Raw genomic sequence first — 212996 nt, 5'->3', positions numbered from 1 at the left:
TTGATAAGGAATATTTACAAACTAATCAGGTAAGTGGGTCACAACTCACAAGAGAACCTATGGATGTGTAACAAAATCCATGTAAAATATATTTTTTAGGTTTAAAAGGTCATTAGTGAGACCGTTGATTACGCAACCAAACAGACAATTAAAAAACGTACGTACGTATACTATAACAGCATTTTTTACAATTTTTGTCTGTTTGTGTGAACAGCTGGACCGGTTTTAACTGGATTTTCATGGACAGTGGATGTAACAAGGAGCTACTTTTTATACTGATATTCCCACAGGAACATGAGGATTTAATGCGAAGACTAATTTACGCGGTTAAAATCGCGGTAAGCTGCTAATAAATTAGTAACAATAAAAAATAAGTAACGAATCCCGCAATAGATGGCGGCACTTGTTCATAATGTATTCTCCTTAGTATTCTCATAAATTTTATTATAAGCACATTTAATACACACTATAATATCTTTCCTTGGATAATTAATTAATTGTTCGATCGATCGTATCGAATGACCGTTGATTTTTATTATTATTTTAGAATGAGTGAATCGAATCTTTATAGGTCTTGCATTCAATTAAAAATAATAAGTCTTATTAAAATGTATATAGGTAGGTAAATTTATAATGTGTTGATATGTTGCTCCTGTTTCTTGACAGATTTTGAAGAAACTTTTTAGGATATGAAGATAAGTAGGTATATCAATTATATCAAGGTTATCTGTACCGACTGCAGTGGTACAGTGGTTAACGCGTAGAACCGAGGGATCTTAGGTTAGATTCCCGGTTGAGACGAAGAAGAAAAAATATACCTATTGGTCTGGCAGGACATAGAAGGATGATCACAAACAATTGTCCCTCAAGAAATTCGATCAGAGAAGTATGAATAACGCATGTGTCTCATGCCCCATTATTGGACACGGGCTTCGCTTTTATAGCAAGGTTAATTTGCTGAGGCATTTGAGGTGTAGAAACATCAACATAGGATAATGGGATGAGGAATTGGAATAAATAAAACATAACTTAATCGTTTTATTTTATTTTATATACAAATATAAATTTTCCCTTACGTTTTAAAACTTACACTATTTTTAAACTTATTTCCTTATACTATTCTGTACAAATTTTGTACGATGGTAAGGGCAGTGCGTGCGGAAGAGATCGCAATTTTTCAACATTATGGCGAGTGCTTGAATAAATACTGTGCTTTTCCTGAATATATGGATTAAAGGATGTTAGCTGTTTAAATAGAGGTGATAGAAAAAAGAGCTAGGTTGATTTAACCGAACGGATTTTGCTAGAATGTAAAGTGGTGCTTTTTAGAGAGAATCACAGGCGAATGCCACGGTTGGTGCTTCCTACGTAGTTGAGGAGCTCTTCGGAGTCCTCGCAGACGAAGGGTTTCTCGTGATAGCAGGCAACGTCGTGCCAAGCGATACCATCGTTGTACACGTTGTTGAGGATGCTGAGGCAGGATTCGGTGGTGCCGTTGATGTCATACTCGGCGTTGTCAGGTTGACGCGCCTTCTTGTGTCCAGTTTGGGACCATGGGTTGTATCCCCAGCCGTTAGGGATCTGAAAATATCAATTGATCAGGTTTTGGTTTGGTTTTTATGGAGATACCTTCGTCTTTTAGTAAATCTACTAAATAATTTATTTTTCATTAGATTGAAGTTGATATATTGATCACTCTGTATTAGTTATTTTGTTTGTAAATACGAAATAAGAAATCTGTCATAAATGCATATTTATTTGTTAGATCAAAACAACAAACCTGGTTTGTGGGTGATATCCTTTCCCTGTTGGCAGACCAGAACCATCCTAAGAGGTTCTTAGGCTCAAGATCTCTACGCGATTCGCAACCTTTGAAGTCGCACAAACGGCCCGATGTCCAAATGTACGGTACATCATCTGTAATAAGAAGTCATTAATTATGCATGCATTCGTAACAACTTCAACCGCTTCTATTTACTTGCTGTATTTGGAATAAGATTTGTAAACTTTGGTAATAATTTGTAAACAAAATTCCTTGAACGGCTTTTGCAACTCACAGTTAAACATTGCAATTTGCAACTATCTTAACTTGCAATTAAGATGTTATATTTTTTGAATAATTTAACTATAAGGTCATTTATATTTCCTAATAAGTTCTTACTTTGCTGAATCAGTTTGAAGATCAGATTGTTTTCTTCTTGTGTTTCCATGGAGACGAGGTCCATGCAGTATTCGCGGCAGATGTTACGCGCGTCCAACCAATCTACCTTCCTGTTGGCGAGGGCTGGAACATGGCCGCTATAGAAGTAGTTGTGTCCACGGTAAGTGAACTCCTTTGGTCCTGTAAATAAATAACAGTATTATTGTTATGAAAATTTAATGCTCCAAATGCAAAGAATCACGTTATTTTCTTGCTGATCAAAAATCAAAAAATGTTTTTATTTGTAGGAACTGTTGATTATTTTTCGTAAAGTATGCAACTACATGGAAAATGTATTTATTGAAGACGATGCTGATTATTGCAAATCCCAAGACTTACACCTATCATCATACGATGCGATCGCAACTGACTTGGAAATGCATTGACAAGGTTACACAACGACGTGACCTCACGCAAGTGAGAAGCAATGGCATAAATAAATAACTGAATAACAATTTAACAGCTAGAAGCAACGATGAACGTATAGCATTGCGCTAAGTGTCGACCCTCAGATAGCAGGTCATGTACCCACTGAGCGACCGAAGCACAACCACGGTCATGACATTGAAGTTTTGTGGCCGAATTCAATAATCGTGCTAAACTGTGACCAATGTGTTGAAATACTTCGGAGGAACTCGACTTTACATAATCAACGGTCCGTCCGACCTTTCCGTATTTTGTAATAGCGTCTGGACATGCATTATCGCACCAAAATACCCGGTACTACACGCGTTGAGGTGGTAATAAGAAACTTTTTGTTGATCCAATGACTTCCAGTGACCGTTTTTTTTGAGAATCGATTTCAGAAATCTTTGCAATCACCTAAGTAAATTAATATGTGGGTATTTATTTACATATAATACTGTTGTTATATGAAATAATTTAAAGATAATAAAAAATATGACAACCGCGCCACAGTCAGAGTTCCGAACGTTTTTTTAACAATAGGTACCTATAAAATTATCTAATTAATTGTATACAATAATTAAATTCTGCTTTTTTTTTGTTTGGTCCTGACTGTCTAAAATAGTATTATAAAAAAAACAGCAATTTGTGCCTTCGGCCCTTCGCCTTACTTTTTATTTTACTGGTGGACCCACTTTTAGTTTTCCTGTGAATTAACATGCGTACATTTGTCATTTAAAGTGAATCAGAAAACTTCAGAAAATAACAGATAGGTACGTAACGAAATAAACTGCATTGGTAGGTATATACACCTCGAATCGAGATGAACGACGCGTGCCATCTCTGATCCGGTCGGGGCGCACGGATCGTCCGCTATTTGCTTCTAAACTCCCAACCAGGCCAAGGTTCTCAGCCGGATGTACTTTTTATATCTAAACACCAACGAGATGGCGCTAATTTTTATTAAAATATATACGACTCATAAAAGTCAAACGTTGAAAACAACATTATTATATTGATAATGATGCAGTTTATAAGCATATAACATTTCATTGTGTCGTATACTTATAACAATTTAATAAATATTTTTTGTATTTAAATAGAATGATAATTTATGAATATTTATTAAGTTTTGATATTTAGGTAAATTTAGAAAATGAAGATGGGTGGTTTTATTATTTGAGAAGATTTACGAGATTACGAGGTAAGGTATCGTATATAGTCTATGTTATCACATAGATTACACATGAACCTATCATAAGAAGCTCATTCATATTCTAATGAATGTTTGCAAAAACTAACGTGAAAATCCCACGGTAGAGCTTTAGTCGGTGAGTTGCTGACAACTTATGTAACTTTCAATTTATTGTGCTCTGCAAATAGCTTTATCACAAGAATTTCTAGTCCATATTATTTCATAAAACATAATAAATTCGATGAGTGGGCGTGTCGATTTATCTAAATACTATAAATCTATCGATAACTGCCGATGATGCCATTTGAATAGCGTTTTTTGTATTGATTATTATTGACTATCCATAAATAGGCAAATTTTATTGAATTTCAAGCAATTTATGGTGCCGTTTAAATTGATAGTATTATAACAATCAATTTGAACATCGAAGGAAGTACATACGAAGAAATATTGCAATATTGTTTGATTGTAATGGGTTATTAGTCGGTTACTTTGGCGTGTTGGACGATTATTTCGAATGAGGGGACCTTGCCGCGCCGACAGACAGATGTGTGAACTGTGAACTGTGATTGTATGCTGATCAAGCACATTCACAATGGAAATATACAAATACTTTGTAGTCTTCTCACGGAGCCTGACAGCTACCTAGCATTGTTTCTTTAAACAATATTTGGATACATTCGAAATGAGCATTGGTCAAGTACATTATATTTATTGCGAATCTAAAGAATTTTGAAACGAAAAATGACTACGATTTATAAAATACATCGAGTTTGTTCCTAAATGATATCTTCGGTGAGCAATGAAATTGTTTCATAGTTTACCTTTAATTTAAATAAAATATCTTATTCATTTTATGTAAAGCTACAAAGATAGAGCAATAGATAATAATAAAATAAGAATCGCGTATAAAATATTTACTCATCAAATGCATTTATTTTAAACAAGTTCAGCAGCTCATTTATGTGTATATTTTATCGAAATAAATTCTAAAGGTTTCGAAGCGCAGTTGGCATAATGATAGATGTCTAACTGATAGTTATTTTGAAAGCCTTTGTACTATTGATGATTTACAACCTTTACCTTACCTTTAGAGAACTGACGAAATAACCATCGATAAAACACGCTTACAATTAAATTGAAGGTTGAAAATGTTAAACTTTAGATGGCATACAGTAAGTTTATAATTTAACTACATAAGTATAAGATTTAGATAGGAATAGGTACTCAGTTATTATCAGGCATCCAGAGGATAAATATCTCAACTAAATAACGTAATAATCAACAATGTTAACATCAAAATAGTAAAAAGGACGAACAAAAAATTCTATTTACAATGTTCATAACAACATTTCTATAATTACCTACGTACTTCATCAACTACAAAATAAACAAAACAATTTTCTCTAGGAAGCGTGGAAGTATAAATTTGTCTTTCATGATAGAACAATACGTATTTGTTATGGTTTACGATATAACTTGAATTTCTAAAACACTTTCCTTGACAATCAGTCACCGTGAAGTTCAGTGAACACAATTTCCCGTGTATAATTTACTTGTCGCATAATATGAATGAAAATATGGGTCTTAACCATACGTGGTGCGAAAATATATCCTATTTATTCTGTGGTAGGACATAAACGTAATTAATTTATTGCCCTTGCATTTATTACCTTTGTCACATTATAATGTTAATTAGAAAGTCTGTGCACGCCTCATCCGCATGCATCTAGATACCTAGTTCCGTAAACCTAAGACTGACGGCAATGTTTATCTTATTCATAGTCGAGTAGGTACCTACATGCAATCTTGATGGCTACACACATATATATGAAGATTTTAAATTATGTAAATATATCAATACTTCCCACTGCTAGATACTTATTTTACTGCGACGAGGGTGCTCTACTTCACTTTTTTCACTTTTTTGTAACCAGACATTTAATTTCACTGTATTTAAACCTGATGTTGCGGCTCATTTTTTACATCAATTTGTATTATAGGTTAACCGCTAACCATAATTCAGGTAAATCAGTCGGATATTTTATATTTTTTTCGTTTGAGATATAATCTCTACAAAAACATTCAAATCTCTACATTTATCTTCTCGTCTGTCTATTTAAACTTGCAGACTTTTAAAATAAGCAAGATTATGATTATGATAAAGCTTAACATTATTATTATTAATCTTATCTTTTCAATTAAATGTTTTGAAGTGAGAAAAATCAAATCAATTTAAAGAATCTTCATGGTGTCAGAATATGATATCTTTAGTGCCGTTGAAAATCGGATCATACTTCACGAAATACCATGTGCAACCTTAACATTTACAAACCGGTTATATTATTCTCATTACATGATTCATTCATTTTCACTCTCGTAACCATTGTGTAATGATTTTCACCTAGTAAGCAAGCGTAAACAACTTCGCTTCATAATGGGCTAGGCCCTTTGTATGTGTATTTCAATCGTAAAAGACCTAAAGATAGCAAACATATTTTAGTGATCGTAAAACTTGTATGTTTGTTGCAGTGGATGTTGAAGTCATTGAGAATTGTTACAAGTTAAATATTAATTGATTTAAATTAATATAAAAACTGTTAAAATTAAAATACATACTTATATCATTCTTTCGTAGTAAGTACATACAAGTCTTCCGCTAAACGAAATGGTGTGAACAATATCCATTGAAATGAAGAATTAAGAGTAAAGAGTAAGGCATATTATGAACATGATTTTCAGTCCTTTCAAATAAGGACCTGTTTAAATCAAGTAGATAATCTCTAGAAAATTAGAACGTAGAATTACAACATTGCTTGAGGCTGGTGTCTGTAGCAATTACTACTATACATAGATAATAATCGTCGTAATCGCTGTCATCTACAATCCTTATTTGTTAAGCAATTTAAATATTGAAGTTACTCACTGCTCGCGCATTTGTCGGGCACTGGTAGGGAGAGGAAGCGGCCAGGCTTCTGGGCAGCTGCCAAAGCGGCCAACGCTGCGGCACATGCCACAACCAACCACGCCTGCATCTGGAACAATCGATGGTTTATTATTATATACTGTAAAAATTATGTGCAGGCACTAATGTCAAAATGACAATTCTTACTATACGTAATTTAAGTGCTTAATAATATATAGACGGACTTGGTAAGCTCTATCTCTACAAAAATAACATAAATGTAATAAAAAATATTATTTCCAAAATAAACTACGTTATTTAATTATATACAATTCTTAAGGTTCAATAGATTACCACTTATATACTCTAAACTACAGGTATGCGTTTGAATAACAATAATATTTGTCGTAGAAATTAACGTATGTAAAGGTCAAGAACGTAGTAAAACATACTGAAACTCATAATAGTTGACGTTACATCTACGAAAGAATCTCCGTCACAAGACCACGCCCGATAATGCATTCCTATAATTACTATAAACAGATACGAGACTGTTTCAGTCTTCGAAGAATTTGTTACGTAAGCGTAATGAGATCTTTTTTAATTATATATATAAATAATATGCTGATACCTGAAGACGGTGTTTAAATGCCAACGAGGTTAATAGATATTTAATAGGCCGTCAGTATCGCAGTGATGAGCTATCGAGCTAGCCTCACGGTTGACTTTTAGATCTAGTATTTGCTGACGAAACTCTGGTAAACTAATCAAATCTTAATAGGCTTGTAAATTTGTGCAGCGTGATGAAGGGCTACCAGTTTTTACAAGGGAACATTCTAGAGCAGTAAAAAAAAGAATTCATTCAACTGAGTAAACACGTAGATATCAATTTTAGGACATTAGACTCATTTGTATCTGTATGGTTATATTTTTTTTTAAATATGTACCTATATGAATTTACTTATCACATTGAATTCAATGATTAACTAGGAGAATTCATCGATAATAAAATAAAACTCATAGAGTAGGTAAACAATAATTGTACTACATATTACCTATCATGCAAATTAATATTCTGTAATGAAATAATCGGCAGCTAATTTTAGCATCCATGTGTGAATTGCATGGTAAAGAATTGTATTCTTCTCACATTCCTGCGCTATAATTTATAAAGCCCTCAACTCGTATCTTAAGATGAAGATAGCGTCGTTTTATTTGTTAAGACGTTGATGAAGTGGCGCCGCGTTGTTATCATTACGTAAGTGGCCGGCCGGTCCACGCCCCGGAGTCGCTTCAGGCGACACAGCTTGACTACAAACATAATAACGAAACACTTCGACCTAATTTATAAACAGGCGTAAAGTTTAACCGTGTCACAAGCCGCGTGACATAAGTAAGCAATCAATGATTCTCTCTTTTCACTTTGCTTATTGTATTTTAACGAACGATGTTCGTTAGGCATGAAGCCTTCCTTGCTCCGTAAACGTCAACGAGTATAATCTGTTGACTAACGTGGTACGATGTAATCCACGTATGCTAATATAGACTTCATGGTATCATCTTACGAGTACAAATGGCGTGATCAAACACCCGGAAACAGGTGTTGTCAGGCGGATTGCGAAGGAGTCAGATGGTATATGGTAACCTTGACACGCTAAACGACTCTTAATGTATGTAGGTAATTGTACTAAGCAGTTAATTACCAATCTAACCATAGATAAAGCAAGATCACGTCATCGTGACAGGTAAGGATCGATCGGTTTGGAGTAAACTTATTGATTAATTCCAATATTCTTCTTGTGCTATAAATGGTATTAATGCACTAAGTATCATCTAAACGACATCATTTACGATTCAAAATCGATCTGATGTGTTGTTTGTGTCGTATGCAAACAATATGCATGAGATACCGGTTGCCAGGTATTCTGAGCAACTTGTTAGATAAATACTTGATATGCTTTGATAATGAGTAGACTACGTCATAGTGATTCATGTAGGTACATGGTTTGTTCGAGAAACAATGTCATCAATGTAACTCTCGATCGAACTTCTCTTCGAAATAACTTTAAGTAAATATGAAGTTCTATCAATCTAATTATCACGAAACAGTTGCTGAGGTTATGAGCCGATAATAATTCACATCTGCCGCAGAATGCTTCCAATAGCTATAAACAAATACGAGAATATATCGAAATACCACACGATAATGTCAAGATGACCATTACCGGAGCACATCATTGTATTTACGAGTCTATTGCACAAATCGTGGATTCAAGCGAGGCTCAGGCACAATGCATTTCCACGGGATTTTGCAAGCGGCTCGAGGCCGGCCATCCGTCAGACTCGATCACGATCCTGCGGCATCGTGAGCTGCTCTAGTACACTCAATAAACCTTGCCAAATGGATCTTCTTAATAAATTACATTTTTAACATTCACATCCCTATACAGGTTCTAATCACGGAGGTCTTAAGCAATCCTATATATATCTTATTAAAAAGTTTGTCGGTTTAGTCACCAATGGCCAACACTTAACAATATTTAAACTATCAGACTATGTATCGATGTAATCAGAATCAGAAGGGAATATAATTAAATAAGAAGTACGACATGTATTCAATGTATTCAGTATTACACGTATTGTTTAAGAACGTCCCACTTTCAATATAACTTGTACAGAGCAAAAAGACTATTTCAACAGATGCCACTTGTTTTGTATCATGTCTGTTGTAGCAGGTCATGTTTAATAATGTTATCGCAACTGGCTCATAAACCTAAATATATCAGTCATTCCATTGCATAAAGCATCTTATTATTTAATCCAAACCAATTTAATCCAATTGTTTTAAAATGCAATAGCAAATCGATATTTGATACGTGGCAAGCATGGTGTTTAAGGAACTTATACTAACTGTCCTTAAATATTTGACTACAGTTAGTTTATAGATAAAAAGACAACGATTTAGCAAACCCCTAATTTATATTCTGGTCATAGTTGACCCGTCATTTGCGTATACGATACTATGTGCTCATCATCAAGAGAAACTTTTATGACCATCCAACGTAACATACGCAAGAAAATCCGTCAAATAAGTACTAATTATCTTTTCAATTCTCATTTCGTACTATCATATCATATTATACAAAATTAAATATCACAGTTTTATTGCTTCGTCGACGAAATAGTTAAATTATTATAATCGCTATTTTAATTTGGAGAGAGACCGTTTCATTTGTCTAATTTATTTTAAGAGCTATTTTTCGATTAATTTTCAAGATTAATTAATTTGTCGATTGATTGTTTTGGTGAATCTATATGTACATATAAACTCAAAGGTGACTGATATAGTGATCTATCAAAGTATCAACGCACAGCCCAAACCGCACTGGACGTATCGGGCAGAAATTTGGCAATTTGGCATGCAGGTAGATGTCAGGACGTAGGCATCCGCTAAGAAAGGATTTCTCGAAATTCTTGCGGGAACGGGGAAAAACGGGGATGCACGTACAAAGTCGTGGGCGGAAGCTAGTCAACAATAAATGCTATTAATGTGTTACAGTTATCGTAGAACTGAAGTTTTCGCACAAAAATAACACCAACAACCAAAACCAACAAAAACAATAAGAAACCGTGTGTACGCAACTGCAATCAAATGATATATGAAATGGTGTTGAATTGTTGCAAAACAGCAAAAAACATGGGAACTTAATGGTGATCGTTGTACAGATACACGAGGACTCGTGATAGGCGACTGGTGAAACACCTTGTCATTTGGCTCATGCAGCATGCAACTTGTTACCTGACGCTAAAAACTCGTGAATTCAATTTGCTATGATATTGTTATTAGTGGCTGCTGAGCGGTGCTCGTGAATAAGCACATGTCATAATATTATACTATGTAGATACTTCACATTATTCGTAACCACAGATTATATGAGGCTAATAGCCTGTAGAAAATTTATTTGCGGGCAATGAAGTGATCCGCTTTATTAACGGACGAGACTTTTTTTATTATTCACTAATAAACGCATAAAAAAAAGCTCTACAGCGGCAGAAATATTGTACTTAAGTAGGTGTCAAATTAGTGTGCCTAAGCTCATTAAAAGATTCTGAAAACGCTAGATTTAAATGATGTTATTTTTCTTATATTCTTTATTGTAAATTTTATCGTGTGAGGAATAAAGCAAATAGATACACACACATAGATAATCGTATATCCATACTAATATTATAAATGCAAAATTAACTCTGTCTGTCTGTCTGTTACTCAATCACGCCTTAACTACTGAACCAATTTGCATGAAATTTGGTATAGAGATATTTTGATACCCGAGAAAGGACATAGGATAGGTTTTATCCCGGAAATCCTACGGGAACGGGTTTTTCTTTGAAAACGCGGGCGAAGCCGCCGGCGGAAAGCTAGTTAAAAATAAAGGAAGTCCGCATATTCCGTATAAAAGCGGAACAAACTTATCGAATGCATAAACTATGAAAAAATAGGTTTATAGCTTCAAACAAGGATGAACACTTTTAACATAAAAAAGCCTTAAGTACTCATACTTGAACATAATGCATAATACTTAATACATTACAATTAGTTCAAACAAATTTCATACAGTCTCTAATTTATTAAGCATTCAGCACCAACGCCACCCTTGTTATACCAAATATAACGTTAGATTGCCAACACTATTAATATGTGTGTTATGTTTTTAAACAAACAAAGCCTCGTGACACAATTTATGATGACATCTATCAAATATTATCGCAACGTATTATTTCATCGGTATGTATTGCGAAACAAAGCTTTTGGCTTGCTAAATAATCCCAATCCTGGGTCTAAGTCATTATGACACTAATATCTAATGACTGTAATGTTCTATCCTCATGATTGACTCGACTTCTAAAGATCTTTGATCAGCATGTGATTGCTTCAGAAATAAATACCGATAGACGTCTTACGCGCATAAACGACATCAACGCGCTCATGTTGTAATTTGATAAATTGATATGGTATGTATTTGTTGTAATAGTTGTGAATATTTCAATTAAAATAAATAAGAATAAACTGGACAAGTTGTTAAGGGATATATCATTATCTAAAATTAGCTTTTATATTGTGTATCCGATAAAAATGAAACGCGCAAAAAGCTTATTCATATTTTGTTCAATTTAAAGTGTACTATCTATATGAAAATTTTACTTTACGTGTATTAATAAATTAATCATAACGGTTATATTTTAACATTAATGAAATGAAAATTAGATGTATTTTCTTGAAATATATCGCAGTTCATATGAATAAAAAATATAAAAACTGGAATGAAATACGAAGCTACCTTTTTTATTATTATTATACTGGCTCGTCAGTAAAGTACCTTGAGTCTAATTAAGGAAGTGCAAATAATTATCTATATTATCAGCACTAAGTAAAAAATAGGAATTTAATGTTTAATAAAAAAATTAATAAATATTAAATCATCTACGATACCGCTTCATGTGTATATTTTATAAAATAAACAGTCATGAACATAATAATACGCTATAAATATTTCGAAAATCTCACAGAGCTGTTAAAAATAATGTAATTCGTGCTTTTAAATTCCCAGCCAAAGTACATACAATCAAGTCACATTATTACCATTGTAATTACAAGGTCGCTTTGAATGAAGAATCATACGCATCTCTACATCTATTATAAAGCTCTGGCACAATAGCGGGTCGCCAAACAAATTCCACAGATTATACAATAAGAATAGAATAGAAATAATGTGCTCATTTATAATGTTTCGTAGTACCCTTGAACCATTGCTTAACCTGGTGTATGCCTAATGTATCAGATACAAATGAGTAAAACATTTAGGTTAAAACTAGCTCTTGTAACTTGTATATTGCACGCCTCATAAGCGAAGCGTTGAGGTGGGTACTACTGTCACTTCGCGCAAAACATCTGATTTTTTTCTTCTTTTTTGGTTTATCAAAATTATCATATTTCAAAACGAATGGGATTTGGGAAACGAATTCATTTTTGGGACGTTCATTCACTTGTTTAAATGTTTTTCTAAGGGCCGATTTTTCAATGCTTGGATAAAACTTATTCGTCGAATAATGTATGAAACTACCATTTTAAAAACGTATTCTAATTGCCCGTATTTGACAGTTTACGTGCCATTTTAATATTATCGTGTAATACTTTATTGGACGGATAAGTTTTATCCAAGCATTGAAAAATCGGCCCTAAGAGAGCTTAAAATTGCGTTGGACAAATTATACCGAGCTTTCAGATTAAAAATTAAAGTCCAGAGTTCTACGGTGGTAGAAATACATGGCATTCACGAACGTTTTTTGTTACATTGAAATAAGCATGCCATTTTCCCGGGCTAAAATGAAATATAAAGTAGCAATGTATAATCAAAATAGATTAATCTGTTTCTAGCTTTGCATCATAAAACAAGAACAAATTAACATTACATATACGTATACACATTAAAGCTTCACGCGTCCTACGTACATTATTTGCTCGTAACTAAATCAGTATGTTATAGTAGGACGCGTGAGAGATTAATTAGAATGTAATTGAAGCTTTAAGAACTTCATGCGAAATCCAAAGAATCTTTTCAGATAATCCTAAATTTATATATATTACATTGCGTAAATTTAACGGTATCGTTAGTAGCAATAATTTTTCTCTCATATTTTGTTTATCTTGTGTTTAATAAATTTAACAATGAAGCGCAAAATCCATGAAAATAACATCAATATCTTCTTGTTAACACTTTGTAAAGTGCATTTTAGTTATCTATATTTAACACTACAATGGACATGTTTGAAAAGGAATAGATTGAAATAAATATAATTGTTTATATTGTACAAATTCCTCACATAACCAAACACATTTGAAAGTGGTTCTGGATTAAACGAAAGTGGTCCAAGTGGTAGGTGAGGTCAACGGTTGCTAGGAACCGATAAATTATTCAAAATAATACCAAACAACAAAATTTAATATTTCTTCATATCATATGAATAAATAGTCATAAGTATATCTCATTTAATTTTTTTTTAATAATAACTAATTCAAGTGCCACTTATTATTACATTGATGAATTAACATTGAAAGAAGATTATGGGTAAAGTTTATATGATTACATAATATTATTTATTAATCAATATTAAAAAGTTGTAATAAAAACAAAAGGAAAAACTGCAAGTTGTATGAAATGAATGCAAAGAAGAAGATTAACCAGTTCAATGACTTTCAAAAATGAGAAAAATCTAAATCGTTAATATCACGACCGGCTTTTCTATTTTTAACCACATGCAAATAAGTATTCGTGTTACTTAATTACCTACATTAAATAAAGAATTCCTACATTATTATCACGCATATTATAAACTTATAAAAATGATGTTTTTATTATAAATATTTATGTATATATGTCTTTTAATAACTGAATTAATTTTAAGAGCTAAGGTCAATCAAAATTATTTTATTCTATCAATCTACGACCGGTTTCTCAGTTTAAAAACGCTACATTACTTAATTTTATGTCATATAGGTATTTGAAAGTATACATCGGGTATAAGATCAATGGACCTTCGAAATATTATGAAATTTGACTTTGATTTAATATTAACTACTGAAACAAAATATTTCAAGACGTTAAAATGTAAATTACCGATAATGTTATACATTTAATTTAAATATAAAGTATACATTTAAATATTAATAATAACATTATTAATTTAATCAATTAATTCATTATATTAAAACTTACAAAGTTCGAATATTATGTTCTACTCCTATGAAAATATATTGAATAAAATACCTATAAATAAAGTTGGGATCAAATAGCAAATAACGAAAGTCTACGATTTTATAGACATGCATCGTATGAATATTATGGAAACCACCAAGAAAAGGGCTTTATTATTTCAGCAATACAGTGGCGCAATTCGGCTTGACATACATACACGTACGATTTTCATTTTAATCTGCACAAACAACCACAACATAATATTAGGACTATAATCGAAACTATCGCTTTGAACTTATTTTCTAAGTGCTTTTCGCGGTCTATAGGTATTTTTAAATTTAAAAAGCGCAAAAGAAAATCCTAAAATCTTCATCATAATGTATTTTTAAATGGTATATTATGAATATAAAAAATATATAATCAATTAATTCTAAATTAAAACTATATAATTGTAATTATTTTCATCACGTTAAGCTATATCGTAACTTTGACCGTAAAAGCTCCTGAATGATAATGGCTGCTCTATTTCTTTCGGTATCCCCTTTGCATGCAAGTCATCCTCGCTTCCCGTTTCATCCCTCACTATCCTTAATTGTAAACTTACCTTGCAATTTGATAAAGTAAATATGACGGCGGGACACACACAGGCACTTTTGTAATAGCACGCAGCAGGTTTTGACGATGACTTTTATAGTGAACGTAGCGGGGATGCGCACGTGATGGTGTGGGGACGGCGCGACGCTCACACACCAACAAAATCTGACCTCTGGTCAACGATAACACTATATAATTAAGCAGCATCTAAATCTTCAGCAAACATGCATTACAGTGGCAGTCCCTGGTGGTAGGAGTTGAATGGAACTGAATGCTCAATCGCGTGTATAAATTCGTTACGCTCGTTCAAGTGTTTAGTGTTGTATAATATATTGTTATATTGTGGGATAATATTTAGGTTCAAATCTGAAGTTAATCGGGGAAGAAATTAAACTCACTATAATTTAAAAGATTTTTCGCGACCACAGACATGTTATAATAATATATTGACTATTAAATTACCACTGATAGCAATGAACCTAATTTGAAGAATGAGCCTTGAAATTTCTTATTTTTTGTCTAGTAAAAAAATAAATTATGATATTAATAATAATGAAATTGCATATTTTCGTAAAATTTGTAAATAATGGACTGACAACTACCAATTTTCAGTGGGTAAGTTTAAAGACGAATAAAAATAACATAATAGGTAACTATTAATTCTATAACAGCAGCATAGGCATTAATGAAAGCAAAATTATATATTACTTACATTTATGCTGTGAAACCCACAGTTGTTTTCATTGCCTTCTATTTTCTGAAACTTCCCTTCCATTAGGAATCTTTATTAAAAGTTTAGACAGTAATTTTCAAATAAGTAAATAATACAGTTAGAGTAACCTTACGTTTACGTATATATACAGGGTGTCCCACTTTCGGTATACTAAGCGCAAAGGGATTTGTAGTTTTGCATACGCTGAGTACGTAAAAAATAATAATAAAATTCCAGACGCATTTTTTTTTTAATAGAGGTATTCTTAAAATTCCATGTGTACACCCCCAACAAGCAAACCGCCCAACTTTGCCACCCGCATGTGAACTATCGTTTAAGATTATGTTTTCATAGACAAAATACTCACATTAGCGAAGCGGTATATGCCGGCTGCGCGAAGCTAGAGACGAATACATTAAGACGATACACAAAAAAAAATCCACTGCTTGGCGGGCGGAGTCTAATAGCTCGCTATTCCGAACGCGGGTGTGCGCGAAGTCATTCTTGCAAACTCGCCGCGCTGCCGCTTGCCGACTCGGGACAAACATGTATGGAGTCGTCATACAGTTATAATATTGTTATACATTTATTTAATTGTTGATTTATTGGTTTTATTTTCTTGCTTATAAACAAATAATCTTCTTTTTAACAACTACATACTTAGACATTATTAATAATTATTATTATTTCGTAATGTTTACTTTATTACAAAATAATACAGGTTATAAATAATCTTTAAAATAACAAAAAATATTGTTACTCTGAAAAAATGAAATGGTAGATACTCAATAACGCGGACTACTGAATTCATTTAGATAGAATTTGATGCTGACGTAGATATTACATCATGCCCAGAAATGAAAGGTACTATTTCTGAAAGAAGTTATAAACCCTAATTCTTCTCAGTCAAAGTCAAGAGTGGAAGATATCACTAATACAGTAAAACTGATGCGAAACTTTGGATGTTAATTTGAATTTTTTTTTTGTTAGTTGTTACTTAATCACGTCAAGACTACATTACCAATTTTGATAAAATATAGCTAATTGCCTGGATTTACACATAGGATACTTTTTATCCGAACTGAACACTTCTGTGGAAAAAAACAGGATTCACGATATAACCTAATTCCACGCGGGCAAAGCCGCGGTCGGAATGATATTTTTTTAAATAAAAAAATTGTTTTAAAAAAAACACAAAATATATTGACGCATGTATTTATTTTTTGCACTCTATTATAATTGTAATTATTCATTACAAATAATCAAAATAAAATAGCCAGAACAAAGTTAGGCCCTGGTAGGGTAGGTAGGCAGGTACAGCAATGTGAGACGAACACTGGCTTATTTACCAATAATAATGTATTACATATAAACATTAAATTAAGTTTACAACAAAAATACATAATATTAGCTAATGTGAAAACGAATCAACCAATCATTTCACAACAATGAAATGTGCACACAAATATTCATCCAAATCGGTTCATGTGATTAGGAGGAGTGACTGCAGCGCCATCTTCCGGGCCCAATTGTGTTTCCAGATCACCCAGGAACTCAATTTAATATACTTACACAAAATTATTCGAAATGAAAACTCACATTACTATGTAAATATGAATATAAACCTGTTTTGGTACTAAGCAATTTCCCGCACAGGTGTAGTAAGTATAAATGAAATAAATATCAACATCAAATTCTTTATACAACATACTTATCTACCACCTACTAAGAAATGTAATTCTTGAAATTTTTTCGTATTTTTTTTAAATATAATACTACTCCAATGAGCTCCTGTTCCATATTATGTCCACCATACTTCCACTAAGTTCACCATGATTTTTTATTTCTTTGCACTTTGTTGCTTTTTGCTAAAAATGGAATCATGCGATAAAACCAGTAGAGCGTTGATAACATACATTTTTGACTGAATAAAGGTACTTACGAAAGAGTGGGTTCACATTGTGAACAATCAGTGGGTTTATTTTCCTTCTGGATTCCGGATTTCTGAAAAGATTATCTATGCTATAAATGAAAAAATCTTACACGTTCGTTATGTACTTAAAACAGGGGTACATATCAAACATCGTCTATAATACAATTATCATCAAATTTAAAATAAAACCAACTTACTTCATTAATTTGTTCCAATTGTAAGCATTCTTTTTCCTCCAACCTTTATGTTTCTTCTTCTTATTTTCTTTATTGTCCCCATTTGTCTTATCGTGTTGTCACCCTTTGTTACGATTGCGCGAGCGACACAAGTTCCCCGTGTGACGGCCGTAGCGGGAATGACTCGTGCAGCGATCGGGGTAGGAAGGTACAGGGCGGCTCTCGCTATATTGGCTGGTCGCGCGCTAATTTCAAGTATTTCTTGTTTATTTCAAAACCATCGCATATTTCAAAATTCTAAATCGGTAGACGTATCGGTTGTATATTTTATAGTTAATATCCAAAAAGTCGTCACTTTACGTTTGTTATTTTGAAGATGCCAGAGATTAAAAAAAAATAACAATGAGAACTTTGTATTTTTTTTCTATCGAGAAAATATTATGGAATCATGTTTCTAAAACGGTAGACGTATTGTGTTACTATTGAACTTTCTTGTCAAGAATTTTCATCACGACAACTTTAATAATATAAAAATTACGAAGGTTTAAAAAGGGCCGTAAATGTTAGAAAAATTAATTCATCACCTTAAGCAAAAAATTTTTCGCGTAATTTTGTTATTTAAGTATTTTTTATGTGATCAGTGTATGCAAAACTACAAGTCCCTTCGCGCTTAGCATACCGAAAGCGGGACACCCTGTATATTTAAGCATGGTATGGTATGCATATTTATAAGCAGAGACATTATGGAAAATTAATGATTATTAAAATATTAAATAACGTTACAAGATCAATATTCATTTATAATAATTTAACAGCAAGTTCTTCCTTCGATTACTTTAAATATATACTTACGTATGAAAATGAACATAATAACCTACGATGATTAACCGTTTGAGTAAATAAAGCTTTAGGTTTAAAATGGCACGAGCCGATGATATACGACAGTGACCTTAAATCGAAATTATACAAAGCTTGTCAAACTTAAATACTAATTCATTATTATCGCGTTGATGAGCGATATTCTCACGCAAACAATGTACTAGTATATTTGCAGTAGGGCATTTTGTAACAATGTGATTTAATAAACTACGGGTAGTTACACGTATTACATGTAAGTGCGAGATAAGTATTTGGTCATCTTCGTAATTTTAGATATTGTTATATGAAGTTTGATTTGAAATGTACAAAGCTTCGTACGTATATAATACTATATTTATTTATTCTTCATGAATCAAGCTAGAAGTACAAGTAGATCCTATATACAACGCAACGTGAGTGTGTGAAATGTAGAGCTCAACAATTAGATAAACTTTAGTGATCCGCCGTACAGGATCAAAAACCTGTCGATCGTCGAGCATATCTGTTTCTTTTAGACACACCGAATATTATAAAAATGATGTTAAAATAATAATAAAACTTAATAATAAAATATGAAAATACTTAACTATATTTTTATTTTATTTACCATCATTAATTTATTAAATATTCATTTAAGAAAAAGTTCTGATCGGAAAACTTTTGAAATGTGCAAGAGGTTTTTGGAGGTATTATGACATATTTCAGATTTAATGGATTATAATACGATAATATCAGAGGAACCCTCAAAAATATGAGCACCAATACGCACTTGGCAGCTTTTATATGAAAAAGTGGCAACATAATAAATCTGTTACTCTACCTTTTAATTAATGCAAGGAAAGATTAATTGGTTTTCAAGTGAATCGATCATCTTAATATATTACATAGTTGTAGTCGTTGATACTGAATATTTATTCACGTAAAGCTATCATAATGAAGATATATCGATATTTTTTATCATTAACAATAAGTTCTAGGTATTTTATAAATAAATTGTAAAATAAAGGCATCCTGGAGTCTTATTTGTTTGTATCCAAGATAGGAAAAATACTAAAAATGTTAAGTATACATACATAACAAATTTTTTAAATATTTAAGTGTATGCATATCTCGTATCCTAGTTCCTACTTATATGCTTTAGGTAGGTACCTATATTTAAAGAAGGAACTGACTCACTGATTAGCTCATTGCTCTAGAAAATCGACATTTCGCATAAAGGTTGACGTAGGCAAGTAAGGGATGAGATAATCTTAGACTAACATTGTATTATATATATCGTATTGAGGTTATGACAGGGTTAAGATTAGTGTGTCCTTTTGTAAAAGATATACAATATAAACATATATATATATATATATATATATATATATATAGTTAGAGTTAAAAATAACATCAACTACGAAGAGTAAGTCCCATTGGAGCAATAACAAAAGATCGACCCCGAAGCCGATAAATTCAGTGAATTATTGCTAGAATATTATATAATTCGGCATGCAAAAATAAAGAAAGAACCAATATTTTTTCATGTTCAATTCTTAGCAAAATATGTAATTGCATATTAGTAAGATAGAAAAAGTGTAACGAGACTACTCCGTACCTACTCTTTAAATATTGAAAGAACTAAACTTTTATGACAATTAATACAAGAATCAAGAAACAATAAAATCCTTCTCTAATATATGTATAGGTACCTAATATCGACTATTTATATTAAAAGAACGGTAGAACAGTGAGATAAGGTAAATATTGAACCTTATCGAAGTGATCTCATTTGCTTTTTAACGGTACTAAAAAGTATAAATATTCATGTAGCTTCTTAATGTTTCTCCGTAACATCACGGCCTTTGGATTTAAATGAGTCATTACGAGTTTAGCCTCACGAATTCGATACAATTTGATGTTTGTGTAGCTGCTATTGGCCCTGAACTCTTTTGAAAATTATACGCTAGATCCCAGCGAAAACGCAATCGGGATGTTCATAAACAATTACAGCATTAATTTTAACATAAAACTACATATCACTTATAACGTGATCTTATCATGAAATATTTTTCGTAAAAGTCGGCAATACACTACATTTATTCTTCAGGTATTATTTATTGATGAAAAATATTACATGATTTTTCAAAGAAAATGAATAATACCCAAAACTTTTTGCGAAACTATATACTTACTTGTATAATAAAACTTCCGCAAAACTTAAAAGCTTCATGACAAAGCTTAATACTTATTAGAGCAATTACGTTCAAAAGGAAACAATCACTTCCATAAAAAGCTGTTTTTTATTTGTCATTTTCGATATTATTTGAGGAAGAGATTGTATTACTTTCAGGGATAACAGCTTATAACATCATTATATCGATTGCTTCTGATCTCAAATAGCTGATGATCTCAATACACAGCAATTAAACTGAATACATTTATGCAATTCATAATTTACTTGGACGCGTCGTCCTTACGCATCGATGAGTAGAGCAGACTAATATATCTATGAGCATATTAACAATTTTAACAATACGGCAAATTTTAAATGTATAATCATCATAAATTTAAATCAATTAAAGAATGAAAAATTAATAAAGCTATCTCTCCGTCTGGGATATCGTATCATTGTCTAATGATACCATTGAATGAAAGAATGTCGTATTTTTTTTCAATTAAGCCCCCCTATGCAAGTGGCTTTCTGTTAACGTAAGCTGTAGATACGTTTTTCTACAGCTTACGTCAATCTCATACATTCGTAGTCTATTCTATTGAACGCTACGCTAACAGAAAGCCACTTGCATAGGGGGGCTGTTTTATTATCCTCGAGTAGATACCTACCTACATATATTAAATCGTCATCGATTATTAATAATACTCGGGTTTGTTCTTTATTCCTGTTCAAAATCCATTTCCTATCCTTTCTGCCTTTAAAAACGGGCAACGCATTATCAAAGACTCTATTTCTGCAATTTTCATAGGCGGTGGTGATCGTTTATCATCAAGCGAGTCGCTGTTTGCTTTTTATAAATTAGTGGGGCAAAGTATAACAATTGCCTAATATTATGTTCAAACTTAAAACCCATAACATTTAATAGACCATTTTTAGATACAGCGTGGGTGCCCTCATAATAACTTTCATAACATTTACCACCAACCATAACTAATTGTGAGTCAATGAGATTTCAGATTATAAGATAACATTTGGATTTGTGTGTATAAGTAATATAAACTTTGAGTAACATCAAATAAATTGCATAATACGAAATCATATAAAAACGTTAACAAGACTTCTTATACCGATTAAGTATAAAGTATTTTAAATATGTATATCGTGTTTCATGTATGTAAGTATGTTTATATGTAATTATTATGGTTTATGTTAAATCATTATTCAATGAAGAATTCGTATAAAGCAAACGGATCTAACGCGAAAGACGCGGATCTCCGGTTCGTAATGTCTTCTCAGTAAAAAATCAAACTGTTATTTTACTCAATGCAAATATTATTTCTAAATAAATAATAGCATCGTTAAACGTGAGATTAAATAAAGATTAAATGGATAATAAATAAAGTATTATGTACTTAGTATGCTTTTTTGAGCCCACTATTTTTGAACTTAACTAAAACATTTCAGGCACAAGGTCGACATAACAGTTATTTAAAGTAGGTTTCGTGAGTTGCATATTTTGATTTTTGAGCATAGTAAGTAGGTATATTGAAGTGAAAGTCTATAATAATAATTGATATTAGATACCTACTGTAAATTGTTTATTTTAATAAACCGATTCCTCTATATTTACGGCTAATAAAAGAATTTATAAAAAATAATCCTCACGCTTAAATATTTTTACCTGTTTATTTTAAATGGTTAATGTACTTAATTAAAAGAATATTAAGTAGCCGACGATAAAACAAACATTGTTTTGCAGTAAGGATTGTATGCTAATGGTCGTACCACGTTATGGTATATCGTAGACAGTGGTACCTATATGCAGTATTTTTGTATATGTGCCAATAAAATTGAAACCAAAGACAAACACTTTTCTTTTATTTATTCTATCATCTATGCCAAAGGGTATCGCGCCAAAATCATAACGCAATAGTGATATATACAAAATGTATATAACTATGACCAACAGTAAGCTCTACGAAGATGAAAAAATAAGGTTAGCGCTATTTAATTTGCTTTTAAATGTGTACTAATATTCTAACTAGATATATTTTTTATTCCCATATAATCATCAGCTAAGTAATTAGTGACTTAGCTAATAAAAAACATATAGACTGTTTGTATTTAATATTTATTAAGTAAAATAAATAACTTCAACAACCATACGTGATACAATTTGCAATATAACGTACCTACGTATATTTTAATAAAGATATAGTCCAGCTCTATATATTAAGTTCTATATATTAAATAATGTTTATAAGTATCTGAGTAGGTACTACGCGGAGTTTTTTTATTTTATTGGAAATTGGTATCATGGTAAACAGTCCTCAGTAAGGTTCACTTTGAGCCTGCATAATATTTACGGTACCCTATCAAAACTCTCAGTTCCTTTAAAAAAAAATTGACTAGTGAAACAATAGAGCTTAGAAATGCAATTATATAAATTTTCTCTTTACCTAAATTCTCATTAAAGACTTCGCATGAAAGACTTCACGTAAAATAAAAGCAGTAGATAGGTACCTACCTATGCCTAGTTGAGTGTTCATAAAGCTACTAAGTTTTCGAAAGGAAAACCATACTGTGACCATCACAGTGACCATACCGAAGTTAATAATAGGGTAGGTAAGATTAACTTATTTCATTAAAATCATACTAATATATACACACCAAAATATTAAAAATTTCAAGGGCAGTCACTGTGTAATAAATAATATTTAAAATAAACCAACCCAATAACGAAAGTAAAATTTTCCCAATCATTACAATATGGTATAATGATAACTTCCAGTAAGCACCGTATAAAAAGCTAAAATGTCAATAATAATTATTATAAATAGAAGGATATCCTCAATCAATAATAGAAATTCCTTTATAATTTCTATAAAAAGTTACTATCATAGTAGGTACAATCACAATGATTGAATCTTTGTGGATTAAGCTTATTCAATAAGAAAAGACAATTGCCAAACAGCAGCGTCTATTGTTTTTTGATTCAAATCTGCGTCGTGACTCGTGAGAAAATAATTGTTTGTAGAAATACGGGATCAAACAGCGTGTCATGTATGTAAGCATGCTACAACCTACTTATACAATATACATAGCGTATACCTACCACAGAGTGATACATACCATTACGAATATCTTTGGAGATAAAGAATAATTCCTAAACAATTTGTTTAAAGTGAAAAATACCTAGTTATACAAGTATAATTCATTAGTGATAAGAGGAAAATGATGGAACCTATTTATAATGATTGATGGTCCGTTCAATATTATACGATCTACAGAATATTATGTATATTCGAGTAATTGAATCACATTAGTGATCTGCATCTTTTAAATTACCTACATACCTAACTAATTAATTTACAAATAGGTACTATGTATATTGTATAATTATTGCTACGCCGCGCTGCGCTGCAAGGACCCGGCAGCCGGCTATAAAAATAAGGTCTGTAGGTACTTCTGTAGCATAGAACTGGTGAGAGAATTTTTGGAATCGATTTAATAATTTTGGTGATCTTACTAACCGCAGCACTTTATTCTATTAGTATCTACGATCTACCACAACTATTAACCACCTTGTTAGTGCCTTTATAAAGAAATATATAATTAGCAAATTTAAATAACAAAACAATGTACAAAGCACTAATAGTCAACCCACGTAGCGATTGTCACAGGACGAGTATGACAATAATTGAGCAGTGAGCTAACCTTAGCATAATTACCTATCATTGAACATCTGCACCGGTTTGTTAGATCGTCTAAATGTTCTCGATGACAATGTTTTCAGGTTTGATACCGCATTATTCGCGGTTTAGTGAGGTCTCTGCAATTTCTACAAGGTTTAACTTGTAAGTTTGCGCTACCTTTTGCGATTTTATTCATTCATTATCTGGGGGCACGGTAGTGCCCCCCGCCAAGACGAGCCAATTTTGTAATTCTAATTCTATGAAACAAAATTAATATGTATGAATTTTTTTCGCACTTATTCATTGCATAATAAATAATAATCTACTTATGACAACGCGTATACTGGGCGGCCTTATCAAATATCTGAAACAAAAAAGGATTGAAATAGTGTGCCTATCACTCACAGGGTCAGGGAACGGAGTATTGCGTAAAATTTGTGCTTCGCTGAATAAAATGAGACGGATAATGTTATAGCAAAGGTCAGTCAATCGAAGGGGTCGTGACCGAGTCTCTGATCATTATACATGACCCAATGTGGCCATCTGATTTAATTATTACGAACGACGATCTATATGCAAGTACATGCAGACGGTATCGAACTATTTTAATGTAACTTGATGTAAATGAGACCTCAGTCATTGCACGATGTATATTAATGTTTAATCTCGGGATCGGATGCTCAGGTGATACCTTATTTGCATATTTTAAAGAATCTAGATAATAAGGCATTTTTGTATTTGTCTTTAGTATATTTACTTGTGTGTGAAGTCCCATGCCCCCTAGTTGGGTAAGGGGCAGATGCATTGTACATCTGTTTCACTGATCGGTTTTCTTTAGGGACAAGTAGGTGAACAGCCTTCTAAGTCCTGCCAGACCGAGATATTTTTATCTTCGTCGTCTCCACCGGGAATCGAAACCAGAGAATTGACTCGGTGCTGTGCTCACGCCTCAACCACTGCACCAAGGAGGCCGATATTTATTATTTACCTCATACTTTTCGTAAAGTAACAAAATTTTTACTTATAGTACCTACACTTCAATGTTTATATTCAATTTGATTAAACATGTTGAAAACAAAGGGGGTCGATTGTCTTCAAAACAAAAAATTGCATTGCATTGTTTCATTGTTATTTTATGACGATGGATTTATCTGCTCATAAAGTTTTCCATTCGTAATTTGTCAGTATATCTATATATTATAGAAACGGAAAATTATCTACTGCGTATTTGGACTCCATACATACCTCAACAAAGTAGTAGGTCTCCACTAATAACTAATTTTATGGATTTATTAAGATATACTAGCTGTGCCCCGCGGTTTTTCCAGCATTGCTCCGCAGTCCGCTCCTATTCGTCTTAGCGTGATAACATAATATTTATAGGTATCCTATACATATGTTAGTCTTCCTCGATAAATGGACTATCTAACAGTGAAAAATCTTTTCAAATCGGACGCATAGTTCTTGAGATTAGCACGTAGGTATTATAATAAAAAAAGACATTCTTGATTTATCTACTTGCCAGTTGTTATGATATATATCCTAACTTATCCTACTAATAAATATTATAAAGTTTGTGAGGATATACTGTGTGTGTTTGTTACTCTTTCACGCAAATACCACTGAACCGATTACAATGAAATTTAGCACACATATAGAGGGTAACTTGGATTAATACATAGCATAGGTTCTATCCCGGAAATCCCACGGGAACGGGAACTATGCGCGTTTTTCTTTGAAAACCCGGGCGAAGCCGCGGGTAGTAAAGAAATCTAGTAAATATATATGTAATATCAACTGTAACACACTGTATGTGCTTTCTTGGACTTATTTGAACACTGAAGGAAGAGAAAGTTACAGCAGAAATTGAGAGAGTATTTACAGTTTGTGTATTCAGGTCTATCCAGAAATGGTTGGAGTAAAAAAAACAAACAATTATATTAAATTATTTTTATTAATTACATACTCAATGTAGGTACGTCTCTTAGAAATTAAGTGTACTTAAACAAAGCAACGAATAAGAAAATAAAAACGATTTGTAACATTTTAAAGCTTATAGCTGTTTATCATAAGAGTTAGTATGTTTAATACGAATTAGTACATATTAGTTAACTATTGTTATCATTAAAATTTATTATAAAAAAATAATATCATAAATATTAATTATTATTGTGTGCTTTTTAAATGCCCCATAGCAACCACATTTTTAAACAAGTTTAAGCTTCATATCTATTATAAAAACTATTTTAACTTTCAAGTTTCAACCATACAAATTACACTTTACTTTGTTCTAACTTTAATTCCTGTCTGTTGATTGGATTCACTTTACATGTAATTTTATAAGATTCAATCATTTTGACGGAATCCCTAACTAAGATAGTGGATCGAATTGTGAAAGAATGCGAGAAACAAACGCCTCCTTCGCACAGGGCTGTATTAAAACTGAGGTACAAGCGATAGTGAGTCTTATCTGTACGAGCTCTAAGTTTCATTTCCACTCGACCGGGTAATTTATTGCCTTTATGTGGACAACCGACGAATTCGAAATCGTCTAGTGTGACGTCCTTATTATCATCATCGCGAATGCACACATTCCAATTTTGTGGGGCGCCCGTCGAAAATTTTACATTTTTAATTTCAGTGTCCAAATTGACATTGAAATGAATTATCAGATTTCCCCCTTTCCTATTAATAAATAAGTCGTTTTTATATAGAATTAAGTTATCTGGTTCCACGAATTTCGGGTCCGGGACTCTCACTTTGAATTCTTGGCACACATTTTTCGCTAGATTGAGTATTTTAATGCTGTGGTTGTTTGTATCGGCAATGTACAGATATTTTCCGTCCAAACTGACGGAGAGGCCGGATGGTTCGCAAAACTTAGCGGGGTCTGTTGTTTCTATCATGGTGGGTAATATGGTTGATACTTTTTGCGGTCCAATGTCGACTTTCTTTATTTTGTGGTTATACGTGTCTGCTACGTATAATGTTTTGTTTGACTCGCAATACGCGACGCCTAAAGGATGCTGCAGTTTCGCTTCTACACCGATGTCGTCTACATCTCCATATGCGAATAGATTCTGTAACGTAATTGTAATCATAATACAATTTTCATATTATAAAAGTAAATGGTGTGTTTATAATTATAATTTATATTTTGTATAATTAATTACCAAGGGATTCCTGTCTCCTCCACACAAAGTAGACACATGTCCCGTGGTTAACGCCAGCCTTCGGATGGATGAGCTTTCCGAATCCGCTATGAATATTTCTGGACTAGCTCCTGAAATAAAAATGTGAAGCGAAAAAATGTTTGGATTATAATATCAAACTAACTGGAATACAAAAGTTTAAATAAATCCCGGAAAGAACGACAATCACAGAGAGAGAATTGCGGACAGAAAGTAAGCATTTGTGAAATTAATTTAAGAAATTATACGGCAAAGATTAATTTTTATTTTTCCAAACAAATTTTTAATCACATATAAGAGATTATAGGGCAACGATTAATTTTGATTTCCCATACTTACGTATGTTTAAACACATAATAATTTATGTGCAACGGTATGATTTGCGCTATATTATTTTCCTTCGTCACCATATATTTAATTTTACAATATCAACAAATATATACAAAAATATTACCATTTCTAAGTGTAAGTCCAGAGGGTTGCGCAAACGCAGCGGTATTCGGATACGCACTGTTACGCGCCGCTTCTGCGCCCGAACCCGCGATGCGCACGCATGTGCCTGTATATGGGAAATAAAATACATGTATATCTTCTACGTAATAATTAATATAGTTTCAAAAAACTAAAAAAAAAACACGCTTAAGGCCATGAAAATTATTTTATTATCACCTATACTATAAATTATAATCTATACTAATACTAGTGGTCCGCCCCGGCTTCGCCCGTGGTACCTGCATGTTTAAACTATCCTATCTCTCAAGTTGGATCGAACTGCACATGGTGTGCGAATTTTATTATAATCGGTTAAGTGGTTTAGGAGTCCATTGAGGACAAACATTGTGACACGAGATTTATATACATATATATTAAGATTATAAAGCTGATGAGTTTGTTTGTTTGTTTGTTTGCACTAATCTCAGGAACTACTGGTCTGATTTGAAAAATTATTTCGGTGTTAGATAGCCCATTTATCGAGGAAGGTTCTAGGCTATATATCATAACGTTAGGACCAACAAGAGCTGAGAAATGCAGGTGAAACCGCGGCCGCGGGGCACAGCTAGTCCTTGATAAGTGTACAAAGTTTCAATTATATCTATCCGTTTAAAGTGGGTCAAAATCTAGTCTAAAGGAGTCCGTTACATACATACGTATACAGATGGAGTTTGTAAAAGCGTGATAATAAAAATGACCTATAGGGCAGAACAACGTGTGCTGGGGAAGCTAGTATACTAATAAAATAATTCTAATGAAATTTTAAAGTATCTTCCCAAAATATGTTATTCTATGAAATAATAGACAAAAATCTGAAAAGAACATACCTTCAGTATATGTTTTGTATTTCCACCATATTGTATTGTCTAGGAAAAGTGCCCATATTTGATGAGAACCGGCACAAGCTATCAGGAGCACGCGTCGTTTCTCGTCCTTTTTGTCTTTATCTGGAATATGAAAAATATTGTAGAGCTTAGATAACCATTAACATTCGTAAAAATATAAAACACTGTTACATTGAACTTACAATAAATAACTAGATTCACAATCACGCTCAAAATTGTCCGCAACAAAACTCCACCTACTATTAGTAAAATAAGACTTCGTTTTCGAAGCGATACAATAGAGTATGGATTATGGACATTATTGCAACGAAATAAGGTGCTAATTTGAATGAATGTTTTATACAACACTGCACGGAGATTTTCTGACGACCTTTAAAAAAGGTGATTATAGTTTTTTTTTACAGTATATTAATACATTATAAAAAAAATTAAGTATAACAAATAAATACATTATAATATTATTTATTATTTAAATACAACTCCTAGATTAACTGCGTAGGATCTAGCAGAACCTATTACACATATTTAATTAAGGCATAATAAACAAGATTTCCAATGAAAGCCCAGCGTTAGCCCCGTTCCTCCGGGATTTCCGGAAAAAAAAGGCGTATGTCTTATTGTGGGTCTTCAGCTACTTACATACCAAATTTGTAATCGATTAAGTATTTTTTACACGACAGAATAACATACATAGTATAATACATCCATCCATCCTTACTTTTTTTTATACATAATATTAGTAGAATAATTTACCTTTATCCTTGTCCTTATTTTCCGGCGGTGGCGGGGCGAGGGGTGCAGTAGTTGGTGCGGGGGTGGAGGGTTGTCCCGGCGGTGCGGGGGGAGCGGGGGCAGCGGGACGAACAGACATGTCCATATCGGGAGTCGAGTAGAGCAGTATGTCCCAGGGGGACGATAGCGCTTGGAGCCCGAGACATTTACCACCTGTAATGTCACTTAATAGTTATTGACGTGACAACGTCTTATAATTCGATAGAGCCAGCTGCACGCACGAAAAAACATGACTCATGCGGCGTTACCTCGCTCGGAGGCGTTCCATGTAAGGCTTGAAGTGCAAGCGAGAGCGCGGAACGAGCGACAAAGAAGCACAATCGGCCGTTGTCACGTTCAACTATCGTCAGTAAACCGACTTTACAGACAACCAATTTTTTTATTATAGGTTTCAAATTCGTTCAATTCGTTTTAGAATACGACCTTTTGGAATTGCGTTACGCGACTGAAGTTGTATTCATCACGCCCACGCTCTCGGTGGCTACATTTCACTAACATCATGTTTTGTGCTCCATTCTAAAAGGTCGTATTTATCAACATTTGAACCTACTTATCAGTAAATTTCATTGATTCAACTTCAAATATTAATGAGGTATAAAAGGAAAATATAAAAATACACTATATTTTTCTAATTACTATTTTTATATGTGAAACCACTGTATTTAACCCATTGAGCCCTGAACGGCCCGATCAGGCCACGACACAATAGATTTTCTATTGTGTCTGTGATCCGGGGCCTGAGTTATTAAAACAAAAACTTATAAGTTGCCTTTAGGTTGTTGAAGTAACTAAAAGGATAGCTATCACAACATTTCTTTGCAGTTAATCTAGTAACAGTGACCAAAGAACAAACCTTGATCTCCTGTTGCTGCCTGTTCACCATTACCAGCCAGAACTTCCACGGTACCTTCGTCAAGATGCACCGCTCTTATAGCATGGTTGTTTGTATCACATACTAATAGAACTGAGCTAGAGAGCCAACACAGGCCTTGCGGTGAATCAAACTGTGCTTCTATTAGTTCTGAAATATAATTATATTTAGTCTCGAGTTTCGTGTGCAAAAATACGATATTTCAATTCATTTTTGTATTTTTAAAGATAATCATAGCAATGTGTAAAATATATATGGAATTCCTGTTGAAATAAACACTACATACTTCTTTAAATATTGAACAGAACAAAATTTTCTTAAAATTACAATAAATAAAAACATACTGCCATCCTTGAATCCTTGACCCGATCCTCCGATTACTCGTAAAATAATGCCTGTACAGTCAGTCAGCACAATGCGATGGTGGCCAGTATCAGATATAGCGAGGAATGGCTCATCACCGCGGCCACGATAAAATGGATTAAGTGTTAACTGTTGATAAAGTTATTGTGAATTATTATAATAGTCAAACCTATACTAATATTATAAAGCTGAAGAGTTAGTTTGTTTGAACACGCTAATCTCAGGAACAACTGGTCCGATTTAAAAAATTATTTCGGTGTTAGATAGCCTATTTATCGAGGAATGCTATAGGCTACATATCATCACGCTAAGACCAACAGGAGCGGAGCATTGCAGGTGAAACCGCGGAGCACAGCTAGTGTTAAAATAAAACTACTTATATATTAAAGAATAAACCCCACATGCATGTATACATGGACGTATAAAAAAAGACGGACGGTATATCGCCTAAACATTGAGTGAAGCCTAGTTATGGCGGCGAAACATCCATGTGTGTGTGCCATGTTGCCATGGCAACAGCTGTCCTGATGACAATGCCGGCTGTATTTTTTTCTATAAAGGAGAATGACCACGGGTGGTATCGGTAAAATTTTAGTTGTGCCACGTATTCATGATATTGTTAATTCCTATTTGTATTTATAATGATCATATGTATCAATATTAAGTCTTAATTATACCGGATAAATTGAAATAATAGTAAAAGTTTGTGTTTTGAAACATGTATGACCACGTATGGAATCGGTAAAATACTAGTTGTGTCACATGTTTGTGATATTGTTAATTCCTATTTGTATTTATAATGATCATATTTATCACTATTAAGTCGTAATTATACCGAATAAATAGAAATAAAAGTAAAAGTTTTTGTTTTGACACATATATCTATCTCTCTTGCAAGCGTCCTGCGTCATCTGTCATTGTGTTCGACGCATTGTTCGATGTTATTTATTTTGAAATAATGTTTATTACGATTTTCTTTTCACATTTGTCTTGTAAATTAAAATATGACCTATGTAATACATAAATGTAAAACTTAACGTTCATCGTTAGTTTAAACTCGATAAAGTATTTTTTTAAAGTGTTGAATAACACTATTGTTTTATTTTTATTGTCGCGAACTGCGGCTTATTTACATAAAAACTTTAATCGATTCTAAAAGTACTAACATCAAGCTTTAAATTGAGCTATATTTCATCTTGACACAATAAGTTTGATTGCGATACCAAGTGCCATAGTAACTTGGGCAATCTCCTTTTGCCGTAATAATTTTGTCATTAAAACATAAAAGAAATAACTTGCTTCCCTGTGGAATGTAATCCCTTGTGTATTGTTATTTAAAATTGTACTGTTGCGACACCATTTAACCACGCAAGACGGCATTTTAAATATTTTTTGTGAAACAGTGACGCAGTTAATCAGTCGGTAGTTCACGACGTAATGGCGGCCGACTAGCTTACTATGGTGAGAGTGTGCGCGTGTTTATTGTCTTTACACGATCGCTAGCTTACTATGGTGGCTTCACGTTGTTTGTTCGTAATACGGCGTCCGTCTTTTTTTATACGTCCATGCATGTATAAAGTATTAAAATCTAATCATCAACATCATTAAAAAAAGCAAGTTCAAATTACAAGAATAAATATATACCTTACTAGGAAAATACAGGATGCTATTTGCTTTCGATTTTATATGTTTAGCTGGTGCGATGGGCAATAATGCTGTCGATATTCTGATTCCAAAATGGCGTATTGCAGCTCCAACATAGGACACAAGTTCATCTCTATGACCTTCGCCGGTAAAGATAAAAATGGGTTTGTTACCCGGCCCTACAATTAATAGAAGAGGTTTAGTGGTTAGCAAGGTCACAAGCACCTTGTACCTCACAAGGGTTATGTAAGAAGAATATCTTTGAATATCTATAGAATATGATAATATAGGTAGTTTACCTAGTCAATGTTTTCAATTTTAATTTATACTTTGTAATTAGCTTGTGAAAAAAGTTAAATATTTTATGATGCAATTTAGTTTGTAAATAAATTTTACCCAAAACCAGTAGAGTAGGCCAACACCTTATTCCCAGTGCATCCCACATACAACTTTCTGAATCATTTACTACTGGATGGTCTATGTGATATCTCTGAACAGCTGACAGTATATTATATGATACCTTTTCATTTTCAAACTTTGCACAATGCACACCAATCTGTGAAAATATATATTATTTTTAATAAATATATTATTTAACCCATTGAGCCCCGTACGGCCAGATCCGGCCGCGACACAATAGATTTTCTATTTTGTCTGTGATTCCGGGGCCTGATGGATTAATTGATAAAATTGTCCAGTTTCTAATAAATCAATTATTTGATACATACAACCACAAGACCATTTTCAACTTTATACTGTTTCTCCAGATTAGCAAGATCTGGTAAAACATGGTAACAATTAATACAACAATATGTCCAAAAGTCTAAAACAACCACTTTATCCTGACAATGCTGTACTAAAAAAATTGGCTCCGCAACATTAACCCATTCCAAATCTGAAATTATAAATAAGAAAATATGAATTAACTGTTATTTGGCATCACAAAAATTATATCTGAGATCTAAACGAATGTACACACTTTTTTTAAAGTCGTCAATAGGTGGAACTACAGTCCAGACTTTTTTTATGTGATTTATTATTATTGTATTCTTTTCAGCTTCATTTGGTGCCGCTTCCAGAGCTTCTGTTAAATCCATGCAAGCCTGAGCTACGTAATCTAAAGGACTTGTTTCCATTTTTAGAATAAATTTTTCGCTACAGCATAAAGCACAACATTCATGAAAATATTTGCAATTACACCAGGCGGTGAAAGTTGACTTAATGATTCTATTATATGAATTTTTAATTAAAATTTCACTTTATTTTGTACTGAATCATAAATTTTGTTTTGCTCATGACATCCGTCATCAGTCATCACAATCGTTCAATTCAATTTGAATTCTGACTTTGACTTTGACAGAATCAACACAAAATGTAGATTAATGGATATTTCTGTGGGATATTTCCACGTTGAAGCTAATAGAGCCAAAAGAGAACATTTTTAAAAGCGGAGATGAAATTTTTTGGCCTTTTCACTACATCTGTAAATATCTTTTCACATTTAAGTTAATTTTAGAAGGGCCATTGTTTGACACACGTAAAATGTCATTGAAAACTTATGTTGTCGATGACGTTTCATGTTTGACATGTTTACAAAACATAACGATACGATATAATCACTACGACGTGACTTGTTTCTTTTTAAATTTTTAATAATTTACTTCATTTATATTGACTGCGAATACGAAATAGCAATATTGAATAAATCCAGTCATAATTAATTATGTTCAAAAATGGATGCCATGTTTGATATTTGTTACCTGACACCCGACGGTAATAACGTTGAACCCGATGATATTCCTAAGACAAAGGAAAATGTGTGGATATTAGGGAAGAAATACAGCCCTGTACAAGGTAATTAATTTGTGTTCGTAGTGTATGAACAGATAGAACAAATACTGAAGCAAGTTTATTTTGATTTCAGACTTGGATCGAATACGGCGAGATATTACATCGATTTTATGGTTTACATATAGAAAGGGATTCGTTCCAATTGGTGATGAAGGTCTTACGTCAGATAAGGGTTGGGGATGCATGCTACGTTGTGGGCAGATGGTCCTTGGAGTCTCCTTGCTGCGAATACATTTAGCTTCAGACTGGGTGTGGACTCCTGAAACTAGGTACAAAATTATTAAATTGATTCTTGAAATTGTTGTTGTTGGATATGGCAAGCATAGAAAACAATATAAATAAACATAATTTTTGATCAATGTAAAATTTTGAATTAAAATATATTGTAATAATATGCAATTTGACTACATAATAGAATTGTTGATAATAATGTCAACATCACTAAACATGAGATAACAACTGATCTAATGACATACATTTTTATATTATCTACAACTAATTTATTGCATAGTTAATAGCTATATTATTTATGTATGTATGTACATGTGTAGATATCCATACTAATATTATAAATGCGAAAGTAACTCTGTCTGTCTGTCTGTTACTCAATCACGTAAACTAAATTAACTACTGAACCAATTTGCATGAAATTTGGTATAGAGATAATTTGATACCCGAGAAAGGACATAGGATAGGTTTTATGCCGGAAATCCTACGGGAACAGGTTTTTCTTTGAAAACGCAGGCAAAGCCGCGGGCGGAAAGCTAGTAAGTAATATGTATAAGTATTTTAAAGAAGTTGTAGTATTATAATAATCTATGTAAAAATTATAATAATATATATAGCTTTCATTCAAATTACATGCACTTCTATAAATGTCCACAGAGATCCAACCTATTTGAAGATTATTCAAAGATTTGAGGAACGGAAACAGGCTCCATATTCAATACATCAAGTAGCTTTAATGGGTGCCAGTGAGGGCAAGGAAGTGGGTCAGTGGTTCGGACCAAACACAGTGGCACAAGTACTGAAGTTAGTGGAATTTTAGTTCATTTCTCTCATATTCTAAGCTCACATTATAATTCAAAATCAAACTCAAACATTTTTATTCAATTAGACTTCTTCTAGAAGCACTTTTGAAACGTCATTACATATTTTTAACATTTACCACCGATTCGGAAAGCAGTATCTACGGAGAAGAACCGGCAAGAAAATTCGTAAAAAAACTTCCTGTAATTGGTGTTTTGATGTTTGTAAACTTTGGTTTTAATAAATGGAACCAATATGACATTTAAAGAGATATGTAGTATACAATTGAAAAATATAGTGTGATGTGTACTTCTATTTATATATTTATAGTATGTATAATTTATTAACCCATTGACCACCGAGCGGCCCGATCGGGCCGAGACACAACAGATTTTCTATTGTGTCTGTGATCCGAGGACTGATGGATTAATTTGCATATTATTATATTAATTTAAATTAAATAATTTCGAACTATATTAAAATATAAATTCGATTTCAGAAAATTAGTTGTTTATGACAAATGGAGCTCTCTTGTTATACATGTTGCTTTAGACAATACAGTGGTGAAAGAAGATATTTGTAAGTATTTATTGTAATATGGCTCCCATTATATGTGCTATGAAATTAAATATTTATTACTATGGCCCACCCTGGCTCTGCCCTTGGTACATTTAATGCAGCCTATCACCCTTTTAGATCACATACAAATCCAATAAGGAAAGAAATTTTGAAATTAGTCTTGTTCTGAGATTTATGCATTAAAAAAACAAACTCTTTAGCTTTACATTATGAAAATATCCTATAATCATATTGAGTTTCTAAATATTGATACTTCAAAGTCTAAAGTCTTTTGTGTATTCATAATATGTAGTATAACATTTATAGTGTATACCATTATATGTATACCATAATGTATACCATTTATAGTGCTTCAATAATCAAAAAATTTCACCTCTATTAATATCTAAAAATTTATCTTGCCATTATAGAAGTACTGAAATTATAATGTATAATTACGAATAAACCATAGCTCATTAAGTCAGTGATAAATTAATTTTCAGTACAGCAGTGTATAGTAAGAAATGATAATGGTGATACACACGATAATGTTCACATAACTGATTGGATGCCTCTGCTGCTTATAGTGCCGCTCAGACTTGGCCTTAGTGAGATCAACCCTGTATATGTTGATGGGTTAAAGGTAATTTATGGATGATTTTATAATACTATTTACTTGTATGTAATACTCTAATAATCTTATAATATAATCTTTAATAATATATCTTCTACTTATCATACTTATGATACACAAATAACACTTTCAGATATTATGTAATGGTATATTTTTGCTTTTACTAAACTTCGATCTTCAATCCGGAGTTTGTCGTTTGATGGCGACTGCTCTATATACATTTTGTGTAATGTCTAATTAAAAAAAGAGCGTTTGTGCCGAGCACACGTTTGAAACTTCTTTGGCAAGATTCAAAGATACCTAAATCGTCGCGTTACTCACGACATATAGACTGTATTACCATGAAATACTATCAACGCGCCTGAAGAAGTTTCACTTTAACAAAATAAAAATAAATAGTATTTGCTTTATATTTGTTCTACAGATGTGCTTCCAGTCTCCCCAATCTATTGGTGTAATTGGCGGTAAACCAAATCAAGCGCTGTATCTAATAGGGTGTGTTAGCGACGAGGTTATATATTTAGACCCCCACACCACTCAAAGATCTGGTCCCGTCGAAGTGAGTTTGTAGCCATAAAATTAACATAATGATAATGCAATATTAACATCGAGATCTGCACAGGTGCTTTTATCGTTTTGAATCCATGAGTAAATAAATTGGCTATAAGCCAATATAAATGCTTATGAAGTACGTAATTTATTTAGAGCAAAAATATCTTGAATGCATGTCAGTGTTGGATAAATGAATTCCGTTCTTTTATCGTAAACATTTTGCTCATATTGAGTTTATTTTTGTTTACCCTCAATTTATGAAGTTTTAATTCCGTTTTATAGAACAAGCAAACAGATGAGCAAAAAGAAATGGACTGTTCATATCACTGTAAATTCGCTTCTCGTATACCAATACTTACCATGGATCCCTCAGTTGCTGTGGTAAGATAATTAACTTTATTATACTTGTTTATGAAGGCAATTTACATTTATCTTAATCTTTTAATTGAATATATTTTTTTAGTGTTTCCTTTGTCGAACGAGGACTGATTTTGATGAGCTATGCAAAACAATTGAAGAAAATCTCATGAAAGAGTCTCAACCATTATTTGAGATTTGCGAGAAGAGACCCTCACATTGGGGTCCAAATACCAATGATATAGACTTACAGAACACCAATCTCTTTACTGGTAATCATATTATTCCACATAAATTACTACTTTTCATTCCAATTGTTTTTAATCTGTGATTTTTTTTCAGAATTCGAAGATGTGGACAGACAATTTGATGATTCAGATGATGAATTCGAAATTCTATGAGGTTTAGCTAAGTTTTATGTATTCTTATTAAAATACAAATTCACATATTCATGATACGAGTATTCCACGTTGGTGGTCCATGTCATGATAACCAATATATATTCAAACATGGTAATCAACAAAATGTACATGATTAATATTCAATAATGAACGGAAATTTTATTCAATAGAATCTACTGCATGCCTTAAATAGAAATAAAACTATACAAATTTTCGTAGATAATACATTTTAAATGGATAAACGCTCATGTAATGGTCACGTAAATGACCAATGTACGTAATACATCATTGGATACGTTTTGTAAAGATCATATATGATATTATATCAACTTGATAGTTATAGGCAACTGCATAAGCGCTCAAATATATTTTTGTTACATTGTTAAGGCTAGCGCGCACGAGCAACTTTGTCTCCGCAACTATTTTGTCTCCCCACCCATGGGCTAGTCCGCTAGTATGAAAGTGCGCGCACGTAGCGACGCAACTCCCCATACAAATTGATGGGAGAGACAAAATAGTTGCGGAGACAAAGTTGCTCGTGCGCGCTAGCTCTTAATAAACAAATTTTGTCTTTATTCTATGCACGATAATGTCTTTTTCATAAATAATATTTGTAAATTATTTGCTTAATACAAAAATATATTAGACTGTATAGGATAAGAGAATATTATTTGCAGTGCCTTTTTAAATGAAACATGCAATAAACATCACATGCCCCTCCATATTGTTTGTTTTCTTTGTAAATGGACCAATTCATCCCCTATGTAATATTTACAAACTGTCGTGCATTCTTACCGATTTTGAAAATAAACAATCGGGCCTGTGAATCGGGCGTTGGTAAAATGTCATGCAGTGTTAGCAACCTGAAGCACATGAGTAGAAAGACGGAACAGAGACTAAGCTTCTTAAGAACGTGCAAAATTGTTACCTATTTTGGTAGGGTTGTCACAATAGGTTAAGACAAATTAAACAAAACTACCTACTACAACCCAACCTAGGTATGTACACACTTACAATACATACATACATACTTACAAATGCTAAACTTGTAATAATAATGAAAGGTAAAAACACACCATGTACAATTCTCATCTTATTAAAAAAGGACCTAATAAAATAAACGCAAGTAGGTACTTACTTGAAAAAGTAATAATCAAAATATTTACTCACCTATTGTACTCCTTGAGATAGTTGAAGTATGATATATTTTTGGTTTTTCTACTATTATTCATACACACAGTACAATAAACAACCATTTTTGACAATGAAATATTACGTTTTATATTAAAATATTCAAACTTGCAAGTTGCAACTAATAAAACAAACAACGTGCGTCGTATCAACCCTGAGACTGTCCTCTGCCTAAACCGGTTTTTTCCAGAATCGCTGCGTACGCGACAAGCGGCCAGAGTCACACACACATGGCCCCGCGTACTTGTAGTAGTGCAATCGATTCTCGCGTTTGTTTGAAGCGTAGAGGGAGAATGTACTAGAGACGACATCGGCGTATACCCGAACGAGATGGCGAATCCTTACGTCAATGTTGCCAACTATTACAAAAACTTTTTATCCGAAAAACTGGCAAAATATCTATAAATGTTTGGGTATTTTTTTGTAAGATAGGTTTATGAAGAAAAAGACAGATTTGAAAAGATTTTGTTATTTATTAACTTAACTAGCGACCCGCCCCGGCTTCGCACGGGTGCAATGCTGATACTAAATAGTAAATACACTACAGAAAAACTGTGAACGTTGTATATAAAAACATAGCGGCCCGCTCCGGCTTCGCACGGGTATAAAATATATAGCCGGGCGGCCGGCCGGTACAAGCGCGGATCCAGGGGGGGGGGTCATGGGGGTCATGGGCCATGCCCCCCCCTGGGCCATGTGCACGACCTAAGTGGACCACTAATTTAATATTAACTTTTGAAATTAACAAAGTAATATTGTTCAACATGATTTTTTATTAACTTTTGAAACATAAAAGTAATATTATAGAACAATGAAATCAATTTCAAACGGAAGAGAATATAGGTAACAAAAATTAGAGGAAAAGTTATTTACGATCGATCTGAGATCGGGATTAAAAAAACTATAACTGCGGAATAAAGTTTAATGGTAAAGTTGTAGGTATTTAAAATATTTATTACAACTTTTGCTTTTACACTTCTCGCAATTAACCACAAATATCGAAATATCCCAGTTCATATATTTTTTATAAAAAAACAAGGCTAAAGTTTAGATATCATTTCAATCAATGGTAAATAATAATAGAAAATACAGTAAAATTAGGACAAAAAAGGTCAAGTGCGAGTCGGACTCGCGCACCGAGGGCTTCGAACAAACCTAATTGTTTTATTATGTTGTATCTTTAAATGTTGCTTGTAGCAATTTTTTCTTTGTCTGTGCTATAGGACGTGGGGAGTACCTTGTAGGTTGTGATTCCCTTGCAAGTAGTTGCTAGTTTCAGAATATGCGGTTTTAATTGCTATTTCTTCTGATTCAGATTCAAATTGAATTTGAATCAGAAGACAGAATAATATCTTATAAAACAGATACGGGAATAATTACGAAAAACATGAATTTTTTATTACATTATATAAAAAAAAAAATTAATCTTATAACCCCTTTACTCATGAACGCAAATGTAATGTAGGTATTCAATAATTGATATTCACATCAAAAACTTAGGTCTATTATACCTTTAAGCAGTAATAAAATCAAATTTCTATGTCAACGCAATTAGAAGATACAGCCGTAAATGTAGTCTAATAAAAACGTACTGGAAATAGTTCAAATTAAAAGCAAATTAAACGAAATACATTTATTTGAAAATGAACAGCAAAATGACGGTAGAAATAAATGGGCAAAGGGTCCGCGATAATGTGCGCGCGAGTAGCAGACGAAAATGGACGACTCCGCCGCTCGTTCGTTCTTATAAAGGCGCGCCGCACCTCGGTGAGGAAGGCGCGGGGGGTGGCCTTCCGGATTTTACTCCAACACCGCCTCTCCTGACGGGGCAGGGTCCTCGCTGCCTTCAGTGGCAGCTGCAGCTCGTGTGGAAGGGCCAGCTTCGCAGTCTTCAGCGTTATGATGTGCATCGTAACCTGGAATATACAAAAAAACCGACATTGAAAAAAAAAATACTTAAACCAATGCAAATGAGGAAAGCTGAACCGGAAAACCGAACCGTGTAACAAACTTTACACAAACATTAACATTTAATATTAAAAAAACATTTCACGATTTTGGGGAAAATTTTACCCTGTACTGGTATCCCTAATGTTAATCACATGATTATACCATAAATTTGAAACTACGTAAAAACAAATGGCGTCCTGAACAACAAGAACACTTCGTAATTTAGTCGGATAACACAAAAAAATGTTTACGTCTATTTCGATGAAAATATTATATATTTGTAGATAATTTCACATTAGAGTTAATGAAAATGTATCAACTATATCCAGTTCTATAAAACAATATACTTCAAATAAGTTTACTTACGTGTGAAAGGTAATATTTGGTAATCTTCGTTCCGGCCGATTTTTACAACCAATCACACTACAACGCACCATATTTTCACTTAAAGTCGGATTAAAACAGATCACTGTCAACGTTTATTAAACTTTGAAGTCACTTAACAGCGAGAAAAAACAGAAAACTAGCAAAACAATGGACTGTAGCCGCTTGTTTGGGACAAACTGCCTTTGTCCCCAACAAAAGAAATCGCATAACATGAGAGAAACAAAAAACAATGTTTCTGTCTCTCTTGCACTTAGCTTTATAGTCATAAGTGTATTTCTCTCACGCATTCCTTGTCATTTTAGTGCCTCCTCTATGGTTCATTCTCACTCTACGGTTTGAAGCTTAGTCTCTGTTCCGTCTTTCTACTCATGTGCCTGAAGTGAGCTGATTATCGTACCAGGGGCGTAAAATTATCGTACATTAGGCGTTTTTGGTTCGAAATTATCGTACTTTTTAGAATAAAGTCAATTATAAATAAATAAATCATATAAATTGTAATATTGATAAGTATGCAAGCATGGGCGTAGCCACGGTGGGGCAGGGTGGGGCACTTGCCCCACCCTGGCTCTTACCTGGAAGGTACCTAACCAAATCTAAAAAACCAAATTATATAGGTACTGACTACAAAACTTAATATCAGTCAGAAAATTCACACTAAATAAGAATGCGATCTAAACAAAAGCTTGCGTACGATTGACCCCAGGCGAACACAAACGTAATCCTTTTGTTTTTCGTTTGTGTGTGTGAGTCAAATACATACATACATATGTGCAAAAATTTACCTCTAAATTGACTCATTAACAAATTGCGTACGCCAGTGCCCAAACGGCTGAAGTTAGGGTCAGATTTTTGGATGAATTTCGTCGGTGTAGGAAGGTGAGCAATAAGAAGGTGTTTGGATAATTCGAACTACACACGAAAAAAAGAAAATAGCTGAGGCTTCTAAGTTACATGATAATATGAACTTTCGGGACAGTAAAAGTAGAGTAATGTTACCATGACTGTTACCCCACTGAGTAAAACTGTTTTTTTTTTTGGCCAACCTCGCACTGAATTTCCAATCTAATTTCACTTTTGTTTAGGTTAAGGGATTAAGTGACCCTTAAAAACACAAAATGCTGACAGATCCAGATGGAGCTTCGCTCGCAATCTTAAAGAAAAGTTTTTTGCCGATATCTCAGTCTCAGAAACTCAGTCTCACTTTAGGGCAAAAGTTATGCTGACTTTTTTGTAGAAAGTAAAATTTCGTATCTTTTATACCCTGTAATTTTTTTTTTGTAAAACTTGCCGTTTTCGATTTATGGCCTTTTTAATGAACCGGTTTATCTGTTTTGCCTAATCACTTAAAATATTGAATTAATCAATAAAATGCATCTATTTATTTTTATGCATGTATTGAAATTTTCTATTTTACGCCCGGTAACCACCATTAAACGTTAAATATCTCAAAAAGTATGGGCACTAGAGAAAAAAGTTTCAAACAAAAGTTGTAGAGAATAAAGTGATCTTAAAAAATAAACAGATGCATTTTATTGATTAATCCAATATATTAAGAGTTATTAGGCAAAAACGTTAAACCGGTTTCGGTAAATAGGCCATAAATTGTAAACGGTAAGTTTTACAGAAAAGTTTACTGGATATAAAAGATGCGAAATTTTATTTTCTACAAAAAAATTCAGGGTAACTTTTGCCCTAAAGTGAATAGTTTCCGAGATATCGGCCAAAAACTTTTCTTTAAATTGCGTACGAAGCTCCATCTGGATCTGTCAGCGAAGGTAGAAGAAGAAGTTGCGCAGTTTAAATATAAACGATATATTTTAAGTAATAAAAGAATTGAGTACATTACATTTTATTGTATTGGAACACCGATGCACCGCATTCCAATTTTAATCTGATTCATTAATTCATTGTAATCTATATTTGGATGTTAAGACGTTAATTGAATCGAAGAGTTTCCGAGATATCGGCCAAAAACTTTTCTTTAAATTGCGTACGAAGCTCCATCTGGATCTGTCAGCGAAGGTATCATGCTGAAATTCATATCGACGCAGTGAAGTCGGTCAGTCCTTTGAAGCAGTGAAAATATCAAACTACTAGCCAACGTAATCAAAAAAATACAGCCGTTTTTGCTGAAAATTTTTCGACATTCGCGAGGGTAGCAAGAACGAAGAAACAAACCTACAGGGTACTTCCCGCAAACCCAGAATCTTGAAATTTTCTATGAAGTAACGTCTTATAGCGCAAATAAAGGAAAAATTGTTTTGACTCCCTTGCAAATGTCGAATCTTATGAAAATTTGCAACATAAACGGCTGTATCTTTTGATTGTGTTGATTTATTAGTTTGATTTTTTCACAGCTTCAAGAGACGATAGACTTTAGTTTTCAATATTAATTTCAACTTGATACCGCTTTTAGACAGACAGACGAACAACAAAGTGATCCTATATGGATTTCGTTTTTTCCTTTTGAGATTCGAAGCACTAAAAATTAACCGGGATAAGACCTCGGTTATAGTGGCTTGTTGCATATTATTTTTTAATGTTGCCCCACCCTGAGCCCATGGCTAGCTACGCCCATGTATGCAAGTTCTCTATAGTTAATCTTTGTTTAACTACCGCTGTCAAATCAACGGGACACTGAAACCCAAACATTTACGTGCCATAATTAATAATATTCATTATACTCTTTGGTTTTACGCGTGGTACAGACTACAGACCTGAACCGATTCCATTTCCACTTTATGTTCAATAAACGCGCCAAGTTTAAAATTCAATCTGACAAAATTTCACTGTTCCCATGAAAGTTCGATATGAAACACGTCAAAATTTCATATTTGTACGGGTGAAATAATATAAATTCTCGAATTTTGCCTGATAGAAATTATCGTAAAATCAGCGTACGATAATAACATGCTATCGTACATCGTACGTAGGCACCAAATTATCGTGTTTGTACGATAATTATCGTACGGTTGGAAACGCTGATGTCATGGCTTATGGCTATAATAATATTTAAACTAGGGATGTAACGATACATGATTTTGTCGATACGATACCGATACCGATATTTGTAGTAATGTATCGGCGATACCGATACCGATACCGATATCGATGGCTTGGTAGAAAAATAAACAGTGAATTATGCATAAAAAGTTACCAACATTTAACAGAGACTCAACTGTTAATCGTATTCTTTTAAATAAAAATAACAAATCAAAAAACAACAAAACCATTTATTTTAGTATTATTATTTTACAAAATCAGTTAAACTTTACACATACAATCAGTACTTAATAATATTTTACTATTGGTAGAGTTTTTTCAGAAAACAAAGTGCGCACGCGCGGGCGGCCTTCCGCATCGTTCATTGGGCGCGGTTTTTTGAATTGTTTGATATCGGTATCGGTTGTTTTATTATCGGCGATACCGATATATCGGCCGATATATCGGTATCGGTATCGGTATCGTTACATCCCTAATTTAAACCTTGTTTAAACAAAAAACTGACCATCTTGAAATTGTCAGACTAATGCGGCTACCCGCATAGTGCGTATACGCTCTTAGAGCGTATACTTTTTTTAGCGTATTCATTTCTATGCGCACTGTGCGGTCTGCGGTAGCCGCATCGCAGTGCGCATAGAAATGAATATTACGTACATAATTGTGCTTGCGGTCAGCCGGACGGCTACCCGCAATGCGGCTACCCGCATAGTGCGTATACGCTCTTAGACAAAATTTAAATGAGACGTTTAACATCCTTTTTGTGAAGTCGGTTGAAGATCTCAAAAATAAATAAATAATGTTTTTGTATCTTCTTGTTTAGTTATTTATTTATTATGATTATGCCGCGGCCGATACAAAAAGAGGGTCATCAAGGGCGGTCGTATCTAGGTTTTTTTCTCGATTTTCCTGTAGAATCATCCGTCAACTCAACACATCCCATCAGTGGTTTTCTGCGAATTAACCAGTGGGAGTGAGCTTAAAGTCGAGTAGGTATGATAAAATTGTAAAATCATAAAAAATATATTTATGCGCATAATGTGTACTAGACTTTATTATACACATGACAATTCACAGCTGTCATTTGTCAGATTTCAGAACCAGAAGCAAGTGTCAGTTATTTAAATTCTGCCAGCCCTATTGTGTATTTTATGGCGAAACTGCAGTTTTTATAATTTTGCGCGTTTTATTGCTTATTTTTTATTTCTTTGCGTGGTCATGGAAGACGAATTAGAAGATAGAGTTTTACATCAAACTTATTTATCATTTATGAAAATTTTGTCACGCTTTAGTAGCAGCGTAGCTTTTGACACCCCGACGAGCTATTTATGGAAAATGGTGCGACTTTATTTACTACGATCCGAAGTTTTAGTTTTCACATTGGGAGTCGTAGTCTGCTTCATGTATTTACAAACTATAGGACTATGGAGTCGATCTTTACTCAGCAGATTATCACATGCAGTAAATCCCATAAGTGCAGTGCAACGGATGAAGTTGATGGAGGGATCGGACGCTGATAAACAGAGCTGGGAACTTAAAGGGTCACTCAGTGCCGTTTATGCAATAAAAGGCAGAAGGATGCACATGGAGGACAAGTTTATAATAAATGAAAATATAAACAATACAGGCATTTCGTTGTTTGCTATATTTGATGGACACGGTGGTGAGTTTGCCGCCAACTATGCTAAAGATCATCTTATTCAGAACTTGTATAATAAAGTTGTTGAACTGAATGCTTATAAAGATGGTAAGCTTCCAGAGACACCTAAAATTGAAACACCAGATGAAATAAAAAAGGAAGATAAAGAGAATACTATTAGTGTGGAAAGGAAGAGCAGTTTTAAAAAGTCTGTTAGTACTGCTGATGACACTTCTAAAAAAGAGATAACTGACCCACAGCTATTAGCTCAATTGAACAAAGCCAGGCCAATAACAAGAGAAGTAAGACCAATCAAACCTGTTAAAAATATTTCAGTGCCATTGTCTAGTTATATTGATAAAGGTAAGATCAACTATGGCAAGTTGTTGACTGACGAGGTTTTGGCTGCAGACCGACTACTCGTAGAAGCTGCTAAACGATCACTGAATGTTGCTGGAACAACAGCACTTATAGCTATATTAGAAGACAACCATTTGATTGTGGCTAATGTTGGTGACTCAAGAGGAGTTATGTGTGACTCTCGTGGAAATGCTATACCAGTCTCTTTTGACCACAAACCGCAACAGGTAAAGTAAATGTTTATAGCTTTTTACTTTGAAAGATTCCTAAATCCTACATTACTTATATTATGGAAACTATCTGTGGGTGGATCTAGTGTAATTCATACCTTTTTCACTCCTAAATATAAATGATGATCTGCTTTTATCTTAACTGCCAAAATGATAGTTTTATTAGTCTCTATTTGGGAATTTTATATCATTAGACTTAATACTTACACAAACATACGTAGTACCAGGAAAATAACTATGTGATTACATATTTAATTACTTGTAGTAGTGGGTGTAAACACCATTATCTGAAATTAGATAGGTACTGAATATTATGGAAAAGTTGAAAGACCATAATATATTATCATGTTATCTTTGAATTCTTTCAATAATCTATCTTCTATCTTTTATTGTTTAACTATTTCTGAAAAAATGTAATGCTAAGTAATTCATCAGAATTGTTGATTCATAAATATTGCAAGAATTACATATTTTATAGAGTGCAAATTTGCTTAAAAAGTTACATATATTACCAGTTTTAGGTCTTTGTCGTGATAAATTAATCAATTTTATGATTCAGGGTTGTCTATTTGAATAAAAAAAAAGAAAAATTATATTTATAGATTTTTTTGCATTTAAAATAAAAGTTAGGACAACAAATTAGAAAGCATTCATTAAAATTGTTATTAAGCTCATTTTAATTAAGTATAAACTCAGTAATTATATTCATATGAAACTGCTAATTAAATATTCAGACTGTTAATTTGCATCATGTTAGGTAGTTGTGTTGAAATGCACTAGATTCAGCAAGAACATTGAAAACTGCATTCCAAAAATTTAATACACAATTCTAATGTATGTGAAACAGATCATGTAACTACTCTTAAAAACATTATTAATGCTGCAAAGTGTTTGTAACGTTGGGAAATAATATAATGAATAAATCACATTTTAAATCCGTTATAAAATCTGTAATTTCTAAATGTATAATAAAACTCGCGTAAAATGAAACACTAGAAAATACAACATTATTATTATATTTAAAAAGATCATTCATTAATAAAATTTAAGTGACCTCCTTTATAATAAATGCACTCAAATACAAAACTAGACTTCATAAATTCTACTCTAATTGCATAATTATATTCACTATAATATGTTCTTGTTTGCTAGGCATTGTTATTACAAATTATTGTCCTGTGTTCATTTTTATTCACAGGCTGTGTTTACAAAATACAGTAGAATCCGTTTATTATGACTCCGCCTATATTGACCAACCGGTTATTATGACGTAATTGCACTACGAAGTTTGGTTTTCATATAAAATTCTTTATAAAAAAGTCGGATGTATTGACTTCCCTTACAGTGACATGCCGCTTATTATGACCCATTTTTGATAAATTATGTCTGGTTATAATGACCGAAGTGAATTTATTATCACGATTTGTTAACAGCAATATTGAAAATGATAATTTGACCATAGGTCTTCTATACACAATAGTATTAAAGACTGTTTTTACAATAAAATGAAAAAAACAAAAGCAGACAAAAATTACAGTGTACTTACAGTAAAAATACACTTGTATGCTTTATTATAATAATCTGCTGATTACGTGCAATATTGATTTTGATTTAATATGTACCTATACATATGCAAGTATACTATGTTTCTGTATTAAAATACTTAAATACATACATATTTACATAAAAAAGATTTTTCATTTCACATAACGCTTTGTATGACGTCCGCTTATTATGACGTGTTTGTCGATTCCCTTCGATGTCATTATAAACGGATTCCACTGTACTAATATTGCATACTGAGTACCTTTTATAATTTATTGATGCTAAAATTCTTATTTTTGCTGCAGGTTCGAGAGCAGAAACGAATAGAAGCTGCTGGAGGTTACATTGCATTTAATGGAGTATGGAGAGTAGCTGGAATATTAGCAACATCTCGAGCTATGGGCGACTACCCTCTAAAAGATAAAAACTTTGTTATAGCTGATCCAGATATTTTAACATTCAATTTAGAAGACCATAAGCCTATGTTCTTAGTTCTTGCCTCTGATGGTTTATGGGATACATTTACAAATGAAGAAGCTGTGAAATTTATAAAGGAGAGGTTGGATGAACCAGATTTTGGTGCCAAAAGCCTTACATTGCAAGCATATTACAGAGGATCAGTTGACAACATAACAGTATTAGTCATTAACTTTCTACTTGAACAGTTTTCAACTGCAAACTTAGTACATTAAGTAATTTGCAGTGTGAATGAAGTGTTTTTATAAGATATCTAGTGATTGAGTGAACTTATTCTCTCACATGATATTATAGAAGAATTGTAAGATGTTGTAGATTCCTATTTACACGTCAATATCTTGATTTATACAATTCAAAAACAAATCTTATTAATAACATAGGTTAATGAATAACTGCAGAGCAGAGTTTCTGGTAATAATAATTAATCAGATTTTTGAAAGTTTTACGAGTCTAAAATCTAAATTATTCATAATAGTTGTCCATGTAGAACCAGAAATACAAATAAAAACATATTTTTAAAGTAATATCATTATAAATGTGTAATTATTACCCAATTTAAAATATGGATGGTTGTGATTGTGAAAATATTACTGTTGTGGGTGATTTTAAAAGAATATTAATGTTATTATATTAAATGATGGTTTCCTTTATAGTTTTGTCACTGTGACATAGTTTTGTTATTATATGTAGTAGTAAATTACAATAAGTAGCTCTATTTTGCCATGAAAAGAGATTGTTTAAAATAAATTACCTGTTAAGGCGGCTTTTTATGGCATCAGTGTTGCATTTTCTATGTAAACTTAACATGCTGGTTGCTGATCCCACATTGATTCATTTAGGTGAAATGAGATATTTGTGTTTTTGTTCCTTAATGAATTTGTATGATCTTATCATATTGGTGTTTTACTATGGTGAGTAAAGCGCATCACACACGGTGAAGATAATGTAAAATATATATTATCTTAGAGCATATTTCCGATTATCGCTCGCCATACAAATCCTATGAGCCATAACACACGACGAAGATAATATATATTTTACCTTCAATATCTTAAGATACCAAGCGATAGGCCGGGAGATACTGACACAAAATTTCGGGTCATTTGTAACAGAATGGCGGTTCTACAGGGGTCTTAGTACGCAATGACAAAAAGGAAAATGATGGTCAGAACGCTGATACCGGATACCTTAAGATACTGTAATATTTTATATTAGAGAATCTTAACATAAAATATTATAGTATCTTCACCGTGTGTGATGCGCTTTAGTCTTAAAGCCTTGAAGCATATAACTCCAATTTAATATGCAATATGATCCTAATTTCTCAATAATCATATCATTTATATATTAGATACTTTCAAACGTTACAATTTTGGGCGATAAATAAGTTTAGGATAATTTGGGTGGTTGGGAAAATTGCAATAGTTATCATTAGCGTCATTAGAGTCACTAGCTAAATTAAATTGAAATACTTTTATTATATTATGTATTGTTTTGGTGCTAGTCATTATTTCATTCTTCATTATAAACCAGTGCAATAAACATACCTATAATTTGTTGTGATATGAAGTACTAAAATGTTATGTAACTACCAAGAATATTTTTGTATTTCTTCTACAAGTATTGTCAAACATTATATAAAATTATGAGTAGACATCTATTTGGAAATAAGATTACTTCTGGCCTACTAAGTACATACAGAAAAAGGTAACCTGTTACATTTTATGCATATGGGTCCAAGATTAAAATTGTCAAAATGAATTGAAATTAAATTATGAAATGGATGGAGAGTAAAACTGTGGATTGTAAATTCAACTTGCTGGTCAAGTTTAGCGCCATTATAGTTATGTTGTGATAATGTTTTGTACTAACGTGACACTAATTTTTAATTAACAAGTTTTATTTCCTACATATAGACTGCTTGTATATTTGTTTTCATGACTTGGGATAGGTTTTCAATAGTATTCGTGTTTTCGATTGCTAGCAGTCAATATTTAACCTTGTCCATATCGTTTCTGGTTTCCATTTTTTAAAAAGTAGGTTCTCCATAATATCCTCACAGCATGTATTAAAAATATTTTTAAATTTGTTGTAAACTAATGATGTGTACAATAAATAACTCTTAAATAAAATTGGTGTTTCATCTTATCCTATCCATATTACCAAGATATTACATTTAAAATATTTTTATTATCATTAGATTTGTTAAAAAAAATCCTTTGTATCTCAAGATGCATTTAATGTTCTAATTCATGAAAAATTTCACATAAGTATTTGCATATTTGAGTAATGTGAATAAAACTGAACATTTGGGTGACTGTATAAAGTCTGATGCATAGGTATATCAAAGTTCTCATTTTTTTTCGAAATATGTATAGTTACTTATGCAATTAGCTATCGAAAAAACACAAAGGGGTTGAAATAAAACAACAATAATATAGTTATTATAAATGTATTAAAACAGCAGAAATACGATTATGATAGTAAATGATCCAAGTTTTGATCAATGCTTTGTGCATACAAGTTCCTACCTAAATGCTTCATTCATTTTTAAATAGGAGGATAATAATGATTATATAAAGGTTATATATGTTTTACCTTAAAATACTTTATGGCATAAAAACAAGGAAAAAAATAACACTAAACCATTAAACACAAACTAGAACCCACCTAAGGGAGACAAATTGAAGAGCGAAGGTAAACAAATAATAATTTTTTCGGTGACTAAAGTTTGATTCAGAGGGCATTCTTATTTAGTTTACTAATAATTGATTTTCAACAAACCGTCTTTCAGTTCAGTCAAAATAAATGAATAATTACTTCATACAATAAAGTATTACAATTTACAACTAAGCTTATTTAAATCTGAAACGAAACATAAACATAACAAACATAACTGGAATGAAATTGTTATAATATGACGTATTCTATGTGTTAATATTAAAAACAATTACTGAAATAAATTAGGTTAAAATGATTTTAAAGCGTAATACTTAGCACAAAGTAATACCTATTAACAAAAATAAAAAAAGCAGTTGAATTTTATACATAAAAATTCGACAATAATTGATCTATACTTCAAAATTGAAGATACCTTACACATTTTATGATGTGTTTCATAAACATAAAAAGGAAATTATGACAAGCGATGTATAATAATATTAATAATTTTTGTATTCATCCTTCGATCGAACTTTATGGCTGAGATTCGATACCTAGCGAATTTTACTCATGCAATTTTTGTTTTTTCAGAAATAGAAACTTTTTTCCAACAATATAAAAATCGCAATTTCAATGAATGTTTTAAAACAATTAAAAGTACCTAAAAGGTTTACTACTAAAGCCCACGTGTGTTGTTGCAAGTGAGTAAGTTTAGATATGCCTAACTTAAGCGCATTAAATATATCATTAAACACTACTGCGTAGCTTGTGCTTCTTATTAAATGTATTTATATTGAGGAGAATTTAGCACAAAAATCAAAAGGAGAGAAAATTTACAACGTTGTTGTTAATAATGAAAGATTCCGTTTTAGAGTATAAAATTATAGTCGACTAATTTTCAAATAATACATATTAATGTTTTATGCAGCAACTGCGACACTGAATTGAGCTTTAATGTTCAGGGAGCGTCTGTGACGTAGAATTTGTGTCCATACTAGCTGTATGTCTTACAAAATATGTATATTTACATGTAGGTATAACATATAATGAAAAAGAAAAACAATGCTTATAAGCAATGCTTAATTTATTGAAATGTTGTGAAGAATTATAAGTTTATATTTTTATGTATTTAAAGTTGTATAAAAAATAAAAATCGAGTTGCAACTCATTGTTTGAGATTAAAGCAACATTGAAATATACTTTGTACTAGCAACTAAATTTTCAAACAATTAAATTGTTATCGTACAAATAAAATCAGTTATAAATATTTTATTTTTATTTTCTTTATTGGATTGTTGTTAATTTTACAAATAAAAAGTTTTCATGATACCTTTAAAGTGTGAGCAACAATTACTTTCAAAGTTATTAATATACTAAACTACATGTTTAATCATTAATATTTTTTAATGTGTTTTACTTTATCTACGTATAAATGTTGAGAGATTCTTTACTACTTAGTACTTACTTCGATTAAGTACATAGTATATAACTAGGTTATAAAATTGCAATATTGCTATTAATATAGTAAAGAGTATCAAATGGAATTCGAGTGCAAAGTGTTGTTAGATAATTAATTGGTGTTGGTTACATATTTTTATTGAAATATCATTCATCTATTCGGCAGTACTGTGGACGTTTTCTATAGTTCAATTAACAAATTTAATTGACTTTCATTTGTCTTTGTTATAAAAATTAGCAAGTATTCGTTTACGTTATTATAGTAAAGAGCATGGGTTATGTAAGAAAAATAATACATTTAAATTTAAAAAATATCGTTACTCTAATGTTATTTGTCATGCAGTGCTTTTGTTTTATTTTAAGAATATAATGAAAAATACAATAATAAAACTTTATCATTTTTTACTGTGGATCTATGTAAGGAAATTAAAGTAAAGTATTATTACTCTAAGTATATTACTTATATGGCATTATGAATTTCAAAGAGATTATTTAAGTGAGTTTGTATTATCCCGTATTAAATATCATTATAATTATTTGTATATTTGTGCGTAGGTTTGAGAAATGGGATAAACAAATTGAGAGATTTTGAAAAGATTCATATAGGGAATCGATTTTTCAATAGGCCTTAGTATCATTGCTAAGGCATTAAAATTGATCTTTGGTAATTATATTTATTAAGGTATAATTTCACAATTAAATACCTTTCTACAATGTCACTACATTTTTTTAAAGTTATTAAAGATCGTTCTAGTAATGGCTAATTAGAAAAACCTCATTTAAACATTTTCGATTTCGACCAAGTATTCTTACCCAAAAAAGTCTGGTAAAATGTGAATGTTGTATATTTTTATGGAATTACTCGTTATCTTTTTTGACCACATTTCATGATCATATTTTAGACGACTGTCGTATAACATACCATAACATCAATATATTTTATTGAACAAGCCATTTATTTCTCCACAAGCGTGCACGAGATGTCATTCGACAAATTTTATACAAACTATATATAGAAATGTTGGATCATGACTGAAGAATAAAAACGTCATCAGAACGTGATTTAAGATTTTAAAATATGACTAATGACACTTTAATGTTTAATTATGAGGTTTTCAAGCCAACTAAAGTAAGTTTAAATCGAGATTATTTTTCGATATTTATTTTATAAATCGAGATTCGTAAGTATTCGTAGGACTTATTATGAGGATGACATTTTGTGCGCCAAAAAATCTAATCTAACAATCTACATAGATAAGAATTTTGTAATTCTTTAGTTTAAATAATTTACTGTTATGATGACGCGAGACGTAATGAGTGACCATTATTATACGACATTGTATCTAAAGTTTACTAACAATAGAAAATCAATTATCTTCAGGTTTCAAACTCATTTTCCAACTGCAAGTTTTCACAATATCGCGACGACATATCGGACCCTTCATTTTATCGCTGACCCCTCTATCCTAGTCAGGCGATACAATCCTACCCGTTATTTCTTCGTTTGTTCAAGCGTTACTACAGTCCATTTCCACACCAGTGACGGTAGTACTGAGGTTCCCATTGACCAGTATATCTTGTAGCGGTTGTCCAAGGAAAGTGGAGAGAGAATCACTTAATTTGTAGTAATTAGCTTCGAGTGCTTCTTGGTAGGACACTTGGTCGGAGCTGATGAGCTTCGCGTTCAGTTGTAACGCCGCGTGGCATACTGTTAGAAACTCTCTGTGAACAAATGGTTTTTAATGTATTTAAATTATAGAGGGAAATAGAATTTTCACGTAATATATTGTTTTTATTAATTTGCTGAGAGTATGAAAAATTGAGATATACAGACTTAAAAATTTCTTAAAAACAGAAAACATACGTAACAATAAACTAATTTCTTCACAAAAACCTTAGGTGCATTATTTCTTCATAGACACTCATGCTTATTCCATTATTCCCTATTAACAATAATATCGCCACGCAATAATCGACTCTACGGCACTCACCTGAAGGTCGCTTTCAGCTTGTCAACGAGCTCGTCTGGGTACATGTGCGCGAGTTCCATGTCAAGAAACGCATTCACTTGAAACATCATTACTACTACTCACAAATAAAACCTACGCAATAATAGACTCTATAGCACTCACCTGAAGGTCGCTTTCAGCTTGTCGACAAGCTCGTCCGGGTACATGTGTGCGAGCGCCGCGTCTAAGAACGCGTTTGCGTACGCGATCGGCCCCGCGTTCACTTGCACGCACACGCTGCCTTGCAGTCTGTGAAATTATAATAATATGGGAATTTTATATTTGAAAAATTTATATTTTCAACGTAAATAGCAATTCTAACACTACTACTTAAAATAAACTAGTTTATAAGAGGTCTTTTCCCATGTTATGTATTTACTATTTTATTCATGTATACGTATCTTTTGCACTATTTACGTAAAATCAAAGAGTATGAGTAAATCTAAGAGAAAGACCACACAAGCAACACCAAATATATCATAATTCTATCCAACCCACAATCTCACCTGAGCTGCAGCCTCTTAACATCAGGTGTTTTAGCGTGCACGATTTCGCTGAGCTCAGCCACCTGCCCCTCCATCTCCGCGACGGCGACCTCTATCGGACTGCGCTCTTCCACGCGGCACTCGGTGACCGGTATGCGACGCTTCACGTACGGGAACCAGTTTTCCGCTGAAAATTTGCAGAAATTTTGTGATTTTTTGACGTGACCACGTCTTATAATTAGATAGCCGGCTGCATGCACGAAAAAACATGACTCATGCGGCGTTACCTCGCTCTGAGGCGTTCCATGTGACTTGAAGTGCAAGCGAGAGCATGGAACGAGCGACAAAGAAGCACAATAAGCCGTTGTCACGTTCAACTATCGTCAGTAAACCGACTTTACAGACAACCAATTTTTTTGGTTTTGTAGTTTTTTTTATTCAAATTACATAATGAATTCGTTACGTTTGCCCATGAGGATTTTCATTCCTTGGGCCTTAGACAAAGTAACAATTACAAAACGATAACGAAGTTAGAAATCGCAAAAATGTATGGGATTGACATTAGATAGACCACGTGATCTAACGCGGCGTATGTCAATCCCATACATTTTTGCGATTTCTAACTTCGTTATCGTTTTGTAATTGTTACTTTGTCTACAGGCCCTTGACTGCTAGCTCATTGTAGATATTCATGCCAGTTCTGTCACAAATAATCTTTGATTTATATGTTTGAGTCGCTCAAAAGTATAAAAAAATTTTTTTTTGCTCTACGAAGATCAGATTGTATTAATGACTTCATTTGTGAATATTTATTCAGTTTGAAACGAATACAAAAAAATAGTAATTAATTATACATGACATTAAATACTTAAATGGATGTTTCTAAAGCATTAATTATAATAATGTGAATATATTTTGGAATAACGACGATTTTTTTTTCTAAAACTCGATACGTTATTATGAATGTGTAAAAGTTTATACCCAATAATATATACTATTATAGTGTTTAATTCTGGTTTCACAATACGAAATTGAAATAACTATCAAGTCGTCCGACTAATTAAAATAATTATTACCAAATGAGCTATTTATTAATGCTATTTATTTTGATTTTATGTCTGTTATTTTATTGATATTATTATTGGTAACTAGCGGTCCGCCCCGGCTTCGCTCGTGGTACATGTTTACGTTTTCTCTACATAAGAACCATCCTCGTACTTCAAGGAATATAATAAAAAAAGAATTATCGAAATCGGTTCAGCCGTTCTCGAGTTATGCGCTAACCAACACATTTTGCGATTCATTTTTATTATTGGTAATTTGCAAATTTTATCAATTGTTCGGTACAGTATTTATTAAAAGATGATAAATTAAGACATATGCCATGTTTAGTTTGTATTTGTATGTATACTTTTTGCATGCTTTATACAGCAAACGGTTTGATGGATTTTAGATGAAAAGGTCACATTCATTAATGAATATAAAACTGGTACTACTGGTAAATTGACATAATTTTTTCGTATACCTATTTTTTATCTTTTTAGGGTTCCGAACCACAAAAGGAAAAAACGGAACCCTTATAGGATCACTTTGTTGTCCGTCTGTCTGTCAAGAGCTTTTTTTCTCAGGAATATGAAGCAGCGTCTTATAACACAAATAATGGAATAATTGCGAAAAGCGTAAGTTTGAAGTTACAACACATAATGAAAACGTTTGTACGGAATCTTCGGTGTTACCGATTCGAACTTCGTTTTTTTTTTAAATATTTTTTATATTCTATAAATTGAGTTTCTTTTCCTTAAAATGTTGGAAGTTTTGTTTGTTGGATGACAACAGTCAGTAATAAATTTGATGTATTCGGCCTCACAATTCAATCACACTACGTACTGTATAGGCAAATTAAAGACCATAGTACTTTTACATATTGTAACAAATGTATACATCTATACTAATATTATAAAGCTGAAGAGTTTGTTTGTTTGAACGCGCTAATCTCAGGAACTACGGGTCCGATCTGAAAAATTATTTCGGTATTAGATAGCCCATTTATCGAGGAAGGCCATAGGCTATCTATCATCTCGCTAAGACCAACAGGAGCGGAGCAATGCGGGTGGAACCGCGGGGCACAGCTAGTAAACGATAATTCAAAAAGTGTCAGATAGGCTATCAGCGAGTTTATCAGCAGCTTTCATGCCGGTGAGGTGCGTCGGTAACTTCCCCAGTGCTCGACTCCCACTTTAAAGAAACTACACGTGTTATCGTGCACTAAGAGCCTTTTCAAACGACATCGCGGCGGCAGCGTTTTTGGCCGGAGCGGCATAAAGACTCGCCGTCGCCGCCGCGGCGTCGTATGTAAGGCTCCATATATAAATCAAGCAGACTTATAGCAGCGATGCCGCTGCGGCGACGGTGCCGCTGCCGCTACGGCAAAATGTGTAAGAGGCCTAAGTGCCTTTTACACGTACCGGTAGCCGGGTAGCCGGCGCCAGCTACCCGGTGGTGAAGTGTATGGGCATGGTACCTAGCATCAACCGGAACATGTGAAAGCTTTTTTGATACCGGGTATCCGGCGCCGGCTACCCGGCAACCGGTACGTGTGAAAAGGCACTAACCGGTGAGGTGCGTGAGCCGCAGCCACTGGTGGTGCACGGGTCCGCGCGCGGCGCCGTCCCGCGTGAACGGCGTCTCGAACACGAAGCGGCGCACGTTGTGGGCGCGCTCGAACGTGTTCTCGTTCGCGCCCGCACCGGTGCCGCCCTGAGAACGCACCCACGTCACTTGGATATGGGCTAGCTTGCTGTCTAGCTCCTCTCGCTTGACCTGTTGTGGCATGGAATGTTGTTAAATATAGAGCCAATATGGTTTTGTACAGTATAGTTGTACGAAATCGTACAGACAATGCGACTTCCCGGAATACGATCCGGCTCGAAGGACCATTGTTGTAAAATATATTTTTAGTTTGTAACTATGTATTGGTGCATTGTGTACTAACAAACCCATACAGTGTTGTTGCTATTTAATAGAGAATCGCACTAAATTATATTCGTATAATATAGTGATGCCTAAATAAAAGTAACACGTTGTGAGCAATAACAATTGATGCTACACAAACATGTATTGGTTTACTATTAATTAATTCTTTATATACCGAATCATCATCAAAAGCACTTGTGTAAATACTAATGTTTTTTGAAAGTACAGAAGTACATAAAATAACCTTGCTTTGTGACCAAACTAACGTATTCATTATAGTACTATTTTATCACAGTTTAACACATTTTCCTTGTTTTTAACTGTTCAATATATTATTGTACATAATTTATTCATTTATTTTTGTGAAGCTCAATAAAAATAACCAATCCTGTATAATGAAACCCATCATCATAAAAATTAATATACAAATTAATGCACGCCAAATCATATAGAGGTCATTTGAATCGTCACGGGCTTCCCGCAATACCGGGAACAGTACATTGAGAAAAGTTACCACATTTCGTTCCAATTATGAGTAATGTTTAATCATTGACCAAACGTAATATTTACATACGAAACCAGTTTAATATTAATAAACTAACCGGTGCTGAATCCATGATCATCTTAACGCAGCCGGCGCCAAATTTTTGCTCGTAGAATTGTTGTAGCTTCTCCGAAATCTCGCTGAGTGACGTCAATTTTGGTTCTTTGTAAATGAACTCTACGCCCTCTTCATCTTCGCCAAAGTGGGCCTTCCCGAAGAAGGCGACGCGATAGAATCTGCCCAAGAGACGTTTCCCGGAATTCGTCACTTCAATAACTTTCGCATAGGCTTTGGTCAGATGCTGGTAGCACGCAAGAAGTGCCTGATAATCCTTTCTTCGTTCGTATATCGGTATGACGAGGCGGTACAGTGGACCGAGCAATTCGTATCTTTCAGCTTTGTCAACGTATTCTGTACATAGCATCAGCTGATCGAGGAGAGCTTGTTCGTTGTAGTGAATGTCGGTCATACCTGAAACAAAGTGGCGAAACTATCTGAGAAAGAGATCGATTGCTAAAATATTAATTTTTAACACTCAAGAGATTTTTAATAAGTTCTATTTGATATTTAAATTGATCGTTTTATAAATCTAAATAATAATAGATGAGATTTTTCATATACTTAATAGTACATATATTTGTAGAGCATAGATTAAAAATATATCCCAGTCAATAGACTGGGATATATTTTTAATCTTGCTTGTTTATCAAATCATCCAATACAAATAGTTGTGTGGATACACACAAACTAAACACATTTTTTATTACATAATATATAATACTAGTATATCTATGTGCCCGCATAGCACATTTGTGTCATCATAAATCATAAATTATCATAAAAAGGTATTGATCAATAAATATTTTTGAGATATTCTATAACCATCGACAAAGTGTTAGTGATGCTTTACATTTTTCATTGCAGTCTACTGGGATTATTATTTATTATTTATTATTAGGGATTTACTGTTTATTAATGTGCCATCCTATGGCACATTAATAAATAATAAATCCCTACTAATATTATAACTGCGAAAGTAACTCTGTCTGTGTCTGTTACGCTTCCCGCTTCAACCTCTCAACCGATTTTGATGAAATTAGACATAAACTACCTATATATTGCGAAATATGCACCACGGGCGAAGCCGGGGCGGACCGCTAGTTCTTATAATATATAGTAGTTTCCCTGTATCTTTTATTGACTTATATACCTATGTACATTTCTATAAAAAAAAATTAATGGTTTTGTCTCCAAAAATACAAACAGACCGGTAATCAGTTTCTTTTGTATTTATAATAATATTAGCATACATATTAAAAAAAAACTTATAACTGGTTCTTTATTCACAAAGTCCTTGAATTCTAGTTATCTCCAAAACGGCATCTTGTGCCTAATAATTCGACCACCTACAAAATAGAATAAAAAAGTTTTCGAAACCATAAAAATCTTCGATAGAAAATATAGCCATTGATTATGTTAATATTCAAATTAATACTCCTTATAGAATTCCGTCTAATGTAATGCTTTTGACAAGGGTATGGTGTCTGCGGAAAGGGGTTTGCCCAATTACGTGATATTTTCCATAAGTATTGTCCTAAGATTTCGAGCCGAAATCATCTAACTAACCGACTAACCGGTATAAATTTCCTTTAAATTTTTAACTAAATGAGGCTTTAAGCAAATCGCTATATAAAAGGTGTACATATAAGAACATGTGCAGTCGAAATCTGATCGCGATCGCGCGGACTTCAATGTCATATGTAGTTAAAGGTGATTTTAATCGATAAAAATGAAACTCGTGGTATTGTTAACTATACTTTCGATCGGAATATGCAGTTGTCATAACTCACACAAACCGAGCCGTCCCGATAGAGATGATGCTTTAACTAAATATGACATGGTTATGGCTTTTGCGGTACGTCCAAAAAAAATATAATAGTGCTTTCTAACACATATCTACTACAGAGTAGATGGCGTATTGTTTAAACAAAAAGTTTAATTAAAATTAATTCATTAGGTTTTTCGACATGGCGACCGGACCCCAGACCACGAGGAGCTTAATAAATATCCAAACTTCAAATTGGAGAAAGATATATTCTTTCCTTTCGGGAAGAAGGCTTTAACAAACGTAAGTAATCAATGTTAATGCAGCATTAATCTAAACGTTCATAATTTGTGTTGCTGTTTATTAAGAAAATTGAGTACGCGTGAATAATTGAATGCATCCTACAACTACAAGATTTAATACATTATGCTAATACAAAGTGTAACAATGGTTAATAGGTTTCGTTGCGCTTACTTTTTAATTTACCATATGCTATAACAGCTCGATATCAATAAATATTACAGAGAGGAAAGGAAAGAGCGTTTCGAGTTGGTCAATATTTGAGAAATCGATACGACGGATTAATTTCGAAGCTCTATCTTCCTGAAGAGGTTCACGTACAGACGACGGACTACGCTCGGACTAAAATGTCAGTATTGGTGGCTCTGTCTGCTCTGTACCCGCCACAGGCCATGCAGAGGTGGAATCCTCGTCTGAACTGGCAGCCCATACCGTACGACACGCCTCAACGAGATAATGACAGTGTGAGTATGCCAAGTCAATGAATATGCAATTATATTATGTATTGTTATTCGGATATGCCTATATATTTGTGTTTTTAATATAATTTACGTGTAGAAAAATAATTATAATATGTTTTAAGATATTAATTGTAAAATTAACGAATAAGATTATTATATTATGATAATTAGTACCCAGTGTCGCAATTGAATATTATAATAAGTATGTTCTTTGCCAGCCTTTAGCCAAAATAACCATCTAATTTCAAAATTATATTTCAGCTGCTGCATTTTATTAACTGTCCAGGTTATGCGCAATTGAAGAACCAATTGTATGATTTGCCAGAGGTTCAATCGTATATGCAAGCATCCAAAGGTTTCTTTAAAACATTATCGGAAGAATCTGGATATAATTTTACCATTCCGGAGGAGGTTTTCATGTTGGACAACTTATTCCAGGCTTTGGTAAGTTATACGCTTTTGTATAGCGACAGGATTGAACCTTATAACTTTCTTGCCAAAGTAAATCTTTTAATTTCGATTTTCAGAACAATGTAGATGTACCCACTCCACAATGGGCGCAGAAAATTATGCATCAAATTAAAGAAACGACCAAGTTAGAGTACTCGGTAATGTATTACACCGACGAATTAAAGAGAATAGCAGCAGGTAAGAAGGAAAAATGGAACTGGTATATTTAAATAATAAATGTATTAGCGATAAGTACATATTAAGATTAATTACATCCCATTTCTTAAATTTGAACTTGATTTCTGGTTTTAGGAGGAATATTAACAGATGTTGTAGAGGCAACAAAAGCAAAGATAGCTGGTGATAACAATCAACCTAAGCTCTTCTTATATTCTGCTCATGAAGACAACGTAGCTTCAATATTAGCAGCGTGCAAGGCGTTCATGCCTCACCAGCCTAAATACGGTTCTACAGTTTCTTTGGAATTGTGGAGAAATCGTGAAACAGGAAAATACGGATTCATGGTATGTTACTTTTCTTTTTGAATATAAGCAGGTAAGTTGCGCATTGACAGTAAGGAAACAAATACATATTGTAATTCGCTTTGGAGTTGTATAAATACCCACTATCGCAGAAAGGAAATGCATCGTGCCAAGCTTATTATTATTATAATAGGATATATTGAAATCATATTTCGCTTTCATATATCCGTTAATAGATGTGTGTGTGTTATATTATATTGTGTGTGTGTGTTATACTCTATACCTCGATATTAACAAAAATTAGAGAATATTTTAAGAAATGCTTATGAAGTAGATAATGATAAACATTATTCTGTTTCAGGTTGTATACGCCCCAGAAATCGGAGGCAGATCAGAGGCATTGCCAGTGGCAGGCTGCGGCGGCGGAATGATTTGCGACTACGACACTTTTCTTGATTTAACCAAAGATTATTTACTACCACACAGTGAATACAAACAGCATTGTACTATAGCTTAGAGTTATGAATTTTATATACAGAAATAATAGTACCTACAACAATTATTTGTAATAATATCGAAAGTTTAAGATTGATATAACCGTAGGAAACCATCTGGGTATCACCTGGTAAACACCATCTTTGATGCGTGAATAAAGGCTGTTGTAATGAAATATTAGTTAAAAATAAATAATGCTATATAATAGTTAATAGACATAGAAACACACAACTCATACCTAGTACTATGAAACAATAATAAATTGGCTGTGATTTGTATGTTTTTTGTTTTCAACTGTCCTTATTTTTATCTCAGACAATACGAGGTAATTTTAACGAGAATGCAGATAAAATAATTATATATAACTGTATTTTCATCAAATCTTTTACCTTTAAATCTGAAGGTTTGTAATTTAAACATTTTATTTATTTACATAAAACACCTTTACATTTGAAACTTAAGTTAATAAAGATAAGAGTGCTCTATTTACTTATTAGACAAATAATAAAATGGTCTTATCTTTCAGAAATTAGGAAATACGTTATTTGTCATTGAGAATAATCCTAAATGAAGTACATCTGCTCAAAGTTGTGGAAATGCGTATATAGGTATTTAGGTCTCTATATTCCAGCAATCAAACGAGACCTATCAAACAAGTTCTAAATGTAACCGACTCGGTTGTTGAACAAAAAATGACTAGTCTTATACATAATTGAACTTTTTTCTATTCTAAATTTGTACGCTCATATTTTAGACTACATTTTTTATGAACTCGGTTGTATGATAAAAAATACAATGAAGATAGGTAACAATCGATATAATATGTAGAAGTGGGTTTATATATGTCTTCTTTAAACGTTTCACCATCTATCCAGAAAACTAGATACCACTAGATATCATAGTCGGTGAGACTAGTCTATTGAGGGTCTCCAGATTATTTCGCGCTCTAATCACATTACGATCTCGGCCCTCTTCAATGTACCTATCTAGATATAAACTATACGGAGGCTCAGAGCATGGCAGTCGAAATCGACTCGCGGTAGCGCGTGCTACCTAGTCGATTATTGTTTTAAAAATACTTTTTCTTTTTTTTTAATTAAATTCATATAATGGGGACTTTGATGGTGTTCGGTTTGCTGTTGGTAGCCGTGTCGTGTAATGAATTGAAGCCAGAGCTTCCTCTAGAAGCGGCTGTGGAGGTCGACAACAAGGTGGACGTAGTAGACAATGGCCTGGCCAACACTGATCTGTTGATGGCTTTTGTGGTATGTTCAATCGTATGATCCGATTTGTATCGGGTCACAGGTGTCACGCCTCTTCCGAGTGATATTGTTTGTATGGCTGGATTGATTATTGTGTTTTATATTTATATGTACGGTTTATATTACGTACAATTGAATCATTTTTGCTAAATGGCTAGGACAAAAAATAAAACATTCAATTGGTGACCAATTGATGACCTTCAAAATTTACCTATTCACACTATATAAATAAATTAAAATCAACAATATAAGAAAATAAATTATCGTTATCTTGTTAAAAACTCAAAAACTAACAGTTAATAATATATTTTACAAAAGAATAATTTCTTGATACACCTGTTTAATATGTAAATATATTATGTATCCTAAGCAACAATGAGCATAAATGTTATGATGCATTTTGCATAATTTTACAGGTTTTTAGACACGGTGACCGAACTCCAGATCAAGAAGAGCTAGACAAATTTCCTTCTGATCAACACTATGATAATATATTTTTTCCTTACGGGAAAAAAGCGCTTACAAACGTTAGTAATATCATCATAATCTATGAATGAGTATACAAATTTAAATTCAACATAATATACATAGTTAATTCGTTATTTTTGTAACAGAAAGGAAAGCAGCGCGGGTATCGAGTCGGGGAGTATTTGAGGAGACGTTACAATAATATAATATCTAGTCTTTATTTACCCGATGAGACTCACATTCAGACGACAGATTACGCGCGCACTAAAATGACAGTGTTGACTGCGTTGGCTGCTTTGTTTCCACCACCACCTGCACAAAGATGGAACCCTACCCTTAACTGGCAACCAGTTCCTTATGATACCCCTGCATTTGAAGATGACGATGTATGTACAAAAAAGTATCCAATATTACATTTTAAATAATCTTACTCAAACAAAACAACGTAAAAACGATTAGCTCATTAAAGACATAATAGAAGTTAATTGATGCAAACTGGACTGTAAGTGCATGACATAAAGTGTTAAGACAATATAATTCAGATAATACTTAATGCTAATCAGGTAATTGGTATGTAAGTAACCGGTATTTACACGATTTGGATGATTGGTTCATGTGCTGCGGTACCGGTTTTGTAAAAAAAATAATCTATTACAGAAAAAGCCGCGTCAGGTAAAGATTTATGGACATTAGATAAAAAATGTTAATATTTTTCAGTTCATGTATTATTACAATTGCCCGCGATATCTGCAATTACGGGATAAAGTTTACGCTTCACCTGAATTCCAGAAGAGGATGATACCATACGAAGGACTCTACAAATACTTGAGTATCAAAACTAGAACCAATATTACGACACCGGAAGATGTCTTTTATTTAGACAATCTTTTCCAAACCTTGGTATGAGCATTTTATATGTATTTTTATGTGTTTCCATTAAAATAATTGCTATGATTTATAATTTTTTTATAGGAAAATGTGGGAGTGCATCCACCGCAATGGGCGATAGAAGTTATGCCAAAGATAAAAGAGGTAACTAAAATCGAATACGCTGCCGAGTTTTATACCAGTGAAATGATACGATTAGCTGCAGGTAATAAAAACGAAAAACAAAAAAGTTAAGTAATTGAAACAATTTCCAAGAAAAACATTACTAGTAAAATGACCTTTTGTTTTTAGGAGTGCTGCTCGAGAAAATAGAGAATGTAACGGGTGCGGCTATAGCTGGGGAAAAAGATTTACCTAAACTGTGGTTGTTTTCGGCTCACGAGAACAATGTAGCAGCTCTGATGTCCGCTGCCCGAGTGTTCAGACCGCACCAGCCCAAATACGGTTCTACCATATCACTTGAATTGAGAAAACGGCGTTTAACCGGACAGTATGGATTTACGGTAAGATGTAATAATTATTATTTTAGAACGGTACGAAACGATTGGTTACGCTTGACTACTTTCAATACGATAATGGGAATGATTACTCAAATATTATTTATAGCATTTAGATTATACTACAAGAACTAGATATCTTAAAAACCAGATGAAGCGTACACATTACACAAAATGCAATACATTATTCATAACTGAGTAGATTACTTTTCCTAAAGTGTCTAACAGATTTCCATGTCTTTATCTGAAAAGTATATCCTCATTAATAATTTATCTTTGAACAATTTTCGAAAACGGAAACGGTTTATATCAAAGTTTTTATAGAATCTTTTAATTAGTGTTCTTACTCTTACAGGCTGTATATGCGGCTGAAGCCGGGGGCCCTGGTATTATACTACCGATATCGGGCTGTGGCGGGCTACCCTTGTGCGACTACGACACCTTCCTCTCATTAACACGTGAATTCGTTCTCTCTCATAGTGAATACAAGAAACAATGCGCTACTCCCGTCACATAAGAATCATAATCGAATAAAATGATGCAGAGATATAACGTTGGAGTACATGTAGACTGAGTACATGTGAAAAGTAGATTAAGATTAACGTTATTTATGTTAAAGTAACGATATTCGATATAGATCTATATTAAATTGGCTGTGATATGATATTTTGGTGTTTTATTTCAACGACTTTACAGAAAATAAAAACTGTTTTTGAGAATCCTGAGATAATAAAATACAATAAACTTATTTCGGATTACCTGAGAATTAAATCCAACAGTAGAAATTATATGAGAGGGAATAATACACAGTTTGTTTTTAGCGCAGATTAATTAACAAATAGGCAAATACGATGAGCAAATATACAAGATATCTTGCTCTGCCTTATCTTCTGAAGGATATCAGAATTAAGCTCGAGTATTCAGAGACACTGATTACTAGTGACAACACCATGCAAATAAGTGTCTAGAATTACACTTTCTGAGTGATCATCTTTTTCGTTTATTTATTTGTCTAAATAATGTGATGGTACATCTGACTAGTATTTTGTGTGTCAGGTATGTATGTTAACTAAATTATGATTTAAGCAACGCGCATCCAGCTTGATTATAAGCATGATTCCTAGTTATTAGTTTATAGAAATATATTATGTTAGTTAATAACGACGAGGCCGTAGCCGATTATTCAGATAACATTTATTGATTTACTATGATTTAGTCAATATTCAGACATTTAATGAAATGAGAATCCTTAAGAACCACGAATACGGTATCCGACTTAATTACTTAAGGTATAATATAACTTGATCTTCTTATTTACCTGAAAACATCAGTGCAGTACTGTGGGAGAATTATACCACAACGGCCTTTTGTACTGTATAGGCATTGAGAAAAAATTAGCTTCAGTCATGTTTAAAAAACAGCACAATACAAATTACATTTTACGCCACATAAAATAGCATTTTATATAGCTGCGACGTAATGATAAAATCTGAACATCCCATTCAAATTGACGTTGACAAGGGCGTAACCGGGGAGTCAGTGCGGCACATACAAATAGCCGTGATGGTTGCTCTCGCATGTGTAAATAGATACCGTACAATCGATTGGACAAAGTCAATCATCTGAGCAGGTCGCCCAACGACCGTGAATTCGCGGAGCGTCCCGCGTGGACTCAGTGGGACAGCACTTCGCGCGTCGTGCACTTCCGCCCTTGCATCGTCCGCAATTACGAACAATCCCATTGTATCTGTTTGTGCTATGATTCGAGCATAGTCCTTTGATATGTGCACTACTGAGTGATCAATACGCGGTTCAATATTGGGATACAATGTAGAATTGTCAATCCGGAAGAGGAAAATGTAAGTGATAATCGTAATTGCTGATATTGCACTGATTGATGTTAATGATGCTTTAATTAATGTTCGTGTAAAGGAAAGAAGAAGGATGTTTATAACTAGTTTAAACAATGTCTTGGACAATACAAAATTCGCCTTGACAAAATTATTTTAAAACGATGATACTACTCTAATCACAATTTTCATGCAATTATAGTTTGTAGAAGTTTAATCAGCGTACTTCATGAATAACTTATCTATTTAAAAGAATGTTAATATGAAAAGGTTGTAGCTGAAACAAAATTGGTTGAGGCCTTTGTGGATATATTTAAATATAGTTTATTTTATTGTCATCGTATTTCTGACTATTTTATGTCAAGGATAAAATGAAGTACATATGTGAAAAAGAACCTGTTTTTGATAAGATCTGAATACTGAAAGTTGGCATAATTAATATAGATAACCTACTTAGCAGACAATTTTGATAATTCTTGTATATATCAGATAAAAAAAGAAGAAAGAAAGCTACAACTTTAAATGATTAACGATAGCAAGAGAACTTGATGAGCGTTATGTTAGTCCTTAAGTGGATTGATATGTTCTTAGAATTCTTCGCCATAACAATTAATAGGCAGAATCATCATTGGCTTTTGGGTGACCAAATTATTGCTTTTTTGTTGATTTGAGATTGTATTAATATAAAAAAGACTTCGAAGGAGGTACAGGTAAATTAGCTTGGAGAAATTTTTGCGTTTGTAGTAGTGTATGGTCAGCAAATAAAATAAAACAACATTTTATTTTTAGTTTTTATTTTATATATATATATAAGGGATTTTAAATTAAACTATATGTGTTTCTCCTCTGAAAAAGATGAGACTTTATTTTAATATTTGCACATTTAACATACGTATAACTTTTACATTAACTAGACCGGGAGATATTGACACAAAATTTCGAGTCATTTGTAACAGGATGGCGGTTCTACAGGGGTCTAAGTACGCAATGACAAAAAGAAAAACGATGGTGTGAACGCTGGTACCGGCGGCTTAGTCACGTAGGCGTTAGTCGAACTCGTCGGAAAAATAGCGAAGTCAAACAATTTGTAACACAAAAATTTTAGAATTTACCGATAGCCCATAAAAAGAAGTAGGCGGTAGTGTCATGCCATACTTTTCCGGTGTGACTTACAGCCCGCCATACCGACGCGAATGTGTTGATTTAAAAAAAAACAATTCAACCATTTGTACCAGGCTAACTTTTGCACAGGTAACCATCGTCGTGCAGCCATTTACGAAAATCGCCATGCCATACTTTTCGGACGATTCCAAATGGTCGCCATACCGCCGAAAATCTGCAAATTTTTTTTATATATATATAGAACTATTTCTTTTTGTCATTGCGTACTAAGACCCCTGTAGAACCGCCATCCTGTTACAAATGACTCGAAATTTTGTGTCAATATCTCCCGGTCTATACGTAATAATTATAATTTTTGAATGAAATGTGTGCTTTATGTTCACGGTACCAAACGACTGCACGTGGCACCTGCGGACAGCGTAAACTGGTTTATTCTGGTTTTGTGCGTGTTTCCACTTTCCACTATCAAGTGACGATTTATTTATTTGTTTTGTTTCGTAATTATTATGGTCAAATATTAATTATGAAACAAATTATTATGGACACGATATTTTATTGTTTCACGGTAGTCGCCTTGTCGTTTGCTCAAGGACGTGAAATTGAATGATATATTTTTTTTTATAAAGTCAAAACCATTTTCTTTCAAATAAAAACTTGTTTTTATTGAAAACAAAAGTGTTGCTAGGAATAAGTATAAAATTAAATAGTAATGTTAGGATATCGAAACATTTTTGTATAGGCCAGAAGTCAGAACGATATAGTGGAAACGCGCTCTAAGATCTGAGTAATATACACACCACTACATATGCAAAAATTTCTCCAAGCTAATTTACCTGTACATAGTTTTAGAAATAATTGTGAGATAAGGTTTTTTGGGACATTAACTAGTAAGAAAGACAAGTGTTTCAAGGTTCAGTTATTTATGCATATAAAAATTAAAATAACTGACTAGAGGACAATAACCATATTATATTATTTCAGGCTAGAGGAACTTCTATTTATTGACTTAGGTTTAAATCTAATAGTACCTACTAATTGTAGGATAACGGTGATAAATCAAGAAGAAGTACATAATTAAAAAATTAAAATATCCATGCGGTAGAAAGAATAAACAAAATTACATTCGTCAAGTACGTTACGCTTCAATACCTACGTGCCCACAATTATAGTCTGGCTATTGGTGAAGACCAATAGTCAGACTATAATTGTGCTTTAATTGACTTCTATTCGAGATTACCCTAAATGACCTCATGACTCATAACTTTCAAGCAACGTCTGATACTTTGACTCGGACTTTATCCACAAATAGATCCCTAGGCTCATAACATAAATTTCAAATGTTCTGACAGGAAAGAGGGCGGTCGCGAGGAGGAGCCGACCAACGCGGCGGATGTGGCACCGAGCATGAGGACCGAACATACTTGCTGCTGTCTCGGCGTGTTGGTGGGCGTCTCACTCATAGCCGGTGAGAAAAAATACAACTTTTTTTTTAAGTGGGGAAATCTTGCATAGATGCCCACGGCCCCCGGGGAAGGAGCCGTGGGTAATGTCGGATTCTTACCGACTAAAACCCGACTGGGTTCCATCGAGCTGCATTAATGATGGGGGCGCGGGTATTGTGTCAAATTCTTCCGCGACCCCCTCGGGAAAAAAATACACTTAGGAAATACCCATAACAAAGTACTAGAATACAAGAAACACTTGCAAAGTGGCTCAATGAACGAATTTCTTGAGAGAATTGTGGTAACAAGAATTTTAAGTCTTCTTCAACCGATATTACATGACTAGTGAGTGGTTACAGAAAAAGAGCGGACTCTTTCACGACTAGGTTTAGAGGATTATAATGGACAGTGGCTCCTGTCGATCGTGTTTTGTTATACAGAACTAACTAGAAACATAAGTACTCCAAATATTTAGGGATTCGATCACTGATTTATAGGTTGCACTGATCACGGAATGTTTAAAGTTTAAAAAATTAATGGATAACAAAAAAAATCAAAAAAGTATTCCCAAATTTGAAAGTTAACTGAATCCAGGTAAACTGAATTTCTTGATCTTTCCTTTCTTCTTTTCTTTGAATGTGACTTTGTATAAAATTAATTATTTCTGATAACAGGCATTTATTTAACTTTTTTTTAAATTTCAGCAGTAATTGCTTGGAGGAAATTACTTCGGAAACTAATCATAATAGTTGAATGTAATTTTAAATATTTTGTAAAAACAGATAACAATTTAAGTTTCTTATAAAATCGATTTTTACTTTAGCTTGACAAGTGAATTTATTATCAATATCAATTATTTATCATATGCATTTAATGTACGCACGTGCTTCTTCCATATAAGGCCAAGATTTTTTTTTTATGTTTTTCTCTGCATATGCTCTACACGTGAATATTAAGACGAACGTCATTAACATTCTCAAAGCTACAAGTATTTATAAGAATTAATCAAAGGATTTACAAAACAATAAGCTTGTACATATTTAGGAATGTTTCGACCTTATTTTTCTCTGTAAGTATACATTTCATTCCTTGTTCACAAAGGTTATGCAAAAATTCATGAACTTAATTTTTTCTTACTAGATTCCGAACATGTCGCAAATTAATTGGATATTTTTACTTTTTCACGCCTTGTCCTTAACCATATAATATCGGCTAGAGAAGACTTTCTATCGAATTTGAGGGCCTGAAACGCTCACCAAACCAAACTACACAATAATTCACGCTGTCCAATAAGAAAATTAACATTCGCCTATTTTAATGGTTTATATAGTTACGTATAAATATAATTAATTGTTTATTTTGACTGGCATATTTTTAACTATGAATGATTACACATTATTTTGTACTAAATAGATAAATCACTAATTATTTCACTATCGAAAAGTGCAAGGGTCAAACATCGTATGTTGCCGGGACCATTGACTTCCAAGCCGGAGCAGGAAGTGCTAAATGTCTTTATTCTTTAAGCTATAAACATAATCAGTCATTCCACCTTTATGAGATGATAATGAGTTTTAATTCACAGCCCTCGTCGCTGTGATTTTGATGAAAGATTCCACTGTCGAAATCACAGTTCTACGGCAAGTTCATGTGGTAAGTTATTTCCATATTGTATTTTTGACTACTTTTTGCAATTCATAAACAGTAATATAAAGTGATTGTCGAATTGGTTGCTATTGCTGATTGTGTTAAATGGTTCTAATTGACGATCGAAATTGTTTCAATTGGGTGTTATGTTTAGTTTTTATGGTTGACGACAAGAGCATAAATGGGCGTTTCAATCTAAAATAAGAGGTTAATCCAAGCAAACTGAACGTTTTTCTTTTCATTTTGTGATGAAATAAGAAGATTTTTTTCATAATTTAGAATTTTAATGTAACTGCAGTCCAATAACGTAAAATTAAACGCGAAAGCCCACTGTTGCACCTAATTACAAACGCATATCAGCAATTCTGCACCTTTTTCATCTATATCTAAAGACGATCTGCTTTGACACTAAGTGAACCTTCATCTATTTCTAGAAGTAAGGGATATCTGGTATAAACATAACAATTGATTTTATTATTCTCGTGCTTAGCTGATGTCTCACGGCGAGCGCACGCCGGACGAGCGTGAACTGTCCATGCTTGGGGCGCCCCCACCCGATCACGTTTTCGTTCCTTACGGCGCAGGTGCCTTAACCAATGTAAGTGAGCTTGCTCTAAATGTATACTATTACTAAACTGCATGTACAGGTAGTAATTAAACTGAGTTATTAAATGGTAGCGCGTGTATCCAAATAGCCGATAAGTGAAAATCATGGATGGAGGCTAGTAAACAATGCATGGCTACCTACAAAATACATGTTTTATGAGAGCAAAGAACCATCATTATATGCACATTGTACACATTTAAAAACGTCCAGTAAGATAATCACGATTTATTTTAAGATTTTACAAATTATTGAATAAGGGTGGATTTACGGAGAGAACCGGATGAGGCGCCTGTTTATTTGGTATTTGGTTCCCTGCCTTCATGAAATTTTGTATGTAGAAATGGCAAACTTATAATACTGCATTTGCATATCTATATCTTTTGCAATGTATTAGCCACTATCAGATAAACGACTTTAACGAAGCGTTTACTTCCCGGTGCGAATGCGGGAGGGATCTCGATTCCTGAAGGTCACCGTTTAAACAGGAACGAGGTGTCAGAGTCGCAGATAGCTGTCCAACACTAATAATGATTTATTGCTCGTTGCAACGCACATCCCGCTTATAGAAAGGCATTCGCCTCGCTGCGTCGCAATATTTTTAGCACGCCTAGGTTTTTGCGAACGGTGTCTTTTGATACCTACATGGACACCAAATATAATTTTGCAGCCATGACTTGTTTGAACTATTGTTTCTAATATTACGATATGATTATGAAGAGAAAAAATGATTTAAGTAAAACTCGTGCACAACATAATCACATTGTAATATCGTTTACAGGAAGGAAAAATGTTGACTTACGAGATGGGTGCGCTATTAAGAAAAAGATACAATAATTTCTTGGGGCCTTATTATGAAGCCGGTAAATATAAGATATAAATTTAATTCGTACACATTTGTAAGATTCTTCGCATACCTAGCTGGTTTTCCTTATGAATTAATTTTATCTATAAATTAAATCTGACTTGACCTTTCCAGCAAGGCATTATTATAATTCTTCAATCTAAAAAAATACTATAAAAACAAATTCAAAAAAATCAGACCTAAGATATTTGCATTCGTTAATCATTCATTCAGTGTTTTAAAATTTATGAACTCTGAACTTATTAGATGTCTCGACTCTCGACGAATTATTATCATAAACCCTATTAAGTATATACAATATCATATACATACGTGTCTCTTAACTTTATTGTCAGTAAAGAAAATTTGAGCTATTGCTGCTTAAATACCAGAACAGTAAGTAAAAGAATTTCACTGTAAAAATTTTAGCTTTAGGCTCCGACCTTTTAACAAAACGCACTTCACATTCAAAGATCCTACAAATCCAGTAAAATTCTCATTTAAATATATTATCGAATTCCTTTTAATCCCTAACCAATTACTAAACTGTTCAGACAAGAGCATGGTGATAACTTCGGACACGAGTCTAAGTAAGATGACAGCGCTTTTGATAGCGGCGGGTCTCTGGCCTCCGACACAAGATCAGATGTGGAACGACACTTTCTGGTGGCAGCCTGTGCCGTACCAGTATCCTTCCAAAGGCGAAGATTATGTGAGTATTGGATAAATATAATAATTATTCCTATCGACATTATCCTTATGGGATTGCGGAACACGCAATCCTATCTTGCTTGTATTAGAGAGATACTGCTTTCCGAATCGGTGGTAAATGTTAAAAAATGTTATGACGATTCAAAAGTGGTTTTATAAGAAGTCTAATTGAATAAATAAATGTTCGAGTTTTGAGTTTGAAGACCTAATAAAAATAATAATTTATTAAATGTAATAATTTATAAAACGTAGAGACGTTTGTATGCCTTTTTTGAATTTGCACCTGATGACTTGTGTCTGGTCTTCACGAATTTATTGTGTTTATTTGCACTTAATAATTATTGTTTACTTTATTTTAATGGGCTCATAAATAAAAAGTAATATTTCAGTGCGCGATGTCGTGGAAAATAGGTAATAAATTATATTTATTAAATTATCGTTTAAGAATAATGGTCAATAAAAATATTTAGCTAGATTTATTCCAAATAAAATCTTTTACTGCATTATTTTCAGTTATTATATGACGAGAACTGTCCCCGATACAATCAAGAGAAACAGAGGCTTTTGAAGGCATTTATAGAAGAGGGACTATTAACGCCTTATAGAGACCTGTTTCATAAAATTGCACAACTTACCGGTACTAATTTTAGTACTCCGCATGACGCCTATCACTTGAACAACTTATTTTTAATTCAGGTATTTATTTAATATATCATTCCATAAATAAATCGTATCAAAGACACTAATAATTGTTTTGAAAAATAACATATTTGTAAAATTTTAGGACGATATAAAAGTGGCGAATCCTAAATGGGCTAAGCACGTCAAGAGAAAACTAATGGACGTTGCAAGACTGGAGTACACAATGATGTTTCATAATAATCTACTACGTAAATTAAGTGGGGGTAAGATATCATTACATAATAATTTAAATTCCTAGTTTATTATATTCTTTGGTATATTATTCTTCCGTAGTTCCGTAATTGCAAAATTAAAATGTTTATTTTATTATGAACGTCTGTTAATAGCCGGAAGCTTTGAGAAAAAAAAAATCATATAAGTACTCAACCCAAAATAGATTTCTATACGTCCCCTTCCCTCATCTACTAGACATACAGGTTTTTTTGTCTAGCGTTTATAACACTGAAACTTTATCCAACGGTATATTTCCTCTATATTATATTTCCATACTTTCAGGTGCATTACTCTCTCAAATAATAAAAGAAGCGATATCAAACACGCTAGAAGCGAGCACACCAACAGTGATCGTACGCATCGGCACGCCCGTGTCCGTTGCCGCATTGCTATCCGCGTGCGTCGCTCCCCCACCGCGCTTACCCGACCCGGGAGCGGCCCTACTGTTTGAACTACACGAAAAACTACCTTCCACACAAGGGAAGAAGGATCAAATTGTCTTGTCGCATGGACAGAAATTCGGATTTAAGGTAGGTGGTTTGGTATCGCTCGGTGATTGTATGTATTGGCACGTCCGTATCCGTTGCCGCATTGCTATCTGCGTGCGTCGCTCCCCCACCCCGCTTACCCGACCCTGGCGCGGCCCTACTGTTCGAGTTACACGAAAAACTACCACGAAAGACTACTTACGCAAGGGAAGAAGGATCAAATTGTCTTGTCGCATGGACAGAAATTCGGATTTAAGGTACGTACGGCTTTATTACCAACAAAATAATTTAAAGTAACTCGTGTATGAGGTGATGAAAATCGTAAGATTAAATGAAATAGGACATTTCTATCAATAGTCAATTAAATAAAATTTATGAATGTGTGAATGTCAGTTTATCTTAATATGCATTTTAATAGAATTTCAGAGCCATAAAATATAGCCATAAAAATAAATAGGGCATTGTTATCAATTGGAAATTTAATTTAATGTCTGAATTATGATTTAAATTTATTTGACTATGTTCCTATACGTATACAGGCACGTATTGTACAGTATAGTGTATACCTAATAGATGTTAAAAGTTAAAATATATTTCATTTCAGATCTATTACTGGGACGACGACTCCGCAGAGCCAAGACTAATGGAAGTGCCTGGATGCAATGCTTTCTGCCCGTTGGACACTTTCAAAGAAATAACAAAGTCTATCGTATCGTACAATTATAAGACGGATTGTAAACTTGTTCCTATAACATGATTTATGTGATAACTTGTGTGCAATACTATAAATATGTGATTAAAAAAACGTTTTAGTGCTTAAAACACCAAATATAGACGAATAGAGCACTTATAAATGAAATAGAAGTTGCTTAATAATGTATTTTAATACGTATTTTGTAGATAGGATGATATCGTAATTTAGTTAAGCGTATCCCATACATTCCAAGTAGTTTGATAAAACACGATAGATGTTTAATATAAAACTTATTTCTGTGACTAACTACTATAATTTATAACATAACTACTATAATTTATAACGTAAAATTGTGTTTTCGGTTATAGAACCTAATTTTTCCTGTGAAAAATTCAGCAATTCGTTAACAATTCCATTGTCTCATTTTACGTTCAATAAAAAGTGTTCCTTATATTGTTAGTTTTTCTTACCTTCGTCGATTTTGAGTCCCGTTTCGTCATTCGGAATGTTTTTGGATATATCAGCGAATGCATCAGCGCCCCAGGTCTGAACGCCGCGCAACTTTAGATATTCAGCTATCAATGCCGCTATGTGCAGTTGACAACACATTGCCTACAGAAAAATATAGGAATCATTAGGCTCATGATGGTGTAAGGGAGGGGATGGGATGTAAGGGAGCAAAATAACATCTTTGTGCTCCAAATGTCAACCTCACCTTCACGTGGTACATCCTGTTGAACAACGGACGAGGCTCTGACGACCGGATGATGGCGGTATAACCATCCAAAAACGGCATAGCTAAATACAATAAGCCGGTAATGGGCAGCAGCATCACCGGCGGAAAAAGGCTATGCTCTGCGGTCGCCAACCCGCATGCCCAGCGTGGCGACTATGGGCATTAACCTCCAATGGCTAGTCAAATTCAACCACGGCCCCCAGTTCCCGGTAGTTCTACTATTCCCGGCTACGGCGGCGGTCGTGGTAACGGTAGAACAGGGGGTGCGAAGAATCCCCGGGCTACGGTAGGCCGCCAAACACAAATGACCATTGCAACGTACAACGGACGCACGCTACGGCTTGACGAACATCTGGTTCAGCTTGAGGAAGAGTTAAGACACATTAAGTGGCATATTCTTGGGTTATGTGAAGTCCGAAAAGAGGGAGAGGATACCATAACTCTTGAATCGGGCCACATGATGTATTACAGGGAAGGAGAACGTCGTTCCGAGGGTGGAGTTGGGTTTTTGGTTAATAGAGCACTCCTCGACAATATTGTAGAAATATCTAGTGTGTCATCTAGGGTGGCGTACCTGATACTTCGACTCACTAAGCGATATAGCCTTAAAGTTATACAGGTTTATGCACCGACATCGACATATCTAGACGAAGATGTTGAAAGTTTCTACGAAGACATCGCAAAGGCCTTACATGACACCAGAAAGGCCCATTTTAATGTTGTCATGGGGGACTTTAACGCGAAAGTAGGAGTACAGGATTGCAACGAATCTGCAATTGGGCCGCATGGTTTTGGATCGAGGAACCAAAGGGGTCATACGCTAGTCAACTTTCTCGAAAAGGAGGGCCTATTCTTGATGAATTCCTTCTTCAAGAAGAAGACTCATAGGAAGTGGACATGGCGGAGCCCTGATGGTCAGACAAAAAATGAAATCGACTTCATCATAACAGACAAAAAGCGGATATTTAGAGATGTCTCCGTGATCACAAGGATTAAAGCCGGCAGTGATCATAGGTATCTAAGAGGCTCTCTAAATATAAATTGCAACCTTGAACGCTCTCGTTTGATGAAGTCGACACTACGACCAAACAAAATTCAAACTGACGCGGACCCCGAGTTCCAGTTAACATTGGAAAACCGCTTTGCAGCACTAGCAACCACAGACGATATTGACCAAAAACTTGAACAAATTCTGGATGTTCTTAGGCGTGAAGGAGCAACCTTCTACAAAGGAAAACGCACTAGCAGGAAGTCAAAGCTCTCGGAGGGGACTTTGGAGTTGATGAAACAACGACGTGAAAACCCACCGTTAACTTTGTCAGAACAACGGGCCCTTAATAAGAAAGTCAGCAAAATGGTACGATACGACCTCAGATGCTCCAATACCATTGCAATTAAAAAAGCAATCGAGGAAAATCGAGGTTCCAAAGTATTCGCTCGAAAACTTAATAGAAGCCACTTGACAAAGTTAACTACAACCATGGGGAGCGTCGTAACATCGAAGCCAGAGATTCTCTCGGAAGTTGAAAACTTCTATAGCCGATTATACGCGTCGCATGCACCTCAACCTAAGTCCACCAACCAAGATCCAAGAGCCACCCTGACACGACACTATACGGAAGAGCTGCCTGATATAAGTCTTCACGAGATCGAGTTGGCCCTCAAGCAACTAAACTGGGATAACAACAGAGCTGCTTAAAGCAGGTGGAGCTCCGATCCTTAAAGAGCTAATGCATCTTTTCAATTCCGTTCTCTTCACTGGGAGAACTCCGCAGGCGTGGAGCAAAAGTGTTGTCATACTGTTCTTCAAGAAGGGCAATAAAACACTTCTGAAAAACTATAGACCCATATCGCTTTTGAGCCACGTCTATAAGCTGTTCTCTAGGGTAATCACCAACCGCCTTGCACGCCGCCTCGATGAATTTCAGCCCCCAGAACAGGCCGGGTTCCGAAGTGGTTATAGCACCATAGACCACATCCACACAGTGCGGCAGATTGTGCAGAAGACAGAGGAGTACAATCAGCCCCTGTGCATTGCTTTTGTGGACTATGAGAAGGCTTTTGACTGCATCGAGACCTGGTCTGTTTTGGAATCCTTGCAGCGATGTCAGGTCGACTGGCGATATATCCAAGTGTTGAGATCCCTCTATGATGCCGCTACGCTAACTGTCCAAATCCAAAATCAGCAAACTAACCATATCCCTCTACAGCGAGGAGTGAGGCAGGGTGACGTTATCTCACCGAAACTGTTCACTACCGCGTTAGAGGATATGTTTAAGACGCTAAACTGGATGGATAGGGGCATAAACATCATTAGCCCGGTTTACACGCACACTCTTTACCGCGTGATTGAGTGCGCGGGATTGAACGCGGGAAAGCACGCGTGCTGAGGAAAGAGGAAAGATTGTGCGTGTAAACGATAATCACGCGCGATTGAACGAAGAAAAGCATGGCGCGTTGGAGTGTGTGCGGAGTGGACGCGCAATCTCGTTCTCTCTGTCATCGTTTAAATGCTCGCTCTTTCCCGCGTGAAAGCCGAATCGCGCGCGAAAGAGCGTGCGTGTAAACCGGGCTAATGGCAATAAAATCTCACACTTGCGATTTGCTGATGATATCGTCATCATGGCTGAGTCGCTGCAAGAATTACAACTTATGCTGAACGACCTTGCTGAATCCTCCCAACGAATCGGTCTCCGCATGAACACCGATAAGACGAAGATCATGATCAACGAACACATTACACCGGAACCGATCACTACTCAGGGAGTCACTCTTGAAGTTGTTCCAGAATACGTATACCTAGGGCAAACGCTGAAACTAGGTAGGAACAACTTTGAGAAAGAAATCAGCAAGACACAATTAGGGTGGGCAGCGTTTGGCAAACTACGTGAAGTCTTACAATCGTCAATTCCACAATGCTTAAAGACAAAAGTCTTCAATCAGTGCGTCCTACCTGTCATGACCTACGGAGCCGAGACGTGGACACTCACAGTGCGGCTAGTCCACCAACTTAAAGTCGCTCAGCGTGCTATGGAGAGAGCTATGCTCGGTATTTCTCTGCGGGATCAAATCCGAAACGAAGTCATTCGCCAGAGAACGAAGGTTACCGACATAGCTCAGAGAATTAGTACGCTGAAGTGGCAGTGGGCTGGCCACATTTGTCGCCGAACGGATAACCGTTGGGGCAAACGCGTTGTAGAGTGGAGACCGCGACTCGGCAAACGTAGTGTAGGGCGCCCTGTAGCGAGGTGGAGCGACGATATAAGCAAGGTTGCTGGTACTCAATGGCGGCGTAAAGCTGAAGACCGAGCTCTATGGCGTGCCTTAGGAGAGGCCTATGTCCAACAGTGGACGGAAAAAGGCTGAAGAGAGAGATTAGGCTCATGAATTTATTATATTAAACAAAGAAATAAACGCATAAAAAAACCCTAACCGCGACGTTACTTTATTTTTTGTTGTTATTAGATTCAACTTATCTGTCAAGTTTTTTGCTACAGTGTGCCAAAGAAACATACTTAAATCCACAAGGAAAAAAAAACTTGTTCAGACTTCATCTATCATGACTTGTTATTCATATAATGATTTACAATCATTGAAAATATTCAGGTCCAAAACTTTAGTTCAACGTAAGTACAAATCGAAATATTGCCTTTATTCGAGAATTAGTTCGCTGACAATTTTTTTGCATTTCTTCACAGTTAATTTCCCATTACAATACTCAATTATTAAGGCATACCTCATCATGATCGGCATTCCTAGCGTGTAAATCTGCCAGCGTGGCGAGCCAGGCATGCCTTAGTCTTGGCGTGGCGCGGCAAGACGCTGCTAACGCGAACTGTAACTCTGACAGCTGGATACTGCCTGCACCTGTTTCATTTTTTACATTATGTAATACGTTCAAATGTTAGTGTAAAATAATTTCAAGTTTCCCAACTGGCAACCCTAAATGTTATCGTAACTTGCAAGCTAGCTAGGTAGTACGAATTAATAAATAACTAAGAATTGAGCAGCTGAATGAAAAAGGTATTTTACTGAAATTGGATATTATTTGCCATTTTAATGCTTTAACAAAACTCACTTAGTCAGCAACGTTAGCTTTGTATTTTCGTAAAGAAATCAAACCTTAAAAAATCAGAAAACAAATATTCAAATAACGTACCCGTACCGCCCCCTGCGGCCCCAGCGAGTCTAGCACGTGCACCCACTACGGTGCGTACGCGACGCATCAGTTCTGCAACTTCGCTTGATAAACCTGTTTAAAAAAAAATTGGTTGTTTGTAAAGTAGGTTAACGATCGAGATGTTTACGTGATAACGTCTTATTGGTGGCAGCGCTCGAGATGAGACGGGAGATCGGTCCGTCTCTCTCTCGTTATACCTGCGATCGCGCTCGTGAGGTTTTGGTGTGACACAAGTTTCTGAACATGTCACCCAACTAAAACGATTTTAAAAACGTTATCACGTCAAAATAATCATTTATATTTGAGAATTGAGATCGATTTATTTAGTTCGCCATGGTGAATAGGGAGATATGTAAGAAGATGTTAGGTTTGATTGTTTCTATATAATAATTTTACATGCTCCACTAAAGAAAGGTCAATAGGACATTCAGGCATTAAAGTGATTGATTTATCTATGAAAAATAAATTATCTAACTGAAGAAGAAAATGAATAACTTTTTTTTCCAATAACAGTCAATATTTACCAGTTCCCTTCATTGCCTTGTCTCCTGTAGCAAAGCAATTGATAACTGAAAGCGATTCTTGAAAACGTTTACAGTTTAATGCTGTCGAGTTATCCAGAAGTTTTGACACGGCGATTATGACCTAAAATAGAAATCAATATTATTTTTTTCTGACTTTATATGTAAACAATCCCAACTACTGCTTTTCTAAAGAATCACCACACGAACGTTATAAGCGATGCGTAGCTAGAGTAGATAGATCACCATAAAAGGTTTTTTATGTTTACTATTTACAACTTACACTTTACATTCGATAAAGAATTCTTCTATAAAAAATAAAGAATGCCACACATACGACAAAAGTATATTTCATAACTGAATAAAAACAAAAATATTACACCATTTTACACTTAATTTGTATACAGAGTTATAATCCACCCGGATATGTTCACAATCCCCTCTTCAACCAAGTCTACATACCTGTAAATGCACCCTAGTAAGGTTTCCTCCTGTAGCGTGTTGGAAATTAGCTCTCATTAATAAGTATAATGCAGCCGCAGCTTCCCGTCGAAGCCAGGCCGCACGTGCTTCACATAATTTCACCACTGCGCCTACTATACCCGCGCATAATGCGCTACCACCTATAGGTATACGCAATTAAAATAACAATAAAATACAAAAAGAAAAAGGATCTCTAACACTATTATATCTCTAACATATTTTACGATAAATTGAAATAGCATAAGTTAAATATTATCCTCAATTCATAAAGAAGGTTTAAATATTATAAGCCTGATAAGTAGTATTTTAACGAATCTAAAATATTTAATAATATAAAATATTTCTAAATGAAATTTTTCAATAACAAAACTTAGAAAATAAGGTATTTTATTTTACGTACTCACCTTCAAATAGCGTCTCAGAGAACTGATTGATATACGCCCTGAGAGCCGCAAACAGATGTTTATACAGCGTTTCACTCTGTGGAAACTGCAACAACTTCAAATACGGCTTAGCCGCTATCCCCTCCGCCGCTCCCATGTTCTTCATGAAGAGACAAGAGCGGTCTATTATTGTGAGTCCCACTTCTGTTGCTAGGCAACCAGCCGATAGTACTGCGTGTTCTGACATAGCTTCCAATTCTGAGGAAAAAACAACCTAATATAAAATAGCCAAATAATAATAATAGTTAAAAAAGAACTAAAAAACACGCTTTTTATAGAAAACCGAACTAAAAAATAGAAAATTTTATCAAATTAGTGTATTGTCATCGGTCCTCAATAAATCTATAAAGTTTGAACGAAATCTGGCCGTTTAAAGTGGGTCAAAATCGCGCCCAAAGAAGTCGGTTACAAACAAACATACAGGTGAAGCTAATATAAAGCGTGTAAAAATGGTGAAGGATTTCTAATTTTTACAGGGAAATTTCTGGAATTTATAGATAACCTGTATGAAGAAAGAAAGAAGAAGAATCTATATTATATTTGTCTTAATAAACTATGATTATATTTGTTTCTATACACACCTGTGGGAGGTGAGGTGTTAACAAGGTTCTCTCTATTCACGGTGTTGTTTTTCTCCACAATTATGGGCGGTTCTTTAGAGAAATCTGGTGGACTCATTCTTGCGGGCAATGTCCTTGCTTTTGCGGGCTTCAGTTTGTCCGTACAATCTGGGGTTGTTACCTTTAACTCTGACAGAATCTTCTTTTTGCCAACGTATTGAAATTGTTCGGCGCATATTCTAAAATATCAATTTGTCATTTACAAAAACTCTTTACGGAAATTACATTACTCAACATACATAATTTTCGTAATAATTACCTTAATTATATTGTTTTAATCAATAAAATTCGAAAAAGTTTCGAAGATAAGACAATATGAAATAAAAAAAAATTGGAAATCCAAACTGGTCATATTATGATATTTATAGGATGAATGGCAACACTTACTCCAAAACATTAAAGAACGATTGCTGCTGAGCCGGCGAATGTGTTTTCCACCACTCCACAAGTCTTTCCTCGTCCAAATACTTCAACACAAACAAGAAACACAAAAGCACATCCCGAACCTCCTCCGCGGACATCACACCAAATCTAAACACAAATTAATAATCACAAAAAATACAATTCTAATACCAATACAAATTTAAGTCTCATCTTATCATCCATTTTTTAATCCTGTACGATGTTTTGTGTTCTGTAAAAGTTGTTTTTTGCAACATCCAAGCATTTGTAAGCAATACAAATAATTTAAGAAGTACAGAAATGGGAGAAACTATTTCAGTTGGATACAAACATAATACAACTTGAATTACCTGTTAACTTGATCACCAATTTCACTTAAATCTAATCGAGCATTTCTAGGAAGTGAGTCTCCTCCCGACATTGTGGATACAGACTCTAAAGAGCTGTGCGACATATTGTTTGTGTTATCTACAAATATATACATTTTATAATACAAAATAGCAAGGAAAATATAGAAGACAATTCAATGTCTTGTTTAGCGAAAGCTTCAAGTACAATAAATAATAATTTTATACAAGCTATTTGCAGATAACTTGAAACATATTATAAAGACAAAAGGGAGCAAATATGTACCTTTTCCATACATATTGGAAATATTCGGTGGTTCCTTAAAGTGTCCTGAATTTCTAGTAGGTGTATGATCAAAGTGTAAAGTTAATCGATTTCTTCTCGGCGTGCTATTGGCTGAGGCCACCTCTTTTTGCGCATTGCTCAGTATGGGGTTTAGTGTCGCGTCACCATCGATTTTGTCATGGCCGTTTTCTAATACTGGACTCGCTAGAGTTTTGGTGACCAGGCGATGTGCGTTATCTGATAAAGTAATTTAATTATTAATAGACAAATTTAACAGATATATATATGGTTTTCTAGACATTTTTTTTAAATGGTTGCAATTTTTTTTATCTAACTGAACTTATGATAACAGAAAAATAATGCAAACACAATAATTATATAAATAAAAATAATTTAGAAATTAAAGACTTTTTAACGGATTTTAAACGCGATTTAAAATCCGTTTAAATCGCGTTTAAAATCCGTTAAAAATACTCGCGTAAAATCAAACATCAGAAAATACAATAAAAATAATTTTATATTATATCCTATTTTATTTTACAACATAAGGAGGTAAATCAGAATCGCAAATATCAAAATAATTTGATAAATTAGTAGTAATTCACACTTGGATAGGAAAGGCAAATCTCTTAGGCCAAAAAACATCTTTCTATGTTGAAATTGATATTTTTGGTTTTATGGCATTCAAATGCTTTATAATCAGGTCAGCCATCCGCTCGGAATGGCGCGAAAGGATGTGGGTTCGAGTCCCGCCTCGTGATCGAATTTTTTCTATTCTTTATAAATTTACATCTTTCCATTACAAGAATACTGAATTACCCACTCACCCAGTACAACAGAAAGCCACGGTGCATACAGTTGTGCGAGCCTTGCTCTAGCCTGCCTTGTTCGGTATCGGTCATCATGTTCGTGCTTAGTGAGTAACGCACGTAACACGCTTAGCGCCACGCGACGCTTTTGCGGCGCTTCACGTAGCGATTGTTCCACCTGTTTATGGATAAATTATTTTTTTGGCCTTTTAAACAGCGAATTTTTTTAGAAACATTTCAATTCCATGTAAGAAAACTGAATAACAATATTTCTTCTAGCTTCGATTTAAATGAGTAAGAACCATGAGCATGAGTGAAAAAGCAAAAACCATTGGAAACAAGACAAGGAACTTAAAATAAAACCACGTGTCATAAGACAGTCAAATCTGTATTACCGAATCTTTTTTAAATAAATTTTAAGTTTAGTTACCTGTTTTAATAGAATACCAGCCAGAAAATGTCTCATAATGAAATCTTCAGTCAACTTTAATTTGGCTGGTTCTGCAAACAAGTCAATGATTAGAAAACATTTTGCGCATTCATTACAAAAAATTAATATACTTTATCATAAGTAATAAGTAATAAAAAATATTCCTACCTTCATCACAGTCTTTTGCAATTTTATTTGCGGGTAGAGGCAAGTTAAACGGCACATAATGCTCATGCGAGCATATTGTTTGTAGGAACGTGAACTTGAAGTCAAATAACGCTTTAGGATCGCACGCTTTGAACTTTTCTAGATATTTCTTTATTTGTCGGAACACAAAACCTCGATCCATGAACGAAAGACAAGACTGAAAAAGAGAAAGAGCTTAGGAAAATAACAGATACCATATAATTTAAAAGATAACTAAAAATATACGTAAATTACAATAATTACCTTCAGGAATAGGGCCAAGTTTTTGTTGAATATATGTGTTTGCATTGGTTGCTGTAGTATGTACGCTGGCTCAACCGTAGTCACTAATTTATCGATGTTATCCAACAAATCTGTATGAAACCGTTCATGCCTAGACATCTGAAATGTTCAAAATTATGCATAATATGGAATAGTTACAAAAAAAATAATAATATTGACACTTATAAATTTCGGAAACTACCTCCCTTTTGTAAATCAATGTTTTAACTAATGTATTAAAATATAACATACCTTAATACGTCCAGTGTTAATCAAATACTGCACCATGCTCTTTACGATAATGTCAAAAAAGAAGCCAGAATACTGCATGAACTTATGGCCCAAAAGAAAGTCTTGTTGTGATGGTTCCACAAACATGTACAGTGGCGCTGTAAGCACTGTATGTAGTTTGAACTCGACGCAATTAAATACGTACTGTAATAAAATAAAAATAAATTAAAGAAAATAAAATTTACAATACAAGAAATTTATATTGTGGGTATATTTGCAGGCTTTTCAGCTTTATCAGGTCAAAAAATAATGGTTATTTAAAAAATAAATATTACCTTTATGTAGCTATCTAGTAGATCCTTACGTCCATATTCGTGTATCATGTGTACAAATTGTACGATCAGCTTTACTACTTGATATCCCATATCGTGGTTATACCCTTTATCTACTGTCTGAAATATTTGTCAAATAAAGTTTAGATTGAAATTTTATTAATAAATTCCATATTACATAATTAACTTTAGTCTGATAAAAGGAATAGTTTCCAATTGGAATGGTATACTTTATATAATTTCTTAGTAACAATAGAAAAATGATCTACAAGTGAGAGATTAACAAGTAAATTTTCTGATCAATCAAATATCAATACATAATTACATAAACATACCATAAGATCGAACAGCTGATTCAATATCGTAGGCAAGAACGCCACGAGCGAGCTGAGCTGTATACCGTGCGCCGCTTTCAACGCATTCGTGACGTCATTCCACGGAGGGGGGGAGGGACTTGTGGGGGGGGAAGCTGTTTTCATTAGTTTCTCTATAGCACTGAACAAATTATGCAAGTTGGCGTCTCGAGTACCAACTGTAGAGTCTAGTACGAGTTGGCATCGGAACAGTTGCTTCTCGCCTTCTACCCATACTACTTCGGGACCGGTGTTCTGGAATGTTCAATGAAATGGGCATAATCGTTAATATGAGTTTATTATGAATCGACTAAAGCATATTATTCATGGACCGGTGTTCTGGAATGTTCAATGAAATGGGCATAATCGTTAATATGAGTTTATTATGAATCGACTAAAGCATATTATTCATGGACCGGTGTTCTGGAATGTTCAATGAAATGGGCATAATAGTTAATATGAGTTTATTATGAATCGACTCAAGCATATTATTTAAATTATTCATAACTTGTTTTGTATTTAAAGTCTAAATAAAACTTTGATTTATTACTTAATAAGTTTATAGTGTAATAAACGAATGACAATACAAATAAAATGATTTTATTAATTTGTGCTCTAAATTTATGAAATGATAATACATTTCAGACTTTACATACCCCTTTTCCAAGTCCCAGTGGTTGAATCGATAAATATCCGGATGGCAAGTGTGTAGCTATAGGCAAATTGATAAACTCATCTATGAATTTATCATTTTTTAATAATGGTACCCAAGCATATCTGAAATAAGATATTATTGTAATTTATTTGACACTTTTTTCTTGATATATAAAAATATTTTTTATATTTTTAGTAAGAACACATGTTTAAAAAAGATATCTATATTATATTCGTAAGTAATGTTTTCTTACCCAATACAAGTCTCAACATTTGTGTCATTTTTCTTGGCAAGATCACAGGATATATGATGAAAGGTGAACAATAGATGGTGTTGATTCGTTATAGTCGTGGGTAGTCGTATTTTAGCTTCATCACACCAAGTGGGGTTAGCATTGTGGTGAAGAACTGAACATTTGTACTGATTTGTCATACCGAGTCGCCCGTGTATAACCTGATAAAACACGTTATTTTGACAACAGATGAGATTTTATGTGTGTTATTTTTACTATCAACTAGCTATTAATTAAATTTTAATATTTTCAGGAATTCAATTATTAGATTTGTTAAACATCTGTTTTTAGTTTGTTTAATATCTAAAAAAAATATAACAACACAACCGTGGTTACCGTAGTAATACGAATATTTAATTCAACAATTTAACAGACTTTACTTTTTTGCGTGCTCATGGTGTAATGAAGTGACAACTTAATCTATGCGTACAGTGTTATTTTTTACAAAATTAGTGCACTTTTAAATATAAATATAAATTTTCGAACCTGCAAAGCCCTAACATCCCCCGTATCACTATCCTTCAATTCAATAGTGCAAGCAATATTCCTCGCTCTCACAAACACTTTTTGCGATTCAAAATTCAGTGACAGTGGTCGCACATACAAATGATGTATGAACGCTGCATATGGCTGCTCCGGTTCGAGGTTAAAAGTCGCGAGTTCTAACGTGAGCGGCGATGTAGGCGGCAGTGGGAACGGTTTCAGTGCTGCATATGAACTTGTCATACAATCTAGAAAATTTTTATAGAAGTACTACAATTGACACTTATTATAATCTATGTATCTGTATATAAATAAATCACTGTGTGTTTGACTATCTTAAACTTGAAATTGTAAACTTTTTTAACTATGTAGGTGATAAAGGTCACAGGGTCATCTAGTACTGTTATATATGGTTAATTGAAACTGTGTCTATAAATAAAAAAATCTATTAATACAGTATTATAGATCAAAGTAGAAGCAATGTTATCACTATTATGCTATCTACGATACAATTGAGTAATTCGTAAATGATCAATTTCAAGTGTTGGCAGTGATCCAACGATTTAAGAGCACTTTGTTTGTATAAAACAGAAACAAGCAGTGATACAACTCTTAGAATACTTTCATACAAACACATCTATAGTAATCTATACTTAATAGTATAAAGCTGAAGAGAGAAGAGAGAATTAGGGGTCCGGTTTGAAAATATGTCAGCGAGCGAGAGCAAGGTTATAATATTATGCTATATATATCATCACGCTACGATTATAAGAAGGGAGAAATGCGGGTAAAACCGCGGTGCACAGCAAGTATTAAGTATAATTAAATGTTTATAATAAAAATATTAATCAAAACCTACTTGGTATTTGTTCATTACTCTGTTGTATATTAATAGAGAGCCATCCGGGTATCACAGTTAATTTCGCTAATTTCTCTGGCTTTCGGTATTCCAGTAGAATTTTCAACAGATCATCATCTGACATTTTGTTCGGTTCCTGCCGATATATCGCCGGAAATTCGGGAGTTGTATCTAAATCATTACTGTATAATCTAAAAACAAGGAAAATTCATTTATTATATGCCATACTGAATTACTATCATACAAGTTTATCATGCAATATTGTTTTGTTGTAAAAATCTGAAATATTACAGAAAAAAATTGTACAAGCTGTTTAAATCTGCCCTTTATTCTTTACTTTCTTTATTAGATCTAAAAATGCCTTGGTCTTTACATAATAATCTTACCTAAACAAAGGTTTCGCAGCCCAAGCGAAAGGCATTCTATAATTGCCTACGCGATTTGCATACGCTTGAACATTTTTGTGCACTTTCAGTCCCAGGCGAGGATCCTTTGTTGCTTTGAGATATGGCTCCATAACTTGACTAACATGGCCTTGTAAGATTTTATCAATTTTCACCACCAAAAACAGATCAGAATGTGGATTGTTTACTGATAAAACAACCTATGAAGGAGAAACATTTCATTAATGGAAAATAAATAAAATAAAAACATTGTGAAAGTGTACTATTTTGCGTAGTAAACAAATGTGTCGTATTTGTGATTTATACATATGCTATTTTAAACAAGCAATTAAGAGAAAAGAATTCGAGATGAAATAAATCTCCTATTTTAAACCATAAGATAGACTTAATTACCATTTTAAATCTGTTTAACACAGGTTTTTTTCTGTTATTCAGTGTATTGATGGTTTGTAAGGCAAACCCTAGTCGGACTTTAGTAGATGCATCGTTAAAATTGCGATAGTTTAACAATTTTCGCATTGGTATCTAACAATCACTATCCATATTTCGAATACCATTACCTGTTTCTTTGACTTAAACCACTCATCGGATATCTGTTTAATATCTAACTTAACATCGTAGCTAAAATTTTCAACTAATGACTTTGTGCACTCGTTTTCATTGACTAGATCCTTGACGGCTGTGTGGTTGAGGTCAAAGTGAAAGTTTTCCGTCACTTTCCTGCCGCTCCGAGCGTCGTATACTGCCAGATATGTGAAGTACGGTTCGACTTGACATAGCAGTTCCTTATCACCGTCTATCGGTGCTTGTAACCTAAACTTTAGACTCTCGCATTTGAGCAATATTCTTTGGCCAAAATGTTCCCTGTTTGACAAAGGAGAGATAAAATATAGACGATTTTAGAATTGATCATAAGTTTTGGAACATGATGATAATGAAATGAATATGACAATATATCGGAAATCATTTTATGAAGGAAAAAATATAACATTCGTAATTTTTTTGTCTCATCAAGTTACAATAACTCTATTTACTATTTATTTTAAAATTGCATACTTTTAATACATATCTACATGGTTATAATATATTTAACATAGCCATTAACCAACTTTCCTAATCTCCTAAATAAACACTACATGCACAGTGATGTATTTGTTATCTGGAAGGTATTAACAAATGAAATTAAAAACATTACCTCATACGAATAAAATGCGCTAAATTAAATAAATGAGACCTTTATTTTGCAACATAGTTTTATCGTTCGAATATAATAAGCTCATTCTAGTAGTAGTAAATTAGCGTAATTTCTTATCAGAGAACTGGCTTATCCTGTTGTAGTAGTCCCAAATTAAAATTTTTAATTTAATCAACATCACTACTGTATATTGAAAAAAAAAGGCCTACGCCGCGACTGATGAAAATAAAGTAAAAAAAAAACTACTGATTGGATTTCCCTGTGGTTTTTACCAAGTGATTCATCAAGGCAGTTACATAATATATTAACACTTTTCTAAATTGTTTAACATAATACGAAAAACATATATTACATTAAACATACATTACAGATACTTACTTGAACGGTTCTAACTGAGGTTCAGGAGAGGGTGCCCTTTTGTAGGGCAGATTGAATATATTCGAACGACAGTCATTTCGAGCTGCTGCTATGGACAAGTCAGTCTCCCTTGAATAGCGCATTAGCAATGGATTCATACTGTGTTCCAAGCCTTTAAGGGTGCCGTATATAGGGGGAGGAGGTTCGGCAGTTAAGGATATATCTGCATCTGAAATCATTAAATACTATTTAAAAGCAAAGAAAAGAATGGCTAATTCATTCAAGTTATACCTAAAAAATATATGATAATATTATATTTTATGTGGAGTGTAGTCCTATAAATAGTACAGTATATAATATTAATTAAATTTACCTTTGTCTAATACCTCGTCATTAGGATGATTTCCTTGGTCGTTATTTTTCTTGAGAGCCGCTGTAAAAGCATTTATCCAGTCTTTCATTTCATCCTCATTTTCGGTAGCAAACGTATATCCTTTATTCCCTGACATACGCAATTCGAAACAGAATCGCCCCCGTTTGGTATTCTTCAAAAAACAATAAATAAATTTTAACTCTGCTCATAGCAAAATTTAAATTACTTTCATTTACCTACAGGATAGTCGTACTTACTCTCACAACATCAGAACAAAAATCCATTACAATCGTGAGTTTTGTATCCGTTTTCTTTTCATCTTTGTAAACTTCAAGTATGTACGTCCCATCAGCTTCTCTGACCATTGAGCAGTATCGTTTCTTAAACGATTTGGAGGCGAGATTACTGAATATCCTATCTGAGCCAATCTCTGGTCCTTTGAGAAGGTAGCCCTCTTTGGTGCCAACATCAACTTTACTTTGAGCTTCATGATCACTTTCTGTTTCAGTATCTATGTCATAGACTTCTACAGGTAGTTTTGTATCTAAGGGTCTGATATTATATATTTATGAATGGGGAGCAAGTTTAATTAATATAAAAATACATAAAATTACCAGGTTCAGCAATTTTTCAACATAGTAGTATTAGTATATAGCCTAAATATACTAATGGCTAAAAATATACATAATATCAAGTTATAATTTTTAACTTTTAGTCTAAGTATTTCCAAATAATAATGGCTAAATCTATTGATACCTAATATCTTAAAACACATGTTTAAATTTAGCAATAGCTATTCCAAATATACCTACGTACATTAACAAAAAATACATAATAACATGTAATCTAATCAAATGGTCAGAGAAAAATGTTCAAAATAAATGTTAGCATTATGTGCAATAAAATATTATGAATAATTTATTGAATAACACAAGAAAGACTATACATATTACATTTTAATATGAATAACATTTAAATGCCATCTATTAATATTTAAGTGGAAAATGTTCTTGACCTTAAAAATACAAATTAACCTTCAAAAATTTTACTTCAATCTACAAACTTTGAATCTGGCCATGAATTCAATTCTAATTGGTTTGCTAATGAGCAACCAAGCATTTCTAAAATTTGTTTGTCTTATGATAACAATCCATGATTCCACTTTATTTAGCATTCATTAAAATATAGGATTGTTCCTTTCTGAATTCTCTGTTATTTCCTGTTCAAGACCTTATCATTTGTGGCTTGATAATAAAAATTATTACAGAATTTTGTAAATGTGAAAATAAGAAAAATATGTTGAATTTATATTTTTGGTTTTATGGCATTCAAATGCTTTATAAATATAAATTTATAAAGAATAGAAAAAATTCGATCACGAGGCGGGACTCGAACCCGCATCCTTCGCGCCATTCCGGGGCGGATGCCTGACCAACTCAGCCACTCGTGACCCGCCCGAGCAATCGAATTTATTCTATTCTTTTCAGTTTTATGTGTCTGAAGGGACACACCGCGCGCCATCTATTGAGATGATTAACAACCATTTCAACCAATATGAAGCACTTTTCAGTGAATACAATATTGTAACGATGGAACACGACCTTTTTTGTTGAATTTATATTTTTGGTTTTATGGCATTCAAATGCTTTATAAATATAAATTTATAAAGAATAGAAAAAATTCGATCACGAGGCGGGACTCGAACCCGCATCCTTCGCGCCATTCCGGGGCGGATGCCTGACCAACTCAGCCACTCGTGACCCGCCCGAGCAATCGAATTTATTCTATTCTTTTCAGTTTTATGTGTCTGAAGGGACACACCGCGCGCCATCTATTGAGATGATTAACAACCATTTCAACCAATATGAAGCACTTTTCAGTGAATACAATATTGTAACGATGGAACACGACCTTTTTTGTTGAATTTATATTTTTGGTTTTATGGCATTCAAATGCTTTATAAATATAAATTTATAAAGAATAGAAAAAATTCGATCACGAGGCGGGACTTGAACCCGCATCCTTCGCGCCATTCCGGGGCGGATGCCTGACCAACTCAGCCACTCGTGACCCGCCCGAGCAATCGAATTTATTCTATTCTTTTCAGTTTTATGTGTCTGAAGGGACACACCGCGCGCCATCTATTGAGATGATTAACAACCATTTCAACCAATATGAAGCACTTTTCAGTGAATACAATATTGTAACGATGGAACACGACCTTTTTTGTTGAATTTATATTTTTGGTTTTATGGCATTCAAATGCTTTATAAATATAAATTTATAAAGAATAGAAAAAATTCGATCACGAGGCGGGACTCGAACCCGCATCCTTCGCGCCATTCCGGGGCGGATGCCTGACCAACTCAGCCACTCGTGACCCGCCCGAGCAATCGAATTTATTCTATTCTTTTCAGTTTTATGTGTCTGAAGGGACACACCGCGCGCCATCTATTGAGATGATTAACAACCATTTCAACCAATATGAAGCACTTTTCAGTGAATACAATATTGTAACGATGGAACACGACCTTTTTTGTTGAATTTATATTTTTGGTTTTATGGCATTCAAATGCTTTATAAATATAAATTTATAAAGAATAGAAAAAATTCGATCACGAGGCGGGACTCGAACCCGCATCCTTCGCGCCATTCCGGGGCGGATGCCTGACCAACTCAGCCACTCGTGACCCGCCCGAGCAATCGAATTTATTCTATTCTTTTCAGTTTTATGTGTCTGAAGGGACACACCGCGCGCCATCTATTGAGATGATTAACAACCATTTCAACCAATATGAAGCACTTTTCAGTGAATACAATATTGTAACGATGGAACACGACCTTTTTTGTTGAATTTATATTTTTGGTTTTATGGCATTCAAATGCTTTATAAATATAAATTTATAAAACAATTTATTACAATATTTAGTTACAATATTGTATTCACTGAAAAGTGCTTCATATTGGTTGAAATGGTTGTTAATCATCTCAATAGATGGCGCGCGGTGTGTCCCTTCAGACACATAAAACTGAAAAGAATAGAATAAATTCGATTGCTCGGGCGGGTCACGAGTGGCTGAGTTGGTCAGGCATCCGCCCCGGAATGGCGCGAAGGATGCGGGTTCGAGTCCCGCCTCGTGATCGAATTTTTTCTATTCTTTATAAATTTATATTTATAAAGCATTTGAATGCCATAAAACCAAAAATATAAATTCAACAAAAAAGGTCGTGTTCCATCGTTACAATATTGTATTCACTGAAAAGTGCTTCATATTGGTTGAAATGGTTGTTAATCATCTCAATAGATGGCGCGCGGTGTGTCCCTTCAGACACATAAAACTGAAAAGAATAGAATAAATTCGATTGCTCGGGCGGGTCACGAGTGGCTGAGTTGGTCAGGCATCCGCCCCGGAATGGCGCTGTGGAGGAAGGAAGGACAGAAGGAGTTGTGAACTGTCAGGGGTCACCACTGTGGAGGAAGGAAGGTGGAATTCCTCCATCGAAAAAGGGAGGATCCTCGACCAGTCTACTCGACTGGCCGGCCGTGAAGGCCCCGATGGATGATGTCGGAAAGTTGTATATATAGCTCTGTAGCGAAAACATTTCGCTTGCGCGATTCAGAGCGAGGTGTCGCTACAGCGCGAAGGATGCGGGTTCGAGTCCCGCCTCGTGATCGAATTTTTTCTATTCTTTATAAATTTATATAAAATATGTTGAAGTTAGATATTATTCATATTTCAGATAGTATTAATTAGCTATGTTACTGATCAAACGTTATGGTACTCATGCATTTTGTCATTTGTGTTTATTCTAATATTATTGGTATATTAACATCAATTGAATAGAACAAACATGATATACTTTAACAGGAAAACAACATACCTAGGCAAGTTTAGATAAGAGCCTGAATAATTGCTATATTTGTAGTGAACCAGATTCCAACTGGACGCATAGCTGAGCAGGGCTTGTCTCGTGAGGAGAGGACATGTTGCAGCCGTTCTGACATCTGGAACAGCTGTTGTTACTGTCCTCCATCTTCGGGGCAGTACTACACTCTACAAATATTTATATGTCAGACAGAATGATAGAAATGAATAACAACAATGAATGTGTAAAACAAATAAATTAAGTATGTTTTTATTAATATCAGTTCTACTCTTAAATGGAGACTCATAAAATGTGTATCTATTTTAATATTAAGCAACAAATTATATGTAAAATTAACTACAAAAGGAAATTTTGATACATGCTATTAATTTCAATAAACACTTACGGAAACATCATCAGATGGATACAATAGTATGTCTCTCAATGGATCATTGAGTAATAATGTTTTGTTTTCTTGAATGTATCGCTCGAAATCCAACACTGTACATTTTGTGGTAATGATATTCTGTAACATGATACTTGGCTTTACAACAACCCACTCAAACCATAAGTGTATAAGAAAGTAAAAAATAACTCATGATATTATGAAAACAGAAGCCAAAGTAGCATTTAACCTTGTCAGGCAATGCATAACATCTAATATTATGTAAATATTATGGATATTTAACAGGCCAATTTCAAACGCATGACATAAACATGTCTCCAGTTAGACTTTAAACAATTAAACAATAATAGATTTTAGAATAAAATTTTCTGTCACGAACAAAAAATTACGCAGTTTCAATTCACGAATACATTAAAGAAAATGTGAAAATATTAAATTGTAAAGTACGTATTCAAGTTACATGTAAAAGCCAGGTGACATAGTTTGCAATACAATAATAGAATGCATAACTACTTTACTCATATTTTTCTTACAAATACATTCAACTCAACACTTACAAACGATTATGAGAGTAATAGAAATTAAGTTTATTCATTTCTTATAAATAAATACTTACCTCGTATTCGGCGCCGTTCTTTTTTCCTTTAGAATTCACAGGAGGCATTTTCACAATACCACAATGTGAAGCTTTATTTTAATTTAAAAGTTTCCATTGTTGATATATTAACCAATACACACCATTTGAATTTTGAACACATACAATTAAGATAAATACCAATTTACTTTTATAGTTATTTAGAAAAATAACACAAAACCGCAGCCGCACGAACTGAGAACTGAAAAGTGAAAATTGCTTGACATTTGACAATTACCTTGACATTTGACATGACAGTCCATAGATAATGATAAGCGATGGCGAGAAGGCGAGAGCACTAGAACCTCGGACTAGAAAGAACGTCACAAAAGAAGTCCCGTGGACGCGGCGCTGTCGGCGCCTTAAATGATGTTGCCAGCATTTTTTGAATTCAAATGCCCCCAGTCCTAGGGTAAATAGATATGATAAGATTAATAAGAAATACATTTTATTTGTGTTGAGTGAAGTAGCGTGTAGTGACTAGTGAGTATTTATTTATTTTATGGAGTATTAATAATATAAATAACAGTAATTATATTACTCTGTAACGCTTAAAGGTTTTCTATCAGTTATAAAGCACTCATAGACCATAGTTCGCTTGAAACAGGTAGTGTGTGAAGTGTGAGTTGTCTACACTGCAATGAGATTCTTCGTTTTCCATAGAATATTTTTTAAACTTTTTGGTCTGTGTAGCGCATGTCGCGTGTATCGCGGCTGGTATACCTACTCGGCAGCCGACCGTCACGCGACATGCGCTACACAAAGCAGTGTCAGAACCGTTCGAACAGTTTCACTTTTACCGTGGTTTCATAAAACCACACAACATTTTTTCTATTTAGTTCAAATCTCAGTGATATAGCGGCAACTCGTGATTTTTTCTACAATATGGCCGACCTGTTAAATTTTGTTCCTACCTTCGCCGTGAGACTTCTTTTGTGGCGGTGATTTATTTATGCATAATATTATTATCATTTCACCCTTAGAAAATCCTGAAACTTGTAGTATTGAGATAGAATTATAAGACAGGTTTACTAGTTACTACATTTACAATTATTGTATTTATCCATTATCTAAATAATTGCAACAATTTATTGCTCGAATATAATATTTTTCTACATTTTTCCACCTACCTCCGTTACACATTCCGTATATAGCACGTATATAGTATGATAGTACTTGCTTTCCACCCGAGGCTTCGTCCGCGTTTTCAAAGAAAAACCCGCATAGTTCCCGCTCACGTGGGATTTTCGGGATAAAACCTATCCTATGTGCTAATAATTGAAGTTACCCCTCTATAATATGTGTGCCAAATTTCATTGTAATCGGTTCAGTAGTATTTGCATGAAAGAGTAACAAACAAACACATACACATCCTCACAACTTTCGCATTTATAATATTAGTAGGATAGGATTAAGCGCGTCACACACGGTGAAGATACTATAATATTTTATCTTAAGATACTGTTATATTTTATATTACAGTATCTTAACGCATCCGGTATCAGCTTTCGGACCATCATTTTTCTTTTTGTCATTGCGTAGGTACTAAGACCCCTGTAGAACCGCCATCCTGTTACAAATGACGCGAAATTTTGTGGGTCATTTGTAACAGGATGGCGGTTCTACAGGGGTCTTAGTACGCAATGACAAAAAGAAAAATGATGGTCAGAACGCTGATACCGGATACCTTAAGATACTATAACATAAAATATTACCGTATCTTAAGATAAAATAATATAGTATCTTCACCGTGTGTGCCGCGCTTTAGAAGGATGTACCTAGGTTAAATTCCAGGCAATATTAAATTTAAGTATTTTACTATATATACTTAGGCATTATTTCTCCATCCCACATTGAGGATTGTTAACTCTAAAATTTTTATTATAGTTTAATTTTTATAAGGCTCCTATCAGCTCCTATATAAAACTTTGTGTAATTGCAATTTGCAACTCTATCTCATTACATAGGTACCTCTTAAAACATTAAATATATTAGGTACTTGCTCTGTGACCGTAATATACCGCCTTTTTAAATATGAGCTCAAGATAAGCTTGCCTTATTTTCATAAACACATGGACGAAGTCGGGAGCTGCTTTCTAGCAGCTGCTTATAGGTAGGTACATTTTTTTTGCTGCATTACGCAAATTAAATTATTCTTCACTATAGTCTACATCTATACGATTGGGCAAATTGGATAAATAAGTAATCAATAATCTGCAGGAAAGACTAGTTTATTATTTTATTGGTGAAATGTCTGAACTATTTCTGCTTGCAGATTGTAACATACCCATTTTATAATGTAGAGTTCCAGAGAGACCATACCGATTACTAAGTAAATGTGAACAGAAAATTACGATGGCGTTAGTATGTATTTGAAATAATGGAGAATGAATTTATCAGCGGCGAGCCCTTATTTTTGGTAGTTACTGTGTAGGTTCCTACAGCAATATAGAAAATGAACAATACCTAGACTGCTTTCCAAACCAAACTAGACACAGTTAACTATCTTGAGACTGTTGCTTGCATTGAATAATAATAGTTTAAAAAAACTAAAAAACACGCTTTTAGTTCGGTTTTCTATAAAACGCGTGTTTTTTATTTTTTTTAACTATTATTTATTTTATCAAATTAGTGTATTGTCATCGGTCCTTAATAAATCTACAAAGTTTGAACGAAATCTGGCCGTTTAAAGTGGGTCAAAATCGCGCCCAAAGAAGTCGGTTACAAACTTACAAATATACAGGTGAAGCTAATATAAAGCGTGTAAAAAGGATGTAGGGATACAAACAGTAGGAACTACTACTAGGTAGGCCGTAGGACTGAGAATGAAACCAATTTTATCATGTTAAATGATAGATAATTTTTAATTCGAAAATCCAGATAATTTTTACATTTCATAACTTTTTACAAAATTGGCACAGTATACAGTATTATTAAGTTTAGGTATGTTTATATTTACATACCCACTAATAATTGGTTTTATGCAGCTTAGTATTTAAAAACATTATTTATCAAAAAATATTAAATAAAATAATATTGTTCGACGTTATTTAATCATATAGACAAATGCATTTTTTGTAATACACATTAAAAGTAGGTACCTACGAGAATTTCACAAATCTACATGGGTGATATTGTGTTGCTGGTTACGATAGGTATATTTTGTATTATAGTATAATAATAAGTTCCAAATGTACAATAATTCGGTTTTTACTAAATTACCTGAATACCAATTACTAGTTAACAACTATTTTATTATGCAAAATTTCACACAAATCTTGTACCCATAGATTGGCAATTATTAAATTTTATTACAATACTAGCGGTCCGCCCCGGCTTCGCCCGTGGTACATATTTACGTTTTCTCTACATAAAAACCATCCTCGTACTTCAAGGAATATAATAATAAAAGAATTATCGAAATCGGTTCAGCCGTTCTCGAGTTATGCGCTTACCAACACATTTTGCGATTCATTTTTATATATAAGATAATATCTATAATATTACATACCTACCCATAAATTTAATATTAAAACGTACAACTATACAAATTAAGTATAAATAAATATTTTTTACCCGCAGAATCAACGTAATAGGTAATGATTAAATTATATTGATTATTTAGGTACCTACATATTAATAATTTTATATCGATAATATAAACAACACAATTTTACAAAGTACTGTAGCCTAAAAATACAATTATTTATATAAATTTCCATATCCAAATTATCCAATGAAATCATTTCTAGTAGATAAGCATAGGTATATAATTTTTTGGTAATGCTATGGCACATTTAATAGGTACATTAATATACGTATACCTACTCGTATTTACTGGTACTATATCTCATACACATACAATTCATATTTAACTATATTATATACAATATCACACTAAAATAGTTGAGTATTTCCTCCACAAACATCTCGTTGCGTTACACGATTAACAGTCAAAATGTTCAATATTCTCACGAGATGAAAATGTGAAGGTTGTAAAATTTTGGGCTGCCAGGGGCGAAGTGCGTGGCACATACTGAGACTCTGGTTTTAAAGCTGGACGTCAGGTGTAGTCGTCAATGTCCTCGTCTTCACTGGAATCCGAATCGGGATCTAAGTCGGGAAGTGGTTTTAAATATTCTGCATTGCACGGCGGTTTAGTTGGAATTAAATATCCAGTTGAATCTTGAGGCGGAGGCGGAGGTCGGGGTAATCTTATTTGAGTATTACTTCCACTTGCCGCTGCGGCTACTTCTAGTTTTCTACATATTTCATCAAAGCCGATCCTATTTCGAGGATCTGTTGCCCAACATTCCCTCATTAGCCTGCAAGCGAATTGCGGGCAGTCGTCCGGAGGAACCAATAATATTCCGTTGATGATACGTTTTGTGGCATCGTCATTATTACATCCATAGTATGGTTGTTTTCCACGACTATAAATTTCCCAAAGCACAACTCCGTAAGACCAGACATCGGATTCATGAGTGAAGCGTGCATAGACTATACTTTCTGGTGACATCCACCGGACTGGCATCGGTCGTTCGCCACCCATTTTGTAATAATCACACGTGTACACATCACGAGACATGCCAAAATCAGCTATTTTAACTGCTAGATTTGCTCCCACTAAGCAATTTCTAGCTGCTAGGTCCCTGTGGACAAATCTTTTTGAAGCTAGATATTGCATGCCATGTGCGACTTGTAGGGCTATGTGAAGTAATGCTGCTTCAACTAAGGTAGGTCCAGCCCTCCCGCCGCCTCTGGATCCTCTTAGAACTCCTGCTAAGTCTCCCCACTCCATATACTCAAATACCATCCAAGGACTAGCGTTTATATCATCTGGAAAAAGAAGTTATAAATTATGGTAAGTATGGAAAATACAAAAAGAGAGGCTTTGATTTTTGAAATCAATCGAAGGAATATACTAACTAATTGCGTGAGTAAAGATTAATAATAATTTTGACGATACGCTATTATTTAAAAAAATGCAAAATTAATAAGAATATTACCTCTATACACTACTCCAACTAAGCTCAAAATATTTGGATGTCGGAACGCGGACATTATGGACACCTCTCTGACGAAGTCTTCTTCTGCACTGCGACCGGCACTCTCTTTCAATACTTTTATAGCTACAACTTGTTCACCATTGCTAATACGCAGAACACCTGAAAGTCGAAGAATTATTAACACGTTAATTGTTATATCTATCTGATAACTAAAATGCTCTTTTATCTACTCATGAAATAAGTAGTACCTACATGATTATAATCTTTCAATTTTTTTTTGAAATGATTACAATCTTTCAAATGTTTAACAAACCTTTTATGCTTTTACAACTAAACTACAGCACCGAATTTGATGAAATTTGTAATTAAAATAGGTGAAAACATAGGATTTTTGTAAAATGATTTTTATAAAAATAAGTATCATATTATGTTTTCAAAGAAGGAAATCCTTATATGATATACATAGGTTCCGAAGGTACATATAGGTACATAGGTACGAATCCTAGTGTCGAACATATTAACGGGACAAGAGTCAAGAGATTTTTTAAGGATTTCAATTATGTAAATGAATGTTTAATATTTTTATTAATTTACCTTTATGGACTTTCCCGAAACATCCTTCTCCAACTTCTTCTAGGAATGTGAGGGCACTACGTTCCAGCAGGGTGACCTGTGGCTCGTTGGCTTCACTCGCATGGATCGGCGCCGGCGACCCCGGCGCTGACGCCAGCGAAGCCACCGTCGCCGCTCCGCACACGCCGTACTGCGGGTTCGTTATATACCGTTCAGCAAGCAGAGGCTCGCCTGGTCGTACACGCTACAAACATAATGTATACTAAGCTGACAATTGCAAAGCGACGTCAACCACGTATGACTAAGGTGACGAGATTCAGTGAGCATTCAATCGGGTGTTAGTATGAGAAATGGAATGAAAGTTGTTAGATGTAAAGCTGAAGCTGACGTGATAAAGTTTCTTCCTACCGGTTTTACTTTGCCATCGACGTTGCATATTCTTTTTCTGAGGTAGAAGATAACGATCGGTATGAGGATCAATAGGAAGCAGCCAGCGACCATGCTCACGATGACTGGGGCGCTAGCACTGGCATGGATTCCTGAGCCGATGAACGAAGGGTCGGTTCCCGTTGTTGCAGGAAGTATTTCGCTACTCTCCAGAGACTTGGCTCCCTAAAAAAATATTTTATAATATTAATACTATATCTATTAGTGAAGGAACCATTTTTCCATTCTCAATTATCGTAGGTATTGAGTGACCTATTTTCTCTTAATTTGGCGAACGGCGAAGTGACGGGTCGGTATCAAACGTTATCACGATTGAATGAATATTTATCAGTGACCATGGAAAAACACTGATTTCATTTGTATCCCATCCCGTCTGTCTGCCAGAAAGCTTTTAATAAAGTGCTTGAATGCCAGAAAAAATAACCATTGTTTAACATTCGTTTGTTCTCGAAAAATTCTACTCAGCTAATAATATATTTATTGTATTAATTTTATAAGTATTGTTTATACCTTACATCATCATACATACATTTGAATATATGTAACATTGTGTACATACAGGGCGTAAATAAAGTGAGGTAGGGTTAAAAAACTATTCTCGTCCTAATCGCAGTGTTTGTATAAGACAACATTGTAGCATGATAGATAAGATGATAAGATATAATAGTGATGGATTGTCTTACTTGTGCCGGGGCCGCTGTCGGCGGGAATCTGGGGCCTGTCGCATTTGACGGTCTCGACGGTGGGATAACGTTGTGGATTGCTTTGCTTTGCGTTAGTGGCACTGGAAGTTGATAGATATTCTTAAACCTCTTTAAGTTACAAAAATATATTTTTAAAATTAGTAAATATTTAGTCATATTCTTTGTTTTCTAAATAAGTAATTTGAAAGTGAATTAAAGCTTATTTATGCATGTTTTCAATTCTTCAAAGATATAGGTACTTTGATGTAAAACGGCAAAGGGATAATATGAAAACAAGATTTGAAAAACCAATGTATTTCTTTACCTGTACTTCTTGGACAGGCTTCTTCTTCTCCTTCTCTTACTAATTGCCCATTTGAAGTACAAACGCAGTAGTGATAGGTATTGTTAAACGCCTGAATACAACCAAAATCTGGACCACCGCATGATGATGATTCACAACCGCCGGGGATAACGCTTACTGAAATCATTACGTCACCATAAGCAAAATTATATTTACCTAATCTTTCAAAAAAGACTGATTTTTTTTAATTAAAAAAATACTCTACACTCTTCTGCATATAAAACTAAAAAAATAACGAAGCTTCAAATAATAAATGTAAACTTACTGGTTGTGTTTTGAATGAAAAGTTTAGGGCGCGCTTCCTCTCGAGCCACTCGTGCCCGCTTTTCTGATTTCTGCCGCTGCGTCTAAAAGAAAATAAATTTTATTTTATTTTTTGAAATGGAAATGAAACTATCAGTAATAATAATTTAATGTGGCAATAAGCCGATTTTAACTTTCTATTAGTTGAACTATAAGTTATATAAAGATGTCGACGACGCGACGTAGCCCGTAGGTGCAAATTGCAATATCTTCAATATTGGTTTACTTCAATTACATATTGAGACATTGCGTATATTTCAATACAAGTCTAGTAAATGTTTGCTTATAGAGAGACACTAAATTATGTAACTATTCTACAAATTTTCTCTGAGTCGTAGGTTTATTACGTAGGTATCTCGCGTAAATACCGTATTTCCCAAATCATAATCTTTTTATTCATTCCATTCATGTTTAAGAATGAAAATAAATTGATTATGCAGATTGTCATTTTGTAGAGACTTTGACACTATCCTCCTAAGAGGAGGAAAATGAAATATATTAGAAATTGATAATAATAATATAGTGAGTGTATTCTCTGCATAAATCCTAACTTTATTCGACTACATATAGCAATGTGTGTGAGTGTGTGTGCATATTCGGTTCGAGAAGAACAAGGTTGCTTTGTATAAAATGCTTTCAGGAAGCGTATAAGTGAGGCGTACCTACTCGTATACGTTACATGTTCACGAGAAATTGAAGCTCAGTTACACATTGAATTTTAAACTCATCTTTATGCCGGAGATTACGCTCATTTCAATATAAATTCAAAAATACCTAGGTATTATAAATTCTATAGAAATTCGTTATTTTAAGGCTCAATTTGCCGCCGTTCGTTATTTTAAAGCTTAATTTACATATTTTTGAATAATGTTGCTTCACTGTTAATTCTTCCATTTATGTTTGGTTTTCAAATTATAAAAGACTATATTATTATGAAAGTATATTATTATATATGAGAAAAAAGATGAATGATTTGTTCTTAGTGACACGTGGACTTTATTATCAATAATAGAATATCCATATTAGATCAAAAATATAGAGCTTAAAAGAAAAATGATAACTAAAAAGGAACTACCCACTTAATGTAGAGCAAGCGCGAACTACGGTATTATATTATGTATAATGTAAATACGAAATATTTGTGTTAAAGTTAAATTGGAACAGGGAATGTCCAAACAATGTTACAAACGCTACCTTACGCTAGTAGAAAATATATTTATATATATTATGATACACATGCAAGTAAACAATGTATTCCTTAGAACGCATTAAAAATACCTCTACACGACCTCATCGTGGACCTTGCTACCCGCTGTCCATGCCAAATAACGTTTAACAGGAGATTCATGCTACTAATTAGAATAAATTAAAATATTAATTAACCAACGCGTTCAGAATATTGATTTATTTCCCATGTCAGTAAATACCACGTTTCTATTGCATTTTACAGATTTATGGAAATCTTCATTAGGTATAGAAATAAGTGTTCTACCTATTCTGAATGGATTAAATCATGGTTGGTGGCTTGAAAAAATAAAAATAAACTTTTAATATATTATAATTCTGTCTTAAATACGTAGTTAAAAGTAGCTCTTGGATAATTTTCACAACACTTTGAACGTCTTATGAACATCTAAGAAGCACATTATATAATTAAGAATTGCGTTATACCTATATTAAATTGTATAGTTGTTTTATCTGGAGCGTTTGAGATGTTCAATGTAGTTATTTTGGACATCTTATCGTAGAGCATGGCCGCACTCTGGCGAGCCCGACGTTACGATGTATCATCATAACAAACATAATGAAATATCGATAAACCATTACTTTACAATAACAACTCGAATGATTCTTTAAAAGATCTCAACGTAACTGATTAGGAATGCAATTTACATCATCCATCTTTACTAACGAGCATTACACAACAGTACATCTCGACGTGTCTTGTTAAGTCTTGTACATTGTAAATCAAAACCTGACAATAAAATTAATCCTACATAAATAGTAATACAATATTTCTTAACCATTATAATATTAACTGAAACGAACGACGTTATTTACAAATAGGGCACATTCAGAGGTCTTGACACGTAGGTAAACAACAGCCTAATATATACTTTGATAGGTACTATTATTTATTCTGTGTCAATATCTAGCTCAATATCCTCTGATTCTTTTTTAAATCACGCATTCGCCTACGTATAGTGTCGTGTATTAATTGACGATCTGAAGAGATTTAGATTATGTTTGCCCTCATGAAATTGCTAATTCGCATGGATTTCTGGGAATCCCGCGTGGAATTGTTGCTACTGGTTATACAAGCTCGTCCTTTATTATACCTGTTGCTGAACATTATAGGTGATTCAGGTTTGCAACCTCGCGAAAAATCATAGTGGTCTAAGTTCAAGATATCATATTAAATCAGGTTTTCAGAGGCAGCCAAACAAAATAATAAGTATTTTATAAAATCATAGAGTTATGTCTTTATACGCTATGGAAGTTTTAGGTTCACTGAATAATTCTTATGTTTACTAAATAATTATTAACAATGATATTATGAATCTTCGAACACCGTAACTCATGATTTACCATACACGTGAACAAATGCAGACTTTTTAACTCGGTAGTAAAATCAATTTTATGGTGCACAATAAAATTTGGTAACACATAAAATGATATCTGGAGCTTTGGGAAATAAATTTATTAGACGTAACTTATATTATCGATTGATAAACTGGCACAAATGGAGTACATTAGAACATTTTATATTCTTTTTATCGTCTTAAATATGATATAAGATGCTTTTTAGTGGCAACTCAGAGCTATATGTATATACAATATCAGACAAAGTGAATCAAGTTAAAAATTCAATATTGAATCGTTTTTAACAACATTTATTACCAGCGAAAACATTTAAGTATATACTTGTCATGTCATATTTGAATATTTGACGCATTTTATGATAAAATACAACACAGCTAAATAGCAAAGTCGAAACATAAAGCCTAAGCGAGTATTGGTAATGTAAATCAGTGTAACTAGAAGTTATTTTGTTATTCAAGCTATTACATGTAATAATATCCGTGTTCTTAAGCTATAGTCATGGTGTATTGCACAATAAACAAGCATTTATCTAACGGGCATAGTTAACGAGACGGTTATTGTGGTCGAAGTAAAATGTGATCGATACGGATCAGTATCATTGCACAGAGATGGCGTCAGATTGCAGCCTCAAGCGATGCCAGCTGAATTTGTAATAATTATTTAATGTATTGTGCCATTCTCTAAAATGAAAGGATTATTAATAACAATATACTTAAATGTATATTACAAAATATTATCTAAGGAATATGTTAACGACACAATAATTATAGATAATAACATAATCAGTACAGTATACAAGTGAATTGTAGGCAAAGGTTTAGGTCTTAATGTTCTTCCAACCAGTTTAATGAAGAAAGTTTTGTTCCTGTTAACGTTTAATCCAAGGGCTAATGCTCAGGATCTCAGAAAAAAAAATGGGTATATAATTTATAAACTGCAAGTGTTGCTTTTTCAATGAAAATTAACAATTGTAGCGCCAAGAATGGGAATAGATTTGCCATTCTAGGCTCTAAAATCTTATTTAGTCCATCGTCCAGTGAGTTGAGGCGGCGTGAGACGTGTTCCGCTCACGCCGCCCCATGATGTCAGAGCTGGCGGGCTCATAGTTTGTGTTGGCCTGGAGACGGGCAGCTGCTGATGGGGTCACGGAAGAATTCTACCTATACCCGTGGCCCCGTCGTTGATGCGGCTAGACGGAACACAGTGGGGTTTTGGTCGGTAGGAATCCGACATAACCCACGGCCCTTTCCCCAGAGGCCGTGGGTATCTATGCAAGATTTCCCCACGTAAAAAAAGGCTCTACAATCTTATGTTAATTTATCTTAAAAATATTATTTTTTATTTCATTTATGAGTATGTATATGTATAACTTTTAGTTTATTTTTAATCGATCTAGTAAAATTTATTAAGGACACAGCTTATCGTGAAAGTGGGCATTTTAATAAATAACAATGATTTCCATTTAATATCTAGGTATTTATAATAAGGGTTGCTCCATTAAAATCAAAACGTTATTCGGACAATACATCATTTCCCTTTCAGCTTTTGACAGTCTATTTAATATAATCAGAGGTTTATTTCTAACGCCCACACTGGCCACTTGTTAAATTGCGATAGTTAAAGCTTCTTAACGATAGCCTTAAGGTGTAGTTAAATCTGTAGATGTATTTTTAGCCTTTAGATATCTTCCTTTTGTTTCGAACAATACACGTGCTGATTAGACAAATATTATCCTTTTGTTTCAATCTGTGGTTTCAATCATATAGGTAATATAAATCAGTAGTAGGTAAGTAATTGTTTCTTCCCATTTTTGATGTTATTGTTTCCTGGCATATGAAATATCGAAGACAATACATTATGGCTAGATAACTATTGACCTTACTCGTGATAATAATATACATATAGGATAATGAAGCTCCATTTCTCTTTTATTACGAAACAGTTTTATAGATATCAACAATTTATTGATATAATTAAAAATTATGAGCAACTGTATAATGTATATTTATTATAATGTGAACCAGTTAGATGATTCGTTTTTATTACAAGAGGATAATATTGTCTAGGATTGTTTATGAATATATTTTGTGAGGAAAACTTTAATTCGATAAACAAATATTTACCAAATTGAAGAATAATAACTAGCGGATGTAACATCTTTAAATAATTTTTAAATACAACAAGTAGCGGATACCAATTTTAAATTATACTTCAATGATTAATGGTATCGTTTGGACGTCATCAACATTAATAAGAGTGACGTTGAGTAGCTCGGTAAAATGGTGAATGGCTCACTTCCTTGGAATCATAATTTGATTATTGTTACAGGTCATGTCAGGGAATTCTATGAATAGGAACAAAAGAAGTGGGAAGGATTCGGGTTGAGGAGAGTGGGGCCGGACCGTCTGCGTACACCTGGCGGAGCGCGGGCCGATCATTAAAAATGTTTATTTAAAAATCCGACCGCTTAACGCTGCCATAGAGTAGACGACAGTGGAGCATCCCTTCATTTATTTAAATAAATATAAACGGTTTCTTGCAGGCGATAAGATGTTTTCGAATTCATTGGGGCAATATTATTATTTGTAAGTAGGTATGTACAACATAACAAGACATAGCGATCGATTTATGTGAAGAGATACCTACTCTATACTTAGGTACTATTTAGCAAATTATATATATTTCATTAACATCAACAATATATTGAGAACTTTAAACGTTGAAGGTAAAAATATACAATACAAGACGAGCCCTTAATTTGTTGTTTTGTTTATCTTATCAGAATAAATCTATCAGCGCTCTCGATAACATTTAGAGAGCTTCTGTTAATGCTGGCTACCTACAACAAACTATTTGTGCAATGTTATATTTTCGAGAGAACGTGCCGTATTTGTTAAATCACTTCACAGTTTTCAAATATGTCCTATTGAAAGCTACAAAAATAGTTTTGTAGTTGAACTGGACTGTCAAAACACGGAATCCTATAATGTCTCCGCCGCAGTCGAAGAATAATCCCTGAAATGTTTATACAGCAATAAAGGCGCTTAAAGCACACTAAACTATGACATAAAAAGTTTAAAAAGCTCTCAGTAGATCAAACAAGATGAGTGGTGTCGGTCGACAGACGGCATGGTGTCGGGTTACAGGCGGCGGGTCGCATTTGTCCCAAATAATAAACACCAGATTGGTGTCAAAATGAACGCTTTATTATCTCATCAATCCGTGAACCTACAACTCCTTATAATATAAACGTTTCTTTTCAGCAAATCTTCTGCAAAGGTTAACACGGCCTTTAATAAATTGTATGGCTACATCGACCGTAGTTTCATCTTACACTTAAAATGTTTAAGATTTATTGTAATGCAATTCGACATACAATTGTATATTGTGGTTTACGAAATGGCTTATAGCAGTTTATGTTACAATAAAACTCAGCACAGATTATTTTGGTGCTGCCCTGATTTTCTCTTAATATAATGACTGCACTTGTTGTTTATTTGGCAGTTATATGTGCGAAATGAACGTTTAGCAAATAGAATTGCTTTAACGTGAAATATATTTATAGATTTAAAACTGGATTAAAGGGCCATTGTTTTACGCTGTTTGTAGCGAGTACAAATACGGACTGATAGTCTGTTTGGCCTATATACATCCTATATATATTGAAATGTATGTAGTGTTTTCAATTAAATTTATTAAAATTGTTGAGTTCATTGAAATTAAATACCTAATACATTATAATAAATTTTATAAAATAGCAATAGTATAGTGACCTAGCACTCATGCTCATAGTTAAGGACACCCTATTTAAGGCCGTCAGATTCTAGGACATAGGACATTCTAAGGACAGATAACTGTTCAATAGAAGGAAGGCGTGATTAACGGTAAGAGTGAAGTGATAATATGCCTATGTGATTTTTGCCTTATCCATAAAACTTTTTCATTAAAATTTTTTAGTAGCATAACTTGTTGTGGCTTTTCCCTTGAAAATGGATACTTAGATAAGAGATAGGTATATGGACTTAATTATAAGTATCTCTTCCATTAGCTACCTAGTCTTATGGCTTTTTCAAAGTGTAGATAAAAATCTAAGTAAGTGTACTAAACTTTTATTTTACATTACTCCAGTCTCCACAGTACCTAATATAAACAGTAATTATCGACCGTAATCTTCTTATATATAAAAATGAATCGCAAAATGTGTTGGTAAGCGCATAACTCGAGAACGGCCGAACCGATTTCGATAATTCTTTTTTTATTATATTCCTTGAAGTACGAGGATGGTTTTTATGTAGAGAAAACGTAAATATGTACCACGGGCGAAGCCGGGGCGGACCGCTAGTAAACAAATACAAATGTAGCCAAATGAATATCCTGTATCCAATGATTATTTTGATTTCAATAATAATATTGAAATCAAAATAATTATCAAAATAATCATCATCAATCAAGCGTATAAAAACAAGCTATCAAAAAATACAAGGGAAATAGGAAGTTATACTTCCGGAATTCACACAATTTCGTTTTCCCAAATTAGTCCTAAATGGTTTCCTCTCAAAATGTAAATATCTTTATTTGAATTATACGATTTATCAAGCAATATGGTTCATCACGTTCGCTCATAATTTTAATCAATATAGAAAAAATGTGAAAATTGCTTTTCCTTCATTTCACTCTGATCGAAGCTTATAGTTATATTTGGACATAGGTAAACTTTTTCAGTAATAGAATTTTCGTGAAAAACCGTCTCTATAATCTTATTCCAGGTCACCCTAATACTTTCATTTTTACCCAAGCGTGATTTAATATAAGTGTAAACATTTCTGGGGTGTAACAATATGTATGATTTAAAATTATTGAGAGTGTCTGCGGCACTGGGGCTTAATGCGGAAACAAGCATTTGGAACATCCGAACTGACTAGGTGTGTATTCAGATATAGCACCCGCATATGCTATTTACCTAGACCGAATTAAAGTTCAAGGCCCAATAATAGTGTTAATGTACGAATATTCGAATTTAAATTTGCAAACAAAACAATGAAAATACCTTATACAATAAATAGGTACCTTATATTTGTTACCTCGCTTGCAATAGTAATTATTCGCTAGAGCGGAAAGAAATTAAATATTAGGTACTATCTAAATATTATAAAGGTTTTTGCAAGGTGTTTTCGGCAAGCCTTCTTTTGTAACGACATGGTAACGACGTTATATTTTAAGAAACAATTTTTATTATAATGTTAAATTACGTCTCGCTAAATTTATCGATAACTTCATAGACATAGGTCACATAGTATGAATTTTCGCTGTCTTTATTGTTATTCAACCCCTTTCAGTTGTTCGTTTTTATGTAAGAAAAACCTTCACAGCTAAAGGTGGACAACTACTTTCAAATAATGTAGAGTAGAGGATACAAAAAGATTTAGTTCAGGTTGTTTCGGACATCTGTCGCCTCTAAAATTGGAATTCTTGTTATAGCAGTAATGGGTAATATTCGAATAGGTATGAGAATAATCGTAGGTGTTGGGCGTTGATCTACAAATCTCTCGACCCACATGCTTATCACTTCTAATTAGACGTTGCAACGTAACCAATAACGTTGCATATCTCATTACGCAATGCATTTGGTTTATTTGTAGTGGCGTTTGCACTTGAAAACGTTCAGTATTAAGATAGATTACCGCCAATAACTTGTAGTAGGTATATCTGTATGTATTTGACTATAAATTTCAGCAAATGATTTGTTTTATTTGTATTAAATGAGAAAGCCAACGTGATGCGCTGAAAACATAAAAATTGGGCATTGGCCCAGTTTGTTAGAATAATTGTTGTAAGGTATTATAATAACGTAGTAGTTAATTTTTTTCTGTTGAAAATGCCAATATGCTGTTTATATTTGGAAATTTAATATATTAATTAAATCGTTGCTTATATAATTAATTAATTATGCTTACGCTCTATAATTTTATATTGATCATCAGATATAGCTTATTGAGTGTGTTACTCAATTAAAATAAACCTTCATAAACATTAAGCGTTTCATCAGAAACTCGATATTATCTTATTTCTTTCTCAAAGGTTCCAAAACAATTTAATCAGTGTCTAAGTTACGACGTCTTTTTCTTATAAATGGATAGAAAAATTCATTCCAACTTGATTGATTTCTAAAACCTTATATTTTACGTGAGAAAAATGTTCATTGGAAAATGGTTTAGAAGCAATTTGCTTGAAGTCTAAATCATGCTTTGTCAAAATAAACTATATGTATGATTTACCACCCTTATCTACCAATTACCATAGGTAAACAGGTAGGTTTAGTTTAAAACAACGTCTAGTCTAGCCTACTCTACCTCATCTTATAATTACCTATTAGTAGGTATATATATTGGATGATTTTTGATAAATAATTAGGTAGGGATACCTAACTAAGTTAATTCATCTTTTGTTGGTTAATAAAATGCAAATGCAAATATTCCTCTTATGAAAACCAGTCTTACTATTTGTGTAACATCAATTATTAAGATTTGACATTTTCATTACCAAAATCGAATCGATAAAATATTGATAAGAACTATTAGCGGATAACAGCGGCAAAAAACATAACTATCAACGTTGTGCCTAGTGGAAAAACTGACGAATGCCGTATGGCGTATTTCTGGGTAGTATGGTCGTTTTCGCTGTGGCCTCGCTGATAATTTGTGCAAAAGATTCAATAAAATATTTATATTATCAGCAATGATTCGGTTTGGTAAGTGGTCATGTATCAGCGCATGAGTGCTGCGGGGCGTGGGATGTTCCACTAGATACAAAAACGCGTGCGCCCTTGAGCCGCCGGCTCTCTGTTTATTCGACTGTCGTCTAGCACTTAACGCCAACGTGGATATTGGCTATTTTTGCGCGATTCACCATCAAGAAAGCATCCGCTATTAGGCAAAGTACCTATAGGTTCAGATTGAACCATCAATAACGAATGAAATTAAAAGGTTTAAATTTTAATGTCAGAGCATCAAATCATGATTGTAGTTAGATACCTATGTTAGGTAGAGAGTAGAGACGCGGACGGTTGGAGGAAAATTTACCTATGTTCTTTCTCATCACATTTTTCTTCTGTAAGTAAAATCAATAGGTATCTGGATTATTACTTGTTATGAATGTAAGTAGCTTAAATATGATTTCAAGAATCGATGTACTTAGTCTTTAATATAAAGTGTTTTTTTTTCTTAATATAAAACATTGTCTTTAATTTCATAACCAAAAAAATAAAAAGTAACTCAAAGCTTTATTAATTTGCTATATAAAATATTTTACTCGTAGATACGTAACTAATTAAATTTCCTTTTTAGGAAAAGTATCGTTAATAATAATTGTATTGCTTCTAAGAACAAAACATTGAAAAAAAATCCGATTTCTATTAAATTCTGGGGTTATCGCGCTATAACTAAAAAAAAAACAGAATAAGTACAACCCACGATACAAGTTTTCGATACAAAACCAATAACTGTTAACAAACATCAATTCAATGTACATAAAGAGCTATTGAGTATTGTGGAAGAAAAACGTTAAGAATGTGCAATTTATCCATATATAGTGGTCATGTGTACTAAGTAATGTATTTTATTCACTGCACGGAGAATAAGTGACGTTAATTAGGTGCCATGTTTCGTGAAACCCACGTTTTTATATAAAACTAAAGGCAATGTTTTATCGCAATTACTAAGGCTTTATTTGCGCGAAATTCCATTATTTATAGTCTGGTGTCCGATGAAGGAAAGTTTGTATTTATGTTATTTATTGCTTTCAGAGAACCAAGTAAATGTCACCAGTTTTTTTCTAGATATTATGAAGGTGTCTTTTATATACCTACCTACTTATATACATATATACACTGTTTCAGGTGAAAGTTTGCAAAATTCAGTAGGTATCTAATGACGGGTGTAATTTTTTTATTTGTACCTAGATGCTCCATGATATAAGGCATCTTATTTCAGCCTGTAGTTTTTAAATACGTTTTTTATTTCATATACATAACCTATGAGTGGGCATAGAAAGCATTGTTTAATCGAGGTCTGTTATAAAAACGTAAAAATAAAAAGTATGTTAAACGCATAATAAAAGTTTTATTTATGTTAAAATGAGGTGTGAAATAAATATAGGTATGACACTTAAAACAAAAACAATGTTTCTTTTTCCGTTCAGGTTTATAGTCACCATAAAAGTTAGTGTCTCGATAAAGAACTTTAGCATGAACCGGATCTATAATAATTAATAAGAATTAAATGAAAGTACTTGGTACTTAAATGTTAGTAAATGAGTATGTAGTAGGTATGTACTTCCACATTTTCATCGATAAGGCAATGCAGTTTTCATATTTTCGAAAAAAAAGGACCCGCGCAGATATATAGCGAAACACAGCGCATTTTTCGCTGTCAAACTATTATCGACATTGTTACGAATAAATAATTAATACTTATTGTTTAAACAATAGAAAGCCTTAATTATATTTTTTTATATAAGTTAAATTAACCTACCTACTTACATCGCTCTTAAACAAATCACGAGCTCATAATGAAAAATATGCCTTTATTAAAAATATATATTTTTAAAATATAACATATTAATTTACCAACTAAACTGAAATATTGTAATTCTAAAGAGTATAAATCACGTTAACCTCGGGGTCAGAACTCAGAATATACCGAGTTACTATGAACGTGGTGTCAACGGAAAACAATACTCTCAAGTCTCTACTTCTCGGTTACTTACATTTCTTCGAGACATAACTATTATTATTTGCCATTTTAAATAATAAGATGAAGAAAACTATACCTACTAATACATAATACTATACATTATTCTCTTATGGAGAAGTCTAATCGAACACTTAATAGATGTCGTCTCTTTTTCTTCAACACATTAAATTACATAAACTTCTTTATAGCAAAGCATATTTGCATAAAACTTCCTCGTTTCTTAACACATACATATATTTTACTTATAAGTCTTATAACTGAAATCGCTTAAATATATCTTTAAAATGTTTATGGTGGGTCGTCGAGACACCGTACGCTCATGATTTATTGAAGGCATTAAAAATCATCGTATAACTTATGTTTGTCATCGTCCTATTATCATTGCTAGTTATAAATAGTTATATAACATGGAACTTTGGAAGATGTTTTACGGTCCCAACATTATTTATTTTTACACTTCGTGCATTTTTATGGCGAAGATATATGATGAGATTAACTATAGGTTAATCAGTGGCATTTAAGAATGTTCCTTATTTCTTATCTTTTACATAAGTATTGTATATAATAATAATACAAAATTAAAAAAAATGCTAAAGCTCGAAAATTTGGCTACCTTTTTTTATGGGCTCCTAAATAAAAATATTTTTCTTATAAGTACAAAAGTAACAGAAAGTTAAAAACTGTTTGTTTACAACTTCCACAAGTTCAATAGTAGGTAGTTGGAGATGAAGAATAGGTATAGGTCCGTACGTTTAAGTCTGCGACTTGAAGACACTCGTGTGTCTTCACTATGTGTCTGTGTTATCTGTAGTTTATCTGAAGAACGTGACCTCTATTATCTCTGGACACCGCCCGCCCATCTCACAGCGATCAGTCCAATGCAAATAAATATATGTGAGCAAACGAAACCATTCATTTGGAAATGCCGAATTGTCTTTTGATTGCTTATAATCCACAAAGACCACCTTGAATATTAATTTATTAATCGATCTTGAGATAAAGATTTTTACGTTTTTCAGATTTTTTATGTTTGTATGTATGATTTACTGTGAATTGATCGGTGGATCCAATACGAAACTGGCAATTATAACGCCCTCACGTTATTCTGTTGTTATTGATTTATTGTAATTATGAGTGGGATTTGTATTTGGATAACTTCTCTTCAAATTACAGAAACTATAAATAGCATCTGTCTTTGCTAATTCAGCTTTTAACGGATACTTCTACTTATAAATATTTTACTTATTTTGTCTTTTTAGATTTAACGATGAATATGTCCACTAGCTTGAGGAAAAATTCCGAAATTAATTTTGAAATATTCGGTTTTCGAACCACAACTTCTTTTAGCTGTTTTTTTAGCATAAATGCTTAAAATGTAGATTAGACATTGGAGACACATTTGCTGATTCGAAGATAAAACATGAATGTGTGTGTGATAGAGGATGAACGAAGCCTCCAACGAGCAGAAGTTTAGTAAGTAGCAAGTATTGTTAGTAAGCAAGCACAAGTACTGTAAGTTTGATTCATCATTCAAACCTCTAATTGACCAATTTTTTGTATGAACTGAAGAAGAGCCGGATTCAAATTCAAAAATATAAATGAAATGATAACAAAATGACGCGTCGGGACCGGACATACCGCGAGGGGTCCGGCGGAGCAACGGCATGGCACGTGGGGCCCAAATGCAATCGGCCCGTAAAAATAAACGCATCTGATTGATCATAATAACAAGTTGGAGGTGAATGAATGAATAAAACATACCAGATACATTTCGAGATACAGAGGCATTGTAGTGCGCTATTTTTGCGTTATCCCCTTATGGTTTATTTTTCCTTACGCTAAGGTCACTTTGTACATCCATTGAGATTTAACAGTTGTTAATTTATGTGATTGTTACTTTATTTTATTCGTTCTGTAGCGCAACACTAATTTTCTGATATTATGTATAATTTATTTATTTTATGTTTTATTATATGTATTTGTTTACTTCTATAGGTTTTTTTTGAAACGGTGGTGGCTCCGTGTTTATATGAAGATTCCGATTTCAACAGAAAAGTCGGAGCATTGAGACCAGTCGAAGGTGGAAAAAATAAATAAGATTTTTATTTTTTTTGCACATTACCCAAATTATCACTGTTTGAAAATGTAATGGTAATCATCGTGAGGAAAATGGCCGAGACATGTCCAAAAATCAAAAGTTCGACAACATGTGACATCTTCCAAGCCGCACTTGGCCAGGACGATGGATGGATGTATGGTATAAAAGAGTTCTGGGTACAGTGGGAAGTGGGAACAAATAATATGATCTTGATGATGATATTTATATTCTTCATACATTTTACAGGTTAAAAACAAATCCAAAAACTAAAAATCAATAAATTTACTTCCAATAGAACATTTATTTTAATTTATTATTAAAACATCATATAGATTAGACATGCAACTATGTCCTGTCAATTTTGAATTTTGAATTTAGGTACGTCATCACTTAGGGTTAAAAACACAACCGATAATGTGTTATTTAATTTATCATTTAATATCCTATATCCTATATTTATAAATAAATCGTACTTACTCCCGAAGGCTGAAGGCAATACCTAGATCTCTTTAGTAAATTTCCATCCTTAGCTGAGACTCAGGGGATTATTGAGAACTTTGTGGTGCGCAATTTAATTGTTATTAATGATTCCCTCTAACATAATTACATTTTATAGTGCCACACAATTGGCCACACAGCATTAGTTAATTAGCATTTTTTTAATTAAAGTATTTACTATACTATACAATGTGTAAAATAGGAGGAAATAATATGATGCTTTATTAAAGTCGGCGTTCATCAATGAATTACTTAATTACGTCATATTTCTAATATACTTATTTGTAATGGAAGTATAAATTCGTTTCGCTGATATCAGCTACAAGGGTCAAAGATCTTTCGAATTCAAATATTTGTTACGGTAAGATAATGAACATAAAAGTTTGGTAAGAATGATTCGTAATTTTGGAATATTCTCCTACTGGTCGAGGCCAAATATGACTAAATTTCCAATGCTGATTCTTTGGAGACAATATTAGTTTTGAGAAAAAGATAACATAATAGTTACGTATCTACTCTTATGTCCAGGAAATTTATATGATTCATCAAGATTTTATCTAACGAAAACATTTAAACTTTTAACTGTTTATGGAAATAATATGAAGTCAACGAATCGGCGAAAAATCCTGCAAAGATCTTGATGCGAGATGTGACCTACCCAAGTAGAAACTACAGTCAATAACCTTAGTACATTAAATTGCGTGCTATGTATTCGGTACATTATCACAGATAAAATCTTAAGTGACACAATACGAACGACGCTTACTAAAATCACACAAAATAAAAAATGCTCAATTTCCTTATACCGCTTAACCATAATTCGTCTCTTAAAAACCTGTGGCAATTTAATATTAGTTTTTATTGCTAAGAGATATTTGGCCATAAAAATTATGAATGGGTTTTCATTATAAATGCAAGCTTGGCATGTTTTATTTCTATACGATTTTTAATATTCTTAGCTGTGTTCTTAGCGAAATATAAAGATATTGGTCACTATGATAAAAACGTTCTAACATCTAAAAATAGTGTCGAATCATTCATATTTAATAATATAATGCAGTGTAATAGAAATAAATTACCAATAAAGTATCAAAAATATATTAAGTATATTAATATGATACTTTAAGAATTTATTCGGTATCTACATCGTAAACCTGTATTAACGAAACCATCATGTTGTTATATATTGTTGTTTGAGGCGCATAATATAACATATTATGTTTTCAACTTATGACTTTTAAGAATTTGATAACAATTTATTTGACATGGTGGGGTCATTATTACCCGAAATAAAAATTTATCATCATGAGTGATGTATTTCTTCGAAGCTAAAGTTAAAACTTACACAAACAAACCTACTAAATAAGATTTAAATAGATAGTAATTGTTTAAATATGGCTTCAGTGAATAAATATAATACAAAAAATTAAAAGAACCTTGAATGGGAGCTGGGACAAAACTGTTATTGAAATAATGACGTACCTACTAGAAAAGTACAATTTAATGGCTGAAACTAATTAACATTTTTAGAAACCGAAAATTTGACGCGATGAAAAATCGCTTTCCAATACTTACCTACTATTCTGATGATATTGTTAAAAATTTACAATGATGGTATAAAAAATACTTCAGCCCACCGAAGCATTTAAATTCAATGACGCAAATGCTTGAATCCCATCAAAATAAAATAATGTAAATTGCACCGTTTAAACTGCATAATACATGTACCGTGTAGAAAAACTTGGTAAAAACTTTAACAAAAACGTGTTAAAAAATTCTTATAATTTACTCATGATTTGAGATGAAGATGAGAAGGAAAAGCTTATAAGCTCACTTCTTTTATTAAGGTTTTAATACTTAGTTATTACTTATCATTCCCTAAATTATTTCAAAAACAATACAATGCACCTAAATTGACGCTACGAAAAACACTTCCATTTATGCTTGTCACTTGCAAATTGACAAATGCACAATATTTGAAACGTGAAAAACAAAAGTTTAGTAAAAAAGTGAAACATTGAAATATATACAAATTTCTCTCCATCACGAATTGTGTAGTGTGATTACTCTATAATTTATATTCTTTCTTAGTTAGGTACGCTCTCCTCTGCTAGAGGTACTTTTAGCTCTCAGTGTTCAATAAAAATTTATGGATGCAAAAAGCATGTGTAGAGTGTAACAAATTACAATATACAATGTATCTATACGATTAGAAAAGTTGTGTTTGTTTCGACAAAATATAATTTGCATGGAAATGGAAACCATTTCAACTTGAATTCATATAGATAACAAATCTATTTGTACAAATAAAAGCAATTTTAATCATTATTATGACATAATTTAAAACACATTGTGTGTTATTGTGTTATTACATTAAGAATTATAGATTTATATGTTAATTATAATTTACATTTCAAATTAAATAATTGTTTCTATAATAGCTACAATGTTTCGCAGAATATAGGTACTCTTCGGTGGCAAAAAAATTATGATTGATTTTTTGAAGAAAAACTAATAAACAGTAGGATGAATTATTACTAAATACCTCTTACTGATAAAAACAATTCAATATCACATTTGCGTTGATAATAACTTCTTAAACTTTTACTCTAACCAATAAAAGATAGGCATAAAAGCTCCATAATTTGGTTATGACTAAACCTGGATAAAATAGCAAAAGACAGTTATCAGGTTTTTCTTCTGAATCATTGTTCTTATTTGTTAATAATCATTGATTAATAAACAATAATCTCATCGAGATCTTCGACGGAGGATTCTTATAAAAGTTATTGTTAGATTAAAGATAATATAAGTTAACCACACCCAACCATCACATAACTTTTATTAGATAGATTTTGGATTTTTTTTGTTAGTGTGTAGTGTAAACTAACCATAAAATGTACTTATGCTAAAATATTTACAGACATACCTTACAGTGGATGTTTTATATTTTTGTACCTACTAGCTGTAAATTCTTATAAGTATCCGTTGTTTCATCGTAGTTACAGTAGCATATTTTATTACTCTCAAGCCTCCTAACTATATCCACACTCGAAAATCATAATAACCATAACATCGCTCCGTTGCGTCTTGAAAGAAAGACCAACAAACAAACACCTTTTCGCATTATTATTTATTTTCAATTTATGACATCATAAAGATTTGATATTGTGATAAGTCTTGATCAAGTTGTTATAATTACTGATGCACAATGCATATACATATTTTAAGGCTGAAATTTTATAATTACATCCTATTAATTAAGGCTCAGGCTTAACAATAAGAAGGAGTATAATAGAAGACAATTAAAGCACCAAATACTGCTATTCAAAGTGCAAAACTTTATAAAAATAAAACTTATAAAAAGCCTTGCTTCAATTCAATTACATCGGCACTCAAGCCTTGCGAATCGTAAATTATGACCGGTGTGTCGATGTAAAGCTCCTTTATTATAGCTTTATACTTACTCTTTTATTTTAAGCCGAACTCTTATCGTGGGTAAATTAAATCATTCATTATTAGGTACCCTTTCAGTGAAATATAATAAATATTCTTTACTAAGAGAGAATATTTATTATTTAATACAATTGTTTAATAAAATATTCAATTATTAACATACTAGAGGTCCACCCCGGCTTCGGCCGTGGTACATATTTCGCAATAAAAGGTAGCCTATGTCCTTTCTCGGGTATCAAAATATCTCCATACCAAATTTCATGCAAATTGGTTCAGTAGTTTAGGCGTGATTGAGTAACAGACAGACAGACAGAGTTACTTTCGCATTTATAATATTAAGTATGGATTATGTATCTACTTTTTTTTCTAACATTATGAAAAGGAATGAATAAACTTAGGAAATAACCTCTTTCAATAAGTGTATGACAGAAGAAATAATGTTATTATTTAATATCATCTTATGATCTTATCAAACTCAAACTCAAACTCAAACATTTATTTATTCAATTAGACTTCTTCCAGAAGCACTTTTGAATCGTCATTACATTCTTTAAATTTACCACCGATTCGGAAAGCAGTATCTATGGAGAAGAACCGGCAAGAAACTCCATAGTTGCTCTTTTAAAGTCATGTCCATATACAATATAATTTTACATTACATGTTACTTACATCTAACTACATAATATTATATATTATCATAATATGCCAAAGAACTGTCCTGTTATTCTTACGCGACAACCCTCCATGGATTTTCATCTTCCATATATTCCTTAATGCTGTAGTAGGCTCTCTGAACTAATACATTTTTTAAATAAGTTTTAAATTTAACACTACTAAACTCTTTAATACTATGAGGAATTCTATTGTAAAAACGTATACCTTGGCCCATAAATGAATTTTTAACTTTAGCTAACCTATAAAATGGCATTTCAATTTTATTTCTATTCCTTGTGCCATAACAGTGTCTATCTCCTACTTTTGTGTGTAAGTCCGCGTTTTTGTGTACATGTAAAACATTATTAAATATATACTGTGATGGTACAGTGAGGATACCAATATTCTTAAAGAGATCTCTTAGTGAGTCCCGAGCACGTAAATTATATATAGAGCGTATGGCTCTTTTCTGTAATATAAATATAGTTTCTATATCTGCAGCCCTGCCCCATAGTAGAATTCCATAGGACATAATGCTATGAAAGTAACTAAAATAACTAAAATAATAATATAATATCTTATACATACATATACAGAGTAGCTGTGCTCCGCGGTTTTACCCGCAGTAGGTACTCCGCTCCTGTTGGTCTTAGTGAGATGATATGCCTTCCTCGATAAATGGGCTATCTAACACCGAAATAATTTTTCAAATCGGACCAGTAGTTCCCGAGATTAGCGCGTTGAAACAAGCTTTATAATATTAGTATAGATAAAAACGTTACGTAAATCTACGTTGTTTTATAAAATTATACCTATAAATAGTCAACATAATATCTTTTCTGTAGATACGGTCGACATGTTAAAAGAAAAATAAAATACTGAATGTTTAAAGTTGACAGAAGTTGGGCTAACTACATTATTATATTACTAGCTTTCGGCCTGCGGCTTCACCCGCTTTGTCTAAAACTTAATAAATTATATAAAACTTCCTCTTGATTCATTCTATCTATTAAAAACCGCATCTAAATTCTTTGCAATTAGTTTTAAAGATTTAAGCATACATACTACATAGGGATATAGAGATATATGTATATACATATATAGGGATAGAGAAAGCGAATTTGTTTTATACTTTTTAGTGATATAATTTGTAAATATTAACTCATAATAATAAATAATAACGCTCGGATAGTCCGAAGGTTCCTCACTCAGTCGCCCTAGACTCCGGCCGTCTGGCCACTCAGCCGGAGTTTTTTTTTCAGCACCGCCGCGAGGCGAGATACTTGCCCCCCATAATAATAATACGCCCCCCCCCCCTGCCCCCCATAATATTGCCTACGTATTGGACAAACAATACGTAGAATTCCATTATGATCTATAAATTAGATAATTAGAGACTCTTTAAGTAATATTTTCGCTTATTATCTAAGATTATTCACGGAGGCGAAATAAACTATAGGTATATAAGATCATCATTCTGTTGAGATAAAACTTTTACCTTTTACCTTATCAGACGATCATGAAGAACTTTAAGATAACATTATTGTAATCGTTGTTTCTTGTACATATTTATTTGTTGTGCATGTTAGTAATTTAACTTATATTATCAATGCGAAAGTTTGTGAGGATGAATGTATGTTTGGATGAAACTTTACAGGAATATAGGTCATCAGAATAAAACATGAGCCATAGAAATACTTAATTTTGCCTGTAAGTTCATTCGCGGATGAAACCGCGAGTAATAGCTATTGTATATAATAATTTAAGTTGTATGATTTTGTACAGTTCTGTCCTTTTGACTATGTACACAACAGTTGTTAATTTAAATATTATAAAATAAGAATTAATTAGTTATGTAAAATTGTATAAATTTAAACAATAAACATATTAAATCTCAACGTGTATTTGTCATGAAAATAAGTAGAGCTTTGATCATTCAGCACTCCCACTCTCTAACTAGAAATTTGCTACTGTTTTTCGTCCGATTAATGTGTGAGGATAAATTAATCAAAATATAATAATATTTTATCTTTCGTAGCGGATGTTTGTTATTATGTAAAAATATATTGAATGTAGGTTGCACACGGAAATGTAAATAGGGACTCTACGTGTGGGCAGACATAATATAGACTAATCAATAATCAGTGAACGTTAAAATTAAGAGTGATGTATGGATTATCTATATTTAGCGTTACTGATTTACGGCTGCGTTTGATAACGTTATAAATATTGCCGCGGGCATTTGCCTTAAAGCTACTTCAATGCAAGTCAATCGAATTTAATATAAGTACAGCTGCTTGAACAAAAAAGTTTTTAGGTCAGAATGTGGAATTAACTACTGGATAGATATTAATATTTTTATATGGTTCTTATGTTTTTATGGGCGGGACTTTTATGGATCGTACACCTGGGTTAAGGAGCTTAAAAGATATAGTGTGAAAAATTTATTAGTGTTATCATTATGTAAATAATTGCGTCGCCATCTCAATATATTTTGTTTTTCTTTTTTTTGTTTCAAAAAATGAGAGAGACTTTTTATACGAGATACTAATACAGCTTGTATATTTATTTTAATTTAATTAATAAAAGTTAAAAAGTACCTATTTTCATCCTATTGTTATCTATTGTCACTACAGAAAATTATGCAAATTATTATAATTAGCAAAAACATAGTAGGTACACACCAAATACCAACATATTGCTCATAAATATTTAAAAAGTATTTAGACTTGAAACTACTTATGAGAGATAGCTCGATACATTTCTAGTAAAAAAACGGTACAAGAAGATAATGTGATGAATTATTATTGTGCCACGTTCTCCTCATATTAATGTTTTTGCCCCGCTTCAAAACAAACTGATAAACAAATCTCGCGTCTTATCAATTCTCGAACTAACTCACCCTTCTCTTTTTACTCGGTTTTTCCGATGTATGCACGTGATTCTTCCCTCGGATATTCATTTTTATTAATTAAGTTCACTACAGTATCAATACATTTCACTATATCACAAAGTTATCAGAACATTATGTAGAGTTTATGATTTTTTAAATTTGAACGGAGTAAAATCACTAACACAGCACTTTTCTTTCGCACAAATCCGTAAGAAAGTGATTGTTCGATGCATATTAAGTAACACCGAACGTGCGTGATACTGAAAGTCCGTACGCAGTATACGCGAGTATGAGCTTGCGTAGGGGAACGTCTCGCTACGATAGGAAACTCAATTTGAGTGTTGTGGACTGTGGAGTGTGGTCCTGTGGCGCTCTGCCTGCGCCGCACGCGTCCCGCGCCCCGCCACCATCCAAATAGATCACATTGTTTGCTTTCTTCTTAATTAATTCTATTGTTTATTTCACTGTCTACACACAACAGCCAATTTTCAGCTAAATATCAATGACACGTACCTAAATCAATGTTCGATGTAAATTAAAAGTCTCTAGATAGAGATGTAGAGACATTCAATTTAAATTTTAAATCAAATAATTTTATTTATTTCATATGCCATTTTGTTTATTTAATTAATTAAATTAATATATATATATCTATCGATGAAAGGAAATAATGAACGTTTGTTTAATAATTTTCACCGCATTTTCCGGCAGCGAAGTCGTACGGTTGCTTTTAATGGGATTATTAATCATGCTGCATTTAATCGTGATAAATATGAATACTAAATAAAGTTCTCACTTACACTGAACATGTAGAAGAGTCAAATGTTAATAGGAAGAACTTTGCATAATATATTAATTGATTAAAATTATTATTTATGATTATAAATATCAGTTAAACGAGTACGTATGTATTAGTTACACAACAGTTTGTTATGATAAACCTTTGGAATCTAAGAGATGAAAATAAGATATGACGTCATAAATGCATTGTACCCAAATATTTTTTTATTAATTATTATTAATTATTTATTTAAGTAGATTATACAAATAATTTGGAAAATCCAAAAGTGCACGCCTCATAATTTTTTTTTAATAAATATTTATTAATTATTATTTTTGTTTATTTAATAACAATTAAACCACATCGAATCAGACCCTGAAAATGAAAGGGTTCTATTCCTGAGCATAGTCAAGCGTAAGAGAAAAAAAAAGACTCGATTAGTAAAGTATTTCGGTCGCTATCGTGTTAACAAGAAAAAGGATCCGCACATACAGACACACGGACGTCCAAGACAGAACTTTTTTAAACTGTTTTTTAACTAGTTTAAATAACAAAAATGACATCAAAAATATCATGAACGTTAAAAATAGTGTTTTTCTTAATATGTGTGTGTATGTATTATCTTACAAGTGCAATGTATGATACATAAAGACATTTTAAGTTTGAAAAATCAGATGTTTTGCGCGAAGTGACAGTAGTACCCACCTCAACGCTTCGCTTATGAGGCGTGCAATAATATACCAATGTTTAAAATAGGTAAACATAACTACTTATAATAAATGATAAGAACCATTATTTACTTGAACTAAAACTATGACAGCCTTCGCAAAGTCGTCATGTAACCTACAAAAGAAGTAGAATTTTCAATTTCAACATAAAATTAAATATTTGCACTTAACACGCGAGTTGCAAATTAGCATTGGAAGTAACCTGAGAATACAGGCACTTCTCACATAATTTGCCTATTGCTTAGTTCTTTAGAACGCGAAATAACAAGGTTTACATATAAATGCAGGCTACGATGGATAATTTTCACTTAGTGCCGCTTACGTCGCTATCGCTAAAAGCTAATGACTACAACAAGTTTGTAATAAACGTCGGGTTGCATTGACGCCGCATACAAATTGAACGTCTCCACCTATGTCACTTTAAAATATAAACGTGTAAAGTTACGCACTTTGCGGCATTATTTTATGGCTCATAAACACTCACGATCACTTTATTTATGATTTGGTAAAGTATTCGTTAATAATTGCTTTATTAATCAACATTCTATCTTTCATAGTATATTGAATAGGTAATTGAATAAAAAATAATTATATAAATTAAATTAGCTCTAGCCTCTATGTTGATTGTTTTTATATAAATATATTTTCATTGTTTATGAAACTTATTCAAACTATGTATTAAGCGCCAACTTAATATACAGGGTACAACAAAATATATGTATAGGTTACGATGCTGTAATGAAAACCGATATTTTCCAATAGTATATAATAATATAACACAGCTCAACAAAAAAACTATTTTTTTTTTGTTGCCCTGGATATTTCTACAGATTTATATATTTCAAGTACCCAGTTTGCGAATGTAATCATTAAAATTATTTAATTGGCTCTAGTTTTTTTTTAATTTGGATTTTCATATATTAAATTTTCTTACGGCCCTTCAGAATACGGGTTACTAATAAGTGTTTATTTTTTTGGTGAATTACGTTTTCTGCACATTTCTTCACTCAGACATAACCCTATTATATAAAACTGACTGTAGAATATCAGAATAATAAATGGTTTCTGTAAAAAAAACATTTTTATGAACAACAATGTTCGGTTTGTATTGAATTGAAGAAACCCAGTAGCACTTGGTCAGAAAAGTGGATAGGTATACGAAATTCCCTTGATGTTTTTATTAATAGAATTAGACAAAGCAAATTAATTAGGAATAATTAATAAAGATGAAAATTTAGGCGTTTGAGGGAATCTAGAAGTATAAGAAGAATACCCGACGGCCCTACAGGACGGGCGTGTCAAAAATTTATAAAAGATGAAAATTTTATAACTGATGCTGAATGTAAATTATGGAGAGATATAGTATTGGTTAATTTAAGGTAAATTTAAAACACCAAATTATAAAGAAATTGCACAACAGTTGTTAAAAAACTTCATTATTTTATGAGCAAATACGAACATAAAGCTACACTTTCCCCACAGTCTCCTGGGTAGATGTCCAGTAAATCTGCGAAATTTCTGTGAGAAACAGGAAGAACGCATCGAAAAAGAAGTAAAAATTATGGAATAAAGGTATCAGGTTATATGGGACCGTCACATGATGGCAGATTACTGATGGTCCATAACAAAACTTTTGTCCCAAAATTAACTAAGAAGAGAAGCTTATAAAATCTGTTTCCTTGTACTATTTCATAAGTTTTAATGATTTTTCTATTTTTATATCCATTTGAATTAATTAAATACTAAAACAAAACAATAAGTAAAACTTTGTAATAAATAAATGATGTTAAACAAATATAGAACCTTCTATTTCATGCTGCGTTTTAGTCTAATAAGAAAATTAGGATAAAAAAAAACTAGAGCCAATCTACCAAAACCATTAATAGTTTTATATATAATATGCATTAAATTATTCGAAACCACTTTCACATCCAGGGCAACAAAATCATTGTTGACCAGTGTAATCTATAATTATTTAAATTAAAAAAAAGACGGGTTGCACTCCGGGAGTGCCGGCAGAAGTGAAAACTTGATTATTAACGTTCATCATGTTTGATATTTTGGAATGGTATCCGTCTTACGCATGGAATATAAGGGCTAAAAAAAAACATCCGTCTTACGCTTTTTCGATCAGGCCACGTGTCCTGACGCGAGTTTAAGATTTTATACCCAACGCCGCTAAAGAAGTTTTCACTTCAAAAATATATCAAAACATTTTTGACACCTCACGTAAAAAGAAAGGGTTAGAATCATGGATCTCAACTGGAAAATCTGTACAAACAAGATTGTATGATTTTATTTAAATAAGCAACGAGTTTTTTTCGTATTAGCCAACGGCGATCATATTTCATAAGAATACTCATATGCCGTGACGTCTTAATAAAACTTTATAAATAAATAAAACGTCCTCGTTGATTTATTGATCTTTGCGTCTCTCATCGATGCATGATGGATGAAAAATTGACCCGCTAATTACAATGCATTGTCTATGGTAGATCTACGAATGATTTATCATCCTTATCATCATACTTCATACTTCATATTAATGTTATAAACGCGATATTTTATTAGTACTTATACAAACTCAAACACTCACTCGTAACTCCGAAAATACAAAAAATCGCAAAACATACATGGGGGTGATTCGGACAGCCCCCTAGGTCCTCGACCTCCCAGCTTCAGCATATCAATACTTCTTAGGACACCCTGTATAATTTGTATGGATGGATGGATCTATGGATATTTGTTAATCATTCAAGTAAAAACCATAAGACGAATTAGGGTGAATCTTTACCAGGAACTATAGAAATACTTGATTTTGCTCAGGTTCTTCTGCAGGTGAAACAGCGCGGCACAGCTAGTATTAAATTAGAAATGAAACACTGTACGACCAACATACTGACAAACTTATTAATTATTATATTTTTTTTATGGAAAGTCATACAAAATTTTATTCAAAGTTCATTAGGAACTATTTATGTGCGTCGACTTTATTTTATAGGAAGATAAACTAGTTGACCCTGCAAGCGTTGCCATGACATTCTTATCACTTAGGGGTATTAACGAATGTTTATGACTTATTCCCAGACTTACCAAATAGACACAAAAAATATCATAAAAATTTGAATATTTTAGTTACAAACATGAGATGTGAATTTTATGGATGTACATGAAACACATACTTACTTACGAAAGTAATTCTTTGCTTTTACACATAACTAGCAAACCGGGCGAAGTCCGTTTCGCCACCAGAGACACCTTTTCTTTGCTATAAACCTCACGGAGCCCGAGACCTTTCCAAAGAATGCAAAACCGTGGAAATCGGTTCATGCGTTCTGGACTCTGGAGTTATAGCGTCAGGATGGAAAACCCGACTTATTTTTATATATGTAGTAGAATACAGCACAATTATGTTTAAAAATTAAATATTCCAGTTTTAGATTTTTCTTTATTTAATGAAAAATGTTTTAGGCAAATCTAATAATGGCTCTTGTCAATCGCCGATATTTTAATAGACGAAGCAATCATTGACTGGACAATTTAAATTCGACTGGATGTAGGTACATACTTAAATGTTTGAATTTTGAATTTATTTTCGCCAGAGAGGCAATTTAATAAATGAAAAAAAGTTGATTACAATCCTCCACTCTCTGAACAATATTAAATGTTAAAAATGTACCTACCCTTTAAATTTTTATTTAAACTTGAAAATAAAATGGGAAATTTCGGTTTTATAAAGTCGTATAAATTATTACTTTGTTAGGTGAATATGTATTTGTACAAATTTAAGATAAAAAACCTGCGACATATACATAGAAACATTATTGTTTGTTTGTAAGTTTTTCGTGCTTTTATATAAATCCAGAATATGAGTCTTAAGTTTTAAAATAATAATTTCTCCTTAATTTTGATTAGCATTTTACAATACAATAATTGATATTAAATACCACGATTAATCACGACGTACCTAATCATTAAATTATGAAAGTTTAATGAGTTGTTACCGTACGCGTCGGTGGCACGACTACAGACACAGTAGGTAATATACCTTAAGAAACAATTTGTACTTCAGTACTTATAATCATAAAGAAGAGATATGTCCAGTATTTGTGTCAGACTTTCAGAGAGCTGAGAGCTCACGAACGCAGTAAAACCTACCGGTTTCATAAAATTTGTTAAGTCGTGCTGTGATCGTTTAAAATTTAATTGAAATATTATAGCAATAAAAATATCAAACGCTAATTAATATAATTCACTGTAAAGTAATTTCGAGTCTCCATTGCATTGATTTCACTATTTATACATTTGAATTGTGCTCTTAGATTTCATTTGAATATTACGGTGCATTTGATAAAAATGCAAGCGGCGCGTAACACTGCATTTTATCGTTTGCTTTCGACAATTACTCAAAGTGATTTATGTGATGCCTCTTTGACTAGTGTGCTCCGAGAAATGAGGTTAAACGTGTAGCCTATGCGATATGTCGAGACAGGTATTATCAAAACACCAACAGTGTCCAAAGAATAACGGTGCTATCTTTGTACGAATCAAATATTGTTATATATGCATTTACTTAATTAAGGATCTTGTCGTTTTTTAAGATAAAACTTTTTATCCTGATTACCGAATCCAAATGAACCATTGAGAGTCACATTATTATTTATTACTGTTGTTTTCATAGGAGTTGAACAACACATTTTAAGATTAAAAAAGACATTTCCAATTATAAATTAAAATTAAAATTTGATAGTGTGTTTGTTTTTTGTTATTTCTATCAAGTCGTAACGTCATGATATTAAATAAAAATTTTTGCCTCTAGAGATAGAAGCTTGTAAAGAAGGCAAGAGAGATATATAGACTTTATTATTTACCGCGGTAAAACATCTCATTTCCGCGGGGTTTTCCTTTGACTATGCAGGTGAAGCCGCGCACGGAGAGCTGGCCGTCACTATAGTCACTAATACGATACGCCGCGGATTTTGATAGGGTATTTTTAATAGATAGATGATAATCTAGGAAGGTTTTTAGTACAAGTATATATAATTTATTATATTTTAGACAAAGAGGGCGAAGCCGCGGGCGGAAATCTTATTAGCAGTTTGTTACATAAATTGTATTTTCATGTTTGTCTAATATTTAATCTATAAATAATTGACAGTCTAACTGGTTTAACTGTAATATCAAATCCGTTAATAGCTTTTATTGAAAGAGTGGCCGACATGCTTGTCTTTGCAGATATTAGTTCGATTCATTTGCTTTAAGAAGTGTCATAGAGTCTAGACTAGATGAAATTTTGATGAATGGACATCTTGATTGTATTTCATTAGACAAGTAATAAACGGCTTGCAATAAATTAGAAACGTTGTATTTAATGTAGAGCTCGATGAAAATATGTTTTATTTATAAAAATAATATATTTAAGTTCGGTACTAGCCGTCGTTACAGGGCAGGGGTACAATAATTATTAACATTAAAATGTCTTATTTCTATGTAATAGCAAGTTTTGTTTTACGATGTTAATTTTGAGAAAAGCTAAATAAGAAAATGACTTTTAAGTCCAATTTTGACACTGCTTCAAAAACTATTCTAGGTTTATAACTCCAGCAGTGGTTACTAAAAATTTGAATGTAAAATTAGAGTCTATAAATCTGATTTATTGACCTTCTGCTACTGAGGGAACGCAAGCTTGAATTTATACGATATACTAGTGCGTAAGAAAAAATATTTAATTATATATTCGTCAGGAAACGTTTGATGTTTAAGAAACAATTCTCGTTAAGTTTCATGAGAAATAATTGCAATTTATAAATTATTATGATCAAGTCTTTACTTCTTCTTACATATTTTTATGTCAAATTCATCAGTGATTTAGCCTATTTATTTCATTAATAAAATAAAAGTGGGTTTAAATAGTATAAAGAACAGAAACAACCCACATTAACAATCTAATAGCGTCGTTAATGGGTAATCGGGTATCTCACTAACATACTAATTACAAACAATATGATATACGCTCTACTACCTACTCGATAGTAAAGGCACGTAAAACGAATGCGTTGCTGGAAAATTTACAATTTTCGTCGTGTGTTTAGTGATATTTTATCTTAATTCATTTTGATGAATCGTTAAATTTACCTGAATTATTTCATAATATAATGTTTACATTTTAAGTAGGTATGAATGTAGGTAGATAGAGCCTGTCTACCATTTATTTCTGCCTATTACCCGTACTATAATGAGCTTTATTTTGTAATCATAAATTCTTTAACAAAACAATTCTGAAACAACACAAAATGTTGACAATTCCGTTCTTGTTGGAATATTTTCATGCTTCAATATTGTGTAAATACAGTTACGATAAAATATTATTTAATTGTGTACAAGTATTCGGCTAAAGGAGCTCTGTGCTATATTAGGTAAAATATGCAAACATTATTATAATAAATAAGGTACTAATTTACTGGGAACCTGATAAACTATCTCCTTTGCCCGTATTTGGTTGGAACGCAGAGTTAAAGACAGTACTTACCGGCTAAATGAGTGATAGAGTGCCATCGCCCTAATAGGCACTTAATTATCAGCGCCCCATACTTGTTTGTCAATGGTCTCTTAACATATTTATTTAGATGTTATGAGTAAATTTATAAATCTATAAGTAATGGGATTAATATCAATTACTTCTAAAAATAAGCTTAAATCCTGGACGAATGTTGAAATAACAATATGTGACAATTATTACAATAAGAGGGATTTTCAATTTGGTTACATTTGTCATTCCTGTTTTCCGATATTATGTTAGTTGTTGGTATCTGTATAGTTATACAGGGTGTCCCACTATTGGTATACTAAGCGCGAAGGGACTTGTAGTTTTGCATACACTGATCACATAAAAAATACTTAAACAACAAAATTACGTCAAAATTTTTTGCTAAATTTTTCCTGAAAATCCATGTTTTCTTCTCTAGCTTCGCGCAGACGGCATATACCGCTTCTCTAATGTGAGCATTTTGTCTATGAAAACATAATCTTAAACGATATCTCACATGCGGGTGGCAAATTTGAGCGTGTTGCTTGTTAGGGGTGTAGACATAGAGTTTTAAGAATTCATCTATCCGAAAAAAAAATGCGTCTGGAATTTTATAAGTATTTTTTACGTACTCAGCGTATGCAAATCTATAACCTCCTTTGAGCTTAGTATACCAAAAGTGGGACACCCTGTATACCTAAGAGATAAATTCAGATTGACGTAAGAGTGTGGGTGGCTAAAATTTTCGTTACGGTTTATTTAAATAGTTTGTCAAGAATATATTCGTATACAAATAATAACAAGGTACGAATTTGTCTTTATTTCGCTTGATATTTTTCTAAACAGCTGATGACCGCTATCTCTGCAAATTTCAGAAGGTTGCTTATGTGTTCCTGAAAAGTATGATTTAAATAAATTAAACAGATTTCCTTTTTGTAGGTGCATCGATGAGATTCGTAGAATTCAGAGTACCTACTCGTGGTCTCCGCGCGCGCGCTACTTTTGATATTTTGATTTATTGCATTTAAACGCTTTATAAATGAGAAATTTTTAAGGAATAGAAAAAAAATCTGGTAACAAATAACTATGTTGTTATGTAAATATAAGTGCAATACTAACCACTTGTTGCGACTCCGCCCGGGGATAAAAACTAAAAACTCTCCTCTTTACCTAGATAAAATGTAGATACCTACTATCACAAAATACAACATTTAGAGAGATTTAGAGTATTAATATCAAAATATCTACATAAAATATTTTAATTATAATTTATCAAAATTGTCAGAATTATAACAGAATTAATGAATTATAAGATCATAGTCTGTCTGGAGCACTATCACAAACTGATGGCATATTTTCTATCTTGGGAATGTTTGTTGTAACTACACGAATACGGCAAATATAAGCTTTCCTCACGATTTCCAACTTACACTGGTAATCTAATCCGGTAGGCCAGTTCTACGCAAGTGCGTGACTGTTTTCAAATTAATCAAATCACGCTAATTGATTGAGCCACGATTAACTTGAGCGCCGTGATAAACTCTAATTGCAATGCAAAGTACGAAAAGCGGTTTTCGATTCTGAGAAAGAACTATCTATGTTAAAATTGTAGTAGGCAATCAATATTCGATGTCGTTTTACTAATAGCTACACGCTCCAACAATTTCATAGATACAACTATGATAATTATGACTATAGATAATCTAAGAAATATTGTAAATTATTATTCATATTCATTTCATTAAATAGCATACGTATATATAGCTCTATATGTTACCAACTTACACACTTTTTCAAGATAATAGAAGAATGCATTTTGTTGTATCCGTCTTTTTAATGAAGACAATTTGTCTTTCAAATGGTGGGAAAACACATAGTTCACCGAATAGCTTCTGCCATAGATAATACTATTCAAGGCATCCGCGATGTGAATAGACAAGGCTCAATGTAGGTCGCTCCCGTCACGCACGCACGCTGCGCTAGCGACGACATGGTCAGTTAGTATTGTTGAGAACCACAATAGTTTTCTTACAATGACTGATCGATCTTACGTGTAAAGGAGCGTTGTTTCTAATACGGCTTCCAGATCACGTATACACATGTTATAATAATCACTGATGATACGAATCGTTATCTATCAATTCAGCAGCGGCTACTGAATCTAAAACTCGAGTGATTTCTAGTGACAGATGCAATTTATACTACGGAAGGTACATTGTATTGTTGATTTCACTCTGTTTCAATTCTTACCATAAAAAAAACAATTCAAATAATTGTTAAGATATTTACTACCTACCATTGGGACCAAGAGCTTAGAATTTAAAAAAGCTCATATACAGGGTGTCCCACTGTTGGTAGGTATACTAAGCTCAAAGGAGGTTGGTTATAGTTTTGCATACACTGAGTACGTAAAAAATTCCAGACGCATTTTTTTTTTAAATAGATGAATTCTTAAAACTCTATGTGTATCTACACTCATAACAAGCAACCCGCCCAACTTTGCCACCAGCACGTGAGCTATCGTTTAAGATTATGTTTTCATAGACAAAATGCTCACATTAGAGAAGCGGTATATGCCGGTTGCGCGAAGCTAGAGAAGAAAACATGGATTTTAAGGAAAAAATTAGCAAAAAATTTTTGACGTAATTTTGTTGTTTAAGTATTTTTTACGTGATCAGAGTACATGCAAAACTACAAGTCCCTTCGCGCTTAGTATACCAATAGACCCTGTATATTTTTCAAAAATACATATTATGAGATTGACACGTGAATTCTATCATATTATAAAATTGTAAGTAATAAGTGTAATGGATCATATCTAATCGATATAGTTCTGTGATCATAACTTCAGACTGTATCACGGTCGGTGTACTATATTCAATGGAACTTATAGTTCTACATACACCGATTACATAAAAAATACAAATAAAGCTCAAAAAGATGAATTATTATAACTCAATGTTACCTTTGCCATCCGCACTTACCTTTAACTTATTTTCAGAGACACAATGCCCACATTAGCGGAGCGGTAGTTATATTATGCCGGATGGGCGAAGCTAGGAAAGTAAAAATAGAGTTTAAGAAGAAAAAAACAACTACTTAAATACTACGGTCTAATAAATAAATAATTGAAAATATTAAAACACGAACAACAGAAATAAATTTTATTTACATGTACTTACTACTTACTCTAGGTAGGTACCTACCTTGTGTTGTGTTTAATTCTATAAGATGAATTTGTAGCAGATTTCAAATTGCAAACTTATATGAACAAAAAACCATGAAAAGAACGATTGAACCAATAATAATTAGAAACATCTATCAGAACCGCTAACAAGCTAGCTTTGTATGAGAATAAGGTCAAATGATTAAAAGTCATTCAAGGTCATCTTCCTTCAAGCACTAATTGTATGTTTTTTAATTAACAGAGGAAGATTATGTCTACATTTGGATGTGGAACGAATTATTAATTTAAGGATTATACCACAAATTACTAAATAGATACCGTCCGCGTCGCGTAAATTAATAGATACTGTTTTCGAAAAAAAATAGCGATAATTGTTATTTTAGTACATATTATATGAAACAATCATGATAGCTTGCAGTTACCAAGCTTGTAATAAAAAAACTTGCTTATTTTATCCTGTAAGAACGTTATCTTATTTTATTTTCAATAGCGGGTCCTTTTGCCATTGATATAGGTCGTAGCCTGTAGCGACTTATGAAATATTTTACTTTGAAGTGTTAAAATTACAATTCTAGTTATGCATGCGTTAAATTTTTTATTACGTTTGTAGTTAGGGTAAGGTTGCTCAAGTCGTACCACGGCGTTAGTCGTACCCCACCAATATCTCGTCTGATACCATTGAATTGGGCCATCTAGTGTTGTTAACGTGAACTATTTAGTCGCGCGAGCAAGCGTAAACAAGTGGTCAGGTGGTCGGCTTCGTGCAGCGAAAATAATTCAAAAAGTAAGTTTTTTATCACTTTTCATGTAAAATTAACGACTCATTCATAAGCTTTTTACGGCAGGAATGTTATCTTTATATTTTGTCTTTGTTTACAACGATTTTTAATGCTTATCTGTCAATCGTTTGGACATACTCAAACAGGAGAAAATTTTTAGGTTGTGTTAGTAATTTTATTTTTCAACCTCAAAGATAAGTAATGCTTAAGTCGTACCTGTTAAAAATTCCTTAAGTTAATCTCAGACTGAATTATTTGTAATTTTAACTTACTTAAAATTGATCTCTTATTATTAAGAATTTTTCTATATAGTTTATTATATCTTCACTAAAGTGTATTTTCTAAGTACGACTTAGGCTGTATGTGGTACGAATTAGGCAACTAGGTGCCTTTTTCGTACCGAAGGTATGTTTTTGAAAAACGTTAAAATATATATTTTAATATTAACATTGTAAGTTTCTGTGATTTTTTAATAATAGACAACTAAATAAAGATTCAGTAAATGTGGATTATTTTGTATTATTTCAATTGTCTTGAATATTATAGCATAATTTCCTTAGGGGGTACGACTTGAGCAACCTTACCCTATGTACCTAATGGAAATATTTTCTTATAAAATGACAAGCCGTAGAATAAATTGGTTTTTCCATATTAACTAAGCCCCTAATAAGTTTACCTATAGTTATTTGCTTTAGTCTTTTATCGAAAAATTAATGGAATTTAGTGCGAAAAAAATGAAAGGAAATTTCTAATTAAGTATATTTAATATTTGTACCTAATAAATAAAAAAAATAATATCAAAAATTATTCCAAGAACGAAGAAGTAATTAACTGTTATTCGTTAAATATCTGTGTTTTAGCGTTCTGTTAGAAATTAGAATACAATGCATTTAACAATAATATGTGTAGACTGTACATGTTGATTGTTAAAATAGTCGTAAGTTTCACAGTTATTTATGTTAAGTGGCTTGGAAACTGACAAAGTTTATAAAAGAATTCGGAAACTTGAAATTTAAAAAGGTATGATTTATTGCGTGTTTCGTTCAGTTATTTCTCTTGGATGTTATTTTTAAATTTAGTAACATGTTATTGTACCAACAATTTTGGCACTATGACGCAAGTGATTACGTAGAGAGATTAACTGATCTATTCTTTAAAGACATTACAATGTTATAATGATTATAAATCAGCCGTCTGACTGACCACACACGAAGACTCTCGAAGACTCAATTGACGTCCACAGTAACTTCTCTAATTTATTGCTTATCAATGTCTATTCTCCCACACTTTCGATTGCTTTTGACAATATCGTTACCTGCAGCAAAGCTTTCTTATATTAATTTATCTTGGTAATCCATTGTTTTTCTATATTTAGTTTATAATGATACAAAGTTCAATGTTTGAGCAGCCTCAAATAACAAGCGCAAACCGTAATGTAGCTAAATCATAATGTAAACATCCCTATTTTGATCAACGCTAACTAAAGCTCATCTATGATTAATTAACCGCTCTTGTGGGAAAATGAGAGAAATCTTATGAAATATGTAGTTAAGGTAAGGTGGAATAAACTTCGTCACTTCATGCCTAGCTTGTATGAATATATAGCATTGGTATATAATCTTTAATAATATATAGTGATGAAAAACTAACATTCCCATAGAAATGTTGTCATTTTTTAATTTTAATTCATAGGTTAGATTCACAACATTTTTGTAATCCTAGCTCAATAAAATGATCAATGTTAATCCCTGCATTAATTACCTAAGAATATAGAGCAATCACAATGCAATCAATCTAATAGAATATGTACCTATACATCATAGAGTCGTTGCCGGAAAATATATGACATTACAAAATTCATTATAGATAAATCTTGACATAAAATGAGTATCGCCATATTAACAGTTCATAGAACTTAAATTGCTGATGTTTATATTTGTTTTTATACGTGTTTGTTTACATGAGTCAATCTGGAGAGTAATTACCTTATCGTACTTGAAGTTGTGTTGCGCAGAAATGGATACATTGGGAACACGTTCTTCGTGATACACTATCACCCCACATTGTCTGTACATTAGCTGTAGATATTTAATGATTAAAACTTCGAACTTTGTGCCTTGTTCTTTTGTGATTTGTGAAATGGTGTGAACTCTACCTACTACTGAGCTTTTAGTGCTCCATGGAAAATAGATGTATCCATCTAGTTGTTAAGAGTTTTAAAAAAATAGTAGTTCTATTACTGATATTATGTAAAATATACTTCTTAAAATAATAAAAAACCCTTTATGCGTGAAGACCGACTCTACATATTTGATTTCCACTATATCTAGACGTAAATCATATTGTAGGTACCTGTACACTTACAATGTAAACCTCAGAAATATGTTATGTCTATTTCAAAGAATAAAATAATATATTACGAGTCATTTACTCATGATAAAATAAATATACAGACATAAATTATATACGAACATATTTCTGTCTTCATATATTATTCTACACAAGCATAGAATGTATAAAAATTGTACCTGCGCAACATTGCCATTTTCTAAATAGCATATAATTGATAATTTATACAGAACAGAAATTACCTATCGTGAGAAATTGTACGATCGAAACTATCGGAATGAAGCAGAATTTCAATAAGTCGAATAGATAATATTTCTATTGCGTCCGCTACTAGATAGGAAGCTGTGTAGATTGCAAGCATTATTGTTAATGAATATGAGTGTACTGTTTCAACTGGGCTTGGTTTATTAAAGTAGGATTTACAGTAACCGCACAAAGCGTGCTAGATGCAAAACAAATCGCTTGTTGTTATTGAGACCGATTATTATTTGTAGTATTTCCTATTAGTCTTGCGGAATTATGCATGCTTTAGATATTATAGTACCTGGTTGCTCAAAGCTTAATAGGATTTGAAGTTTAAGAGTGGAATTTAATTGTTGAAAAGGTATTGTGCGGATGATATTCATGGAAATAGTTTGACGAGTGTTTTAATTAAAATAAAATTAACTGTGGTCAACACTGTGGTAGACTTAGATGCCTATACTGTTTTCACTTAAAAATTAAAACAAGACGTCGTGTTACCTTAGGTACAACAGGTCCAAGGCTTTATAATAAAATATTAAATTACATAGAGAATACACCTTCATACAACAGTACAATAAATTCAAGAAGGTTAAACATTTCACACCCTGCGATTTCTTAGAAATAACTTACATATCTGGGCAATATCATGAAAGTCGATCTCTGCGGACAGCGAAATTGTCCTCGGCGATGTTCGATTTATCGTGCGGCACAACGCAACCCGTTGTAGGGTTCCGCCTCTTTACACACAGGCCTGGACGCTAGGGTTCCCACCATACATAATAAATACCAAATTCCATTGTAAAATTTACATAGACTGTGCCACTAGTAACTTAATGAAGTGCTTTTGTTGGTGTGACTTTGAGAAAATCGATTTCCATTCAGTTAGATTTTGAAATGTACTTCATTATGTTTCTTTTGATATTTAGTAAAGTTTTTAATGGAAATCATTAAATTATTTTGGCAATCAAAGGCCAAAAGTAATAAATTTCTAAGAAAGTTCCTATGAACTCTTACAAAGGCAAGCACAAACGTCAAACACACAAACACAAACTATTCAATTTATGTCAATAGTGAATACAAATATTTACCGAATGCAAACTATAATAACAATCATTAATTACAATGTCTAATGGTAATTATAAATAATAATAAATTTTAGGAGAAATGGCAGTAATGAATTAATCACATAATTAACTTTGTAAAATACAACCCTGTAACATCAGGGAACCGCAAATTAGTAGAGAAGATTGAGTACAAGAGGTGTCGGATTACAAGCCGATGCGAGGGCCTTGGCCCAGCCTCCGTCAAGTACAACTGACAATTTATTAACTTTCTGCATTGGTTTCTAATATACATAAATATTATTTGTAAAATGTGTAGGAGGAGCTTGTAACACATTACTTACTGATGATTTTAGCGTGGGGGTTAATGAACCTGACGTTTGTACAAGAATTCTAGTATTTCGACATTATGATGTATGTAATCATGTATATTTATTTATTTAGAATATGAAAAGTACTTACCAATAATCTTATGTTAAAGATATTTTATTTATAAGTCTTTATTTACTCTGTTGTGAAAATAACGAAGACAATCTTCTATTAAATCTAATGACTATGCTGCAGAGGTAGAAACGAAACAAGAAAGCCGGTGTAGATGCATTTCCCGGTCAAAGCTGTCTGACCATAATTACAAATTGCGCTCTCATCTCCGGCTTGCTATCGACAGGCCACGGTAAATTAGCAAAAAATAATCATCAAAGTGATTACCGACGTTACAGAGTTTATTCACATAACTACGTATATACGCATTGAAATATAAACGTGATTCACCAGTTTCGCATTATTACATACCTTTCTTTGAATCAGAAATGATTAATATATTCTGAAGATTTAAGCTGTAATTTGATGACTGGTTTCTTGTATTGTGAAGCAAACAAACGATGATCATTTCTACTTACATTAAGTATTTTAATATATATTTTCTAACAAATGAACATTTTGTGTAAACCGTAGAGTTTATGCAATAAATGAATAAATGAAATAACTGTCCCAATGCAAACTCAGCGATGTAACGAATGTGACAGTGATACTTCGAGTAAGAATGTAGAGTTTAAAATATTTGTGAAAAACGAATATTTTTTATAGTTGCGAAAAAACGGGATACGTAATATTCAATAACTCTTAATGAATGGCGATTGTGTAGCTACAAAGAGCTTCATATAGCAAGGGTGCTGACCTGACGAGCACCATGCCGACCGCCGACCACCGCATACCATGAAGTTATATCACGTTACATTTACACTTATAAACATGAAGAATTTTGCGAACGGCGTTTACATTAATGTTTACAAACAAAAGAGAAGAAATATTAATAATATTTGTAGTAACTGAGGCCCCGGAACCACAGAGTACAGACACAATAGAAAATCTATTGTGTCTGCGACCGATCGGGCCGCTTGGGGCTCAATGGGTTATAAGAATTTCGTAATTGAAATGTACACAAGACCGAACAAAGTTACCAATAAATATACCAACGGCTCATCAATTATTAGGTGCTCGTATCTAAATCTGCGGATATAATAAAAACAAATATGAATATGTTGGTATTTTGGTAATGAGAGGCTGTAATACACGCAACATGAAACTTTATTTCTACAGGCTGAATATTTTTTGGTATTTTTTTCTACATAAATAATTATATATTTGAGAAATACTTACCCTTTTTTAAGCTATTGCATAGCTTCTATCGCGGGCCTTGAGCGCGGGGACCGAATCCAGAAATTGCGTAACGAAAAACCTCACGCTCCCCACTCCGACGGGCGCGGAGGTGTGGCTTGAAGGCATAGCATACAATAGCTTTACCGCGGCAGTCCCCGAGTGCCACACGTCTCTTTTTTTTTATAGTGGGGAAATCTTCTTATATAGGTACCCCCAGCTCCCGGGGATGGAGCCGTGGTTATGTCGGATTTTTACCGACTGAAACCCCACTCTGTTCCATCGCGCTGCTTTGGACGGAACTGCGGGAACGGTTACGAGTTACGACTCTACCGCGTGTCCCGCCCAGCAGATGCCCGTTTCCAGGCCGACCGCTAGAACCCCCTTCGCTGGCGGCTGCTGGAACGAAGGCTTACGCCACCAACGCGCAGACAATGGATCTTTCCCCGCTCCATTATCCGCGTTCCACCGAACCCCCGAACCCATCTTCACATTCACATTCACATTCACATTCACATATTCACATTCACATTCACATTCACATCCACCCACATCCACATCCACATCCACATCCACATCACATCATTCAATTAATTGCAATACTTCCAAGACCGATTGTTTTGATAAACGATATCTTGTCCTAAACTCAACATCATCATATTCTTCTAAATAATGACGAAGTTCTTTATAAATTCTGGGCCGTCGCGGTCGCACTATATTATAATCCAAACACATTCACATTCACATTCACATTCAACGAACGAAGTCACATTCAAACGCAGTCCCAAACACCAACCACAATCACCCAACACAAACAGCCATTTGAAGTCGGTTTTTTTTAACGCAGTTATTTTTATTTAATACTTTTTAGTGTATTTTTCAACACGAATCAAACGAGCCCAATCTCGATAAAGTTGAGTTGTGTATTTTTATGAGTACTTAGGCTCAAGTTTCCTACGCAAATATTTTTAACTTAGACCCCTCGGTTACACATAAATATTATATTATGCTGAATAAATGCCATATTACCAGTATAGAGATACTTACACAAACGCAAAGATCGGAATTTAAATTATACCGGCTGAATTGATAACCTCCTCCTTTTTTTGAAGTCGGTTAAAAATCAAAAGCAGCATTAACGACCAAAAGGCAAACTTCAATCACAGTTGTGAATAGAGGCAGTTTCTTTGAAGTGTAACATCAGTGTTGTTTGCTTCTATAGATGTATTGCACCTTTCTTTCATGGAGTGTCCGTAATAATGGATTACAGCATTTCATACGTGTTCTGCTGAAGTGCCAAGTGACGAGATAAGTAAATGTTATGTAACGTTTTATGGCCGCTTTGCACTGGGAAAACATAAATGTCAAACTGCAGGTATATTGTTTCATCATTTCGTTTACTGGTAAATTTCACAGCCAAAATAATTTACAGTTTTTATTATACATAAATACTAGTATGTAATGATAATTTATTCTTACCAACTGAATATTGTACTTACAGTTTAAAAATTTTTAATTATAAATAATATGAAATTGAAAATTTTTGAATATCATAATAATTTTCAAATAAAATATTCAATATTATAAGTAAGTAGGTGGTATAATAATTGGTACCGAAATAATATATTATATAAAAATCATATAAAAACAGAAGAAGAGAACTGAGAAGTAGATACAATCTAAAACCATAAGAATAAGTAAACACGTTATAACCAACAGATGTGTTCAATCAAAATTCTTAGAATGTTCAATTGTACGCAAAAAGTTATTCTTAGTTACCTACAAAGCAAAACATCAATATATTTTTCATATTAAAAACAAATATTTTATCCATTTGAATCTAACTATATGGTGTGTCTGTTAACTTTGAAAGATTTACTTTTGATACTATCTACATGTACAACGGTCTCCCTAGGCTGAAGTATTAAAAAATATATTAAAAACAACATATAACTAAGTAACATGCTAGCAATAGTGACGGTAACTATAAAGTAGTTCCACCAATTGTGTAATGGATTATCAATAGTGGACCACAAAGAAATAAATATCACAACCTCGGCACTGCAAACGAGAAACCAAAAAATGTGCCACACGCGAACGTGACGGAAACGAATTTTGAACTCCATCAAACAAAACAAATAAATGAACGCCAGGAATATGTAAAACGCCCGCCTAACGGTGGGAGCTTGCGGCACTATTAATAAAAGTAACATTATTTGGTAATGTATAAATAAAACTATTATTGAGAAAAAGGGTGAAAAGTTAATAAATGCGGCTAGAGAGAGCAATCGCGCGATAAAGAATCCGTACCAGCCCAGGAAATGTATGAAAGCAGCCGATACGTCTTGCGGCTCGAGCCCGCGGACCCGCGAGCGCGGCACGCGGCGCGGCAGCTCGGGCTCGTCCTGGATCACTTCCACGTGCTTCCTCCGCGGCGGCGCCGACAGCCACGCCGGAATCGACTCCGCGTTCTCAACCAATTTCTCGGCCCAAACCGCCAAAGAACCCGGCCTCGGAGCATACGTCAGCGGCGGAGGGGTCACGTTCACCTGTTCTATGTTATATGTTTCTCGTCTGCGAGGTGCCACTTTATCTATAATCGATATTGGCCTGACGTACTCGTCGTCGCTGTCCATTACTTCCTGTTTATTTGTCGGTGGCACGTAATCTGAACTTGTATCACTGTCACAATCGCAATCGTCGTCGTAAAACGATGAGATCCTCAACGAATGACGCGGAGAAAATTGTATAAAATCACTATTAACTTTTTCGTTTATGGTATCCGATTGCGTGTTTGATGATAAATGTTCTCTTCTTTGAATAATAGGTTCGTATACGGGCTCGTCGACGATGCTATTATTTATTTCTTTTTTATGTATATTTTCTATCTGATCGTCGAATTTAATGTTCCACGGATATCTCCGGCCGCATATCTTTTCTCTTTCGAATCTTCTATATAGAGTAGCAGTACTCGCCATTCGCAACGAAGATGCGACCAAACTGACCGCTTGAAGAAGCACTTTAAAATAAAAGTATGTTAATGATATCGTACTATTTAACAGAAAAATTACTGAGGGAAAGACATATACTTACTCTTGTCGTAAGTAGGGTTACTGTAATTGGACATCATGTCCAATAAGTTTATGACTGCGAGTGGAGCTGAATGTACGAACGCCTGTAGAAATAAATATAGCTCTACCGAAGAAGGGACGCGCGCTTCTGTAAGAGCAACCTGCGTTCTTTCTTCATCATGTGAATGAGCTGCAAACACAGCTTCTGTCCACCAGAATATAAGGTAACTGTACCTGTAATACAAAATAATATAACATACCACAACAACAATAAAAGTTACGGTCGTAGGTACGTCGTTTCGTTCGTGACTGTAAATATCATGTACGCATGATTAAACGCACATATTTTATTCACTATCACGCTTACGATGTGAACAACTTCGGACGAATCAAGAGCTTTATGATAACCCTTGTGTTCAAGGGAAAAAACAGTTTATTTACAAAATGTAGAATGAGCCAGATTGGTTCACAACACGTAATCTAAAAGGATAGTAAAAGGTATAAAGTATAAAGGTAGGTAATATTCGAGAATAATTAGGTAGGCTTGCGAATGACCATTTAAATATCCGAAAAATAAAAAAGTGACCGATGATTCGCTGGCATCATTTTTTTTTTCTTCACAATGCTCATAAGTGATGAAGTGATTCTTTTGCTCAAACCATAGCTGTGCTGTAGCGAAAAAGATTTTTAATTTTTTTTTAATAATCGTTAAAAATATCTTACCTGCCAATGGTAGCAATGGGAAAGAAAATAGCATTCCCAAGTTGCATAAAAATCCATCTGACGTCAGATGAATTTATTTTCACATGAAATGTGTGATCTTCTGGTAGCAATGTAGGTGGTGGAGACGCCAGAGTAAAAACAAGAGATATTACAGCTGGTAAGAATATTATTATCAAGCAGAAAACGGCTAACCTGAGGAAGAAAAACAAAAACAGTATTTAACACGTTCGCTGCGAAACAGGGCTTGAAACACCCTGTCCGTGTCTCGTCGTTATAGCGGTAGGAAAAAACTTAAACTTCTCTGTCGTGCGGGAGGCATAACTTCCATCTGGTTCAGTGTAGGAAAGTGATATCTATATATCTGAGATGTGCTATTGATTCCTAGTTCAATGGTATACCGACCTTAATACCGGGTTTCTTAGACCTCGTGCCGCACTGAACAAATAAAAATTCTAACACAGTGCGGAACGAGGTTGCGAACACCTCGTACCACCGCGCACCTCGTACCGCACCCTAAGCTAGCTTCACGCGGTTAGTGTTGTGCAACGCATTCGAGACTATTTGTGGAACAACTTAATGAAGCTTTTACAAAGAAGGACTTGAATGTGGATACAGGTACCTAATTTTCAAACTACTCGTTATAATAAATACCGTTAATAGAAACGTGAATGTGACATGTTGAGTAACTTTCTTCAAATAGGTTGATAATCATGATAACTATTAGTGTGTTTGTTCATTGAATCAACTAGCGGCAAATCCAAAACACCCGGCAATCGGTGTATAGCTCATCAAAATTTAACTCTTGCCCAAGTCAACAAGCCAACAAACAAGGCACATCATCTCTTAAAGGGATCAAAGAAGAGGAGATGTGTAGGATGTTACGAAAAACTCCGCATCTTCTTAACAAGTCGTAAGGCCGACAAAAAAAGTAAAGGAAATTCTCACAGAATGCACTGGTTGCAAACAATATTCTGGTTTGGCCTGTTTTAATAAAAAACATCCATAAGTTTGATAAATAAATACAATTAAATAAAATCGATATTTCTTTTCCCATCACTAAATTATATGAAAAACTGCTATTGTTCAGTGCGGTATGGGGTACATCAGACCCCACATTTTATTTTACCCATAGTATCTAAACTAACTAATCTAACCACGGGCGGCGGTAGATTTAGGTTAATGAACTCATTGTTAATAATAATCACGACAAAAGCCGCACACTTTGTCTTATTTGGCGCCAAAAAAAGGATTTTGGTCTCCTACGGGCGGTGGGGTTTAATATGCCTCGTACCGCCACAATCTCTGGTATAGGACAAGGTTTAAAACGACCCGTAACGCAGTAATGGAAAGTACAGATATATCTGTGCCGCAGCGAACGTGTTAAAGACAATGTCCCTATAGTACGATTCAAACTTAATGGCGGCTCGGAACATCGAAGGTACGATACGATGCGCAGAAAACAATAATTTTAGATATAATATTAGCGGGACGATAAAGGACCTGTGCGCACCCGCACTCGCACCTGCACCTAACTTCCGAACCGCCATTAAGTTTGAATCGATCTGTACGTATAATTATCTATCATCAGATAGAGAATCTGTTTTTGTTATCCAATATGTTTTAATATCAATTAAAACATATTGGATATCTAATATGTTTTAATATCAATTAAAACAAATTGGATATATACATTCTCGAAGCTCGAGCCTAACCTAGAGTTCGAACTCTAATTAGATAGGTACTTAGGTACTATTTAATTCGCTCAGAATGGCATTTTATTAGATTAAATTCCTACTGACGTTAAAATATTAGATAATTATTGTTTAAAATAATATAAACGAGAAAGTCTGTTGGGGTGGATGGATGGATGCTTTTACACTTTCATACAAAATAACCATCAATTTTGTATGAAATTCGCTAAGAAGATAATATATACCCGAGAACCACGGGTACGCGGGAAGCCGAGGACGTCAGGTGTAGGAACCTACCTAGTACTTAAATCAAAATTTAACTACCTATACTGCTATTGAGATTTGAGGCTAAGTAATAATAGCGACGTAAAGGTACATTATCTATTTATTTTCCACAGTCTAAACACGAAAAATTTCGTATCAACAACATTACAATGTAAATAAGGTTGAATACTCACACATTACTTTTATTCTGATAATGTTCATATACCAAAGCGAAGTCAAAACAAATGATGAAGAGATAATTTACTAATCCCCCGCAAGAGGGGAAAACACGATGTAACAACAACGCTTGCCAAGCTGGAAGCTTCCATCCCAAAATTTCACCAGACACTTCATTATCTAATTCACAAACTCCCATCTTCACCAAAATATACTACAATAACTTTCAAATTATGATTACATTTCAGCCATTCTTTTACTTTTTATTGGCAGTCACATTGTGGTTTTGATTTAACGTATTTTCCTAGACAATATTTTAAATGAAAAATAACAAATAAAGAGTTAATTTACTATGAAACAAATGAATAAAGGCGAATGCAATGTTGCTCCCACGCCTATTGATAATAAAAGATAAGATAGCTTGTTGACAAAGCGATAACTCTAATGGCATAGTTTTAATGTAGGCACCTAGATTTTTATAGGTACTAAACATTGAGTTTAACTTTGCTCCTGACCCACTTAACTTAATGTTATAGTCAAATATTATGTATCATATAGGTAGGTGCGCGTAAATAAGCTTATAATCTGAAAAAACACCTATATACTTACCACATACAAATTTCAATAAAACCACAATTATTTTATAAACCTTACTGCTATTATAAAAGAAAAATTTAAAGTAAGATTTAAGTACTAATTTTTTTTTAATTTATGCCTTCATTGCGCTTGGAATTACTACTACCTTTAACTAATCGATGTTAAAAATCGTAATGTTTTGTTTTTAAAATAACTTTATTATCTTATTTAACTGTTATAATCTTAGTTATAATATACCTACGTAGTTCTATGTAAAATCTATACTAATCTATACTAATATTACATTGTATAAAGCTGAAGAGTTTGTTTGTTTGTTTGAACGCGCTAATCTCGGGAACTACTGGTCCGATTTGAAAAATTCTTTCGGTGTTAGATACCGCATTTATCGAGGAAAGCTATAGGCTATATATCATCACGCTAAGACCAACAGGAGCGGAGCAATGCGGGTGAAACCGCGGGGAACAGCTAGTCATCTATAACTCTTAAAACTCGGAACTAAATGATTTTTAATAGTTTTTGAATACATTTTGAGAAAAGTCTTTGATAATATACGTAATATTATGTAGTAAATCTCATTTTATACGTTTATTCGAAGTAAAAATTCAGTTTATATGAATTCTTATCTAATAAATAATATTATAGCCTATCCGATAATTAATAAACCTTAACTTCGTTGCTTCAACCAGTGCCTTACCTTTACTGTTTATTTACTTAATATAATTATTATATCTAGGTACGAAAAACTAAGTTAAGTTAAATCAAAGAATAGTAACTGGATAGACTATTATAGCATCAAATATTAATTAAATACAAAATAATAAGAAGGATATTATTATATACCTACACCAAATTAATTCCTTTGGACCAACGGCGTCTGCTTGAAACCGATGTTAACGATTTTTTTAAGCATTCTGATTCCAGGTTTAAAGTTGGTAGTTAATTTGAAACAAATTATAAATTATTTGAGTGGTATTGCATTTTGTGAACGCGTCGACATTCATATACGAATGTTCATCATTTTAAATATCGTCAAGTCACGAGGCCAATAGCGAACACGAATGTGTAAATGCACCTTAGCATGATATTATCTACACCACAGATCTACACTCAAAATGACATTTGACGGAACCAGACGGAACCTCAGGGAACAGACGAGTGACGACAGACGTCAGATCGTGTGTCATATTTATAACCTAAAAATTTGCTTTGTTTACAAAAACAACCACAGAACAAGTACTATACAAAACAACGGATATATTTTATTCTAACCTTACCAGTGAGCTTTCTAAAATCTTGTATTCATATTTACATTAATTACATTAATATTTCTATAAGGATGTTGAAAATATTAAGGAGAAACGTAAAAACTTTATTAAAATATCAAAGTGTTGTTGAATCAAAAAGACCATTTTACTGTGGGGTTTGTTTAAATAATCCTAGAAACCCTCCAAATAAGCCTTCACCGGGTATAGCTAGTAAATATCAAATTCTATCAGAATCTAACTCGCCTGTTATTGAACATACAGCAGATGAAAACTATAGTATGGAAAATAATTATCCAATCCTTAGTGACGAGTTTGATGGCATAAATTTAGAACGTGAGTACATATTTTATGATACAAAGGTTAGATTAATATATTTAAATAAAGTGTACATTATTTTCTGCAAGTTCATACTTTTTACATATTTTAGGAGGCAAAAATGGTGTATTTGACATAGAGGACTTAGTGGAACTACTGCAAAGAGAAAACTCAAAAGATATATTTGTTGCTACTGTGCCAAAAGAAATAAACTATGTAGAATATATCTGTGTTGTTAGTGCCAGAAGTAAGAGACATATTCAGGCATTAGCAGAATTCGTAAGGAAGGTTTATAAGAGAAAATGTAATAAATCTGATCACATACCTAGACTAGAAGGTAAAAATTCTGATGAATGGATTGCTTTAGACTTAGGTAAGTTTATTTTTAGAAATTTAAAAAAAAAATTATGCTACTGTTGGGCCGAAATAATGTTCACAAAAATTGTAATCTAAATATAGTACTGCAACATATTTTCATATTATTTATGTATACTTAATTATTATTATATATTATATGTTAATGTGTTAACAAATTCAATCTATTTACTATTTTGGAGTAGATACATTTTTCTGAATGTTATTTAATGCATTTTCCTCAATTTTAGTAAGTAGGTTTTACAAATCCCAAACACAGTCATACAGTTCTTCATATGACTCACTTATTGGAACTTAACCAAGATAAGCTATGCTAATAATTTTTCATAATTTCAGGTAATATAGCACTACACATATTCTCAGACAAAGTAAGACAGGTGTATGATCTGGAGACACTATGGTCAGTCGGGGGAGAGTTTGATAAACAGATAAACAAAAGCAGCGATGTTGTTGACATATTAGAAAATTACAGCTCATATTTGAAGGACCTGAAACCATTGGCTTAACTATATATAAACTAGTGTACTGTTTGTATTGTAGATATGTAAAGAAACCTAATGCAATAAGGAACATAATGTGTACTATGAAAGTAAATATCTAGTTACAATAAAAATCCCATTGAAAGTCTCATATAAAATGTTTATTCTCCTTAATTACAATTAAGATACAATATGTATGAATTCTGAATTACATAACTTAATCATAAAATAAAACAGTATAATTAAAATTAATCAATTCCTATATTGTACAGTTAAAACAAAAAAAAAATACTAGATGTATTGCCAACAAAAGTGATATAGATATTTGCCTATCTTAGTTATTGATTGACTAAGTTTACATATTTCACTTTGATTACAAAATAATTTGGCATAATCAATACACATCCTACGTCCAATCTAAATGCATGTTTAAATAATTTTAAAAGAAATGACTAATACATTTACACCACAATCACAAATGCCTTATTTCAGTCAAAAGACAATTTTTCCAATACTATTAATAATCTAAATATACTAAGCAACACAGCTTTGGAAGCAATCTATCAATATTAGTGCTTCTTATTTATAAGAACTTATAATAAACTGGAAGCATATTGTAAAAAGAAAAAAGTCAGTGACGATTAGTATGGGTATAATACAAAAATATTGGACCACAATTTACAAGTCTTTCATTTAAAGATTATCATCATTATATAAAACTGATTGAAATTGTAAAGAGATCAGATCATTAATCTCAAATAATTACAAATGTTTCTATAATTGAATTAATAATTCACAATATTTTAAATAAACCAACGACACTCCCTGTAGATTGCTATGTACTGGCATAACAAATCTCAAGGTCCTTTAAGAAGCAAGTCTACATAATTTTGTTTTGTTAAACTGGTGCAAAAGTTTTAAAGACATTACATATATTATTTTTGGATCCAAATTTTAACTTAGCAATTACGAATCAGGAAAATGTTTACAAAACTATGACAGTATGGCAACACTGCGTCTGACTCCAGCACCAGAATTAACATTGTCTAAACTAGACCACTTCTTTATACCGTTTTTAACAACCTCGGCTGCAATCTTATCTTCCATAACTCTAGACATTGCTTCTAACTTTTGTGCTCTTTCCTTACTCAATGGCTCACTGGGAAAAGCTAAGTCATTAGCTTCTGCTAGTGTGCGCAGATCAAAATAATACTTTGCATATACACTTGACGGTACATTTATGTTAAACTGTAACATTTCTAAAAATTGCCTCTCTAATTCATTCATATCTTCCACTGTGATATCCTTTAAAATTTGGCAGTAATCTACATTCCACACTGCTTGATCATCCCATACTTTACTTGCAAGTAATATTGCTCCCAATACTATTCTTTTCCAATTGGATGGGGCAATATCTAACTCTGCACAAATGAGAAGTCTTTCCAAATACACTAGAGTAATAATAGCACACTCAGCTGTTAATTGGGCAGCATTAAACAGTGTTCGAACAAACTTGTAAATTTGTTTATGTTCAGGATTATACTTATCATAATCATCACTCACGCCATCTTTACTTAAAGGATGTAATTTTTCATCAAAAATGTCTAATCTACGTTCAGAAGTTCGATTCTTTATGTGGTAGTAGATAGCGAGTGCCACACACTTTACAGTATTTTTTAAGTTAGGTTGAGATACAGTACTATCATCTAAATATATAGTAGAACAGGAACTGCTTTTTTTCATCTTATTTTCGGCTATTTGGTGTTGACTTCGTTTTCTCGTGATACCGTTTTCGATCGAAGCCTTAGACCTTTCCATGAAAATGGTCCCAGCAATAGGATCTTGAGAAGGATCAATGTCACCATCGTCAGGTTCTCGTTCGCTGATGTGCTGTATATTATTGGAGCTAACTTCTCCTTCGGGAAGGTAATCTTCTAGTTTTACAATATCCTTCCTGATTGGTGATGGACTACGATAGCAACAACAACTATTTTGGTTACCCATGGTCGTAAAGATTAATTATCTGCAAATATGTTTATTCTCGTAGATATTTTATCATTCTGTAAGTATTAACATACATCGAGACACAAAATATAGTGTCAAACCGCAAGTGTGACATAAAAGACCCATACTATCTGAAACAAAAGGAATGATATATCATTACACATACTAGGGAGGTAGAAAAACTGCCAATTTTTGAATACTATTTGTATTTGGGATTGGTAAAACTAAAATCTTACCTTAACATTTTAGGATATAAGAAAATTATTAAATTTAAAATAAAACTACAAATTAAACGCCTGTCAGAATCAAGTGCATTTTTACATTTGACAGCATCAGCATAGAAGATATGCAAAGAGCACGTAGAGGGAGAATAAAGAGCAGGTAGCGTATAATAAAATAAAAAAATACACAAAACAAAATTATCTGTGCTTCTGTGATAAAATAATTTTTATATTATATCGTTTAAAATAATGCCCCCTTTTAATGTTTAAACTATGTATAAAGGATTGATTAGATACTTGCATGTGTGCGCCACAGTTGCATTATGTAATTGGAAAACAGCCACTGTGTGGATATCTATGGAGCAATTTTGATAGTCTGTAATCTTTATCTGTATCTATGTATGGAAATCTGTAAATTATAATCTGTGCATAATGGCGGCTTTCGGCTTGTGTTTCTTGTGCTAAGTCGCGGATGTTTGGTTATATTTTTTTGTGTTGAATCGTTGATTTTATTCAATAATAATTGTGAGTGCCGTTTCAACATAATTTAAGTTGATACAGTTTATTGATTCACTTTTTTAATAATTCATTTTTTCATATTTGCAGGCAATGCGTCGTAGGAGTGATAAAGCAGCTACCAAAAAGGCAAAAGCATCGCCTGAAAAAAAAGAAAAGGAAAAACCAGAAAAATTGAAACGTACCAGAAGTAGGCGCAGAAAACAATCATCTTCATCTGAAAATGAGCCTGTCGAAGAAAGTGTTTCCAAACAAATAAACGAAGTTTCTGAACCTGTTCCGGAAGCAGTCCCGGTCGTTGCAAAGGAAGAGAGTCCAGAACAGTCTCAAGAACAGGTATGGCAGGTAAAAGCTGCTGATACTTCTGATGGGGGCGAGATACAAAAACTTAAAATATGTCTTACTCGTCCTCCATCCACTCCTGAAAGAGTTGACAGGTCTCCACGAAGCAAGAGAAAGCATTCGCGCGCTACTAGTTCTAGTGATACGCCTAGTGTTGAAAGTGAAGAAAAAAAGAAACCGAAACATCGTACTAGAAGGTTTACAGCAGAAGCAAAAGATTCTCTAGAAAAAAGTTCATCTGTTCATAGTGATGAGATGGAGAATGAGAGTCAAGCACAACCTTCAACAAAATCCGATTCTGATATAAGTCAAAGTAATGAATCAAAAGAAACAAAGGAAACTACATCATATGAGACACCAATGTCAACAACAAACGATGATAAAGATGAAAAAACTGAAACATCAGAAACAGTTAAAAGTGAAGCATTAAATCAGGATAAGGATGAACAGGATAAAATATCTGATGCAGATACAACTGTAGCTTCTCCTAAACAGCAAGAGGAGGTGACTGCTTCTCCAGAGAAGAAAAGTCCTATAAGGAAACGGAGCTCCTCACTTGAGAAATCTGAAGTACTGGAATTACATGCTGAGGATAGTAGGTGTGAATCGTCTGACTTTAATGAACCTCAGGAAGAAGACTCAAAGGACACAAGTGTGAAGCCAAAGGACGAAGAGATCACAGAAGATTCTAATAAGGTAAGTATTAATGAACCAGAAAATGAAGTTTCAGGGAAAACTGAGTCTACTACTGAGGTTCAAACTACTGATACTAAAAATGATGTTGTAGAGGTAAGCAATGAGGAAACAAAAAAAGAATCTGTCAACACACAGGAGATGCCCAGTGAAGCAATGGAAGTTGAGGATAATAAACAGGATACAACAGTTGAGGGCAATGAAGAGCCTGACAATGTGGAAAAACCATGTAATATACAGGAAATTGAAGAAAACAAAACAGAAAACCAAAAGAAAGAAGAGATTCAAAAAGACACAGAAGTTGCTAAGCCCTCTGAAGAAATTTCTAATGGCCAAGCAACATCTATAGTGATCAACAGAAAGAGGCGATGGGGGTCTCGCCCCAGTAAACTTACAACCCAAAAGTCTTTAACAATATCAACTGACATTCTAAAAGAAATAATACCAGATGTGAAACCAGCAGAATTTGAAGAAGTTATTGAGGAGAGGAAACATAAACGAATTGGAGTTCCCGAAAGAATTGAGAGACCAGTATTGCCTAAAATTGTAATTGACAACACAGAAAATGTGGAGCGAAATAAAAAAGAGTCTGATGATAAGGATAAGGAGAATATTGGCGAGAAAAAGTCTTCAGATTCACAATTAGTCTCATCCAGGAAAATATCAATTGTAAAGGACAATGACAGCATTATTGCCCGACCACCAAGTCCTCCCAGGCATAAGCAATCAAACATTTTGTTCATAACAAATCTGGTCAGACCATTCACATTACCACAGCTCAAGAACTTGCTACAAAGGACTGGAAGGATATCAGAAAATGGCTTTTGGATTGATAAAATCAAGTCAAAATGCTTTGTTATATATGAGAATGAGGAGTAAGTTTTAGTTTCTTAAAATGTATTTATTTGATATTTATAGCACTTTACATCTAATATAAATATTCAATTTTCAGTCAAGCTGTGGAAACAAGACATGCTCTACATGGGGTGACTTGGCCAGTATCAAATCCTAAAACATTACAAGTTGACTTTTCTACTCAAGAGGAATTTGATAAAGCAAAGGCCAATGAAGATACAGATAATGCTAAAGCGTCCACAATCCCAGGAACGGTAGAAGATTGGCTTCGGGAACAAGATATGAAAAGAGAAAAAGGAGAAATTGTTTCTGTAAGTATTTACAACTTGTACTATTATAAGAACAATAAATAAATATATTACACATACACATAGCTCATTAAGTTTCTGAGGCAATACTTTTATACACATACACATCTTAATATTTATATAAGTTTTGTGTCACAATGTTTGTCCTCAATGGACTCCTAAACCACTTAACTGATTATAATAAAATTCGCACACCGTTCGCACACCGTTTGTGCAGTTCAATCCAACTTGAGAGATAGGATAGTTTAAACATGTAGGTACCACGGGTGGAGCCAGGGCGGACCGCTAATATTATATAAAATGTAGATTTCTCCTAGTAACTTTAAGACTAGATTTTACATCCAAGTTCATGGTAGAGGGATAATTGATTAAATTGTTATTATTATAAAGTGTAAATATGCTTATGATCATTATAATACTATAATTTTATTTTTAGGACCGCCCATGGGAACGGAAAGTGGCAACACGAGAGTGGGATCTTGGCAAAAACGATAAGAGCAAGGAAAAGGACAAGTTACAAAGAGAAGAACGGCCACTAGAGAAGAGAAGACCGCATCGCTCCCCTGAAAGAAGTCCAGAACCAGGTAAGGTGAAATAATAAAGGACACCACTTTTATTTAGAGCAAAGCGAATGAATATTGCACAAACACTCCCTGTATATATGTATAATACTTAGTTCAGTAGAATCTGAATATTATTATTTTCTATTATTTGTCAAATAATAATTATTTGACTCAAAATATAAGGAAGGTTTAAGATTAAGTTGTTTTATATTTAATGAAATAAAAGTAACTTTAATTTTAAACACACATAATAATAAACATAAAATTTTAATGCTCATATCTCTTACTAAAACCAAACAAATTCAGCCTAATTTTATAACTTAATGGAGCTCATTGTTGTTACTTTAGCACGGAAGTTCAAAAAGAAGGAAGAGGAAGCGCCAGCGAAACTTTTGGATGATTTGTTTAGAAAAACGAAGGCTACTCCTTGCATATATTGGCTACCACTTTCTGCTGAAACGGTAACTATTAATTCAAATAATGTGGCTTGCGAAGTGAGATGATTTTAAATAAATTCTAAATTTTTCTCTTACTTGCATTATAATTGCGTTTCAGATTGCAGTGAAAGAAGAGCAACGTAGACAACACATGGCCGAATTTGAGCGACGAAAGCAGGAGCGTCGCCAGCATCGCAGACACTAGCATGGTCCGTCCCACACACTCACATTGTCATTACACTGTACTCATCACACACACACACACTCATTTCAGACTAACCGCAAATAAAACATTTACACATACAAATAACCACCCGCTCATTGTTTTTTCTTTCTTGCATTCACATTTCTTTCCAGGTACCTATAGCAATACTGTCTCAAAGACAATCGTATCAAAATAAGGTTTAATTTTTAGAAGATTTCCTTAGATGTATTTAAGTTAGTAATAAATAAACTAGAAAAGGAAAATGCGAGAGTGGCGCTGAATGTTTGAATTTATTTTAACGAAATGTTATAGAAAGGCACGCTCGGAGGAAATCCTATCATTTGATCGGTCGGAGTATCGCCGACCGTTGGGAGCTGCGGGAGATGCCCGTTGGCCGACAGTGCCGCGTCGCTGCTGTCATGTGTTGTTTCATTCTGCAGCTCGAAGGATCGATTCAGATTATGTATCAGGTTTATTGATGACGATCTTATGATTCAGAGTATAAAGTTGTTCAATGGAGGAAATGGTGGACGATTTTTTTTCTACAATTAGTCGACGAACATCGAATGACGTCATGGGATTGGATTTAATCAAGAATATTTAATTATTTGTAATACATATGTTGAGTATTTTGGATGGTTGGAGTACTGGATATAATACGGAATATGGATGGAGCAAAACTTGAAGTTATTATTGAATGTAGGAAGAAGATATTATAATTTGTATGGGAATATTTCTCGTATGTAACATTATTCTTGAAACTAATGTTCAATAAATGTTTCCTGTGACAAATTTAGTTTTTTTTTTCTCTCTTTTCCTGAGTTTTAAAATATACACCTTGTAAAACAATAGTAAAGTACAGTAGTTTTGTAATAATAGTAATTAGTTTTTTATCATGTTACATTCCACCAGTTACCTAAGATTAGAAAGATAAAATGTCTGTAGTTTTTTTTCTTTTATTAAAGACTTTTGTATTCTAGTATGACAATATTTAATAGAATCAAAAAGCAGTTTTGCAATTACCTGTTTATAGTTACCTCTATGTTAATATTTTGATAATTCCTTTTAAGATGCAAGTCTTTGTCATTACAATAATTGATACAGAATATTATAATATTAAAGAGATAGCTTATCGATTCGGCCTAATGACAAGGCTTTAATATTATTACACCTATTTATCGATATCATGAGATAATACACAGTATCTTGGGATACGAGGATAATTCTGTTGATAGGTTTATGGAGCAGTTGCGTTGACGGCGTATTACCGTCAACCACTGTGTTGTGATTTCAAAATGGTAAGAAAATAAGCAAATACTATATTTAGTTTTTACATAATAAATACACGATTCCAATTTTTTAAATGACTCACAGAATTCATCATCTATATGGACTATAGATACAACTAACCTTATAAAGTTCCATATGAGTCTTGACCATAAGACGAAAAACGTTAATATAAACCTTGCTCTAATCTTATCTGAACATTCCTCTAAATATGTTAAAAGGTGGGGTGGCAATATTTTTAAATTTGAGCACAAAAATCTTCTAAAGATTCAAGGCAAATACACCATGTAGTGTAAATACAGCTATTCAGTACTTTATTGCCAACAGGAGATGAAATTATGATTTGAATTGCTGTAACCCGATATATTGAACCATAATATGGAAAAATAGAACCGATAGAAAAAGATCAGATCAATAATGTTATTATAAACATGGTCCCTAGATAGGTATATGGTGCTTCTGTGTGGCGCTGCTGGCATCCGTAGCAGCACAAAACCCATTTACCCTCGAAGAATTTGTCACTGGACAATTCTCCCAGAGAGGATTCACGGGGAGATGGATTTCCGGTAAGTTTTTAACTACTATTATCTGCTATATAAACTAAGGGCATAGATTTGAATCAATAATTCTGACAATAGTCTTGCGGCTGCTACCAGATTGTTAAGTAAACATTATCAACATGCATCTACTTCTATACCTACTAGTTAATAGTTAATACTACAAATAAAATAATACATTGTTTTTCATTTAATTAAATAAGCAACGATAGACTCAGCTCGTATTGAGAGTGGAGCCTAGTGTACCTATAGGGCTCTTGTCATTACATTTGCGGTTACACCGGTTCAAATACTATTAGTCTGTGCTATTAGTAAAATTTTCTTAAGAAATGATTGAGTGACAGACAGCCAGACATAATATTATCTGCAAAGAACATACGCAAAGTCTGTCTTCTGCTTTATGTATTTTGGCGCCCTCTGCCTTCTGGTGGCATAAATAGGTCGGTTGTTCTTCTCTCGATTTATCATTTACCCCAGTGCCAGCTCTGATTTCAGCTCAAATTTCTACCATTTCGATGATGATACTGCATGTAGAATAGTTTAGATTATACTGGTCTAATATTTTATTGTACGTGCAGATTGTATTTGCAGAATAGAATATTAGGCCAGTAAGTATTTTTAATTACCTACTTGTTCTCCCCTTGCAATAAGATTGGAATAGTTTATGTTTAATATACTAAAATGTTTTTTTTTTTTCAATTTATTTTCTAGGATTTTTTCATGGTCCATTAATCGAAATTGATTTTACCTATGTTTTATAAATATAAATTGTTGTTGTATGTTTTATAATTTCAGACACGGAATTTACCTTCACGATACCAGGTGAAGCCGGTATTAATGTATTTGATGTGCCAACCCTGCAAAGCAGGGTGCTTGTATCTGGAGAACTTATGGTTCGTATAATCCTGTAACTATATATACCGTATGTTATTAATCAATATATTGTTTTAATAATAATTGTACTAATATGATGTTACTTTCAGGGTTTTCTGAACACAAGCAACCCAATATTATCAGCGGATAGACAGTACATTTTAGCTCCCAGCGAGGTTGAATCTGTAAGTCCATATATATATTTCCAAAATAAAGGTTTACTCATAATTATTTTTATTTTACGTTAAGTGACGTAGATATTATTATTTTTATATCACATCTTAATTTTTTTAATACCATTTATTTTCATTACCATTATTTATTAAATAGTGCCCATGCCCCATCAATATTAAAAGCCATATAATATTAGATATCTTTATCAACTAGTTATTGTATACTGTATGTCAGTAAATAATATCATAGATAAGATTAAATTATTCATTTATTACACAAGGTCTTATCGAACTTCGAATTAATGAATTTTTTCGTGATATAGGTATCTATAGCAAATTATTTATTTCTAGAGATATTGGCTAAGTACCAGTCTCATGTTGCATAAAATGCATTAGGGAAAGCAGCAAGGATTCATTTTACTGTGAAGTGTGTTTATTATTTAATATATGTTTCCCATAACAATAACGAGACCCTCAGCAATGCCGTATCGTAAATCGTATGTCAGTTATATATTCATTGACCATACACCATTTGTTGTCCATATCTCAAGTTCTAACTACTATAATAATAAATGTTCTTACATAAACATATTATTAAATATTAAATGCTTTTTAGGTATATCGTTACTCGACGACAGCGCGCTATGCACTCTATGAAATTGCCACAGGGTAAGTGAATTCATACCATAAAACAATCCGATGCTTTGATATCAGTTTGAAATCTTATATATAAAATTCTCGTGTCACAATGTTAGTCTGCATACTCCTCCGAAACGGGTGGACCGATTCTCATGAAATTTTCTGTGCATATCGGGTAAGTCTGAGAATCGGCCAACATCTATTTTTCATATGTACCACAGGCGAAGCCGGGGCGGACCGCTAGTATCTATATAAATAGACTCGCTTCTTATGTAATTGATATTTGACATACGTGTTCCTAATACATATTTATATTATATTATATTAAAAAACAAAATCTTTTACAGCGGTGTTACTAACATAGCGAACCACCAACGTCTCCAATTATGTATTTACGGAGGTGGTCACTCACTTGCGTACGTGCTTGATAATAATTTGTATTATCTGCCTGAAAACTCCAACCAACCTATCCAGATTACCACTGATGGTATCCCCGGAGTTATTTATAATGGCCATACTGATTGGGTGTACGAAGGTAAGAAGTTGAGCTTTAGTACCCATGATTATAAAGTTCAAAGTCACATACTCTTCTTTTTCTCATTATGTATTTTTCTCCGTATTCTACAGATTGATTAGATTCTTCTTAGTTACTTATTAAAGAACAAGTCAATAACTGCGTTAAAAACAACCGACTTCAAACTTGCACTTGCAACATTTACAAATACAGACAAAAATGCTCATAAAATAAAAACTACTGGGCCTATCCGAATAAAATTTTTATGGGACCAATTCGACACCATCCCGCATCGAACAAAAAAAGAATCACGTAAATCGGTTCAGAAACCACGGAGTAATCGGTGTACATACATAAAAAAAAATACCGGCCGAATTGATAACCTCCTCCTTTTTTTTGAAGTCGGTTAATAATGTGTACCTATAAAGCTTAGATGGATGTTATTGTTTCCATTTTCTGCAGAAACGAAAATTCACAACCAATTGATCATAATCATATCATCTAGCTCTGAATATAAGTAACGCATAATTTAAAATACTACTTGCAATTAGTCATATGAATTAATATAAGTAATAAAACAATGCTTTGTATTATAACATTTGTTTTTATTTTCAGAGGATGTAATGTACACAGGTCAAGCCACATGGTTCTCTCCTGATGGAAGATACTTAGCGTTTGCGAGCTTCAATGATACGCTCGTTGAAACATATTCTTACTACTACTATGAGGACAAAAGTAATCCAGATGATTTGTATCCAGAATTAGTTGATCTCAAATATCCCAAGGTAAGAAACATAATATTTAAATAGATTTTTACGAAATATCACAATATACTATTTATGTGTTTTAAATTTTAGGTCGGTCGCACAAATCCCACGGTGACGCTTCGTGTTGTTGACTTGAGTGTGATTCAAAATAATGTAAATTACATAGTAATGGAGGCGCCAAGAGAAGTGACTGATGACCATATTCTGGGCGGCGTGACTTGGCCCACAGCAACAGAAATCGCAGCTCATTGGTTGAACAGGCGTCAGAATCAGACTGTACTTAGGATTTGCAACGTTCAGACATTAGTTTGTGAGGTGAGTACCTACTTAAATAGAAATACATTTTTTTGGTGTAAGGCGCTGTTTTTTAATATTATTTGTAATATGTAAAGTATCCTAGTAGTATCCTAGTAGTGTCCTAGTATAATATTTGTTCTTATAGTTCAGTTTTAAAGTTATTTTTCCCAATCGTTAATATTTCCTAATCTTTAACTGTAATCTTTCTTGATTCACACATCAAACAGTAGGTACCTACAAATCAGACTTTTAATATTTTATAGAATGAGCACCGCGAGCAACCAAACGGTTGGGTACCTATTGCATTACCTCGATTCAGCAGCAAAGGCGACTACTACGTATCTACCCGCTGGTCGCTACAACAAGCAGATGGAAAGGCGTGGCAACACTTGTATGTCACTATGCGTGTTAATGGCACATTTGTGTCCAGTTCTGTGACTCCGGGAGCGAGGACAATTAATTCTTTTGTTGGTCTCGATGAAGATAACTTGGCATTGTGAGTCGATTGAGAATTTGTACCTATATGATTGATACATTTTTATTTTGTCTTTGTAGAGGGTTTGTGTTTACACAGAAAAAAATTAAGTACTCGTTTTATTTTGATTTTGTAGAGCGTTCGTCTATACACAAATGATAAATATCGTTGTAAAAATTATTTTCTTTCTATAAAAATTTATCACGATCTCGTGCCGCAGAATGATTTCACTAAAACCTAAAACTAAGTTACTTTTAATCTAAATATACCTTTTATATACTTTAGTTCCTTTTTTGTTCTAAATTTTAGTTCCTCTTAAATAATTTCATCATCTAAAATACATGTCTTTGAAGAAAAGCATTTCTTTCAGCTACTACACAAGCACGGTAGAAGGTAAGCCCTGGCAGTCCGGGGTGCACATAGCGGGCTCCAGGATTGGATGTCTCAGCTGCGATATAGAGCTGCCAGATAAGGGCCCGTGCACATGGGCCACGGCAACCGCCAGCCAACGCGGCACGTACTTGACCATCACTTGCAGTTCCACTAATGAACCGTCTGCTACTTATATCTATGATCCCTTGGTGAGTACAATGTTTTTTAACAGGTTTTTAAATTGAGTTTGGTAGATGGAAGAAGACGAACTGTACTAATTATGATTTTGTATTTGAATTGCTTTATTATTTGAGTGTGAGTGTCAAGTGTAGAAGTGCATGTAACTGAAATATAGAAAAATCAAGGCTTTCTTTAGATCTAATACACTATACTTAGTTGCTTAGCCAGATAGAACAAACAATTAAATATAGCACGGCGTCAGGTTAGCGCTCTGATGCGCGATATATGCCTACTATCTTGCAAAACCATTATAGTGCATCCAATTGAAAATTTGTGGTTTCTATGCACTTTTAACGTGAACAAAACCCCTTTCCTTTCTATTTTAGTCCAGATTCCAAACTTAATATTTACAATTTCAGAACAGAAAAATTCTGTACACTTGGGAAACGAACGAAATTGTCCGTGAGCGTCTAAAGACTAAAGTGAAGCCAGTAACACTTATAACAACAGTGCCACTGCAAAATGGCCACCCCGCACCTGTAAGACTATTCCTGCCTCCAGGACTCGATCAGAATGGTACCACGAAATATCCCCTAGTGTTCTACGTGTATTCTGGACCTAATACTAACACGGTTTTCGAAACTTTTACCGTTGGTAAGTGGATACACTTTTTATTTTGGTGTTTGAAAATGAGTACAAAGTATTGTTTGGTGTGTATAAAAATTATGGGGAAGGAGATTTACATATTGTGTTTGTTTATATTTTTTCTTTCACAAATCACTAAAATTACATGTCAGCATTGAATATCTTACTAATATTATAAACGTGAAAGTTGATTAGGATAGAAGGCTGTATGTATATTTGTTACTCTCTCACGCGAAAATAACTGAACGTATTTTAGGATACTTGGCAGTGATGTAACTTACGTAACTATAGAATATTGCCCAGAATTGTTTCTCTTAAGTTTTATTACTCAAAAAAATTATTTATGACCAGGTTACCACTCCTACTTGACCACGAATCGCAACACAATTTACATGTTGGCTGACGGTCGCGGGGCTGGACTCAACGGACAGGACATTCTGTATTCCCTCAATAATGCTCTCGGAACCGTTGAAATTGAGGACCATTCTGTTATTTTAAAGTAAGTGACATGCAATTTTAATTATACGAAGTGTATATGTACATTGATTTTAAAAACAAAAATGGCAGTGTATTGGATATAAGGCAAATAATTTTTTAAGTCAAAATACATCGAGTTAAAAAATAAAACATAGTTTTAGATTTAGCTATAAAAAGCTATTTTTAAATGGAATTTAAATCAATTAATTTTTATTACAAATTACAAAGGCTAAGTTATTCAATTCAAATACAATAAAATGTTAAAAATAGCCAAACATTCGTTCTTGAACGAATCTCTCATTTATAAACAATTTAAGACTCAATTAAATACAACTAGTTTTACGCGCGCAAATGGTCAAGGTTTTTTCAATAACCAATTATTTGTTAAATATGTATTTTTTTATTAACAGACAGGTTCTTAATCGCTACCAATTCATAGACCCCGAAAAGGTAGCTATTTGGGGCCACAGCTATGGTGGTTACGCGACCCTTCTAACTCTACTGCATGATGATGAGCATCTGTTCAAATGTGGGGTCTCTGGGGCTCCTGTCACTTCGTGGTTATACTACAGTAAGTATTTGAAGCAGTAATAACTTTATAGACCTGTATTAATATTTAAAAAGAAGCAAAAAAACGCGAAGGAGGCTACATTTTCATAAAAAAAACAATAGCACAGAATATTATATCTATCATAAGTCGGGATAATATTAAAATGAACAGCTCTCTCTAATTGTTGACTATCATCTTTAAGTACTAGCATATTAGACAGATTGTCAAGTTTCAGTGTTATTTTTAACTAGCTTTCCGCCCGCGGCTTCGCCCGCGTTTTCAAAGAAAACTCGCATAGTTCCCGTTCCCGTGGGATTTCCGGGATAAAATCTATCCTATGTGTTAATCCAATATGATCTATCTACACGCCCAATTTCATGCAAATACATCCAAGGAATAAAAAGTTTCATACAAACTTCTATCCCCTATTTTACCCCTTTAGGGGATGAATTTTCTAAAATCCTTTCTTAGGGGACGCCTACGTTATGACATCTACCTGCATGCCAAATTTCAGCCCGATACGTCCAGTGATTTGGGCTGTGCGTTGATAGATCACTATATCAGTCACCTTTGAGTTTTATATATATAGATTTTATCGTATGAGATTATGCAAGATCTCGATTCTGTCTTATTTTTCTTAAAAAAAAATTTTTTTCTTCAAATATAAAATTTCCTTCCCTTATCTTTCTTCTCTTTTGTCTTATTTTCTTAAAAAACATTTTCTTTAAACACTATTTCCTACCCACAGATACAATGTACACAGAGCGGTACATGGGTCTACCAACCGCAGACGACAATCTAGCAGGCTACGAGCGCGGTGACGTCACACTCCTGGCGGATAAACTTCGCGGGCACGACTTCTATCTGATGCATGGAAATGCGGACGATAATGTACATTATCAAAACGCTGCGAAACTCATGAAGGCGTTGCAAGAGAAGGATATTCCTTTTGAACAAATGGTACGTATTTTGTTTATGTGTGTTGATAGTAAACGTATGCGGGTAACACTCGTAAAAACGGGTATTATCCGTAAAGCCTTTAAACAGAAAAAGATGTAATAAACGATGAAAATGTTTTTTTTAGAAACAAAAGTAAAAAAATGTTGTGTGGTTTTATGAAACCACGGTAAAAGTGAAACTGTTCGAACGGTTCCGAACACTGCTTTGTGTAGCGCATGTCGCGTGTCGGTCGGCTGCCGAGTAGGTATACCTACTCGGCAGCCGCGATACACGCGACATGCGCTACACAGACCAAAAAGTTTGAGACGATGTAATAAAAGTTTCACTTTAAAAGGTATAACGCAAGCATTTATATTTCTATTTATGAGCTATAATTATTGTCAACAGAAATGACTAATGACAAATAGTTATTAAATTGCATAAAAATATTCTATAAAGTACAAATAAGCCACTCCCTAAATAAATCAGATCGTGTGTCCATAAGTTTTATGAATTTATTTTTTTTACAGTCATATCCAGACGAAGCCCACAGTTTGGTTGGTGTCAACATGCACAGATACAACACAATGAACCGTTACTGGGAGAAATGCATACAGGTCCCTGGTGAAATAGGGGCGTAATTTTAATATATATTTAAACATTAAATAAAATTTTTATACATGAATAAATCAGTTTTGTTACAGATTTGCAGTTTTATTTTCAAACAATTTAAAACAAACGATCTAATAACAAATAAGTGCATGTGACTGTTCTTGAACTAGTTTGTTACAATATGTTATCGTATTGTTGTCTCGAGTTTTTATACTTAAGACCATAAATAAAAGTAGTTGGACCTAGATAGCATTATGACTGTGATGTGACTATTTTTTTTTATTATTTCAAAATATACATCACAGGAATGGATGAAATATCTAGGTCAAATATCTATGATATATCTAGGGCCGACGACTAATAAATAATTATTATGTAAATATAATGCATATTGTATTACAGTCTCTTGATCACCACTAGAAGCATCAAGGACCATTGAACGACTACTTGTATACAGTATACGAAATCTAATTGAAATCCTTTTACTCATTCATGATTGATTGAGTTGTGCCAAATATTACAACTTTGTAAGCAGAATAAGATAATATTTTAAAGTTTAATTAGCAATCTGGGTGAAATGTTTTGGCTCAATATCCATGGCCATAAATGGAATATATTTCGCGTAATGGTATCCGTGTGAACAAGTTTTTAATAGAATAATTGCCTTATATTCGTCGTCCTTGTAACTAGCAAAGTAACTTTTACTTCCACGTGTTGTGTCTACTGTGGATAATGCGATAATTAATCTGATCCACGGTACTTGAATTAGATCATTTATTTCGACCATGATTTGATAAGGAAATTGTATTTTAAAAACATGTTTCAATTTGTGTATACTGACGTACCTATATAGTTCATGCAACTATGCAATTGATTTAAGGCGTAATGTATTTTTATTAAAAAAAAGTTTAATTCTCTGAAAACACAAAACATTATGTACAAATATAAAAAAAAGAACATTAGCGGAACAACGCGTACAAAAATGCGTGCGTGCTTTTAGTACATATTTGAAAACTGCATTGACAATGAAAATGTTGGTTCTGGTTCTAAACAATAATTACCCATTTCCAAGTAAATAGTATTTAATATATCGAAATATTCACCTAAATATTACCTAATACTAAGACGAAGTAGTCGTGCGTACATTATCAAAACATCAAAGCAAATATATCCACATGACATACCACGGTGTCCCAAATAGCCCATGCCCTATGACCTACAACATTAAATTATTAAGGATATGGATGATCACGATTGCCTTCTCTTTGTGTCACTATAATATATAATATTATACACTTATACGCAATCGTTGGGACCAGAGGTTGGCGCTCGAAGTGAAAGGGAGACCGGAGATTATACAATAGTATTACATGAGCGCATGCTTAGTGTGCATAATGATGGCAATAACAATTAATAATATCCATGCTTTTATTGGAACTGCGAAATACGTACGTTTTACCAATACGCTTAAACTATTAACGAACCTTTATAAATTGTTTTGAAGATGATTCTTTACAAACCTTCCCACGGTTCTTCTTAAAAAAATACGAGAATTTGAACGGTATTTTTATTGGATCAACTATGGCAAAAAATACTTTAATAGGTTTCATTAATTTCTTTGCCATAATAAATTCGATACGTATCATCATTACGCCAATAATCCAAACCGCGTCGGTTGTGTCAGTAGGTTATAATTGTTTGTATATTCGCCGCTACATCAGCACAGCCAGGAATTGATTGCAGCATGCCTCTCACCAACAATTTGGCATGCAATATGTAATGCATTGTTAAACGCCTGACAAATATTATGAAGCGTATAATTTTAATACTTTTTAATGATTATTTATTGGGCAATTTGATAAATACCTAATGTATATTCACGTTTGCAGGAAATTGCACCAAAATGCGTTTGATTAATTATTTATGTAAGTGAAGAAATAGGTGTTTATACATTGCCATTAAAAGATACGACTTTTTGCACTATGTACTATCATTTAAATAATTGTGTTGTTAATATTTTTGTACTATCATTTAAATAATTGTGTTGTTAATATTTTTCGATATCATTGGTATTTAGTACATACCTACCTACATCGCGGTTAGAATGGTAGAGCATAGAGGTTCGATGATCCAAGAGGAATGTTTAAAAAATGTTAAATTACAGGAACCATAAATATACCTATTAGGATGATAATGTTTTATACACAGGTTTTATTGCTAAGTAGGTAGAGGTTCTATATTTTAACAGTAGTATTTGCATATTCCTTCACTGAATCGATCGTACTAAACGGAATTCTACATACAAGAGAAATATATGAGCAAGTAGTCAAATATGTACAAAGTTAAGAAATACATTTGCAAGCCAACTCAGTCAAAAGATCTGACCTCGTTGGCACGCTGGAGCTCCAAGTGCATAGTCAAATATGACAAATGGTCTATATGAGAGCAGTTAATGTTTAACATACATAATGTTATAAATTGCACGATACATGGAATTTTAATGACCTATATTTCCGGTAGGTGCAGTTGATGCAACAAAATGTATCTGTCACGAAAAAGATAATTTATAATATTTGTTTCAGAAAAGATATATAGTTAATTAGTTAGGTATCTATTGTCCGGTTTACGCGGGCTTACATTTTAACAATCATTCGGACAGCAAAATCATAATATTATTTGACCTTGACTCGACGATGGATTGTTTCGCAAACGATAAGAAAAAATATTGTGTACCTACCTATAAGGTGAAACTTCACTCGGTATGTAAGTAATGCAACAAGCGAGCTAGCTGCGCGACATCGTGAGAAGTGACGTGTACTTGCGGATTTTAGTTGCAAACTGTAAACTAATATAAAAACGTATTTTTGCTTTACTTTGCCACTTATGATAAACCTAAAGACACATATTGGAAAATTCTGGGCGGATTTCCTCAAATCACTAACTATTTCCTAATTTAACACTCATATTATTAGCTTCATCTATATGTTTGAAAGTAACCGACTCCTTCAGATTCGGTTATTTCCAAACTCCAAGGACCAAGATCCACTTTAAACGGTCAGATTTAATTCGAACTTTGTACACTTGTCAAGCAATCACAGTCACAAGCATCGCTGAAAATATAACATTAATAGTAATAAATATTTTTAAAGCATGTTTTTAAGTTTTTATTAATTATTATATTATCTATAAATTGGGTTGGATTTCTGTACGTAAGCAATTACAACTATCCATGAAGATAGCCTCTGCAAATATTTTTTTTGCCAGCTTAAAGCAGGATAAGGAGAGGAATATAGGAAACAACTGGAAAGGGCTTATAATACGCAATGCAGATGAGTACACAATATGGTACTATATCTTGCTGATCTTCTAACCAGGGAGATGGGTAGGTTAGGTATTACCTCTACCGTTGGTAAAGTGAGCTGACCCAAATTGCTCCGAAGCATGATGACCTATAAATTTAATATATCCTTCCTATAGGTATCTAATCCCATGAAATGAAACTATAACTTATAATCAATTTAATTAATTATAAAAAAATATAAACTCAACTGACTCTATGTGCCTCACCCGACTTGCGTGTTAAATACCTAGTAAGCGCCACACTTACTAGCTCATTCTTTTTTATGGTATTTATTTGAATGGATATTAGCCTCATTCATTCTCATTACATTAATTAAAATAAATAAAAGGTATTTCTTAATAATGTACGATATAGAAGGAATAATTTTAGTTTAAAATTATGTCTTTCGCAAGCTTTTTAAATCTGTAATAGATTACCCACTGTCCTACAATAAAATGGACTAATAAATTTATTTCATTTCATTAATATTTTTGGAACAGGTATACGTAAACTGAAGATTTGTTTATGTTATATAATGAATTTATATAATACTAGCGGTCCGCCCCGGCTTCGCCCGTGGTACATAATATTTACGTTTTCTCTACATAAGAACCATCCTCGTACTTCAAGGAATATAATAAAAAAAGAATTATCGAAATCGGTTCAGCCGTTCTCGAGTTATGCGCTTACCAACACATTTTGCGATTCATTTTTATATATAAGACTAGCGGTCCGCCCCGGCTTCGCCCGTGGTACATATTTACGTTTTCTCTACATTAAAACCATCCTCGTACTTCAAGGAATATAATAAAAAAAGAATTATCGAAATCGGTTCAGCCGTTCTCGAGTTATGCGCTTACCAACACATTTTGCGATTCATTTTTATATATAAGATTAATGCTTAAATCCTTACGTCATAGGTCGTCGAAATATCAGTTAGTAGGTAAGCGCAGTAAAAACCAAGTAAAAACCACTGGAGATTCATAATTGCTTTTTAATTTGATCAACTAAGAATTGAAAAAACCAATGATTTGGAATGAATGAATGAAACCACACATTGGGAATGATTTTTTTTATTAGACATAGGTACATATTATAAAAAAAAACATCAACAAGCAATAGCTAAAAACCATTGTAAAAACCTATATAGGTTTTTAGCTACTGCTTGTTGATGTTTTATATATGTATATATATATGTATACAAATATACAACGCAACGATGGAACTTATTAGCATTCATTCGAATTGTTATTAAATAAATAATTGAACTTTAATTAATGACATAATTACAGCCAAGCTTGCCTTGTGTTGAATACATTGACATAATTGCAAACGTGTCCACGTAATTAAATTATCATAAATGTTGTAGGTATCTTAATATTATGTTAGGTTCATTGTATTGTGCGTAGCATAGAGTCGAATCGAACTATATTTTTGAATTATTGTGTGGAAAATGAATGTTTTTTAAAGAAGTACCCACACCTTTTTCACCGATCGATTTTCTTTGTAGATTCGTAGGTGATCTTCTAGCCTTTTATGTCCTGCACTCCTGCCTGACCGAGGCTTAGTTTTGTAATAATAAAGGATAAAGTTAAAGGCATAAGGAATAAAGTTCTTAACTTAATCATAGCTCCAAAATTTTCTCCTTTTTAGTTACACCATCTTTGATTATTTATTGTATTTTTTAAATAAAATAAATAACACATATTAACTGCAGTGTGTTGCTGATTTTATAATCGAAGTTGGAAGTTACCTTCCAAGTTGGAAGGTAAGGAAGTTCCAACAGGAATTATAATTTTCTAATCTATTATTATATCCGTCCCTGAGGCCTGAGATATAACCTGATAAATAAAACCAACCTAACCTAGGTATTTATTTATTTATTTATTTAAAATACTTTATTGCACTTAAAGATAACAAAGAAAAAATACAAACACTTAAATATAACTTACACTAAGTACATTTGGCGGTCTTATCGCTTAGAGCGATTTCTTCCAGACAACCTTTGGTACAATAGAGGAATAAATACCAAAATACATAAATGGGTAGTGCAATAATAACTATGATAAAGGATACACATACATATTATATATATTGTGATATAAACTAAATAAGTAAAAGGGAATAGAGATTCGAAGAAAAATACCATACTAAAATAATACATACCTAGTAATTAATAATACGTATATAATATAAATAAATTTTATGTACGGCTAACACTGAGAAAGTGAGATTTAACCATACATTTAAAACTATTTGGTGACTGAGCATTTTTGATAGAGTCTGGCAGAGCATTCCAGAGTTTAGTAGCATGTACAGTAAAAGATCCATCATAAAAATGTGTGCGATGTTGAGGCATAATTATCCTCAACATTTCGGATGAACGAACCTCACTACATTGACCTCTAAACTCAAACCTTTCCTTAAGGTATTTTATAGGTACCTAGGTACCTAGGTACCTAGGTAGGTGTTCCTTCTTAATTTTAATATTTATTGTATTAATTATTGTTTTACAAGTAATGCTTTATGCAGAGATTAATAATTATGAGAATAAAATATAGTTATGTCTGTGTCAGGAATTAAACAGAATTTTCTTCCTTGTTTAGGTACTTTAGGATCTAGATATTACTTTTCTTGTTCTAATCGATAGGTATCTACGTTATTAGTTTTTTGTTTTCTGTTAAATTGAGTACAAAATACACTTCTTATGGTTTTTAAAATTGTCTTAGGTATTTGTTTTCTTAATGCACTTGCATTACCTAATTATGCGATAATAGAGGTATCTAGATAATTAAAATGCCAACTTTTTCTTTCATAATTTTAAACTGTTTTATCTTTGAAACGGTTGAACAAATTGAGAATCATCATAATATGCACAGCCTACTTATAACAGCTAGACTAGTAAATTCTATCCTTCGAGGACAATGCCGTTATTTTCAAATAGTAAATTATTATTTGTCAGTTAATTTAAATCAGAAGTATTGAAATAAATATTTACATAATAATGTAGGAATCAGAGCGTGGCCAAGTGACACCGAATGTTAACCACCTTCGCTTTTGTTCCTTTAGCGATGTTAACGAGGTTTGAAACCTTGTAAGATGTATTGTTTTGTGGTTGTTGTGAGGAAGTGTTTTCAAAGAAATATGATAATTATTTAAAAAAAATGCTGAGTGTATCTAAGTGGAAATTAATTGTTTATACCATACATTTAAATTAATTTAGGTACCTATCTACTACGAAAATTGACGACGACAAAGTACCTGAGGGGTGGCCCGTGGCATTCAATAAATATAAAACCTTTTAGATTTACGCTTTTTGTATAATTAATAGAAGCCTTGTATGATAAAGTAACAGAATCTTCAATTTATCTAAAGCTCGTATGACGTATCATCAACAGCTCAGTTATGAAACTTAAACCAGTATGACAGACATAATATAATCTATAGACTAATTTCCAGACCATCGACCTCCGTCGAGGTGATTGGCTTCCACTCCCTATTACCTCACAAAATAATCGAAAAAAAAATCTTATTTTTTTTCTTTTTTTTTATAAAAGGATGGACGTGATGGTTTCTGAGAAATGACGATTGATTTTTAACATTTTTTTATACGTGACATGACGTAAAACTTCTCAAATAACTGGAGGATATTATGATTGTTTACGTTTTTAAAAATCCTATACATCCAAACGCAAAATAAATCTCGTATCGTGCGCGCGCGCAGCACCGAGTGCCGATTGCCGAACTGCCCAGTAAGTGATCGTGCGCTGTTCTGTTTGGTTGTGTGTGATGTAATGTACTTGTGATGACTACATACTTGAACCACTTAACTTATTAAACTCGCTGTGACTTGTGCGCCCATTCACGTAAAAATGGTGAGTGTCAAACATAAATGAAAAATGCAGCAAAGCGAAGGGAAAATGCTAGCAGATTGGATTTTCTTTGGTTGAAATAGTGCTTGTTAAATTTATCCTAGATAGTAATGACAACAGGTGTTTAATTAATTTAATTTACCTTCATGGATAATTAATAATTGACTTCATAATTGGATATTTAATGTTTTCAAATATTGTTATGATGTGATGCTTTATGAACCCAATGTAGTGTTTTAAAGTCTACGTAGGTATATGGGGTCTAAACTGTAAACTGTAATGTATATTTGTTGAACGCAGGGATTTTATGTTTATCACGAATATATTGCGAGATAAGTAAAAGGTTACCTGAATATCTAATTTGTCAACAAAGTTACAGAATTGCAGCTTGTTACTAACAAAAGATTCAACAATTTCAACACTGCCTTGCGGAACAGAATCAATTACTAGCATAGCCAATAAAATACACATTAAAAATAAATTACTCTAGTCTTATGATAAAAGAACATTTTTTGTGGAGATTAAAAACGTAGGAGCAAAACTTATTACCATGGCTTACAAATAAATTCTATAATTAGTTATTGTAGTAAATATTATCTTTATAAAAGCGTCTAAATTGTGTAAGCAATATTTTATATTCTGTACCTAGTTATGTGTCTCGCATTTTTGTTACCTATATGAATGAATGAATGAATGAATGAATACGTTTATTGCCACAACAAGCTTGATACATACATTTAAATCTACTTAACCTAAAGAACACAATAAAATAATAATAAAAAAACAATGAGAAAAGAAGAAAAAAAAAAATAGTTTGTGACAAAAGGTCCAGACTCAGCTATGCTGATTGACTCGAAGAGTGCAACAGCGCTGATTTTCAGTCTGGCCTTCAGGATTGAGGTTCGCCGCCAAAAAATCTGCCTACGTACAGTGGCGGTACGTTCATACAAGCCGAAAAGCCCGGCTTGCCTTAGAAATTCGCTAAGAGACAGGAAAATACCTATATTCAAGTTTGAATATTCGCGCGCAATGAGCAACTCCGAATTCAATGAAAACTCACCTACAATATAATATAATACGTATAATACGCCTAGCATAAAACAATGACGAATTCGAGTAAACTTTTAATTTCATCCTTCTTGCTATCGGAATAAGGTCGTACCTTTTATTTGGACGTTACAACCTAAATTCGATGGATTATAAATAGTGCGGTGTCTCGCTTGCACGCGTGGGCTTTTACCGGGCTTTGCGCTCATCTCTTCTAACGTATGAAATTTCGTCGGAGTAGATACATACCTAGCTATAGAACTCTATAGCAATTTCTAAGGGAAAAAAGGCCCGGCTTTTTAACAGTGTGAAGATAGTTACGATTGCGCGAACGAACGTCGTGAATATTATTGTTAATTAATTATAGTTTGTTTGAGCGGGTGATTATACCGGTGTAATTTAGGTTAAGTTTTTCGAATTTTGTGGTAAAATAAGTGTCGCGACAGCAGATTGTGTTGTAAATTGTGGTGGTTTGCTTTGTGCTCAGCGGGGGAAAGGTAAAATCATTAAACTTTACTGAAAAACAATTAATTTCTTCATCAAAACCAACTCCCGATTTGTGCATTACCGAAACTAGTAAGTCACTTATACGAAATTTTAATTGTAATGTTTACGAACGATTTCATGAATGAGAATTACTTAGAAGAAGCCTTTCCCCAGCTGTTGAAACTTGCACATATTTTGTTAGTTACGATTCCTGCTAGTAAATAGGTAGTAGTTCTTCCACGGAGCGTGCTTTCTCATCGTTAAATCGTATTCATAGGTACGTATTAATTATTAAGAAATACGTACATAAGTATTTATTAATTATTTGGCCAAGAACGCCTTTCTGTATTAGGTATCAATAATTGCCATAGAAAAGTAGCTGTTAGGTACTTAATTGAATTCTAAAACAAACACCTAGTTACTTTCTATAATTCCGATGTTATAAAATCTTTCCTTCAGAAAGATTGGCGTTTTGAATTAGAATATAAATAATCTGTACAATTTTATTAATAATATAATGTCATACAGTTTTATATAATTTATCGATTTTAATGATAAACGTTTGACTCAACTGTTTGAGGACGCGCGTGAAAATTTAAAAGATTTGATTCGGTATATGTAGGTAATATGTTCACGTTTTTTTTTAAGTTTTATAACGAACATAATTACACAGTATACCTAGGTAGGTATCTTATTCATGAAAAGGGTACCCATCAAACACTTTGAAAAATTTGGGCTTGCCCAGTCCTTATACCCTAGGCACGCCACTGCCTACGTATTTCTTACAAAACTGCTTTGGAACCGGAGTACAATAACACCCAAAACAACACAAAACAAACAAAAAAGAAACAACACTAATATCTAAGGTCACGTATGCATATTCAACGCTAAAACTTAAAAGGAGGTTTAGTATCCTATCTATTAACATTAACTTGCTTTTGAAATAAAAAGATCTTCAATTTTTTTTTAAAAGTAATATGTGCCATATCTAACCTTAACGGAGGAGGGAGATCATTCCAAATCTTAGTGGCTGAATACTTAAACCCCCCTCTAAAACCTTTTGTCTTGTGTTTAGGAATAATCAATTTATTATCAGCTTTACTGCGTGTATTTAGTGCATGGGAATCCTTTGCCCACGATAGTTTTTCATACAAGTACACAGGCTTACCAGTTTTAATAACCTTGAATACAAGGCCCGCTAGGTGAAGCTCTCGTCTTCCCTTCATTTTTAAAATGCATTTTTTATTGAGGTACGGTGTTATATGCTCGCGTTTCGGTATGCCAAAGCAGAAGCGGGCACAAGCGTTCTGAACGCGCTGAATGGCTCGCTCGGTTTTACCGTAGAGCCGCGGCCCGTACACCGTATCGCAATAGTTGAAGGCAGACAGTACCAGTGCCTCAGTGAGCGTTACCCTGATGTTCTCGGTTAGGTGCTCACGAAATTGATAAAAAGCTTTAAGTTTATAAAAGGCGTTCCTTACCAGTAGGTTTATGTGTTCCTCATATCGAAGTTCCTCATCCAACAAAACACCTAGATTTCGAGCTGAATCCACCCGCGCTATTTGTATGTTGCCTAGTCCAATTTTTAAATTCTGTTTTTTTATTTTTTGGCATTGGGTTTTAGTGCCCAGTATCATGAATTTCGTTTTACTTAGATTAAGCAATAGTGCATTTCTTTTAGCCCATAAATTAACTATTTCCAGATCGTTATTCACTTGCAGTTCTAAACATTTCGGATCTATTGTATTAATTGGATAATAAATTTGCGTATCATCGGCGTATAAATGAACCTTACCGTGTTTTACTTTTTTAACTAGATCTGCCGTGTATATTGAAAATAGAAGAGGACTTAAAATAGAACCTTGAGGACATCCACGGGACAGTGTTCTATCTGTTGATCTCTCAGTGCAGTTACCATTTTGTACAACTACGTACTGTTTTCTGTACATTAAGTATGACCTGAACCATTTACACGCCTTACTACTGACTCCGTAAAATTTTAGCTTAGCCACCATCATTTCCACATCAATACAATCAAAAGCCCTTGTAAAGTCTAAAAGAACCAAGAGACTACCATTGCCTTCGTCACTATTGGATATTATATCATCTGTGACTTGTGCCAAAGCTGTTGCAGTTCCGTGTCCTTTTCTGAAACCTGACTGAACAAGAGGTAAGACATTTTCCTTCTCAATAAACTTTGTAAGCTGCTTATACACTATACGTTCTATTATTTTTGATATAACAGGCAAAATACTAATTGCCCGTAAGTCCTTGAAATCATTGACATTGTCTTTTTTAGGAAGCGGTGTAATTTTTGCAACTTTCCAGCAGTCCGGGAAGATACCTTCAGAAATAGACATGTTAATCATTGAAGTGATAATAGGCAATGTAACTGATAGGGTCATTCGTATCATTTCAATTGTCAGCGTATCATGACCGGCAGCGTTCGTGGATATCCCGTTTATTATTTTGCGAACTTCATCAATTTCACAGGTCTGTATGTTAAATTCACGGTGGCTACAACATCCGCTATTATTAAAATAATTAATCAAGTTCCTGTCCGCCGAACTATAGCCTTCTATTCTGATGAATGAATCTTGAATTTTATTTGCATCATTCAAATGTTGTGGTATGTTATATGTACTAGCTGTATTACCAGCTATCGATATTTTTCTTAAATATTTCCACATAATAGAAGGTTTATCAATGTTATTGTTAATATAATGTGTGAAAAATGCAGTCTTCTCACGCTTGATAGCACTTGTTACGAAATTTTTTAGATCTTTATAATATCGATAACAAGGGTCATTTTTCTTACGCTGTGCTTTTTCTAGCGCTTTGTTTCTAAGGTCCATCATTGTTTTAATTGTTCCCGTAATCCAGGGACGTGGAGTGTTATTAATTTGGAATTTCCTTAACGGTGCGTATTTATCGAAGAGCGATTTTAGCAAATGGTTGAAATTATTCGCCATTTCATTGATATTAGTTTCTAGCTGTACTTTATTCCACGGTAAGGCTTTTAAATCTTGGTCAAAAACGTCTGGGTCTATATTTTTTATTAAACGCGTGTACCTATATTGTGAACATTTGCTCGCTTTCTTTATTTGACATTCACATACAACTAGACCGTGATCACTTAAGGAAGGGTTATTCTTATATCCTTATGTATCGTTAAAATTAGATTATTATTGTTTATTCCTAATGTAGGTAGGACCTACCAGTAATCATACACGGTTAATAGGTACACAGGGCAAGTTTCTCAAATATTTTACAGATGAAATTTCTATTTAAAAATTTGTTTATGCAGAAAAAAGTATAATCGCTTATTGTTTGTTATTATGAAGGTCATGGAGTCATCTGGTAAATTTGATTTTTTATCTAAATATACATAATTATTATAAATATTTAATCTTTCTGAATTTGTCACAACCTTTCCATATTTTCCTTTGTATTCATATAATTTTAATAACTAATATGTACTTATTAAATTTATTAAATAGTCAAATAATTAAAAATGACCTAACTTTAGATTAAAAAAAAATTAAATACCTAGGTATAATATTAATAATTGCATTTCCGCGATACGAAAGCAGCCTTACAAGAATAGGTGACTATTTTGCGCTAAAGGCGTTATGTCGGGGAATCACTGTGGTCATAATACCTACTTAGTACCTACCCATGTGTCATACAACTACAAGTCCATGAAAGAAGATAAAGTTCGTACTTGATTAAATATGTTTTAATTCGACAATATTAATTATATTATCAGTAATTCAGTAGTCGACCTGAATAGATCTGAAGATCTTGACCAACACTTTTTAACAATTCAAAATAGAGCCTAATTTTAATAGCAGTAATAGGCTTACATTTCGTAAAAATTTGTGTCAAGTCCGAAAGTAGCGGCGCTAAAATTCACATATAACATTTAGGGTCCTACTCTTATCTTGGTACAAATTTTTACATAAATAACATGTGCAACTAGTACGTTTTCAATAAACTTACACACCTTATTACCGTCATCAATCTTTCATTCAATAATAAATTTGTTTTCAAATACTTTAAATACGTACTTAAATACGACAATTAAAAGAAACAATAAATAACGAAGATAATTGCGTACCTACTCGGTACGGGCCCATTGTTTCCTAACAAAACATTTTTTTGACAGAGATGATGTCGTAATTCATAATCGCATGAATACATATTGCATATATGAACAATATATTATATAATTGTAAAAAAAAAAATGTTACATATCTTAAATATTATCCGTTCTTCCGTTATATTTTTTAATCGAGGTTTACTTGTAATTTTAAATTTAAGGTCTTTTTTTTCTCTTTATTATCAATGTCAATACGTATTTCAATAGTTTTTAAGGTTTTTTTAAATTTTATCATCATATTCCATCTTTTCATATTCAAATATTTTGAGAACGCAATTTATTATTTTTATATCTATGGATTTCCAGCAATGAATTCAAACATAACAGCAATCGTATAAATATATTTGAACGGATAACAATTAATTGTAAGATTAATTTACATGAAAGAAATTAATCGATATTCTCAAAGTTATCTATACAGGGTGTCCCTCTAGTATTTTTTACGTACTCAGTGTATGCAAAACTATAACCTCCTTTGAGCTTAGTATACCAACAGTGGGACACCCTGTATATATTACTAGCGGTCCGCCCCGGCTTCGCCCGTGGTACATATGAAAAATAGATGTTGGCCGATTCTCAGACTTACCCGATATGCACAGAAAATTTCATGAGAATCGGTCCACCCGTTTCGGAGGAGTATGCAGACTAACATTGTGACACGAGAATTTTATATATATAAGATTACGTATTAATTTTATCTAGAATTTTCTACTGGAATGAAAATTCATAGTATATAGGTATAACAACTTGAGTCATAAAGAATTGTAACCGTATTTAGCTTGTAGGATACACAATATATTTTGAGGTATTTAAATGTTCTTATATTTTTATTCTGCCATTATTTTTCAGGCGAGGTTACCAAATATGTACATCATTTGTACGGCGATAATTGCAACTTTAAATGGTGCCGTGGCTCAAAGAGTTCTAAAAACGTTTACTTTAGAAGAACTAGTGCCTCTTCAAGCAGATTTTGTTCCCGAGAGAGTTGCCGTTCAATGGATATCAGGTATTCATCAGTATACTTAAATACCTACATAACTATGGTAGGTATAATAAGGATCTATATATATATGTACTAGAAAAACCCGCATAGTTCCCGTTCCCGTGGGATTTCCGGAATAAAACCTATGCTATGTGTTTATCCAAGTTACCCTCTATATGTGTGCTAAATTTCATGCAAATACATCCAAGGAATAAAAAGTTTCATACAAACTTCTATCCTCTATTTTACCCCTTTAGGGGATGAATTTTCTAAAATTCTTTCTTAGGGGACGCCTTCGTTATGACATCTACCTGCATGCTAAATTTCAGCCCGATACGTCCAGCGGTTTGGGCTGTGCGTTGATAGATCACTATATCAGTCACCTTTGAGTTTTATATATATAGATTTATATATATAGATGTATAGACCTAGTTAACATACAACTTTGTATGTATATCTTTTGATTAGAAGTATACATTTATAGCACTCTAGCAAACCGGGCGAACTCCGTTTTGCCACCAGAGACACCTTTTCTTTGCTATAAACCTCACGGAGCCCGAGACCTTTCCAACGAATGCAAAACCGTGGAAATCGGCTGGTGTGTTCTGGTGTTATAGCGTCAGGAAGGAAAACCCGACATATTTTTATTTATAGCATATAACTGCGTCAGCTCCTTTGTATGAATAATTCCATACACGAATTGCCTGTGTCTATCTTCCTTGTGATTTAACGGCTGTGGCAATTGTCGAGCAAAAATTAAAATAACAACTAGCACAAAATTTACAGATCTTTATTCAAAACTTGTAGTCTAAGATCCGAATATAGGTCGACCTTCACCGGCGTGATAATAGAATGAGACCAATTTTATAATAAATGTAGTCTATTAAAAAATCTATTAAAGATGGGTTGACTGAAAAAATCCTGGACAGGACATTTTAATTAATTTTTAAAAAATATTTTTTCTTTACGATTGACAAAATTTATTTCAGATTCCGAATATATAGTAGCAGAACCTGGTGCGATACAGAAATACAATGTAGACACAGATACGTTTACTAAATTGATAAATGAAACTGAATTGGTAAGTAATTTTGACTGAAAAAATATCTTATTCGCATCCCGTGCATTTATTTATCAAAAACTAAGCTGAGAAAAAGCTGAGTAAAAAATATAAATAAATATCAATTAAAACTTTAAATTTTGTAAAACTGCTATTGCAAATTGCATATACCTAATGGAGATCAGAAATAGTTTTCGTACTGTTCCAATATTTCTAGATGATTCAAACTGTCTTATTGCACGCCTCATAAGCGAAGCGTTGAGGTGGGTACTACTGTCACTTCGCGCAAAACATCATTTTCACGCTGATTTTTCAAACTTAAAATGTCTTTATGTATCATACATTGCACTTGTAAGATAATACATACACACACATATTAAGAAAAAACACTATTTTAAACGTTCATGATATTTTTGATGTCATTTTTGTTATTTAAACTAGTTAAAAAACAGTTTAAAAAGTTCTGTCTTGGACGTCCGTGTGTCTGTATGTGCGGATCCTTTTTCTTGTTAACACGATAGCGACCGAAATACTTTACTAATCGAGTCTTTTTTTTTTTCTCTTACGCTTGAGTATGCTCAGGAATAGAACCCTTTCATTTTTCAGGGTCTGATTCGATGTGGTTTAATTGTTATTAAATAAACAAAAATAATAATTAATAAATATGTATAAAAAAAAAATTATGAGGCGTGCACTTTTGGATTTTCCAAATTATTTATTTCCTGTTCTAGTAAATTTATACATTAATATCTCATACAAATATTTTTTTTCAGACGAATTTAAGTCAATATGCGATGTCAACTTTTTCCAATGATCAAAAATATCTACTTTTGGTTTCGGAGCGGACAAAGGTACCTACGCAAAAATATAGTTATAGTTTTAAGGATATCACATTATGTATCATTAGAGAATACTGCATAATTACAATATGTTTTTGGATTAAAATAAAATACTTACGATAAGTGTAAAGGACAATACGAAAGGATTAAAATTTACCTACATATTTTCTCATGTTGCGATTCACTTCGCCAGCCATGTGTACAAACACTGAAATAATATCCTCTTTTTAAATCTTTCTTCTGTGAAAACAAGCGCGGGAAAACAATAATTCAATTGCGTAAAATACACTAGATAGTTATTAACGTCACTTTCTAGCTCTAGCATATTTCCCATTCCATAGTAACTGAGAAAAGAAAATTCTTTCTTCACATAATGAAACGTTCATATAATAATATAAAAAATGTATGCAGGTACTTTTACATTATTTGGAATTCAGATTTTAAGCCTTTGTCTGATATGTCAAGGTTTTTTTTATAATAATTGTAAGTCACTGACATTTAAGCGGTAATAGTTGTCGTGATTAAATTAGTTACGCCGGCGTAGTTAATGGTTTTCTTAAACGACTTTATCATTTAAAATAATAGTAAATAAAACTCGTTACAGGTATATCGATATTCGACGTTGGCAAAATATTCTGTATACAACCTCGAAAGCAAGTAAGTGTTGTCTTAATTGTTCATTAGCATAAATATTTCACGGTGTGTGACGCGAATCAATTTGTTGGATTAAGCGTATTTGTTTAATGTTAAAAATTTGTATTGATTTTAATCAAATTGTTATAGCTAATGCTCGGTTCGAAGCGAATTAATCGAATTTTCACGACTATCAGAACCGTAGCAAAATTAAAAACTATAAAAGGCAGTAACTACTAAATTACTAGGATTTTGGATACGTTTTAATAATCTTTCTCTTTAATAAAACATTTATTCTATAATATTTAATATATTATATTATTTTCGCGTCATTCAACGCACTGTTGAAATGTTTATTAGATTTTAATGAAGCATATCTTATTATCGAATTACCTGTGAAATATCCGTGACGATACATTATTAAATTCTTAACTATATTCCGTAGAACGGTGTCGAAAATAGGAAATGGACACTTACAAGTTGTGCTATGGGACAATGGCCAAGCTATAGCCTATGTGGAAGATAATAACGTATTTTACATTCCTGATGCCGAACATTCTGATAAAGTGAGGCAATTGACCACTGAAGGCATCCCGGGCAAAGTTTATTGTGGTGCTGCTGATTGGATCTATGAAGGTATAAAGAATACATTATAGATAATTATTTTAATCTATACTAATACATATAATGAAGCTGAAGAGTTTGTTTGTTTGTTTGAATGCGCTAATCTAAGGAACTACTGGTCCGATTTGAAAAATTATTTCGGTGTTAGACAGCCTATATATCGAGGAAGGCTATAGGCCATATTATATCATCATGGTACATCGTACAGCCAGTATGAGAATAATATGTTTAAAAAATAAATATATATTTTTTCTTTCAGAGGAAATACTGAATGCTGCAGAAGCAATGTGGTTTTCAACAAATGGATCCAATTTGGCTGTTGCTATTTATAACGACACGTCAGTAGAATCTGCGGTATTTCCATACTATGGCAATCCCCTGGACTTTGAGAATCAATATCCTAAAATGATTGAATTTAAATATCCCAAGGTTAGTAGCGGTCTTTCGATATAATATTGCATAAGTAAATTCTCAATAGAATATGCCTGGACACGAATGCCGATGGAGTAATAGTGTTACAATTCTTCATTTATAGCTATTGTTATTCATAGCGTAACTGTGGTTTGGGCACATCACACGATCTTCATTTTATGACAGTTATTTTTATTTGTTAGGCAGGTCGGCGAAATCCAGCGGTAGAACTACGAGTTTACAAATTAAAAGAGCCAACAAGTGATCCCATACATATAAACGCACCTGTCGATGTTATTGGTGAAGATCACATTTTGGGTAGAGTGAGTTGGCCAACGGATAATGATATCTTAGTGCTATGGCTAAACAGAAGACAAAATGTAAGCGTTTTAGTCAAATGTGATCTGATAGAAGATAGATGCTCAGTATTGAAGGAGCATACGGAACCAAACGGTTGGATCGATATACGTGAGCCGCTATTTAATGAAAATGGTACGAAAATGGTGGAAATACAACCAGAGGAATACGACGGTCAGCGATATTTTCACGTCACGCGGTTTGACTTTGAAACTCTAGAGACGGAGGACTTATCGCCCGGCAACTCAACGATTACCGAGATTTTGGGTTGGAATCAAGAAACGGATACGATATTTTTCATTGCTTCACCAGCAAATGTACCTTGGCAACGACAATTATGGTCGGTGTCTAAAGGCAATATTTTATGTATGACGTGTACCCAACCTTCCTGTCACAACGTGGACGGCATGTTTTCTCCTGGCGCTAGCTACGCTATTCTAACTTGCAGTGCATTTAATGTACCACCGATAAATTACTTCTATGTAGCCCAGGTATGTTCACATTTGCGAGAACAAAAATATAAACATGTTTTTAAAATGCTCGTACTGCGTACAAACTATATTAATTACCATTGTTACTATTGCAGAAAAACGGTTTCAAACTGCTCACAAAAAATGCTCGATTGCTTGAAAAACTAAGCCAGTATAAAATGCCCATGGTTATGTACAATATGATGCCATTGGAAGAGAAGGTTATGTCACACATTAAATTACAATTGCCTCCTGATATGGAGGAAGGTAAAAAGTATCCGATGATCGTAAGAGTGTATTCTGGACCAGGAACATCCAGAGTTAAGGACGCGTTTGATATGGGTACGGTTTTTAATTTATTTTATTGCAATTTTTGCAAAAATATTTTAAGCGGTCGTAAAAAATAACAATATGTTCTTATTTATTTTTATTTGTAAAGTCAGGGATTGTTCGAAATTGTACTTTGCTATTTAAATTTCAGCCAAACCATCTGTATTCTAGTTTCGAAATATACAACACATTTTATGCGTACATTGACATCAAAACCGCATGCAAATTAATGCAAGTTATATTCGATATATTGAATATATAACTAATCCTATTTTTAAATGTTTCTTCTTTTACAAATATTATCACAAAAATTTGCATTTGTCAAAATTTTATTCAACAAAGATTAAAATACAGTGGCGAAATCTTCAGCAGTAAATTAATTTTATGTTTTTTTTTTCAGAATATTATAACACCTATCTATCAGTGAACAAGAGTGTTATAGTGGCATCTATAGATGTTCGAGGTTCAGGAGTAATGGGGTTAGAACCAATGCATGCTCTGAACAGAGCTTTAGGGACAGTTGAGATTACAGACACTTTGGCTGCTATCAGGTACTTATAGATTTAATAATTCATCGTAATCTAAACGTGCGAATAATACAATTTTCTTTTATTGTGACAAACTATCAAAAACTAAAAAAGTTAAACTACAGTCTTTTATTCAGATCTTTTATTTGGCAATAGTTAAGTTGGCAATCGATATTATATTGTTTTTGTTTTATTTATTTTGTAATTTTAATACGAACAAAAAGAATGAACCTTTTGGTTTATACCTCACAAATAGAAAAATCGAATAATTACAAATCCACATGCTAAATAACTCACTTCCATAATTAATTAATATCATATTTTTCCGATTTAATTTTAAATGTGTCTATTAATATTATGAATTGAATTTTTATTTTATTCATCTTTTTCAGACGATTACTTGACTTGCATCCATTCATCGACCGTGAGCGGATCGGTGTGTGGGGCTGGAGTTACGGCGGTTACGCGACCACTATGATGCTGGTCAAAGATAGCGAGAAGCTACTCGCGTGTGGCGCTGCTGTCGCCCCTGTAACATCTTGGCTTTATTATGGTACTAGCTTACCGCCCGCGGCTTCGCCCGCTTTGTCTAAAACCTAATAAATTAAATACTAAAACCTTCCCCTTGAATCACTTTATCTATTAAAAAAAACCGCATCAAAATCCGTTGCGTAGTTTTTAAGTTTTAAGCATACAAAGGGATATAGGGACAGAGAAAGCGACTTTGTTTTATACTATGTAGTGAAGAGTTAGGGTTACCGCAAACGGGCCAACGACCACAGCCACCGGTGCTCGACCAGTGGTCGCCACTCGCTACATAAGTGTCCGCGATAAAATATATGAAAAAATGTGTCAAGTGGTTGTTGCTGGCCACCGGTGGCTGTGGTGGTGGCCCGTTTTCACTGACCCTACAAGTTTAATTACAAATTATGCGTTGAGAAAAGTGTTGTTAAACTGTAATTATAATATAACATAGATAATATTTTAGAAATATGGAGAGATTGAGAGATATATGTAATCAATTATTATTATTAATAATAAATTATTGTGTTGTTCTTCCTATTAACATATTTCTGAGAAAGACTATCAATAAACCTCAAGCTGAAGCCATACTCGGTTGTGCAATTCAGAAATGTGAAGCAAAAAAAAAAACAGACACACAATTTTTCCGCTAGTTTCTCTCTACGTCTTTCTACATTTAAATTTTATCAGTTATCAAACATTATTTTAGATACAATTTACACGGAGCGTTACATGGACACGCCTCAAGAGAACATGGATGGGTACAGGCAGTCGGATCTCATGTCGCAGGCTGGCAAATTGCGAGGACGTCGTTACCTCCTGGTCCACGGCACTGGGGATGACAACGTACATTTCCAACAGAGCATGCAATTCGCCAAGGAATTGCAGAGAGCTGATATACCTTTTGAACAAATGGTAAGACTTGAATAGTGGTTACTTGAGAAATGTCCTAAATATGGTAATAAAAATAAATATCCAAGTAAAAGAAACTGTGTACTACATACTAGGTTTCATTATTTTTTTTAAAGGAATGTCTCCTAAATACCGTAACGATTACCTAGATTGTATCGTATAATATAATGAGTACGTACTTAGCTATTGTCGTAATAAAATCTGCTTAGGACCTTAAACAGAAAAATATTGGTAAGTAATTAATTGTTCGTACATGTATGTATCATACATACCCTTAAAGATTCTAAGAAAATATAATATTAAGGTTGAATTGAATTGTTCGTTTAAAGCGACTATAATATTCAAATACTACAATAAAATATGTTTTTTTTTTATCTTTTTCAGAGTTATGCAGACGAGAATCATTCTTTGAGAGGAGTGAGTCGACATTTCTACCACACCTTGGACCGCTTTTGGACGGATTGTTTTAACTAATTATATGAAAAAGTATTATTACTATGTAAAAGACTGTGATCATAAGCCACTGCTGCTGTTTAAAAGAAAATGAGCTTAAAATCTCTAGAGATATACTTAAAATATGGATGTATACATAAAATTATATGGATCATATGTGTTCTTTGTTTTTTAAGATAAAGTTTGTATTTATTTACAAAATAATTTTACTACTTAAGACGTTGACGATGTGCTGAATATAGTTTATTTTACAAAATATAATTATTGTTGACTATTTTTGTTCAACGTGTTTTGACAAACTTTAATTTATTATATAGTATTTGATTACAAGAAAAATAAAACAAATGTATTTATTTGTAAAGTAATAGAACAAAAAGCATTTACTTCGATGCTCATTTTCTTTAGCATAATATGAAATTCGAATAATAAAATGAGATAATTTATAAAAATGATTGTTTTATTGATGTTTTCCTTCTATTCGAAATGTAGGTAGTTACGTATATGTAATTGAATATATACTTAATTTTGCTTGCATATTATATTGTGTGAATTTTAATAAAATATAGGAATATATTATATAAATAAGTTTGTGGTTGTGATGATATTCGCAGATTTAGTACACCCACAGACTACACCAATAAGTCCCTCCATTTGAATCATGCTTTGAAAAAGCACGAGAGACAGAGTAAAATATAACGTCATTGTCAAATTTTTATAATTTCTAATATTGTTTAAAATTTCTGTTTTGTAAATATTCAATAAAATATACTCATGAAAATTATTCAAAAATGTTGTTTTAAACACTTGAAGTATTACCAAAAAGTGTTCAGTCGATGGTTAGTTTGTAAAGCGATTTTTACATAATATGGTTAAAAAAATCCAATAGATATTTAATGATTTTTTTTATTAACAGGAAATCAGATAATTCCCCTGTAGTCTTTGATTGCGGTCCTAATATAGATGATCGAGGTATATGTGCCGTAGATGCGTGTGACCCCGAAAAATGTTTCGAAGAGCCTCGTGTAGTGATCATTGGAGCTGGCATGGCCGGACTTTCAGCGGCCGCAAGATTGGCACAGCGGGGAATAAACAATGTTGTTGTTTTGGAAGCTTATGAAAGGTTTTTATATTTTCCTCTTCAGTTTATCAATGTCATCAACGAACACGAGTTTGTGCACGAAACGTTCTGGATTGGAATGTTGTCGTATTGCCTATTTTATTTAACGTATCATGTTTACATAAATAGCGCATAATGTTGCCTCGAATCTAACTCGCATTATAGTCTTGGCTTCTATCTACAAACATAAAATAATTAGTGCCTGTATATTGTATTAAAGGCATTAAAGAAGAAACAAATATTGAAACATCAAGCTTCAACGTTCTTTATTTTTAGTTATTATAAATAAAGATAATAAATTAATCGTTTTCTTTTCCACGATTCAACTGAAACTTAAATAATGTAGGCCATTTTTTTATTATGCTGGAAGCATTCACAAACAAACTAGCACAATGGTAATTTTTGTATTGTTTTTCATTAGGCCCGGCGGGCGCATTCTTTCATGTTGGCTCGGCGATATCGTAGCTGAAATGGGTGCCAGCTGGAAACCAGACAATACTTCAACTCATCCAATTTACACATTATCAACAAGAGAAAATCCACCGCGGCCGGGAGTGCCTGGCGCCGAACATACGCGCGGTTTATTTAATAGCGCTGTCAGCGGTAAAATACCTTTTCCACCCACTATAACAGCTTATCATAAATTTCGTCAAATTGAAGAAGAAGCTGCACAAATTTATTGTTTAGGAGGAAATAAACAACAAGGATCTCTCCTCAATTTTATGAGCTTGAGGATACAACAAGAATTGCATGAATATCCTGAAGAGCAACAACACGATGCAGCGAGAATTATGTTCGGCCTCTCGCATATGCTTAATGCTCGCTCTGGCGATGATATCGGAATGCTCTGTGCTGATAATTTAGGATGCTTTATGAATATGCCAGGAGGCGAAGTACGTGTACCCTTGGGTCTGGTGGGCATTTTAGCTCCTTTGCTTCGGCAAATTCCAGAAGGTGCGATTCGATATTGTAAACCTGTCGGCTGTATTTATTGGGGCACTTGTATGAGATCAGGTTATCCTGCAGTTGTGTGTACAACGGACGGAGAAGAATTTCCAGCACACTATGTTATTGTAACAACATCAATAGGTGTTTTATATTCAAATGCCGTAAGATTATTTTGTCCTGAACTTCCAGCATCTAAAGTGAACGCTATTAGAGGTTTGGGTTTGGGTGCGTGCAATAAGATTTACCTTGAGTACTGTCGCCCTTTTTGGTTCTGGCATAAAGGTAACTTAAACTTTCAAATGAATCCACATACAATGTGTGGCCGCACGGATTGGACTAATGGAATACAGTCCATAGAAGTAGCGCCTAACAGTAAACATGTCCTGAGTGTCTTGGTAGCAGGGAAAGAAGCTACTATGATGGAAGGTATTTGCGACAGGGATGTAGCCGAAGGGATTACGGAAGTATTAAAGATGTATACACAAAACCCGAACATACCATATCCAATGACAGTGTTACGATCTGGTTGGTCTTCAGATCCCTACTTTTTAGGAGCATTTTCATTGGACTGTCCGGGTTCTGACGGATCGGCTCAACGAGCTCTGGCCTGTCCAATTCCTGGGCCAAGTGAACCGGTGCCACCAATTCTTCTATTTGCTGGAGAAGCAACGGTCCCTGGTCATAATGGAACAGTATCAGGTGCCCGTTTAAGTGGAATACGAGAAGCAGAAAGAATAGTGCAGCTCACATTTCGATATAAAGGTCCACCCATTCCCGGCAGTTGTAAACCTGCGTAACAAATATACAACAATGTTTCATGTATTTCGACAGGGTTCTTGTTTTACAATCTTGTACAACTTTTGTTATTGCCATATACGAATGATGTTCATATATTATGTAGTTTATTTTCCTTTGTATCCGTGTTATCTTAGTTATGTAGAGCAGTAAGTTGTATTGTGCAAGGCGCGCCTTAGTTTCGTCAAATATGTTGCGAATACAATAATCCCATCATAACTACGGCTGTAGTTTACCTACATTGAATTTTTTGACATTTTTAAATAAAATTAAACATAACTGCCTATACAGTAATTTTTATTAATATGATTTAATTATACTTATACTATCCAGTTACTTATTATTTTTTATAACATATCATTTTTCTAAACAATTTATTTACATAAAACATGTGACTAACAAATTGATCTCAAAACAGTACTTACCTACCTACTTTACTTTTTATGCAATGAAACTTGGTCATTATTTATATTTTTTAATTCAAGACAATCTATTTCGCCATTGTTTACTGTAATTATAAAAATTTATGGTATGGTATAAAAACTCTGGCACACTGCTTTTCTGGCATACAAGTCGGCGCCAAGCTGTCGGAGCTTCGCTTGAGTGTCGATTGAAAAATCTATGTGATCAACAATCTGTGTAACAGCATATGAATATTAAATACCATAATACTGTATCTAGTGTGTAGTTGCTATAATAATCACAGAGATTAATTCTAATAGCTCTCTCAACAAAGAAATTAAATAGGCATATTTTTTTTAATATTATACATACGAGGACAAAAATTCCCCTATTTCTTCGTAAATAATTAGGTATAACATTCTTCGGATCACTAATAGCTCTATAATAGCTCTATATCAAGAGAAAATTTGTAACGAGCGATTTGTAACATAAAAATCATATAAAAATATATACTTAGTGTTATAATTATGTGTAAAATACTGTAAACATACTGAGCACGCATAGACTATAAGTACCTATAAATTTAGTTGTCCGTACAATTTCCTGGTAGCATTTTGAACATAATTTTAACAAAACAAACATTGCTCTAGTTTTTGTTGTGAGTGCCATAAGTCCTTGTCGAAACTACGAAACATGAGCGAGTACAATTTAGATAGAGTCTTTGATTTTACTAACCTTAATTTTTTTTTTAATAATGAAATGACGAAAACGGATAGAGCATAGACGACGAAAGGTGTAAGGTCTAAGAATGACTTTTATATTTTTTTTAGTACGTTTTTTAATTAATAATGTATCAGGTAAACCTTCTTACAAATATAAGTTTGCATATGGTACATTTATATGAAATAATGTATAAATACAAAAAAAAACGTAAGCAAGAACTCGCCGAGTATCTGAAATAAAGTACCAATACAAAAAAAATATACGTAAGCAAGAATTAGCCGAGTGAGTATCTGAACTTTGCAATCTTGACTTTCAAACTAAGATGATCTGAAGCTATTTGAACCAGTTCCTGACGCTAGTTCATCGCAATTCAAAATAAATATCCTAGCTCAAAAAGTTTATTGTTAACTGTAATATCTTACACAAAATTCATAAAATTGTATCCATTCGTCTATCTTCCATAAACTCTTCCATTATCTTATTGGATAAAGCGTGTCTTCCTGTCCGTTTGTGATAAAGTAAAAAAATACTGCACCGATTTTCATTCTGTTTTCACCAATGGATTCAATGGAACGAGAAAATTTTAGTCAATTTCTATAGGTAATTTACATTTTGCATATTTTTTTCAATCGAATTATTTCGGGAAAAAAATCATTTACTAAAATAATGAGATATGAAGAAGCGTTTCCTTTCAAATATACGTGTCAATCATTCATAGGTATTGATGTAAAACATAAGATAACAAACGAAGATTATGCAAACCTTTTTTAAAACTGAAATAGGTAGGATAGACATTGTTATTATAATTCGTTGCGTGGTTAAAAACGGTCCGGGGACGTGTGACCCCGCGGCTTGCGTCTCTGCAGATGGCGGGTTGCGGGATCACGCAAGAAACCCTCGAAGATGCGTGACGCAGCGCGCAGGATCGGCCCCCCGCCCCGCGCGGTGCGTGCTACCCCCGCAGCTGTATTTCACGGTTTCTCATAAAAAAACATCGATATTTACGTCGTGAGGCTGCAGCAGGAGCAGGTGGTCAGTGGTGTGCAGCCGTGGTGGCCGGTGCGTGGTGTCAGTGCAGGCGATGCGTGGCGCCACGGCGCGGTGGTAGCGCGACCCGGGCGGCAGTCGCTCGCTGCAAGCCGCCGGTGCGGGTCGTTCCCGCCCGATCGTACTCGCGCGTATGTTGAGCTCGATACCACCACCAGGTATACGAAGAGCTTTTACTCAATCCGCATCCCACAGCTCATATATACCCATTACTATTCACGTAGACACACTTTTCATTCAATCCGTAGCCTTTTCGAAGGAAATGCCGCTAGCATCATCCTGGACCCCCGATTGTATTTATCTTTAAGGAAGGTAGTGATTTTTTTCGATTGGGAAAGGTAGAGGAAGTCATAACTGAGATCCGGTAAGAAAAATCGCATCCAGAATTTTTACATAAGTATTATTAGCCTTATTCAGATCGCTCTACATAGCCATTACAGGATTGTGATATAATGTGAATACCATGAATAAAATCTATTAATTTTACTTATTCAAAATGATGTATTCATCTCAACACTCTATAATTTTAATGTTATTTACAGTATGTCGTAAAACGTGATGAATTTAATCTAAAAGAACTATATGAGAAAGAAAGGAGCGATATATACTGGCCACATGCCAAGTGTCGTCCGCGTTTCTTTTGCAAGAAAGTATTTCAGAATTATTAGAAACATTTTGTTTTAACGCATTTAAAATTACATAAATTTTGCATTATAATGAAACGTCAGAGAGCGCGACCAATCTTAGGGATGGCTCGGCTATATTTTACTCGATATTTCTTTATTTCCAAGGGTCGTGACACCCGTGTAATGTATCGCTCTTTTTATTCATTTTTGAGGTAACAATATATTATACTGTGTTAGTCAAGAAAGATATCACGATATTAGGAAAAGAGACGTGAGCCGGTGAGGTTTTTTAGGAATTTCGTGAAGCATGTAGGTAACCATTGTGAAGCTCTACATAAGAATTTTCGCAAACCGGTCATATTTATTGCTTCTTACTGACCTATATACATTTTTCACTCTTATTAGGTAGTTATATTATATACTTTTGGTAATCAACTACATAACTAAGTTTATAATATTATGCTAATAGAACATAACCGAAATATTCATACAGATTAGATATTTCAATAGATTAGAATACATATTTCAATAATCTGCTTTCTTTGCTTTCATTGTACCTTCAGACAAAGTACGATACTACCATGTTTACAATATTCCTATATTTTTTTTGTTAAAATTTCATTACTAACAAACAGCTTTTTCAGTATAAAGGAACATTAAATTTTTAATAAAACGTGGTACAGCGTTGTTGAGAGCAGTTTATCTGTCTATGCAAGTTGATTAAAACACCGAGTATTGATATTTGGATTGCAGTTTCATTTGGTAACGTTGTTTATGAACTGGATGTTTTGTTGATAAAAATATCCGTCTATATCACGGTTTTGCAATGCAGTACAAATAAAAATAAAATACAAATACAGATTGAATTGAGAGCTCCGAAAAGATGATATTCTAAAGTTATTGAGGAAATTGCTTTTCTTCCACGCGTATTTTAAACTACACGAACGTTTTTGTAGATGGAAATTTAGTGTTAATAACTGTAACCGATACTAAGCAAAACATCCGCAATTCCGCAGTTTTACTCATGCAGTGTTTACCTATCTTTTTTTAATGCTGGTCATACTTTTCACATGTATTTTTAATAAATCATTTAAAATACCACGAATGGTCCGGGAGCCAGCAGCAGATTTTATGACCAAGTTCCTCTCAAGCGGTAATTAGTAAAATGCATCAAAGTATAGTATGTATTATGAAGCCTCGTGAACGTCAGCTGGAGCTCGGTTGGGGGGAAGAGCGGTTGTAGCCTCCCGTATCAGCTGACGGTTTTTCCACCAAGATACAGCCAGCTGACATATATATTTATCCACAGTTACATATAAGCTATCATCAGGTAAATTTTTGTTTGAGAGGAAATAGCGGAAAATAAATTTTTCTTTAAATTTAACTTTCATGTTCGAGACACCAGCTGACGTATAATACACCATGTTGTAACCAGCTGACTATTTTTTTTCGTTGAGATATTGGGTTAGCTACAATTTGACAATTTTTTAGCTGAGAGGAAATGAATGAATGAATGTATTTTTTTTCCTATGTGCGTGGGAGGCTACCACCGCTCACCCCCCCAACCGAGCGCCAGCTGACGTTCACGAGGCTTTATAATACTATACTCTCATGCGTCTGACGAATTATCTCTTGAGAGGAAATAGTTAACCAAATTTGCACCTGGCTCCCTAACCAGAATAAGTATACTTTATAATGACTGTGTAATATTTCAATGATTTAAGAGAGTTGTTCATTTAAGATTGCCTTTTCTTTTAGTTATTATCTTACTGGGTTTCAATTGCCTGTACTATATTATGTCCATTTACTTACGATTTTGTACAATCTATAGTTCGTTTTTGTTTATGCTCTACATTTTCTCTACAATAATCCTATTAGAAATATTTAGAATGTATATCATGCAGTTCTAAGTTAAATTTGTGTATCGTAAGACATTAAACTAACGAGGTAACCGCAAGGAAAGGGCACACTAAGGTAGCACGAAGTCAGGTTAGACAAACATTACCAACGACCAACTTATACTTAGTTACTTACGACTTTAACACTTGGTGTTTTCTATACTTATAGAGTAATACAGTTATGCATATAGATTAAAATGATTTTCCCTATAAGTTTCACTTGATTTGTTATGCTTTGGCATTTCATTGTTGGTTATTTTCATAGATATTGTTGGTTTTATTCTAAAGTTCTAACTCAAAATGAATAATTATAACTGTAACTTTCTTTCCTATTATTACTTGGTTGATGTAGCTTGGCTTTCAAATAAAAATCAAATCAAAAATTCAAAATTGTTTGTTTGGAATTGGTTTGGAACGAAATACCATAATGTAAATAAACTTATTATTACGATGACACCCTTAAAAGCTTGTTAGCTGTGGAACAAGAGCTAACGCCCGCCATGAAAGGTTCACTTATTAAGTATTTCAACAAACATATTATACAAAATTATGAGTTAAAAAATTTACAGCAAAGTACAAAAACATGCTGAAAATTTCACCAGTCGAAAAAATAATAAATCCTTCAAAACTTGCACTGCGCGAAATAACTTCAGTAAGTTATGTTTCCTAGTTCTGAAGTGAAAGTCATAACAAAAGGAATTCAGAGGTCCGAGTCACTAATAGAAAGGCCAAAGTGTCACTTTTAGTCGAGCGTTGCTGACGTTTGGGGCAATTTGGGAGATATACCCAAGAGATGCAATTTCCCCTTCCGCCTAATTGCTTTCAAGGCTTCGAACCTAGTTAGTACGACTGCTGGCGGCCTTTGTATCGCCTGAATGACCTGACTTGATCTGCTGAAAATTACCCGAGCTAGTTTGCGGTTCAAATGAAAAACTTAAGCTTTTTGCACTTAGCGGAATGAAGTTTCTTATAAATGATCTTGGGTAACTAAATATACGTAATGTACGCTTTCAATACATCATTTAAAGAAACTGTGCTATTTATACGATATACCTATTTGAATCAGTATAATAGAATACTTTAATGAAAATTAGGCTCTAGAGATGTGGTATCTATGTTTCACCGCATATAACGAAAATTCGCTGCCAATATTTTCATAAGGAAAATAACATAAGAAAATAAGATTCATGATAGATTCGTTCAATGATTACTGTTGTTGGTTATGTAAGATATCTTATTGGATACTTCTACCTAATTTTTTTTAATTAACATATTTCGATCGGAGAGATAATATACGAAAGGAGTTATATAATATTTTTACGGCGTACAGAATGGGGCCGAATATTTTTATATCCGTAAATAGATTATGGCTATGGAATTTATGAATAGACAAGCGGGTGTATTTACAGAAACGGTCCTTATCGGAAGAAAATGCAATAAACGATGTACCGTCGGCCCGACAGTTTTCCTGTTTTGTTATTTTATATCGACTGAGAAGCAATTACGACAAATTGAACTAGAAAAATTCTCCGGTCCAGGACAAATGTTGTTGTAATTTATAAACTAATTTATACATTTGTATCAATAGTATGAAATCTATTATATTGTTATATCCTTTTGTTTTATTTGGACAGTGTGAGTTTTTTAGATATCATTTTTACCTATAAGAAATTATGATTAACTTAACACAATAAACACATGTTAAGATTAATTTTATTCTAGGTTGAATATCAAAATAAATTGAAACTACATTAAAACAGCCTACAAGTATATATTCACGAAGATAAATCAAGTGTGTGTTGCCAACTTTAGGAAAGATAAGAAAAGATTTATGATCATTTTTTTATTAGAACCGTAATCTAGCACACCTTTATGTTTTGCGTTTTATCTGGATCTCAATGAATGTGTCTACACTTTGAAATAACGTTTAAAAGGGTTTAGATATAAAAATGGGTCAGTAGTAAATCTAAAGTGTAATTTGATAGTTATTTTATTATCCTTAAAAGTACATATTCTTTTCGGAATGCAATAATCTGATATGAAACTGCGTAAATTTCATCGAGAGAACTATAATTATTAATAGGTGCAAATTGCTCAGTGGTTTAATAAATATACCTATTAGTAAATAGTTTGCACTTTGCAATTCCACTAACTACTGTTTCTTTTGTTGCAGGTGTAAAACTTCAAAGTTAAACTTCAAACATTTCTGTATCAATTTGATCCGATTGCATATAAAGTGCTCGTGGAACTCTTAATTTTTAAACTTTAAAGTGCCTGAATCGTTAGTACTAATAGAAACTGAAAACCCCCGTTAACTGTTAATGTCCGTGTTAATAAGGTTGTGTTTTTAATCTATACTTTGTATGAAATAAGGCAGTTTTTACTGAACGTGCTCATCAATCATCTTATAATGATATGAAGGTAAGCTTGTCTGCTTTTTTATAATTAGTGTAATTGCGAAAGTTTTTCAATAATTTATTATTTGGTGAGGTTCGTCCCAACACTATTTATCTTCATGACGGAAGTAAAAACAACGTGTAATTTTGAAAAAGTATTAAGTATATTATAGAAATAGGGAAATGAATAATAATATTGATTATCAATTCGCTTAAGAGACCTAATCGCGCCCTAATCGCGCGACCTAATTCCTGAATTGAATTTAAAACTACTTAGCAGTCTACGCTCACTCGAATACTTCTGAAGTAATACGCAAATGGGTATTTTCCAATTTCATTAATCGGTTTCCCGAATCAAATAGGATTAGTCCGAATTAAGTACTTATCTATTATTGTATTGGCCCCACTCCAAAAGTCGCGACACTTGCCGTGGCCTTCTGCAAGGTTAATTATCTATATATACATGATAATATTTACAAGTGCATGCGTTTAGCGTCACCATTCATGTTTTAGTTCAGACATTCAACTCATCGACTAACAGTTTCTCAACTCAGTAAAACAGAATAAGATTATACCAATGTAGATCGATAGTAACAATGCGGCGCCGAAGAGCACAAAAAATAGATGCTTACACATTCGTAGTTTCTAAGCAAAGTCCTAAAATTTTAAAGTATCATTTTTTTAAATTAAGTGATAATAGTATCCTTATTTCATGTTCTAGAGTGAAAGCCTTGAAGTGAGAAATTATGTAAAAAGCGATTTAATTAATTATGACTTCACCATTAATATTAGGAAGGCTACAATTCCAAATTTCTAAATGAACATGAAATCTGGCATTAGACCAAGAAATTGATAATAATTTTTCAAATCACTCAATTTATTATAACTTCTTTGTTATCTGCCGTATTGAGAAAACTAAGAAGTATTAGAAGAAAGGATACATAAACAATTTATTTTTACACAACGTATATCTGTTAGCACTATGACAGCGTACCTACCTACCTATTAATTTTCAACAAGGATATAATTTATGATTTCTTTTATCTCCAAACAATTCCACGTATTCAATTTAAATATTCACTTTGTTTAATCATAACTGTTAGTTTCTGCTCTTACGAATGATTTAAAACAGTAAACCGTCAAATAGTCAGCGCTGGAAAATTGATGGGCCCATTCAATGTAGCACATATATACACGCGTGCAAAATGTAGTCATGTTTGAGGCATATGAGGCTTGTGTCGACAATTTAATCGTCTGCATTGGCTGCAATTGAAACACGGATAGACAATTTTGGTCATTGATGGCCTCGTCGCCACCTGGCGTACTGAAAAATTACATCTAGCTTCAATATAGCCTATCTTCATCATCTACGTATTCCAACTATGTTCGTCTTTGGAATGTCATATCAAAATAGAGTTCTATTTTAAAGAAAACATGATCATTGTAAAACTTCCTTGTTGTTTTACGTTTTCAGTAGTGGGTAATACCGAGCTGCGTCGTTGTATTTTACGAACTATTAAATAGCTAATAAACGTTTTAATGACTATGTATTACATTCGCCATTCAAATAGCAATTTCAGAGAACGGCTAGATAATGATTTTTATGACCTTACAACTCTATATAAAAACAGTAAGTATGAGTGTATGTAATTTATGAGGCGTAGCTCGTAACATGGCTTTTGTTGAAAAGGCGTGGCGTTGTGCTTCAATCAACGACAGGAAATTATGGTTAATTTTCATTAAAACAGCTTTCGGACGTTATTATCCATATTATACTTACTCGAAATCGAACGCAATTACAGGTTCAATTTCAGTAAATACAGTTAATAGTATCGCTTATGCCGGCGCAAACAATTAGCTATATTAGCGAATTAGTTGCAGTAGTCAATACCTAAATATACCTAATATATTGAGTAAAAATTATGTCAACAAAATCCAAAGAGCATCTGCAAAGATGTTGCCATAACAATGTATTCAAAGTGCTAGAGCACAAGATATTTCTCAAAGTATCACGACTGTTTGCACGGGAGCAGGAGTGCGCATAATGTTTACACTAGTACTATTTGGAACGAAGAGAAATGTTTTTCAGAAAATCCTTCGATTACACTTGCAAGAAGTTTTCATAATACGTGACAGGAATGTGTATTGAAAAATTCAACACAGATATTTTTCAGTCTCAAAGAAAATGCATTGTCGAAGAATTTCTCTAACTTGTATCTTTTTAGATCTAACTTTGGGGCTCTCGTAAGGCATTGCCTCTAGGGGCGTGTTGAGCTCTGACTTAAATCAATTTTATTTTGTTCAAGATGGCTCCTAAAAGATTCTAACGTTGTTGTAATATCAACATTTCTCAAAGAGATTTTTTAAATGTACTCATATGGTTAAATATATAGTCCGTATTTTTAATAATTTCCAAAATTGTTTCAACGAATTATAAATAACTATAGGTTATTTATAATTCCTATAGTTATTTAGGATATTACTTACATGCTTTATTTAAAAAGAATATCGGTAAAATGCAATTATTTTATGAGAATTTATTTTGCTCTCCTTTCTTACACACACTATACAATACACTATAGTTACGGACAACACAAAGCAAACACAAGGGTTTTCTTTAAAGCTCCGTGATATCGACTTGGCCCGTATCCCAAGATGCAATTTGGGGCCAGACGTGACCTAACATGAATATCCGCAATCGCCCATTCCAGGATTTTTTAACCAAAAACATAGCGAAAATCTTGTTTCATAAGAAAAAATGCCGCTAAATCATCATTTTTAATCAATGTTACCTACACATGTAAAAATAGACTTAATTTGTAACTAAAATACAACAGAACATTCATTACACAATGGCGAATTTATTCCAAAAACGGACCACAATGTTTTATTTCGACCCCGGTTCTGAATTATACAGTGGTTTTATTTCAAAAAACGTTAAAAATAGGGTTCTTTATGAATTCGTGGATTTATATGGAACGCAAATTATGAGGCAGACCTTCATAGAAATGTTAATTTTGTTTTATTTGGCTTTATTTTGGTCGACTCCATAGGCAGTTGCATGTCTTCAAGATAATTTCTGTGATATCTATTATTGAAATGAAAACAAGTGGAGTGTGAAGAATATAGACGAAGCTATGTAAACATCAGTGTGTTGGAACACCTGTGAAAATTTCCGGTCGTTTGAAAGCTTGTTTAGAACTGGCAAAGTGACGAGCAATTGTTATTGTTGAAAATTCTTATATTTCTCTAGGGCTCGATATTTATTCAAACTGACAACGAAATTATTATTCTTTACAAAATCTGAGATATTCTCTATCATTCAAAGAGGTCAGCGGTAAACACTTATAATATAACACCACCACGATAAACATATATAGGAGTGATTTTTCGATCTAAATAAGATTAATTATCTTATAATATTTGTATAAGATATATAGTAGAATAAGTAGATACATAACTACATATTACTTACCTATTATATAATAAAACACGTATAAAATGTAAGAGAGGACATGTTATAATAAAAGGTTTCATGAACTTTATAGGATTTTTACTACTGGGTAGAGATTAAGGCGATTAACGGAAGCCATTTGCGAATAAACTTAAATTTGATTTACAGTACCGGACGTATTGTATTATTACGGATTCAATCGTATCTAAAAATAAAATACTTTTACATTGGGTTTATAATGAAACCAACTATTTTTTTTTAAATATATGTCGTGTGTAGGAGATAAAGAACCCTTAAAACTCACTTTTTAAACTCGTTACTAATAATGATACAATGGAAAATGTAATCGTTCGATAAAAATACGATTCACGTAGATCTTGAATAAAATTAAACTGGAATGAAATTACCTTAATTACACATTGAATTAAATAGTTTTATGCAAATGACTTGGTATCCAACGTTCTCTTTGTGAATCGTGAACTCTGAACGAATTCAATTATTATTTACAGATTGAATCAACCTTAAAGTTACATTATCGATGTTGTTTTTGGCGAACAATTTGCGTGTAGAGGGGGGGTGGGGTATGACGCACGCGGGCGCGGGCGGGGCGGGGGCGCGGTCCTTACGTCACGTGTAGCGTCAGATGATCCGTTATAACTTGAAGATATTTTTTATAGGGTTAAGTTTCATAAATTGACTTCAAATCTGTGTTTAGTATACTATACTTATGATGGAAATACAATGGCATTATTTTAAAATTCTCATAAGATGATTCTTGTACTTTTTAGATACATATACATATGTATACGTGTTTAAGTAGATACTAATAATTGATTGATACTTCCGTCATTCATAATATAATGCCAACCTTGTTTTTTCCGTGAATGCTTAAAAATAATTGTACATTTATATTTTCATGAGTCGGCTCCATCGACAATGATTTTACAATTGCATTCGTATTTTATAATCGTACAATCCATTATAAATAAAATTTAAATAACAAATAATACACCAGTCATCAATCTTACAACAACATTTTCATTTAGCAAGGTCGAGAAAAATATGTTACGTAGAAGTAGGCTGTTGTAAAACGCCAAGCGGTCTGTAGCTACTCTACGGCGTAGCAATGGGTTGCTCATTGTTCTAAGTCTTGCGCACGTTAAACACAACCGTTTATAATACCTATTGAAACTCAGCTCAGCCATGTACTTGGAGTGAATTCTAAACACCCAGTTTAAAGATATTGTCACAATAAATATGTACGTATGCACATTGTGTATGTTTGAAATAAGTATTGAACTTTTGTAGCATCTGTTTGTGCACAAAAATAATACAATATTTCTTATAGATTAACATAATTCCTAAGTATCCCAGTTTATATTTCTTTAAGAAAATAATTAAGTAAACATAACACCCTATTAAATGATTATAAAATAATCAAAGATCTAGTTTTATTGTAGAGTAAGTATTTACTTTAGTAAGTATTCATTTTCGTAGACAGATAAAATTTACACAGATCTGTTTTGGTGAAATTAATCGAAGATACATTTGCGGTTACTACCACTTTATTGAGCACTTGATAAGCATAAAATTGTGCCGATTGCCATACACATGTATTAACTTAATGTTTTTATTCGTACCGCTTTAGGAATATATGAATACTAGCTGTCCCGGCGAACTTTGTACCGCCCGCGCCCTGTCAATGAATGTTGTGTTACCTTGCTGAACTAATTTAGGCTTTGATGAACGTAATACAATGATACAAAATAAATATTTATATGGATTGATATGTAATAGTATTTTATTTTATTACTTCAAACACGTCTCAGAGAAAAATGACTGAATTTTAATAATTTGTGCAGCATGGATTAACTCTTTTCATTCTTTAACTGTTATCGACCACGCCATCGTTTCGTTTCACTTTAGTTTTGATAATAATTTTACCATTATCATTGGGCGATCGACGCTGATACAGTGGGTAACCATCGTTGCCTGTGATGGTCTCTGCTATCAATTTTCGTGGATACCTTTTGGTACACTCACTGTCAACCATGCATGGTGGTTGATGGTGGTTGATGGTGATGGTGGTTGATGGTGTCACACTATCCATGAATCATATTCGTGATACTTAACAACGTTATGTCGGTCTAGATCGGTTTCAGGATTAGCAATCCCCGCACACTCATATATTTTATCTGCCCGAATCCTTTCGACTAACCAAATTAAAATGTGTGCATGCTGCAAGCCAGATTGTTGTCATTCGATTGAATACATCCATCATTGAATAAGCCCAAAGATGTGTTCCATTAATTTAACTCATCAGTGATCGGATTTTTTGCTTGAAAACACGTGTGGTGATGTCGTGCCGATCACTTGATATTTGTCCGGGAAGCAGCAGTTGAATAATTTCCATCCATTTCGGATTACATAATATAAATGTAATGAATAAATCTGGCCGACCATAATGACGAACATTGCATCTTGCGCATATTCACTTGGGCTACCTGTGTATGTCGCCGGTAATATAATCAATAGACCAACATTTTCTGCACCTTCTTCTGTGCTAATTGCATCGCATAAATGGATGTCATCTTCAAAACGCAATTTAGCTTGTTTAATAGCAATTTGATAGCAATATTGTTGAGGCAGTCGACGAAATCGCAACAAATAATTGTCAGAATTTTTACATTTTTATAGAATTTTTTTAATAATAATTAATCGAACTAAACTTCTTGGTTAGTTTCCCCACCAAAAATACCTTATTAATTTCTGAAAACACGCGTAAACACAAACATTTGAGGAATTTTTATGTATCTGCTTTTATTGCACTTTTTAATAATAATTGATTTTAAAATAAATACAAACAATAAATATTCACCCTTTTTAATTTTTTATTATTTCACACATAATACATTTTTGAACGCATGAATGTCAAACATTATTTTCCGTATTTGACAGGATTGACAACTAATGATCGACATGTACGAAAATCAAAATTTTGGGAAAATATTTATTCGTCTAGTTTTTGTTGTTTTTATGATTTATTCTTCTATTCTGGATGGAGACAAATCCAACGAATCTAAAACCATGAAAATTGGTTCAGTAGAACTCGAGTTATAAGTGTTGGAACATACAGACTTTCTTTTATATATATAGATTGCATTGATACGAATAAACACCCGGAAAAAAAAGCCGGATTCCGGAATACTATGATAATAATCGTTTATTGAATTTACATATTTTCTTACCTCCTTCTTTTACCTTCGACGCTTTATTAAATCCGTGTTAATTATTTTAGTAGGAATTATAATAATTAGTCTTATTTATCATTATCTTCTACCTACTATCAAATTATTTTAGCTTTAAAAAAATATTTGTTAATTTTCAATTAAATTTTCTTATTAGAAAATGGTCTGTATTTTTTAAGTATGCTCCAATCCTTTTACATCACATAATATGAGTACATTTTTATTTCGACACCGTCCAGTAATATATTATTATTCTGAAAATATGGAATTAACCATCAAAAACATAACACCCATGACAGCACTTACCTCACTATAACATCTACCATTGAATACATTTAAAATGCTTTTAATGTAGCTGCTAATTAAGGAGTGGTAAGCCGTGAGTGCATACAGTTTTAATATAAAAGAGATTGATGCTCCGAAAATGGTGGTGTGGTCCGCATTAATGGTCAGCTTTCCGCAAAAGGAGAAAAAACTGTTATTCACTAATGGAACAGTCGAGATTCAAGCTATTAGTTACATGTATGATGTTGCTTTTTTCATTCATTTTCTGGCATGCGGAATAAGAGCCAGTATAGTTATGTGTTAGTGTTACATCATCTATGTTTAAAAGAAATGACAAGCATATTTTAATTGTTCCTTTATTAGCACTTTTTCCATATTTGAATAAGAATAGAGCTGATATGTAGCGGGCTTACCTTTATCACGTCTAAACAAAATATAAAATTATGGAAGCGAATATTTCAATGTTACAATAATTTATTTCTACACAAACCTTATCTTATATTTCGTATTCCATGGGAACCTGTTTCAGTTTAGTTTCGGTTTGATATAAATTTAATATTTGTTTTTAGCATACATGTATTTGAACAATAGTGTAACATGTTTAATTATATCTATAGTATTATTGCTCATCATTGTTCCTGAATGCAGCACAGATAAGTCCTACACGGGTTTCAGTATAACATCTCGACATATACATAATAAATGCATAATATAACGCTTTTTACAAAATTGCGGTGGAATATTTTCTACGATATGCAGTCACGGTTGAACTTGTTGAACTTTCACGTGAGCACACGTGTTTCGTCCTTATACATATGTAATATGGAGCATTATCGCGTGACTAGAATTCTTCGATCAAAATTGGATTCATAACGTCGCGATGCAATTTGGATTGCGAGCTGAACGATATAAAGTAATACCCTTAAACACTTTCTCATTAAAGAAAGTGCTTTAAGAACTTTGACGGAATGAACAGCTAAGTTGCAAGTTACCATGACAAATCAATTTAGTATGGAAATAATTTATGAAATGTTTTGAATTATAAGAACTTAGAACTTACATAATAATATGCACTTATTTAAATATTATGGTATAAATATGTATTGATATGGTTAAATAAAATATTTAATTCACTTTGGGGTATAAACTATGTATGTTAATATGTAATTTAAAAGCTGACCATGGTTTCAATTTTGGGTAGCCGTGACTTTTAAATCTTTAATTTATTACGTTACTAATCAGTAAAGTTTATGCACAAAATTCTAAAATGTCTAAGGAATAATAAATTGTATTTACACTCAAAAGTTTTCTATTTTTAGTCACTCATAAAAGTCTGGATGTCATGTTTGTTTTAATGGCAATTTGACGGACGTTAAAACGACATCATGAAAGCACGAGCAAAATAGAGTCTGATAATAAATTAACGAGTTTTTTGGTAGTTGATTAAGGTTTAGAGCGATTCAATTTCCGTAAATTAATTGAGCAATTTTTGAACAGCTATAAATAGCTGATCAACAAGTTTGAAGCAATTGCGATGAATATAACTATATTAAGGAGTTTCGATCGTGAACCCTTTTCAGTGCTTCGTTAACAACGAATTGTTTATCCAATTAAAAGTTCACAAAACAAACGGGGCTGCAAAAAACAAGCAAGGGCGCGGGCTTCTTGCCTAGTTTGTGTTACGACATCTTTATTGTCTTTATTGATGTGTTTGTGTGATATTTACATTCTAAACGATTCTATGCACATATGCAAAGCTGCTGAAAAGGAAGCTAGATGCAATGCAAAAATGGAAGTCATTGTGAATTTTATTGAAGAACTTCTTTATTAGTCTCTTACACAATTTAATAAATCTTAGCATTCATTTATTTTTTATGACTACGTTTTCAAAAACTCTTAGAAAATAAGGATTTATGTTTATTAATATTATTTACATTCATACGTTCTGAATATTTAAAAGCCTGGTTCCTATGAGATTCGGGAGTTTTGCTTCCTTGGATTTATCTGCGCTTAATTTTTGGTTTTCATTACTGTGAAAAGCTAGAAAAACTATACAAAAAAACGATTGGATGGAAAAGTATGATATAAGATAACACATAATATTATGCTAAACATAGAAATACTCGTACATAATACAAATTCTAAGCACTTACCTCCTGTATTGTAGGAATAGCGTTTTCGCGTGCAACGAATGATTCGATTTACATTCTAACGGCAGACCAATTTAGAAATATTATCGAGTTTTTTGTTCATAAAAAAATAAAATAATTGTTGCAAAAAGTTCCTGCAAATCAGATAATGTTTCATTGTTAAACGTATTTGGGTGAATTTCAACAAATGCCATTTTTCTTATCATATCGGTGAACTTTTTCATTTATATATATTTTTTATTTTTTTCATGTTTAATGTAATATTTAGGATACTAAATACTCCCTTATTGGTAACCATCAACGTATCTTTTAAGACTATGGAGAAAATTCAGTTTGAATTCTGGTTTCCACCGATGTGACAATCCGGCACCGATTATCTTTTCTGTACACCGATATGATAAATTTATTCACCGATGTGATATACATATACAGCGATATGATAATCTATCCACCTTTGAACATCAAAAAAGAAATAGTAGGCTTATACATTTTTGAAGGAGTGACTAAGAACTGAATACCTGAACTAAGGGTATTATTTTCTTAGAATAAAAAATAATGTTTTTTTTAATTATCATTGTGTTTATTTAAAAGAAGTATAAAAAACAAAAATTTCTTGTACGTTATTGTACAATACACATTTATTAATGTGGCGATCAAGCTAATTGTTTTGCCATGTGTAGGTACACTTAAAACATTGTGGCGTTCTAGGTTCAACAATACTAAGAATAGAAACTTTATATAAGAAAACTTTATATACCTAATTAATCAGCCTTTTAAGTTTAACCTTAATCATAACAACACTACAATAATCACAGCTTTAATTATCACTTAATTTAATATTTTTAAAATCTTTGTTCTCAGTGCGTAAGTATCATAGATTACATAGAGATCGCTTATATCTTACATCTAGCAAATAATCTTTACCCTTAAAAAAAAACTTAAATTAAATCTGTCAGTATAATTTGGTTATTATGTTAATCAGCCTTTAAGTTCAACATAAATCACTACAGAACTTGAACCGTCTTCGTACTCCACTTTTATTAAATTGCACCATAATTAGACTTTTAAGTCATAGAAGACTATGTAGTATACCTATAGTTAATCACAGCACTTAATTACGTACTTTTATAATTATTATCTGTTACAACAATTAAACCTCTTTTTTTCAATTAAAACTAAAAACAATAAAAATAAAAATTTTAAAAACAAATCAGCCCAGATCAAAATAAGTCATCATCAGTGTCACTGCAACCAAATATATAATTAAATCTCTGTTTGATGTCAGGAGTTGGTTTACGTGGCTCATTTTTTTCTTTTTTAAAGTTAATTTTAGATTTTATTCTAAATATTTCCTCATCGGTGTCACTGTCTTCCACGGTAGGACTTGAAAATCTATTAGATGCTTTTACCGTATCCTCTTTATTTACGAATTGAGTTGATTCCTCTAAACCAACTAAAATGTTCGTGTCAATTTTCTCTAAAAATGAACAGGCAGGAGTACTTTGATCAAGATCTACATAGTTCAATAGCAAATTTTCAGACATTTTTGTCGAAGAGGATGATCTGGGTGCCGCATTTTCCGAGATTTTTAATGTATTTGATGGTGTAAAATACTTTGAATGTGATGGCTGTGGGAACAAAATTAATTTGTCAGTTAACTTTACTGGTCGCATTTTAGTGATATCTATTTTGGATTTAGTTCTGGATTTTTTATTACTCGAAGTAGAAAGTTGAGGTTTAGACTTAATTTCGTGTTCGGTTGACAAATTGTGGAAGTCTAGATGTTTGCCATGTGGACATTTAACAACATATTTCATACATTCATCTTCTATACAAGAAAGTCGACGTAAAACTATACGATTTTTAGCTTCTTTAGTCCAAATGACTTGTTTGACTTGCAATGTTCCACGAAATGTGTTCAAATTTGTAGGGAGAAGCCAGTCCTTTTCTTCAACTTCATATTCTTCTACAGTACTAATTTTCACGCCTTGGACAGCAGATTTTAAATAGTTTACAAAAGAGTCTATATTATTCATATCACCATCGTGTGCAACAAATCGATCCGCCGTTCGCTTCAGTAGCCCACCTACTCCATCTGGCGCACCTTTTCCATGACCACATTCACTATAGTTCCATATTATGTTAGTCAGAGAAGAGCAGTAAATACTGAGTTGGGACATAATATAAAAAATTTTCTTATTCCGATACTGGCCTGATGGAGAATCAGAAATAATAATAAGATTCTGAACAATTGGAGCTTCCTGTTTAATTTCTTCTAATATTGGAACAAGGTGAGCCCAAACGGCGGCAGCATCATGGCGCAGTGAAGAACTAATAGTGCAGAAACATTGAGTTGTTATATTCTCTTCCTTATTTTTATAGTAAATTACAGCAGTGTGTAATGTGAATTGTTGACGACTGCCACCAAAGTGCATAGATTGTATTTCGGACCCGTACTTGGAGCTATAGTTCTCACTAAAGTCAATGTGAACGACACAATCCTTTTCAGTCATGTTTTGTTTGTAGTGCTTAAAAGCTTGACTTTGATTTCGTATATTACTACAATGTGTTAAGAACGGTTTCAGATTGTTTTCAAATATTTTGATTAGTTGTAATGGTTTAACGGTTATTTTTACTTTTTCTACATTAACGGCTATTTTATCGACTCCATTTTTTTTGTAATTCTTTTTTATCTTCTTCCAATTCCAATAAATAACATCTTTGGAGTTATCAAATTCTTGATAATTTAAATGACGATTCTTACAGACAGGACATGTTCTTTGCAGGCATTCTACCTTAAAAATATCACAGCAAATACTACTTAGAATTTCAGTCGTGGTGTTTTCTTTTATGATACGATTTCTTTTTAAAGATGATATAACAAGATCCATGTTCTCATGTTTCTCACATAGGCATGTATTTCTCAAGTTTAATTTTGGCTGCGTGACCCAAAACGGCCTCATTCTTGTAAAAGTGACGTAACTGATTGGAGGGTAGCCCGAAGTCAAATACTTTTTGTGTAAATTTTTAATTGTGTCTTTCATCAGCCTTTTCTGTTTTTTTACTCCATTTTGTGTGACAGTATCCTTTTTACCTGGGCAAAGATTTGAATTTTCATCATCCTCAAAAAACTGAACAACAATCTTACGGATACGTTTTTGCAGGTCTATATTTTTTGGCTTCGTTGGGATTCGTCTCACTTCTAAATTACTCTGTTTTAATTTCTTAAATTCTTGATGTAGTCTCATGTATCTCTTTTTGTACATTAGTTTCTCTTTATTAGCCTTTGCCAATTGTTTTCTTAAATCGTGTATTTGCTGAGTTTTAACGTTTTGATATTTACGAAATTTCATTTTAATGTCTTGTTTGAATTTAACAGTATTAAAGGATGTGTCTAAGTTAGGACTATTTGGGCGTAATGTTGATTCTTCTGAATTTATAGAACTAATACTTGGCGTTCGTAAAGGAGATGCTATTGATAAATCTAGGGGACTGCTTGTACGTAAATAGTGGGAACTACTCGCTACTATGGCATCAATACGCAAATTAGGACTATTACATCGAACATTCTGTCGCAATAGCCGTGGGCTATGAGGTCCTATTAGTTCTTGAGAAATACCGGGCTCATTATCTTGATTTTTCGGTAGCGATTCTGCGTCATTGGTCTCTGAAACACTTGTTGGGTTGTTGCGGGCACCATTTGCCTTATTTTTTTTCCGCTGATAATATGCACGGGCACTGATTCGGTTTTTCTTTTGTGCATTGCGACGTGCATGTGCAGTCATTTGGCTTCGGGTTAGGATAAGTCCAGCTGCCTTTCTTTTAGCTAAGCGTTCTCTGTCTTTTCTTAAATGCTGCTCGTTTAACACAGGATCACTTTTGATTTTAGCTTTTCTTATTCTTTCCATCAACCTCTTTCTCTCTTTTTTCTCCTCCTCGTTTAGTTTTGATTTCAGCATTCTTAAACAAAATTAATCTTAAACAAAATTACTCGAACGAATTGTGTGCGGCACGAGCTGCACACAAGTTAATATTTATGAAAGTTAAAAAATATAATATGTGTATATGTATGTATATAATGTATGGTTGTAGGTATGCTCCATTGTTTTTTTGTTTACTTTAATGAAATGACACTATGTCTACCAATATGATAAAATTACACCGAGGTGATAATATGATCTACCGATGTGATAAAACAATCCACCGATGTGACAAAACTATGCGTCGATCATGAATCAAAACACCGATATGATATTTAAGACACCGATTGATTTTTCTTATCACATCGGTGTAAATTATCACATCGGTGGTAAAAAAGACCACCGATTACAGCGATATGAGAACAGCGACGTGAGAAATTATCGACTTTTTTGAAAATTATGAAAAATGTATAATATTTAGGCTAAATTCAAGTACCTATAATGATGCTAATTTACTTACTATGTCTGTTAGAACCAAACAATCGTAATAAAACTTCACATTACACTAGAAAAATGCAACCACCGATAATATAAAATAATTGCTTGGAAGTAACTGAAATGTCGTACTTACGTAATTGGCGGGAATATGCAGCGATTTGACACACGTCCGTCCTGACTGCGCACTAGCACACACTAACGAGGGAAATAAAATTGGGGTGGGGACACTGTCGGACTCATCGATGCAAAGTTAGGTTTAAATTACTTTTGTGCAGCGATATGACAAAATTTTGCGAGACAAGTACATTTATGCCTCTCAGTAATAAATATTATGAATTACGTAATAAAATATGCTACATATTAATAATAAAACTAATATTCTATGAAATAGAATAAGTTCTATTCTTAAGTTACTTATTTTTATAACGATATAAGCGTTTTTGCTTGTAAAAAAAGTAGAGGGACAGCACCGATGTGACAAAAATAGAGGTTTATGTATTTATTTCTACCTTTGTAAATAGACTTAGACAAATAATATTTTATGCCACAACCCAATAAATACCTAATGAATACAAAAAAAAATAGTACAGAACAATATTCCTTTTTTCAAATACTAATTTCAATGAAGACAAAAAAAAAAGTCGTTTGGGAAATTCACCCATTTCCGTTATTTATGAATGCACTGGTTTTACTGCTAATGTCTAAATCTTGCATCATGTTTGTTTTATAATAATTGAATTTTTATATACCTTATAGCCATAATGCATTCTCTTCTTCAGTTGGTGTAAACTATATGTAACAGTTTATTATTATTAACTGACAGCGTAATAACCGCTCTTGAAATATTATGCTGTTGTTTTAAAATATATTCCAAAACTAGCTGTTGCCCGCAGCTTCGCCTGCGTGGAAAAGATAAAATTTCATGGTACAAACTTTCATCCCCTATTTGATCCCCTTGGGGGATGAATTTTCTAAAATCCTTCCTTAGGGGACGCCTACGTTATGACATCTACCTGCATGCCAAATTTCAGCCCGATACGTCCAGTAATTTGGGCTGTGCGTTGATAGATCACTATATCAGTCACCTTTTAGTTTTATATACATATATAGATTAGTGCCAAATTACTACAACAGATCAGGTGCGCAAAATGGATTTTAATAAATTATCGGTAAGCGTGGGCGAAGGTTGGGGAGAAATTTGTCTAATTAGTAAGTGTTTAACTATTTCAATAAGAGTTTATTTGAACAGCTTCCTGTACACATGTTAAGCGCTTGTTTCGAAGGCCGCATTAATCACTAAAGCGCTGCATGTTCGTTCCAAATTATCGGAAATTAATGATAGCAGGTAACCGACTGATGATGCTTAGTTTTATTAATGGATGTCAGTGATGGCAAATAATTAGTCTCCATATATTGTAACACCATCTGCGTGTTTCACGGCCATGTCACACACTAACACTTATCTTTGTGAACGTGGGTGGAGCTTTCTTTAGAGTTATTTATGCAGAAACGTGTATTAGGTATGCGCTGTAAATTATTGTGAAATCAATCTAAGACGAAAGATATTTATTACTCTGATATCCAATAGTGAGCTCATTTTTATTACGATTTTCGTATTCGTACCAGAAATTTAAATTTAATGATACTAAGAAGTTTTAGCTGTAAAAAATTATCTATAG

The 212996-nt window shown here is 33.2% G+C and overlaps 15 protein-coding genes, 1 long non-coding RNA gene and 1 pseudogene across 20 annotated transcripts; 9 read left to right on the top strand and 8 right to left on the bottom strand.

The window, feature by feature from the left end:
- Positions 1–1029: 1029 nt before the first annotated feature.
- On the bottom strand, positions 1030–15219 carry slf (C-type lectin domain-containing protein slf). Its single transcript, XM_090115233.1, has 5 exons — positions 15064–15219; positions 6727–6835; positions 2162–2341; positions 1781–1917; positions 1030–1581 (listed from the first exon to the last, which is right to left on the bottom strand). The coding sequence occupies exons 2-5, from the start codon at positions 6833–6835 to the stop codon at positions 1336–1338; spliced, it is 672 nt and encodes a 223-aa protein (XP_089971359.1). The 5' UTR covers positions 15064–15219; the 3' UTR covers positions 1030–1335.
- Positions 15220–17187: 1968 nt separating this feature from the next.
- Positions 17188–18217, bottom strand: LOC149910574 (uncharacterized). Its single transcript, XR_016457334.1, has 3 exons — positions 17896–18217; positions 17708–17769; positions 17188–17633 (listed from the first exon to the last, which is right to left on the bottom strand). It is a non-coding gene; the product is annotated as an uncharacterized LOC149910574 (long non-coding RNA).
- Positions 18218–26533: 8316 nt separating this feature from the next.
- LOC149910573 (NHL repeat-containing protein 2) lies at positions 26534–34058 on the bottom strand. The gene is made up of 11 exons (XM_090115230.1): positions 33760–34058; positions 33509–33675; positions 33177–33336; positions 32781–32959; positions 31118–31265; positions 30756–30923; positions 29864–30055; positions 29093–29212; positions 28228–28332; positions 27756–27865; positions 26534–27662 (listed from the first exon to the last, which is right to left on the bottom strand). The coding sequence occupies exons 1-11, from the start codon at positions 33914–33916 to the stop codon at positions 26856–26858; spliced, it is 2313 nt and encodes a 770-aa protein (XP_089971356.1). The 5' UTR covers positions 33917–34058; the 3' UTR covers positions 26534–26855.
- A 301-nt stretch (positions 34059–34359) lies between these two features.
- On the top strand, positions 34360–38565 carry Atg4a (Autophagy-related 4a). Its single transcript, XM_090115218.1, has 9 exons — positions 34360–34634; positions 34705–34900; positions 35517–35663; positions 36160–36239; positions 36722–36861; positions 37277–37411; positions 37687–37785; positions 37868–38033; positions 38104–38565. Exons 1-9 carry the CDS (start codon positions 34514–34516, stop codon positions 38160–38162), a joined length of 1143 nt encoding a protein of 380 aa, XP_089971344.1. The 5' UTR covers positions 34360–34513; the 3' UTR covers positions 38163–38565.
- A 7226-nt stretch (positions 38566–45791) lies between these two features.
- Positions 45792–50008, top strand: LOC149910571 (protein phosphatase 1L). The gene is made up of 2 exons (XM_090115208.1): positions 45792–46916; positions 48770–50008. Exons 1-2 carry the CDS (start codon positions 45909–45911, stop codon positions 49154–49156), a joined length of 1395 nt encoding a protein of 464 aa, XP_089971334.1. The 5' UTR covers positions 45792–45908; the 3' UTR covers positions 49157–50008.
- Positions 50009–53520: 3512 nt separating this feature from the next.
- Positions 53521–96866, bottom strand: Ziz (dedicator of cytokinesis protein Ziz). Its single transcript, XM_090115197.1, has 34 exons — positions 96665–96866; positions 96049–96168; positions 95658–95830; positions 92033–92327; positions 91776–91947; positions 91424–91631; positions 90411–90714; positions 89833–90050; positions 89447–89637; positions 88591–88835; positions 88066–88265; positions 87814–87934; positions 87140–87412; positions 86808–86924; positions 86494–86676; positions 86224–86361; positions 85942–86137; positions 85774–85844; positions 85362–85521; positions 84535–84771; positions 84252–84369; positions 83887–84030; positions 83461–83678; positions 82841–83077; positions 82416–82576; positions 81957–82077; positions 81412–81504; positions 80989–81119; positions 76987–77128; positions 59130–59542; positions 58167–58374; positions 55576–55741; positions 55193–55318; positions 53521–54782 (listed from the first exon to the last, which is right to left on the bottom strand). The coding sequence occupies exons 1-34, from the start codon at positions 96710–96712 to the stop codon at positions 54569–54571; spliced, it is 6162 nt and encodes a 2053-aa protein (XP_089971323.1). The 5' UTR covers positions 96713–96866; the 3' UTR covers positions 53521–54568.
- Positions 60794–63362, top strand: LOC149910570 (venom acid phosphatase Acph-1-like). The gene is made up of 7 exons (XM_090115187.1): positions 60794–60986; positions 61089–61199; positions 61421–61660; positions 61919–62101; positions 62185–62305; positions 62420–62631; positions 62951–63362. The coding sequence occupies exons 1-7, from the start codon at positions 60861–60863 to the stop codon at positions 63104–63106; spliced, it is 1149 nt and encodes a 382-aa protein (XP_089971313.1). The 5' UTR covers positions 60794–60860; the 3' UTR covers positions 63107–63362.
- Positions 64092–66865, top strand: LOC149910569 (venom acid phosphatase Acph-1-like). Of its 2 annotated transcripts, none has more exons than XM_090115177.1 (7): positions 64092–64349; positions 64763–64873; positions 64961–65200; positions 65604–65714; positions 65787–65907; positions 65994–66205; positions 66555–66865. In XM_090115177.1, exons 1-7 carry the CDS (start codon positions 64194–64196, stop codon positions 66714–66716), a joined length of 1113 nt encoding a protein of 370 aa, XP_089971303.1. In that variant the 5' UTR covers positions 64092–64193; the 3' UTR covers positions 66717–66865. The 2 variants fall into 2 exon arrangements, with proteins under 2 accessions (XP_089971303.1, XP_089971295.1); XM_090115169.1 differs by having other exon boundaries at positions 65532–65714.
- LOC149910568 (venom acid phosphatase Acph-1-like) lies at positions 67125–76950 on the top strand. Of its 2 annotated transcripts, none has more exons than XM_090115153.1 (10): positions 67125–67255; positions 70521–70636; positions 72199–72266; positions 72751–72858; positions 73646–73727; positions 74263–74420; positions 74933–75115; positions 75204–75324; positions 75617–75864; positions 76427–76950. In XM_090115153.1, the coding sequence occupies exons 1-10, from the start codon at positions 67224–67226 to the stop codon at positions 76577–76579; spliced, it is 1269 nt and encodes a 422-aa protein (XP_089971279.1). In that variant the 5' UTR covers positions 67125–67223; the 3' UTR covers positions 76580–76950. The 2 variants fall into 2 exon arrangements, with proteins under 2 accessions (XP_089971279.1, XP_089971284.1); XM_090115158.1 differs by lacking the exon at positions 67125–67255 and adding an exon at positions 67771–68058.
- A 3304-nt stretch (positions 96867–100170) lies between the features above and the next one.
- LOC149910566 (tyrosine-protein kinase transmembrane receptor ROR2-like) lies at positions 100171–125376 on the bottom strand. Of its 2 annotated transcripts, none has more exons than XM_090115136.1 (8): positions 125025–125376; positions 104024–104105; positions 103720–103875; positions 103395–103495; positions 102673–102876; positions 102286–102508; positions 101692–101850; positions 100171–101521 (listed from the first exon to the last, which is right to left on the bottom strand). In XM_090115136.1, the coding sequence occupies exons 1-8, from the start codon at positions 125082–125084 to the stop codon at positions 100746–100748; spliced, it is 1761 nt and encodes a 586-aa protein (XP_089971262.1). In that variant the 5' UTR covers positions 125085–125376; the 3' UTR covers positions 100171–100745. The 2 variants fall into 2 exon arrangements, with proteins under 2 accessions (XP_089971262.1, XP_089971269.1); XM_090115143.1 differs by having other exon boundaries at positions 102286–102454; positions 125025–125375.
- Positions 125377–143925: 18549 nt separating this feature from the next.
- On the bottom strand, positions 143926–148603 carry LOC149910565 (uncharacterized). Its single transcript, XM_090108110.1, has 4 exons — positions 148269–148603; positions 146120–146311; positions 145419–145630; positions 143926–145344 (listed from the first exon to the last, which is right to left on the bottom strand). Exons 1-4 carry the CDS (start codon positions 148448–148450, stop codon positions 144170–144172), a joined length of 1761 nt encoding a protein of 586 aa, XP_089964236.1. The 5' UTR covers positions 148451–148603; the 3' UTR covers positions 143926–144169.
- A 1408-nt stretch (positions 148604–150011) lies between these two features.
- RsfS312 (ribosomal silencing factor RsfS-like protein, 312) lies at positions 150012–151959 on the top strand. Its single transcript, XM_090115125.1, has 3 exons — positions 150012–150446; positions 150541–150801; positions 151140–151959. The coding sequence occupies exons 1-3, from the start codon at positions 150185–150187 to the stop codon at positions 151307–151309; spliced, it is 693 nt and encodes a 230-aa protein (XP_089971251.1). The 5' UTR covers positions 150012–150184; the 3' UTR covers positions 151310–151959.
- CycY (cyclin Y) lies at positions 151422–153628 on the bottom strand. Of its 2 annotated transcripts, none has more exons than XM_090115107.1 (2): positions 153523–153628; positions 151422–153417 (listed from the first exon to the last, which is right to left on the bottom strand). In XM_090115107.1, the coding sequence occupies exon 2, from the start codon at positions 153284–153286 to the stop codon at positions 152276–152278; it is 1011 nt and encodes a 336-aa protein (XP_089971233.1). In that variant the 5' UTR covers positions 153287–153417; positions 153523–153628; the 3' UTR covers positions 151422–152275. The 2 variants fall into 2 exon arrangements, with proteins under 2 accessions (XP_089971233.1, XP_089971240.1); XM_090115114.1 differs by having other exon boundaries at positions 151422–153413; positions 153523–153601.
- A 264-nt stretch (positions 153629–153892) lies between these two features.
- LOC149910562 (uncharacterized) lies at positions 153893–166872 on the top strand. The gene is made up of 22 exons (XM_090109513.1): positions 153893–154032; positions 154114–155933; positions 156011–156224; positions 156658–156805; positions 157133–157245; positions 157340–157425; positions 157782–157896; positions 158662–158724; positions 159156–159279; positions 160066–160163; positions 160254–160328; positions 160933–160985; positions 161303–161490; positions 162085–162254; positions 162327–162551; positions 162797–163029; positions 163379–163589; positions 163980–164214; positions 164557–164704; positions 165093–165253; positions 165981–166192; positions 166702–166872. The coding sequence occupies exons 2-22, from the start codon at positions 154117–154119 to the stop codon at positions 166810–166812; spliced, it is 4800 nt and encodes a 1599-aa protein (XP_089965639.1). The 5' UTR covers positions 153893–154032; positions 154114–154116; the 3' UTR covers positions 166813–166872.
- Positions 166873–173842: 6970 nt separating this feature from the next.
- LOC149910561 (venom dipeptidyl peptidase 4) lies at positions 173843–188060 on the top strand. The gene is made up of 13 exons (XM_090115086.1): positions 173843–173998; positions 180540–180696; positions 181662–181753; positions 182506–182583; positions 183176–183228; positions 183650–183840; positions 184088–184257; positions 184443–185087; positions 185183–185408; positions 185797–185947; positions 186316–186476; positions 187155–187360; positions 187742–188060. The coding sequence occupies exons 1-13, from the start codon at positions 173996–173998 to the stop codon at positions 187829–187831; spliced, it is 2223 nt and encodes a 740-aa protein (XP_089971212.1). The 5' UTR covers positions 173843–173995; the 3' UTR covers positions 187832–188060.
- A 324-nt stretch (positions 188061–188384) lies between these two features.
- LOC149910560 (spermine oxidase-like) lies at positions 188385–190766 on the top strand. The gene is made up of 3 exons (XM_090115095.1): positions 188385–188646; positions 188724–188930; positions 189349–190766. Exons 1-3 carry the CDS (start codon positions 188582–188584, stop codon positions 190670–190672), a joined length of 1596 nt encoding a protein of 531 aa, XP_089971221.1. The 5' UTR covers positions 188385–188581; the 3' UTR covers positions 190673–190766.
- A 17676-nt stretch (positions 190767–208442) lies between these two features.
- On the bottom strand, positions 208443–211474 carry LOC149910559 (uncharacterized; annotated as a pseudogene).
- Positions 211475–212996: the final 1522 nt, after the last annotated feature.

This window comes from Colias eurytheme, chromosome 2 (genome assembly GCF_061535395.1).
Source record: "Colias eurytheme isolate Ceu_HAF_F1 chromosome 2, ilColEury1 Martin Lab GWU primary, whole genome shotgun sequence".
NCBI classification, from domain to species: Eukaryota; Metazoa; Arthropoda; class Insecta; order Lepidoptera; family Pieridae; genus Colias; species Colias eurytheme.
Note: the sequence above shows the minus strand (reverse complement) of the source record. Positions and strands in the feature narration are given on the sequence as shown.

Bases quoted from the DNA above. Each gene is read 5' to 3' on its own strand.
- Atg4a (XM_090115218.1), top strand. From the start codon at position 34,514: ATGGATGCCATGTTTGATATTTGTTACCTGACACCCGACGGTAATAAC. The intron at 35,664-36,159 runs GTTAGTGGAATT...ATTCGATTTCAG, and splicing joins ACAGTGGCACAAGTACTGAA to AAAATTAGTTGTTTATGACA. The intron at 36,240-36,721 runs GTAAGTATTTAT...ATTAATTTTCAG, and splicing joins AGTGGTGAAAGAAGATATTT to TACAGCAGTGTATAGTAAGA.
- LOC149910569 (XM_090115169.1), top strand. From the start codon at position 64,194: ATGGGGACTTTGATGGTGTTCGGTTTGCTGTTGGTAGCCGTGTCGTGT. The intron at 64,350-64,762 runs GTATGTTCAATC...ATAATTTTACAG, and splicing joins ATCTGTTGATGGCTTTTGTG to GTTTTTAGACACGGTGACCG. The intron at 64,874-64,960 runs GTTAGTAATATC...TTTTTGTAACAG, and splicing joins GGAAAAAAGCGCTTACAAAC to AAAGGAAAGCAGCGCGGGTA.
- Ziz (XM_090115197.1), bottom strand. From the start codon at position 96,712: ATGCCTCCTGTGAATTCTAAAGGAAAAAAGAACGGCGCCGAATACGAG. The intron at 91,948-92,032 runs GTAAGTACGACT...TGTTTTTTGAAG, and splicing joins TTTGTTCTGATGTTGTGAGA to AATACCAAACGGGGGCGATT. The intron at 88,266-88,590 runs GTTCGAAAATTT...GTGTTTTATCAG, and splicing joins GGGATGTTAGGGCTTTGCAG to GTTATACACGGGCGACTCGG.
- RsfS312 (XM_090115125.1), top strand. From the start codon at position 150,185: ATGTTGAAAATATTAAGGAGAAACGTAAAAACTTTATTAAAATATCAA. The intron at 150,447-150,540 runs GTGAGTACATAT...TACATATTTTAG, and splicing joins TGATGGCATAAATTTAGAAC to GAGGCAAAAATGGTGTATTT. The intron at 150,802-151,139 runs GTAAGTTTATTT...TCATAATTTCAG, and splicing joins ATGGATTGCTTTAGACTTAG to GTAATATAGCACTACACATA.
- LOC149910561 (XM_090115086.1), top strand. The intron at 183,229-183,649 runs GTAAGTGTTGTC...TATATTCCGTAG, and splicing joins GTATACAACCTCGAAAGCAA to AACGGTGTCGAAAATAGGAA. The intron at 185,088-185,182 runs GTATGTTCACAT...TTACTATTGCAG, and splicing joins ATTACTTCTATGTAGCCCAG to AAAAACGGTTTCAAACTGCT.
- LOC149910566 (XM_090115136.1), bottom strand. From the start codon at position 125,084: ATGAATATCCGAGGGAAGAATCACGTGCATACATCGGAAAAACCGAGT. The intron at 103,876-104,023 runs GTAAGTTTACAT...TAATGATTTCAG, and splicing joins TTTCATTCAAAACACAACCA to TAAGCGTTATCCCCGGCGGT. The intron at 102,509-102,672 runs GTAGGAAGAAAC...TTATGTTTGTAG, and splicing joins TCGATGGCAAAGTAAAACCG to CGTGTACGACCAGGCGAGCC.
- LOC149910573 (XM_090115230.1), bottom strand. From the start codon at position 33,916: ATGGAAACAAGTCCTTTAGATTACGTAGCTCAGGCTTGCATGGATTTA. The intron at 30,056-30,755 runs GTTTGTTCTTTG...GTGACATTACAG, and splicing joins GGCAGCAACAGGAGATCAAG to GTGGTAAATGTCTCGGGCTC. The intron at 27,866-28,227 runs GTAATATTTTTG...TTTTTATTTCAG, and splicing joins TGGACTTACACTTAGAAATG to GAGCTAGTCCAGAAATATTC.
- CycY (XM_090115107.1), bottom strand. From the start codon at position 153,286: ATGGGTAACCAAAATAGTTGTTGTTGCTATCGTAGTCCATCACCAATC.
- LOC149910565 (XM_090108110.1), bottom strand. From the start codon at position 148,450: ATGGGAGTTTGTGAATTAGATAATGAAGTGTCTGGTGAAATTTTGGGA. The intron at 146,312-148,268 runs GTGAGTATTCAA...TTTCTTCCTCAG, and splicing joins TATCAGAATAAAAGTAATGT to GTTAGCCGTTTTCTGCTTGA. The intron at 145,345-145,418 runs GTAAGTATATGT...TTTATTTTAAAG, and splicing joins TAACCCTACTTACGACAAGA to TGCTTCTTCAAGCGGTCAGT.
- LOC149910562 (XM_090109513.1), top strand. From the start codon at position 154,117: ATGCGTCGTAGGAGTGATAAAGCAGCTACCAAAAAGGCAAAAGCATCG. The intron at 160,164-160,253 runs GTTCGTATAATC...TGTTACTTTCAG, and splicing joins TTGTATCTGGAGAACTTATG to GGTTTTCTGAACACAAGCAA. The intron at 166,193-166,701 runs GTACGTATTTTG...TTTTTTTTACAG, and splicing joins ATATTCCTTTTGAACAAATG to TCATATCCAGACGAAGCCCA.
- LOC149910568 (XM_090115153.1), top strand. From the start codon at position 67,224: ATGGTACATCTGACTAGTATTTTGTGTGTCAG. The intron at 72,267-72,750 runs GTAAGTTATTTC...TCTCGTGCTTAG, and splicing joins TTCTACGGCAAGTTCATGTG to CTGATGTCTCACGGCGAGCG. The intron at 72,859-73,645 runs GTAAGTGAGCTT...TATCGTTTACAG, and splicing joins GCGCAGGTGCCTTAACCAAT to GAAGGAAAAATGTTGACTTA.
- LOC149910570 (XM_090115187.1), top strand. From the start codon at position 60,861: ATGAAACTCGTGGTATTGTTAACTATACTTTCGATCGGAATATGCAGT. The intron at 60,987-61,088 runs GTACGTCCAAAA...TTAATTCATTAG, and splicing joins ACATGGTTATGGCTTTTGCG to GTTTTTCGACATGGCGACCG. The intron at 62,632-62,950 runs GTATGTTACTTT...ATTCTGTTTCAG, and splicing joins CAGGAAAATACGGATTCATG to GTTGTATACGCCCCAGAAAT.
- LOC149910571 (XM_090115208.1), top strand. From the start codon at position 45,909: ATGGAAGACGAATTAGAAGATAGAGTTTTACATCAAACTTATTTATCA. The intron at 46,917-48,769 runs GTAAAGTAAATG...TTTTTGCTGCAG, and splicing joins TTGACCACAAACCGCAACAG to GTTCGAGAGCAGAAACGAAT.
- LOC149910560 (XM_090115095.1), top strand. From the start codon at position 188,582: ATGAAAATTATTCAAAAATGTTGTTTTAAACACTTGAAGTATTACCAA. The intron at 188,647-188,723 runs GTTAGTTTGTAA...TTTTATTAACAG, and splicing joins CAAAAAGTGTTCAGTCGATG to GAAATCAGATAATTCCCCTG. The intron at 188,931-189,348 runs GTTTTTATATTT...GTTTTTCATTAG, and splicing joins GTTTTGGAAGCTTATGAAAG to GCCCGGCGGGCGCATTCTTT.
- slf (XM_090115233.1), bottom strand. From the start codon at position 6,835: ATGCAGGCGTGGTTGGTTGTGGCATGTGCCGCAGCGTTGGCCGCTTTG. The intron at 1,918-2,161 runs GTAAGAACTTAT...TTCTTATTACAG, and splicing joins CTTCAAACTGATTCAGCAAA to ATGATGTACCGTACATTTGG. The intron at 1,582-1,780 runs GTTTGTTGTTTT...TGATATTTTCAG, and splicing joins GGATATCACCCACAAACCAG to ATCCCTAACGGCTGGGGATA.